The following is a 269,950-nucleotide window of genomic DNA, read 5'->3' as shown; positions in this document are numbered from 1 at the left end:
AAATAATTTGTTGGAAAACTCACGAGTGTGATTTTCTATGTCTTTTTAAAAATGTTAAAATGTGTTGTATATTTACTAAGTTAATTAAAATGCAGATCAAAGCACCACTGTTTGCTTTTTCCATGTACAGTTAACATTTCCTTGAAGTGTGTGAGTAGTTTTGTAAATGTAGTGTAGCACTAGAAATTTTCACTTAAGCTTTTGAGACCTAATTCCATTCCATGAGTTGTCAATTAGTACTGTTAAAAAAAAATACTAATATCTTGTCAAAAGGTATTGTTTATTGGACTTAATATGGACTGCTTTTTTTGCACTCTGTCATAGCAGTGTCTTTTAAGCACAAATAGAACTAGAAAATGTGATGTCACTTTTCAATTACAAGAAATCTGAATTCATATCTAAAAGTGTATATTATGATTAATATTGTACAGTTAAAGCGTTCAGAATGATGGTCATATTTTCTCTTAATTTAACTCATTTTGTGCCTTCTTTGGTCATGAAAACACCTATATTTTAATATAAGTTATTTCTTTGTGAAATGCTAAGCTTCAGCCCATACCAAAAAACAAAAACAAACAAAAAACAAGAAAGAAAAAGGAGGGGGAGTCTCTTTGCACTACTACTATCATCAATTCTAAATTATTTGAAATTTTTAAATGTTTTTTTTTAACTTAAAGTAAATCTGAAAAACAAAAGTCTAAAACTGGCAAAGACACTAATTTGCATAATGACAATATTTTATAATTTATTGAGTAAAAATAATTCTGCTGCATGTAAGTCTTGTACTAGAAGAAATCTTTCTTCTTGAATTTTGGGATCTGAAGATTATAGTTCATCCCAAGAACCTATTATTTTCTCTGCTGAGGAACCCAGTGTAGAACCGGCACTGAAGTTTTCATTACTGCCTTATATGAATCTATAAATACTTAAATGTTAAGGCATATATGATCTTTGATAAAGTATTTCTTTTTTCAAATTCAGGTTGTATAAAAGTTTCAAAATCTTGCCTTAAATTGTTTAACTGTTCTTTCTAAAATTCAAGTTTGTGTCATTTAAAAAAGAAACACTTTTGATAAACTTAGGGTCAAAAAAGGATTGAAGCCCCACTATTATAATCCATAGATTTACTTACATGCTGTTTCACTAGCAGTGCAAATATGAATAAATTTAACTAATCTCATCTATAAGAACCAAATACTTTAATTATATTAGGATAGTGAAGAAAGATGTATAATATTTTTATTAATACTTTGAATATATTCAATTGAATATATTGAATGTGACTTCATAACTGTACTATGATTATATTAAAATATTTCTGAAATAAGGAAACTGCTGCTGTTTCTTATTGATATCATATTTTGATTTCAAACTTTTCAGCTCACTATTGGTATTTTTTGCTTCTCATCTAGTTCAGTAATCTTGGAATTTTAGAATGGGCCTGTCATTTTCCTGGAAAATAGAGTCTGACTTTTGTGTGTGATTCTTTGAAGCTCTGATTGCTACACTTTGCTATAGCCCTCATTACCATTTCTTAGATGTGAAATGCTTCTCAGCGTTGTCCCCATCGAAGAATAAAAGGAGTAAGATTTATTCAAGTGTGAAGAATAGAAACAACTCTTGCAGAGCCAAGAGGGGGCTCAATAATGGTCTGAGTGTGCTAGTCTAGGATTTAGGTCAACACTATTGGTCTTAATGCCAATCAGAGTTTGGAAAAGCAGTAATGCTACTCAGTGACTTTTGAATCTGAACTTCCATTCAGGTGTCTGCCCCACTTTTGTTTTCTGAACCTTGGTCAAGAAGTGGGAAGTTGAGGTGGTAGGATCATGGATGCTTGGAGGTTCCCACTGTGGTGCTGTGTGGAGTGGGCATATGGACCAGAAAGGGTCCAAGCTGCCACAGTGTAACAGGTTGGTGATCCCTGGTTTGCCTCAGCCCTGGCTTGCTGTACTTCAGATCCACACTGGCATGGTGGGCTCTGCCTAGCCATGGCCTGTGCTCCAGCCCACTCAAGCCTCCTCTCTGCAGCTCCTCCTGGATGGCTTCATACCTCGCTCTAAAGAAGTGACCCTAACTACTATTAGGGGAAAAGGATGATACCACCTTAGGCTGAAAAGGGACACAGTGTCCTACAGAAATATGGCTATTGCACTCCCACCACTGCCCTAGATTGGATTTTTCTTCTAGGATTCCATTTATAAAATGTGTAGTTGGATAGACGCTAGGTGAGAAGAAATAAATTTTACAAGAAGAATCAGTAAACATAGGCCAAACATTAAGTATCATAACAGAGGAGCTAAGAAGGGAAGAGTCCATGTTCATACAATATAAAATAATATTATAGCGGTGTGGGAAAAGCCATCCCACCCTTTAAGAAGTATATATCTTGACATACACCAATGCAACATTATGAGAAGAATTGCAAAGATATGGGCTAATCAGAATGTCCTTTGTTGTTGTTTTTGTTTTGGTACCAGGGATTGAGCCCAGGGGCACTTGACCACTGAGTCACATCTCAAGCCCTTTTTATTTTGAGAAAGGGTCTTGCTAAGTTGCTGAGACTGGCTTTGAACTTGTAATCCTCCTGCCTCAGCCTCCCAAGTTGCTGAGATTTCAGGCATGTGCCATTCTAAACACCTGGTTTAGAATTTCTTTATCATTACTTATCTGCAAATGCAGGTGGCCCTCAGGTCCTTTTGCACAGAAATTTCATCCTTTAATGGTTCACAGGAACATTGGTTGGTGTTTTCCTCTCTGGATGTGTTGATTGTCAGGGTCTTTTTCTGAGCTGAAAGGCTTAAATTGAGAATGATTAATCTATGAATCAATCCCATTTACCTTTACTGCTCAGGGAGCCATTTTTCCCCATCCTCCAACCTTGGGTACGTAAAAATATATCAGGTGCTGCTTCTTCAGGGTTTGAGGGTCAAAGGAATCCCAGTGATTCAAAAATGTATCTTATTTTTTTTAATTAGAGCTTTATTGTTATATGTAGTAGTTGGTTCATGCTGATAAACTCATACATGGAATTAAATTTCAGTTCATGATCCCTCTTCTAACCCCCCTTTTCCCACCCATCCTCCCTCCACTCCCCTGTTCTCTTTCCTCTACTAGACTTCCTTATGCTCATCTATTTATTTATATTTGATTGGTTCTTTTTATTTATGCATAAAGGTGAGATTCCCTGTGGTATATTTATATATGCACATAGCATAATTTTTAAGGATTTATACTGCATTGTCTTCCCTTATTCATCCCTCAACTCTGGCTCTCAATCTCTTTCTTCTACATTACTGGTGTTCCCTTTACCTTTATGATATCCCATTCTTATTTCCTTTATCAAAATGCACCTCAAAGGAGAACTTGTGCCAGAGAGTATTACCCATTCTTCTGAAGAGTGCTCCACATTAGGTGTCAAATAAACCAGAGTTTGAGACAAAACTCAATTCTCCACTTCTGTTGGCAGGTGGAATCTGTGTAAGTGTCAGGCCTCTGCAAATACGGGTATTTTAGTGTTAGCAGCTAATCACAGCAGGGAATGCCTACCAGGATCAGCTCTTAGGGTCACAGCTGGCAAAGCCCAATTCTCCTCCACTACCATTGAGTGGCAAGTTGCAGTTCTTAATGTGGGCTCTTCCATCCAGTGTTGCAATAGACTGTAGCAGCTCACTGCCAACTTCTTTCCAGGTTCTGGTCACACAAATATGAAGAATGAAATTCACAGGACAATGGAAAGCAAGAATGAAAAGAATAGGATATATTCGATTGTGAAGAATAGAAACAGGATTCTTGGAGAGACTAACTAATAGGGAACCCAATAGCAGGTTATCAGAAATGTATACCTAGAGTCACTGGCCTTTGGTAATTGATTTAAAATATTAAGTAGCCAAGTAAACAGTCACATTCTAGATATATCTACAGAATTGAAAAATGTGAATTCTACTCCTATACCTTCATCCTGGAATCTCAGCATGAGGCCATGGTTCATTGACCTTGGGGTAAGTTTATTATATACACTTTGAATATATACAAAAGTAGACAAGAGTATAATAAATTCCATGAATCAATTCATCACACAGCTTCAACAATTATTAGCACTAACCCTGTTTGATCTATATTAACTAAACATGTGCCTAGGAGTAGAAACATTTTTATTTTATTTGGGATACTTAAATCTGTGGATCAGTAATTTTCCTCAATTCTGTGTATTTGGTAGTATCATCTATCATTGAAATTTTTAAATGTTTTTTTTTTTTTAATTCTCCTTTGGGGGCTGGGGATATGGCTCAAGCGGTAGCGCGCTCGCCTGGCATGCGTGTGGCCCGGGTTCGATTCTCAGCACCACATACAAAGATGTTGTGTCCGCCAATAACTAAAAAATAAATATTAAAATTCTCTCTCTCTTTCTCTCCCTCCCTCTCTCACTCTCTCTTTAAAAAAAAATTCTCCTTTGTTTTTAGAACTCTGATAAATGTATGATAGACCTTACCATTCTCTTCCATGTCTTTTTGTTTGTTTGTTTTTGTACCAAGGATTGAACCCAAGGGCACTTACACCACTGAGTTACATCTCCAGCTCTTTTTATTTTTTATTTTGAGACAGGTCTCACTAAATTGCTTAGAGCCTAAAATGTTGAAGCAGGCCTCAAATTTGTGATTCTCCTGCCTCAGCCTCCTGAGCCGCTCTTCCATGTGGTTGTAACTTCTTGCCATATTCCCCAACCTCTCTTTTTTCCCTCTTCCTTTCCCTCTCCCTTCCTCCTTTTCCTCCCCACTTTTTTTTTAATGTTTATTATTTAGGTGTAGATGGACACAACACAATGCCTTTATTTTTATGTGGTGCTGAGGATTGAACCCGGGTCCCGCCCATGCTAGGCGAGCGCTCCACTGCTGAGCCACAATCCCAGCCCACCTCCCCACATTTTTTGGTTGGTACGTGCTACATTCTCAATAATTTAACCTAACTTCTTTTCCATTTCACTACTTCTCTCTATGAAGTATTAAATTTTGGTGGTTGTATTCTTTGTTTTAATAACAGCTGTTTGGGGGACTGGGGCTATAGCTCAGTGGTAGAGCATTTGCCTGGCATGAGTGAGGCACTGGGTTCGATCCTCAGCACCACATAAACATAAGTAAATAAAATAAAGGTATTGTGCCATCTACAACTAAAAGGGTTTAAGAAAAAAAAAAAGAACAGCTATTATTTTTGCATGATGATCCAAGAAACGAACAGACTGCCAACATCATTCAATGGGGAAAGAAAAGGTTTTTCAGCAAATGGTGCTGGGACAACTGAATGACCACATGCAAAAGAATGAGGAGGACTTTTACCTCATACCACATATAAAAATGAATTCAAGGATGGGCATAGTGATCCACAACTGTAATCCCAGCAACTCGGGAGGCTGAGGCAGGAGGATCACAGGTTCAAAGCCTACCTTAGCAATTTAGTGAGGCTGTAAGCAACCTAGTGAGATCCTGTCTCAAAATAAAAAATAAAAAGGAACATTGCTCAGTGGTTAAGTGCCCTTACGTTCATTCAATTTCTGGTGTTACTGAAAGGTGGGTCCTTGTCCCCTATGCCAATCCAATAAGAGGACACTATTTTGAGAAAAAAGAAAAAGCCTTATTGCTTTTCTAGCAAAGGAGAAACACTTGGGGACTCCTGTCCCAAAGGATGTGATTCTGCCCATCAGCAGGAACAGGGGGGCTTTTAAAGACATGACTCAAAAGTTGCATTCCATGTGTTCTCTGTCGGAAGTTGTAATTCACTTGTTAATTTGGGAGATACTCATTTCTGAGATCTTCTGGTACCATCCCCAAAATCTGAATTACTTCATTCCTATGGTTGGTGTATACTCAGGGACAGATAACTCTGCCTAGGATGGGGAAGAAAATAATCCTGTTTCCCCTGAGATTAAGGAGGAGGAGGAGAGGAAGAGAAAGAAACATGTCCATTTTAGAAATAAATTGTGGTGACAGAGCAGCAAGAGATACAATCAAAGCATAAAGTGTTAACCACTGTTACAAATATCTGAAAACCAAACTTGAGATCTTGGAGAATAGTATTTAGGCAGTAGCAACAGCAAGAGAAAAAGCTCTAAAAGAAACATGTTACCTTGCAGGATTAGAAAGGAGTGTGGCTGGAGTGTTTGGAATTGGGTGGAGAGTGGTAAGACATAAAAAGACATTAAAAAAAAATCTGATTTACAACATTAAAAGATCACTCACTGCTAAGTTGAGTATGGATTGTGTTTAAAGCAGGGAAGAACACTAGTAAAAGCACAGTGAGAACAGCATTTAGTTGCCAGATCAGAAATGAAGGCTGCTAGGGTAAAGGGTTCTAGTGGAAATGAAGGGAAGAGAATGGATTCATGATATATTTTTTGTGATGTGCTGAGATGATTATCTTACAGAAAGGAGAGGAAAAAAATGTGTACGTATTTTTAGCAAATGGAGTAAGTACTGAAAGGAAGGAGTATAGAGTGGTAGCTAGAGGTAGGGACTGAGAATTAGAGCCAAGTTTGAGATACCTATCTATTTAGTCTAAAAATGTAAATGTGGTGAATTATAGGAATACATCTTTGCTAGGGAAAAAAATTACCCAAAGAAATTATCCAGTTTGAAGTCCCTAATGTTTTGGAGGGAAAAATATATATATATTCAGCAAATAGGGATAGGTTGAAATAGCGAGGGTGGACGTTTTTAGTACCTAGAGATTTTTTTTTTTTTTTTTGTACCGAATCTAACCCAGGGGTGTCTTTACCACTGAGCTACATTCCCAGCCCTTTTATTTTTGGAAAGAGTCTAAGTTGCTAAATTGCTGAAGTTGGCCTTGAACTTGTCTCAGCCTCCTGAGTCTCTGGGATTCCAAGAGCGCATCACTGGGCCCAGAATCACGTAGAGTATTTTTAAACCTATCACTAATCACTTTAAACTTGTCGACAGGAATTTGTTTTTAACTAAGCTTCCTCATTTCCAGGATCATGGTTTGGGTTTTGTTATTTTGAACAAAGCTATTTCATTGGCCCACTTTTTAAACGCATTGTGTACAAGCACTGGTTCAGTCTTAGAACTTCTTAAGTGGTGGAAGATCTAAACTTCCTGAGAGCTGCTTTTCCCAAGAATTTCAAGGGCCTCATTTTCATATTCATCTTCCCGGATCTGGCAATCATTTCATTCCTGCCCGCCAAGCTGTCACTCACTTGGATAAGCCGCTCAGCAAGGCTTTGCCTAACCCACTTCTCCGCCAGCCACGCTTCCTGCAGGCGGACGTAGGGAAAAAAGCGCTGCTGAGGACCTTCGTCCTTCGAATATTCGGTTTGGTCCTTTACTGTCAGTGGTCTCTCCCGAGACTAGATAAGCATCTAAAGAAGTGGAAGAACTTGACAGGGCGGCGGCTGCCAACCATTCCAGTCCAGCATTCATAACACAGTATTGTTATGTGAATAACAATTCACAGTATTGTGCCCTTGAAAGAAAAGATGGGGCAGCCTTTAAATGAATGAAGAGGGACGAAGCAACGGGGCGCTGGTGAAGGAATGAACCCTCTGTTATGGCTGAGCCCTGCAGCTCTATCTAAGCTCTCCCCACTCCTGCCCAGTATTTGAACGTTTACGAGTTGGGCGCTGGCAGCACCGAACTTTGATTTACTCAATTTCCCGATCTGGCCGCAAAACAGCTCATACTCCGATGGTCTCTGGGCTGCGTCTCAAACGCGGACGCATGCGCACGCCGAAATGCATTTTGGGATATGTAGTCACGCCGCCGCCGGTGGCTGTGAAGCGTAGACACGCTTCCCTGCGAGGAAGTGGGGACGTATGAGGTCACTTCCTGCGTGCGGGGTGATTTCCTGCGGCGTTTCCACCCTCGCTCTCTTTTTGATCCTTGACTGCCGCCATCATGGGTCGCATGCATGCTCCCGGGTGAGCGCGTGGCTTGGAGTTGGATTGCGGAATTGGGTCGCAGGGATAGGGGAGAGGAGAGAGGGTGGGCTGCAGTTTGAGGGGATGATGTTCTGGGGTGCTGTGGCACGGGCCGCCACCTCACCCCGTCTGCTTCTCTCCCCAGGAAGGGCCTGTCCCAGTCGGCTCTGCCCTACCGCCGCAGCGTCCCCACCGTAAGTAGCACTGGGGACTGGGGAGAAGGTGGGGAGGAGAGTGGAATTCGTTCCTCGAGGGAGTTGACTCCGGGGTGTGGAAACGTGTGCACAAGTCTTGAGGGTGGAGGGGGCCATCGTGCTTCGGCGCCATCCTTCGTTTCTCATCCTAAGGCCGTTTTTTGTTGCATAAATAGTGGTTGAAGTTGACATCTGACGACGTGAAGGAGCAGATTTACAAACTGGCTAAGAAGGGTCTGACTCCCTCACAGATCGGTGAGTGTGTTCGTGTCTAATGCATACTCTATGGCCTTTTTTGACTTGTAGAAAAAGGTTCCTGCGCAAATATGCCTCATAAGTGCCCTCAAAATAATTTACCCGGTTTTCTGGCTTTACTTTTTGTTGAGTTTTCAAGTTAAAATCTGATGGCAGTATTTTGAAGTAAATGTTAATAGTTTTTTCTATTGTACACTTGCAGAAGCTGAGGCATGGTGTAGCTAAAAAACTCTCTCCAAATCTTATCTATAAAGAAAGAACTTGTAACTGGCTACACCTTGTGTTTGACACACTTCATTACAAGTGCCAAATATTTTCCTGCTATGTGTTGGGTTCTGAGAAAACTAAAAAGGCAAAATATCTTACTTTATAGAGATTATAATCTAGTGGAAGTATGACATACTAAAAGAACATTTAATCAACTATTAAGTGATCATAAGTAACAACATTTTAAAGAAATGATGTTTGTAAAAACAAATGGATTTATATGTGTGTTCAGCTGTATTCCAGCAAACTCAACTATGATGATGGTCTTTCAACATTTTGCAGTTTCCACCAGAAAGGTTTCCCTTAGTATTAGGCAAACCTTTGGATGTCTGCATGATCTTTAGATGCTTTCTCATATTGGTTTCTGTGATTTATCAAAGTAGACCCCATCTTAGAGATAGGAAGGTGACTTGCCTTCTGAACCTAATCCTAATGTGCATTTAGCATTTGGTGTTTGTTGGAAGTTACATCATGTGATTCTCTTTTTAGGTGTGATACTGAGGGATTCACATGGTGTTGCACAAGTACGTTTTGTGACTGGCAATAAGATCTTGAGAATCCTGAAGTCCAAAGGACTTGCCCCTGATCTTCCTGAGGATCTCTATCATTTAATTAAGAAAGCGGTTGCTGTTCGAAAGCATCTTGAGAGGAATAGAAAGGTAAGAGGGTAAATAAAATCTGTTACTAAGTAGACTTGCTTATACAAACTTACTTTGGTGAGTATGCATCTGATTTGAATTATTTAAGGTGACTTAGGACACAAAGTTAGGCAGGATTACAGTTAATTTTAAGTAAAAATCTACCAGAGATTTTTTCCCCCTCCCTCAAAAATATTGGTGGACTTTTTTTTAATGTTTATTTTGGTATTGGTGCTTAACCGCTGAGCCAAGTCCTCAGTCCTTTTTATTATTTTGATAGGGTCTTACCAAGTTGCTGGGGTTTGCTTTGAATTTAGAATCCCCCTGCCTCAGCCTCCCAGATTGCTGGGATTACAGGCATGCACCACCACACCTGGCCCAGCCGTGATTTTAGTACAAGGATATTGGGATAACTTTTCATTAAAGAAAGTGCATGGCAGCTCTACATTCCCTTGTGAAATTAATTATTTGCACTAGTTTTTATTGTATTGAATTTTATCTTTAGGATAAGGATGCTAAATTCCGCCTGATTCTGATAGAGAGCCGAATTCACCGATTGGCTCGGTATTATAAGACCAAGCGGGTCCTTCCCCCAAATTGGAAATAGTAAGTATCTATCCTTCGTTAACTGGAATCAGCCTGATAATAAAGATTCTAGCTCTTAGAGCTGGGGATGTAATATAGCTCAGTTGGTAGATATTTATAAAGACAAATAGAGGGCCATAGTTTACAGGCTTCTTGCTTTGGACCATGAGTAAGTCCTGTGTCCCCCCTTGTTTTGAGATAGGAATAATAATTCCATTTCACACTTCTCCCAGGTTTTTAATGTAGTTTTGATTTTTGCATGAATTGCTCACTATGATGATTGCTATCCAACATTCGCAGTTTCCACCAGAAAGGTTTTTCCTCGTGTTGGCCATTCCTTCCTTGGATGTCTGAGTGAGCAATGTTATTCATTATGCTTGAGCACAATGAGCTTATTTTGAAACTCAGTTTGGTGCATTTATTTGGGTTTATTTTAGCTGTTTTGAAATAGTCTCATTAGCAGTGAGAGTCTATGAATGGATACTGAGGACCAATATTAATCCTAATTTTCTCTTCCCTTTTTTCCTTTTCAGTGAGTCATCCACAGCCTCTGCCCTGGTGGCATAAATTTATGTATGTACTCAAACAATAAAAGCATTGTTTAACTAAAAGTATGTTTTGTATTTCTTTCTCTGAAGAAAAAGAAAATCCAGAAACTAGTATGTTTCAGTGATTATTATGTGTTGATCTTCTTGTTGTTGTTGTTGACTTTATTATAGGAAAGTTTGTTAGCTTAGTATTATGATTCCACAGGAGCAGAGTGATGGCATCCATGTATCTCATTCTTTCACTGGCTCCTTAAACTAATTGAGCAGCTTGTAACCTGATGGTTGATGCTGTATATGTACAGGAGAACTAAAAGAGACCAGGAAGTAAGGACTGTTTTTTTATTGATGATCATTTTTTTTTTTTAACCACTGAGCTATATTCTTAGCCCTTTTTATTGTGAAATGGGGTCCTGCTAAGTTACCCAGCCTGACCAACATATAATTATGTGTCAGTCTTCTCAGTAGCTGGGTTACAGGTATGTGCTACAGTACTTGGGTCAGAGTATTTAGTTTACCTAATCCTTAATAATGTACATAGATGTTAAAAGAGGCAAATATCAGTTGGGCACAGTAGCATATACTGTCATGTATAACTAAAAAGTACAAATAAGAAAAAGAAAAAATAAGAAGGGCTAGGAAATGTAGCTTAATGGTAGAGTGCCTTTGGGTTCGATCCTTAGTACTAGGTGGGGCTGGGGAGAAGTACATCTCAGAAACTCGAGATTATGAGACAGAATGACAAATGGCATGTCTGGATGTTATTAAAAATTCAGAAAAAGCAAAAGTAGTTATAGACTGAGTCAGTATTGCATTTGTATGTACCACCTTTTTTCTAAGTTTACCACTTAAATAATTATATTTAATAGTTTTGTTTTTTAACAGCAGCAGTTGAAATTTAAATAAAAAGTTTAGCAAGTTTAGATTTCAACCTTTTAGTTAGGTCTGTCACTGCAACAAATTTAAGGACACTGAACATGAAGAAAGTGACCCATCCAAGTATTTAGGGACTACAGGTGCATTTGTTGCTAGCATTACTTAGTAGCCTTTTACTTCAGCATTACTCTAAGCACTAATAAAAATTGTTCAGATCAGTAGGTGAAACCCCATGTTTTCAAGAAACCAATGTCATAACTTAGTATTGAGAGCCTGGATAGTGCTAGCTGCAGGTACAGATCTCCAAGTCCTGTGAGTTCTCATGTAGTGTTGACATATCCATCATATTGTGCCTAGGTATGAGAACTATTTCACTTTCCCTAAAGGGTTCACAAAGAAGACAAACAGGTTTGGAAAGCATCCATCAGTGTACTGCCTTTTTGGTAGCATTAGGTGTACATGTTTAATTCCAAGTGTTTGTGTTCATGTCTTTAAATTGATTAACTGTCATAAGCTAAGAAATAAACTTATCATAATAAAAAGACATCTCATGGAGCTCCAGTGGCACAATCAGCACGCATCTCTTATTCTTGAGCAAGTAAAATATTTTTCACATCCTACACATTTTAGGTATTGATAAGCTTAAGACCATGAACCAAAAACTAGTCAGGAGGAGCACTTTGTTTGAAAGCAAATATTTGCATATTTATAATTCTGGCCAATAAGAACAAATGCTGGAAGTATTAAAAATGACTACATGATATAGGGTTTCTAATGCTTTTTAAATAAAATGAATAATACACTAGATGTAAAGCAATGCAGGGGAAAGGAAGTAAATGCATTCCTTTTAATTATAGTCGGGAACAGTCAAACTTAATTTTCAGAAAGAGCCCTGCCAAAGTTGTGTTTGATTTGGGAACTGAAATCTCAATATATTGTGAGGATTACATTGGATACTTATGTAGTGGTAATGGTAGTTAATATATTTTGAACCAGTCTAGTGACCATCCATCTGGATAATCTACTTGGAAACACTGTATACAGTCTTGCTCACGGGCAGTACACTACCTGTATCCTATGTTGGTTTCTTTCTTTTTTCTTTTTTTAATATTTATTTTTTAGTTTTCGGTGGACACAACATCTTTATTTGTATGTGGTGCTGAGGATCGAACCCGGGCTGCACGCATGCCAGGCGAGTGATCTACCGCTTGAGCCACATCCCCAGCCCCAGCCTCAGCAATTTAGTGAGGCCCTAAGTAACTTAGCGAGACTGTCTCAAAAAAAGAAAAAAAAAGAAAAGTGGTTCATTTGTAAGTTAATATACTAAAATATTAATTGTTAAATATAAATTAATCTTGACTTATGTTCTCTAAGAATATATATTTGGGTCTGTGAACAAATGTTTCTAAGTTGTTAGTATATGAAAAAATGGTTTAAGATTTGTTACTGTATCTTCACTAAAAGCAAGCCTATTCAGTTAAAATTATAATTAACAGAAGTAATTGTGCAAAAATACGAAAAATTTAAACTGTGTCTTGATTGGAAAAAATCTGTTAAAAGCAACTATTTCATCTTATTGAAAAAAAAAGAAATTGGCAAAATGTTCAGAAGTTTCATAAGTATTATTTCAAAATGAACTAAAAAAAAGTCAACTAAGAGAAAGGTATAAGACAGTTATAGGTATGGGGATATATTTTGGTAAAGAACATTTTTTTAAAGGGGAATATTTTTGAAATAAAATAATTTTTTGTCCTAAAGCCCAAGATGGAAAAAAAAAAGAGAGATGGCAAAACTAAAGATGTAAACAAATTGTAGAGTATCCAAGCTACAGAAGGTTTGTGGAAACTAAATCATAGGAGATTTATGTGTATGATTAGTTTGGCTACAAAATTAAGTTATTTAATCTCTTTAAAATGTCTTTCTTGAAATATTTATCTGTTCTTATTAAGATAATTTCTTAGATCTGTTATGTTTTATTACTTAGGGGAATTAAGTCTTTAAGAAATTACAGCTTGGAGCTGGGGTTGTGGCTCAGTGGTAGAGTGCTCACCTAGCATGCATAAGGCACCAGGTTCGATCCTCAGCACCACATAAATGTAAAGTAAAGATCTTGTGTCCACCTAAAGCTTAAGAATAAATATTTAAAAAAAAAGAAATTACAGCTTAAATACCTGTTTGTTTTAAATTCTTGATTGCTTTATAACTCTGGTTAAATAACACTTTAGATTATTATAATACTTGATACTTTAAATATACATAGAGATATAAGTACATCTAGTGCTAAATAGATTTGAGATTTGTCTAAATGTTTTTATTTTTAGTTTTTGGTCACAGAGATTGAACCCAGGGTGCTTCACCACTGAGCCACATCCCCAGCACTTTTATTTTGTTTTTATTTTGAGACAGGGTTTTACTAAGTTACTTAAGGCCTCAGCCTTCCAAGCCGCTGGGATTACAGTCATGTGTCACTGCCTGGAAGAGCTTTGTCTAAACGTTATACAGAAGTTTACAAAATTAAAGATATGTAGGTTTAGAACAGGCAAGGTCACTAATGAATGTTCTTTTTTATACAATATACAAAACTCTTTTTTTTTTAATTTACATGAGGGTCTGGGGATTTGAGTACTTTCCTTGTATACACAAGGCCTTGGGTTCATCCCCAGTACCACAAAAACAAAACAAAATGAAAACGATAAAATTCACAAAATATAAAATCCTCACCCCATCCTACCTGCTTTTTTCTTTCTTTTTTGGTACTGGGGATTAAACCCAGGGACTCTTAACCACTGAGCCATATCCCCAGCTCCCCCTCCTTTTTTTTTTTTTTTTTTTTTTAATTGTAGATAGACAGCAGTATCTTTATTTTATTTTTTTTTAAAGGGAGAGAGAGAGAGAATTTTTAATATTTATTTTTTAGTTCTCGGCGGACACAACATCTTTGTTGGTATGTGGTGCTGAGGATCGAACCCAGGCCGCACGCATGTCAGGCGAGCGCGCTACCACTTGAGCCACATCCCCAGCCCCCAGTATCTTTATTTTTATGTGGTGCCAAGATTCGAACCCAATGCCTCACATGTGCCAAGCAAGCACTCTACCACTGAGCCATAACTCCAGTCCCCCCAGCCCTTTTGACATTTTATTTTGAGACAGGGTCTTGCTGAGTTGCCTAGGGCCTTTCTAAGTTGCTGAGGCTGGTCTCAAATTTGTAATCCTCCTTCCTCAGCCTCCTCAATTGCTGGGATTACAGGCCTGGGCCACCACACCCAGAAAAATTCCCCATTTTAACTTAAACAGTTAAAATGTTAAACAGTTAAACAGTTCAGTAGCACTTGTTACATCCATAATATTGTGTAACCACTGCTTCTATATAGTTCCAAACCATTTCATCACTCCAAAACAAAATCCTATATTTACTAAGCCATTACCATTTTCTCCCAGTGGCCCCTGGTAACTACAAATCTGTTTTCTGATTTTATGAATTTACCCATTCTGGATATTTCATATACATAGAATCATATAATATGTGAATTTTTTTTGTGTGTGTATCTGAGTTCTTTCACTTAGCATGTTTTTCAGAATTCTTCATGTAACATGTATTAGTACTTCACGTTCTTTCTTTTTTTTTTTTTTTTTTTTTTTGGTCCTGGGGATTGAATCCAGAGGTGATTAACCTCTGAGCCACATTCCCAGCCCTTTTAAAAATTTTATTTAGAGACAGGGCCTCACTGATTTGCTCAGGGCCTTGCTAAGTTGCTGAGGCAGGCTTTGAACTCAAAATCCTCCTGCATCAGCCTCTGAGTCACTGGGATACAGGCTTGTGCCACCACACTCGGCTCTTCATTCTAATTTTTTATTTTTATTTTTTGTTTTTAGTTGTAGATGTACATAATATCTTTGTTTTATTTTTATTTATTTATATGTGGTGCTGAGGATCGAACCCAAGGCCTTGCACGTGTGAGGCAAGCGCTCTACCACTGAGCCACAACCCCAGCCCCTTCATTCTATTTTTTAAGAAATAATTTTAGGGGCTGGGGATGTGGCTCAAGCGATAGCGCGCTCGTCTGGCATGCGTGCGGCCTGGTTCAATCCTCAGCACCACATACAAACAAAGATGTTGTGTCCGCCAAATAGTAAAAAATAAATATTAAAATTCTCTCGCTCTCCCTCTCTCTCACTGTCTCTCACTCTCTCTTTAAAAAAAAAAAAATATTTTTAGGGGCTCGGGATGTGGCTCAAGTGGTAGTGCGCTTGCCTGGCATGCGTGAGGCACTGGGTTCAATCCTCAGCACCACATAAAAAATTAAAGATATTAAAAAATATATTTTTAGTTGTAGATTGACATAATGCCTTTATTTTATTTATTTATTTTTATGTGCTGTATACCACAAATTGTTTATGTATTCATTAGCTGATGAATATTTGGGGGTTTTCTTGTTTGTTTTTTTTTTTGTCTTTTTTTTTTTTTTACCTTTTGTGTATTTTGAATAGTGCTGCTATGAACATTTGCATGCATAGACTTGCTTGTGTATCTTGAATTCTTTGAAATATATATATCTAGAAATAGAATAGTTCTAACACTTTATACTCTTTTGTTTTCTCATATTCCTTTCCCTGGCATCCTCATAATCATGTAATAATTTGTGGTCAAATCAATATTTTATGTTGGTATTTATATGGCTTTATATATAATTTGTTAATCCTATATTTACATTTCTGTAAATACATATTTACATAAAATGTTAGTAATTATCTTTTTTCCATCTGCTTAGTGATTTGTGTTCCTATTTATAATTTATTCCCAAACTATGAGCCATAGTTTCAATCTCAGTGTGTTCAAACAATTTTGCTATTTTGCTTTTTTTCTTGGTAATATCCCTCCCAGGACCCTTCATCCTCTAGCTCCAATTTAGACAAGCTGCTCTTGAGACTTGGAATTCTGGTATCTTCCACCATCAAAGTGAGGCTTCTTTCTGCCTCCAGGGTCAAGTTCTCTCTTTCCTCCTCATGTTTTCCTTTCTTGTTTTTTTTTTTTTTCTCTTCCTTTTATCTTCAGAAGTTACCTAAGAAAGGGCCCAATCTTTGGAACTTGTTTACTCTTTATATCAACTCATAGTTAACTTCATCTGGTCAGTGGTTTCAAATACTATCTTTAAGATTACTCAAATTCACACCTACTGTGCAGACAGACTTTCCCTGATCTCCACACGTAGATGTGCATCTGTCTATTTCACATCCACAGTTGCATAAACACTTGAACTTCCTATGCTCTAAACTCAACTTTGTATGCTTGATTTTTGCTGCCTAGATAGCGCCATCTCAGTGAATGGCAACTTAATTCATCCTCAGGCATAAAACCTGAGTCTTTCTTGCCCTCCACCCCGACATATCCCTCCCTCCCTCTCCCTCAAGTTGATTCTCAAGTCCTCCTTTTTTAAAATTTAATACAGTAATTTATTTTTTATTTATTTTTATTCTAATTTGTTATATTACAGTAGAATGCATTACAATTCATATTACACATATAGAGCACAATTTTTCATATCTCTGGTTGTATATAAGATATATTCACACCATACATGTCTTCATACATGTACTTAGGGTAATGATATCCATCTCATTCCACTATCATTTTTACCCTCATGCCCCCTCCCACCCCTTTGTCATCTAATCCTCCCATGCCCCCTTCTCAAGCCCACTATTAATCAGCCTACTTATATCAGAGAAAACATTTGGCATTTGGTTTTTTGGGATTGGATAACTTCACTTAGCATTATATTTTCCAGCTCCATCCATTTACTTGCAAATGCCATGATTTTATTCTCTTTTATTGCTGAGTAATATTTCATTGTGTATATATACCACATTTTCTTTATCCATTCATCTACTGAAGGGCATCTTGGTTGTTCTCTCACCATGCACAAAACTCAAAGTGGATCAAAGATCTAGGAATTAAACCAGAGATACTGCACCTATGAAGAAAAAGTAGGCCCAAATCTTTATCATGTTGGATTAGGCCCCAACTTCCTTAATAAAACTCCTATAGCAAAAAATTAAAATCAAGAATCAATTAATTAGGGGCTGGGGTTGTTGCTCAGCATTAGAGTGCTCGCCTAGCACATGCGAGGCCCTGTGTTTGATTCTCAGCACCACATAAAAATAAATAAAAGTATTGTGTCCATCTACAACTAAAAAAAAATTTAAAAAGAATCAATAAATTGGATGGATTCAAACTAAAAACTTCTTTTTGACAAACAATCAGGTGAACAGAGAGCCTACATCTTGGGAGCAAATTTTTACCACTCGCACATCAGATAGAGCCCTAATCTCTAAGGTATATAAGAACTCAAAAAGCTAAACACCAGAAAAAAAAATAGCCCAATCAATAAATGGGCCAAGGAACTGAACAAACACCTCTCAGAAGATGATATACAATCAATCAACAAGTGTTGGCAAGGATGTGGAGGAAAAGGTACACATATAATGCTGGTGCAGCCAATATGGAAAGCAGTATGGAGATTCCTTGGAAAGCTGGGAATGGAACCACCATTTGACCCAGCTATTCCACTCCTCAGTCTATACCCAAAGGACTTAAAAATAGCATACTACAGGGATACAGCCACATCAATGTTTATAGCAACACAATTCACAATAGCTAAAGTGTGGAACCAACCTAGATCCTCAAGTCCTCTTAATTCCACCTTTACAATACACCCTAAATTCTACTACTTATCACCCCTGCTACAACTACCCTGATCTGGTCATCTTTTGCCCTTACTATTGTAAAAGGCAAACTTCTCTTTTTCCACTCCTACCCTTCTTTTTGTTTTTGTTTTTGGTACTGGGGATTGAACCCAGAGGTGCTTTACCACTGAGCCACCACCCCAGCCCTTTTTAATTTTATCTTGAGACAGGGTCTCCTAAATTGTGTTGGGACTTGCTAAGTTTCTGAGGCTGTCCTCAAACTCGCAATCCTTCTGCCTCATCTTCCCTAGTGGCTGGGAGTACAGGCATGTACCACTGTGCCTGGCTTCACCCATACCTTTCCATATCTAGCACCAAAAGTGATCTTTTTACAATGTAAGTCATATTGTGTCCCATGTGCTCAGAAACTTCTAGTGCCTTCCCAGCTCTTTCAGAAGACACTCTAAAGTCCTTAATCTTGCCATATAAGGGAGTAAATCAGGTTTCTGGCAGGAAATAGAGGTGTGGCACACTCAAATTGAGAGACTTGGAGAGTGTTTATTAAAGTCGCTCTTTACAAAGGTCCAAGTAGAATTTGGGAAAACAAGGTATATTATATTGCACGTGGTTCCCTGGAGCTAGTAGCCATGAGAGGCAGGAAGCAATCCCACCTCTGGGCCTGAAGACCATGAGTATGTGTGGGTGTCCAGAGCTAGTGGGAGTCACCTGATAAAAGTCGTGGTCTTTGATAGAGATTCCTCTTGTCCTCTGATTTCTGGCCAGTGCTTCCCACTGGCCAAATCTCACAAAGAAGCCAGAGGTCCAAAAAACTTGGTATGGTCCATAAGCCTCCATTTCTCAGGTAGCAGAGCAGGTAGAGACTGAGCAGCATGGAAGGACACATGGGAAGTATCCAGTCAAAGGACTCCTGTGACTTGGCTGCCTCCAGATATCTTTCTGCTTTAGTCTACCAGCCTTCCCAATCACATAAGTCTGGCCACACAAAGGTTCTTCCTATGGCCCTTGCCCTTGGTAAATCTACTACCTAGATGACTCTTGTCTCAGGTGCCACATGGCTTGTTTTTTCAGTTAGGTCTCTGTTAAAACATGACGTCACCAGAAAGTATCTCCCAACCACTCTATCAAACAAAGCATCTTCCCAGTAGGTGAGGGTGGCACATGCCTGTAATCCCAGTGAACTGGGAGGCTGAGGCAGGAGGACCACAAGTCCATGGACAGCCTGGCCAACTTAGTGAGACCCTGTCTCAAAAACAATAAAAAGGACTAGGGAGGTGGCTCAGTAGTAGAACATCCTGCATCTTGATAAATTGTTGAGGCTAGCCTCAATTTGTACCTCAGCCTCCTGAGTTGCTGGGATTACAGGAAGGCAACAATATGCCTGGCTAACAGTTGGCTCTTATGAATACATACAAGCTGGCTCCAACTCACCATTGCTCAAGAGTTTATCTTTGTACCCTGAAAGTTCTTTTTCATGAAAACCTGTTGTCCCAATATTATCTCTGAAATACATAAATGATAACCTGAAGCTTTTTCTGCCTGCATAGTGTGTTTCCTCTGAGTTCCTTTTGTCTGTTTATTATGTTAGAGGTTGTCCTCAAATTTAGTAATCCTTGGGCTGGGGACATAACTCAGTTAGCAGAGTGCTTGCCTTGCATGCACAAAGCCCTGGGTTCAATCCCCAGCACCAAAAAAAAAAAAAAAAAAAAAGGAAAAAAAAAAGCCAAAATTTAGTAATCCTTGTTAGGACCTGAATTGTCCCACCTATGTGTATGGTACTATATTTTAATTGTATTTAGATGCAGTTACTCATTTCAGCTACTAGGTGGTGTAGTAGTATATTTGCTGTTGTTGCTGGTGATGCTGACAGGGGCATTACCATATACTTGTAGTTTCCTTTTTTTTCCTCTCTCTCTTTCTTTCTTTTTCAGTTGTAGATGGACACAATTCCTTTATTTTGTTTATTTATTTTTATGTGGTATTGAGAATTGAACCCAGTGTCTCACGCATGTTAGGCAAGTGCTCTATAACTAAGCTCTAGCTCCAGCCTCTACTTGTAATTTGAAAAGTAGGGCTGGGGCTGTGGCTCAGTGGTAGAACACTTGCCTTGCACATGTGAGGCACTAGGTTTGATACTTAGTACCACATAAAAATAAATAAATTAAATAAAGGTATTGAGTTCATCTATAACTAAAAATATTTTTTTAAAGATTTATCTTTTTATTCACAAGTATTTTTTTTTTAAAGAGAGAGTGAGAGAGGAGAGAGATGAGAGAGAGAGAGAGAGAGAGAGAATTTTTAATATTGATTTTTTTTTTAGTTCTCGGCGGACACAACATCTTTGTTGGTATGTGGTGCTGAGGATCGAACCCGGGCCGCACGCATGCCAGGCGAGCGCGCTACCGCTTGAGCCACATCCCCAGCCCCTAAAAATATTTTTAATACTTTTTTAGTTGTTGATAGACCTTTATTTTATTTATTTATTTATTTTTATTTTTTAAAGAGAGAGTGAGAGAGGGAGAGAGAGAGAGAGAGAGAGAGAGAGAGAGAGAGAGAGAGAGAGAGAGAGAGAATTTTTAATATTTATTTTTTAGTTTTCGGCAGACACAACATCTTTGTTGGTATGTGGTGCTGAGGATTGAACCCGGGCCGCACGCATGCCAGGCCAGAGCGCTACCGCTTGAGCCACAGCCCCAGCCCCTTTATTTATTTTTAAAAATAAAAATAAATAAAAGTGGTTCTGAGAATCAAACCCAGTGCCTCACACATGCCAGGCAAGTGCACTACCACTGAGCCACAACCCCAGCTCCAACTAAAAAATATTTAAAAAAAAATAATTTGAAAAGAACTCTCACACTTATTTCTTTGATCCTCATAACGTCCTAAAAAGCAGACTTTATGTATTTAAAGGAGGAGCCTAAATTCATTACTTGAAAAAATCATCCCCATTTTAAAGATGAGGAAAAATTGAGGCTTAAAAAAGTAATTAACTTCAAGACTCAAATTAAGGCCACTAAAGTGTCTAATGTTCTTGTCAATACTTTGATGGACTCCTATATTGCTTTTTCTCAGTTCTTAAGAAGAAATGCAATAAAAGTTCATGTTTTTCTAGTTATATTAACTTAAGAATTATTAACTTTTAGCAAATTCCTAATATATGATGATATATCCACTAGACAAATCAAATGTTAAAATTCCCAGAAATCTAAAAGACTTTAGTCACTGGTATGTATGTATGTATGTATTTTAATGTGGTGCTGGGGATAGAACCCAGTGCCTCAGGCATGCTGAGTATATTCTCTACCACTGAGCTACAACCCAAGTCCTCACTGTTCTCTTTTATATATTCATTCTCTCTCTCTCTCTCTCTCTCTCTCTCTCTCTCTCTCTCTCTCTCTCCTCTCTAATTTGGTTACCAATAAGTAAACATTTGCATTTCCTTTAGTTAGAGATAAAGATTGCCAGATTGTGTGGTGGTGCATGCTTGTAATTCCAGCAACTAGGGAGGCTGAGGCAGGAGTTTGCGAATTTGAGGCCAGCCTCAGAAACTTAGTGAGGCAGGCCCTAAGTAACTTTGCAAGACCCTGTTTCAAAATAAAATAAAAAGGGCTGTGGATGTGGCTCTGTAGTTAAGCACCCCTAAATTTAATCCCCAGTAGAGAGAGAGAGAGAGAGAGATAAGGGTTGACTTTCAGCTCCAAGCTACTGATTTTTTTTTTTTTCCTGAGCTCCTGGGATTATAGGCGTGCACCATTGCAACCAGCTAAACTGGTGCTGTTTCCTGCATCCCACACTCCCTGGTAGTCACACTATTTCTAACACTATTACCTGTTGCTCCACAGTGTGGAGAGCCCTCCTATGTCTCCTGCCACTGACAGCAGAGTCCAACAGCTGAGCTGGCTTTGAACTCAGGATCGTCCTGCCCCCGCCTCCCAAGCAGCTGGGATTACAGGCATGCATCATCACCACACAGGCTCTCTTTGAATTCTTTGTGTGTGTTTGGTGCTGGGGCTTGAACCCAGAGCCTTGTGCATGTAAGGCAAGCACTCTATCCCTGTTTGAATTCTTGACTTCCAGAATCTTCAAACATAATCAAACGACTGTTTGAAGTCACTACCTTTTAGGGTAATTTGTTTCAGAGAAAAAGTAAGTAGAATATTTTGCTGAGGGGAGGCTATGTCTCCACAGCCCCAAGACAACTGGAGAGACAGTGTAATAACTTTCACTTTCTTTTCCTCATTTACTGTCACTCCCAGTTTTCCTTCCCTCTCAGCCTGTATTAGAACTACCTGTGGATGTATCTGTCTACCCTGCTAGACTAGCTTGTGAGCTCCTGCAGGGAAGGATGGCAGAAACTGTCTTAGTTACCTAATTCTCTGTGCCCAGCACAGAGCTGGCATAGAAGAAAATCAGTGAACATTTGTTGGAATGTGCCCCACAGTTGGTCTGATGTTTATTTCCCAGGTAGAATCACCAAGAGTGGGGATCTCAAACTTCTTCGAAGCACACTGGGGGACTGTAAGGAAGTTCTTACTGACTGCCTCACACAGAGACATATGACCACGCTGAAAGCAATTTTTTTCAGTTGTCTTTTGAATGCAATGTTTTGACTGAAATAATGACTTGATTGAAAATGACTGTTCCCCATTCGCTGGGTTTTCATTCCTTTATTGTTGGTAGTTTTCATGTTTCATAAGATAATTTTCACCCCTCTTAGGGATTTTAAGCATTTCTGTCCATTTTTAGAATATTTCAGGGTTTTTTCCTAATTATTTATAATTTGTTTTTAGCTTACTTTTACTGCTTTTCAATATTTGTAATAGTAGGAAGTCAGAACTACCTAAGGAATTAGTAGTGGATTGCTTACATAAATTAATGTCTGAAATATACACAGTGATTCCTTTCTTATAAAAATAATTGTGCAGGGGGAGGATAATAGGAAAGACAGTATAATTAATGGGACATAACTTTCCTATCCTTGTATTTAAATACATAACCAGGGTAACTCCACATCATGTACAACCACAAGAATTGGATCCTAATTAGAATAAATTATGCTCTATGTATGTATAACATGCTAAAATACATTCTACTGTCATGTATATTTAAAAAGAACAAATAAAATAAAATAATTGTGCACATATGTGTATGTCTGCTTCAGAAAGCAGAGCTCAAATAGAATGGGATGGGGGCACCAAATATCTGTATTTTTCAAAGGTTTCCCTGGTTATCCTGATGCATATCTGGGATTGGTGGACCACAGATTTAGAATCACAGAGGAGTAAAGCCAGAAGGAGGTATTTTAATGAAGGGCTCATTTTGTATATGGGTAAGTTGAGACTCCAGAAGAGACTTGTTCAGGATCACACAGTGGGGAGGGAAGAATTAAAGTGCAGGTCTCCCAGCTCCTGGCTTAGTTGCCATTTTCCCTTTTTTCTGCTCCAGGTACAAGCAGAAATCATCTCCAGGGGATGTGGAGAAAAAGAAACACTTTTATGTTGTTGGTGAGATTGTAAATTAGTACAACCACTGTGGAGGTTCCTTAAAAGACTAGGCACAGAAAGACTATATGACCTAGCTATGCCATTTCTTGGTGTTTAACATATGTATACCCATGTTTACAGTAGCATAATTCACAATAGCCAAACTATGAGACCAGTCTAGGTATCCATCAACAGATGAATGGAAAAAGAAAATGTATATGGGTAAGTCGAGACTCCAGAAGTATAAAAATGAATATGCGTTTTATTCAGTCATAAAGAAAAATGAAATTATGTCATTTGTAGGAAAATGAATGGAGCTAGAAATCATATGTTAAGTCAAATAAGCCAAACTCAGAAAGTTAAGGGTCATTCATGTTTTCCCTCATGGAAGATAGAGAAGAAAAAGAAAGGTGTGCAGGCAGGAATCTCATGAAAATGGAAGGGAGATCAGTAGATGAAAGGGACCAGGGAGTGGGAGTTGGTGAGGGAGGGTAAGTGTTGGGGAGCAATATTGGCCAAATTATTCTGTTATATTGTGTGCATGTATGAATATGTAACAACAACTCCCATCAATATGTACAAGAAATGGAAAGAGAAAAAACCATCTTTAGGTGGAATTATGGAAGTTGTTTGAATCCCTCTTTTGCATGTTTAATTTCATGTTTCTATAAAGGTATGAATTGTTTTTGGCACAGATAAAACAAAGAATAAAAGAAAGAATGGAAGAATTCTATTAAAGGTATTTCACCTGCTGTCACACACAGGGCAGTACTACCATCTCCAGATAGTACTGACTGTACAAAGACAGTGGCCTTTAGAAACATTTAAGCTCAGAGTTAGGGTCTCACAGATCATAGACCTGAACCCAGATCCAGGAAGCCAGTATGCTTTGAGTACACAGACTCCTGAGGCCTGGGCCAGCTGAAGGGGAATAGATGCCAAAGAGGAGATGGGCAGGTCCTAAAGAGGGGCCCAGGCACCCGCCCTGAGCTGCTACAGAATCCACCAGAGGGCAGCAGAACATGGGCCCTGACTCCTCTCAAGCCTCTGCAGAAATTATCACCTGGGGCTGGTGCCTGGATGGAAAATTTAAGTCCAGTTTTTAAGGAGGACAGTAAGAGAGTCTTTTAGGTTTGTCAAGAGAGATGGTCTAGGAGACAGGAATTAAATTGAAATGTGCTGGGGATAGGAATGCTTAAGTCCATGCAGGCAGGGACTATATATGCAGCTCATATGGGAACATGCCTAGCACACAATACATATTAAATTACTATTTATTAATTGAATGAATGAATGTGTATACTGCTGGTGGGAGAAAATGAAGAAGAGGAAAGGATGCAAGTGCGATTCTTCTTCTTTCTTTCCTCCTATACTAAGAATTAAACCCAGGGCTTCACATATGCTAGGTAAGCACTCTACCATGGAGCTACATACCTAGCTCTTTTTAAAATTTTTATTTTTGAGATAGGGTCTCACGAAGTTTCCCAGGATAGCCTCAAAGTTGTGATCCTCCTGCCTTAGTGTCCTGAGTAGCTGGGATCACAGGCATGTGCCATCATGAGGAGTTTCTTCAGATTAAATTTGTATATGTCTAATTAGCTTATACTAGTAATCTTAATATTTAATATTTTGACAGTGCATGTTAGTATTTCTAGGCCTCTAATATTTAATTTTTATTGCTTTAACTTTTTTAGCTCCATTTTTTTTATTTTGAGAAATGTCAAGCCTACAAAACAGTTGTAAATACTACAATGCATATTTATATACCTAAGCTTACCAATTATTGACATTTTACTACATTTTCTTTATTTTTCTATACCATTTGAGAGTTAACTGCAGAAAAATAACTTCATCGTGTCTCTCCTAACATTCTCCTACACAACCATAATGCAATTCTCATACTCATTAATGCCTTACTGTTAACTAATATATAACCCATGCTTGGATTTTCCCAATTTCCTTTTATAGTCTTTTCATCCCTTCTGATCCAGGATCTAATCAAGGATTGCATATTGCAATTAGTCTTCTTTCTTTTTTCTGTACTGGAGATTGAAACTTTTTATTTTATTTTTGAGACAGGGTTTCACTAAGTTGCCCAGGCTGGCCTCCAACTTGCAATTCTCCTGCCTCAACCTCCTGAGTCACCAGGTTTACAGGCGTATGCCATTGTATCTTGAAGTCAATCTTGTTTGTTTAGTCTTCTCTAATCTAGAACATCTTCCCAATTTTCAAAAGAAGAAAACAACACAGGTAGTCTTTTTTTTTTAATTAAAGTATATTTTTTATACAATAAAATGCATAGATATTAAGTGTTCAGTGTCATAAGTTTTAACACTCATGTTGGCATTACACAAGATAGTATTAGTCTTAGTATCTTAGTCTGTTCTGTGTTGCTATAACAAATAACCTGATGCTGGGTCAAGTATAAAAGAGGTTTATTTGGATCATGGTTTTATGGCTGGAAAACCCATGTAGCACATCATCTGGTATTGTTGCATGACAAGATTCAGATAATATCACATGTAAGGAGCTTATGAGGAAGAAATCAGATTGTGAGAGAGGAAGCAAGAGATCAGGAAGGGTCCAGGCTCACTCTTTTATACAACTCACTCTTGCAAGATCTAACCTGATCCTTGGAGAACTATATTTCTCCATTCTAATGCTGGTGCCCCTGTGACATAACCATCTTCAGTAGGCCCGACCTCTTAAAGATTCACTATCTTTTAATACTGTTAAATTGAGGATCAAGCTTCCAGCACATGAATCTTTTGGGGGATAAATTCAAACCTTAGAACAAGGTATAGAACATTTCCATCTTCCAGAAAGTTCTCTCATGCCACTTTCCAATTATATTCAACCCATCCTGATTCTTCAACACATACAGCTACTTTCTAACTTCTGTCACCAAAATTTGCTAGTTCTTGACTTTAATATAAATAAAGTCAATAAATATGTATTTTAGCTGGGTGCAGTGGTGCATGCCTGTAATCCCAGTGATTCAGGAGGCTAAGGCAGGGGATCACGAGTTCAAGGGTGGCCTCAGAAAACTTAGTGATAGCCTGTCTTAAAATAAAAATAGAAAAATGGGCTGAGGAAGTAACTCAGTTATAGAGTGCTTGTCTAGCATATTGCAAGGCCCTGGGTTCAATCCCCAATACAGGAGACAAAACAAAACACAAGAAACAAGTATTTTAAAATTTATTTTACTCAATAAAATTGAACTAAATTATATTTCAGATTTTTTTAACACAATGTTTATGAGATTTGTCTGTGTTATCAACTGTTCCTTTTTATTGTAAGTGGTACTCTAATGTATGAATATACTTCTATTTGTTTAATCATTCCCTTGTTGATGGACATTGGAATTGTTTCTAATTTTTAGCTATCATGAATATTTTTTACAAGTCCTTCTGTAGACATATGCTTTTATTTCTCTTGGGTGAATACCCAGTGGTAAATAAGTCATCAGTTAACTACATATTTAACTTTATAAGAAACTGTAAAATACTTTTTCAAAGTAGCCATACTATTTTACACTCCCATTAACAATGTTCCAGTTACTCTACATCCTTGCCAATATTTGGTGGTTTTTGATCTTTTTTATTTTAACTATTCTAGAGGGTAGGAAATTACACCTCATCTAGCCTTTTTTTTTTTTTTTTTTTTTTTTTTTTTTTTGGTACTGGGGATTAAACTCAGGGGCACTCAACCACTGCGCCACATCCCCAGCCCTATTTTGTATTTTATTTAGAGACAGGGTCTCACTGAGTTTCTTAGTGCCTCACCATTGCTGGGGCTGGCTTTGAACTAACAATCTTCCTGCCTCAGCCTCCTGAGCTACTGTAATTACATGCATATGTCACCTTGCCCAGCTCATCTAGTCTTAATTTACATTTCTCTGATAATAAGTGGTATTGGACATTATTTTATATGCTTATTGGTCACTCAAGGATATTTTTCATGTAAAGTTCTTATTCAAGTCTTTTGACCTTTTTTTTTTTCTTCTTCTTCTTCTTTCTGTGATCCTGGAGATGAAACTCAGGGCTTCACATATGCTAAGCAAAGGCTTTGGGCTGGGGATGTGGTTCAAGCGGTGGCGCGCTCGCCTGGCATGCGTGCGGCCCGGGTTCGATCCTCAGCACCGCATACCAACAAAGATGTTGTGTCCGCTGAGAACTAAAAAATAATAAATATTAAAAAAATTCTCTCTCTCTCTCTCTCTCTCTCTCTCTCTCTCTCTCTCTCTCTCTCTCCCCTCTCTCACTCTGTCTTAAAAAAAAAAAAAAGGCTTTATCACTGAGCTATATCCCCAGTCTTTGCTCCCAGCCCCTGCCCAATTTTTAATGTTTATTTTAAGAAAGGGTCTTGTTAAGTTGCTGAGGCTGGCTTCAACTTGTGATCTTCCTGCCTCAGCCTCCCAAGTCACTGGATTACTGATGTGCATCACCATGTCTGGCTATAAATTTTTAATTTTGATTAAGTCCAATTTGTCCATAACCATTTTCTTATATGGTTAATGACTTTGTGTTCTGTCCATAAGATCTTTGCTTTCCTCAAGCTCTCAAAGATACTTTCCCATTTCCTTTAAGAATCTTTATGGTTTTTCCTTTAGGTGGTCTATAATCTAGAAAAGTCCTCCAAATGTTTATCTTTCATAACCCGGTCATTTCTGAAGAGTCCAGGCTGGATTTTTTTGTAGAATGTCCTTTGATATAGACTGGTTGGATTGTTTCTTCATGATTAGATACTTTAGACACCTCTGGCAGTTATTCCACACAGGTGGTGTGTCCTCAATGCATAATCAGGCCAAAGGGGCACATGACATCAGTTTGTCCTATACTGGGAGTGTTACTTGATTTTTATTTGGCTAAGGGATGTTCCCTAGATTTCTTCATTGTAAAGGTATTTTTCTCCCTTTGTAATTTACACAGGATGATACTTTAGAGTCTATGTGAAATATCCTGTTCTCCATGTTCCCCAATAATCTTGTACCAAATGTTTTTAGCATCCGCCAATGATTCTTTCCAAAACATAGTTATTGCAGGGTACTTGTCAGTGATTTGTAATGCTTTCATTCTGTCTACATTCATGAGTTGGCTTTTTTTTTTTTAAATAAAAAAAGAGCTTTCCCTCTCTTCCACTGTGAAAAAGGATTATCATTACTCATATTTCAGTATTTCGCTTCAGCTTCCCCTCACTTGTAAGGAGTGGGATGATCAGACTTTTTAGACAGTAAGGGCTAGGTAACTGTGAGTTTTCTTCCTTTCTTGGCAATCTTCTCTACTCCCAACTTCCTGCTACAAGTTACCTACCACATAATGAGTACAGGTGGGCCAGGCACATTATGTGTCTTTTTAAATATGGTCTCATTGAAATTTCACAATGGCCTTACAAGACAGAATTATTTTTCCTTTTTTACAGAAGGGGAAACTGAGACTGGGAGGTCATGAGATACTGTTCACTGTCCCATTCCATGACATATGTATGTGTGGGAATCCATCATGATAACTGCTGCACTGTGGCCTGGGCACAAGGAGAATATCTGCATCAGCAGAAAATGCTCCTGTGTGTCTTATAGTAGACAAGGAAAGGCAAACACAATGGCCTTGTATCCGTAGGGAGGCAGGGGGTGGACCTCTTGTGACTGACCTTTCCACTTGAGTTAGTGTAGGTCCTGTCCTCTCTTATTTATTTATTTATTTATTTTAATATGGTGCTGAGGATCCAACCCAGGGCCTCACATGTGCTGGGTGAGCACTCTACCGCTGAGCCCCAGCCCCAGCCCCCTGCCGTCTCTTTAGGTCTCTATTTTTCTACTGTAAATGTGGAAATTTTCTAAAAGCAGATGGATAGGCAAGCCAAGGGGGTCTGTGAACAGGGGGTGGGGTGGGGATGGGAGTGTTTAAGGATCAGGAGTTGCAGATTCTAGTCCTGCTTTGATCACAAAGTTCCCCTTGAATCCTCAGATAAGTACTCTGGCATCCTTATTTTATGAAAGAAGAAATAGAAGGCCAAAGATTATCCCCCCTTTTTTTTTTCTTTGTGGTGCTGGGGATTGAAGCCAGTGCCTTGTGCATGAAAGGCAAGCTCTCTACCAACTGAATTATATCCCCAGTCTGCCCCCCAACTTTTTTTTTTTTTTGGTCAGAGATTGAACCAAGAGATGCTTAACCACTGAGCCACATCCTTAGTCCTTTTCATTTTTTATTTTGAGAGAGGGTCTCACTAAGTTGTTAAGGCATCACTAAGTTGCTAAGGATAGTCTCTTTTTTTTTTTTTTTAAAGAGAGAGTGAGAGAGGAGAGAGAGAGAGAGAGAATTTTTTTTTTTAATATTTATTTTTTAGTTCTCGGCGGACACAACATCTTTGTTGGTATGTGGTGCTGAGGATCGAACCCGGGCCGCACGCATGTCAGGCGAGCGCGCTACCGCTTGAGCCACATCCCCAGCCCCGCTAAGGATAGTCTTGAACTTGAAATTCTCCTGTCTCAGTCTCCTGAGCTGCTAGAATTACAGGTGTGCGTCACAGAGCCTGGCACCAAAAGTCATCTCTAAGGACCTTTCTAGCAATAAGACTGTGTATCTCTGATCCATTTCTTTTTATCCAGGGCAAAAGCTGAGCTGCAGGACCTCCATTTGCTATCCCTGCCAGATATGTACTCTGCCATGGCTATGTGCACTTAAGGAGCTGACTGGGGCACAGTGGGGGAGCCAGGGTTGACTGGGGCCCAGCCTGCCCCTTCCCATCTCTTTCCCACACCAGTCCCTCAGGAACTCTCTCAATTTCTTCCTCCTCATCCTCAAAGCATAGAGAGTAGAGTCCAAGGTCAAAACTTCTAAAGTACTCTCAGACTTACAAATGGAACATAACAGTAAGTGCTGGTACTTTCTCTATAATGGTAACATGTGATGATCATTAGTGGTAAAGCATGTTCTCTCCAGAAGGCATAAATGTACATTCTCATTTAATCCTTACAGTAACTTTCTTTTTTTTTTAATATTTACTTTTTAGTTATAGGTGGACACAATATCTTTATTTTATTTTTACGTGGTGCTGAGGATTGAACCCAGTGCCTCATGCATGGTAGGTGAGCTCTCTACCTGAGCCTCAACCCTAGCCCCCCTTTTTTTTCTTTTTGTGATGCTCCCCGGGGACTCATGTATTCAGGGACTCGTGTATTTTTAGCAAGGGCTCTATCACTGAGCTAAACCCCCAGTCTTTTTTTTTTTTTTTTTTTTTAAAGAGAGAGTGAGAGAGGAGAGAGAGAGAGAGAGAGAATCTTTAATATTTATCTTTTTTTTTAGTTCTCAGCGGACACAACATCTTTGTTGGTATGTGGTGCTAAGGATCGAACCCGGGCCGCACGCATGCCAGGCAAGCGCGCTACCACTTGAGCCACATCCACAGCCCATAAACCCCCAGTCTTAAAGTAACTTTTTGTGAATCATCATTGGTCCCTTTTTACAGATGCTCAGGTCAAGTACATATCTAATAATTGATGGAATCAGGACTGAGAAGTTACGTCCATGTGACTCCTAATCCTTGACTCCTCTGACTACACTAGACCGTTGTCAAACAGAAGATACCAAGCAAAACATCACAGCAGAATTTGGTTTTAAGAACAGCCATACATCACATAATGATGCTTCAGTTAACAATGGACTGCATATATGATGCCGGTTCCATAATAACAGTTGGTGACACCATAGCCATCTGTATATATAAGTCACTCTGTGGTGTTTGTACAACAATGCAAATGCCTGACAACAGATTTCCCAGAACCTATCCCCATTGTTAAGCAACATGTGTCTATAACCTATTCAGAGTGCTTTACCTGGGAGAATTGTTGCTAAAGCAGAAGCATGATCAAGAGGTTTTTTATTTTTTATTTTTTTTGCATTAAATGTAATGTGTCCCATGTGTTCTGCAATACATGGAAAATGATGATTAGGACCTGTAGATTGTGTCCTGAGGATATTTGTGGATGCTCTGGGACATGGGACTAGGTATGTGCATCTGAGTGCTTGGGAAAAAGAAGCAAAGAAACTGGCCTTTGTAGTCACTGAAGCAGCATGACAAAGCATATAATGTATCAACCCTGAGAGGTGCAGCAGTATTTAGGGCTATTTCAGTCTAAGACCTTTTTACAATGTGTCAGATGTGTGGGTTTGTATTTCCCTGTGAATCTGAGAAGCTGACTGAAGTTTGCTGGTGATAGGATAATGGGAGAAGTGACAGAAGGCATTGTTAACTTTCTTCTCCCTCCTGAAAAAAATCAGTCCAAAAGCTAGTAGGGGGTCTGAGAAGGCAGGCATATGTTGGATTTTTGAGTTGTGGAGTGGGGAGAGGGAGGGAGGCTCCTTGACCAAGAGCAGGGCATCAAAGAGGCTAAGCAGTATGAGGAGGGTATCCCTGAAAGGTGTGACCCAGCCTGGGGAGTTGGAACACAAGTGGAATATGGAGAATGCTCAATAAAGAGGGTAGTCCTATACAGGTAAGGAGGGCAGGTAGGTAAGGTGGGTATGATGACAGACATAGCTGGAACAAGGGCAGAAAGAGGAAGAGAGGGCTTCTAGGCTTGAGGGTAGGGAGGGTGGGAGGACATGGGATGTCCAAGCCTGGGTGAGGTCAGGAAGGCACCCATGTAGAGAGGGGACCAAGTGGAAGATTAGTTACATGCAGGGGATTGATTAAATGAGTAAATATATCAGGGATCCTAAGAGCTAGGTTTCTCACTGTTGGAGAAGGGAGTCACCTGTGGCGCCGAAATATAATTGGAGGTACTGTTGTGAACTTGTGGTTTACACCTATATATCTATACATGAACATAGAAATAATTATAGCAACAGAGTTCTGTTCACTGCAAGGACCTGGGAATAGCAGCATCCCGATAGCAGCAAGCATACTTAGCACCCAGACTTTGTTTTCTAAATCGCATTTTCCAAGAAGGGAAACTGAGGTCCCTTGGAGAAATGGCTAGCTCAGAAAAGAATAAGATGAGCCTGGAACATGTTTTTTTCTTTAAAAAAAAAGGGTAGGGTGGGGTGGGGGGGGGTGGGGAGGACTCTTGCTATGTTGTCCACACTGGCCCTGAACTCCTCGGTTGAAGAGATCCTCCTGTTTTAGCTTCCCAAGGAGCCAGCCCCTTAGGCATATGACCACTTCCATCTAGCCTGGAGCATCTTATTGTGACAGAAACTAGGGAAGTACTCAAAAGAATGACAGGAACACTGTGAAATGGACAGAAGCCAAGTCAAAGGGCTCACATTGGCATTGGAGACAATTTGTATCTCAAAATGGTAGTAACAGATTAGAAATTATCAAGTAAGGTAAGGAACTGTAAGTTTACATACATATGTGAATAAATAAATCACTGAGTATTTGATGAGGAATAGGTTATTTATGTAGTTTTAAAGCACTTCTTTGTAAAATAAATATTTTGCAAAATGCAAAAGGAAGCTAGGGACAACCTCAGTGGTAGAGTACTTGCATAGCATGTATGAAGCCCTGGGTTCAATCCCCAGAACTGCAAAACAAATGAACAAACAAACAAAAAGCAGGGGGAGTGAGTAACTGTAGTAGAGAAGGCTGACAGAAACCACCTGAACCAAGTGGTCAAAGTGAACATCATCAGTAACAGGTTAACCTGTAACCATGTCACCTCATAGGTACAACGAGTAGGTACATAGGTACAGCATCTCTTATCTGGTGTTTCTGCCAAATATGCATAAGCTAAGTCTAATCATAAGGAAATATCAGAGAAACCAAAAAAATGTGGAACATTTAACAAAATAACTGTTCAATAATTTTTTTAAAGTGTCAGTGTTTTAAAAGTCAACAAAAGACATGAGGAACAGTTATAGACTAAAGGCTAAAGAGATACAACAACTAAATTTATGGTCCTGAACCTAATAATTTTGCTGAAAAAAATATTGGGATAAGTAGCAAAACTTGAATAGAGTTTGAAGATTAGACGGTAGTAATATGACAATATTAATCTCTGAGTTTGATTTTTTTTTAAATTTTTTGAGACAGGGTCTCACTATGTTGCCCAGGCTGACCTTGAACTAGGATTAAGCAATCCTCCTACCCCAGCCTAGAGAGCAGCTGGGATTATTTACACCTGGCTCCTCACTTTCTTTTTTTTTTTTTTTTAAAGAGAGAGTGAGAGAGGAGAGAGTGAGAGAGAGAATTTTTAATATTTATTTTTTAGTTCTCGGCGGACACAACATCTTTGTTGGTATGTGGTGCTGAGGATCGAACCCGGGCCGCACGCATGCCAGGCGACGCTTGAGCCACATCCCCAGCCCTCCTCACTTTCATTTAGAAGACAGAAGGCTCACAGGAAGGTGGCTTCAATTTTTCTGGGGAGGCCCTCTCCAGTTTGAGAGTGGCAAAGTGCTACCTATGGGGCTTCTGTGACAGAGATCCTTAATTAAATAACTTTGCCTTATTGTGAGGGTTAATATATTTTAGTTGTAGATGGACAATATATATTTATTTTATTTATATTTATTTTTAAAATATATGACAGATCACTAATCTCTAGGGTATATAAAGAACTATATTTATTTATCAAATATATTTATCAAACTATATATATTTATCAAACATCAGATAGAGCACTAATCACTAGGGTATATAAAGAACTATATTTAAATGTGGTGCAGAATTCATTATAATTCATATTACACATATAGAGGATAATTTTTCATATCTCTGGTTGTATACAAATAATATTCATATGAATTCGTGTCTTCATACATGTATTTTGGATAATGATGTCCATCACATTCCACCATCATTTCTAACCCAATGCCCTCTCCCTTTCCCTCCCACCCCTCTGCCCTATCTAGAGTTCATCTATTCCTTCCATGCTCCCCCTTCCTACTCCACTATGAATCAGCCTCCTTATATCAGAGAAAACATCTGGGATTTGTTTTTTTGGGATTGATTAACTTCACTTAGCATTATCTTCTCTAACTCCACCCATTTACCTGCAAATACCATGACTTAATTCTCTTTTATTGCTGAGTAATAATCCATATATGCCACATTTTTTTATCCATTAATTTATTAAAGGGCATCTAGGTTAGCTCCACAGTTTAGCTATTGTGAATTGTACTGCTATTATAATTGATGTGGCTGTGTCCCTGTAGTATGCTGTTTTTAAGTCCTTTGGGTATAGACCAAGGAGAGGTCAAACGGTGGTTCCATTCCCAGTTTTCCAAGGTATCTCCATACTGCTTTCCATTGGCTGCACCACCAGCATTGTATGAGGTTACCTTTTCCCTCACATCCTCGCCAACATTTACTGTTGTTTGTATTCTTTTTTTTTTTTAAAGAGAGAGAGAGAGAGGAGAGAGAGAGAGAGAGAGAGAGAGAGAGAGAGAGAGAGAGAGAGAGAGAGAATTTTTAATATTTATTTTTTAGTTCTCGGCGGACACAACATCTTCGTTGGTATGTGGTGCTGAGGATTGAACCCGGGCCGCACGCATGCCAGGTGAACGCGCTACCGCTTGAGCCACATCCCCAGCCCTTGTTTGTATTCTTGATAGCTGCCATTCTGACTGGAGTGAGATGGTATCTTAGAGTAATTTTGATTTGCATTTCTCTAATTGCTAGAAATGATGAACATTTTTTCATATATTTGTTGATAGATTGTATATCATCTTTTGAGAAGTGTCTGTTCAGGTCCTTGGCGCATTTACTGATTGGGTTACAAAATGAAATTAAACCCCTATATCTCACCATGCACAAAACTCAAAGTGGATCAAGGACCTAGGAATTAGTCCAGAGATCCCATGTCTGATAGAAGAAAAAGTAAGACCCAATCTCCATCATGTCAGATTAGGCCCCAACTTCCTTAATAAGACTCCTATAGCACAAGAATTAAAATCAAGAATCAATAAATGGAATGGATTCAAACTAAAAAGTTTCTTCTAAGCAAAAGAAACAATCTGTGAGGTGAGTAGAGAGCCTACTTCTTGGGAGCAAATCTTTACCCCCTCAAACATCAGATAGAGCACTAATCTCTAGGTTATATAAAGAACTATATTTATTTAAATGTGGTGCTGAGGATGGAATCCAGTGCCTCACATGGGCTAGGCAAGTGCTCTACTACTGAGCCACAACCCCAGCCCTGTGAGGGTTAATTTTATGTCAACTTGAGTGGGCCATGGGATTCCCTGATATTTCATCAAACATTATCTTGGTGTTTCTGTGAGAGTGTTTTTGTATGAGTTTGAATGTTTAAGTGAATAGACTGAGTAAAGGAGATTGTTCTTCCTAATGTGAGTGGGCCTCATCCAATCAGCTGAAGGCCTAAATAGAACAAAAGATTGACTTCCAACCTCCACCCTCCCAACCAAATAAAAGAAACTCCTCCTCCTAGACTGCCTTCAAGTTGGAACATCAGGGTTTTTTTTCCTAGCCTTTGTACTGGAACTACATCATTGGCTCTCCCAGGTCTCCAGCTTCCTGGCTGCAGATCTTAGCCTCTATAACCACACAGGCTAATGCCTTGTAAGCTAGCCTACCTTCCTTCCTTCTTTCCTTTCTACTCTCCTCCCTTCTTTCTACCCTGTCTTCCTGTCTTTCTTCCTTCCCATCTACCAGCTCTGTTTCTCTGAAGAACCCTAATACACATATTTTCTCATTATCTGTCTACCCTTGCACTGTGTCCTACTATGGGACTGACTCGATGTAGACTCTCAGGAAAAAAAAAATTATTTGTCAATAGACCTTTATTTTATATGTGGTGCTGAGAATCAAACCCAGTCCTTCACACATTCTAGGCAAGCACTCTACCACTGAGCCACAACCCCAGCCCTCAGGAAATTTATTTTTTAAATATTTTTTTAGTTATAGTTGAACACAATACCTTATTTATTTATTTTTACGTGGTGCTGAGGATTGAACCCAGCACCTTGCATGTGCTGGGTTCAATCCTCAATCCTCAAAAGCAATCTACCACTGAACCACAACCCCAGCCCCAGGAAAATATTTTTAAATGAAAAACAAAAAAAATTACATGATCATATCAGAGAGCAAAGACTAGCACAATGACAGATGTGAGGGATGAGGAGGACTTTGTTGACCTTATGGGGCCCTTTCACTTCTCTGGGAACCATGAACTGTCTTCCATGGAGGCTGCTTTCTACCATCTTTGCAGGGAGGAGGGGCTAGCATTTATTGAGCACTGGCCAAAGTCCATGCTGGGTGCTCTATCTTCAGGCTCCTGACCTCTCTTCCCTCTAATACTTGCACCAGAGCAGTTCTTCTGGCATTTAAAGGGCCCATTTCTTTTAAATATTGAGAAATCCTGAGGGTAGGGAACTCTAGGATTTGTAATATGTATTACCAGCAGGTGCTGAATAAATAAATGTGCCATGCCCAGGGTCCCACAGTTTATCCAGGGAGCAGCACCCAGAGACACTCCTAGGTCGGTCTGACTCCTAAGTCCATGCTTTTCCATTAGGCTATGCTGTCTTCTGGGTAGTAAAAGGATAGTCATGAATTATTGGTTACCTGGAAACTGAAAATTCTTGGGCCTATGTTTGGTTGACTGAATCACATTTGGATTCATCTTTGGACATGGACCAATTTGCATTTAAGTTAATGGATCACTGTCATGTACATCAGCAGGACTATCTAGTGTAAAATAAAGTCCTTCACTAGGGCTGATCAAGGGAAAGAGTTTCTGAACAGAAAGCTCTGTTTATCTTAGTTGGTGATTTGTCTTGAGATAGATGGGAAAGGGCTCCAGATAGATGCCAGGACATGGCTATTTTACATTACTAGCCACATGATCTTATACAATTCCCTTATGCTCTGGAGGTCTCTCCTAAGATGTTCTTATCAAAAACAAAACAAACAAAAAAAAAAAAAAAAAAAAAAAAGAAAAGAAAAAAGGAGAAAGCACACAGACTTTAATGTCTTCAGTCCACTGTAAGCCCCATTCTCTCAGAAGCAGCCCAAATATCACTATGTGAAAAGCATTATTTTGTTTTTACTAACTGGAAAAATTTTCCATGACCAGGCAATGGGCTGGGGAAAATTCACATCTTGTTTCAATCAACTTAGGAGCCATCAATCCAAAATAGAAATGACACATCATCTTTGAACACAGACTTAAAGGTTACTGCTTAGCCTGTAGAGTGCCTCTCTTTAATTATATAGAATGAAAAATGTGAAAAAGAATTCTCTACAATTTGATAGGTTGGGGTTGATGGTGGCGGTTATTAACCGTGGGTGTACATTAGAACCACCTGGGGAGATTTAAATAACATGCAAGTCACCTAACACCAGTTACATTGCTTGGGGTAGGGCCCAGGCATTTTTTAAAGCTCCCAGGTAATTCTAATGGGCAATAAGATCTATCATCACACAAAAGAGTGATATGAAAAAGTTAGAGCATTACTGTTTGAAGAAATATAATGTGAATCACAAAAGTGAACATATATTATTTTAAATTTATAATAATCACAACTTTAATAATATATTTTATATATCCCATATATCCAAAATATTATTTTAATATGTAACAATATAATTATAAATAGGATTTTTACATTTTATTTTGTGCCAAATCTTTAATATCTGGTATGCTATGCATTTTATACATAGAGAACTATCAATTCAGACAGTGAAAACTAGCTGTAATTCATGAGGCTTATGGCAGATAGAATAAATATATATATATATATATATATATATATACACACACACACACACACATATAACATTTTTGCTAATAATTTGTTGGATTATGTTCTAGTAATTGTAAGAATTTCTAAACTTTACAGAGTGTAAGTATTGTTTTTACTGCTACTTTCAGACTTACACATTTCAATATAAAACAAAATTGTAATATTCACCATCTTGCTCTATAAACTCTGTATCATATAGGTTTACACAAATGTTTTTGTTAGGGTTATTCCTAATTTGATATATTTGTTACTGATATAAGGGGGAGAGAATCCAGTAACTTGTTACGGGACTCTTGATTCTGTGATAATTATCTTGGTACACTGATTATAATTTTTTTTTTTTTTTTTTTTTTTTTGGTACCAGGGATTGAACTCAGGGGCACTCAAACACTGAGCCACATCCCCAGCCCTATTTTGTATTTTATTTAGAAATAGGGTCTCACTGAATTGCTTAGCACCTTGCCATTGCTGAGGTCGGCTTTGGACTGAATAATCTTCCTGAGCTGTTGGGATTACAGGCATGTGCCACCATATCCAGCTTTGGTCCATTGATTCTAATAGTTTGGAGTTATTCTCCACATTTCAAGGCATTAAATCACATTGTCTGCAAATTAAAATAATCTTATTCCTTTATAATTGTTAAGTTTTTTATTTTTCAGGTCTTATTGTACTGGTGAGAACTTCTGAAACAACACTAAATGATAACATCACACATTGATATATTTGTTATTTATTTAATTATTTTTAAGTGGGAATGTCTCTAACATTTCATTGTAAAATAATGTATATATCTTTTATATATATATATATATTTTTTTTTTAGAGAGGGGGGGGGGAGAGGGAGAGGGAGGGAGAGAGAGAATTTTAATTTTTTTTTTTTTTTTTTTTTAGCTTTCAGTGGACACAACATCTTTGTTTGTATGTGGTGCTGAGGATTGAACCCGGGCCGCACGCATGCCAGGTGAGTGCGCTACCGCTTGAGCCACATCCCCAGCCCATTGTAAAATAATGTATATATCTAATAGAGATATTCACAAAATAAACATCTGGTTACTTGTAATTCTCTAATACATTTAAAAAATTTTTAATTTTGAGGTAATTATAGATTTGCAGAGGTTTGCAAAGAGAATAGAGAAGTCCCTGTTCACCCTTCACTCAGTTTCCTCAATGGTTACATTTTATATAACTATAGTATAATATCAAAACCAGGAAATTGGCCTTGATACAATGTATATATATACTTTTACAGTCATTTTCTCCTTAGTTAAATTTGTGATGGATACTTATTTTATTGAGAGTGTCAATTTATGTAACTATGATTACAATCAAGATAAAGAACTATTCAGTCACTACAAAGATCCTCATCATTTTGTTACTTTCTCTTTTTTGGGGGGCGGGAGGGAATGAACCCAGAACTTTGCACACATGCTAGGCAAGCACTCTTCCACTGCAATACATTCCCAGGCTTTTTAAATTTTGAGACAAGGTTTCACTAAGTTGCTTAGGACGGCCTTGAACTTGCCATCCTCTTGCTTCAGCCTCCGAGGAGCTGGAATTATAGGCGAATGCTGCTACCAGTTACTATAATTTATTTATTTATTTATTTGGTACCAGTGCTGCTTTACCCAGGGGTGCTTTACCACTGAGTTATATCTCTAGCACTTTTTACTTTTTGAGACAAGGTTTTGCTACGTTGCTTTGGGCCTCACTATGTTGCTGAGGCTGCAGTCACTCAGATTACAGGTATGCACCACCACACTTAGCTGTCATTTTTTTAAACATAGTTGTAGGTGGATACCTTTATTTTTATGGGGTGCTGAGGATTGAACCCAGTGCCTCATGCATGCCAGGTGAGTGTTCTACTTCTGAGCTATAACACCAGCCCTGTCATTTTATTAATAAAATTGTTTTATAAAGTTCAAGAAACTATTGAACTATTTTTTCAGAGTGCCCATATCATTTTATATTGTCATAAACAAAGCAGAAATAGTTACATGCTCACCAGTATTTGATATTGATTCTATTACTACTTGCTATTAGCTTTTAAATTTTCAGTCTGGGGGATCCAACTCAGGGCCTCATTCATACTAGGAAGCACTCAACCATACTTTTTTTTTAATATTTATTTTTCAGTTTCAGTTTTCAGCGGACAAACATCTTTGTTTATTTTTAATTTTTTTTTATGTGGTGCTGAGGATCGAACCCAGTGCCCCACGCATGCCAGGCGAGTGCGTTACCACTTGAGCCACATCCCCAGCCCCCAATTATACTTTTTTATATTAGTGATGGATATTGGTTTTTATCAAATTCATCTTTTGGCATTTGTTGAGATAATTTCATGGACTTTCTTGGGTCCACTGACAAACTGTATTATTTTATTAAATATGGATTTTAGTAGTAAAATATCAAACAGAATAAAAAGATCAAAAGGAAAAATAATTTTTTGCCATTCCTGATAGTTTCTCAGAAGCAATCATCTTACCTATTTCTTGACTTAATCTAGGGACTATATATATTACTATACCTGCATCCTGCCTTTCATTTAATATTTTAGAAATCATCTCATGGGCTGGGGATGTGGCTCAAGTGGTAGCGCGCTCGCCTGGTATGCATGCGGCCCGGGTTCGATCCTCAGCACCACATACCAACAAAGATGTTGTGTCCGCCGAAAACTAAAAAATAAAATATTAATAAAAAATAAATAAATACTAAAATTCTCTCTCTCTCTCTTTAAAAAAAAAAAAAAAGAAATCATCTCATATCAGTACTTACAAATCTAGCTCATTCCTTTTAAGATACATGACATTCCACTGAGGGGTAAGCCATAATTTTGTTAATCTGTGTTTTTCTTTTTAATAGATATTTAAGCTGTTTGTGTCTTTTGTAATTATTGACAACATTTCAGTGAACACTCTAGTATGTAGGTTTTTGTGCCTGGGTGAGGACTAGTTGACACTAAATTCTTGGTAGTGGAATTGTTAGGTCAAAAATATACACATTTAAGTTCTAATAGCTTAAATTGCCAAATTGCTTACAATGAGAATGAATCATTTTATATTACCCCCACCAATGAACAAGAATGTCTTTTTCCACAACATGTATCTTTTCCAACATGACGTTTAAAAAATAGAATTCCACTTTAATTTTTATTTGCATTTTTCCTACTGAGATGGTCAAGCATTTTTTTCATATTTGCTTAAATGTGTTACTTGTATTACTTTTCTATTAACAGTGTGTTTATATCCTTTCCCATTTAGTGTGTTGTTTTATTTATTTATTTGTTTTTATGTGGTGTTGAAGGTCGAACCCAGTGCCTCACACATGCCAGGCAAGTGCTCTACCACTGAGCTACAACCCCAACCTTAGTGTGTTGTTTTAAATCAGTGTTTACCAACAAGAATACCACTTTACTATTTTCAAGAACCGTGTTCAAGAATCTCCTCAAGTCGGCTGCCCGTGGCACAGGCCTGTAATACCAGCGGCTCAGTTCAAAGCCAGCCTCAGCAAAAGTGAGACGCTAAGCAACTCAGTGAAAATAGGACTAGGGATGTGGCTCAATGGTGGAGTGCCCAAGAGTTGAATCCATAGTATCCCCCCCCCAAAAAAAAAAAAAAAAAAAAAAAACTTCCTCAGAGGCAAGGATCCCTCACAACACAGGTGTTTAGGGTTCTCTGCAGTCACACCAACCATCTTCTAACTCACAATCACCTCCTTCCCCAATGTCTACTCCAGAAGGGTCCCTTTAGGGTCTCAACATCCCATGCCCCTTCCACAACTCTGCCTGTTCCCCCATCGCTCCCCTCTGGAAAGCTCCCACCTGTCTGAGGAGCCTTTCTGAATAACCTACATTGTATAGGTCCTCGCCCTACTTGCCCAGAGTCCAGCTTTCTGCTCTGTCCATAAGCAGTGTGTGAGGCTGAGTGTCTTCTTCCTTCATTCACACTTACTGACTGCATAAGAGTCACTGAATGCTCCAGCCAACCCTGGTGGCTCATGCCTGTAATCTCAGCGACTCGGGAGAGTGAGGCAGGAGGACTGTAAATTGGAGGCCAGGCGGGGCAACTTCGAGAGTTACTGTCTGAAATTAAAAAAAAAAAAAAAAAAGGATTGAGGCAGCTCAGCTGGTAGAGGGTCCCCTTGTTTTTTTTTTTTTTTTTTTTTTTTTTTTTTTTTTTTTTTTTTTTTTTGTTAAGGCACTGTTCAGACACTGGTGGGGGAGCGGTATGGATGGCCGGGTACAAGGCAGACCAAGGCCCTTCTCTCTTCTAGCTGACATTTTAGTTTTAGGGTATGAACTAAGCTACAACAATTGAAACAAGAAAACATACAACAATTAAGAATGCCAATTTAAGTGCAAACAAGAAATGGATTGGAGCATGAAGGGAAAAGGACAAGGGTCTCCTTTGCACAGGGGGCGCAGAAGCTGAGATGGGAGCAAAGACACGAATATGAGCAGGTTGTAAAGAGCCTTGTAGAGGCCCCGCCTGCTGGCCGCTTTTTCAACAGGTGCAGCCTTACCCTCAGAACCCCTTCTTTCTGTTACCTGGAAGGAACTGAAGGCAGAAACCTGTGATCAGTGCAATTTCAGAGGTGTGTATGGAGTAGGGGGAGGTCCTACACGCTCCTACAGCAGTCCCTGCTTGCGAACTTGGTAAAACAAAATCAGGCTCAGCCTGGCATTAATACAACACTCACTACCCACCAGGTTCCAGTTAAGCACTTTACACCATTGTTACTTCATTTAATATTCACCATAACCCCGTGCAGGCTTTGGTTAACTTTATTTCACTGAGGAAGAAACCAAGGCTGGGAACATGGCAGTAACCTGTTTCTTGGTTCAGAAAGAAGTACAGTTCCTGGGAAGGAAGTTCGGTGGTGGGGATCAGGTGGGGTTTACTGGGGCATTCGGAGGGCCGCGCCGTTTTTTCTAGTCGTTCTGGTCCCAGGCACCTCCGCCGGCGGCCCCTCGCCCCGCCCGGGTCTCTGGGCTTCAGCAAAGGGGCGCGCCAGGGCCGACGGGCTGGGGGCGGGGAAGACGCGGGGACAAAGGCCACCGGCCCCGCGCTCGGGCCGGTCAGTGGGGCGGCGGGACTCCGGGACCGGAATCGGCCGCGCGTCGGCTCAGCCAGGGGCCCGCGCCGCATGGAGGGTCGGGGTGCGCCGCGGGGCCCGGCGCCGGCCGAGCTCGCGGGCCCGCCGCCCGCGCCGCCCGCGCCGCCCCCGCCCCCGCCCCCTCTCCCCCTCCCCGCGGCGACCGCTGCGGCTCCGAGCTCGGCGAACATGGCGGCGGCGGCGGTCGGGCGGGACACTTTACCTGAGCACTGGTCCTACGGCGTCTGCCGGGACGGCCGCGTCTTCTTCATCAAGTGCGGCGTGGGAATGCGGAGACTCGGGCGGGGGCGCGGGGTCGGCGGGGAGCGGGGGCCGGGGGCCGGACCGGGTCCTCCGGCGGCGGCGCTAACAGGTGCACCTCTCTCCCCTCAGTGACCAGCTCTGTTGCACCACCTGGCTGCACCCGCGCACTGGCGAGCCAGTCAACTCCGGCCACATGATCCGCTCAGGTGGGCTCCAGGTCCGCGGGGTGGGCGTTCTGGGAGCGTGAGGCGCGGCGGCCCCAAGTTTGACTCGACTTTTCTCGTGTTTCCGCAGACCTGCCCCGCGGCTGGGAGGAGGGCTTCACGGAGGAAGGCGCCAGCTACTTCATCGAGTGAGTGAGTCGGGGGCCGCACCGCGCAGCGCTCGCACCTGTGCGGCGGGGGCCGGCGGGGTTCCCGCCAGGCGCCCCGCCTCTCCCCGTCCTCCCGCGCGGGTCCGGGGCGAGTTGGCGCGCAGAGCGCCGCGGCTGCACTCTGGGGTTTTGTGTGCAGGAGTTGTGTGGCGGGCTCCGGGACGGAGGCGGCCGGGGTCCTCATCTCACAGGGGGACCCGGGCCACTTCCCGGGTCGGTACCGCTGCTGGGGCAGGAGTTGAAAACTCCACGGCGCTCGTGTGAGGGCGGGCCACGCCTCCTCGCCGGCGTTTCGAGCTGCGCGTAGCCGGCGGGTGCCGGGACCGGACCGGCGACAGGCTGTGGTGCGGGAGTCGATCCAGGAGTCCTGTCCTGGGTCGGGGGCCTGAGGCTAGGGGTAGGAAAGGACAAAGTGACTCTCGCCTAGGGAGGTCTTCCTCTCCAATGGAGTTCTCTGGGACGGTCTAGGAGACTCGGAACCGCTCCGGGGCCCTCCATCCTCAGGTCCGGCCTTTGGGAGTAGGGTGGGGGTGGGGAGGGGAACCGTTCAATCCATAATACTCCTCAAACTCTTCAGCCCTTTCCCTTTGGCGCTGAGGCGCTGGACCCGAACAATCACTTCTGCCCCCTAGTTAAGTGGTAGCTTTTCCTCCAGTTCCCTGGAACTTTGCCTCACTAGCCACGTCACTGTGAGTCTGTAGGGTCTGAAGAAATCTGATGGCGGGGCTGTAAAGGGCACGGTCACACTCTTAACACCTGTATAGTCTTTACTATCCCCACTTCAGGAAGGTACCTGTGTTGTAGTGTTTCTCACTCTGCCTGCTCCCTGTGAGTTCTATGAAGTAAAAAACTGCCTTTGATCCTTTGCCCTAGTGCCTGGTATAGAGTAGGCCCTCTGTAAATGTTTGTTCACTGAATGAATGAACTAGCCAAAGGTCTGGACAGTGGTTCAACTAGTACTGGGTGTACTCTGGGGGAATATGAGTCGGAATTCATTTCTCGATTGGAACACTGTTAGTAGTAGGAGAAAATCTGGAGCCTTCTTCTCCCAAGTTGGGCTCTTGCACAGTGGTTGAAATACTGATGGATGAGACTTATAGAAGTGAGAACCTCTCACTGCTCATGGAGTTTGAAATGTAGTGGAGAGGGAAGGGAACAACAAAATAAAGAGTAGACAATAATAGCAGATAGTGGCAACTATTATGCAGAAAATTAAAATAAGGTGATGTGACGTCAAGCGACCAGGTCGCTTGGTTGGATTGGGAGATTAAGAAAGGTGTTTCCTTCCTTCCTTCTTTCCTTCTTTCCTTCCTTCCTTTTTGTACCAAGGATTGAACCCAGGGTTGCTTAACGACTGAGCCACATCCCAGCCAAACATACATAGACACACACTAATACATTTATATATAAATTTATAAATTTATTTATTTGTATTAAATTTATAAATAAATGTATTTATATACATGTGTGTATATGTGTGTGTGTGTGTGAGAGAGAGAGAGAGAGAGAGAGAGAGAGAGAGAGAGAGGGAGGAGGGGAGGGGACAGGGTCTTGCTAAGTTGCTTAGGGCTTGCTAAATTGCTGAGGCTGACTTCAATCCTCCAGCCTCAGCTTCCTAAGCCATTGGGACTACAGGTGTGTGCCACCATGTCAGGCTTAGAGATAGTGACATTTAAAGTAAAGTTTGGAGGACAGGAAGGCGCCATGCTGTGGTGACTTCAAGGAGACAAAACATTTCAGAAAAGGGGAACAAGCCAGTATAAGGGCTTACAGGGCACATACACACACACAAGGCTTCAGGTTCAAGGAACAAAAAGTTCAGTGTGACTGGAGGGTGGCAAAGAAGGGAGAAAGTGGCACCACAAGAGGCCACAGGTAGGAGAGAGGTAAATTATATAAAGCTTTTTTTTTTTTTTTTTTTGGTACCAGGGATTGAACCCAACTAGCCACATCCCCAGCCCTTTTTATATTTTATTTAGAGACAGGGTCTTGCTGAGTTACTCCGGACCTTGCTAAGTTGCTGGGCCTGGCTTTGAACTCACAATCCTCCTTCCCTCAGCCTCCAGAACCTCTGGGATTACAGGTATGCACCACTGTGGCTGGCTGATATAAAGCTTTGTGGTCCAAGGTAATAAGTTTTTATTTAAACTTTATCCTAAGCCCAGTGCGAACTCATTGAAAGATTTTTTAAGCAGGAGAGTGGCATGCTCTGATTTGCAGTTTTAGGGAAATTATTCTGTCTGCTTTAAGGAGAATGAATTGTAGGTGGAATTGTAGAGGGAGACAGAAGATCAGTAGAAGGCTGTTGCTGTGGTCCAGACAAGAGTTTACAGTGGCTGGCCTGAAGATGGAACACTGGAGATGGATGGTCAGGCTGTGTTTGGGATGTAGTGTCTGCAGACCTTCCTGATGTATTGGATGCAGTTTGTGAAAAAAAAAAAGAGAAGAGCCAAAGATGACTCTTAGGGACGTAAATACCTGAGTGGGTGCTGCCTATATCATTCAGATGGTAAGGCTGGGGAGGAGCATGTTCGGGCAGGGGAGAAACAAGATCTGGTTTTGCCATGATACCTCTGGGATGTGAAAGTATCAAATAGATGTATGAATCTGAAGTATGGAGGGAGAGGACTGAAAAGATCCATTTGGGTATAATATATATTGTTCAAGGCCATGGGAATAGATGAAATCACCTAGGATGAGAGTGTGGACAGAAAAGAGAAGATGACCTAAGCTTTGGGACAGTGCAGTGTTCAGCGGTTGGGAAAGAGGCAAATTCAGCATAGGAGACAGAGGACTGAAAAGGTAGGGGAAAACCTATGCAAGGCATGGTCACAGGACCTCTAGGACAAAACCCAACTGGAGTAGGTAGAAGAGGAAGTATGGGGTGAGGACACAAAGTCAGTAGGGATAGGCACATTTTCCTAGTAGTTCTTGTGCAAAGTGAAGTTGAGACATTAGCTGGTTCCTGGAGAGGATGTGGATTGAATGAGGTTTTTTTTTTTTTTTTTTTTTTTTTTTTTTTTTTGGTGGGAAATTGTAGGCATGATTTGTTCTGATGGGAATCATGCAGTAGAAAGGGAGAAAGAGATGGAACAGTTGCCAGAGCAGTGTTTTAGTGGTGAGAGGAAGGGACTCCACATCTCATTGGTTTCACACAGGAGCAGGGCCCCACATCCATTTACCAGGAGGAAAGGCTGTGAGTGCCTTCAAGTACTAGGCACAGCCTTAAACTGGGGTACTGGAGGTGACAAGTCCATAGTTACAGCCTCCTGCCCTTCATCCCTGCTGTTACTCTGCTTTGGTAACTCTGTGAAGTCCCTAGTAGTTCCTTCCCCTATAGCAAGCCCTGGCTTCCTATTCCCCAAGGCTTTGGTCCTGGCCTCCTAGGCCTATGGGAAGGCCTACAAGACAGTGATAATGACATATGTTCTGTACCCTCAAAGGCAAGCCATTTCAGGAGGCTGGGACCCCACGGTAACTATTGTTATTTCCTGTCTCCCTCTGACAATTTCATGAGAGACCTAAGGATTGGAGAGAATTTATTCTCCTTCTCCCTACAACAAAAATGTTTTGCTTCAGTTTGCTTTCTTAGGTTTGTTGTGAACATTTCTGAATGTTTGATTTTTTTTTTTCAGGGGATTAGTCCTCTACTGTTAGTCAGTAATATTAGAGAGACAATTCATTGGCATGGCTGATTTTATTTTTCCTGATGGATTCTTGGACAGGATAATTGTGTGAGGCTTTCAGGATGCATCAGTTGTTCCTAATGTTTAGCAGGGTTTTAATGCACTCCAGAGGCCATTTCTTAAAGTAAAAAACCCTGAAGTAAGGCAGGTGGATTTTAGTACTTTTGATTCAATTTTGCATTAATGAGGGATAGAAGAGCTGATTCTCCCAGTTCTAGATGATGTGATGCTGATATTCCTTTAGGAAGAATTTTTGTGCTCCAGGATTCTTCCACTTTAAGTCCTTGTTAGCAAGTTATTTTAGTACTTGTGATAATTTTGTCATTAAGAGAAGCAGCAATATTAGTTGTAGTAATAATGTATTAGCTCAATCTTTTTGATTCATTAAAAAAAAAATCAGGCTGAGTGTAGTGGTATATACCTGTAATCTCAACTATCCTGAGGGCTGAGGAAGGAGGACTGCAAGTTCAAGGCTAGCTTCAATAACTTAGACCCTATTTCAAAGTAAAAAAATTAAAAAGGGCTGTGGATGTACCTCAATGGTAATGCAACACTGGGTTTAATCCCTAGTACCAAAACCAAATAATTAGGAGACACTTCATAACCGTTGTCTAATTTGATTCTCACAAGAGTTTGGTGATATAGAGACCATGCCTGGTCCCAATTATATTTGTGAAAATACACAGTAATCCCGGGCATTCCTACAGCAAAAGACAGTTGACTTTTTCCTTTACAACAGCCCTTATAGGCAGCAAGGTAGAGAATATCACCATTTTTCAGATGATGACTAGGTCCATGAAATTTCAATGATTTGACCAAAGTGTCAGAGCTAAACTAGAACTTCAATAGGTCTTCAGCCTCTACCTATAGAATAGTCTCTGATATAGTAGCCACAGTAGTGCTGGTGGTTTCTGCCTCAGATCTCAGGTGAAAGCCAGTGTCAGTACATCAAGGAATCTTATGCCCATGTGCCATTGCTAAATTAGGCTGCCCCAAGGTTAATAGGGTCAAACATCTCCTTTGCTTTTGCTGGGGATTGAGGGGGCTTGAAAGAATAGCAGCCCTTGGTTTCCCATTCTTAAGGGTGCTGGCGTGCCTCTGATTTGTAAGCAATAAAAGATGTTCATTATTATTTAGTAAATGTACTTTGGCAGACAGAGCCTTTCAGACATGGGACACATGAGAAAGCAAGATTTACACTGGGCTCCTCTTCAGGGGTTTTATGGAAACTTGTAAGTTGAGTTTTTCGAACAATAGACTTTGACTAGGTCCTGAGTTGAAAAGGAAGGTGAATTGCAGAGGAGGGGCATGGCTAACCTGCCTCTGCCAAGGTTGCTTCCTGAGGGAGGGCATCTTGTGCCCTGTTCTGACACTTTGGCACTTCACCTGGGGCTAGGCACTGCACAGACACTTGGTATTTACGGAAGAAGTAGTGTCTCTTTAAGAGACCCAGTAAGGGGCTGGGGTTGTGGCTCAGCAGTACAGCGCTCGCCTAGTGTATGCGGGGCGCTGGGTTTGATCCTCAGCACCACATAAAAAAATAAAATAAAATAAAATAAAAGTATTAAAAAAAAAAAGAGAGAGAGAGGCCCAGTAAATGCACCAGATATTCCAAGTCTTGGAAAACTCCTTGCTGGGGAGGAGACTAGGGTGTAGAGGAGGCTGGGAAAGTTGAAGAAGCCAAGAAGCCAGAAACAGACTTGTCAGGGCTGGTGCCTGGACCCCAGGTTGCTTGGATGTAGTCAGTCTCTGTTAAGAACAACATTCCAAGCAGGAACCCAGCCAGTGGAGGCTCGAACAACCTCTTCTGGCTTCTTCACCTCATTATCTTAGTGCTTTGCATCTGGAGATTAGGATGTGTCTTGGCCGATGGACTATCTCTTCCCCCTCCTCCACCCCAGCTGCTGGGCCTTGGCATCCCCTGACTTGACTCCAAGGTCTTGACAGGAACCAGCTGATTGCACAAGTTCCTTCAAGCTTCAGTCCCTCAGTTTTCCTTTTAGGGCCTTGCAGGGCCATCCTGTGTAGGTGTCATTCTTCTGTGGACGCCAGTTCCTAGGTGAGGGCCTTGGGACTCTTGCAAAAGACTTCCAGAAAGGCCTAGAGTAAGGCTGGCTTTCCCTTCCTTGGCTCTGTGGCCTAAAGCAAGTCCTAGGGACCAGCTACATAATTTGCAGGACTCCAGGATAAATTGAAAATAAAATGAAAGTCTTGTTCTAAAAAGGAATAAAGCACTTTTTCCTTTTTTCTGTAGTCTTTCCCTCAACTTGTTGTGTGTGTGTGTGTGTGTGTGTGTGTGTGTGTGTGTGTTTGGATATCAGGGATTGAACCCAAGGGTGCTTAACCACTGAACCATATCCCTAGCCCCCTTTTTATTTTTATTTATTTATTTATTTGAGAGAGAGAGAGAGAGAGAGAAAATATTTTTAATATTTATTTTTTAGTTTTTTTTTTTTTTTTTTTTTTTTTTTTTTTGGTGGACACAACATCTTTGTTTGTATGTGGTGCTGAGGATCGAACCCGGGCCGCACGCATGCCAGGCGAGCGCGCTACTGCTTGAGCCACATCCCCAGCCCCCCCAACCCCCTTTTTAATATATATATTTTATTAGAGATGGGGTCTCGCTAAGTTGCTCAGGGTCTTGTTAAGTTGCTGATGCTGGATTTGAACTCATGATTTTAAACACTGAACTTGCTTCAGTCTCCCAAGTTACTGGGATTAAAGGTGTGTGCCACTGTGCCCAGCCTTGTTGTGGTTTTTAAAGTCGTTACAAGTGAAAAAAAAATGTAACACTTAAATTATACTAAGTTTTATCTCTGTATTGATATGGAATACAGCTTTAAATGCTGATATCAGCTGGGAGCTGTGGCATAGGCCTGTAATACCAGTGGCTTGGTAGGCTGAGGCAGGAGAATCGTGAGTTCAAAGCCAGACTCAGCAATGGCAAGATGCTAAGCAATTCAGTGAGACTCTCTCTTTAAATAAAATACAAAATAGGGCTGGGGATGTGGCTCAGTGGTTGAGTGCCCCTGAATTCAATCTCTGGGACCAAAAAAAGTAGTTATCAGGGCACTTTCCTCTTATGCTGAATATCCACTCCTATGTCCCAGATTCAACAGGACATGAGTGCCTGTGCGCAGGCCCCCCCCTGGGCAAGAGTGAGGAGCCCGGAAGCTGGGTGGAGCATAGGGTTTCAGAGGCTGGGCAGTTAAGAACCTGTCTCCCAGAGGCAGGAAGTGAGTCTTCACTCTCCTTCAGAGGTACACTTTACAGATAATGCCAAATGTTTCCGATGTATGTTTTACATTCAGCAAACTCATTTTTTCAGTCTGAAATCATAGGGACAGAGGAGGAACTGGGGAGGGAAGAATGAACGAAGTGTGGCAGGTATCTGGGTGGGATCCCAATTTGCAGTAGGCACCAAGCTTAGAAATCTTCAGGAAAGCCAGTGAATATTGAACAGGCCAACAGTTCCAGAAACTTCAGATCAAACTTGATATTAATATTCTCACAATGAATTTCTGGAAAACTAGGAGCTCTTATGTGTGTAAAGTAGAAAATTTGAAGCCTCTCGTTGTTGAAGGGTTAGTAAAGGTTCTCCCAGTTTGACAAGTTCTGGCATAATTCCACATTTTACCTTTCACTTCCTGGTCATTTTATAAAGTAAAGGGTGAAAGCTGGTTTATGGATTTAAGTGTTAGGTTCCATGGTAAGGGACTAACAGTGAGTATTCTAGAGAAAGCTGAAGGAGCCATGATTTGTACCGCAATCTCTGAACAGTTCCCTGAGAGATCTGGAAAAACCTCTTCAAGAAAAAAATGTTACAAGTTGCTTTTTACCCATGGGTGGAGTTTGTCTCAGAGTTGAGGGGAGGGAGGGAGTTCCCCCTGTTTTCAGGACGGCATGTGTCAAGAGAGTGGGTCTAGATTTCTTGTGCCTTAGTGAAGGTTCTGATGGAGTTTGGTGGTAGAGCTCAATGGTAGCATGTAGGAGACCCTGGGTTCAATCCCCAATACCACCACCAACAAAATCCTGTGACTGGATGGCACTCTTCCATTCTCTTCTTATACCTATGGGAATAAGTTTGGGGCTTTCTAAATTGAGGACTTTGGAAAAAGAAGATTCCTTAAGAGAGCACTTCAGGATATGGAAGACTGGGTCATTTGATGAGGTGCCTGCTCCAGTTTTCTGTCTCTTCAGAGGACAGCATGGGTTTGAATCTTTCTGCTCAGTGTGGAAGACAGCATCATCTCAGTAAACTGACATGGTTTCTGAAGTAAATATTGGCAGAGGGAAAACCTGGAGGAATATGGTTTTATTTGTCTGTTGTTTTTAAATGGCTGTTAAAACATTTGCTTTTTGATTTTCTGAAATGAGAAGTATTTTGAGTTAATGTTTTATTGTTTACAGAGTGCTTCTTGAACATTATCTGGTTCAAGTCTCATAATTACTTCTTTTTCTAGTGCGGAAATTTGGACTTATTAGAGTAAAGTGATCTTCCTAAAGCCATATACTGTATTAGGTCAGCCTTTTCAGGGTTCAGAGGAGAGGCCTGGTTGCATTCCCTAGACTAGGGCTTCTCAAACTTTTTGACTACAGCTTTAATGACAGAAGAGGGAAAAGTTCAACTCATCTGGGATCCTGGATGGCCAAAAATGTCATCAAAATGTTGGTTCTGTGCAAAAATTCTTATAGACTTTACCTTCAACTTGATTTATTCTAAGATCTTCTTTCTTATCTTCCTTTTAGATCAATATTGTAGTAAAATTGGGTTTATTGTATGATTTAGTGTTTCCTAAACAGAAACATGTACTCCAGGGGATCCCTGTTTCCCTCTTAAGTCCATGGTAAGAGGGAAGTATAAGGAGATGGCTTATTGACCTTCTGGTCTTTCTGGGCCCTAATCTCCAAAGATGGCTGTGCTCAGGTCTGAGGAAAACACCTGTGGCTGTTGTGGCCTCAGATTGTTTTTTGCTTAAACTGACATGTGCCAGAGCACCTCTCTCTCATCTAGCCTACATAGTCACTTGATACTGGCCTGGGTAGCAGTGTTGGGTTTTCTGGAAGCCCAAAGGCACAGCCAGGCAACTGCATCATACTCAAAATGTATAGGCTTGTGAATATGAATGATAACCTGTGCAAAGAGGCAGGACTGAGGGTATGGGCACTGGAGCCTACCACCTAGATTCCAACTTCAGTTCCACCTTGTATAGCTCCTTGACCTTAGCAGGTTCCTTTAAGTCTCACATCTCATCAGTACAGTGGGGTTCAATGTGAGAATTACAGAATTAATTGATGGAACGGGTTTAGCAAGTGCATGGCACATGGTAAATGACCAATGAATGGGAACCTCCTCAACAGCTGCATGGCTGCAAGGTGGGGTGGAGATGTGAATTCTGAGTTCTGATTGCATTTAGCTGCTGCAGGAGAAGTTTGGTGGCCTTGAACTGGGGTTGCCTGGGTGAGGAGCATGCAAATGATAGAACTCAACTCAGAAATTGGTTTGAACCAATAAAATGGCATAACTTTTATATCAAAAGAATGTCCCTATGGACTGGGGTTGTGGTTCAGTGATACAGTAATGGCCTTGCACATATGAGGCACTGGGTTTGATCCTCAGCACCACATAAAAACAAATAAATAAAATAAAGATATTGTGTCCATCTACAACTAAAATATTATTTAAAAAGAAAAAAAAAAGAATGTCCGGGGCTGGGTTTGTGGTTCAGCAGTAGAGCACTCGCCTAGCATGTGTGAGGCACTGGGGCTGGAGGTAGCTCAGTGGTAAAGTGCTTGCTTAGCATGTGCAAAGCCCAGGGTTCAATCCCCAGCACCACAAAAAAGAGTGTCCCTATTCTTGAGAATACACACTGATATATAATATCTGTATCCCAGTGCCTCACACATGGTGGGCAAGCACTCTGCCACTGAGCCACAACCTCAGCCCCTGATGTATTTGCTTTTAAGTGGTTAAGTGGTTATGGGGAAAAAAATTGTGTGTGTATGGAGGAGGAAGTAGAAGATAGTATGTAGGACACCATGTTCAGTGAGTCTAGGTAAGGGGAAATATGGGGGCACTTACTCCTAAAGCTTTCCTGTAAGATTGCAATTATTTCCAAATAAAAAGTTAATTAAAAGACAACAGTGTATATTGCCTTGTTTGTCAAGGGCTAGGCTGTCCCAAGGCCGCAGTTACCTTGCTTAGGTTGCAGGGCCTGGGAACCAAGAGGCCAGGCTACTGGGGTGGGTAAATAGCTCTTGGTTTGCCTCTTTCCTGGGCATTTAGAGCACTACACAGATGCCTGTCCTTAATCCAGGGAGTCACTTGGTTGTCAGCTCTAGCCACTATAGGATAGACATATATATTGTCTAGTGTTTCCTTTGTGATGTTTTATAGTTAAAAAACACCTTTCCTTTTAGAGGATGATATTTTGATTGTCCTTGTTGTACAGACTGGGCATGTGAAGTGGGGGGGGACCGGTTGTTAAATGATCTTCCCAAGGCCAGATCATCAGTGGGGGAGTTAGAACTTGAACCTGAGTCTTCTTGGCTCCAAATTCTGTGCAGTTTCTACCATGGCTCGCGTCACTCATTAGTCCTATTCTGAATCCTTCCTGTAGGGTCTCTCCCCCATATTTGGTTCTCTGCATCTTCTCTGATCATCCTAAGGCAGAAGCCCACTTGGGTACACAGTAGGGTAGAAGAATTATGTTAGGATGGATAGACTCAGGCAGGAGAGTGGGCAGATCCCTGTTGCTCTGGGAGAGTAGACCTCCTCCATCTGGAGCATCACCCCCTTCTCTCCTCTCTCTTCCTCCCCAGAGGTCAGCTGACCCCAGCTTAGGGGCTGTTGAGCCTCTTAATCCTGATTAGAGCCAAGCTGTCTTTCAGGTCTTACCAGAAGAGTGTTTCCATGCCATACCAGGGTTCTTAGGGGCTTTTCCTGCTGAGACAGAGCTCTTACTCTCTCGAGTCTGACAGCTTCAGTTGGGATGCAGTCTCTTCATGGGGCTGCTGTTCACCTCCTATTCCTCCTCAGAACATACTCTGTCATGCAGGGTGGGCATGGACAGCATGCTGGGAGGATGGAGAGAGAAGAGGTCCATTTCAGCCCTGTGTATAGGCCCCTGGCTGCATAGGCCCCTGGCTGCATAGACCTCTGTGTGTTCTGTCCCTGGGAGTGAAGCAGGAGATGAGACTGTTCTCTTCCTGGGAGGGGTCTGGCCAGAGCAATGGTTTAGGTTAATTCAATAAACTCTGCAATATTCATATCCTCTGCACTTGCAAACTGAGTTGTTCATACCTGTCCACAGGTAGAACCAGTGGGCCAGCTTAGTGGTGAGCATCTTGTTGGAGAAGTAGTTAGTTGGAGCCTTGACTTTTGGTCAAGGATTCATTTGTTCAGTCACCAGACTGTTAAGCATATGCCAATCTCCACAGTGGGTACGTACCCATATGGAGAGAAACAGTCACCAACTCTTTTTTAATTTTTATTTATTTTTTAATTGGTGAGTCACCAATTCTTAACTCCAGCCAGCAGTGCCCCATCCAAGAGGGGAAAGGACTTTGCCTAATTTCAGTATGGGAACCTGAGGCAGGGAGAGGGTAATGAGGAAAGCCCTGGGGAGCTTCTGATGGTAAGTGAGAAAGGCCTGGCAGCTGTGGAGTAGGGTAGCTGCTTCCTTGGCAGGAGATGCCAAATGGGCAGGAGCTTGTGGGTGGTGTGAGGGTTGTAGCACCTGTGTTGGTAGCTTGGCCTCAGCAGAGTGGCTTATTTGGGGACATTGCCCTAGGAGTTGGTGAGCTCCTGCTCTGAGGGGCAGTGCCTCATGGTGGTTACAAAACATGGATTCTGTAGGCCGAGTGCCTGGTTGAAGTCCTGACGCTGCTACTGGTTGGGCAGGTCACTTCAACCTCTGTGTCTTCAAATGTTTCTTCATCTGTAAAATGGGGACAATGGCCCTACCTACCAACCTAGAGTGGTGCCTAGCAGCTGTACGTGCTACATGAGAATGAACTGTCATCATTTCTACTCCTGTAAAGCACCTTCCCAAGACAAGATGTGGCACAGTTGGCAGAGGAGCTGGGATTTTCTCTCCTTAGGGATATCTAAGGTTGGATTAGCTAGAAGGAGAATTATCCTTACTTGTTTTTTTTTTTTTTTTTTGGTTTGTTTTTGTTTCTTTTGTTGTGGCACTAGAGATTGAATGCTTTCTTGTTGAGACTTATCTTTAAATGGAAGCTGGGCATTTAATGGTTTGTACTAATTATAAAAAAAAAAAATAATCCAAAAACTATTCCTTATCTGTAAGCCCCATGTAGCTGTGTCCACCCAGAGAATGACCAGATTTCTCGTGCTTATGACAGACACACATGATTTCCATTCCCTATCTACCATGCCTCTGTCCATGCGGAGGAGTTTCCGAGGTATTAGTATTAGTGTTTGCACTGCCTGGCAGGGAAGCTAGCTTATTTTAGGGGCAGCAGTAACCCTCCTTGGAGTGTATGTTAAGACAATGAGGGGCAGCAAGGATAGAGAAGAATTAGAGCAGTGTTCCAGAATGCTGAACCAGAGCCTCCAGGGGTGGGCAAGAGAAACAGCATGTATTATAAGCACCATAGGTGATTCTCATGAGCACCGAAAGTGAAACTATCTCTGAGATTTCGCTTCCTCATATCTATAATAATGATACTATTTTCCTGCCTGGAGTTATTTGAGAATTAAAAGTGATAGCCTATCTAAAACTCCTGGTATGCTGTTTGGCACATGATAGGTGTACAGGAATTGTGAGTCTCTCATTACAGGAGGGCATCTGTCCTAATTAGTTGGTTAAGCTGTGTGAAAGGTCTCAAGAGAGTGTTAGTAGGGGATAGCTGTTTTGTCAGTGTCCACCTGCTACTCAGGGAGTCTTGGGAAGCCAAGTTCCTGGTCTTGTTTTCTCGATAGAGGTTGGGACTATGCTGCCCTCACCTTTGCCCAAAAGATACTGTCAGTCCCAGAAGGAGGCAGGCCAGCTGACCTTGAGAGTGACCACAGAATGGAGGCTGTGACTACCTGGTGGGTGGCCACAAGATCAGGACCACTGAGGGACCTTCCTGAGAGCAGAGGAGGGGCTGGGTGAAAGGTTGTTCTGCCTGATTGGCACTGAGAGCCAGAGGGGGCCAGTAGGCTGCAGTTAGGTAGAGAAATAGAAGTGTTTCCTCTGCATGTGAGGTTGAGTGTGGCCCACAGACAGAGACAGTGTTGGTGGTGTGTACGTCCTGGAAATGTCTGGCATTATAGTCTTCCTTGAGCTGGTCCTGGGAAATACAGTGCTGGACCAGGATTGTGACTCAGTGCCATGAACAACTTCTCAACTTCTGGGGCACAGTATCTGGCATGAGGTCAGCACTCAGCCAAATAGGTGTGGGTTGGTTTAACCTTTGACCCAGCCCTCCTGAAACTGACTGACATGAGGAAAGAGGGCTTAAGTTAGGAGTAAATGGGGGGTTGTAAATTGATGGGAGGGTGGGGACACAAAGTCAATGGTCAGGGGCTAAGAAAGGAGAAGAGAAATGATTACCTACCCTGCCTGAGAGAGTCTTTGGAAAGATATTTTTCTCAGAACATTTTGACCTGAGGATTTAAAAAATAGTAGATAGATGAATGCTGTGAAGTTAAGTATTTATAATCACTGTAATGATTAATGCATATATGAATGGAATTGGTGGTACCTGAAATTACATCCATTTACTGAAGCTTTGAATAATTGCATTACTTTTAGTTTTGGTGTGTGGGTGGGAGCTGGAGAGAGAGCTCAGCTGGCCTCTATTTTGGCTCTTTCCAATCCTCCTCACCTGAGAATGTGTAGATGTGTTTCTTTGTTTGGTACCAGATGGTTTCTAAAATTCTTTAGAGGATATTAATTCTTTAGGGGAGTGGAAAGTAATTGACTTCTTGTTGTGTGAATAGATAGATATTTAAATAAGAACCAAAGTATATTCTTTGTATTCCAAAAGCTGTTTGTGTCTGAGGAACCTAGCTAGAGGGTGTAACGATGTGTTGAGGGATGATCTCGCCCAACCTTTGAAGGCTGTGCCTTAGGAAGGGGGATCTTGGTAGGTATTGATTACTTCCTTGAGTCAGTGAAAAGGTTTGAGAATTTGTTCTTTCTCCTTATTGTTGGATTTGCCTATCAGGGGTGCTATCGAGTTGGGAGATGGGGCAATGAGACTGATGCACTGAGAAGCTGATTGCTTTTGTCGAGTTCCTATTTGGTATATATTATCCACTTTATAGGTGAGGAAACTGAGTCACAGGACATCAAGTGACTCAATGCACAGGTGTAAATAGCAGAGCCAGGGTTGCCTAGCAGCCCTTAATTGGGGTCATCACAGCCCCCTGTGCCTGCTCATGATGAGCCAGGCTACAGAGGCTGTTCTGATTTGTTTTGGAAATGCTCAAGCTTTGCACAGGTTACTTAGGGGCTGTGGCCATGGTCAGGGAGGAGGAGAGGTGGCTTGGGCTGCTGGTGAAGGACTCAGTGGAAGCGAGCTGTGTGAAGCCTTCTGTTGATTCAGCTCCTGAACAGAGCCCAGATGGTGTGGCAAGAATTGTCACCCTGCGCCAAACATGGACTGTAGAGAAGCCCCCTGGACTTTGCAGTGGGCCCTGGAGAGAGGGTAGGATGGGCTGTGCTGCGCCAGAGCACAGAGACTGGCCAAGGCACATCTGGAATCTCAGCCGTCATGTCCCCTGCCCACTGAGTGTGAGTTGAGTAGAGAAAAACCACTAACTGGTTAGGGTCCCCTCCCACTCCTGTATCTGGCAGGCCAAGTATCCCTGTGAGGAGTGTGGGGTTTGGGAGAGGAGACAAACTCTGTTAACCAAAAGCTTTTGTTTTGAATTTGTCTCTCTTTAGAGATGGAATACTCACCCTACCCCCACCCAAAGTGGAAAGAATATTTTGAAAATAAACTCCTGACCATCAAGGAAGGGTCTGGAATCTTGAGGAGAGTTAGCATAAAAATCTCACTCCATGCTTTCCTGCTGTCTCTCCTCCAGGTCATTGCTCAGCTCTTTATCTTTGGACACTTCTGGTGGGAGGAGGGGGAATTAGGCTGAGAAGGTATGGTTCTTTTGTGCCATAGGCACCTCGGGAGTTTGGTGGGAGTGGTGTCCTGGCTCTGAAGCAGAACCTCTGGACAGGGGAATCCACTGGGTTCTGACAGATCCACACACTTGTCCATCAGTTGTGCTGTGTCATATGGGAAGAGGGCTTGCTTGGTCCCTTGCTGGGTCCTCACTGAACTTGAAGCTGGTGTCACCTGGGGAGAGGGCTGCTCTTGAGATTCAGCTCTTAAGTTAGATTAAGCATTCAGTGGCCGAGGACCTTCAGTTCTGGACTTTCTTCCTGATGGTTGGTCTTCAGATCTCCCTTCCCTGCCTAAGTGAAATCTTTCTGGAGCTAGATGTGGCCTCAAAACCAGGTGGGCCTGATGTGTTGTTATCAGGGGAAACGGGAGAAGTATCCACCTCGCTGAGAGCCTCTGTCTTCTGTACGGATTTTTGCCTCTCGTGGTTCAGCTGTTTCCACACTGGACTTTAGGGAAGTTATGGTGTTGTGGGTGAGTACACAGGCTTGGGAGCCAGACTTTGTAGTTATAGAACTCAAGTTATTTAACCTCTGTAAAATGTGGCAAATGCTGGTGAGTCTTCTGCAATGATTAAGAAAAATACATGTAAAGTATTAATTCCTAAAACATAGTATGGTTCAGTAAATTTTAGCATTTATTTTCATGAATACTAGATATTTTTGGTTATGCTGGTCTAGATATATTTGGGTGATTCCTTGGCTTAGGTCCTGCAGGAACGCTTTGTCTTTTGATAGACCAACAGGGTACCTGTATATCCTGTCCAGTCAGCTCAGATTCTCAGTTGCAGCTTCCTGCTGCTTTCTTTTTTCCTTCCTTCTTTTCTCTCTCCTTCCTTTCCCTTTCTGGCACTGAACCATTGAGCTACATTGCCAGTCCTTTTTATTTTATTTTATTATATATATATATATTTTTTTTTTTAAAGAGAGAGAGAGAGGAGAGAGAGAGAGAGAGAGAGAGAGAGAGAGAGAGAGAGAGAGAGAATTTTTAATATTTATTTTTTAGTTCTCGGCGGACACAACATCTTTGTTGGTATGTGGTGCTGAGGATCGAACCCGGGCCGCACGCATGCCAGGCGAGCGCGCTACTGCTTGAGCCACATCCCCAGCCCCAATATATATTTTTTTTTTTAAAGAGAGAGTGAGAGAGGAGAGAGAGAGAGAGAGTGAGAGAGGAGAGAGAGAGAGAGAGAGAGAATTTTTAATATTTATCTTTTTAGTTCTCGGCGGACACAACATCTTTGTTAGTATGTGGTGCTGAGGATCGAACCCGGGCCGCACGCATGCCAGGCGAGCGCGCTACCGCTTGAGCCACATCCCCAGCCCCAATTTTTATTATATTTTGAGACAAGGTGTCACTAAGTTGTTGAGGCTGGCCTTGAGCTTGTGATCCTCCTACCTCAACCTCTGGAATTATGGGGATTATAGGTGTGCAATATTGTGCTGAGTTTGTTAGTCTTTCTGGTATTGGGGATTAAACCCCAGCCCTTTTTAATTTTTATTTTTATTCAGGGTCTTGCTAAATTGCCAAGTCTGGTCTCAAACTTACTATCCTCCTATCTCTGTCTCTCAAGTAACTGGGACTACATGTGTGTGTCACCATGCCCAGAAGTTATAGGCATTTTCTAATAGCACTGAACATCTTAATGGTTTAACCAAAGAGTTAAAAATGTACAACTTTACTTGCTGTTTTTCACTGGAGCTGCATCCTAATTATGACCTTGACTGCTATAGCTTATGAATTTAGTCAATCTGAATATAGTTGTAGCAAAAGTTATGTCAGACTGGAGCCCTGCCTTTCTTCTTCTGGCCAGGAGGAGAAAGTGTTCTAGTGATAATGAAATGGAGAGGGGAGGTTGGATTCTGTTTAGCATCTGTTTATCTGTTTTTGCTGTTACATCTGGCACCATTATTTCTTGTACTCTGGGGCATATCAAGGAGCCAAGGGAGCAGGTGAAACAAGACCCACACAGCTTCAGGTGACAGAATGGTCAGGTGGCATGTGATTAAGCATTCAGATAAATAGTTCACTTGCCCCATGGAGAGAAGTGCCCAGGAGGGAACAGTTCAGGAGCTGGACAAGTCAGGGAAGACTTGGTGGTAGTGGGGTCTTGTAAAGTGGCATTGGGTAGGGAGAAGATGAGTGGGAGCTTTGGGTAGGGGGCCAGCCTTTATCATTCAAAGTCCCTTTATTTGGGAGAGCACTTGGTGTATGCCAAGCATTGACCTGGACACTTGGATACCAAAACATGGAAAGCAGAGTAAGCATTGGAAGACAGAATAGCCCAGTGGTTAGGAGTATGGGATCTGGTACAGGATTGCCTGGGTTTGAATCCCAGCCCTGCCACTTGCTAATTTGTGGTGAGATTCTTAACAAGATATATAATCTGAATTCTCAGTTTCCTTATCTGTAAAATAGGAATAATAATACTTATGATGGGGATTCAGTGCATTAACATTAAGTACTCAGAATAATCTTTTTTTTTTTTTTTTTTTTTTTTGGTAGTGCTGGGGATTAAACCCAGGGCTTTGTACATGCAAGGCAAGCACTCGCACTCTGCCAACTGAGTTATATCCCCAGTCCCCCAAGTCTTGAATATAGAAAAAGTATTATTATGTGCTGGCTACTTATTAGCCCTAGAATGTTAGCTCCTTGACACCATTTTGTAATTTGTGTTCACTGCTAAATATCTGGCTCCTAGAATATATCTGGTACCTAACAGGTGCTGACATAATGACTCAAAGCACTACTGGTGTCCTCAAGGAATCCTTGGAGCCTGTGTTCTGGAGGGGACATAGATGTGCTAATAACTAGAGGATACTGTGCAAATTATTTGATAAGGGAAGCATGGGGAGGGGCATGGAGGAGGGATGGCCAGGGAAGGCTTGGGGTTGGGAGAAGCCTGAGCTGGATCTTGAAAACCAAGCAAGAATTTATTGAGAGTCTCAGATGTTAAAGGGAAAGGAAAGAGCATGACATGTTGTGGGACACTGGAAGAGGGGAGGCTGCAGAATGAGTCTTCATCTTGCCGTCCAGGAGGATACCGAAAGGGACTCCAGCAGGGCTCAGATGGGCCCACCTTGGCTGTAGGCAATAAGGGTGGAATATGCTGGGGGTGGAGGTCATTCTTTGAGGCTCCGGCTCATGCTGGACATTTGTAGGGGTGGGGTTAGGGGAAGTAGGCTGGAGCACATGAGAGATCCCACCCAGCAGGTGAGGGCTGGCCTCCAAATAAGGAGAATGCAGGTAACACACACCACAGCCTGGCAGCACTCCTGTCTTAAAATAGAAAGGATGGAAATAGGGTGGGTGGTGTGAGTGTCCGAGGGGTGTCCCAGTTAGAACCTGACCCCTGGCAGTGTAAGGGCTGCCCTCACTTTTACCCAAAGGCCAGGGCCTTTTAAGGACAGCTGCCAGGGCATGCTCACTGTCCTCCCCTTGTTCCTCCTCACAGCACTCAACCCTGTACAGAAGTCCTGCCCTGTCCCTGCTGACAGAGGAAGTTTGGTTTCCAGGCCTGAGCCCTTGGTACTTAGCGGAAGGTCACGGGAGCATTGAGTGAGGGATTTAGGTTTATGAAACTGATGCTTTTATCATCTGCAGCTGAAGATGACTTTGAGGAAAAATCCTCTTTATCTTTAGACTTTTCGTTCTTCACAGTTTGCTATAATTCCCCATAGACTTAATTACACGACATAGACTTAATTATCTGATTCTAACAGCCTTGTACTCCCTTATCCCACTTCACTTCCTTAAATCCACCAAGAGACACTAGGAGACAGGAAAAATGGAGAAGGCTTTCCCTTTTTTTTTTCTAGGCCCACTGCCTTATTTTCCTTTGGTCTGATTTCTCTGAGGCCTTTGGAACTTATTTCTATGGCTGATCATTTGTATGCAGGGTCTGCCAAAGGACCTTGAGCAGGGCTTTTAAACTTTAACTGAGGTTATGGGTATGACAGAAACTGTGAAATGATGTTCACAAGCATGTGAAGTGGAACCTCTAACACCATTGCACCTGGTGCTGTGTTTTGGTCCGTGTCCAGGGAGCCCAGAGACAAGAAGGAAAGCAATGTCCCGGACTCGTTTCCATATTCACTCACTACTACCTGTCCAGCATCTTCTGTGTGCTTGCTGGCTCTACATCATAGCCCTGTGAGGTCAGGCTGTCAGCAGGGAGAGCCACGGGAGCTGAGAGCAGGATTCTCCATGGGTGACCCACAGGTGATGATTGTTCCATGCAGACTGGAGCCTGAGGACATGTTTACAGTTGCCAGGGACTTTTGCTGAGACCACAAGAGTGACAAGGACAACAATAAGATTCAAGGCTCTGGGATGTAATAGACCAGAAGGGAAAAATTAACAGTGAGTAAACACTTAGTGGGTGTTGTACATGGCCACCATGTTTTTAGTTATCTCACTTGGCCAGGTTATAGCCTTGAGGTTGATGATGGTGTGCCCATTTGATGGGATGGGGAAGTTAAGTCAGCATTGATGGGATCAAGGCTCTTACAGACTTTTGAGCCTTAGGAACAATGGGGAAGGGTTCTAAGGAGAAACTCACAAGCAGCCCATGAAGGACAGGGTTGCTGGGACAGTGTGGCATTGTGCACTGACAGTATTGAAGGATGAGTGCTCTGTAAGGTGAGGCCTGGATGGTTTTGAAATGGTCTGTGAAGTACGAACAGGTGTGTCTTTCTTTTTCATGTCATTAATGACCTGGGAACAGGGAGAGGATGTTTGTAATGAAGCCCCAGAGAGCTGGAGAACTCTGGAGAGTTCCCTCCCCAACAGAGGACCTGTGCCATTTTGGTGTCACCAAGGACCATGTCAGTCAACACTCATCTGAGTACCCACAGATTAGTGCATATCCAGGAGCAGCTTAGGGAACTCATCAGCTTTGGGGGTTTTGTGGTTAGAGAAGATAGTGCTACATCCTGGGTAGTGGGGGACAGTGGCAGCAGAATTCTATACTGCAAGTCCTTACGGAATAAGTGCTTCCTCCTGCCCAACCTGTGCTGATGGGACTGCAGCTGCTGACAGGGGGCAAGAGAGGCACTTGCCTTCTTTTTTTTTTTAAAAAATTTTAATTTGTTCTTTTAATTATACATGACAGTAGAATGTAATTTGACATATCACTCATACGTGGAGTATAACTTCCCATTTTTGTGATTGTACGTAATGTTGAGTTACACTAGTCATGTATTCATATATGAACGTAGGAAAGTTATATCCTATTCATTCTAGTGTCTTTCTCATTCCCAACCCCTCACCTTTTACCCTACTCCCTCTGTCCAATCTGTGAACCTTCTCCCAGCCCCACCTATTGGGAATCAGCATACACATATCAGAGAGAACATTTGATCTTTGTATTTTGGGGATTGGCCTATTTCACTTAGCATGATAGTCTCCAGTTCCATCCATTTACTGGCAAATGCCAAAATTTCATTCTTGTTTAATGGCTGAGAAATATTCCATTATATATATGTACCACATTTTCTTTATCCATTCATTTGTTGAAGGGCAGGTAGGTTGGTTTCATAGCTTAGCTATTGTGAATTGAGCTTCTATAAACATTGATGTGACCACTCACTATAGTATGCTGATTTTAAGCCCTTTGGGTATAAACCAAGGAGTAGAATAACTGGGTCAAATGGTGGTTCCATTCCAAGTTTTTTGAGGAATCTCCATACTCCTTTCCTGAATGGTTGTACCAATTTGCAGTCCCATCGGCAGTGTATTTGAGTGTATCTTTTCCCCACATCCTCACTAACATTTATTGTTACTTTTGTTCTTGGTAATTGCCATTCTGATTGGAGTGAGATAGAATCTTAGTGTAGTTTTAATTCGCATTTCTCTGGTTGCTAGAACATTTTTTTTTCATATATTTGTTGATCATTCTTATTTCTTTTACTGTGAAGTGTCTGTCCTTTGCATATTTATTGATTGTGTTTTATTTTTGTTTTTTTGGTACCAAGGATTGGACTCAGGGGCACTTGACTACTGAGCCACATCCCCAGCCCTATTTTGTATTTTATTTAGAGACAGGGTCTCACTGAGTTGCTTAGCACCTCACTTTTGCCGAGGCTGGCTTTGAACTCGTGACCCTCCTGCCTCAGCCTCCTGAGCCACTGGGATTACAGGCATGCACCACCAAGCCCCACAATTGGGTTGGGGTTTTTTTGGTATTAAGTTTTTTGAGTTCTTTATATATCTTGGAGATTAATGTTCTATCTGAGCACCTGCTTTCTTTAAGCCAGTTTAATGGACTTATTCTTATACTCATTCATCCATCATCATTTAATTGCTCCTATTCTGCCAGGTGGCACCATGTCAGATTCTGGGGCTACAAAAGCAAGGAAATCTTCAAGGAATTCACAGTTCAGTGTGGGGAGATAAGCCAACAATGCTAGTCAGCAAGGTGAGGACTATGGGACAAGAAAACTGGGTGGGTCTGTAGCATGGTACCCAAGGCCATAAAGCTTTGGGTAGTTAGACTTGGGTTCAGATCTCATCTCAACTAACCACTTGTCAGCTTGAACCTTGGGCAAGTTCTTGGTCTGGGTAGGTAACTATGTACTTTTTTTCTTATTTATTCTTCAAATCAATCTAGTAAGGTAAATAAAAATTTTCTCCATTTTTGTAACAGAGGAAATTGAAACTTGGAGAAGGTGAGTAATTTGTTCACGATCTCTGTAAATAAGTGGCAGGGCGAGGATTCCAATCCAGGTCTGACTCCAGAGTCGCTGCACTTTCCACTCAGATAAGCTGAAGGGCCCTCTGGGTGATGCCACTCTGAGACCCAGGGTTTATTGAGATGGGCTCCATAGGCAGGATGATGTAACCACCCAGAAAGATAATTTTGTTTTAGGCTGCATTAGTGGAAGTATAATCCTCATAATATAAAAAGGTGATGGTGCTGCTCTGCTGTATTTGGACCTACTCTGGGATCACCCTTTTCAGAGGTATATAGCCATTTTAGCCCTTCTAAAGGGGTGACTTACCAGAAACTTCTGAGGAGCTACCAAAGGAACTGGGAGTATTTCAGTAGGGGAAGAGGAGATCCAAAGGACATAAAGACTGTTTGCAAATATCTGAAAGACTCTCGTATAGAAGAGTCTCATTGTCACTGAAAACTATGGGGAGAAAAGTTTTGGCTCCATGTCCACCACAGAACCTTTGGAAATATCTTGGTATGTAGTGGGTTCATACATCGAGCATGGAGTGGAGGTGGTAAGTATGGAGTAAATGCTATTCTTCTGCCAAAGTCCCTGACTATGACTATCCCTCTGCTGCTCTGGGTGTGGCTGCTGCTGGGGGTTCCTCCAAGAGGATTCATACTGTCTAACTCTCCAAGCCCAGAACACTTCGGCTGTCTCCCAGCAGAGTCTGCTTGCATGTGCCTCCTGCTGTGCAGAGTTGGAGTCAGAATTAGAAGGCCCGGTTTGAGTCCTGGTTTAGCCCCTTATGTCTGTGTGACATTGAACAAGACTTGCCCTCTCTGTGAAGAGGATCATATTCACCCTCCCTGCAGTTTTTTTTTGAGGCAGTGAGAAAGAAATCCTTTGTCAAGGAGAAAGGGCACCAGCACCAACGCTGGTTATTAACATGTGCAACTCTGGCCACTAGGAGTGTAATCACCTTCAAGGAGCCTGTCTATGCAAACACTGAGTGTTGTGATGACTTCCTTTACTAACAATGTGTGAATTCCCTGCCTTTTAGGCCAGTGAATGTAGGAGACAGAGAGATAGGCAGATGTTGAGGAGGGACGGATCCAGGAAAACTTCATGGGGAAAGTGACATTTGAGTTGGGCCCAGAAACTTTGTCATGCAGGGAAGGGACAAATGTTATAGCAGAAGCAAAGACCTGAGGAAGTCAGGGCGTGGTGGTGTAAAAAAGACCTGGGAGGGAGAATAAGATTCTGGAGAGGTCTGGAATCTTCCTGAGGAGGTGGAGGTGTCACTGTCCAGGTGGGAGACTTCCTCAGAATGTGAAACTTGCATTTCTTTGATGGTTGTAAGAGATCCAGTTTACTGCAATTTGCTGGTGAAACTTGGGTCCTGAAGAGGCAGGGGGAGAAGTTCGTGGAAGCTTTACATTCCCTTTATTTCTCAGATGAAGGTAAGGCCCAGAGATGGGAAGGCTGTTTTCTAGCAGGGGTCAGGCAAGCTGTGGTAGAGCCAATACAGACACTTCATCCAGGGTTGTTCTCTGTGCCCTGTAGGTAAGTCCCTGCCCAGACTGAGTCTGTCTGCCCAAAACATTTTTCCTGGTTTTGCCTTCTGCCAGGTTGGTCTGTCTTAAGGAGAATGAGGACAAGGGAGCAAAAGGTGTATTTACCAAAGGGGCTGGTTGGACCGGTCTCCTTTGCAAGGCCAAAGGTCAGAGTCTAGGCCAGGTCAGTAGAGGTGGGTGGAGTCAGGCCTTGGCCTGCTACCAGCTGGGGGCTTTGGTTAGGGGTGATCATTGGTAGGGACTGAGGTTTTTCCAAAGCTTGGCCCTGAGAACAGTGGGCTGAACAGATTACAGCCCACACATTCTTTCTCAGGAGATTAGGGCCATGGGAGATTAGGGAATACATAGAAGGCTGTAGGAGGCCTGTAAATTTCCCATTTGGGGCAATTAATTTGATGGATTGTAAAATAGCTCACTACTTCCTCTCTGCCTCCCAGAACTGGGCAGTAAGACTAACTGAGAGGGTGTTCCCCAGAACACTCTCTCCAGTGTCCTACATAACCTTCACGGGTCCTTGTTAAAACACGCCCTGGGCAGGAGCAGGGTCTGTCCCTTTCCTGCCTCCCCTCCTGGTACAGGATGAACACACAGTAGGTATTTTATGTAGCCATGCAGAGCTGGTACTTATCTGATTGGAACCCTTCCAGGAAGCTGTTAGCGGGAGGATGGGTGGGGACCATGATGGCAACTCTGGTTTATAAACGTAGCCAACCCCCAGGGGTGAGGTTATCAGCCCAGTGTTCCTCAGGTCATTGGTGACAGCTGGGACTCTAGCCAAGATTCTTTACTTCTGGGCTGGGCATCTCACAACTTCTGATGTGCTTGAAGTGAAAGTGAAATTAATAGCAGGTAATTATTCTGGTTTCTCTCCTGACTTCCTACTTGTCCCCCACAGTCACAAGGGTCCTTGCTCAGGTGACTAACAAGGTGTGACATAGCTCTACTATTATCTCCTCCTGTCCATGAGGGCTCTGGTGTGGCTGCACTCCTACGGGTGCTCTGAGTGTCTTTGGGCTCACTGGGCACCTCCCTTCTCAGTGGGGTCTGACACCTGTGATAGGTAAAGAATGCCTTTCTCTGGTGGCTCTTGGATGCCCTGCACTCACTAACTTGTATCTGGACTGGTGCAGCTGGTCTTGACTGGTGTCCTTCCTTCCCACCAGGGACCTGAGACCTCACCTTAATGTGCCTCCTGGTGTTTCTAATTTGGGGCTCCTTTTTATGTGGTCTGTGTCCTGCTAAATCACAACATTCTCCTTGGCTTGAACACTCCAACAGCATCATATGCTTATAGCACTCTGTTGCTTCTGTGTCTTCACTTGGACAGTTTCCACCACCAAGAATGATTCCTTTCTATGCAGATACCTCATATGCTTTTTGGGGGTGGGTGGGGGTGGGCACTGGGGATTGAACCCAAGCGCACTCTACTACTGAGCTACACCCCCAGCCATTTTTATTTCTTATTTTAAGAGAGGGTCTCCCTGAGTTACCCAGGCTGGCCTTGAACTTGTGATCCTCCTGCTTCTGCTAAGTGCACCACCACGGCTGGCTTCCTATGTATTCCTTAAAACTCAGACATGATCTTCAGAAGGCTTTCCTGACCACCCACCACTGAGGCTCTGTGACATCCCTTGTTGGTGGTGCTTATGTGCATTTATTAAAAACTTGGACAATGAGGGACCTTTCTGAGGCTGACAGTGCTGTGGGTGCCGGGGAGTACAGCGGTGAACAAAACAGAGGTGACTGCTCAGGAGCTTGGGTACTGTCCTGTCTTACCCACTGCATCACCTCAGTTTATACTGATCTCTCTGTCTTGCTTTAGCCTGTGAATTCTCCTTATGTTTTATTCATCCATCTCTCTATCCCCAGCACTCAGCATAGTGTCTGGCAATGGAAACCTTAAAAGTTAATGTTGAATGAGTGAATGAAGGAGCAGGTTTCTGCCTTCCTCTCCTCCGAGCCCACCTTTAGGGCAGAACCCTCCAGCTGCTTGAGTGAGGCCTTCCCTGCCTCCCATCCACACTCCCTTCCCCCTGTGCATCTTGAGTTGCTCACATGGCCGTTATGCTTCATATTACACCTTTTTGTGTCTGTGTCTTCTCCCTGCCCCCTCATCTGACTAAACTTCTTCTAGGCAGGATTCATTTCTATTTTAGTTTTGTGTTATATGAAATTTCTGCCCATGCTTACATTCAGTAAAATGAAGAGCAATACCTGAAGCAGTATGTAAAGAAATCAAAATATAAGGGCAGGGGCTAGGGTTGTGGTTCAGTAGTAGAGCTCTTGCCTAGCATGTGTGAGGCACTGGGTTCGATCCTCAGCACCACATAAAAATGAATAAAATAAATGTATTGTGTTCATCTACAACTAAAAATATTTTAAAAAATGTAAGGACAGATCAGGTGCTTAGGTGGGCTCCTGCTGTATGCCAGCCCAGGGGAAGAACTTGCAGGAAGGGTGCGGAGGTGTCTAGCTGGCTGGCAGCCAAGACACTTGAGTTGTAGGATGGTGCCCAGATCTTTCCTTTTAGAAAGAAGATGCCACCATGGAATTAAAAGGGAGTATTAGACAGACCTGGATTTCAGTCCCATGTCTATCTCTTGCCAGCTGTGTGAATCCACTTTTCTGAGCTTTAGTTTCCATCTGTAATGAGGAGCTAGTGGGAACATCTACTTTATAGAGTATTCAGGCATTGATTGAATATAACTGAGTTCTTACTTGGAGCCTGGCATTGTTACAGATGCTGGGATGGTATAGTGAACACAACTGAAAAGGTCTCTGCTTTCGCGAAGCTGACAATTTAGTGGGAGAGAAAGGTAGCAAACAAAATGGTTCAAATATAGCCCAGTATGGTGGGGCATGTGTGTAATCCCAGTGGCTTGGGAGGCTGAGGCAGGAGGATTGCAAGTTCAGAATCAGCCTTAGCAATTTAGCAAGGCCTTAGGCAACTTAGTGAGACCCTGTCTCAAAATAAAAAAAAAAAAAAAAGAGCTGGGAATATGGCTCAGTGGTTAAGTATTGGTACCAATCCCTGGTACAAGTAATAATAGTAATAATAAAAAAATTAGGTAAAGTACATAATCTTGGAGGATGACTTTTCTGTGAAGAAAAATCAGCAGGGAAAGGGAATGGGAGGGTGTGGGAGTAGAGTGGTCAGAGGAGCCCCTCTGTAGAGATGATATTTGAGCAGACACCTGTATAGGGCATGTGGACAACCAGGGGCAGAACATTCCATGAATTGGAAGCAGGGATTGAAGAAGTCCTGAGGCTGGAGTGTGCTTGGTTGAGTAAAGAAAGAGCAAAGCGGCCATGCGGCTAGAGCTAAGGAGTGGGGTCAGGAGGTATGTGTGCAGGGTGATGTGCAGGCCTCTGGCTTTGGCTTTCACCTGAGTCAGGTGGTATCTTTCTGAGGGCTTTGAACAGAGACTGTCATTTGATTTAGAAGAGGGTATTTCTGGTTGTTGACCATATAATGGACTGAACAAAGACTCTGTAGGTAGCATGTTTAGCACATTGCCTGATGTGAAATATGTCTTCATTAACGGTGTTAAAAATACTATCAAAGATCAGCCTTTGAGTCTGCTAGTTTTGACTTAGCTGTCATCCCATCTACCCACTGCCCTCCCAGGAACAACAGCATCCAGGATGCTTTCTTCTAGGAAGAAACATGGGGATCCGGGCTTGGGGATGAGGAGGGAGAAGGTAACTGGTTCTTTGACTACTTTTCTTGATCTTCGGTTAGTGATTGTGATGGTGGTATAGGAGCAGAGGCAGGAGAAAATTCTTAGCCTCCATGAACCTAGGAGATCAGAAGCTGCCTGTAAATTCCATGGCTGCCCCAGGTCAGCTGGCTTATGGAATTTTTCTCTTCTCCATCATGCTCCTCCCTTCCCTGGTTGTCTAGGATTCCCAGGAAGTACCAAAGCTGTACCCACCAGAAATGCTTCCCTCTTCCCTGCCTCCACTCCTACAATCTAAGCCCTTATGGGAAGATGGAGTCCTTGACATGGTCTCTCATGCCTTTTTGCCACTCACCAGATACAGAGGATCTTTGGCATCAGAACTGAAAAACTGTTTCTGCTTGATTCCTTTGGATGACAGGAAGAGCTCACTACTTGATGAGGTAGCTGCTTCTGTAATTATCACATTCCCATTAGGAAATCCATTTTAGGATGAGTTGAAATCTCTGTTCTGACCTCTTCCAGTGCTTTTAGTTCTGAACACAGTTCAGTTATAGTCCTCCCCCCCCCCACCCATTTCCCTCATTTTCTACTTCACCTTCTTGAGGGAACAGTTTCCTGGTTTCCCAGGAGGCTGTGTTCAGTTCTTGCTCTGTTATTCAGAGTGATCATCTGGTGGGAGGTTCAGGAAAGGTCTGCAGAGTGAGCAGTGGGGTCAGGAAGGCAAGAAAGGCCTTTGAGTCAAAGGTAAGGCAGTGTTTTTAAATGATATGCGGAGTCCAGTAAAGCTAGATAGTTGAACATCCCTGGATCAATCAAGCATGTGGGAGGGAGGAGAAGCCAGAGAGGTAAGAGAAGTGGACCAGAGCCAGAGCGAACAGCCTAGTGTTGTGGACTCAAGGTCAGAGGGCTGCCTAAGAGTGGGTTTTAAAATTTGGATTGTTTTAAGGCTTCCAGTTTCACCTAGGACTGAGGAACATGTTTGCAAGCACCACTGACTCTCCTTCCTGCTCTGGTCTGGGGTTACTGATTAAACCTGTCCTTGGGACCTCTGCAGAGTGGAGCTGAATAAGTCAGCACCTTGAACATGGACATTCTGGACATTCCGTTTCTTGGCTAGCACTGGGTAAGCCAGCCCCTAAGCCCTTGCCTCGGGAGCACTCCTTCTCCAGCTTGTAGTTGGGCCAGGGTGCTATAGCTGGCCAGCTGGCCTCAGTTTGCCTCTTTACCACAGTTGGCTGGACACACAGGCCTGGCTCTGCCCTACAGGGTTTCTGATTTAGGCAGAGAGTCTGCATTAATAGGAGTCTGGACTTGAGCCCTTGGCCAAACATTCCAAATTCTTTGGGCATAAAGATTTTCTAAAGGGGCGTGGGACCCTTCCAGGGCTTAGCACTTTCTGTTTATGCCCCACGCAGATATCTATTTGTATCTGATTTTTATATATTCCCCAGAGTACTTTCCCAGCATCCTGGAGGAGACCTGCCTCTCAGCCTGGCTGGATCATTGGAACTCTTCTGGCAGACCCGCTTCACACTGTGGAGTGTCCTCCCACCACCATCTGTTCTTCCCTGGTGTCTTGCATGCTGAAGGACCGAGGGTGGAGTGGGGCTTTTGTTTTGTTTTTAAATAAGGGCAACGTGGGTAAACAGAGTGGCATTTCTGGTGCCATCGGGGAGGGCCAAGACCCTACATTCCGGTTCCATGACGACAGGCTCTTGGTTTGCTGCTTGCTGGGCTGTGGGCAGCGATAGTTTAGGCAAGACAATGGTGGCTCTGTTGAAATGTTGCTTCTGGGCTTGGGCAGAATGCATTTTAACCGAACATTTTCCACCCTGAGATCTGTGGGGATCTGGTGGCCTATTCCTCCTTGTTCGTTCATTTTCCCTTTGCAGCTTCAGAGCCAAATTATTACAGTTCCTTTTCCTCTCCCTCTGCCTACCATTAGCAGCCTTTTGGGGGGAAATGGTGTTTCTAGCCTGGGGTGGTCAGTGTTTGTTAGTAAGAGAAGGGAAAGAAAGTAGGGAGACATCCCTGGAGCCTGATCTAGAGAAGGGACAGTAGGGACTCCAGGGAACTCTCCTCCTTGGGGACCATGGCTTCCTAGTGGTCAGGAGTGCTGGCTCTGAAGTCAGACTGATGGGTTAGAATCTCAGTGGTAACACTTCCTAGGTGAACCCTGTGCCTCAGTTTCTTTTCTGCCAAGGGAGGTAATAATGTTTAGCTCAGGATTATCGTGAGGAGTAAAGGAATTTAACATATATACAGGGGCTGGGAATGTGGCTCAGGTGGTAGCGTGCTTGTCTGTCATGCGTGCGCCCCGGGTTTGATCCTCAGCACCACATACCAACAAAGATGTTGTGTCCGCCGAGAACTAAAAAATAAATGTTAAAAATTCTCTCTCTCTCCTCTCTCACTCTCTCTTAAAAAAAAAAACAAAAACAAAAACATATATACAATGCTAAGGCTAATAATACCTGGAATATAGTAAATCCCAACTCAGTAAGTATATTTATCATTATGTTAATGACATCCTCATGAATATATTTACCCTGCAAGGACTTCATCTGAGACCACAAGAGGAACAGAGCAACATCTGAATTGCAGATTTGATTTAATCACTCCCTGACTTAGAAAGTCTCACTGAGTCCTCATTGGCTGCTCTGCATAAGGAGAAAAGAACTTATGTTTATTGAAGACCTACTGTGTGCTAAATACCAGGCACTTGGTGTATACCTCTTCCTTTAGCTTAAGACCAAAGTTAAGACCGATGTGAGAAGCACTTCACTAATTGGCTCTGTTTTGTTCATCTTTTCTCCCCCACCCCTCCAATCCCAAATCAAACAAAAACCTAAGTGTCTCCAAGAATAGCTTATACTTTGACATCTCATCAGCTTCATCCTCCATGCCTTTGTGCATGTTCTGCCTGCTGCCAGGATTGTTCTGTGAGAGGTGGCTGGATCCTGGGAAACAGGCTGGACAGGGCATTTGGGGATCTCCCTAACCACCATCTCCAGTGGACACAGCTTGTGCAGGAGCCTACTTGTCAGGCGGTCTCTGAGGCGTAGGGTCTCATTTGCATCCTGGCTCTATTACATACACTGTGAGGCCCTAGACACACCCTAATATTAGTACCTGTCCTACAGGCTTGAGGAGCTCATGGCACAGAGCATGAGAACAGTGTCTGACTTACTGTGAGTACCTGAGGCAGCATTTTCTGTTTGGGGTGGTTCTCTTTCCAGTCTTAACACTGGACTGAGTTCCTTTGGGGGATCCAGAAATCAAAGTTCAATGGATCAGAGAGGCCTCATCAGGGGTTCTTTGACCTACCTGAGTCTTCCTGTGGCTGTGGCCCTTGCTGTGGGCCATAGCCATTTCTGCTTTCCTTCCATCTGTTTGTGACAGGATCTCTTGCTTCTCAGCCACTGAATGCACTCCACAGTGTGGCCACTACTTGTGGTGTGAGCTGGGCAACAGGCACAGGATGGCCTCACAAGATGTGGGGAGCCGCCTATGCACACAAACCTGCTCACTTCCAAAGGACTTGCCTATTACTGAAAGGGCCACCAGGTGTCCAAATGATAAATAATATTTATAGACCAAAAAGAATTGCCTTTGCTTGAGATTAACTGGATTTTGCTTGATATTAGTCTCTGCTCAAGAAGAGGAAATGTCTTGTATTTCTGTCTTACTGACTTTATAGGATCAAATCCTCAAAGACTGAGTATCTTACAGATACCTCTCATTGAAAATAGTGAAAGGCTTTAGGAAAGTAGGGGAAAAAAAGAGTGGGGGGAACTGTGGTGATGTATGTGGTTAATGCCACCTCATTCTGGTCATTCAGCTTGATAGGAGAATTGGGGCATGTCCCTCATTCTGTTAGCAACCAATTGAGTGACCTTGATCAAATTAGGCCTCAGATTCTTTATCTATAAAATGGAAATAATTGTCTACGTGTGTCCACCTCCCATAGGTGTTTTCAGGAGATAAGATTGTAATTCTTGGACTGGGGATATAGCTCAGTTTGTAGAGTGCTTGCCTTCCATGCACAAGGCCCTGAGTTCAATCCCTAGCACCAAAAAAAAAAAAAAAAAAAAAAAAAAAGGAAAGATTGTGATTCTTAGGCTGGGGCTGTAGTTCAGTGGTGGAATGCTTGCCTAGCATGTGTGAAGAACTGTTTTTGATCCTTAGCACTGCATAAAAATAAACAAAATAAAAGTATGCTGTCTATACACAGTTACAAATTTTTTTTTTAAAAAGATTGTGATTCTTGTGTATTCTTATTTATTCATTCATTAAATCAACCTTTGTAAGATCTACTGTGTCCCCTAGCCAGGTATCCAAGGATGAATAGTACATGATCTCTTCCCTCCTGGAGCTCAGAGATGGCAGTGAGGGGTGGGAAATTGTGAGTGGATGGACATAAGCTTGACCATCTGGCAAGTGTTGTGCTACAGGGACATAGGAAGGTACTTTGGTACTTCACTCTGAGAGGTCAGGGCAGCTTCCCAGAAGAGGTGATTCTCAAGTGGGCCATAGAAGAGAAAGGGCAGGTGCTCAAGGTACAGGCAAACACTTGGCACTGTGGAAATCTGCTGAGGTGTGCAGATGGGGTTGTGGGGCCTGGGAGGAAGAGGCTTCCCTGGAGTCAGGCTGGGGGTGGGCTAAGGGTTGAGCTTTGCCCTGAAAGTGTTTGGACTGAGGGCAGAATGACTTGAGGCACTGGAGTGCAGAATCAGTTTGATACTGATTTTTACAAAAATTTATCCTGATGCTGTGTGGAGAGAGTCCTGGCTAATGGCAGGGAGAACTGCTAGAGACTCCTGTGACCATTTAAATTACAGATGGTGCATGCATGAATTGAGAAAGGAGTGTGGACATAGAGAAAGAGAGGAGGCACAGTTGTGTGTGTGTATACACACAAACTAAACACGTTTATATATTTTTTAAATATTTATTTTTTAGTTGTACACAATACCTTTATTTTGTTTTATTTATTTTTATGCAGTGCTGAGGATTGAACCCAGGGCCTTGCATGTGCTAGGCGAGCATTCTGCTGAGCCACAACCCCAGCCCCACACGTTTATATTTTATGTTTTGAGTAAGGGTAAAACTATATACTCATGTTGTTTATTGAGATAATCAAAAGTTTAGATGCCCAGGAGTTCCATTACTGTAACTCCATCCTTCCAGGATAGTAAGTAAACAAATTGCCAGGGATAAAGATAAAAAAGTGTTCACTGTAGCCATGTTTATAATACTAAGAAATTGCGAAGAACCTATTTGGCCATCAGGAATTGGTTACCTGAATTATGGAGCCATGCAGCTATTAAAAGATGTGCAGATCTGGGCTGGGGATGTGGCTCAAGCAGTAGCGCGCTCGCCTGGCATGCGTGCGACCCGGGTTCGATCCTCAGCACCACATACAAACAAAGATGTTGTGTCCGCCGAGAACTAAAAAATAAATATTAAAAATTCTCTCTCTCTCTCTCTCTCTCTCTCTCTCTCTCTCTCTCTCCTCTCTCACTCTCTAAAAAAAAAATAAAAAAAAAATAAAAGATGTGCAGATCTGTCTGAACACAGCAAGACAAATATGAATGAAAGAATAGAAAATCAGGGCTGAGGTTGTAGCTCAGTGATAGAGTGCTTGCCTAGCATGTGTGTGAGGCTCTGGGTTCAATTCTCAGCACCACATATAAATAAAATAAAAGTACATTGACAACTAAAATATATATATAAAGTATAAAATCACATGCGCAGCATTTTAGCTTCTAGCCTGCTCTCCTTGACCATTATTTTATGATTCTCTCTTTTTTTATTTTTAGTACTGGGGATGATACTGAGGGCCTCACACATGCTAGGCAAGTGAGGTTGGAACAAGATAAGGTAAGGTGCCCAGCATCTTACTGAGCTACATGGCCAGTCCTTTTTGTTTTAATTTGAAGCAGTGTCTGGCTGAGTTGCTGAGGTTGGCCTTGAACTTGACAATCCTCCTACCTAGTCTCCCAAATAGCTGGAATTCAGACATGCACTACGAAGCCTAAATATTCTGGGATTCAAAAGCCCTTTGATATTGGATTTGCTCAAGCCCACTGCACCTCTTCTTCTCTGAGTGTGACTTTCTGTCTGTGTTACTCCATGACTGTTTTGTGTCTGATCTCTATGAACAAGGACAGTGACTCCTTCTTGACCCTCTTATTTCCCTGCAAGCAGCAGGAATAGGTGGCCATTAATTACTGTAGAATCTAATTGAGGGCTATGAACAAAAGGCCTTGTTATCAGCAACAGGTGATGTTAAGCTGCAGGCTGATTCTCCCTCCCTCTTACAAACAGAAACTGTGTGAACAGCCCATAAAGAGGCTTTTAAACTACAGTAGTGTTAACAAAGACTTCTTCCAGAGACCTCCTTGCTTGAGGGGAGCAGGAGTAAATTCAGGCTTTGTTTCCTCTACCTTAGGGAGCCAGCTGGAGGTGAGGGGGATGAGGTGTGCCTGCTGTCTAACCGGTTTTTGCTCACAAAATGCAAACCTGTGGGATATTGTTGGGGTGGCAAGGAGGGAGGGGAAGCTTTACCTCATGTCTGCTGGGTGCTGGGCACCTTACCTTATCTTGTTCCATCTTCACAGCAGAATGAAGATGAAGGAAATACTCTACCTCATTTTACAATAAGCACACCAAGGCTCAGAAGGGCTTGCTTAGGTTTCCCTGCTAGGAATTGAGAGAGCCAGGATTTGCCTACAGGTCTGTCTGTCCTCATGCCCATGTGCTTTTGCTTTAGCTGTGAGGACCAGGGTTAGGGCTATGGTCCAGGCAGAGGAGCACAGTTGCCTGTGAGGATTTGGCTTTAGGGTGGTGGGCCAGGGGTGAGATTTAAACATTCAGATATTTATTTCATATCTGCTGTGTATGCAGTATGGTGCTGGGCCCTGAAAAGATACAGAGAAGAGGCCAACATGGCATTGTCCTAAGAGTCAGCCATCTGGTAGAAGTCACTTCTTCATATCTGAAGAGATATGGCAGGGGGTGTTGAGGCATATACAGAGGCATAAAACCAAAGGTGGAAGAGGTCAGAAAAGCAGGCAGAGGGACTGAGGTGGCTGGGATGTCTCCTCTTTGAGGGAGTGGTGTGAGCAGAGGTCTATAGAAGAGAGTCTGGGGGTGTTCTTAGAGGTGACAAGTGGGAGGCTGGTTGGCTGGGATTCTCCCAGTTATGGGGAGCTGCTACAAGCTTTTGAGCAGAGTTGACATGGTGCGAAAGAGCTTTGGGATAATTCATCTGGCTGTGGTATAAAATGTGGAGTATAGAGGGAGAAAGGAGGAGGTTGTCTTACCTTTCTAGGATGTTTACCTGACTGTAAGATTAATGGTGGAAGGGGTAGGGATGCCCTGGCTGAGGCGGACTGGGAGATCTAGGTCTTGATTTGGATAATCTAATGGTCTTGACAGTAGAAAGGAGCAAATAGCTGAATGTGCCCTGTGTCCTGGGGTGTGTGACCACTCTTTGCAGGTGCTCAGCTTAACAGGGTGTTCATGTACCCATTCAGCAAGTATTTATTGAGTGCCTACTGTGGCACTTGAGCTAAGTGTATGGTAGTGAGCAGACAGATATAATCGTCCACTGTGGAGCTGGCTTTGAGATTAAATGTCATGTGAGAAAAAAAAAAAAGTGACAGGAAAAACATCTGAACTGCTCTAAGAAAACAGCCTGTTCTTCCAGAGTGAAAGCACTGCTTCTCACTGATAAGATGTGTTCTTACAGGGGAAGCTCAGGGCACCACTTGCCCAGAGGGGTGGGATCTTTAGACATTGGTCCAACTCCTTTAATTTACAGGTGGGTTAAAGGGGCCTCACAGTAGTTGGGCTAATTGCTTCAGGTTATACAGCACATTCCTGGAATCTGTGTGCTTCCCCATACTTCACCTTGGCCAGACTGGTTGCTACCCTGGGTAGAAGAGGTGGAGGAGAAGGATAGGGTGAATCTTAGAAATGGAAAGAGGAAGACATTTTAAACTGGTCAAACACAGAGGAGCACCCTGCTAGGCCCCCAAATTGGGTTTAAAGAAATTTGGCCAGCCTCAGATCTTTGCCAGTTCCCCAAGGTTGGTCAATTTTTTTTTTTTAGCCGCCTTTCTTTTCTTTTCTTTTCCTCCCTCCCTCCCTCCCTCTCTCTCTCTCTCTCTCTCTCTCTCTCTCTCTCTCTCTTTCTTTCTTTCTTTCTTTCTTTCATGGTGCTAAGGATTGAACTCAGGTCCTTGTGCATGCAAGGCAAGTACTCTACCAACTGAGCTATATCCCCAGCGCCAGCCGCCTATCATTTCTAAGAGTTCAACACATTCACTTTTGGGAAGACCCATTTTTTTGTTTGTTTGTTTGTTTTAATTAGTTACACATGACAGTACAATGACCTTGACATATCATACATTTGAATCAGATGGAATATAATTTCTCATTCTGAGTGTACAGGTTGCAGAATCACATTGGTCATGCAGTCACGTGTATACATACAGCAATAATAATGTCTATTTCCTTCTACTGTCCTTCCTTTCCCCCCTTCCCCTCTCCTCCCCTCCCATTACTTCTTTCTACCCATTCTAAGGTGACGCAATTCTTTTTTTCTCACATCTTCATACATGTATCTTGTATGAGGGTCTCCTTCCATCTTCCATGCAATTCCCTTTCTCCCTTCCTTTCCCTCCCACCTCTCTTCCTTATCTAGTGGTAATCTTTTTCTCATGCTCTTCCTCCCTACCCCATTTGAATCGCCTCCCTTATATCAGAGAAGACATTCAGCATTTTTTGGGGGATTGGCTAACTTCACTTAGCATAATCTGCTCTAATGCCATCCATTTCCCTGCAAATGCCATGATCTTATTATTTTTTTATTGATGAATAATATTCCATTGTGTATTTATGCCACATTTTTTTTTATCCATTCATCCACTGAAGGGCATCTAGGTTGGCTCCACAGTCTAGCTATTGTGAATTGTGCTGCTGTAAACATTGATGTGGCTGAGTCCCTGTAGTATGCTGTCCTTTGGGTATAGACTGAGAAGAGGAATAGCTGGGTCAAATGGTGGTTCCATTCCCAGCTTTCCAAGGTATCCCCATACTGCTTTCCAAATTGGCTGCACCAACTTGCAGGTCACTTTTTATCCCAGGAATTGCTTTTTTCTTTTTCTTTCTTTTTTCAGTACTGGGGACTGAACTCAGAGGCTGGTACATGTTAGGCAAGCCCTCTACCCCTGAGCTATATATCCCCAGCCCTCCCAGGGCTTATTTCTGAAAGTCCAAGTGTGTCATTTACTTTATTTTTTTTTTTTTTAGAAAGAGAGAGAGAGAGAGAGAGAGAGAGAGAGAGAGAGAGAGAGAGAGTGAGTTAGTTTTAATATTTATTTTTTAGTTTTTGGCGGATACAACATCTTTGTTTGTATGTGGTGCTGAGGATCGAACCCGGGCCTCACGCATGCCAGGCGAGCGCACTACCGCTTGAGCCACATCCCCAGCCCCGTGTCATTTACTTTAGAAGGCCAGATACCCTGAGAAATTCTGTAGACTTTCTTTTGAGTCTTGAGGCTTTGGCTCTATTATGTCCATAATATGTGTGCAGCCTCAGATCCATTGGGCTGGGTCACCAGGGGTTATGGGGAGGCACGCAGTGAGTGCAGCCCCTCCCTAAAGTGGGGACCAATTGCCCACAGCCAGCTGTGCTGAGCCTTTGAATGAAATGGGTCCTGAATGTAGATCCACACATAATACTTTGCTAACTGGGATGGTATGATTTTGACTGGAAACTTCAAAGGTGGCAGAATTGGAGCAATAATCCAAACATTTTTTAAAAAACATTGTATTATTCATGTTTGTTGTTGTAAATTTATTATTTTTTATTTTTTAAAAACATTTTTTAGGTGTAGATGGACACAACACAATGCCTTTTTTTTTTTTTTTTTTGAGAGAATTTTTAATATTTATTTTTTTTTAGTTCTCGGCGGACACAACATCTTTGTTGGTATGTGGTGCTGAGGATCGAACCCGGGCCGCACGCATGCCAGGCGAGCGCGCTACCACTTGAGCCACATCCCCAGCCCAGCCTTTTTTATTTTTTATGTGGTGCTGAGGATCGAACCTGGGTCCCGCCCGTGCTAGGCGAGTGCTCTATAGCTGAGCTATAATCCCAGCCCCTGTAAATTTAAACAATGCAATTAAACAACAAGAAGAAAAGAATCCCTTGTAATCCTATCACCCAGAAATAGAAATCATCACTGTTAACATTTTGTTGTATATAGCTATGCATATGTGTGCATGTGTTAGCAAGAATGAGATAATAGCAAAACTATAAGCTGTTTTGTATTTTTTTTCACTTAGCTATAAGAAAAAATTCTGTAATTAATATTTACATCATCAGTTTTAACAGCTGTATAATATTTCATTATATAATCATATCATGATTTATCTAGCCAGTAATGTGTAAGATTTTGGGGGGTTGTTTTCCAATAGTGAGCGTCTTTATTGTGATAGCTGATTCTAAAATAAGCACCTGCTTAAGCTGAGTAAAGGAAAAGAGAGAAAAAAAGAAAGGTCAAATTCTAGAGGTTACATACTATAAGATTTAATTTATATAAAATTCTTGAGATGGCAAAATTATAGTGTCAAATAAAAGATAAGTGGAGAATTCAGGAGAAGGTGTGTTTCTGTGAAGTGAAGGAACTGTTTTTGTGCCCTGATTGGGGTGGCAAGGATAAAATTTCATTTCCAAATAAAATATTTAAATAAATAAGTACATTTACACTGTGAAAGGTATATGATGGTAAAGAGGAAACTTGTGGGTAGCCCTTTGATTGGTGAAAGTTGTGGGTTGTCAAACAGTCAAGATGCTGAGGGCCTCACATGAGCAGGATCATCCTGGGGCATCTGAGAGTGTCAAGGGCTGGGCTGGGCCACAAGGGGTAGAAGTAGATGAACCTGGAATGGGGAGTCTCTCAGCTGAGCAGGGCCTTGTCTGTTTGATTTTCACAGTGGATGGAGAGGAAGACTCGGGCCAAGTAACGAGGGGGCAGGGTAGTGGTATGAAAGGTGTGAATTTGGAGTCTTTAGACCCTGTGTGCTCCAGCACAAGGCCCAGAGCCCAGCAGAGGAAGTAGGTGCCAATCTAAGTTCCCATCTCTCACACTATAGAATGGATGTCTCCCCCTGGTCTAGCCTCTTAGCTACACATTAGAGCCATCTGCTGTTCCCATTGTAGTTGATGTCCAGACCCCAACCCATGACTGAATGAGAATTTCTGAGTTTGGACCCCTGGCAGTATTTTGTTTTAAGGTCCCTGGTGGTTTTAATATATAGCCAGGATTAAGAACCTTGTGATTAGACCATAAACATGTAAGTTGGCTCTTCTAGCCCACGACTCAGCATAGTAACACGGGAGAGCCACATGTTACCACCTCCTTGTTTTCTCCCACTATTGCAGTCAGTGGGGAGTTTGAGGCAGGAGCAGTGTGGTGTGCAGGGGGCTGGTCTGGTGGCTGCCCTCTGTGGCCCCTGCTGGAGTCTGATGTCTGTGTGCTGGGGGTCCTTTAGTTGGGACGCTGTCCCCCTATATTCTCTTTACCTGTGCTGGAGATGATTCCTAGTTTTGGACGATGTAGTTGATGGCTTTCTGGTGGCCCAAGTCCTCCATCTAGAGGGAGGAGGGTCTAGAAAGCTCATAAGAGAGCTGATTTGGAGCATGGCACATGCCTAGTATGATCAGGGGGAGATCATGATATTCTCTGCATATTCATGGTAATTTTTAGCTCACAGGATGCTTTCAGACATGGACTCACCCAGTCCTTATAGCAAGCCTATAAGGCAGACAGGCCTGAAATGGAGAAAAAGGGGAACAGACTTAGCAGGTGCTTTGATTCAAGGAAGGAAAGAGTTGGGGTGAAATCTATCTTTTGATTGCTATGCTAGTCTACTTTTTTCCTACCCAACTAACAAGGTCCATATGGATTTGCTAGAGACTTGAGGTTTTTTTTTTTTTTTTTTTTTTTGAGAGAGAGAGAGAGAGAGAGAGAGAGACAGACAGAGAGAGAATTTATTAACATTTATTTTTTAGTTCTCGGCGGAAACAACATCTTTGTATGTGGTGCTGAGGATCGAACCCGGGCCGCACGCATGCCAGGCAAGCGCGCTACCGCTTGAGCCACATCCCCAGCCCCAAGACTTGAGGTTTTATAGGAAACACTGTTTTATTATGGCAAGATATATAGTTACTGGCCAGAAGGATCCTAGTTTTTCAGCATTTAGGAAAATCCAGCTGTAAGTCCCAGCATGTGTGTTAATGCTGTCAATATGTCAGTGCCTGTGCATCAGAATGTTGGGTGGTGTTTGGAAATAAGGAGGAGGCAGGGTTTTAAAATCACTTGTTGCTACATTTTTATCCTGGTGGTGCTTCAAATTCATATCTCCAGCTAGGACATCTTTCCTGGGTTCTAGAGAAGCATCTTCAATAGTCAAAATTATTCAACCGAACTTGGGTACCTTATCAAAAACTGGATGGTGGTTGTAATGGTGGTTGTGGTAGTAATAATAGGTTACATTTACTGAATCTGCTCTACAGTCAGCACTTGGAACTCATCTAAGCTCAGAAGGTTGCTGAAGACATTAAATATTTCCATTTCAGAAGCCAAACCAAACAAAAAACTCCTTCCACTCACCAGTTAAATTAGTCATGATACCTTCTTACAGTTGATTACTATGCATTTATTCAAATTGGTGCCGTGAAATATTAACTAAGGATGTTGAAAATGTTCCCTGTATATTAGTAGATAAGATAAAAGAAAATTGTGAAACAGGCATTTGGAGGTTTTCAATAAATGTTTAAATCCACATACATACTCATCATTTTACCGGGGAGGAAATTGACATATCTAAAGACCACACAGCAGTTGGGATCCTGGTCTCATTCTCATTTGTTTCTATTTTTAAAATAGAATAGTTGTAATTGAAGGTCAGTTGCTGTGTTCAGATCAAAAAAAAAGGGATGAATCAGGGAGACCTATTTGATACCCTCATTACTTTGTATAGCTCTTTAGAGTTTATAAGGCACTTTAAGGCATAGATGACTTTTTCCTAACTTAAAAAAGAATACATAATTATTATATAATTAAGAAAACCGAGAAATGACCCCAGGAAGAAAACATTTCTAATTCTGCAGGAATAATCACTATTACCCTTTTTTTTCTTGTCATTTCTCATTGCAAATACAAATTTTATAAACCTGGGATCATGTTGTACATATGGTTTTGATTTCTTGCTTCTTTAATCTATTATAGACATTTTGCCTTATCATTAATTGTTCTTCTACAACACGATTTCCAGTGGCTATAAGGTGGCCTTCTAACCTATAAATATTAGGTTGTCTTCAGTTTTTTCATTATCTTTAATGATGTTTTAAAATACCCTGGTCTTTATGAACATCTCATGTTGTTTCCACAGATTAAATTATTGATGTGTCCCAGAATCAGTGTCTGATAATGCACTTTGTATTTACATTTTTACTCTTTTTTTTAAAAGAGAGAGTGAGAGAGGGGAGAGAGAGAGAGAGAGAGAGAGAGAGAGAATTTTTAATATTTATTTTTAGTTCTCGGCGGGCACAACATCTTTGTTGGTATGTGGTGCTGAGGATCGAACCCGGGCTGCACGCATGCGAGGCGAGCGCGCTACCGCTTGAGCCACATCCCCAGCCCTATTTTTCTTTTCTTTTTTTTTTTTTTAAGAGAGAGTGAGAGAGAGAGAGAGAGAGAGAGAGAGAGAGAGAGAGAGAGAGAGAGAGAATTTTTTTTAATATTTATTATTTTTTAGTTCTCGGCGGACACAACATCTTTGTTGGTATGTGGTGCTGAGGATCGAACCCGGGCTGCACGCATGCGAGGCGAGCGCGCTACCGCTTGAGCCACATCCCCAGCCCTACATTTTTACTCTTGAGCTTTAAAACAGCATCATGAAGCTGGTAGAGGAGGGATTGTTATCCCCATTGTACAGGTTAGAAGATGAAGCTTATGGAAGTTTCTATTTGCTCAAGATAAGAAACTACTTGGAGTGAGAAGGAAAATTACTTTAACCCAGTGAGTGTGAGGGAACAGAATAAAAGTTGAGTTCAGATTCATCTGTTTTGTTGTATTAGTCAAAGTTCCCAGAAATTCCCCTTTCTGTAGCCTCCACTTTCTGATATCTTTGGCTCTGCCCTCTATCTCCACAAAGAACAATTTTTCTCCCTTTCTATATTTGCAAAGGCTCCCTGTGGCTATGAGTATTCCCTTTTCTGAATTAAGTCATCTTTGTTCCCTCATAAAGCATGGCTTTTAGTTTACTTACAGTCTCTGACACCACTTTGGGCATATTCCATTTTTCAGTAATCCTCTTAAAGTGTGTGCATTAATAACTCTTCAGGTTGGAAGTGATTGAAACCCACGTCAAACTGGCTTCAAGAGAAAAGGACATGTGTCGGCTCCAGTACCTGGGAACTCTAAGGGGGCAACTGACCTGGCCTTGGCACTGTGGGGTTCCTATGCTGAAAGGCATTTAAGGGCTCCATTCTCTCCCCACCTTTCAGTACTGCTAAAACTCCTGCCAAGGAAGAGAGATATTCACTCTTTCAGGATTTGTATATTCCTTTTTTTTTTTTTTTTTTTTTTAATATTACTTCGTAAGAGAAGATTTTGGTTGGTCCTGTTTGGTGGGTCATAGTGGCTTCATTTGCAATGTGGGGAGGTGTGGCTTTCATGTCAGCTCAAAATGGACTATGATCTCTCCTTTTTTTTTTTTTTTTTTTTTTTTTAAAGACAGTGTCTTGCTATAGCAGTTGTCATTGTAATCCTAAGTAGTGGGGTAGTAGGTGACCATGCCTGGCAGTATCATACTTTTTAAAATGAAACTTAAAATCACAATAGGTCTCTATTAATACAAAATTGTATCTAGAACTTCTGCTCAGCCTGTTTCTCCCCTCTTATATTGTTTCTGCTGGGAGATTTTTGACTTGTACTTTAAACTTATTCCAGTTAGGTTTCATATGGCTGTATTTGGTCCAGAGAATCAGCCTGTTGAGATTTCTTCTAGCCCTAATTCTGTCATCTGCTTCCTGCCACCCCCTCCCAACCCAGTGCATTCTGCAGTCAGGTGATAGGATGGATGCAGCTGACATTCAGTGGGGATGGGAGATGGAGAAGGTAATACAGCTCCTGGCAGGCAACCACATCAAAAAAGCCAGAATCTTCTCCCATCTCCTGCTCCCCACTCCTGCTCTCCCACAGTTTCCTTTGCATGACCTAAGATCAGCCTTCTGGGTTCATGGTATATCAAAGGTCACCAGGAAGGGCTTCAAGCAGTATGCTTTTCTACTGAGGTCTCAAACAGACTTAATTTTAAGTAGGAAGGATCCAGGTTAGACTTAAGAACCTCTTGGCATTTGTGACTATGGAAGGCATGTTAGAGGCTGTCAGTCACTAGCGTGTTCCTGAGAAGTCTGCAGTGGTATAGGGTGTTAAGCAAGAGGTCGGATGTTCCTATGTGTCTTGTTGAGCCTGCTGGTTTATTCTTCTAGCCTTTGCTTGCAGGCACTCTTATGGGGGAGGGGGCATGGGTGTGCAGGGTAGCTTTTGGCCTCTGTTGCTCTATTAATGTTTCCAAACTGTGTTATTCAGCTACAAAAACAGTTTTCTTCCTTTGCAAGCAAGAAACACAAAGCATCCCTTCAGAGAGGGTGGGCAGGCACTTCTGGCAGTGTGTTGCATTCATCCGATGTAGTGCAGGGGGAACCACCTCAGCTAGCCAACAGAGTTGGACATCAGCATCCGGAGGAACCCTGGGGAAAGAGGACAGTGGGGGCCTGAGTTCACAGATGATGGCCAGCAGAGAGTCCAATCTAGGCACTGGCTAGTGTGAGTTGGGCAGGGGTGGGGCTGGAGAGCAGTCTTCCATGCACCCAGCCACTCTGATGGAGCCTCCTGTGTGCTGTATTATGTCTGTGTCTAGACCTGAATCTGGGAGCAGTTTCCTTCTTGGTTGTTTGGGAGGAGAAGGGGACAGATCTCTGTTGATGAGTGTTGAGGGTGGTGTATCTTTCTCACTTCATGGTGGGTTTGCCAAATCTCTTGATATTTTGATGTTCCATTCCTTTAACTCTAAACCTTCTACTTGCACCATACAGATACTGGTTTGACTTGAAATAAATGGGGTTCTGTCTGCTCTCCCTCTCCCTCTCCTACTCTATCCTATCCCCCTTCTTTGCAGGCCTTCTTTTTTCCCTCCCTCCCTCCCTTCTTTCCTTCCTTCCTTCCTTCCTTCCTTCCTTGGTGGAGGGGGGGATGCGGGGGTTGAACCACTGAGCCACATCCTCAGCCCTTTTTATTTTGAGACAGGTTCTTGCTAAGTTACTTGAGACTTCTCTAAATTGCTGAGGTTGGCTTTGAACTTGCTATTCTCCTACCTCAGCCTCCCTAGGTGCTGGGATAGGCCATACCCCGTTTCTTTCCTCTTTTCTATCTGCCCTAACTTCATTCCACACAAGGGAGGTTGGAGCAGGGAGGCTGTTGGTTAGGCAGAAAATGACTTCCTCATCTTTGAATGGCCCCTGTCTCTGGTCAGTATGTCCAAAGAAAAATCCAGGGTTTATTGCTGAGATTGTCTGGTATTGGTAGTGTTTGTGGGGTTGAGACAAGAAGCTGACATGTCTGGGTATCAAACATGGGTTCTGAAATCACTCTGGTACAAGTGCTGGCCTGGGTTCTGGACCTGTCCACCATGGTTACCTGGTTTGGAGATCTCCTGTGTGTTGTAAGGGTGGGGTTTGAGGCAGAGGTGATAGGTTTTGGGACTCCCTGGCACGAGGTGACTTATGCCCCTGCTGCAGTTTGTGAGGGGTGGGCTTCAGGAATGGAGGGCCTTGTGGCATTAAACAGAGTTATTTTCTTCCTTCACCTTTCCCAGCATGGCAGAGATACATGTTGATTAGCACTACCTAGCCCTTAGCCACAACTTGGTCAGTTTGTATCAACCAGATTTCCACTTTTCTCTGTTATGAGAACAGAAACAATTTGGGAAGATCCAGCATCAGCTGGGGGTAGGGAGATTAGTTGAGGTTTGCCCTAATGGAATGCTTTCTGGGCTGTTCTGGGGGTTGCTGGAGAAATTATATTTTAATGGGAATATGACTTCCTAAACTTTAACTAGCAAAGCCACGAGAGCATTTGCCAGTTAATAATATACCTGGTAAGTTGTTGAGCTGAAATTTAACAGCCAATTTAAAAAACAAGGTAGAAGATTTTAAAAATAGGACATTGAGAACACATGTGTCCTAGGGTGATTTCTGAGTTTGCGTTGGAATCAGTGATTTTGTGCTGACGAGGAGGGTTTCAGTGGCCCTATATCACTGGTGGCCTTTCTGGGAAGCCCTAATGCCTGGCTCTCTGTCTCTGAAAAATAATTTAATGTGCTGACACTTGTAGATAAACCAGGAAGCCATTTTCACAATTTTGCAAAGCCACAGGCTGGGGTGGCTCTTCTTAGTAAGATAGGGAAGGTGGCAGCAATGGAAAATGCAGTGGGAATCATGGTGCAGGCAGATGCTCCAGGCACGCACAGCAATAAAACCCTCCTGGCCAGAGCAGAGAATGCTCAAAGCAGGGGTGGGGCTGGCTGAAGGAATAAAGCAGGGAGTGGAGTTTCTAGTCTGATATCTGAGATGACAAAGTCCTTCTGCAGAGTTTGCTTTGGAAAAAAGAAAAGGTTACCCTCCTCCCCCCAAAAAAAATCTCTGAATGGAAAATTTAAGGAAACTGAAACAAAGGCTTCACTTGGATTCCAAATGGTGTTTGTCACTCTAGGAAAGTGGTACTTTTTGTGAAAGGCTCTGGATCACGGTAAGGCCCTCTCTAGCTTAAGCTCCCAGTCTTACTTCACATTCTGGAAAGTGAGTCCAGATGTCCCTGAGCCTTACCTGCTCTTCCTGGGGCCATGGTGGGCTTGTAGCTCGTGGTCTTGTACCAGAAGTGAGCTCCACGGGCGAATTCTGCTTGATTTGTATTTACGTTCTTCAAGGTGCCTGACACTAGTGGTTGCTCTCTGTGCATTTGTGGAACACATGGGGTGGCTACTTAGAGCTGTGTGCAGCCTGGACATAAACACATGCATGCACATGTGCACATGTGAATTAGTCCCTGTCTTCAATTCCTTCTGAAGTTTTCCTTCTCCTGACTCTTGTGAATCTTCATTTCTTCCTGTTTGATTAAAAGAACTAGTGTGTGCCAGCCAAGCAATGCACTAAATGTTTTGATGTGGATTGTCTCATGTACTTCTCACAGCCACTGTATGAGGTAGGTGCTAGTGTTATGTTGCTGTTTTTCAGGCAAGAAAAACATTGAAGTAAAAAATTAATTTTTCACAGGAACTTATGGTCATATCAGAATTATCTCTGACTCCAAAACTGACCTCTTAATTTCTAAGCCACAAGCTTCTCTTTTCTGGGCTTTGAGCTAGAGTGGGGCAGGTGCCTCAGTGTATCTCCTGTCCCCCATCTCTCTCTCTGTAGACCTCTGTCTCCCAATGCCCCCAGGAGTAGGAGAGCCCTAGAGGTGAGATGGCAAGAGAGAATTGTGAGCAAGGTGCCGAGGGATTAGCATGGTGGGTTCTGTGAGTTTATTTCCTCCAGATGTTATTGTTGCTGTTGGTACAATACATTAAAATTAGGAAGGGAAAATAGCAAATAGGGAAGTGCTGGTATAAGGTAAGGATTTTCAAGCTTTATGAATTATGTATATTCCATAAATAAATTAGCATGTACCTCAACATGTGTATACTCATTTATAAATTATACACATAAACTGCTTAGCTAATGTATCTATAAGCCACACTCACATATTTAAAAAGATGACAGGGCTACAATATAGCTCAGTACTAGAATGCCTACCTAGCATTCATGAGGCCCTGGGTTGGATCCCTAGTACTTCAATTAAAATAAGATAAAATAAAATAAAAATAAGCGGTTGGTTTGTTGTTTTGTTCCTGAACTGCAGTGATCCATCTTGGGCACTATTGAGTGCTCTATACTTTGGAGACCCCTGGTCTCCCCCCACTTACCTGCTGAATGCTCTACTACTACAGCCCTGCACTCTCTGAGACCCCTGCACCTGACTCTCCCCTCCATTTTCAGGTGCTCTGATTTGCAGAAGCAGGGGGGCTCTGCTCTTCCAGCCCTCAGGTTTTTCACCTGGAGTTCTTCCAAATCCACTGGAACCTAGATTGAAACTCTGCTAACTGTTGCTATGGCTGTAGGCATTTGCTGTTATCCTTGAGTCCCTGAGTCAGCCCCAACAGCTTTTAGACATCTTGGGGTACAAGGGAAAGGCCATTTCATGGCCTTGGGTATATCTTGAAGACTGTGGGAGATGTGGAGAAACTGGAACTCTTGTGCACAATTGGTGGGAATATAAAGTTTGGTTGTTCCTCAAAAACCTAAATGGATCTAGGCGTAGTGGCACATGCCTATAATCCCAGTGATCCTGTAGGCTGAAGCAGGAGGATTACAAGTTCAAAGGCAGCCTCAGAGTTGAGTGAGGCCCTAGCTAACTTAGTGAGACCCTGTCTCAAAAAATAAAAAGGGCTAGGCAATTCTGGTACCAAAACCAAAACAAAATGAAACAAAGGCTCTAAATAGAATTATCACATGATCCACCAATTCCATTTCCAAGTATATACTCAAAGGAAACGAAAGCAGGGGTTCAGACATAGTTGTACGTGGATGTTCATTATAGCATATTCACAAGAACCAAAAGATGAAAAGAACCCAAATATACATCAGCAGATGAAGGGATGAATGAAATGTGATATCTACATATAATTGAATATTATTTGGCCCTGAATAAGAAGGAAATTCTGTTATATGCCAGACATGGATGAATTTCAGAAACATTCTGCTTAGAGAAATAAGCCAGGGCTAGAGTTGTGGCTCAGTGATAGAATGCTTACCTTGCATGGGTGAAGCACTGGGTTCGATCCTCAGCACTATATAAAAATAAGGAAAATGAAGAGATTGTGTCCATCTACAACTAAAAAAATATTTTTTTAAAAAGCTGTTTTTAAAAAAGAGAGAAATAAGCCAGTTACAAAATGACAAATATTGTGTGATTCCACTTATATGAGCTACCTAAAACAGTCAAATATATAGAAGCAGAAAGTAGATTAGAGGTTTCCAGAGGCCAGGGGGAGGAAGGAATAGAGAGTTATTGCTAATAGTTACAGCATTTCTGTTTGGGCTAATGAAAAAGTTTTAGAAATAATGGCAGTGGTTGTACAACATTGTGAATATAGTAAAAATAAGAAGGAAAAAAAATGAAAAACCTTTAAGGAAGCAATATGAGGAGGCTGGGGCTTGGAGGGAGAGCAGATAGTTAATTCTGTTGTTTGAACTTGGTAAAGTACTGATCAGAGCCAGGCTGTCCCCATACCTGTGGGTATCCAGTGCCAGACACGAGGACTGTTAGAATGGGACACCTGTGGCCACACCCTAGCCATTCTGACTGGCTGTACAGATACTTCTCCTTGCCCCCTGGGGAGATGATCATCAAGATTTAGGTCATGAAGTAGGACCATTTGTTCCCCTTCTTGTCCCCTCTCCCCAGTCAGCTGATGAGAAGGCTCTGGTGCTGCAGCCTAGTGCCCTGCGATTGAGGACATATCTCTCTGGTACTCTAGTGTCAGGATTCTGCTTTTCAGCAGTAGGTAATGGTTTCTCTCCAGTCATGAAGTAGGGCAGACAGGTTTCTTTGGAGTTAAATTTAGGGCTTAGAATCCAGGGGTGACTGAGAAAAGTTGTGTTTAACTTCTATCCCACCATCAAAAAAGAAAGAAAAAGTCCTAAATTAAGTGAGGTATACGGAACCTGCAGATACCTCTCCAAATTGGAACACATACCTCTAAAAATAGAAGATGCTGAAATTTGGAAAAGACCAAATGTGGCTGCTCAGTCAGGTGCTTGCTTCCCTGGATTTCTGTTTTCACAACCCTCATCCTAGTGCTGCAGCTGCACAAGATACAGCTGGATGGAACAGTCCCCTCTAGGGGATGGTGCTGGGTACAGGGGTCCTGGCAGGACACACAGGCCTTGGGAAGGAGTGGGGAGCCACCTGTTCCACCAGTAGGGAGGCAAGCCCAGGAGAGGCCTTGGCATCTACCCCCTGGGGGATGTGACTTCCCCTGCTCCTAATACTTCACACCTCCTTTCACAGGGTGGCACCTTTGATTGCCCTGAGGTGGGTGGAGCAAGTATGCAGCTGTTTGTCTTTAACTCAAGAGTCCTTTAGTGCTATCTAGTTCCCAAGGCAGGTATGACCAGGCCCCATATCTTTGGTTCTGTGATTTTTTTTCTTACTGCTTTTGGGTGTTAGGTGGACCCAGGTGCTGGATAGATTCTCAGAAACAAATTCAAAGGAAGCTGCTCAAGGGCCATATCAAGGTGTCTGAAGCTACAGTCAGAACTTGAGTTTGCATCTTAGGTGAAAAGGTTTCTGGTTGTTTTAAGAAGTGAAGTTTGTGTGGAGAAAATAATAACTACAGCCAAAAGATACTGGGCTTACTGCATGCTGGGCCTACCTCCAAGGGTCTTTACACAGTAATCTCACAACAACCTCATCAAATGAGTACAGTGACAGTGCCCACTAAGAGTAAGAAAGCTTAGGCTAACTGTCCCGCCCTGGGTCACACAGATAGCAAGAGGTGAAGACGGGATTTGAACCCAGGCATTCTATCTCCAGGGCCTGTACACTTAGCTACCATGTACATTCTTCATTTCTGCCAAAGCCGCAGGGCTGTGTCCTTGCCTGAGGCACAGGAAAACATGTTGGGGACTCAGGGCCCTGCAACCCCTCCCACTGCTCCTGCTCCTATTTTGGGAAAAAGGATAGGATAATGATTGCCCTACTTTCTCCCACTTTACACCCCTTCTGGAGTGAGGGTGGCATCAGTCTGATTTTTATCACACAGCCTTCTGTTTTCTGCCTGGTGCATTTTGGTCAGGCCAGCCAAGGACACATTCATCAAGCATCTGCTATATGTCAGAGCCTTTCATGGGTGTTTTACTTATTATCTCACAGCGACCAGTGAGGTGTAGGTATTATTGTTCCCAATTTTCAGGAGAGAAAACTGAGGCTCAGAGAGGTGTATGACTTGCCCAAGTTAAATAGCTAATTAATGGCAGGATTTCAGTTTGATGTCAGGGCCATCTGACTTCAACACCAGTAGCTTGCCCCCCTCCTCCAGGAAAGTGCACCAGGGATGCCATGACCTTCCATACTCCTGACTCTGCCAGAATCCTGTCTTCCTCTTTGGTGATGTAGGGTGGGTCTGAAGACCCAGGCTGAAACAACATGTGTCCCCTTCCAGGGAAGATGCTGCACTAGGGAGAATTAATAGCCCATAGTGTTCCCCTTGGGTGTGGTCAGGGGCGGGTGCAGGGCTGGAGGACATTTTTTCTGGGCCACTTCTCCGGTTGCCTGTGCCCAGTAACTGTAAACTCTTTGGATCTCCTGGCGGCCTGGTTGGAACCTGAGGGAGGCTCAGTGCCTTGAGGGGCCAGGGCAGGTGTGAGATGAATGTGAGTTGTCCACTCTGAGACTTGTTCTCCCAAGAGCTGTGCAAACCGGTCAGGACCACCTCAAGAAGCTGGGAGTGCCTTCTGCAGCCTTTCCTGGCTGAGCAGCTGGGATTCTTCTCTTTCTTCTGGAGCCTCAGTCATTCTAGTGAGTGGCAGAGAAACCAACTGGGAATGAGGGCAGTTTGGGGACCTCATTGAGGAAACTTTGCTAAATGACCTGATATTTCTAAAACTTGAGGACATTGTGTTTGGGGTTTAAAAAACAACAACAAAACTAGCCAGAAAATGAAAAGGAATGAATGATTCAGAGTATCGGGCTCTTCATTCCGAGACTGAGGCACAGTGGGCAGTGACCTTCCTGGAGGGGCAAAGAGGCGGGTGCTGGCTGGGTTCTTTCCCAGGGAGGGCAGACCAGGGCAGTTAGGGGCTGAGGTGGTGAAGGGAAACTGGAAGTTTGAGAATGAGTTTGGGTTTAAAGACTTGATAGGTCCCTGGAGTACCAGCTTCTTCCCCACCCTGGGCTAACTCCTTGTATGCCTCAGTGTCCCCATCTGTATCTTGGGGGTGAAGTACCCTCATGGCTGTGCTCCTGCCCCAAAGCATTGGGAAGCCTCAGCCACAGGGTGTAGCTGTTACACGGTCATTGTTGTCGATATTTATTATTTAAGCACCTCTCTGTGGCTGAGAAGTGACCTGGGTGGAGTATCACCTTGGGCTGTGGGTCCCCTTTCTCCTCTGTACCCTGCTGTCACTGTAGTTAGCACCTCCTGCTGCTGGGGACAGTGAGCTAGATTCTTCATATAAGTTATTCTCAGGTGGTTGACAAGCCTTCCTGGAATCCCCATAGAAACTCTTCCCACATCTCATGACCTCCTGAGCACTTGTACATGCCTGTGTGTGGTACACGTCCCCCTCTCCTGCTCTTTCCTCCTGTCCTCCCCCAATTCTGCCTGCCCCACATCAGGGCCTGGGCCTGGACCAGATCCTCATCCTCAACCCCAAGGGGCCTGAGATTCAGGTTTCAGGAAACATTGGAGTAAATAGAGGGTTAAACATTTGGAATCTACATCTTAAGTAGCTTCTCATCTCATTCCCATTTCTTGGCCCAGCTTGGGCTCCTAGGTGCCCTTGGCTCCTGAACTGATGCCAGACACGTGGGAATAGCAAAAGGTTTCTCCAGGATGGGTGGGACTTGAGGCTGGGTTCTGACTGCAGGAGCACGGGCTGTGCATTCTGGACAGAAGGGAACAGGAGTCAGCCCCCCAAAGTGAAGAGGTGCCTAGGTGTACAGAAAAGCTGGTTCACAGCAAGGAGCATAGGAGGGTGTGAGAGTGAACATGGACAAGAATGAACGTGTGGGCATACACACTGCCTGGGTAGGGGAGTTAGTGCATAGGAGGTAGCACAGTGGGACCTGCCATTACTCATCTTGTAGTCTGTGGGTGGGTCTTTTGGGGACATCAGATTTGAGCTCTAAAACCCACTAGCATTAGCTGGGCTCCCCTTCTGGGACTGACCCAAGAGGTAGGCCCCTCTTGAATCCACCTAGAAGCTCTCAACCCCACAGGTGCAGTCCTCCACAGCCACTGAGGAGAGCCCTCAGCCCTTTGCACCCAGGAGCTAGGACTTATGGGAGAGTTGGAGCCAGCAACCACATACTGATAAAGGAGTGTTTTCATTCTGGGGGCGTTAATTAACACAGATTAGATTTCAACTGTGAGTGGGCCTTTTGTTGCAGGAGCCTTTCTAATCAAGGTGGTTTCAGTACTTCTGTGGTTTCACTGAGCCAATTCAGGTTCATTAAATTGGTCTGTTACTACCCTAGGTATTCAGATCTGATGTTATTACTTATAGCTCTATTGGGTCCAATTTTTCAAACTTGGTTTACCATTCATGGCAGTTCCCTTGAAGGGTACTGATCCTAGAAAGAAAACCCAACCATGTAGGCACATTTCTTGGCTGTGTGAATTTTATTAAATATTTTTAAAACATATTTTCTGCAGATTCCTGAGATAATTTGGCACAAACATGATGGATTTTGGATTTTCTTCCTAGTTGTTATATTTATTAATGATTCCATCAGTTTCCACTGGATAGAGAGAGACTGGATGGCTCAGGAGGCTAAGGCAGAAGGATCATGAGTTCAAAGACAGCCTCAGCAAAAAGTGAGGTGTCAAGCAACTCATACCTTGTCTCTAAATAAAATACAAAATAGGGCTGGGGATGTGGCTTAGTGGTTGAGTACCCTTGAGTTCAATCTCCAGTACCAAAAAAAGGAGAGAGACTGGAGATGAATCACACTGTGGTGTCAGTGAAGCCAGGCTGAAAGTGTGATAGGGTCCTATGATTGGTGATATCAAGTGTAAAGATGAAGAGCTTGCTGGGTTGGGCAGGGGCTTGGACCCTCCCACTCCAGCCTTGATCCTTCCATTTTTACAATGGGTCCTGCTTGTACTTCTGGGTTAAAGCATTCATGTTTTTTTCCTTTTTTTTTCAATATTTTTTCCTCTCTGGTTATATCTGCTATGTAATTTAGGAATTGACAAAAAGAAAACAAATCATTCACAATCCTGCTTCCCTAGTTCTTAGCATAAATTCCTTCTAGATTTTTTAAGGCATTTATTTATTTATTTTTCATTTTGAGACAAAGGTCTCACTAAGTTATGAAGATTGGTCTCAAACTTGAGACCCTCCTGCCTCAGCTGCCAAAGTAACCAGGATTATAGGTGTGCACCCCATGCCTAGCTTCAGGCATTCAGAATATTATTGATACCTTAATAAATATATAATACCATTCATATATGTCTGTCCTGCATTTGCAGAATAGTTCTTTCTCTTTTTTTGTTACAGAAATAATATATTTTTGTAGAAAATTCAGAAAATATAGAGGAAAAGCACAGAGATTAAAGTAAAAATTATGCTGATCATTCATCCATTCGGAGGAGAACACTCTTTGCAGCTTATGCATAAACCAGTGGCTTGCCCACCCTCCTCCAGGAAAGTGCACCAGGGATGCCATGACCTTCCATACTCCTGACTCTGCCAGAATCCTGTCTTCCTCTTTGGTGATGTAGGGTGGGTCTGAAGACCCAGGTTGAAACAACATGTGTCCCCTTCCAGGGAAGATGCTGCACTAGGGAGAATTAATAGCCCACACAGCCAGGAGTAGACCTCAGACCTTCTGCAAATCCCCAGGTTTTTTTTTTTTTTTTTACATTGCCAGGTTTTCTTTTCTTATGCATATGTGCCCATTATTCCTCACTACAAATTGGATTTATGCATATATAGACATCCTTTTTTGTTTTCTTTTTACTTAAAAATACCTGATAAATGTTTCAGGATAAGAAGTTTTCTTCTGAACCATGATATGTAAAAATGATTTATTGAGGTGAAATTCATGTAATACAAAATAAAACATTTTAAAGTGAGTATTTGATTGGCACTTAGTACATTCACAACCACCATCTCTATTAGTTCTAAAACATTTCTATTCCTCCAAAGTAAAACTCTTTATTTGTTAAATAGTTTTTCCCCAGTTCTACATTTCTGGCCACCAGACAATCTGCATTCTGTCTCTACAGACTTATTCTTCATGTAAATGGAATCATACACAAGGAATGATTTTTAATTGCTGTATTATATACTTTTATTAATCTATTGGAACAGACTTGGATCTTCAGCTTAAGGTCCCATTGTCTTGGAACTGAGATTCTGTCGTGGATATACCATAATTTACCTAAACAGTCCCTTGTTTTTGGACACCAATGTTGTTTCCAGTTTTTTTATTTTATTTATTATTATTTTTTTAATACCTGTAAGTAGTAATGTGTTGAAAATCTTTGGGCCTCAACCTCTTTTTTTGTGTCTCAGATTAGCAAGGATACATATTCTTGAATATCTCCGTATAGTTTAGTTTGCAGGTGGTGTGAAGTAATCTCTTTTGTTTAAATGCAAGGTTCTTGCCTCTAACCTTTGGGCTCTGTGTTGCTTTTTTGAAAGTCTCATCTTGCCCATCAAAGGAGTTCCTTAACAAGGGGGACTAATGCTGCCTAAAACCAGGGAAGGTGATAATACCTCACATCACACAAAGGTAGCACTTAAATCTACCATTTCCGCTGGGATTGTCTGGCTGTCTTTATTGAATCTTTCTGTTCTTCAAGGGCAGTGTAACTTTCGCATGGACTGGTTAAACTGCTTCAGAGAGAATTGACAGAGCTGGCCAGTGCTGCTTCCGGTCTCTCACTCAGGTGAACTAAGTGTCAGAGTGAGGCTTCCTGGATGTCCTGTATAGAAAGATTGGATTAGGGGCACAGCCAGGAGTAGGCCTCAGACCTCCCGCAAATCCCCAGCACCAAAAACCAAAACCCAAAGCAAAAAAAAACCAAAAACAAAAACCCATAACCCAGGACTGACAGGATTTCACTTTTTCTGTGTCACTGACCTGGATGAGGTATAGTTAAAATACAAGCCATCTTTGAATCTTACTGTGTGTCATTTGTGAGCATGGAATCACTGAAGGGCCATTGATGGTTGAGGGATTCGCAGAACCAGCCAGTGGGAGGAACGCTAAACTGGGGTCTGATTTAGCTCTCTGAGTTGGCCTAGATGTTTCTCCTTCCTGGGAATCAGGTGCTCTGCACTCTAACTGGGTGTTAATATGCCTGAGGGGGTCACTGTCCCCTATAGAATTGCACCTGCTGGGCCCTCATTAATGGCTCTGCTCTCCAGGCCTAGCACAGTGCAGAGTGGGCATTAAACACACGCCTATGTGCACACATACCTTTTCTTCTAGCTGCTCTGTGATGACAATAGAATATGCCTGTTCACCTGGTCCCTGGTCCAGAAAGACCCGTATTTCTGTAAACTGAATAACTGGATATAGTCCCTCAATTCTCCCCTACCTCTTGCTTTTTAAGGGGTTGGTGATCCTTAGAATCTCCAGTTGTCTAGGTACCAGGGTCTGTAACCATCTCCAGTCATTTTAGATCCCTCAGGTGGTTATCAGCCTTTCTGGAGGTAATCTTTACTATTTTCCCATTATGTACTACTGGTTTGTGTTTGGCATAACTTGGAAGGGAAAACAAACAAACAAAACAAAACAAAAAATTCAGAATTTAGGACTCTGTCTAGGTTAGTAATTTTCTTTAAGCGTCATTGATTCTAATCTCAAGTATATATATTTTCTCCTCTGTTACACTGAAAGTAACTGACTTATTCAACTCATTGAAACACTAACCAAACCTCTTTCAGGTGCCAGGGTGGGGAATTAAGAACGAGTAAGTCATGGTCCTTCGAGATGTGCAACAGGTATCCTGTGAGGTTTTGTATAGAAGGCGACAGGAGCAAAGATTGGGGTGGGGTTGGAGTGGAGGTCCATTCTATGGGAGATGGAAAAGGGAATGCTCAATAGGAAATAGTATTTGCACTGAGCTTTGAAGGATGGATGGAAAATTGCCATTTGGTTGGGGTGGAAGAGTATTCCAGGAAAAAAAAATTCATTCGTTCATTCAGCAAGTCTCTGTTGTAAGCCTGCTGTAGTCTAGACCCTATGGTTCATTAGGAGTTTAAATTTTCTTTTTTGCAGGGTGCCTAGTAAAGTGCTTTGTATATAACAGTCGTTTGGAAGATATTTGAGTAAATAAAAAAATCTATGCGATAACTAAAGGAAGTAGACATTTGTAGAAATGGTTTCAAAGGAAGCACAATGTATGAAAATAAAGCATGAGATGGTGTAAGCTCTATGCTTAATATATGTCTTAGTCCCCTCTTCTTTGTTTCTTTGTTTTGTTTTTGTTTGCAATATTGGGGATTAAACACAGGGGTGCTTCACCACTGAGTACATCCCTGGCCCTTTTAATTTTTATTTTGAGACAGGGTGTAAAAAAAAAAAAAATTTGGTACTATGGATTGAACCCATTATCTCACACATATAAGAACTCTACTACTAAGCTGCACCCCAGCCTGCCTGCTTCCTTCCTTCCTTCCTTCCTTCTTTCCTTTCCTTTCCTTTCCTTTCCTTTCCTTTCCTTTCCTTTCCTTTCCTTTCCTTTCCTTTCCTTTCCTTTCCTTTCCTTTCCTTTCCTTTCCTTTCCTTTCCTTTCCTTTCCTTTCCTTTCCTTTTCCTTCCTTCCTTCCTTCCTTCCTTCCTTCCTTCCTTCCTTCCTTCCTTCCTTCCTTCCTTCCTTCCTTCCTACGTTTTGAGACAGAGTCTCATTAAATTTTTCAGATTGGCCTTGAACTTGGTAATCCTCCTGCCTCAGCCTCCTGAGTAGCTGGTTTTACAGGTGTGGGCCCCTGTGTTTGGCCCAACATTTAAGTATTTTTTTAAGTTGAAAATGACTTTTCTTATCTGTGTTAGGGTTATGTTTAGCTGCAAATGATAAGACAACCTGATAGAACAGTGACTTAAACAAATTTTTCTTTTACATAAATCTGGAAGTAGTCATCCCAGAACTATTAAGCCAGCTTCACCAACTCTTTTGGGCCTCAAGCACTCTGCTGTTCTGCTCTCTCTGGTACATGGCTTTCATCTCAAAGCTCAAGATGGCTGCTTAAGTTCCAGCCATCACGACTGCATGTCAGGAAATAAGGGATTTGATCACTTCCCTTTCCCCTTTTGCTCTCCAAAATCACACTGTTAGGAATACTTTTAGGAATACTTCCCCAAAGACCTGTAAACATGTATATCCCATTAGTCAGAACTTATTTACGTAACCACTGTGGAAATATTATCTTTATTCTGGGTTATAAAACAACCACCTAAAATTCAGTGGTCTGTTGCTGAAGGGAAAGAGGAGAATAGATTTTGGGGAAACTGCATGTGCCCACTTTAGCTGCAACCATGGATACAGTGCATTGATACGTAGCAGTGTGGAAGGCTAGTCAAGATCACAGTCCGGGTGCTCTGTGACGTCTCACAGGTTCTATTCCTATCTGGATCTTGTGTTCTCTAAAATCATGCTTGTTTTTTCTTATAAGAATAGGAATTGAGACACTTGGACATGGTAGTCCACACCTGTAATTCCAGCAACTTGAGAGACTGAGGCAAGAGAATTGCAAGTTTGAGCTCGCTCTCCTGATTCAATCCCCCCACCCCCATGAGAATTGAGGATAAATAGAAGCACAGAGATGCTGCTTCTTAGATATAGTTGAGTATTATGGATACATTGTTAACAGCACATGGTCATCCAACAGTCTTGTTCTTTGTGAGCCCCTAACTTAATTTTTATTTCTTTAAAATCTGCAGCAGAGGACCAAGTCTTCCAAGAAGGATTTCTTAATTAAAACCAACCAGTTATGGTGGCTGGGGGTGTAGCTCGGGGTAGAGTGCTTGCCTAGCATATGTGAGGTTCTGGGTTCAATCCCCAGCACTGTAAACAACAACCCTTGCCCCCTACCCCCTCTGAAAACAAACAACAAAAAAACCCCAGAGGCCCTGATCAGTTAATAACCCAGAAATGTCTAACCTTCTTCCTTTCCTCATTTTGTATTGCTTCTGAATTTTAAAATTTTAATTTACATAAGTAATCTAGATGATGACATGACCCGGTGGATAAGAATCAGGGTCTCAGAGCTAGATTTTTGGGTTTGTTTCTGAGTTCTGTTACTTATCATCTCTGGGCTTCTATTTTTAAATTAAACATTGGGGCTAATAAAACTGTCTACCTCACAAAGTAAGGATTTAGTGAGACAATCCAGGTAACCCTTAGCCTGGAGCCTAATGTGTGATCACTGCTCAGTAAAATGCACCATTATTATTAGTATTGTGTTCCTGGTGTCTCTCAAATGGGACATGCCCAGTGGAGGACTTGGATGTCCCTCTTCACTCAGCAGACATTAACTGAACACCTTCCCATGCTGAATGGGGGAGGCTGAGCAGCACAGCAAAACCGCCTGGGTTTCTGTCCCAGTCCCGGGGAGCTGACAGTTTTGAGCAGGAGGCAGGCATCTAAAGGGTGAATTCTACACAGTGTATTGAGTGCCAAGATAGGAGTATTCTCTGTTGTGAGAACAAAGAATCAGAGGAAGTAGTTTGGGAAATGTGAATAGGCAGTGGGGTGCGGTTAGTGGGGAGGAGACATTTGATCTGGGGTTCGAAGGCCTGGGAGTTAGGCAGGTGTATTTGAGTCAGGAAAAGATGTTTGGAAAAAGGTGTTCCATGCAGAGTTGCCACATGCACATTGGCCTGGAGGTGGGAGGGGCTCAGGCTGAGGGATCCAAGCTAAGTGTATGAGGCTAGGTACTCCGGCCACTAGAGCAGGTCAGGCCCGATACTGGAACACTAAATTGTAGACCATACTTAGCTTGAATCAAATGTATGAAATATGATATGTCAAGAGCTTTGTAGTGTTTTGGACAACTAATAATAAAAATAAAAAAGAAAAAAAAAAAGAAGTTGGGACTCTATTCTGCACCCAGCAGAGATTTTCTTTCATTAAAAAAAAAAAAAAATGTCTAATCTTCCCAAAGGAGAGGAAAGTAGGAATATGTACAGCCTTCTTATCCTTTTCTTTCCAGCTCCTTGGAGCATCAGGGGACAGCTTTGTGACAAGAACTGTTATCACTAAAATCTGCGGATTGGGCCCCTCTTCCCACCATTGCTGTGGAATTCTTCCATTTCTTTGAGGGCTGCTCTGCCTTAACCTGAGATTTTTATCTGAAGTGATAAGCCAAGCCCTTGGGTTCTCTCTCACCTCATAGATTCTAGGGCCTGGTCTTTAGCGAAGGGGGAAACCCTCTCTGGGTTCCTGAGTCATTCTCAGCTTTCACTGTGCACCCCCTGCCCCTAGCTCCTTCTCTGAGGGCCCTCCTCTGCCTGCACTCACTCACCCTCTCCCTACTTACTGTCTGGTTTTCACTCTTCTCTTTCTGAGTTCTGCTTGGCCTCCTACTCAGCGCATCCAAAGGCTGTTGATGGGCCTAATTCTCATACCCAGAGTTGGGCTGGAACCTCACCTTGACTTGCTATTCTGGTTTCTCACTCCCACCCTCCCTCCTCTCTCCAGTTCAGGTTTTCTCCCTCTTCTATGTTTCTGTAGTTCTGTGTTCTCTGTACTATGGGGACGTTTGCTTCTTCCTGTCTTGTACTTTGGTGATTTATACCTACTGTCTAAACTCCTGTATTAGATTGACTCTGAAGGCAAGATCCAGCCCTAATTCTCCTTGATATTCATGCAAGTGCAAAGGGCTTGCATGACATTGGAATGAATGGGGGAGTTGAGCAGCTTTCTGGGAGGATAAATCAACATGAGCAAGGCTTGGAGGTGGAAAATCCAGAATGGGAATGACAGTGGGCCTGGGTTGGCTGCATGGATGGTGATGAGGGGAAGCAGATGAGGAAAGACTCAGATCACGAGGCTTGAATGTCATGCTGAGTGTGACATCCTACCCTGAAGATGTTGCTGAGGAGGCTGGAGTGTGGCATCCACATAGACCTGCCACCCGCAGGGCCTGCATTCTCCCTCTGGGTTGAGGATGCTCCTTGGAGTGGGAGAGTGGGGAAGGGCTTATGGGGGACTGTGGGAATCCTGGAGCTCATGATCAAGCCCTTACATTTTTTTTTAAGTTGTAGATGGACACAATGCCTTTATTTTACTTATTTATTTTTATGTGGTGCTGAGGATCAAACCCAGTGCCTCACATGTGCTAGACAAGTGCTCTACCACTGAGCCACAACCTCAGCCCAGTTCATTCTTTTAAGAAAAAACAAACTTTATTTTATTCATTTATTTTATATGTGGTGCCGAGAATCGAACCCAGTGCCTCGCACATGCTAGGCAAGTGCTTTACCATTGAGCCACAACCCCAGCCATCCATTCATTTTTTTTTTTAAGAGAGAGTGAGAGGAGAGAGAGAGAGAGAGAGAGAGAGAGAGAGAGAGAGAATTTTTAATATTTATTTTTTAGTTCTCGACGGACACAACATCTTTGTTGGTATGTGGTGCTGAGGATCGAACCCGGGCCGCATGCATGCCAGGCGAGCGCGCTACCACTTGAGCCACATCCCCAGCCCCCATCCATTCATTTTTGATGTGAGAAAATATCTTCTTTCTTTGAGTTTCTTTGCTTTTTAACTTTCTTCAGCTCCTGTGAACCAGCAAATTCATGTTGTGTGTGTGCATGCACGTGTGTGTGCAGATACAATCTCACCTATCCTCATTTCCTCCTCTTTTCCTCATTGCTGCTACTACTCTCACCTTCCTGATGTGACATGCAGATGAGGCAGTACACAGTATTCTCATATGTTCAGGTGTTTTTTCCTCGTAAATGACAAGTAAAAATTCAAAAAATTTTTTTTTTTTGCACAACATGGTGTTTTGATGTACGAATACATTGTGGAATGGCTAACCTAGCTACTTAAGATACACGATGTCTTACCTTTTTTTGTGTGTGGTGAGAATACTTAAAATATATGCACTTGGCAACTCTCAAGTATGTAATTTCTTGTTTTTTAGCTGTAGTCACTGTAATATGCAATAGATCTTGAGCTTATTTCTCCTACTTAATAGGCATTTTGTGTAAAATATCTCCAATCTCTTTACCCCTCTTCACATGCCAGACCCTGGTAACTACCACTCTTCTCTCTCGTATGATTTCAACAATTATACACTCCATATGTAAGTGAGATCATGTGATATTTGTCTTTCTGTGTTTAGCTTCACTTAACAAAAATGTGTCCTCCAGTTTCATTCATGTTGTTGCAAATGAGACGATTTCTTCCTTTTTATGACAGAATAGTATTTCGTTGTATATCTGTATCACATTATCAGTTCATCTGTTGATGGATACTTAGGTTGGTTCCCTATCTTGGGTCTTGTGGTAGTGTTGCAGTAAACTTAGGAGTGCAGATATCACTTTGACAGACTGATTTCATTTCCTTTGGATATCTAACCAATAGTGGGATTGCTGAAACAGGTCTGTTTTCAGTTTTTTGAGGAACCGCCACACCATTTTCCATAATGACTGTACTAATTTATATTGCCACCAACCGTAGGCAAGGATTCCCCTTTATCCACATCCTGTCCAGTAGTGTTCTTTCTTTTTTTGATAACAGCTGTCCTGATGGGCATGAGGTGATGCTTCAGGTGTGTTTTCACAATCTACTATTTGAGAAAACAGTAGTCTAATCAGTGGTTAACAAATATGCTTGAAAATGCATCAGCTTTCCAGGTCCCGTGGGGCCCAGGCCTCCATATTCTTTCTAAGCCCCCATGGGATGAAGTTGTAGCTGCATCTTGAAACTAGAGATCAGATGACCTAGTTACTTTACCCTTTGACACAGGGATTAGGAGCCTATAAGTTCTTCAGTTGGGATGGGGCTTTTTAAACTTGGGAATATGTCATCCTTCTTTGACTTTGATCAGTGGAGAGGAAAATATCTTATGGATTTGGATGTGGCTAAAGGCATGTTTCCCCAGGTCTTCTCTGTGTATCGCTGTGTTGCGAGAGCCCCTGTCCAACAGAACACTCATTAAGACCCAGTACAAGCTGGGGCCTGTCAATAATGAGCGCTTTTATGCTGTTTTCTACAGAAATTCTACTTGAAAACTTAGAGCCTTCAAATATTTCTGATTTTCCATCTAATTAGTGAAGAAGGGCTTTGTGGGCAAGTTTGTGGCACTCTCTGTGTGTCCTGATTCTGTAAACCTCTTGGGAAGCACTTTAAGTGAAATTCTTCCAACACATCAAAAAAAAGGCAGCACAAACAATTCAACACCCCAGAGGCTGGCAAACCCTAAACACATTCCATGTCCAATTTCAAAGTTCTCTTACTCTTTTCTTTAAGGTTGATATCATCCTGCCTTGTGAGGAAAGAGGGCTTCACACTTTAGGGAGGTCTCAGGAATGGGGGTTCTGGCATATGGGGGTGCCCAGCTCTCTTTAGGACTGGTGACTGAGTGACTGGATTGTTTGGGAAAAGGTGCTGGAGAAAACCCAGAGGCCTCAGCCTCAGCCTCAGGCTGGTCTGGGTGGGTCTTCTGGGCAGCCTTGTCACCCTAGGTCCTTAATAGCATGAGGCCGTAGCAGCTGAACACAGATGGTGACTGCTGCCCCCATGCGGAGAAGTTGGGAAAATGAGGAACTTCCCTGACTGTGGAGTCTCTGGCTTCCCCCTAAAGTGAGGACAGAAACCACAGGTTTATGTCTGTGGCCCCTTCACGAGCAGGCTGGAATCACAAGGCAAGGAACATGTTTCCCCCTAAGGAATATGTTTTCCCCTAAATCCAAGAGTGTTAGATACCTAAGCGAGAGGGCAAAGCTGCAGTGTCCTTGGACACCAGAGACAGTACCAGACTTTGTAGGACTTTTATTCCTGATTAGTTCCCCACTGGGCCCATGTTTTAGCCTTTTTTTTTTTAAGGGTCAAATAAAGATTTATTTAAAAAATAATAATTCCTTATATCCCACCCCTACTTTCATTTTTTTTTTTTTTTTGGTACTGGGGAATGTTTTAATCTTTTCCTGAACCCAGACCCCTGATTCCTTTAAAACTGTCTTTTATTGTGGCCCTTGGTTCATTCTGGTGCTGTGCCTTATTCCCTTCATATCTGCTGTGGGTCCTCCCAAATTCCCCCACTCCTGTCTCCTTGTAGTTCTTTATGACTAGCGAGTGCCGGATACTCCTACATCAAGTTTTTTATCCATCCCCTCTTGAGAAACTGGATAGAGCTTCCACAGACTCAGCTGATGAAAGTTCTGTGACCTAGACTTCCCTGTTCTGTCAGATATCAATTCACCCATCCATCCATCTATCACCAAGCACTACAAGGCTTTGTGAAGTTCTTGGGTATACATATGGTAGAAAAAGGAGCTGTCTTTAAGTAACTCTAAGGCTGTTGGGGGAAGGTGAACAAGTCAGTTACAGAGACTATGAGATGAAAGGAGGGGCACCTGTGTAAAGGGTGGGCAAGATCTTTTGTGGCATCCACAGTGAATGTAGGGTGAGGACACACTGTGTCTTGAAAGAAATAGCAATTTTTACCAATAGGAGGAATAAACACTTTTTTATTATACACACCTACTTCAATTTAAGTTTGATTAAAATTATTAACTCTCTGAGCCTCAAATTTCTCATTTAAGCTGAATACAGAAAACCGATAGCACCAACCTCATAAGGTGAAGGATTAAATGTGATAATATGCATTTGTTGAACACAATAAATGCTCAATAAATATTGACTGTCATTTCTATTTTCAAGTCAGAGAAGAAATTTTCTCTAGGATCCTTGGAAAAAATTTACTGAGATTGCAGAGAAAATATCTTCGACAATCTGCTCAACATGAACTCAACGAGTCTTATAAAACCTGTGTGTTGTATTAGGCCTCAGCATAAAGAATAACTACCAATAATTCAGTTCAGGGAGAGAAATAGGATGGAGAATAGTACCCTGTTATGTCTAATGTGAGATTTTGCACATAGACTTTTTATTTTTTTAAGGAGAGGTATTTTAATACTTGCAAGGTCATTTGATATAGTCTATCCTAAAGAGAGAGAATATCAGAACCACTAGGGAAATATCTTAAAAATATAGATCCTAGTTAGGAGTAATGGGCTTGCCTCTAATCCCAGCAACTTGGGAGGCTGAGGCAGGAAGATTACAAGTTGGAGATCAGCTTGAAGTTAGCAAGATTCTGTCTCAAAACAAAATAAAAAGAGCTGCAAATGCAGCTCAGTGGCCCTGCATTCAATCCACAGTAACACACACTCATTTCCCCTACACTCCCCCCACACCCCCGCCCCACCTTCCTTCTCCTTCCAGATCCTAAGTTCCTATCCACACCCTATAAATTGTTTCAACATACCTGGGCAGAGCCTGGCAGTATATATTTTAAATAAGTGCCTCCAAAATGGTTTTGCTTTTGTGGCTCAGCTTGAGAATTTTGGACAGAACTCAAGACTCTGAACAGCCCCATTCTTTTCCCCTTGGTGATCTTCCAGTCACTAAAACTCTTGGTGTCGTGGGTTTATCAGGCCTGGCTACCTGATGAGGTGATGAACTTGAGCACCTTCCTCCATGGGGTCTCCAAAAATGTGCAGGATTGTTAAAATTCCTATTTATTATAATAATCCTTCTTCCCAGCTCCACTCTTTGCCTGGATTACTTAATCACAGTCACTACAGCATAACATTTATCTTCTAAGTCTGCAGTTGATTTGACAGGATTTAATGTTGTAAAATAAGCAAGAGCCAGTATTTTGGCCAAACAGCAAATTCTTGCTGTTAAAAAGCCCCTGATTCCAAGCTGGCTGGGCACTTTCCCTATTAGGTGGAGAGAGAGACTGTGCCAGCTGTTTATAATTGGGACTTGAAAGCTTTAGGTCTGTGCTGTTAAAAAAAAAAAAAAAAAAGCCACTAGCCACATGTGGCCATCAAGTACTTACAGTCTTACAGTCAGCTAGTCTAGATCAAGATGTGCTATGAATGTAAAATACCCCCCATATTTCAAAGACAATACTAAACAAAGTGTCTCAGTAATGTTTTTATACTGATTACATGTTGAAAATGATAATTTTGGACTATGTTGACTCAAAAAAGTATATTAAAATTAATTTCACTGATTTTTTAAAAATAAAAAATGTGGCTACAAGAAAGTTTGAAATCATAATATGTGACATATTTTTTCAGGCACTGCTGTGTTTTTTGTTATCAGGGATTGAACCCAGAGGTGCTTAACCACTGAGCCACATCCCCAGCCCTATTTTGTATTTTATTTAGAGACAGGTTTCACTGAGTTGCTTAGTGCCTCCCCTTTGCTGAGGCTGGCTTTGAACTCGAGATCCTCCTGCCTCAGTCTCCCTAGCCTCTTTTTATTTTATTTTATTTTTTTATTTTGAGACAGGGTCTTGCTAAGTTGGTCAGGATCTTGCTAGCTTACTGAGCTACCTTTGAACATCCTGCTTCAACCTTCTGAGCTGCTGGGATTATAGGCGTGCGCCATTGCATCCAGCTTGCGTTAGGCTTTTAAGTCAGCTTTGGGGGCCAGTTTTAAAAGTTTATAGTGTTTGCTCTGTTTACATCAGTACAAATTTGAAATGGACATCCACAACAGTTATTCTAAGTCATTTAACTTGACCTTGAACATTAGCAGCATTATTATCACTGGTGCATTCCTTAAAGTGGGAATTTTATGAAATCTAATCTAAAGGGCATGTAGCTAGTGCGTTATTGTTTTAGAAGATAGTCTTCTAACATCTTTAGGAGGGGTGAGAAGAAAATATCCTAAGTGGAGAAATTGTTTTGCTCAGATTGAAGTTTTATTGCAGAGCAGAAAAACCCAGAAGGCTGCCTTTTACAGTGGACACTGCAATTCATTTTAAAACCATGGGCTTGGAAGCAAACCACTGTGAAATACTTGTGAAAACACCACTCAACCCTCTTATCATTTTTGGCCTTCTCTTTGGCACTCTTTCCTTACTGTCTTAGGCAAGTTCTGAGGCTTTGTTTTCTCATGTATAAAAAGGTAATAAATAATATCCTGCTCTAAGGACAGTGTGAGAATTAAATGTTATATTAAATGAGGTAATGCCTGTAAAGCTCTTAGCGTATGCATGGCTCATATGCTGTGAATGATGCGGGTTCTATAAATGCTAGCTACCATTGCTGTCACTTTTAGTTCTAGAGACTCTGAGTCAGTGGTTCTAAATGAAAACTTCCACAGGATGGCAGAAGAGGAAATTGAATCAAATTCTCCTGTGGTGCCCCACTCCATGGGTTTCATTGTTCTTGAGTGGCTTGCAAACAATCTTCATTTTCAGAGAAAAACAGTAGACACCCAGACTTTCAATAGAGGGGCCCAAAGATGGAATCAGTTACCTTGAGAGTCTCTTGTCAATGGGGGTGTCCAAACTGGAAGAACAGTTAGTAGAGATGTCATAGAGGGATGAGCCTTCTTAGGCTTGTGATTCTGAAGATTGCTGCCAGCTTTGAAATTATGGAGCCTTTCCTCTGTTTGGCCATTGATCCAACTTAGTAAAGAAACCCTAGGCAAAGACTGATCATCAGCCAACCAGGCTGGGAGGCTCACTGTGACATTTTTTATTTTTATTTTTTGGTACTGGACATTTAACCCAGTGGTGTGTTACCACAGAGCTACATCTCTAGCTCTTTTTAAATTTAATTTAATTTAATTTTTCTGATACAGGATCTTACTAAGTTGCTTAAGGCCTCACTAAGTTGCTGAGACTGATTTTGAACTTGTGATCCTCCTGCCTCAGCTTCTCCCAAGTTGCCGGGATTACAGGCATGCACCACTGTGACCATCTCTGTTTTCTTCTCTTGAATGTAGTTATTTCATGGAGGTAGCAGGTACCAGGGTTGAATTGGAGGAATGTGTGCCACTTCTTCAGTGATTTGCTCCTCTAGAAAATGGTGGAACTTGGGTCTCAGTACCTCTCAAGCTTAAACTCCCTTTCCTTGGAATGGAGCAATTTGAAATGACATCAGGGTCAAGTGGTTAATAGAGGAGTGTCTGCGGCCTTGGGGAAGCCACAGTCAACTTTTAATTCTGGTTTTAGTCACTCTGTTTTGGCTTTCCACCTTGGACTTTCCTATGGAAATGAAAAAGCAAGACATCAAGGTTTACTGGATAAATTTTTTTTGAATGATTATTTTTAAACACTTAATGGTTATGTTGGGCACTTTATTTGCTTTTGAAGAAGCTTTTCCTGGGCATCTGTGGCATGTAGCATCTGCTAGCCACAAGGGGAAGAAGGAAAGATATGAGATACTTCTCTCCCTTTGCTCCTAAGTATCAAGTTCTTCCATTCCCTCAAAGTGCCTCCTGTGTGCCACTAGTGCACCGTGCTAGGGGCTGGACATTCAAGGCTGAAAAGCAGACACCAGTGGCCCATTTATTAGGAATTATAGCTCAGCAGGGATGACTGCTCAGTTCCATTGACTATGGAACTTCTAAGTTCTGGTTGTGTAGGCAGAGGGAGACACAGACATAGACTGTCCTCCTGGTGGCCCTTTCCTTGACCTGCTTGCCCTTGTCCACTATGGCTCTGGCTGGTTTCTGACTAATTTCCTCTGCTGATATCTGGATCTTTTTGGATCTGGATGTCAGTGAAATATAGCTGCCTCACCAGGACCTATCACCTCTACCTAGGCAACTCCTTCATCACACTGATGCTTCTAGGCCAACACAACCTGTTAACTTTCATGGTCTTTGTAGAAAACCAGGAATCCCTTGGTTTGTAATGGAAGGAAAGCCTGGTGGGATGAGGGAGATATGAGGGTATGTAGTATCAGGCTAGCTGGTCTGGGGGAACATGAGGAGAGGAAAAGGGAAAAACAGTGGCCTTGAATGAGCTGCTTCATGAATGAGCTGTTCCATTTAGACTCTCATCTGCATGGATTAAACCTGGAATTTGAACGTCCTTTGTGCAGTGTTTCCTCAATTTTAACCATCCCAAATTTCAGACATTCTTGTCCTACCCATATAATTTTGCTATAGTATATAATCTATTTTTTAAAAATTGACTCACTTAAAAAAACTAAATAAGACTGGGCATGGTGGTGCATGCCTGTAATTCCAGAGACTTGGGAGACTGAGGCAGAAGAATCACAGGTTCAAAGACAGCCTCAGCAATTTAGTAAGGCTATAAGCAACCTAGTGAAACCCTGTCTCAAAATAAAAAATAAAAAGGGGTGGGGGATATGGCTTAGTGGTTAAGTGCCTTTGTGTTTAATCCCTGGCACCAATATAAATAAGTAAATAAATAAAATGAACAAAAACCTTAGCGCTGGGGATGTGGCTCAGTAATTGAGTGCCCCTGAGTTCATTCTCCAGTACCTTCCCCCACAAAAAAAATTTTTGAAAAAGCCTTAATAAGTTAAAAATTTTCATATTATTTTATGAGCCTTCACTTTTTATGTTATATATACTTGTTTATAATATTTATATTTTCAAATGTTCTTGCCACATTCTCAGGTATTTGCTTTCTTAGGGTCAGTCTGCCTAAGAAGTTCATGATTGTTCTTCTAGGACAACTTTGAATCTCTGAAATTAAAAATTGTGTTTGTATTTTCCTGAAAGAAACTTTCAAAGTTTTCATCAAGCAAAGGGGCCAGGACCATAATTTGAGATTCCTGGAATTTTGTTTGATTGTCACTTACAAAAATTTCCTTTCCCCAGGAATAACAGCAGAGTTTTCTACTTTTTTTTTTTTTGTACTGGGGATTGAAGCCAGAGGCACTTAACTACCACGCCATGTCTCCACCCCATTTTTATTTTATTTTATTTTAGACAGGGTTTCACTAAGTTGCTTATGGTCTTACCAAATTGCTAAGACTGGCTTTGAACTTGTGATCCTCCTGCCTCAGCCTCCTGAGCTGCTAGAATTACAGGCATGCACTTCTTTCTGTGCCTTGCTTTTTTTTTTTTTTCCTCTTTAAATGAGAGGTAAAACTACACTTTGAAAAGTAATAAGGGCCTCTCCTACACCTCCTCCTCACACATCTCTATCCAGTATGTGTTCAGCCCTCAATATGTGAAGGTTAACTCACCATGGGAGGAGGGTGACTTTCCAGATCTAAAATTAAAAAAATAATAATAATATATGGTCTGATGAAGGATTTTTTTTGTACTGGGAATTGAACCCAGGGGCACTTTTCCCCTGAGGTACATTCCCAGTCCTTTTTATTTTTAAGTTTTGAGACAGGGTCTCCCTAAGTTGCTGAAGTTGACCTCAAACTTTTTATCCTCATGTCTCAGCCTCTGAATTGTTGGGATTACAGGGGTGTGCCACTGTGTCTGGTGATGAAAGGTTTTTATATATATAAAAGTTATAAGTAGAAAACCGTTGTTAAATGGTTAAATGGTCTTTTAAGAATAAAGTAGAAAAACAAATAGGTAGGGGGCAACTATCTGAGGATATTCATAGTGTAGGTTCACTGTAAATATAGGTCAGAGAAAAAAAATTAGAAAAAGAAAAGCTGCTTGTTGGGGCAGAAATATATCTTTTGAAAGGAGTACCAGGGGTTGAACTCAGGGACACTCCACCACTGAGCCACATCCTCAGCCATATTTTGTATTTTATTTACAGACAGGGTCTCACTGAGTAGTTTAGCGCAGCGCCTCACTTTTGCTGAGGCTGGCTTTGAACTCTCAATCCTCCTGCCTCAGCCTTCTGGGATTACACGCATGCACCACTGCACCTGGCCAGAAATATATCTTGACTAAGTGTCTCAGGAGAAAGCACCATCATGCTGGATCACACAAACCCACAGAAAATACTGCTTGTATAAAAATGGACCAACCCACAAGTCTTGGGGGTAACACAAAAGGTTAGGGACACAAGGGGCACCCTCTTCATTTTTTCCAGCTCAGCCCCTTAACCTTAGAAAGAGTATTAATAAGTTTCTATTTATATCCTGCCTCCTTTCACCAAAGATCCATGAATTCTAGATGCAATAAGATAGAAATAAGAATTTGAAATCAGAACTAGGGAAACTACAAGTAAGAAGAAAACAAACTAAGGAGTCTGTGAAGAATACAAAGACCCACACACGAAAGGTTGTGTTATTGCTAAGTTCCACATTTGACTTGGAGCTTCCTGGCAGCCAGAACGAACGAACAAACAAACAAACAAACAAACAACAACAACAAAAAGAAACAGAATAGATTTCCTGGATTTTACTGTTAGAAAAGAAAAACATCCTGGTTGTTCAGAGATAACTAAGTTCTTCCTGATTAGTTCCTTTAAATTAATTTATTCTCCTTCACTTCCTCTCTCCCTCCCTCCCTCCCTTCCTTCCTTCCTTCCTTCCTTCCTTCTTGCCATCCATCCATCCATCCATCCATCCATCCATCCATCCTGAGTGTGGTACTGAGGATCAAACCTAGGGGTACTCTACCACCAAGCTGCACTGCCAGCCCTTTTTATTTTGTGAAAGGGTCTTTTTTTTTTTTTTTTTTTTTTTTTTTTAAAGAGAGAGTGAGAGAGGAGAGAGAGAGAGAGAGAGAATTTTTAATATTTATTTTTTAGTTCTCGGCAGACACAACATCTTTGTTGGTATGTGGTGCTGAGGATCGAACCCGGGCCGCACGCATGCCAGGCGAGCGTGCTACCACTTGAGCCACATCCCCAGCCCATTGTGAAAGGGTCTTGATGGCCTCAAACTTAAGATCCTTTTGCCTCAGCCTACCAAGTCACTGGGGTTACAGATGTTTAAATTTCTTATAAACAAAGCCCTCTTCATCTTTTTCCTTGCCATATTAATCCCTCCTCATCAGGTGGCTCCTTAGTCCGGACCATTTTCTTCCTCTTAGGTGGCCCTGTTAGAGGTAGCCATATACCTCTCCTTTCTAATGTCAGGGCACATGTATGTTCACATCTACTTATGTGATTATTTGGAAAGCTTGTCTTCTCCATTAGATTACAAACCTGAATCTAGAGCCATGTTGTCCTCAGTGTCTGGCACAATCTTGGCACATTATAAGCCCTTGGTAAATATTTGTTTGAATAAATGAATAAGGCCAGAGCAGCCAGGGATTTTTTATGTGAGTGATTCTTATAGTACCTTCATAGAAAACCAAGGCCCTTTCAAGGGTGCAAACTGTCTTCTGTCAGAGATCTTGACCTTCATTCTAAGCTCATTTTACCCACAGTGCCTTTCAGAGATTGCTAATGACAGTCACCACTCCAGGGAATTATAGTGCACCTGACGTAAGTCCAGTCCTGTAGTAGGCACTTTTGCACATGCCTGTAGTCCTCACAGATGGGGAGACTGAGGCTCAGGGGAGGGAAACAGCTTGCCCAAGGTCATGTCATTGGTTAGAGTAGCAGCATTGTTTATCTGCACAGAGCTGTGTTCTTCCCTGTCTGCCTGTTGTTTCTGAGCCTGAGCACAAGTGTGTGTGTGAGTTATGGGCTCTTATCTTTTGGCAATTAGAACAGCTCAGTGAGGGTATTTCTGGCACAGGCCCTTGCTGCTTTCTGACAGCTGCTGCCTTCCAGTCTCTCTTGAGTTGGGGGAAAGAAAGCCCACACCTGAGATTGGCAAAGTCATTTTTCCTGGTCTCTGAATGTGTTTATTGCTCTTGTCACACTGTCTCCTAAAATGCAGGCATAGTAGAGTTGACTATTTTTTTTTTTTTTCATAAAAGCCACTGGGGAGAAAGGGAGAGGCACAACTTGGGTGTCTCAAGGAATAATTGGATTTGCCCAGTGATTGTGGGAAATGACAACATGCCAAAAGGTACATTTGACAGTGCTTTGAGTCCAGATTCATCAGGCATGTGTTTTTAATTACCTTGTCCCTCTTGTCATTATTCTAATAGAGACCTAATTTTTAGAACCGTGTTCATTATTAAACTTTATTCAGCAAGGTTGGTAAATGGGATGATGTTCTCATGGCTCAGTGTTGCCACCTACTGTGTACTGCATAGACTGTCAATCTTTAAAATATTAGAAAGCAATAAAACACATTTCAAACTGCAACAAGGCATAATTTGATCCGTCTGTTCTTCCACAGGGTTGCGAATCTTCAGGGTATGCATTATAAGCATCTGTCAGCACTGTGTGCTCTAGGAGTGCGGAGACACTGGTTCCAGTGACTTCTGGTGATTAAAAAATACTAGACAAAAAATAGCACTTTCCCTTTGCTCCCTTGGGAACCAGACTCCTAAAAAAAAACATGCATTGCCTGCCCCCAGTATCTGAATAATTACTACATTCAGTGTGTGTTAGAAAGTATCCCTGAAGAAGGCAGTTAGGGAGATGTTTGTAAATGTGACAAGCCTTTTGGTTCTATCTGGTTCTATCTTGGGCCACAAGTCTCAGTAAGGATTTTGGCTCATGGCTGTAATTTAGAAAACCTAATAATTTTTATGTCTCTAAAGTTGTGCTTCCAGGCTGCTGGCTGTTTCATATTCTCAAGCTTGTTTCTGCATTTAGAAGGACACAAGAGAATAGCAGTAGGCATTGACATACCTTTACCTCCCCCTACCAGAAAGGACTGACAGATTTCAGCTTTGCTTGTGGATAGATTTAGATTGAGTCTTATTCCTATTTCCCTGCAGTGGCTTTGACAAGTCTTATTTGGAAGATGAAGTAGCACAGTTATTGAGCTGGTATCCTGTTGTTCCTGTTTGAATGGTAATAGCCACAAAATCATCCATACGTATGTAGTGCATAAGATTTTACTCATTTCCCCCATAAATTATTGTTTAGGCAATTAGGAAGAGAAAAATATGAAAAATACAGGTGGTAATTATAACCAGACTTTCCCTTTACACATAAAGAGATCAGATTTTCAAGATATTTTACATATTTAGGATTAACCCCCTTGGTTAAGAAAATATTTTTAGTTGTAGATGGACACAATACCTTTATTTAATTTTTGTTTATGTGTGGTGCTGAGGATTGAACCCAGTGCCTCATGATGCTAGGCAAGCGCTCTACCATTGAGCCATAACCCCAGCCTGATATTTCCTCCCTTTAACCTTCAGTTATTCTCCATATAAACAACCTTTATTGATTACACGGCCCTGAAAGTTTAATATCCAGCAATGTCAAGACTGTGCATTATTTGTTTATTCATTTACCACTCTGTCCTGTTCCATAGGGGATTCTAGGCACCTTATGGGAAAGGGATAAAATATGAATTAAAAAATAAAACATTCAGGTTCATCAAAAGTATAAATTATATTATGAGATTAAGCCTAAGGAGATGTGGAGAATGAGAACAGCCTGGTACTATTTCTATTAAATTAAAAAGCCAGCTCATTGAACAAATTGATGTAGCCGTTTTTTAAAAAGCTATTGGAAGCCACTCTCAGTTTTTGAAAGCTCTGTGTAAACATGGGCTGCTTCATGTTCCCGACATTTCAGCTGAACTTCAAAAAATTGCCTTTTTTTCCCTCCTTTCAACCTCTAACCTGACCTCCAGCACACTCCCACTTCCTCTGAGCCAAGGAGATGTCAATATGAAAGTATTTTATCAAGCGAGGTTGGTATTTTTCTGGAAATGCTGTAACCTGGGCGGCAGCTGGGCATTTGGGAAGACTGTGGGAAGCTTATTTTGGAAATCTTTTTATTATCATGACACTCAGGCTCTTGCAAGTGGCTCCAGGGCCTCACACCCGGATGGGCTGTAATGATAGGAGGACCAAAAAAAGAAGTGTTGAAGTGGAAGGTGGGTGTAGAAGTCCTCTTTTCACAAAACGGCAGGATGCTTGATAGTCTTCCTTCTACAGCTCTCCTCTTGTTCCAACCTCTCCTCCAGGACCAGAGTGTTTTGCATTGTCTTCTGGAGGGCTGGCCTGGAGCATCCTGAAAGAATGCTGCCTAAATAGGATTCCAGGAACCTATTGGAACCAGAGAGCAGGCTGGGCAGAGTGCTGTTAGTCTCAGAGTGAGTTACAATCTTGTGCTGAGATGTCCCTCTGTCCTTTCTTGACACAGCCACCCAGAGGTCCACGGATGGAAGAGCCACCCTACCTCCCCATGCACCCATTAAGGAGGAGCCTCAGGACAGTGAGATACCACTGGTTGCATCTCCCAACCACTTCCCTGAGTGAAGTCTCCTGCAGCTCATTCCCCTCGTGACTTCCCTACTTAGCCGTCTGATAGACATGTCCAGCTAATATGGTCAAAACACAGATCTTGATTAATTTTAATTCCTACCTTCCCATTTTATTTTACTTTTTTCTTCCCCAGGCTAAACCATCTCAGGAAATAGCACTGGCATCCATTCAGTTGCTCAAAGAAAAAACCTGGAAGTCATCTTTGTTTTTCTCTTTTCTTTATTCCAACTATAAATCACATCATTAAGTCCTGTTGGCTCCACCACTGGGATATTTTGCCAAGCTGAATCCCTTTCAGCATTTTTACCACTGCTGTGTTGGCCAGCCCCATCCTGTCCTGCCTGTACTGCTGCAGGGGTCTCTTTATCCAGTCTCCCTACTTTTCCCTACTTATTTTCAAAGGCATTGTTAGTGGCACTGCAGTCAGACTGGCTTTACACACTGGACCCTCCACTCACTGACTGAGATGGCAAGTCACCTGATCATGCTATGCCTAGATTTTGCCATCTGCAAAATCAGGACAAAAATAGTATTCATATCAGAAAGTTTTCATGAGGATTAAAGGAGATCATACATATTAAGGTGTTAGGGTAGTTCAGAACACACTGTTAAGCACTGAATTAATATTAGATTTTTATTTATTTTCCCCAATCCCCAGGTCATTCTCCATGTGAGAGATACAGAAATATTTTAAAGAAGTAAACCATATCATGCCTCTTTTGTCTTTCAAAGCCATCCATGGCTTCCTATTGCCTTTGGAAGAGAACCTGAATTTCCATGAGGTGTTATGAGGCTCTAGATAAAACCTCCACTAACCTATCTCCAAGTTTGATCTTTTACTGCTGTTCCCACTGGTCTAGAGCTCTAGCCTCATGGCCCTTTTTCCTTCCCTGAAGCATGCTTCATTTATCCTCACCTGTTCTCATGCCTGGAATGCTTTTCATTTAAATACTACATGTTAGGCCTTTCCTGGTGCATGTCCTGACCCCCACATATCACTGTCTTGTGTTCTTCATATCACACACCAATGTCTGAAATTACTCGTTTACTTGTTTATTATTTATATTTCTGTCCCTCTGTCCTTCATCATCACCATATCTCCTGTGCCTTCAGTGCCAGCCTTGGAAAAGGCCCTGAGAAATGTTTATTAAGCAATAGAATAATGACGGCCATGGCCACTATTTATTTAGTACTTACTATGTCCTCTGCGCTTACAGAAATCTGTCCTTTAATCCTTATAACAATACTGCAGGATTAGATATTTTAAATCTCATTTTAGAATTGAAGCAATAGTGACTCTGGGAAGAAAAATTATCGAAGGCCACCCACCTGGTAAGTGGGTGAGACTAGACTTTAACTTGGGTCTGTTTAAGTACATGGACTTTATAGGTGATAAACACTGGTAAAAGGCTGCCAGAGTTCTTAATGGACTTATGAATAGAAAATGAGACTTCAGTGTCAAAAATACCCCATTGACATCCTTTTGAAAATTAATGGTTTTAGAGAACTTTCTATATGCTATGTGCTGCTTTTACTTGGATTTTCATTTTGAGGGCGGGTATTGTTCATCATGTTCTAGTTTTTTTTTTAAATTTTTAATATTTATTTTTTAGTTCTCGGCGGACACAACATCTTTGTTGGTATGTAGTGCTGAGGATCGAACCTGGGCCGCACGCATGCCAGGCGAGCGCGCTACCGCTTGAGCCACATCCCCAGCCCCTCATGTTCTAGTTTTGTTGTAATTTTGGAGAGATTTCACAGGAAGCATTGGTTGGATTCTATTTAGCTTCAATTATGAATTGCTTCAAGTCTACTGGGGAGATGTCTACTAGAAAGTTAGAATAAACAGTGTGCTAGACTTTTCTGGCCTTTAAACTAAAATTTTTCAGTGTGGACTAAGACCACAAGCAGCTAAATCATCTGAGCCTCTGATCTGAGGTACTTGATAAAGTGAAGATTCCTGGATTCATTCTAGACTTTTTTTTTTTTTTTTTGGTGGTGGTACTGGGGGTTGAACCAAGGGGTGCTTCACCATTGAGCTATATCTCAGCCCTTTTTATTTTTGTATAGAGCCTCACTAGGTTGCCCAGGCTGACCTTGAACTTGGGATCCTCCTGCTCATCTTCTCAAATTACTGGGATTATAGGCATGTGCCACTGCACCAGGCTTATTCTAGACTGTTGGCATTAGATGCTCTGGTGGGCCTCCCAAATTTGCAGTTTTTAACGTCATGTTATTCCGATTAAAAGATGAAGATCATTGGTTATACCTGTGTTCTAACTAGATATTTTTTCTTTGATTAAAAAAAATCTGTAGAGCTATATTATTAATCATTTTATCAAAACTCAATTTGGGTAGGTTTTGATCTCTGATCATGGGTCAAGTGTACTTTTTTCCCATGGTAATGGCCCTTAGGCCCCATGTCCCAGGCCCATGTTGGCTTCTTGGTCATTGTGTTCAATGTTTCCAGCTTAGATGAGGCAAGGGGGCTTCATTTAGATCCCAGAGATAGCTCTAAAGGGGTCATATCTTCTGATACATTTGGTCCTGCTAAAGTTACTTTTAAAAATCAGATTTCTTTTTGCTACTTCATTCCCAGAAACAATTCTTGAATAATCAAAATCCCTAGCCCTTAATATCTGTGTTTTCCTCCCCTCTGTTCACACTCTAAACAAAAGCTCCATGTTTTAATAGACACAATAACAGTAAAATTAGCTTGATTAGACTCTAGGTGGATTTAAAATGTAACCTAATGGCAGCCCTGTCTGGATTGGAAGTCATGCATTTTATTTTTAGCACAGAATGTATTTGCAGTGCCTGGTAGGGGATTAAATGATTATTGAATTAAAGTAACTAAATAATACAAGCATCCCTCATCTATAGATTCTATCCTGATGTTTTTTTGCCAATTGTGATTTCAGAAATCTGGGCCTCCAGCTTGGAGCTTAAGCCACCTTCTTTCTGTCCTTGACTTCCTGAGTTATGCTGCAAGAGAAAGTCAGCAGTTATCTTTCCTGCCTCTGCTCCTTTCTCTGGTCTCTGGATCCTCTAGGTTCTTAGAGAGCTCAAAATGTGAGGCAAATTATAGTTTAACAGTCTCATTCTGAAGAACTTACAACTAGCTTGCTCCTTTCTCCCTCCACAAGTGCTTGCATGTGCTTTCATTAAATAATAATATCCTATACTGCAGCAGCACTGTTCGCTTTGTCTACCCTCTTCTTGTTAGGCTATTTACCAAGGGGAAACTGAGACATAGATCATCCAACCAGCTGTTGGTAGAGCCCAGTCTAATTTGTGGCTTGTTCTCATTCAGCTGATCCTTTCCTGTGTGCTTGGTGACCCTACCAGGTCTGAGGAAAACAGGCTGAACAGTTTTTGATCTTTTGGACTAAGAGTATATGTGTATTATGTGCTCTCAGCTTATTAAGAACTCAGAATATTCGATAGAGAGTTTTGGGAGTAGGGAACAGATCTGTTAGCTGAGAGTCAGGACTGCTTCATTTTGGAACCTTTACTCTAAGCTTCTGAGCATTATTACAAGCACAGCCTAGGAGGTAAATGTAAAAATAATTTTCTTGCCAGTTTTTCCTGCATGGTATCCTAGCGACGGTGGACTGCCTGTCCTTGGGTGTTGGGGCACCAACTGGGGCAGTGTCAGAGCTTGCAGAGGGAAGGGATATGAAGGGCATGATCAGTCACCCTTTTTAAACTCAAGCCATAGTTTATTTTTAGTTTATCTTTTGGGGAGTTTTTAACCCAGTTATATTTGAGCAACATTTTATGTTCCGATCACCAAAGTAATATATGTTTATTGTTAGATAATTTGGCAAAAACAGACAATCCCAAGGAAGGAAATTAAAAATCAGCTGTAATTCCACCATTGCTAACATATTGGTAAATATCCTTCTATTTATCTGTTTTACCAAACTTTCTTACAGTAATTAGATTCTGGAATTAGCATATAGTAAAAAAAAATCTTATAAAGTCAAATGTACCCTAAATTACTGTCCACCATGGACAGTAATTCTAATGCCTAATGCACATTAAAGTTTGAAAACCATTAAGCTAGACACAAGGAAAGAACAAATGAAAAATCTATATGAAATGAAAAGTCTAGGGGCAAAATCATTCGCCTTTTAAGATTACTATCAAATCCCTAATGGTGAGTGGATGGTGGGGAAGAATTGAACTGAGTTCCTCTTGCCTGTAAGGTTTATTTCATTCTGTTTTAATATTGGGGTTTGGTAGCTTTAATGTAGGCTAACAGATTTACTTGTGAGGATGACAAGCCATAGTGGTAACATGTTTTGCTTGGGGGCATAGGTTCTAAGATAGTAAGAAAATATGGACACAGGTAACTCCAGAAAGTCCCTTATCACTCCCCCCAACCCCCCCCTCAAGCAAAGCAAACACACTCTCAACTGGGATCATTTGTTTTGTTTTGTAATCTTTTATTTTATGGTAAATATTTTATATATACCATTTTTAAAGTTGCATGTGTTCCATTGTAAGGATATGCCACAATTTAATGACCAATCTCCTATTATATATTTAGGTCATTTGCAATTATTTGCTGTTAATTTGATGAAATGAGCATCCTTATGGATAAATCTCTTTGCCCATCCATAATTATGTCTGTGGATAATACTTAAATGTGGTATTGCTGGTTCATAGGATATAAGAATTAAGGTTTTTAATTCATATTGCCAAATTGTCCCCAGAAACATTGTATACTTCCTTCAGAGTATTTATTTCCCACTGTTACTGGAAATTATCACTCAAAAGAGTCTCCACAACATGCCGTTTTTTTTTTTTTTTTTTTTTTTGTGGGGGGGGGGATGACCCAGTACTGTTGTTCATGCCTGTCCAATTTATCCTGGAAAGAAAATAAAAGAAACAAGGCTAGAGATGATAAGTGCTGGTGATTGATTCATGTGGGAGAGTGAGAGAGATAACAGAAGGGTGAGCGTGGAGGCCATTTCTTCTGCTTGTAAGCTATCTTCAGCAGACCTTGAAGGATGACATACTGCTTAATACTTAAAGGGTGTATGCAGTTTTAAAAAACATATTCATTATAACTTTTGATTTGGAAGATAATTTGGCACCTTGTCATCATAGAAGCTACAGGATGGTAATGACATTTGTATGGAGAAAATTGTATGGAGAAGCACTGCCTAATCCAATCCCTCATTTTAGAACACTGAAACCAGAGAGTAGAGGAAATTTTTTAGGCCACTCAGCAAATTGATGATGGAGTTGGAGCCATACATGAAGGTTACTGATTCCTGTTTAGTGCTCTTTCATCAAAGTGAGACAGCCATGGTGTGTGTGTGTAGGGTGGGTGGGTGGGGGACAATGAGAAAACACATAAAGGTCTCTGAATGGATAGCCAGGCTATCTTCCAGAGCTTATGAGCTGCCCCTCCTGGACAAAAGTTCAGTTGTCTTGGCAGGGCAGTTTGCTTCTGCTTAATCACCTCTCCCTGTGAATGAATGAACACTTATACCTTAATGACCAGTATCTTTGCCAGAACTTCCTTCATCTTTATGCCTCAGTAGTGAAAAAGTATCAGGGAATACTTTCCTGCTCCCTTGTGCATTCTTGTAGCACCGCTTACCTTTAATACCCTTATGACCATTTTGATTACTTTGTACTGTATTTAGTATTTCTCTCCCTGACTAGATTGTAAGGGGTGTGGGTGCAGGTACTTTATCTTCTGTTGCTCCTGGCACATACTGAGCTTTATTTATGTTTCAATATTTGAATATTTGGATGGATGCTAATGAATGAATTAGTAGTTTGTGGGTTGCCAGGCGTTGCTGTTTCTGATTGTCTGCAGAACCCAGAGAGCGGTCCCTATTGCCAAGGGCACTGAGAGAAGAAAGGAGACATTTGAAGTTGTCAGTGTGGAGACAAGGCAGAGGGTATGGTCTGCTTCTCTGGGTGCTTGATAGTAGCCTCCTGTCCTATGGAGTCTGCAACCACATCCAACCCGGCATTCTTTTCTGTCTAATATAAAGTCAGCCTACTCAATTTAGTAGGTGTTATTAAACAGGGGCCTCCTTGAATCATTCTGAAGAAGAAAATTCAAGGTCAGGGCTCTTGGAGGGCTCCTTAGCGGGACCAGGAAAGCACACCGGGTCATTTACATCCTTGTCTTCACAGTTGATGGGTACTTGCTGCAAGGGCTGTCAGTTCTGCCAGTGGTTGGCTGGGCGCCAGAGCGGCGCCGCTGTGAGGCCGCAGGTCCTGCCCCCTCCGCGGGTTTCACTCCCCCTCCTCCATCTCCCAACTGCCTCGCTTTTGCAGCATCCTCTGCAAAGGAAAGGAATGTGCCGTGCTGGGACGCGCCGTCCTGGCCAAGCGGCAGCACCTGGGGCACTCTCTGGATTGCCAGGGTCAGCCGTCTGGCGCTGCGCCACGTGCTTTGGTCGGTGCTGATGTCAAGTGGGTGTGGGTTCTTCGGGAAGGCTCCGGCGAGGACGAGTAGGGTGCGGGATGCACCGCCAGCGCGTTGAGGCCCCGAAGCGCTTGGTCGCCCAGCGCTGCTGACCCGTAGCCCGCCTGGGCTCGCAGAGTGGGGCGCATGGAGCCGCGGCACTGCCCGCCCCGGGACACGTGCCTTGCCGCCCTAGGGGGCTGGCGGGATCCATCAAGGGGGGGCTGCAGGTGTGTGCACGCGCCATAACTTTCGGGGGTCTGCGGGCTGGAGGGTCGGCAGCAAGCAGCATTCATGGGCTGCGTTCGGCAGTGCTTTGTGTCTCTCTGGGCGCGGCGTAACCGGTGCAGGTTCGTTCCCCGCCGGCCATCGGCATGGGAACCGCAGCTCGTCCCTGGAGTTACAGTGAGAGAATTCGTTGAGCCGGCTTTGGGTTACTAATCGGGAAGGGCGCCGAGGGAGATGCCTTGTTGTTTTAAGAATCAGGTCTCCAAGTACAGCCTGCGTTCCTGGTAACAGGATTATCTCTCAGCAGACAGCGCGGCTTTCCGAAATCGGCTATGGTTGGGGGCCCCACGCCCCGGAGGTGTGCGGCTGCGGGGACAGCGGCTGGCCAGCAGTGGAGTGGGGGTGGGGGTCGGGAGGTGGGCAGAGGCGACCTCTCCACGCATTCTGCAAGGCGCACTGGGTGCCTGCCCCACCTCCTCTTCTCCCGGAGCCTCTCCACTCACACTTTCGAGGAGCCGGCTAAAGAGGAGGTAAGGGGTCAGCTAGCTTGTGACAGCTCTGGTTTCAGACACACCTTTCTGGAGGAATGCAGAGGCTTTGTTCCAGGAGCTTGTACCAGCCCTGAGCCTTGAAGCCCGCGGGCATGGGGCTGGAGCTCATCTTTTATGGCAATGCTGGAGCTCCTGGGTAGGCAAGTCAATTATTAATGTGTCTAAGCTGGGGAGAGGGAAACTGAAAATGAGATTGGTGGGTTGCAGGTACCCTCCCCTTTCTCTTTTTGGTTTAAGGTTTAAGCAGTGTGTTTCCTGAGCAGGAAGTGGGCATTGCCCCCAACCCGCGCTCAGTGAAGGGATGGCCCCGGTTCTCCATGAAAGGCAGAAAGGAAGCATCCCTCAGTTTTTATCTTCTTTGGAACAGACTGTACCCGTTCTCCTTTGCCTTCAGAAACCATCCTCACTCCCATCCCTTGCCTGAGCTTCCCAGTGAACTTCCAGTCCAGATGTGTAAGACCTAAGTCCTCTGTGCAGGTAGTTTGAAGCATTCTGAAAACTGCTACCCTGTCCTGGCCCCAGAGCCTGAACACATCCACACACACTCCACAAGTGCCTGGGGAGTATTTTCAGGCCCCAGATCTGTAGCACTAATAAGGGCCCAGGCAAAGCTCTGGCAGGTGGTCACCTGACCTGACTTTCCCAGGGCCCTCAGTGGAAAGGAAGTAGAAATCCAGGTTCGGAATGGCGAGGGCGCAGGGAAGCTCCTCCCTCAGGCAGTTTCAGTTTCCCTCCCCTTCTTGGCAGGGAGAGGGTGAATTTACCTTGAAGCTTAAAGTGAGCTGTTGTGCTGGGGGATTTTCTGGGTAGGACCAAAGGAATGGAAGTGGAAGGGCCCAGGTCTTAAATGGAGGATATGAATGAGGTTGGGCTCTGCTGGTGGGAGGCAGGCCTGAGGAGAGTTGCCAACTCAGCCTTCCTCACAGCATTTTGTCTTGGAGACCTGGGAAGCTATTAAATTCTTCTCAGTTTAGGATAGAGTACTCAGTTCTGTTAACTGAAGGGCTCAAGGATTTGTAGAGTAAGTGTGATGAGAAGAAAGAGCATCTTGGAAGCTGGTGCTCTTGGGAAGGAAAAAAGGAGGAGGCTATATGAAGGAAGGAGGGTGGAGTGTGGGGAGTGGTGGGCTTATGGGAGGTGGAGTACCCTGAGGGAGACTGGGCATATAACTGGGCAGTGATCTGAGAGACTGCTCTGCTCTGATCTGAAACAGGATGCTCTGCTCTCCCACTGCCCTCTCTTCAGTTTTTTTTGCCCACTTGTGACTTGACTTGTGTATTCATCTGCCTCCCTGCTGTGGTGTCCATGGGCTGGGCTGCTCTGATTGCTATCCAAAAACAGAGTCTCCCATCTCACCCCAGCCTTCTAGAGAGGAAATGAGTGAGGAAGGGCTTGCCTTCAGAGAGGCTGTTGACCTGGATACCCGGACAATTTGGGGAATCCATGCCACCTGCTACTCCACCTGGGTTTGTGATATATACACTTAGGGCACCCTCCCTCAGCACTCAGGGCTCTGATTTCTTAGAGTGCTGCCTTCTCCCACAATGGCTTGATCTGCTGGCAACTTGTATGGGTTTGGAGGTGGAATAAGTTTTATTTCTGTTATGGGAAGTCGGTTCAAGCCTGCCATCTGATGTCTGCTTACCTTTTGGCCTGTTGGTCATGGCTGAATGTGCATTGATTATGGCCCAGCCACTGCCTGGGGAAGCTACTGAAGGTGATTTTGTAAGGAGTAGGTGAATAGTAATGTCTCTTGTGCACTGTGAGTTGAACAGGCACCTGTGATTGTGGGGTTGTGAGGAAAGTGTGAGGCAGTTAGAGAGGTTGTGGGGTGAGAGGGTTGGGGTCACTAGGGGTTTTGGGGTCAGCAATAAGGATGATTGGAGATTTCCCCCATGCGCCTTGCTTCTAATGCCTACCCTACAGGGAGCAAGCTGGGTTGAATTCGGCATCAGCCGAGGCCTCTATTCTGGGGCCCAGACCTGGGGAAAGGGACAGCCTGTTTGTACCACTCCTCAGCTTATCCTTTTCTCTTCCTCTTTAAGGAGGCACTGGGTTGATGGTGGTGCTTAGTGTGTTCCTCAGCAGCAGCTGTGGCGGGAAGCCTTTTTCTAGGGTAAGAGAAGAGTGCTCTGAAAGTTTGTTCTGAGTCAGACAAGATGGGGAGGAGAAGTAGGATAAAGACTCTGGCAGCCTTTGCTGTCTTAGTTTGCAAAACCAAAAAGTTCCTCCCTGTGATTTGTACTTTCTTGTGAAGGGAAAGAGAGATATTTTTCCAGGCCTCTGTCCTATAGGGATATGTAGGGATGAGGGCAGAGAGAATGAAGAGTTAATTGAGGCAACAATATATGGCATTTTTTTCTGAGGACTTGAGTTCAAACACAGTCTGTGCTGCTTATAAGCTTTGTGTCTGTGACCATCCCTCAGTCAGTTTCTTTGCCTGTTCAATGGGATAAGGACATTTCCTCCCAGTGTAATCATGAGGGTCATATGAAATGTTTGTAAAGGCTTCAACTCAGTGCTTGCTGAATTCACAGCTGGTTTTGTTTTAATGATGGTAGCTAGACAATCACTGGCTCATCAATTGAGGGAACTGGCTTGTCATATAGAAAATAAGTATGTCAGAAATGTCATTTTGTGTTGCCACTAGAGACTACAGCCAGGCTCCTAGGAAAGGTGGCATGTCCAAACTCCTGGTACACCAGGATTGTGCAGTGTCAGTCCTAAAAGCAACTGGGTACACACTGCTTTTTAGTTGTGTGACTCTGGATAAGTCTTTTTATCTCTTTGAGCTAATGTCCTGTGAGAATCATAAAACCCGCTTCACACAGATATTCCTTTGGTCAAATGGGATAATACATGCAAAACTGAATGTGGCATTATGTATTATTGATAGCTTACCATGTACCAGACACTGTTCTAAGTGCCTTTTTGTGTTATCTCATTGAATTCTCACAACAACTTATGATACAAGTAATTACTATCCACAGTTTATTGATAAGGAAGTTGAGCTGTTAGGAATTATCATTGTTGTTTTTGGGTAGCTGACCCTCTGTTGGAAATCATGCATCTGAAGGCCTTTGTCTCCTGTAGTAGAAATGAACTAAAGTTTCTACAAATAGAAACCTCCTTTTCTTCCATTGGGAGTGTGACCTATTCACCCTCCCATTTTTTTTTCCCTGTTGACCTATTCTGATGCCCCAGGCTAAATTTGGATATGATTTTGTAAAATGGGTAATAGAGGTCTTTATTGGTCAGCCTGTTCTTTGGTGTCTCTCTGTGCCCCACTCATCCATAGGCCCTGTGGGGCCTATGCTCACCCTGCTTAGTGGTTGCCTTTGAGAACGTGGTTGCTAGTTTGATTTGACATTTGGCAGGGGAGATGTTTTGTCTAGAGCAATCAGACCATTATGCTCAGAGTTTTCAAGGTCCCATCTTTCTCTCTGATACTCTGCTTAGCTGTGTTGCCTCCTTCCCACTGCTCCAAATGATCTTCTTGTGTGTGCTGAGGTCTGAAGTTTCCCATGTGTTAGGGGAAAAAAAAAATTAAAGGAAGAAGGAAACTAAATGCCCTATGAGGAAAAGGGCTCACAGCTGGTGGTGTTTCGAACTTGGGTGGTGCTCATTATGTAAGAGTTATGATTGCAGCCCGAAATTCATTCTCATTACTTTTATGGCATGCTTTTAAGATGAAAAAAAAAAAAAGGCTGCAGCCTTGTGGGTTATCCCTCTATTAATGACGAGAGCAACATTTATGAAGGTGTGACACAAAGAAATAAATGTCTGGTTTGGAATAAAAAGTAAAAGCAACTGGTAGGGCTCCAGGCATGCTCATGAGATTCCAGAACTCTGCTTATCACAGAAAGAGTTTCTACAGCATGGTCCTGGATCCCCTGCTCCCACAGTCACCTGATGATGTCATCAGAGAGGGTATAGTTTCTGTCAGTTTATGAGAAAGTAAAGTGACTTGCCTCAGGTCAGGTAGCCAGATACTAATGGCAGAAACTGGACACCAGGTCTCTGACTTTCTGACTCAGACTCAGGCAGTCTTGTTTATTCTTGTAATAGGTCTAACAATTTTTCCTATTAGATATACATTGTTGAGATTTTTAAATATCAGAAAAGGAATATAGAAGGGGAGAATTGTGGATCAAGCTCCAAAGACAACCATTGTTCCATTGTTTGCATTTGGGTGGATTTCTGATTTTTTTTTTTTTTTAATTTCAAGGAAGTGGGGACATTTGTTTTTGCCAGGGGAGATTTGCTTGTTATCTATACATCTTGGGGCATATCTAGTTTCGTGCCTCGGAGCAGATACTTGTTCTGTAAGATTTGTTTCCCAACAGATTCAGATCAAATTCTTTATTTTGTGTGAAGCACCATACTAAGCACTGTGAGAGAAAGATGGGCAAGACTTTCCTGTTTTCAGAGTGCATTCAACTAATTAGTGTAGGCATTCATAGTGATAGGAAACATCTACTGTATCCAGCTCTGTTCCCAAATGGCTTCATATAAATTACTCACACTTAATTCCTAGTCAACCTTGTGAAGGAGGTATTGCCCATTTTAAAACTGTGGAAACTAAAAGTTTAAATATCTTGCCTAGGGCTGGGGTTGTGGCTCAGTGGAAGAGCACTTGCCTAGCATGTGTGAGGCACTGTGTTTGATTCTTAGCACCACATATAAATAAATGAATAAAATAAAGGTCCATCAACATCTTAAAAGAATTTTTAAAAGTCTCGGATAAGGGAATAAAACTAACAACCACCCAAGGTGAGGTTCAAATTTAGCTTGTCTTATTACAAAACCAAGTGCCATCTCTTATGAAAAGCTGCAGATATAACATCCCAGGAAAGGGAAGCACAGTCAGTCTTTTAAAATGAAGATATGGCACTCCTCTCTGTCATTCTCTCTTATCCTTTTTCCTGTCTCTGGTATTAAATCTAATTACAGTTGACCTTCTGTAGCCATAGGTTTCACATCCATGGATTCTACCAACTACACATATAAAATATTTTTTGGGGAAATTTCATCTGTACTGAACATGTATAGACTTTTTTTCCCCCTTGTCATTATTCCCTAAACAATACAGTATAACAGCTATTTACAGAGCATTTACATTGTATTAGGCATTTTAAGTAATCAGGAGATGGAGCCTGTCCATAGGTTATATGCAAACACTATGAAACACTTATTTCATATAAGGGACATGATCATCTATAGATTTTGATACTTGAGGGAGTCCTGGAATTAAGTCTCCAAAGATACTGAGAGACAACTGTACTGTACTGAGTGGTATTTATTGACATTTAAAAAAAACTTTCCTGCTTGGATTCTTTTTTTTTGGGGGAGGGGGCTGGGGGATTGATAGTCTCAGAATATTGGAACTGGAAGAGAATGAAAAGTTTTGTTTGGACCTTTGTCTTTATTTTCTTATTGAGGGAAACTAAGTTTCAGAAGGGAAGTGACCTAGGCATAGAGAATAGTTTTGAGTTGAGTCAGCACCAGTTTCCTGAGGTGTGAAATGATATGGCATTATACAGAGGAGAATGTTTTTTAGTTTAATAGTTTTGTACATTAGTGGGCTTTTTCATGTGTCTTTGAAATAAAATACAGCTAGACTATTACTTATTCAGGAGCTGTTATTGCTTAGGATGTGGCTAGAATCTGTATGGTCTGTTTAAAGAAAAAAGCAGAAGTACAAGTTAGACAGGGATGTGGCAGAAATTTTGGAAACAGTGTGTGGGTGATGTGTATTTAACACAAACAGGGCATTTACAACAATTTGCACTCTCCCTAAAAGCTTTTACTTGCCCAGCCAGCTTTCTCATTTCAGGGGCAGGAAGAAAGGAAATATACTATTTGCTAGGCATCTGGCCTGTGAGTCAGTGTCAGTGAGCTCATTGTGCATATATTGGGAAAGCTCCGAAAGGTCAATTAAACCCCAAAAGATATTGGCAAGTCAGAGTTTGGGTCCCAACTTGGTTTCCTCCATTGCCCCTTAGAGACACCTGTTGTATACCATAAGGTTCATGAATTGGGGACCCAGCATGCCTCCCACCTCTGGGGTCTGGCTCCTATTGGGATGTGACATCTTGTTCAGGTATCAGGCTCAAGTGGAAATGAATGTGGCTGGGTTGCTAGGTTGCCACCATAGTCTGCTAATTTAAGGCTTGATTTTGATAAAACTTCAAAGAATGTGTGATATTTATCAAATCTGACTCATGCTGTTAAGTGATAGAACCCTTATCCTGCTGCCATTTGGCTTCTGTTCACACTGTAATGATACCATGTGGATTTAGAGCTCTAGGGAAGATGTAGACTGTGCCTATCAATCTCTCTAAAGGGCAATTACTAGATGATTTTTGAGTTGAGTCATCTGTCTGTACTGTCAGAGTTCAGAGAATCAACTGGTAGGTATTTACCTGGAGCAACAGTATGAAAGTGAAGATGAAGGCTGTTTCCAAGTTAACTGAAGAAATCCAGAGCCCTTGATTATAGACATGACTTTCAGGGCCCCCTTTGAGAGATTCTGACTGAAACATGGGGTCCAAGCTTTGAGTCTCTCCTAAACCAGCCAAGAAAGTCCTACTTCTCAAGGGTTTAAGACCATTTGGAGCATAGACTCTTTCATGAATGAGTCACTGTGCTTCTGGTGTGCACTAGGTGCTGGGATAGTGAGGTAAGCCAAACGATGACCTCCAAAGGTGTCTGGGTTCTAATTCTGAAAACTTGTCAATTTGTTACCTTAAATAATAAAAGAGACTTTCAGATGTGATGAAAGATTTGGGGATGGGGAAATTATCCTGGATCATCTAGGTGACTGCAAGGTCATCAGAAGGATCTTTATTAGAGAGAGTGAAGAGAAGGAAGTATACCAAGGGTAGCAGAAGGTGAAGGGATGTGAGGTCATGAGTCAGGGAATGTTGGTAGCTTCTAGAAGCTGGAAAAGGCAAGGAAAGGATTTTTCTCTAAGGACTACAGAAGGAATGTACCCTGCTGACGCTTTTAGACTTGCTGACATCTAGAACCATGAGATGATATGTTTCTTTGCACATGTTTTTGTTCCAGTCCCTTTTACATACTTTTATTTATATTTTTATCCATAGACAATATACCGACTTGTTTGTGAGAAAATTATGTATTAATTATTTTTAATTTAACATTTCTTTTGGATCTTTCATGTTGATGTATAGACATCTAATTTATTCAACTTAATTAGTCATTATCTAAATACATGAAATTTTATTTACCAGTTCCCCTATTCAGGATCAGTCAAGTTGTTTCCTTTTATTTATTTATTTATTTATTTATTTATTTATTTTTAACCAATTTCAAACAGACCACATTCTTGTGATAAACCCCTTTTCTTTTCACCTTGTTTAAGTGTTCTGAATGGGTACCCTTTACTACTACATTACAGACTTTTGTTTATCCTCCCATGACATTTAACACATTTTATAACCAAATTTATGTATTTATTTTACTTATTGTTTGCTTTTTTAAATGGCTACCTCCTTAATAGATTGATTGATTAAATTGTGTTGTTTTAAGTCATTACATTTGTGATAATTTGGTATAACACAATAGGAAACTCAATATACCCAGGCCTCAGAGCCTGAGTTCTCAGTATGTGTTTCTGGTGGAAAGATCACAAGACCTGAGGTTGAGTCCCAGGGCTGCTGCTTATTAGACTTAGAGCTGGTCAATCTATTCTCCTTCCTGTTTCTCCATCTGTAAAAAGGGGTAAGAGGCCTGACTCCTTCACATATGTTGTAAGTATGGAGGAGATCCTGAAGGCATCTGCTTTTTTTTTTTTTTTGAACTATAGGGCTCTTCTTCTCACCAGAGTCTGACACCTTCAGAGAGGCCCTTGATAGGCAGCTTACCTCATGGTGCTAAGTTATCCTTAAAGGTCATTGAGGAGAGTTGAGGAATTTGGCTACAGTGGATCCATCACTAGGTGACCATGAAGCTAGAGTATTTGCATCCTTGGGTAGTGGCAAGGAACAGTGAGGTAGCCTATCTCGGGATATTGGGAGTGAGGGGTTTAAGTTTAGAAAGGAGGGGTATGGTCTGCATTGTGTCTCTGTGGAGATGCTAATCCTAGAGGTGGCTATGATGAAAACCTTGCCTGGCTGAGGGTAAGGTGACCAACATTTACTCCCAGCCCTGACATTTATTATCTGTGTGATTTGAGACAAGTTGTTTTGAATTTGGGGGCCTCAGTTTCTTTATGTATGAAAAAGGGCCATGTGAATGTAACCTATCTGGGTCCTGTCATATAGTGGACTTTTGGTAAATAGTGGTTGACATTAAATCTGATAGTTTCATACCTCTCAGGGTTAACACCATATATTCCAATTCTCTGAAGAATGGTTTTTGGGTGGCTGTAGTGAGTGTGCTGGGCCATTTTGGAAGGGAGAATATGTTTGTCTTGCCAAGTGTAAGATTGAGTGTCACCGTTTTGCTTTCTGGGAATAATGGCTAGACAGATAAATAGATTTATGGCAAGGTATATCAGAGAACAGATTTTCTTTCTTCCCGCCCACCCCCCCCTTTTATTTTTTCTTGTGAAAGTTTTCTGATTATTCTTACTTTAGAATTTTTGAGAAATTCCAAAAAAGGAGAAAATAAAAACAACTGCCTTCCTACCCAGAGATGAATTCTACTAACATTTTGATGTATTGCCTTCCATTCTTCTTTGAAATAAACATACTTTCTTTCTTTTTCTTTTTTACAGAGCACACAATTTAATCTGCCTATTCATTTATTGTAGCGTACTTCCTAGATCATTACATATTCCTTAAAAGCATTTCTATTTGCTACATAATAGTCTGTGGCATACATGTGTCATAATTTTTTTCATCACTGTCTGTTCAATAGTTAGACATTTAGGTTCCTTCCTCTTTTCTCCAAAGACACACAAAAAATATTTGACTATACTTTTTACTATTAGATTCTTAGAACTCAAATTCCTGGGTCAAAGAACTAGCACATTTAAAAGTACTATTAGTGGACGGTTCAATTTACCTTCCTTAAAAAAAAAAAACAAGCTGTGGTGCCTCAGGCAGCTGTGGGTAGCCTGGGTGAGTCTGTGCTTGTGGGCAGCCTGGGTGAGGTCTGTGCTCCTGGCCATTGTGTAGGGAAGGCTGCCTCTTCACTGCTCACTTGCTTCCTGGCAGACCGTACAATCAACCCCTTGTGCCTCCCCAGTGAAATTTAAGTAATGGGTCAGCCTTTCCAGTGCTTCCCTCTGTCAGGAAGTTTGTCTGTGAATCTAACCTAAATCTCATCTGCTGCATTTTAAATCTTCACCTGCTGCCAGTTCCCCTCAGTGGAGTGGAGCAGAGCATTGCTGTTTACCATCTTGAGGCAGCCCTGCTCAACTCTGGCCACCAGCCTTATGTTACCCTGGAGGAAACTCGAGGGTCTCTGGCTACTGCTGACAGGACGGGGAGGGCGGTCCCTGCATCAAGTTGCCACTGATAACACCAGGTAGGGTTTCTGAATCCTGGAGTGCTCATGCTATGGAGGCCTGCATGCCGGCCTCTCTGGTGCTTTCTGCAGGGGCAATTAGTATTCAGAGTGGTGCTCTCCTATTGACACTGCAGGTCTATCAGATTCATTTTCTGGGGGAAAAATGTGGCTGAGCAGGGATTAATTGTGTTTCATTCCCAAGAACATTGGCCAAGTGGTAAATGTGTGGTGAAGGAGGATGGGCAGGCAGGGAGGGGAATTTCAGGGCATGCTGGAAATAGGACAGACAGTGGTTACTGTAGGAGGGTAGGGTCCTAGGTAGGATCCCACCCTGGGCTGCCCACCTTTAGCATCAAGCAGCAGCTGTGCCTTTTGCTGGAATAGCCTGGGCCACCTTTCTTTGCTAGTGTCCTTTGTTGGGAGCTGACAGCTTTATTACTGGGCAATAGGATGTTAATTTGAAAAGGAAATGAAATGAATATAGTTGCAACTTTATGGACAGCAAGAGTCCCCCTGCGTCCCTTACTTAGGCATTTTAGAGCTAGCTGGCAGTAGCCCAGCAGGGTGATGCGAGTCTCCAGAAGAGAGACTGGGAATTGAGCCCTTGCAGCACCTGTGGGAGTATCTGCACCCCGTGGGAAGCCCATAGGAGATGGAGCTGAAGCCCACCAGCATGTGGTGCAGGTTGACTGACCTCCTCCAGATCCTGATCCCACCTGAATGTTAACTCTTGATGCTCCCAGTTTGACTTCCAGAAGATTTACGCTCTGAAGAAGAGGTGCTTTGTTTTATACTCTGCTGTTCCTCCTTTAGTGCCTGGCACAGGGTAGTGCTGGATTGAAATGAAACCAGCATTTAAGAGACAAAACCCAGGGGTCTATGCACTTAATAAAGAGGTTTTTCTCTGAGATTCAGCTCCCATTTAAAAATATCCACATCAGATTGTTATTCCTCCTTTTGAAAAGGGAGAACCTTTTCTTTTTTTTTATTGGTTGTTCAAAACATTACAAAGCTCATGATATATCATCTTTCATACATTTGACTCAATTGGGTTATGAACTCCCATTTTTACCCCAAATACAAATTGCAGAATCACACCGGTTACACACTCACATTTTTACATAATGGCATATTAGTGACTATTGTATTCTGCTACCTTTCCTATCCCCTACTATCCCCCCTCCCCTCCCCTCCCATCTTCCCTCTCTACCTCCTCTGCTGTTATTCAATTCTCTCCCTTGTTTCCCTCCCCCTTTCCCCTCACAACCTCTTATATGTAATTTTGTGTAACATTGAGGGTCTCCTACCATTTCCATATGCTTTCCCTTCTCTCTCCCTTTCTCTCCCCCCACTCGTCTTTGTTTAATGTTAATCTTTTCCTCATGCTCTTCCTCCCTGTTCTGTTCTTAGTTGCTCTCTTTATATCAAAGAAGACATTTGGCATTTGTTTTTTAAGGATTGGCTAGCTTCGCTTAGCATAATCTGCTTTAATGCCATCCATTTCCCTGCAAATTCTATGATTTTGTCATTTTTTAGTGCTGAGTAATACTCCATTGTGTATAGATGCCACATTTTTTTTATCCATTCATCTATTGAAGGGCATCTAGGTTGGTTCCACAGTCTAGCTATTGTGAATTGTGCCGCTATGATCATTGATGTGGCAGTATTCCTATAGTACGCTCTTTTAAGATCCTCAGGGAATAGTCTGAGAAGGGCGATAGCTGGGTCAAATGGTGGATCCATTCCCAGCTTTCCCAGGAATCTCCATACTGCTTTCCAAATTGGCCTCACCAATTTGCAGTCCCACCAGCAGTGTACAAGTGTACCCTTTTCCCCACATCCTTGCCAACACTTGTTGTTGTTTGACTTCATAATGGCTGCCAATCTTACTGGAGTGAGATGGTATCTTGAGAACCTTTTCTTGACTCTCTTTATTGTTATCCCAGATTCTCTTTGGTGCTGAATGTCACTGGTACTTTCAGTTTATCCAGTTGGAGTTGGAGCCCAAGGTTCCCACTGCACAGCCTTAGCCCAGTGAATATTATCCCTGGTTTCACTTAGAATCCCTGGGGGAGTTTCTAAGAGTATTGACATTTGGGACCCGATGCTGGGCGATTAATTTCTTTGGTTTGAATTGGGGCTCTGGCCTCATTTTAAAAACATATCACAGGTGATTCTAATGGTCACTGATTCTCCAAGGACATGGAGTGAGGTGTGTCTGTCAAAGCCTGTCAGCAGTTTCCTTCATGGGAAGATAGTAGGAGAAGCCTGTGTGATAGCTGCCACGGAAGCTTGCTCCTCATCCTTTTGGGAAGAAGGAAGAATAAAATGACCGATGAGAGCACTGAACCTGGCCATTCATGAGAGATGAGAAACCTCTACAGAGGCTCCTTGCGGGGTATGCTCTGGCTGTGTCACTTGCCTGGTGATTAAGCAAGTGACGTGGACAGGATGAGTGTGTTTTAGTTAGGGTTAAAGATGAAAAAGGGAAGAAGTAAGATAAGAGTCTACTTATATTTGGTTCATCAGCCAGGGCCTAGATGCACTTTTTTCTTGAACATTTAGAGCACAGTGGGAGAGGTGGGGACAGGGCTTCAATGGCAGAGGGTGACTTCAGTTTGCACTGTAGAGAATAGACAGGTCAGAGGATTGGGTGCCTGCAGTAAATGTTCAAACTTGTTTGGCTCCCTGAAATCCCTTCCAGACTGGAATCCCTGAGATCTCGTTTCTGCCAGTTTCTTTTTGGATGTTAAAGCCACCTTTCCCCAAAGGAGTTAACAAGGGACCAAGTTATTGGATAGAGCCCCTTTGCCACATGTTTGAGTTTGCCTGTGGGTTCCTTTTCATGACATGAATATGTTTATGATCCTTGTTGGCTAATATATTTGACTAGATGTTCTAGGTCCTAGCACCTTCTCTCAATTATTTGGGGGTATTTGGCACTTTGCTCTGAGTGGCCTCTCAGGTTGATGGGCTACTTTTCAGTTTATATCTGCTTCTTTACTTCTTCTGTCTCATGGATGGGCTTCCTCCCCAGCCCTTTCTGCCTTGGAGAAGTTGGAGTTCCTTAAGAGAGTCCTTGTCACTTTCTCATTGTGAGGAGGCCTCTAGGTTAATACCTGGGGTGCGATGGCACCATTCCCCAAACTTGCAGATCCTGCTTAGGAAAAGCTACCTACATTGTTTTGAGTTTTCTTGTGACATTTCAGACTGTAATTTGGCAATCACCTATAAGAAATTCCCTGGGGTACTTGTTAAAAATGCATACTCCCTGGAAATAGAACCTAGAAATTTGTATTTTAGCAAGAATTTCAGGCTATAATCAGGTATACCTGTGTTTGAGAATCACTCCAGTAAAAAACAAAACAAAACAAAACAAAAAACCAAACCAAACACAACACAGACACACCGTTTTTTAGCAGGGACATGTGACAGAGTGGTTAAGTGACTTGTCTGGGATCGCATAGTGAATCTGAGCTGGAGTCAAACCTGGAGAACTTGAAGCCAAGTCCAGAATGTTAACACTCCCTCATATTTGCATCGAGCTTTGTTCTTTGCAAGGCATAGCCCATCTTCTGCCTCTCTACTTTGCTAAGATGGAAGAGTACTATCATGTTTTAAACCAAATTATTGCTTGCTGTGGGGAGCTATCTTGAACATTATAGGATGTTTAACAGCATCGCTGCCTTCTAACCCTTGGATGCCAGTGACCACGAAAAAAAAAAAAAAAGTCTCCCGGCATTGCCAAATGTCCTCTGGGGGACAAAATTGTCCCAGCTGAGACCACTGCTTTCATGGGAGAAACTGTCTTTCAGGGATGTACCCTATTGGCATCCTACGACATTTTTATGTTTGGGGACTTGACTTTTAAAATTTGCATAGTTGGCTTCTTTCTGACTCAGCTAATGTGCCAGATTATACACATAAATGAAGCCACATAAAATATAAGCTCTCTTCTCATCTGTGTTTTGGCCTGCAGAGGAAAGGCATAAATCAACCTGGAAAGACCACTGGCTTTGGACTCCAATCCACGGTTTGCCTGCCAGCCTTGTGCTTTCTAGTTGTGTGATCTTGGGCAAGTTGCTTAGCCTTCTCCATCGCCTTCCCTTATCTGATTATGATAGAAAGAAATGTTTGTTGTGAATGAGAATTAAATGATACCTTGGATGTGGAAATGTTTATAAAACATTACTCATCTATTAAGTGGCAATGATAAGATTCAGGTCTAATTACCAGCACTTGAGATTTTCTCAAATTTAAGAAGTATAGAACTCAGCACAGCAATTCTAGACTTGTATTTGGCCAAGAATATTACCCTCGTCATCTTTTTGCCCATAAAGTTAATCTTCCCTTTTCTCAATTTAAAATTAATCTTCCACTTCTTGGTGACCATTGCAGTATCTCTTTTGGGTCATTGTCTCTGCAAGATTGGTCATTAGGTTATTACTTTTCACTGGCAAGAGCTAGTTTCTTTTTATGGTAAGATTTCTGAAGGGCTGTCAAATATTTTATGCAAAGCAAAATGCGTGACACTTTCTCTTCCCTCATTGCTGGCACCCAGGGAGATGCAAGGTCATTGGTGCATTATGCCTGAATTCAGGTAGTGAAGCAAGACTCAGTCTACAAAGAGACTCATGCAGCTGAACTTGGAGAATAGCTCAGATAGTGCTCTATTTTGTAGATAAGGAAACTGAGTCAGAGAATGAGCTTGTATGAGGTGTCCCAGTGGCAATAAGAGAAAAACCTAGGCTCTCCAGGTTCCAGGCACTTGGCATAGGATGCTGCTGCCTCAGATGGTGAGGTCGGGGTGAGGCTCCTGTCTCTTCAGGGTGCCGTGGGTGCTTTCTTTCACTTCATTTTCTTGTGAAATGATCTCTTTCTGCTCAGTAATTTATGGATGGAATTTCCCCAGAATACACATAGCACATGCATGATTATCACTGATTCTTACAACAGACCATCTTGAGGGGGAAGGCAGTGAACATAAAGGTTCCAGCTTCTGTGTGAATGTATCACAGAAGAAAACAGCCTGAGAAGCCAAAGCTAGCTTCCTTCCTTCAGTAACCTGAAACACTATTCCCCATCCTCACGGTTTCTCCCTCTCTGATGTGCTCCCATATTCATCACTAATATTATTAGTATTATTGATACTTGCTGCTATTGAGTACTTGCTACATCTTGATATATGTGAAATGTTTAGCACCATATGCATCTCATTAAATCCTCTCACACAGAAGACCCTATAGCTGTCTCCATTTTGTAAGTGAGGGAACAGGTTAAATAACATACTCAAGGTCACAATAGAATGAGAATCAAATCCCTTTGATTTATGAAGTCAAAATTGACCTACTTCTTCCCTTAAACTCCTGATTTCTATAGGGGTGATTACAGTCCACCCATCTGTGTACCACCACAGGGAAGGTTTAAACAACACACATTTATTTTCTCAGCCTGGAGGCTGGAAATCTAAGATTAGAGTGTTGGCCTGCCTACCTGCCTGTGTGCCTTGCTTCCTCTTTAATGGTACTGGGGATTGAATCTAAGGGTATACTGAGCTACATCCTCAGACCTTTCTCATTTTATTTTTGAGACAGGGTTTTGCTCAGTTGCTCAATCTCCCTCAACCTTGTGATCCTGAGGCTGAGATTACAGACATGTGCCACCATGCTTTCCTAGGTTTGGTTTCTTCAGAGACCTCTCTTCATGTCCTGCAATTGTGCCTTCTCACTGTGTTTTCACATGGCCTCTTTGGAGTGTCCAAATTTTGCTCTTATAAGAACCCTAGTCATAGTGGATTAGGGCCCTCATTTTGTTTTTGTTTTCCAGATCGGGGAGGGGGTGGGTCTCACTACACTGCCCAGGCTGGGGTTGAACTCCTGGGCTCAAGTAGTCTTCTGCCTCAGCCTCCTCAGTAAGTGGGACTGCAGGTATGAAGATCTTATTTCCAAATATGGTTACATTCTGAAGTTCTGGGGTGTTAGGACTTCCAATTTGAGTTTTCTTGGGGGATAGAATTCAACACCTAGCAGGCCCGTTTGTTAGGTGGCCAGTTTGAACTGCTAAGGCTTTGTCGACTGGGTGACACCCAGCTCTGAGCTGCCTCCCTGCCCCTGGCAGTGTCAGGACCCTTAAAGAAGAGCTGCCTTGGGCTGGGGTTGTGGCTCAGTGGTAGAGCGCTCGTCTAGCATGTGCGAGGCACTGGGTTTGATCCTCGGCACCACATAAATATGGATAAATAAAATAAAGGTATAAAAAATGTGGTATCTACTTAAAAAAGAAGAAGAAAAAGAAGAAGAGCTGCCTCTTATGCTGGAATAAAGAAGCCTGCTGCCAGGGGGAGCCCAACCTTTAGGAGCTAGGGTCTGGATTTGATGAGACAGATCTAACCTAGAGCCTCATCTCTAGAAGATTTCTGTCTCGGGTAAATGAAACCCTTCATATTGAAAATGTTATAAATGTTCTGAATTTGGGTTTACTCAGTGCCTAATCCAAAATCCTCATGATTCTGGAAAGGATAGAGTAGGAGCTTGGGAAAGAACCTTTAAAGGGATATAGTATAGACAGGTGGAAAACACACCACTGAGTGAGTCTCCCTTCCCTCAACTCCTCCCACCCCTTTCTTTTCTTAGTGGTACTAGGGTTGGAACCCAGGGGTGCTCTGCTACTGAGCTACATTCCCAGATCTTTTTTATTTTGAGACAGGGTCTTGCCAAGTTGCCCAGGCTGACCTCCAACTTGTGATCCTTCTGCCTCAACTCCCAGAGTCACTGGGATTACAGGCATGCGCCAATGTGCCCAGCTTGCTCCAGCTTTTTGAAGGCTTTCTCACCTAACCTTTCACCTGCAGTGCCATGGGCCCTGTGTGTGGGTGTGTTTCTACTTCCCTGTCCCTTCTGGAGGAAATGCTCACAGGTACTGATGGGGAGTGAGGGTTCCTGCAGGTCCCAGCCCCAGAGAGCCCCATTCTGCTGTTGCCACAAAGAAGGCAGTTGGAGGTAGAGGATGGAGACTCAGGTTGCTTAAAGGAAACTTGCCTAATAGATATTTTGGGCAGAGGACAGAATTTAATTTTTTTTTCTTTTTCTGCTGTGAAGATAATATAACTACATTACGTTGAAAGTTGGATAATAAAGAGAAAAGCACCCATGTCCATTTCACTTTATGCATCTTATGGCTTTTTGGAGGAGGTAGAGAAATAATTTTTATTTATTTTAAATAGGTATGCATAACACGACACAAATTTGACAGGGTACAAAGCAGTGAGGCAAAGCAGTCTTTCTGTACAAGGACTTTTAGTCATGTTGTACAGATGGTTTTGACTTTTTCAGTTAGCATTTCATCATCTGTCCAAACAACATTCTATATTCTCCATTTTAAAGATTTTTTTAAAGTTTTTTAAAAAAGCAATGGATGTAAGATATATTTATGAAATTTCATTCTTGTATAAATAATGGACAACAAAATACCAAATTACTAAAAATGGTGGCATATTACAGGTGGTTTTTGTTTAAGCTTTTATTTTCTAAAATTTCCACAAATGAGCAGGAATATTCAGAGAAATATGTAGAAGAGATGTTTCTATAATTTTAGAATTAACCTTTTGAACTATTTTTATCCAGTCTTCATTTCTTGCATTTTATAAACAGTTAGGATTATATTTTTTTTTTTAAAGAGAGAGTGAGAGAGGAGAGAGAGAGAGAGAGAGAGAGAATTTTTAATATTTATTTTTTAGCGGACACAACATCTTTGTTGTTATGTGGTGCTGAGGATCGAACCCGGGCCGCATGCATGCCAGGCGAGCACGCTACCGCTTGAGCCACATCCCCAGCCCCGAGGATTATATTTTATATATAATATGTATCTTGCCTGATCTTCATTACATAAGCATTTATTTAACTTAGATTTTTAAAAAGACTTTGTTCTCTCTTTGTGGTACTGGTACGGAACCCAGGGGTGCTCTACTACTGAGCTATATCCCCATACAGGGTCACTAAGTGGCCCAGGTTTACTCCACGCAAACTTGTGATCCTCCTGCCTTAGCCTTCTCAGGAGCTGGGAAGCTGGGATTGCAGGTGTGTGCTATCAGTTTTTTTTTTTTTTTTAACTGTCTCAGACTGTATTGGAACTTCTGGTTGTAAGTGATCCTCCCACCTGGGCCTCCTGAGTAGCTGACCTACAGTACTCACCACTACTCTCAGGTTAGACTTTGTTCTTAATTTCTATACAATGTTCTGTCCAGTTGAAACACCATTATTTTGGTTAACCCTTCCCTGATAGTCATTTCCACTTTTTTTTTTTTTTTACTGTAAATATAATACTATTATGAAAAAATTAGGAAACAGCATTTAGAAGTGTCACCCTTGGGGAAAAAAATGATGATGGAGCTTAGAAGCACTGTATTCTTGGTGGATGAGTACACAGCAGGTACTCAGCATTTGCTTTTGCCTAATGAATGAAGAGACACGAGTGAAAGAATGTTCTGTAAGTGATTTCAACAAACGATAACGTGAAAGAATAAAGAATGTTTAAAGGCAACGAAGGCCTGTCAACAGGCACTCCAAAATGAATCGCAAAATCCAAACCTGTCATACTCTGATAGCTTCAAGGTTTTTGAGAAGGTTCTGTAATTTCAGCTATGAAAAATATCAGGGATAGATAGTCATCTGCAAAATTAGACAGCAGGAATGTAGAGCTTGCTTTGGCTTTATACCTTGTCGAAAGAATCAAGTGGTAGCAATACTTTTGTGGTCCCTGAAGAAAGGGAACATGGTGAGAACAATAGACTAGAGGGCTGTTTGCTGTCTGACTGTGTGCTGCTCAAATATATGGCTGCTGAAACTGAAACTATTTGTGAGAGGCTAGAGTGTTTTCTTGATTTGACTGTCCTTCAGAATTTAATGGGAAAATAGAATTTCTCTGAAAACTGTCTCTCCTTATTTCTACTTGGAGTGCTGTATAATTTGGACCTTGTCAGAGCAGCCTGCCTTTATTTTGAATTTGGAGCCATTGACTCCCCCCCCCTTTTTTTTCCTGCTGTGAGCTATTTATAGACCAAGAAACATAAGTGGAGGCCTTTTTACCTCTTCACTCATGACTAAAAGAAATTAAGAAAGGAAAGCAGCATTCTTTAGGAACCGTGATCCCTGAGAATTGGCAACAAAGAAATGAAAAATATTTTAATGCAGATGTCTGTGTGATGATGATGCATGATGGAGGGTCAGGAAGAAACTCAGCTGCTAGTCCTCAGCAGTTTCTTGCCCTTTTCTGGGACCCTCTTTGGAAGGGATTCCCCATTCACTTACCTGAGCATACATCCCAAACATATTTACTCATTCCACTTGGTTCAGTGCAGCTATTAATCACCTAATGCTGTATGTCATGCAGTGTATAGGCGGTAGAATATAGCCTCAACTAAGGCCTGTCTCCTTCCTGTTTCATTCAGGTTCACTGGCAGAACGAGAGCTACTGTAGCTATTCTAGACAGAAATGGGTGAGATACAGTGAATTAGGTGCTTACATCATTACTGGACGGGTAGTGGAGCAGGCTGTAGGCTAACTTTTGACAATGACAACCAAAACAAGACTATGAAAGTGATCCACTAATTAAAAGGTTTACTTTCCCAATTTTCTCCTTTTTGAACTATCCTTGTACCCTGCCTCCAACTTCTCTGTCACAAAGCTTGGACTCTCCATATATGACAAGAACTGTTCAAGGAATTCATGGATTATGAAGTGTTAATCTTGGGTTATAAAATGTTAATCATCAAGTCTGTTATTAATAATGGTTACTTGCTATCCAGTTACTTTGTGCTCAGCTGTGTGTTAAGCCCTTTGCATGCCTAATCTCAATCCACACACCTTCTAATAGTTAGTATTATTATCTGCACATTACAGGCAAGGAACCTGAAGCTAATAAATGTTAACTTGCCCAGGACAATTCAGTTAATAAATAACATTTGAATTCAGGTAATGTTCCTATGTGGTGGTGCTTGCAGCTTAAAGGAAAAGCTGGACCAAACAAGATACACAGATGTCTGATAAGCACATGGAAAGATGCTTGACATCATCAATCATCAAGAAAATGCAAATCAAAATCATAACTAGATACCAGTTCACACACAGGATGTCAGTACTGTAGATATGTGTTCCAACCTGCCAGTGATATTCAAAACTGCAGATGGTACTGAACTCTAAATATATTGTGTTTTTTCCTATGTGCCCAATAGTGTTGCCAGAGTTTATCTGCTCATGTTTTATGCCCAGGGGTGTCCTTTGCATGACTACTTTTACTCTTTAGGGCTATTATTAAGTAAAATATGGGTTACTTGAACACAAGCATTGTGGTACCATGATGATCTGATAACCATGATGGTTACTAAGGGACTAATGGGCAGCTAGTGTATCAGCACAGATGTGTTGGACAAAGGTGTGATTCACATCATGGGTGGGATGAGGAAACACCACAGAGATTTCATCATGCTTCTCAGAACATCAAGTTAAAACTTATGTATTTTTTTATTTTTGGAATTTTCCAGTTAATATTTTTGGACCACTGTTGAGAGTGGGTAACTGAAATTGTGGGAAGTAAAATCTTAGATGAAGTAGGGTGGCTATCATATTTAAAGGAAAAAAAAACAGATGATCAATAGTCATGGAGCATATGTGGAGAAATTGGAACACTGTTAACAATATGCTATTGGTAAAATGGTGGAGCAACTTTGGACACTAGTTAGCAAGTTTTCAAAAGTTTAAATGTGGAGTTGCCATATGACTCATCAATTCCACTCCTAGAAATACACCCAAGAAAAATGAAAGCATATGTTCACACAAAAACTTGAAAACAAATGTTTGTAGCAGCGTTATTTATAATATCCTAAAAGTGGATGTGAACCAGATGTCCATCAACTGATATGAATAAATATCATGTGGTGTATCCATAAAATGAAGAATTATCTGGCAATAAAAAGGAATGAATATAATGCTACAAGAAGGATGTACCTTGAAAAAAATTATGGCAAGGGAAAGAAAGCCAGTCATAAAAAAATGACATAGTGTGTGATCCTATAATATGACAGACATGTCCAGAATAGAGAAATCAATAGAGATAGAAAGTAGATTTGTGGTTGCCTAGGAATGGAGTGAGGGGGTGATGACTAGAGATAGTTTTTGTTGTTGTTTGTGTTGCTGAGGATTGAACCCAGGCCCCTGCACGTGTTAGGCAAGCATTCTACCATTAAGCTACATTCCCAGCCCTTTTAAAATTTTAAGACAGAGTCTTACTAAGTTGTCCAGACTGGCCTTACTTTCAGTCCTCCTGCCTCAGCCTCCTGTGTAGCTGGGATTACAAGTGTGTATAACTAACCCAGCTAGGGGCTTTTTAGGGTAATAGAATGTTCTAAAATTGAAGTGGTGATTGTATAACTCAATATACTAAAAACCTTTGCATTGTACATTTTAGATGGGTGAATTCTTTGATATGTATACTATAGCTCAGAAAAGCTGTTTGCCAAATTCCCCACCACTCCCAACTTTCTCTTGGGAAAGACCATACTTACCAAATAAATTGCTAGGTGGCGTTGTGGCTCAGGGGTAGAGCGCCTGCCTCGCGTGCGTGGAGCACTGGGTTCAATCCTCAGCACCACATATATAAATAAAATAAAGATATGGTGTTCATCTACAACTAAAAATTCAAAAATAAATAAATAAATAAATAAATAAATAAATAAATTGCTGCCAGGTGCCGTGGCGCATGCCTGTGATCCCAACAGCTCCGAAGGCTGAGACAGGAGAATCGCGAGTTCAGAGCCAGCTTCAGCAATGGCGAGGTGCTAAAGAACTCAATGAGACCCTGTCTCTAAATAAAATAGGGCTGGGGATGTGGCTCAGTGGTCAAGTGTCCCTGAATTCAATCCTTGGCACAATAAATAAATAAATAAATAGCTAATAAAGGAGATTTAGAGGAGTGTGAATGAACTCCACACAGTTTTCTTAAATTTTTTGGCTTACGTTGCTTTGTTCTCACTAAAATCCCCTGGAAAAAATAGTTAATTGAGCATAAATTTAGTTAATATTTTAAATTTAGCATAAATTAAATATTTAGTTCCCAGTTGATTGGTTGGTAGACCTAGAAGTGTTTTCTGGTTGTTGTTTGGGGTTTCCCTCCCCTCCTTCAGCTATCAGCTATTCTATGTCCCCTCCCTCATTTTTCTCCATATGAAATCAGAAATAAATTTTTTCATGCAGTATGTATTCCATTGGGTTATGCAAAAAGAACATCATATGTAGCTTCTGCAGGATGTACCACTAGTTGCAGAATTTCTGTTCTAGGAAAATAGATTTTGGGGGGGTCAAAAATAAGTGTTTACATAAGAGTTTATCCATGAGCTGGATTGGTGTCATTATAAAGTCATACCCTGGAATCTCCTGCCCTCCATCTTCTCATTTTTTCCCCCGTGTCCTTCAAGTCTGCCCAAGGACCACCAAGTTGGTAATGATCTGATGTTTTAATACAATTTCGTGTGCAACTTTGTTTATAAGGAAAAGACAATCTGGTGGTGGTGCTGGGAGGAGTTGTATAGTTAGGTGAAGTTGAATAGGAGTAAAGGAGGAAATGTAATAGTGTCTATGGGCTTAGGTAATTTGTTTCAGTTTGTTGTACAGATGTAATTGCTTATGCCAGACTTCATAGTCTACTTGCAACCTAGTAAAACACCTAATAAAAGTTACAAGGCCTTAACAGAAAGAGAATTCACTCCAGTCCTCTCCTTTGCACTCCACTGAGGGCTAACTGGACCATGCATTTTTTTTTTTTTTAAACAGTGTTTATGGATAAAGAAAGTAAAATTTATTGAGATTCAACTGTATGTTTGAAGGCAGATTATGCTATCATGTAAAGAGAACAAAGCTGAAGATTTACAACCTGTAAGAGATTTAAATGTAGAGAGTTCTTTTCCCATTATGCATTAAGTTGGCAACTTGGAGCATGACCTGGATTTCTTGGGCTTGAATGTGGCACACAGTTGGGCTTTCAGGCCTTCCTATTTACTATTTCAAGAGTGTTCAAAAGCAAAGCCCAGGGCCTTCAAAAGTAATGTGGGGAATAGGGAGTTAGGGGAGGAGCAGCTCCACCAGGGCTCCCTGCCTCCCTGCTGCTACCTGGGACCACCAAGAACAGCCTGGAGAAGCTCACAAGTATGGTAGGCAGAGAAACCCCAGAGATCAAGGTTCAGTTCCCAGTTTACCGCTTATGAGAGATCTTTGCCTTTAGGCAAATCACTCACACTTCTTAAGGTTTTCCTAATCTTTCTTAGAAATGGTCCTACCTGCTTTACATACTTTACATTCAGAAGTCGCAAATCATATGGAAGGTACGTAGCACAGCACTTGAAACAGCAGCACTTAGTAAGGATTATTATCTTTCTTCCAATCTGCTTTTCTTCTTCACCTTCTTATTCTCTGACCTCATGTCTGCACTAGGTTAGCAGAGAAAATTACCCAGTTTTCTTCATTCCAATCAGAGGTTACCTATTGTTATTTTATGAAAATATTTTGTCTCCTACTATTTTTATGTTAAATTTTAGTTTATATTTACCACATTTCCCTAAAGGAAAACCCACTGGAGCAAAAAAAAAATTGTTAATTCTGGAATAACAGTGTCCAGTAGAAATTTTTGCAGTAATGGAAATGTTTTTGATTCTTCTTGTCCTTTTGCTCTTTCATTTAGAGTTGAAGATCATTTTACAATGATCCATGAAACACTAAGAGATTGCGATTGGTTTCACATTGAACTTATAGATTAATTTAGGGAAGAATCACCATTTTTTACCACATTGGCATTTCCCAGCTCTCTGTTCATTTAGCTTTTGAAAATGCTTTTCAGTAAATCCATGTTTTTCCCTATGAAAGTCCTATTGAAGGTTTATACAGAGCAGAGTGACCACTGTAGGTCTGGATGTTGGTCTGGGTGGCCATGAGCACTGTGAACTAGAGAGAGCAGAGTCTAGAATCAGGGAGGCCATTTAGGGGGTAGTCCAGGTAAGAGAGGTCAGGAGCCTGAGTTTAAGACTGTGAGAAGGAACAGGAACCAACCCATGCCAGAGACATTTCCTAGGAAGAGTAGACGGGCCTTTTTTAATTCTTTCAGGAAAAAAAAAAAGAGTAATAATAATAACTTGCTGCTATTATTAATAACTTTCTATTGAACTGGCAAAGTATTGGTATGTCATGGTCACCACGGCTTTTCCTTGTAATGCGCCAAACTAGGAGTTACTACTTCTGTCCTCCAGTCAAGTAAACAAAATCTCAGAAAGGTTAAGTAACTCACCCAAGGTCACACAGGGTACAGTGCTGGTATTCAAATCTAAATTTGCTCCTGTCCAAAGGTCACTGAACACTAAGGTCTAATCGTGAGCTATGTGAGAATTTATGAAAGTACTTATGAAAATGTACCAGACATTTTGAATTTTATGACTGAAATAAAAATGACTAAAATTCCTGTTCTCAATCATAGTCAGAAAATTAAATTGGAATGTTTACCTAGTTTTATAATGTTTGATAAAAGATCCAGACAAGTCTGAATTTATGAGATCTATAAAATTCGAGCTGTGGAGAGGGTGGGAGAGTGCGCTGTGGGAATGTAGGGCGAGTCTTGTGACTCCACGGAAAGCAGCAAAAATATTTTTGAATTCTCAAAGTGTTCCTGGTCATGTATTTCTGGGTAACATTTTGTAGATGTTTTCTTCTATCAGTCAGGAAAAAAAAATGAATGGCCTTAATTAAAATTTCTATTGTCTTTGCCACAGAGGAAGGAAGCCTTTCCTTGGTTGTCATGGTGATGTCTGAATACATCATGGAAGTGGGTAGTGATTGCCACCCAGAGCCCTGAAACGAGCATTTGTCATTTTACTTACTCCCAGAGAGGCTTACCTTACCAAACTGCATATTTCCTTAATCACCTTTTAAATTCACATTTGAGCCAAATGTGTGTGTGTACAAGGGAATGCTCACCACTGCAGTCACCATTACAGCCATAAAGTCTGAAGCCCCATTTCTAATTGCTTTGTGTTCCTGAAGCAAAATGGCATATGTGAGGTGCTCATGAAAACTCTCAGAAAATGGCACAGCAGGACAGATTGCTTTCTGCCTCCCCCCCTGGCCCCTCCCCTCACAGGCATTCAGAAGTCTTGCAGGAAACACCTTCTCTGTGGGGTAGCCCCTTTAAAGCAGTGGGAACTTAATGCATGGCAACTTTGAATGCTGCCACTTATCACCAGTCCTCCACAATCCCATCCCTCCCCGCACCCAGTCAGCATACTGAGCCATCATGCTGCATGCTGGTAGAGTGTGGCTTTCTGACAGTAAAACCAGGCTCTTTGGTAGGCTTTAAGGTTTCTGCACAGTATGATTGGGGTATAGGATAGTGGGGTGCAGCTGGGTAATGTGATGGGTTTTCCGGAGCTGTCTGCAGTGAGGTCTAAGGAACACAGGATGATGATGTCTCCCGCACCCACCTGGATGTCTATTCTGTAACCTTTCATGTAGGATGGTGTTGTGACAAACAGCAAAGAATTTGCCATCAGAGAACCAGATTCAAGTCTTAGTTCCCTCCCTTAGTCAGTCGTATTAAACCTGGGGTAAGAGACTTTATTTCCTCCATAAAACGGTAATAATGACAGTAACTACCTTTTCAGGTTATTGTCAGCTGTCAGTGCTTTATAAGCTGTAAATTCTAATTCATTGGCTATTTGTTTAGCTTACATTGTATGTGATGCTCTGAGCCAACAGAGGCAGAGTAAGCATGGCAGCAATTATCAAAATAGGCAGTAAATGTGATCCCACTGTGCACAAGCAGGCCCTTAACTCAGGATGGTGTCAGGGAAGGCTTCTAGAACAAGGTGACCCTTGCATTTGTCTTGAAGGACAAATAGAAGATAGCTAAAGAAATAGGGACCCAGCCTTCAATAAAAGAGAATTGTGTGTGCAAAGATACTGAGGCACCCGCAACCTGGGTATCCCTGTAAGAGTGCTGAACCCTGAGGCAGGGAAGAGACAAAGGGCATTGTTTGTCAGCTTGGGTTTAAGCTGTAATGCAGTAGGGGAGGGAGCTGTTGGATTTTAATCCAAGGAGTGGCACAACTTCCAAGTTTAGAAGTCTTACAGATAGCTGTGGGAGAATTACAGAAAGTGAATTAGGGCCAGGTGTGGTAAGTGTGTGTCTATAATCTCCACAACTTGACTGTGGAAGCTGAGGCAGGAGGATCAAGTTTGAGGCCAGCCTTGGCAATATAGCAAGACTTTCAGCAACTTAGTGAGACATTGTCTTAAAATAAAAATGAAAAATGACTGGAGATATGGCTCAATGGATTGAACTATGGGTTCAATCCATAGTTAAAAAAAAAAAAAAGAATTTTAAAAAAGAAAGTGAGTTGGGAATGGGTGAGTGGTATAGGAGGGTGACTTTAAGACCAGTGTGGTCATCCCAATGTGGTTGTAGGGAGGGAGAGGATGGACCAGACTGGGGATGTAGGAAGTAGAGTTGACTAGTCTTGAAGATGGATGAGGAGTGAGGGAAAGATGTAGGTTAGCTTCCAAGTCCTAGTTGGCGTTACTGTTGATATTTTGGAGGGACAGATTTTCATTGTGTGGGATGGTATTGTTTATCATCCTGGGCCTCCTGCTCACTAAATGTCCTTCACCCCCGGTTGTTGTGATAAGAAAAATGTCAGTGCCATTCTTCCAAATACCCCTGGTAGAAAATCATTAAATGGTGGTAACATTCACCAAGATGGGAAATAAAAGATGGGTAATAGTTTGGATATGTGATGTAATTGTGCCTAGAGGACATTGTGATAGAAGTGTCCTGTAGACAACTGGATTTAAGGATCTGGGACTGAAGAGTAGGCAACACTCAGAGACAGATTTAGGGGCGTGAGCTTTTCCCAGGGAGGAGAATAGCATAAAAAAGCAGGTAGGCAGAACCTTGGGAATCATTATGGATCTTGCTTATTCTTGTGAACCAGAGATCTGATAGTATTCTTGGGCTATTTTACAGTAAGGGAAAAATTAAAGTTCTGTAAGAGCAAATGATTTTTCCATCTTACTTTTTTCATCTTATTTACTTATTTGCTATTAATTAATTTATGAATGAATGAATAATTGAGTCTGTTTTAGTCTGCTTTTTCACCACTATGACCAAAAGACCTGACAAGAATAGTTAAAGGAAGAAAATTTTATTTGGGGGCTCATGGTTTCAGAGTCTTAGTCCTTAGACTGCTGACTCCATTCCTTGGGGCCTGAGGTAGAACATAGGGGTGAAAAGGGGAGGCAAAGGAAAGTGGTTTCTTACTTGGTCTCCCTGAAGCAGAGAGAGATCTCTGCTCAACAAAAGACAAAATATATACACCAAAGGCATGCCTTCCGCCACACACCCTACCTTGCCTATAGTTACTAATTAGTTTATCCCTGTTAGGGGATTAATTCACTGATTGGGTTAAGGCTCTCATAACTCAATCATTTTACCACTAAACCTTCTTGCTTTGTCTTACACATGAGCGTTTGGGTGACATCTATCCAAACCATAACAGAATCTCACTGTGTTGCCCATGCTAGTCTCAAGATCCTTGGTTCAAGCAATTCTCCTGCCTCAGTCTCTGTCCTGAGAAGCTGGGACAATAGGTTTGTACTACTGCACTTGGCCCAAGTTTCTATTTTAAACAATTTTGGTCAATTCTCTCCTTGGTTCAGCCAGTATCCCTTTTGAATTGGGAACTCTTTTATTATCTTGCTTTGTGGCCAGTGGATCAAAGTGTCTCAATGATTGGGCTGATATTATCACCACCTTGGCTTTGTGCATCAGTAAGGAGGCCTCTAACAATCTGCCTTTTCCCCTGCAATGGCAGATTTTCCTTGGTGCCCTCTGTATTCTTGGTTCACTGATTAATAGACACTTGAGGATTTGCAGGGAGGTGTTTAACATGCATCAGATACCATCACTAGCAGAGAATGCGATTCAGTGAGCACTCTCACACTGCAGTCTGCATCCCTCCCCACTGACACAATTTGACGCTGGGGAATTGGGTCTGGATTTGGAAAAACACAGTTTAAATATGTGATTCAGAATCAGTGATGTGCAACTCTCTCCAAAGTAAGAGGTGCACAGGACAGGTGGATGGTGCAGAGGCAAGGATGCTTTGCACTCCCGGTTTCTTTACATGGCCTTCAAAGGTTAAAGATCATCAGCAAGTTCTGGTATCTAACCTGCAGGTTTCCAGTCAGTACCCATGCCAGAGTACTGGGACTTCCAGATAGGGATGTGGGGGCCTGGGGGTTTATTTTCAGAAGTTGGAGAACCTAGTAACGTCTATAAATCCTCCGTAATAGAGCTTTCTTCTTACCTTGGAAATGTAAAGGAACTGATTTTGTCATGTTTGTCTTCACTGGGAGTAGTCCAACCTTTGACCACAACTCTGCAATCTAAAGGCCTGGGTTTGAATCCTGGCTCTGCCCCTATTTAACTGTATAATAGTCACAAACCCCTTAATGGTTCTGATTCCCCATCTATAAAATGGAGATAATAATACCTACCTCCTGAGATAAAGCCTAGACTATATCATATGACAAGCTCACTGATGTCACTGTTATAGATACCTCTCATTTATCTTACTTGATTTCATATCCATTACCCATGCTTCCAGTTTTTGGTATCTGCAGGAGAGTCCAGCACACTGGCATGGTGGGTCCTCTGTTAGGGCTATGGGGAGCTGGCAGGTTTTCTTTAGGGAGAAGAGACCCCCTCAAGAGTATCTATCCTGTGGTTCACCTCCTGATGTCAGGCATGATTTAGAAAGTATCTATGAACGTACACTGTTGGACACAATTGTTATTGGAACCCAGTTCTGGCTCCAGACTCTTTTAACTGAGCTTGGTGCTTGTCTCCTACCCCTTCCTCTCTCCTGTTTTACCCCTGTCTCTGTGAAAGACCTAAAAGAAAAAGAAAAGAAAGAAATACTAGTATAAAACCAGAAAGGTATATCAGGATATTTTCCGTAGGCTCAGTGGCGTGCTCTTACTGGAAACTCCTGGTACTTGGGGTTCTGTGGGTCAGGCACCTTCTTCCTGCCCTGTTCCTCAAGCTGGGACTCCCTTCCTGAAAGGGCATCACTAGGAAATTGAAGAGGAAACTAGTTTGACTGGGCGGGTTTCCAGAATCATCCCATTTTGCCATTTTCTGGAAGTGAGATAGGCAGAGGGAGCCCCTCCCTGACTTGATGTCCGGAGTCCTTCCCCTCAGCGGGGTATGAAGTACCTCAGACCCTTAGCAGACTCCCCCTCCCCATCTCTTGGGTCTCTGGAGTCCCTAAGCTCTGTCAATAGCATTGCTAGGAGACTCTTGGAGGAGACAGTTGGGAAATAGGAGGTCTGGAGCAGGGTGTGTTGAAGATTGTGGGGAAAACAGCTTCAGGAAGCTCCTCCCACTGGAGCTTTACCTCTTACACCCTGGTAACTCTTTTCCAAACAAAGACCCTATGCTTTAATTCCTCACAGATGTCTCCTGGGCTCTGGGTGCAGAGAGCCCTCAGATCTGTGTGCTGATACTTTACAGCACGCCCCAGTTTATCGAGTAAAGTGCTTAAAGGTCAGGATTTATGTGGGTCACTGTGCACTGCACACCTGCCTTTGAGGTCATGCAGCTGACTTTGTGCCTGCTCTTGATTTCCTCCTTCTGTTACTGCTCTGACTTTGAAGCAGCATGGGAAATATTACTGTCTGTGTCCTCCTTGTAGTGGGTTCTAGAGTGGTCCTGCCTCAATGTCACAACTTCTCAGGACTGGAAGAGCTCCCTGAGTTTATCATCTCCAACCTTTTCCTACTTTATAGATGAGGTGACAAGTCTAAGAGGGAACGCCACTTGTCTCCTTTCTACCTGTCTGGTATTACTTACCTTAAACAATTGAAATACCCCCAGTAAGACACAGAGGAAACATCGTGATGCAGGAGAAGAGTTTGGCTTTCTAGTGGGAATTCTAAATCTTTCCAGCTGTGTAGCCGTGGACAGATGATTTAACCTCTCTTATGCTTCAGTTTCCTAAGATGATAATACCTTATGGTTTTGAAGTGACCATTAGAGACAGTACATCAGAGGCAAACACACAACACACACAAACATCTTGAATAGTTGTTACAGTAGGTATTCAGGAAATGGTGACTATTACTTTTGTCGCAGTTCCAGTGGTCTGTTAATGGGTCCTGGTCATTAACTGGAATATTAAAGCTGTGTGCCTGGAAGAGAAAACTTGAAAAATGAAAGGGATTGGTGCCCTTATAAAAGGGGCATTAGGGAGTTGTTTGCCCCTTCCACCATATCAGGAAAGCAGCAAGAGGTACTATGAGGAACGGGTTCTCACCAGACACTGAATCTGCGGGCACCTTGATATTGGACTTCCCAGCCTCCAGGACTGTGAGAAATACATGATAATGTTTATTAAAAAAAAAAAGTAATGAGAAAATCTTGACATAGAAATTGTCAATTGTAGTTTCTAAGCCTCCTGTGAGAAAGGGCTTGAAGAACCTTAAATAGCCTCTGTGGTAGGCGGTGACCATCTGCTCTTGCTGCCAGGTCCCTGGGACCTGCCTGGCTATAGATTCTCAGCCATTGCTCTGGACAGCACTTTGCTTTTACTTTCCCACAACAGGCTTCTCTTCATGCTCAGGGTATTTACATCTTACTCATGTATTTCAGACTTCTCTGGACTCATGTAATTGCTGCATAGGTGTATTTCATGGATTCATAGATACACAGAGCTGGAGCGGAACATATGGCCATCTCTACAGATTACAGGCCTGGGGGCTGTGTTCTTTTATTATCAACATCCTGGCCAGGTGTTTTTTTTGGCTTGGACTTAGAAACTTCCACCAATAGAATGCATCCAGCTAATGTGATGGTTGTTGACACTTAATTCTTGAAAAATATGCTTCCCAATGGCTCCATCCACACACAGATCCTAGTTCAACTCTTGGACCTCAGGAAACAAATAAAATAGCTCTGCTTCTTGATAGTGCTTCAGAGATGAAGGTAGCAGTTGTGTGCCCTGAGCCTACTGAGGCCATCAAACTCCAGTTCCTTCAGTGAATGTGGCTTTGATTCATTTGAGCCTTTCTAGGCCTGGCCCATCTCCCCTGGGCTTACGCCAGCTTTCTACTCTGATCTGTAGATGTGGTTCCCAGAAATGGAAGCAATATTTGGTTGGTGTCTGATCAGTTTAGAATTGAAAAACATTTTATGTCCCTTGTTTTCGACTCTAGTATTAACTGAGTCTAAGGTCCTAGTGGCCCTTGGGACAGTTTTTCCACATTGTTAACTAAGTGGGTTTGTAGTAAATTAAGGCCACTAAACTAATACAGATTCTGTGTTAGTTTCCTAGGGATGACATAACAAATTGTCATAAACTGGGTGACTTAAAACAACAGAAATTCATTCTCTTCCAGTTCTGGAGGCCAGAAATCCCAAATCAAAGTGTTAAGTGGGTTGGTTCTAACCCAGTGTGTCTCTGTGCTTCTGGTGACTGCTGGCATTTCTTGGCATACCCTGGCTATGTATGTGTTCCTCCAGTATCTGCCTCTGTCTTCATATGGCTTCTCCCCTAGGGGATTTTAATAGGCCACTCAAATCCAGACCAAGGATCCTGAATTTCTGTACAAGGTCCTTTGGCTGGACGCAGGGATTCCCAGCTCTAAATTTTTTTTTAATGTTTGCTTGTGGAAATTCTTTACTAGAAGATGGATTTTATTTAAGGAAGGAAATTAACTTTAAAACGATGTATGATTCCCCGCCCCCCTTGACCCTTGTTTTCAGGACCTAGTTTTAATTTATGGTTCAGTAATACCCATGACCTCCAGCAATTCTCTTAATCTTTCCAAGCCCTAGTTTCCTCATCTACAAAACAGAGATTGGATGAGGCCAGCTCTGAGTCATTTTCAGCTCTAAAACTCTCAATATTATGATTTGGAGAAAGCAAGGATTACCCTCTGTGAGAAAATAGGTCTCAAGTTGGCTTCATAAACTGACTAAGAATTTATAGCTCTTGACTAAGAAGACAGATTATCATTCATGAATTTGAAAATCTGAATAACTCTGCCCTTTTGTTCACCTTTAGCAGAATATAGAGACTGAATTTCTCCATACCCCCTTCCCTCTTCTCAGTTACTCACCTTTCAGGTGTAAGATATTGTGGGATTGGACTCTAGTCTGCTCTCAAATATTTGTTAAATGAATGTACAGATACACTGATGTTACTCATTATTGTTGTGGGGGGGCGAGTAAAGCAATAGGTTTCAGGTCTGATCATAGAGTAATTATGAGCCTTTTGTTTTGGCAGTAGTGGGGATTGAACCCATGGGTACTTGACCACTGAGCTACCTCCCCAACCCTTTTTTTTCTTTTCTTTTTTCTTTTTTTGTGAAGTTTTTTTTAAAATTTTTATTGTTGGTTGTTCAAAACATTACATAGTTCTTGACATATCATATTTCACACTTTGATTCCAGTGGGTTATGAACTCCCATTTTTACCCCGTATACAGATTGCAGAATCACATCGGTTACACATCCACTGATTTACATATTGCCATACTAGTGTCGTATTCTGCTGCCTTTCCTATCCTCTACTATCCCCCCTCCCCTCCTCTCCCCTCCCTTCTTCTCTCTCTACCCCATCTACTGTAATTCTTTTCTTTTCTGAGACAGGGTTTCACTAAGTTGCCCAGGATGGTCTTGAACTTTTGATCCTCCTGCTTTAGCCTCCTAATTTGCTGAGATTACAGGTGTGTGCCACTGTGCTGAGCTAATTATGAGTCACGTAGGATTTCTCCTAAACACCCAGTTAAAACAATTATTTTAAAAAGACAGAAGCACCTTTTTATGATTGTTTTCCAGAGCGGTTTCCTTATATGTGATGTGAGGGGCTGTTGAGGCCTGGATTCCAGGGCTTGGGCTTTGCATTTTGGGGGTTGTTTAGGGAGGTCTGTGATCTGGTCCTAGGCAGTACTGGGTCAGATGTTCTTCTGGAGCCCCTACCTACTGTCAGAGCCCCTTTGGGTGTCTGTCAAGGCTGCATGCACTGGCACCTTTCTTCCTTTGGATTCTTTAGGGATGGCACTACTTATAGTGCCTTTCAGGATTTTTCAGTGTCTGGAAGGAAGAGTTGTGGTGTGAGTTTTGCCTCTTTGGGAGCCCAGGCAGGGAAGCCAAAGGGTAGGTGTACTTGCTTAGTTGTTGGGAAGATTTTTCTAAGATTTTTTGTGAGAAGGAAAACTCCTGACCAATTTTGTGCCATCTCCCTTTAATTCTTACTCTAATTCAAGAAACCTTTACTTTTTTTTTGTGATGCTAGGATTGAAACCAGGGCCTCATGCATGCAAGGCAAGCACTCTATCTCTAGGCTACATCTCCAGCCTAAAATCTTTGCTCTTGAAACAATCTTCTTCCTAAAAGGAATGTTTTCTCTAAAATGAGTGGTGTGGGTACAAGATGGGGGTTGCAAAACTCAAATGTGTATAGAGGCTTAGTAGCCTGCAAGTATGTGCTCTAATTTGCTTTTAAAATACTCATAACACCCCATTTATATTTTTTTCCCAGTATGACTGATATGTGGGTATGAAGAAATTACTGTAAGAAAATTAGAAATGTGGGAGTGATGATAAGTAGCACTAGGTGTTCATCTCAACATTTGGAATCAGTAGGAAGTAGTGGGGACTTCAGTGAACCAAAAGGTTCATTCTACTTCTCATTGGGCCCAGTGTTTCTACAGTTTTTGTTTTTCCAAAATGAGCTGGATTTTTATGTGAAAAATTTCTACTTTCAAACTTTGGCTGAATTTTAAACATCTATATAGCACAAATAAAATTTATTTGGGGGACAATTTATAAATCATCATTTGAAATATCTGATACAAATGGGGGTAGGCTGGCATATGGGATGAGCTCCTGGTTCATCTCTCTTGAAGGGCTACTCTGGGAGGTGTGGGGGCACTAGGGGAGCTGCTATGTTCACCTTTGCATATAGATTTGGAGAAGGAGCCCATGATAAGTAAAATCAAAAGCAAATTGTATAACATTACAGTTTTATTCTACTTCTGTAGGTATTTCATTTATGTGTGTATAGAATTTTAAATGCATAGAAATCTCATAAATGTAAAACCCCCAAAACAACACAAGCATCTGGTAAAGGAAGCTGACTCTGGGATTGACACTGAATTAGAGGCAGAAAAGGGAAATGCTTTTTAGTTTATACCCTTCTGTAACATGTAAATAATTTTCAGAAAATAACATGCAAAGAGTTGGAAGAATATATGGCTTATGAGGAATATAAGCCTTTGGTGCTGAGAATGTTGAAGAGGGAAAAAATTAGAGTGGCCTGGAGTGATCAGGAAGGGCCACTTGGAAGAGAAGGGGCCTGGAAGATTGGGCAGAATTCATGAGGGAGGAGGACAACAGGAGTCAAAGCTCAGGGGTAGAAAAGGCAGATGACTGGTGGACAGATAAATTTGGCAGGACCCAGGGGTATAGAGAAGTGGTAAGAGATAAGGAGGCTTCAGCAATGGGTGGCCATGGAGGGTGTGTGGGTAGGAGATAATGGAACCAGAACTGTGCTGTAGCACAATTCATCTGGCAACAAGGAAAGCAGGACCAGGGAGTTTGGAGGCAGCACTTCAGGGTCACTGCTCTCATGTGGCCCCTTCTTACTCCCAAGTAGCTGTCACTGATTCCTGCTAAGGTGTTGCCTGGTGAATGAGGGTTAATACCTAGGTACCTGATGAATAAGCTCTTGGCACTTCCTGTTCCTCCACTCCCTAGAGTGTGAGCCTTGGAAGCCTGCCAACCTCTGCTGGTACCTGATGTGGCTCCTCTACCTCTGAAACCTACATGACTCCCAGACATTTTGGAGAATCTGTAAAGCATGTGGTCATTGACTCATGTATCAGCACTAAGAAAACGTCCCCATTTGGAGTTGGGTAGATTTGGTTATGTGGTCTTGGAAAGGCTCTTGACTAATTTAGACCTTGATTTTTCTCATTTGCAAAATAGAGCAAATAGCACACCCTCTAGGGTTATTGGGCTAACCAGGTTGATTGATGCCTAGCTAGTGGATGGGCTTTGCAATTCTATTGGCACCTACTTCAATTGTGCATGTGTTATACATATGAAATATGTATCTGTTGATGTTCATATCAGTCTATCCATTGGATTATAAACCTCTATTCAGTGGGGTGATTAATCATTGTTTACCCCCGAAGCACTCAGAGTGCTAAACACATAAGGATTTTGTGCTCTTATACCTAATCCAGTCTTTATAGCAATTGAGTTTTGATTGATTAGGATGTATCTATTGGCCATGATATATTTCTTCTAGGGCTAAAACAAGTTTTATCAAAGCAAATTCCCTTAGAATATATGTTGAGAAGGTTTGCAAGTCATTGATTTGTCTATTTTGCTGTGGCAGATCAATATTTTGTGGGACTTGAGGTTTATACAGAAAAGTGTGTTGATAGAGCCCTTCCCTGGGACCTTGGAGGGGGCTCTAAAACTTGAGCTTCATTAGTGTCACAATTAACCATCTCTCTATATAGAGATATTCCTAATATTGCACTATAGGCAGTATTAGAATTATGAAGGATATAGAGATTTCTAAAAGGAAAAAACTAATGGTGATAATGGAAACAAGTTTTAGTAAAACTGTCATCCTAAGTAGACTCCAAACAAAAATTTTCCCCCCATTCTCATTCAGTGAGGATATATTGGGCACTACTGAGCATTGGGACATAGCTGCAAAAGCATTAGTCTTTGCCCTGTGATTATATTCTGTTGATCACCTACATTGTAACTCACAGACCTACGTAGGTTGCAATGAAAAAAGCCTCCATGTAGATTTGTGGGTTTGGTGCCTTAGTTTCTCTTTCTGGCCCCTCTGCCCTTTTCCTTTCCATGCCTGTTTTTGAGAATGACAGCCAGATGATGAAATTGGTGCTGAGAGAGCCTTAGCCATCCCAAGTAGTGATGAAACAATCATCAGGGTGTGTGAGTATGGTGGCTTGTAAACTGCTCAACTCCTTCCCTGTCCTGACTAGTGTGAAATATTGATGAAAGAGTCATTGTTTCTCCACCAAAGATAGGCTCTGTTTGGGAGCTTATTTCAACCCAGAGCTAGAAGTTGGGTTGTTGCTTAGCTTTTGATTCTAGAGAAGCAGCCTACCCCCACCAGTCTCTTTGGAACAAAAGCATTGGGCTTCTGCCTTGCTTTACCACTAGTCAGTGCTCCCTGTGGCCACAGTGAGGCAGTGACTCAGAGCTAGAACTGTGTTCCTTCCTGGTTGCCAGATTTTGTGTAGGGGGTGAAGAGGAGGGAGAATGAATGAGCAGGAGCAAGTGGCTGCTGGATTTGTAACACCTTGGGAAGCAGCTGCTCACGAAGTGAAATTGAGAGAGAACTGGGGGACTGGGAGTCTCCCTCCCTGTGTGACTTGAACCTGGATTTCATAAGGCTGTGGCTGGAGAAGACATGATTCTGAACAGGGAGCTCAAAGAGAGAGTGAGCCTGTTTGCTGCATTTCCCAGAAAGAACAAGAGAGCAGGTTACTCCTGAACTGGTTTTGTAGGGGTTCAGTTTGCTGCAATATATTTTTATTTGTAAAAGCCAAGTAATGATAGAGACAGAGAGTTTTTGATGGTTGGGAGTGCCTGCAGTTAAATAAAAAACAGTGCAATTTAATTAGGAATAAATAGGACAAAAGTAGCTTTAACTATTCCTCCCTGATATTAGTACAGAGAACATTCTCTTGGCCGGTGAGAGTGGGGAGAACCACCGTTGTGCTTCCATCTCTTTGTGTTTTCAGTTACAGATAGTGTCGTTAAATTTCAATCTGTGGCTCCTTGGATGGCAGTAGTTTGAGATGATCCTTGGTGTCTTAAAATGTTACAGCCAAATGGAAGATCTTTACAGCACTTGGTTCAGCCTTCTCATTTTACACTTAAGGAACCTGACTTATTTAAGAGCTAAACAGAAACATAAAACTGAGTATTCTGAGGTTGAAAGTGTTTTCCCTGAAGTTTTACAACTTCTGTAGAATGTGTGACCCTGGCTCAGATGGGCCTACTGGGGAGGCAGATTATTTTAGGCTGCACTTTCTGAACCATAGGACTCAACTCTATGAAGGACAGAAGTGGGACTGAAGGCAGGTGCCTGTTGACCTTACGTCACTTTGCCTGGCAGGCAAGTTCTTTAAGTAGAAATTAAACAGGGTGCTGGGTGTTATGTCTTAATGCAAATGGAAGAAAATGTATTCTTGAGCCTCTGTCCTGTCATAGGCTAATATTGATGGAATTTGCAACATGGGAAAAGACAACTCTGAGTGCCGTTTTAGAGTTAGCGGAAGAAAACATAGAAGGCATTGAAGTGTCTTCTGTGGGCTGGGCACATCATCAATACTCTTTACAACACCTTTGCAGTGTTAGAATTATCTCTTCTCTCTCTCTCTCTGTCTCTCTCTCACACACACACACACATGACACAGAGTAACACACACACACACACACACAAACCACCAGTGGAGGTCATGCACTGCCAGTATGTGGCAGTGCTGGGATTTGAACTCCATTCTGCGCAACTCTGATCTTTTTAGGGTTTGTGGAAACCTCATGTGGCCCTTCCAGGTTGGGTGTCTAATGCCTTCAATTTATAGATGAGGAAATGAGGGCCCAGAGACATTGAGTGATTTGTTCAAGCCCTGGAACTGGTTGGTAAGAACAAAACTGATACTTGGTTCTTATTACATTGTTTCTCTGCCAATTTCCTTTTGAAAAAGCTAGGGGAATGGCTCTCTGGGTTGATTCCTCATTCTATGAAGAGTTTTGACTCTAATCTTTTCCTGGGTATTGAGAACCTGTGGGACCTCAGGAAGCAGTTTGCAGCCCAGGTTACTGGGACAGAGGAGCTCCTTCACAAAATGAGTTAGCCACTGAGAGGATCTGAAAATCTCTGGAGAAACCTATGAAACAAAGTTTTTCAAATTATGCTGGAAAACTTCAATCTGTTTTTGTTTTGGTATTGAGAATAGAATCCAGGGGTGATTCACCATTGAGCTACATTTCCAGCCCTTTTTATTTTGAGACAAAATTCTGCTGAGTTGCTGAGGGTCTTGCTAAATTGCTCAGGATGGCCTTGAACTTCTAAGCCCTCCTGCCTTACTCTCCGAAGCCACTGGGACTACAGGTATCCACCAGTATTCCCAGCTGGAACACTTCAGTATGTTAAGTTCAGGATTTGGAAAGTACAGACTTCCCTTTTTGTGAGGTATTCAGTTAGTTTGTGACTCCTTTATGCCTGGCTTTGCCCCTTTTGGCACCTTTGAATAAGGAGGACAGTTGATGACTGCCCTTCAGGTTATGGGCCTGGGTTTGGCTGGACCTACTTTGCCTAACTGGGCCTAGTTGGCTGCTGCATAGTTTGACTGCTGCATAGTTTGGTGTGGAGTATAAGTCAGATCTGGATAGCGTGGAAGCAGGCAGGCTCTGTTGTGGTCTGCTCCATGCTCTCTGGGGGCTGGTGGAGGCTCCTAGCCCAAGATAGGATCCTTCATTAGAGCCTATGGGCCCCTGTCTCCCCTACTCTCTAAGGCTCTGTGATGCATTGGGTAGCTGCTATCAGCCTCTCCCTGGAGGTGTCATGGCCTTGTGCCTAGGTTCTTGAAATGCAGGAGTTCAGGTGCCGCAGCATGGGCATTCCCATTCCTGTGCTGCAGTGACAGGAGTGGCTGCTCCCAACCCTCCAGGAGCTGCGGAGTAGAAGGTTGGGAAGAGGGGAGGAGAAAAAAATGCCTGAAAAGTAAGTAGAGAGCAATACTAGAGTGTATAATCAGTCACCAAATTGTAGGCTTCACACCCCAAACTCTCTGGTTCACAAAAGGGAGAGAGAGGTGATGTTTGTGTTATCCTTCTTTGTTTTTAATCACTCAGTAATTTCCTCTAGGGTGTTTGTATTCCATTCTTTAATTCTGTTGAGTGTATTAACATTCATTTGCAAGGGTGAGGGGGAGTTGCAGGGGAGGGCTAATTTCTACAAATTATTTTGTAACGCAGTTCAGGAGTGCCAAGGATCAAGTGTTTGTGGTGTGTTGGTGTCTCACTCTTCCTTCCTCTGGCATTCTGATGGCTGATGGCTCATCTCTCTTTTACCTAAGTTCAGATTTCTGTAGGATTCCTGGCTCACTTCTAGGTATAACCTCAAATTTAAGGTAAGAGTCTTCATAATTTTTTCTCATTCATTCTTTTGGCAGACATTTTTTTGGGCCCCTTCTGTGTACCAGGCGCTGTTATGGCTGATACAGTAGTGCAAAGACATCAAGGGTCTTGCTCTCATGGAATTCATGTGCTAGTCAGGGAGACCAACAGTAACCACACACGTACCTCAGTGAGAAAAATAACACCTAGTAATAGCTAAAAAAGGGTGATGTAATATGAAGGGACTGCCGGGAAGGGCTTGCTGATGGTGATAATTTTGCTGAGGTCTGAATGACAAGGAACGAGCTATGAGAGGGCCGGGGGGGGGGGGGGGAGAACATCCAGGCTAAAAGGACATTGGGTATAAAGGATGTTAGGTAGCAAAGAGCGTGGTATTCAAGGAGCAAAAAGGAGGACACTGTGGCTGGGGCAGGATGGGCCAGGGGAAGATGTTACATGATGATGCTGAGACTAGGCAGGATGCAAGTCATCTCATGTTTTGTAAGCCAAGGTAAGAAGCTTATTTTTACTCTGTGTCATGTGTCACTGTTGTAAGGTTTAATGTAGGAAAAACAACATGATCTAACTTGTATTTGTAAAGATCCAACAGGCTTCTGGTGAAGGTACAGAGGCCAAGGTAGAAACAGAAGGAACAATTAGGAGCTGTTGCCACGTCAAATCAAGAGATGAGCAGGGTGCTAGCTGTAGAGATGGAAAGAAGTGGATGAATGCAAAGCACGTTTTGTCAGTAAGGCAATAGGATGTGCATACATCTTATACAGGGAGGTTAAGGTAAAGAAAGGAACAGAGGATGACTCCAGGGTTTTGTATAGTGACTATCACTGGACTGTTACTGGAAATTGGGAAGCCTGGATGAATCTTGGGTTTGTGGGGAAGAAGGATCATTCTATTTTTCCTTGTTAAAATTTAGATGTTGGGCTGGGGATGTGGCTCAAGTGGTAACGCGCTGGCCTGGCATGCACGGGGCGCTGGGTTCGATCCTCAGCACCACATAAAAATAAAATAAAGATGTTGTGTCCACCAAAAAACTAAAAAATAAATATTAAAAAATTCTCTCTCTCTCTCTCTCTTAAAAAAAAAATTTAGATGTCTATCAGTCATTGCCATAATCAAGGCACAGTCAGGTTCAGCAAACACTGAGTGCCTTCTATATGTCAAATGTTGTATAAGACTTCTTCATATATGTCTGTAATTGTAACCTTCCAACAATCTTTGGAATATTTGTGTCCCCTGTTTGCCAATGCAAGACTGAGGCTCAGAGAGGGGGTGGTTTGCTCTTATTGGAACCCACATTTTCTGCCTCAGAGCTCTGGGTTGATTTGTTGGCAGGGGCAGATGTTGAAGAAGGTCAAGTAGTGCTGAGTTGATAGCTTCTACTTGGAGAGAGCATGGGGACCATGCATTGGCTCGCAAGGCCTGATTCCCATGCTTCTGGAAGAAAGGCCTGCCAGAGGAATGCCCATATGCAGCCAGCTGTTATAAAATCTTAACACTTCTAAAAAATAGTGCTAATTTGAAAGACCATTTTAGTAAGAGTCTCAGCTTCCTTAGCAATGCCACATTAACCATGGTGACACTGTACTAAACAAGCTATTTTGTAAAAGCGTTAAATAAAATAAACCAAAAGGAGCTCAAGAAATGCTGAGTGAGTGTGGCAATGCCATTTCAACTGTTGATTGCTACTTTTTTTTTTTTTAATCTTTTTTGGTACTGGAGATTGAACCTAGGCGACTTTTACCACTGAGCTACATCTCCAGCTGTTTTTATTTTTTGAGACAGGTCTCACTTAGCAAGGCTGGCCTTAAACTTGTAGTCCTCCTGCTTCAGTCTCTCAAGTTGCTGAGGTTACAGGTGTGTACCACTGCATCTGGTGCTATGTCATTATTGAGGGGCCTAAATTAGCTGAAGAAGAGGAAGAGACAGTTTCTTGTGTTCTTGAAGTTTCAATTTCCAGTTTTCAGCCCAAACTTGGAATATTATTAGGTTATGCAGAATTCTCAGTTTTATCAAGACACTTGGATTTAGAACAAAGATTGTAAATCTTTGCCTTACACACCTAGAGGCAGTGCTGGATGTGGCTTTAACCTGCGAGGTGACTCTTTTTAAGTGTTCAGGGAGCCACATTGAGGAGAAGGTTCAAGAGGTAAGTTCTGCTGAGCATGTTAATGAGAAGATCCTGAATAGAGTCCTTCTCTTATATTTTAAGCTGTTTTTTTCCCTTTAGAGCCTGGGCCAGAGAAGAGCTAGTATTGACAGAGCAGACTCATCCCACTAGCATGCAAATACCACTACTGTCAGAAAATCAGACTTATCAGGGTTCTCTGACTGCCACTGTTGGACATCATTCACACAACTCCAGAAATTCCTTCCACGCCAAAAACACATCTTAATAAGTAATTGGAACCTTCGTGTTTAACCAAACAGACTCACTGTTCACATTAGACTCAAAATCTATGTGAATACAAAATTGGTCTTGATAAAACACTGCAAGAAATTGTGGGACTTTACATTCTGACTAGCCTTGTTTGTGGTTGTAGATTAATTCTTACGTTGCTCAAATTCCAGTTCTCCCTAGTCCTTACTTTATTTTGTTACCATGTCTCTTGTGTTGCTGCCAGGCTTCTGTAGGGCCTAACCCAGTCCTTCTCTGTCCTTGGGCCTGTGAAGGCGTGCTTATTTACCTGGATGGTTACCCATGGCCCGCCTTCATGGAGACCATCCTTTCTTGCCACCTTCATATGTGTTCCCTGGTTCTTCTCCAATGAGATTGCCTGCCATGCTTCTTTGAGGGGCCATTTCTGGAAGAGCAGGTATTGAAATTGAAGACTACATTGTGTTTTACCTCATTTTCCAAATTGCTTTCTCAGTAGCCTGAAGAGAAACAGAAGGGCTTGTATAGAAGAGAAAGAGTTTCTGTGCTCCTTTGAAACCAGTCATCTGGCTCCCATCCTGGTCATCTCTGTATTACCAGGGAGCAAGGTGGCAATTCAGGTTTAAGAACGGGTATTTCAGGGGATGTGTCTGTGCCTGCTAAGTGCTTAAGACAGGGTGATAGGATATGAGACTCTTCATGGATTTTAGAATCAGAAAATGGAGCAGACTGGGGGCTTTAGGACCAATGGGTCAGAGAAAGCAAATAAAGCTAGAGGACTTGCAGAATCTAAATGAGTTTAATGGGCAACCTTTGTTTGGAAAGGGTGAGCCTGGAGGAGTGGAAAGAGTTCAGAAATGGGTGATGTGGAAAGAACCCAGAAGTTGACTGTGGCTGTGGGCAAGCTGCCTACCCATTGTGGGTCTCACCTTCCTCACTTGTGGCCTGGTGATGATACATAACCTGCCCTACGAGGTATTTGGGAAGATTGAGTGGAATAACCCAGGGACCTGACTCCTGTTCTGTTGCTCAAAGAGTGCTGATCCAGGAACTCTTCCATTAGCAAGCTGGGTGTACTTGATCAAAAATAATCAAATTTTAAAACCTCAGTGTTCAGGAAGTATTATGTTGGCTCACGTATTTTCTCATTATGTCATTACTTCGCCCCTCCACCCGTTTTTAAAATTTAGTGTTCAAATAATGTCCCATAACCTGGAGCCTTGTTTTTCTTATGGGTATCATGGGAATAAAAATATCTGTCCTACCTACCTTAGTGAGTAGTTGCCAGGATCCAATAAGATGACAAATGTGAGCGTGCTGAAAACGCAGAAGGGTGGTGATGGTACCGTGGCCAGGAATGTTTTAGCACAGAGGGCAGCTTCCATATTAGGGAAGAAAGTTTGGGGAGCTGCCTCTAGATTTGATCAGATGGCAGATATTTTCTTTTGGTCAACTTTTAAAAATTATTTTCCTTCTAATGTTAGAATGCAAAATTCAATTTAGTGCCTAGGCCTTGCAGCTCAGTATTCATTTACCCAAGCTCTGAGCTTATTTAAGCAGATACAGATTGGGGATGGGGAGCCCAGGAATTGCTTTGAAGGTTAGATAGTGTGTATGACAGGGTGGTTACCAGCGGATGGATCTGCTTCAGGCACATAGAAAACTTGGCTCCATGTCCTCATCTACTAGAGATTTACCAACTGATCTTGTAGCTACTGAGGGCTGCACAAGTGTCTTCACTCCAAACTTTGGCACTGGGTCCAAGAGGAAAACTGGAGATAGGAACAGGGAATAGTGGTGAGTGGTGCTATTTTTCTCAGGTCTTTAGGGCTTTCTGATCATGTCCAAGAAGCTGCCAGCCGCACAGATCCCTAAGGGAAGGAAATGTCCAGTTATTGTGCAAAAAAGATATTAAAAACTAGAGGACCTGCACTTATGTCCCAGTTTTATCAGTTATTGACAGAGTTATTTATTTATTTAGCTGTATACTGGGGATTGAACCTAGGACTTTGTGCATGCTAGACAAGTGTTCTACAACTGAACTGCATCCCCCAGCCCAACAAAAGCTTTTTGTGCAAATCATTTAATCTCTCTGAGCCCAGTTTCTTCATTCATAAAGATGGGGGTTCATGATGTTAACAACTGAGCTGTTAAGAGAAGGCTTTGTAGACTGTAAAGTCCTTTAGAGGTAATAGTGGATATTGGTGTTACTGCTTTATTGTTATTCCCATTACAACCAGGGTGCGCGCGCGCGCGCGCGCTCTCTCTCTCTCTCTCTCTCTCTCTCTCTCTCTCTCTCTCTCTCTCTCTCTCTCTCAAAAGAGGCAGGATTAGATTATAATTTGCATTTTCAAGTTCCCCAGTGAGTAGAAATGACTCTAGAAGAAAGTGGATGCAAATAAAGCCTACCCCTTGAACATGATGCAGGGATTTCTGAAACAGGTGTTAAAGGGGGCCCTACTTCTCATCCTTTACCTCAGATACTCACCCCTGAAAGCTGCTTTTCTTAGGAAAAGACCAGGCTGCTGCCTGCCAGATAAGGTCATAGAATTCCACGCGCTCACTTGAGAGTAGGAGCCCAGAAAGAGAGGCCAGCTGTAGTTGGATAGGTGGGTAAGGGTGTGGTAGGGGTGGCACATGGTGGGAGGGCCAGGAAAACCCCGCTTCACTTTTGGCTCATTAGGATCCAGGCTGCTCTAGTCCTGAGTGCCCAGCTTATCCTAGGCACTGGGCAGAGTAAAGAAAACTTTATAGGTCTCAAGAACTTTTCTTTTTTAACTTTTGTGCTGATTTAGACATACTAATCTCCAGGGAGGCTCAGGGCTCAATTTGGAGATGGCAATAATTTCCTAACAGAAGCATTTTGGTTGTCTGTATTAAGAGGTTTAAAAAGTGACCATGACTTTTGGTTCAATAATTTCATCTCTGGGAGTTTAACACAAGGAAATAATTTGAGTTTCATAAAAAGCCTATGCTCAAAGATGCATGGATTATAGTAGCAGTGGGGGAGGCACCCCAAATGTCCAGCATTAGAAGACTATGATCTAAAATATAAGCACCATGGAGTTGGGACTTTTTTGTTCCCTTTGTGTCTCTAGTACCAACTATAGCACTGCCTGGCATACATGTGCCTAGTGACACTTTTTGAATAGTTATATGAAAAAAAAATTGTATCCATATGGTAAGACTATTATTTAATCATTTCAAATAAAGAAGCCTTAATGAAATAGGATATTTTCTACATTAATAAGATGCAGGGAGAAAATATATATCACCATTTTTTTTTAAATAGAAAGAAAAAGAAAAACAACTCATAAGAAGATACTCAGCTATATCTCCAGATGGGGACATCATGGATGATTTTTTTTCCTTTTCATATTTTATAAAATTTTGAAAATAACTGATTTTGTGATTGGAAATTTAAAAACTTTTTTTTTTAAATAAAGAAAAGAGGATGTTAGTTTAGTTTATTCATGGAACAAGCTAGCAGCCTCTAGAGCTCACTCCTCCATCCTAAAAGAACCAGGCGGCCTTTGTCAACATACAAAACACCTACAGACTTTGGTTGTGTCTGTCAGCTTGGCTTGGAAGCTGATCCCTGCTAACCTCAAAAGGGTGATAGAAACTCCAGTGTTGAAATTGCACAGGTCATGTTGCAGAGACATGCCCAAATGTTTATTATCCCATCATTGAACTGAACACATTTTGTAGTAGAGAGAAGAATTTTAAGGAGATAGAATTTTCTGGGCGGGAAGTTAATTCTTAGAATACTTTCCCTGCTTTATGGTTGTTATAAGCCGTTGAAAGTGTCGTCTACTTCCCTTCATTCTTATTTTAGCTCATGCTATCTTAAAATAATTTGCTGTTCAGCCCCTCAGTGTATTAGAGTAAGTACTTCATGAAATGTCTCCAAGATACACAATCTTCTCTTGAAGTCAAGACTTCCTTGGAATTAAAATCCTTGTCTTTAAGGTGGGCTTTGGCACCTGAGTTGGAAATTCTTGATTTTCCAATGTAACTGCATTTGAGAGATTAAATGCCTCAGAGAAAAGGCCCACTTCCCTCACTCTGTGAGGAGTGATAGTGACCAAGGGTCCCCCAGACGTTACTGACTGGTTGTGTTTGTAATCCTTTCATTAACATGACTTCTATTCATCATCATCTCTCTCTCTCTCTCTCTAGCCATAACCAGCACACCACAGCATTCAGGCATCCTGTGACCGGACAGTTTTCTCCAGAAAATAGTGAATTCATTCTTCAAGAAGAGTAAGTATTTTCATATATTCTTCTTATCCAGGCAGAGTTTGGGGGCTTAAAGGTATTTGCTTAGAACAAAGCTTATTGGACTATTGGAGTGGGTCTGTTGATTCAATGTGAAATGTGGGAAGAATTTTATTTTTCAGTCTCCAGAATTCTATCAGAGGATGATGTGGTAAAGGAGAGATGATATAGGGATATGCTGAGGTTGGTACAGTCAGAGCCTCTTAAAAGTTGCCTTTCCCCTGAAGCATCATCTAACATATTAGCTGTGCTCTGACTAGACCACTCATCTGGTATGAGAATAAATATAACCTCACACTGAGAGTCAGCCTCACAGGTAAGCCTCATGAGAATCCAAAGCTGGGGTCTGCAAGTGAGGAGGCTGGTGATACCACCATCCCTGAATATTTTGAATCCTTTCTGCTCTGTTCCTAACATGGGAACTTTCCTGCTCCACAGCTCAGTTTCAGCTGATGTCTGGCTAGTTGCTCAGAGGTGGATTCTGTCACCAGGGATTGTCTACTTAAAAATACATGTACAACTCGAGCAGCACATATTGTTTTCCCAAAAAATGAAGGCAAGAAAAGTGCATAAGTTGTTCTGCTCCCTTCTCATCTGGGGCAATTCTATCTGAAGAAAATATTTATTTTTGAGAAGCAAAGGGATATTAGCTTTAAGTTTTAAATGAATTTTTCCCTATGTTCTGTCACTTAAATAAAATGTGATCTTAAAATAAACCATCAGCATTTATATTTTTGTAGTATTTTCCTGCCTTAGTACTTAACTTTTTTGAATTTTTTAATTATGGAAAAATTTAAACATATAAAAGTTGAGAGAAGGTAGTAACTCCAATGTGCTCATAATTTTATTTCATCCATACCCTCACTTTCACCCATTGGATTATTTTGAAGTAAATTCAAAACAAGTAATTTTATCTCTATAGTATTTTCAGTTTAGATTCATTATCCTACAGAACTTTTAAAATTAGAAATCTATAATTGTGATGACACTGACTTTTCTTGCATGTTTACTCTGTGCTGGAGGCTTTACATGCATATTTCATGTAATACAGTAATCCTGAGAGGTTGACCATCCTTGCTCTTTAGAGGTGAAGATACCGGGAATCAAAAAAAATAAAAGTCACTTGTACAAAGTCAGATGGCTAGAAGTAGAGAGCCAGATGCCATCCAAGGATGGCTAGATTTTAAGGTCTCTGCTGTCTTTATGTGGTGTTCTCTTCAGGCAATCCAGCCTCTGACTTTGTCAGAGATTGCTTGGTAAATTATTTTGGTAATGGTGGTCCATGGGACATGACTGCCAGGCTCAGGGCCTTGGGGGGGGGCGGTGTCTGACTTTAATACTACAGGTTGTGCATCCTTTATCTGAAATGTTCCAAAATTGAAAAATTTGAGAATTATATTGGCACTCAAAAAGTTTTTTGGGGAGCTGGTGTCATGGGTCACCAGCTTGCCTAGCACATGTGAGGCACTGGGTTCAATCCTCAGCACCACATAAAAAGAAATAAAATAAAGGTATTATGTCAATCTGTAACTAAAAAGAAATACATTAAAAAAAGTTTTTCAGATTTTACGACTTTTGAATTAGGTATGCTCAACTGGTAAAGTCCATGTAGATATTCCTAAATCTGAAACACTCTGAAATCTGAAACACTTTGAATTCTAAGCATTTTGAATAAGTGATGTTCATCCTGTAGTTGAGAGTAGTAGAAGGTCAAGTTTGTCTTGTCTCCTACATGGAGAAAGAACTTCTGTATGAGAGAGTAAATTCCTCAAATTTCAGCCCCAAATGAGTTTGTGTATAGAATTCTGAAGAGAGGAGGTCCTTGAATTCGGTCCCCTTTGTGAGACAGTCACCCATCTTTATAAGGTTTGAATGGAGAATCCATCAGAACTCTTGGTGCAGGAAGTTACCAACTTCAATAAGAGCTGCTAGAGATGCATAGGCTTCCATCACTAAACAATTCTGTCACAAACATTTCTTCTTCCCTTCATTCTTAACAGAAAACTATCTCTTCACTACTTCTGAGTAGTAGGTAGGCTTTTTTTCCCCTGCCAGAATATCTCTAATTAATTTCAATTCCATCCAGTTTCCAAGGAAAAGGTGTTCCTTCTTTCTGAGGCCATTTCCTGGATGTCATGGGTATATCTGATTATCTCAGGAGTTGGGTGGCACTGGGTAGTCGGATATTCCTTGTAAAAGGCAGGTTGTGCTTAAGGCATTGAGACAAAGGGTTAGGAAAGAAAACAAATGTGAAGATTTCCACACTTATTCATAAACTTAAATTGTGTTGGGGCTGTGTTGGACTCTGGAGCAAGACAAATGTGGTCCTGTTGGCAAGGAGCTTATGAAGATAGATAATGACAAGATAAAAAATGTGATGAATTATTTGTGGTAGAGGAAACATAGAGCTTTGTGGGAATTGATCAAAGGAGACTCTAACCTGCTGTAGGGTCTGTGGAAAGCCCCTCAGTCCTGGGAAGTTTAAATTGAAACCTGTTTTGTCAAGATGAACAAGGGTAGTCTCATGGGAAGGAGCTCAGAAGTTGCTGAGAGGAGCCCAAGGTCATTAGGAAGAAGGGTCTGGATGGTTGTCTCCTATGTCCTTAGCTGTAGAGCACCATGCTGACCACCTCTCAGCCCTCTCAGCATGTCTTTGAAGGGAGTGAGGATAGCAGAGAAATAGGGTACGACATGGAAGGTCTACACCAATTGAACTAGAGTGAGAAATTAAGAGCATTGGGTGGATTCTGGAGATACTTGGGAGCTGAAATTGACAGGACTTGGTAAAGATGAAAGAAGTCTGACCCTAAACTGAAGGAAGGGGACAGTTTAGATTTGGGAAGATTAGTGTGTGTGCACATGTGTGTGGGTCCTGAACAACACATGCAAGGTATGACCAGCTTTGGTGGGGTCAGAAGTCAAGAAGAATGACTTGTAGTGGAGGTTTATGAAGGGGAGTGTGAAGATAGAGATGAAGAGGAAGGCTGTAGCCAATTACCTAAATTGTTCCTTCCTGAAACACATCCAGATATATCTCCTGCAGAAACTCTGGAGGCTAAGGCATAATTTCCTCTTGCAGGAAGTGTTTTGAAAATATTCAAATTGGGGCTGGGGTTGTGACTCAGCAGTAGAGCGCTCGCCTTGCACGTGAGAGACCCTAGGTTCGATCCTCAGCACCAAATAAAAATAAATAAAGGTAAAAAAATATGCAAATAAATGACATTCCTCTTTTGTTCCCTTAAAGAAACTCAATTTTGTTGTAAAGGGTGTTATGTGTTGAGGATAAATGACTGTGATGACCATTGGTGTTCTTGTACATGCACTGTCAAATGAGTATCTTGGGTGGAAAAGGTAAAACTGGGCCTTTCCTTTATTTCTCCAAAGAGTATCTGGTAAGTCCAACTCCTGGAGAGTTATAACCCCATTTATTCCCCTCACCAAAGCTGCCACCTCCGGTTTCTTAAAGCTAATCCTTCTGGAGCAGTGATTCTCAAAGTGTGGTCTCTAAACCGGTGTCTTTTGGTTACTTGATAAAGATACAGGTTCTTGGGCCTATCCAGACCTGCTGATTCAGAGGCAGGGCCCACTAATCTGGGTTGTTAACAAGCTTCCCGGGTGATTCTGATATAGGCAAAAGCTTGAAAACCACTGATTTAGAAAACTTACTAAACTTCTCATTCTTCATTAGTTATTCCCAAGTTCTTCTGTTCACCCATAAGTATTCTCCAGATACCCAACATTCTTTGGGCTGTGGTGGCAAGCTTAGATTTTAGTCAAATAATCTTGGGTTCTTTCTGTGAGAAGAAAAAAAATTATAAGGCCCATCTCCATGGGGACTTCTCTTAGGCCATTGTGGGTATAAACAGGTAAATCTTCCTCACCTGTTGGCAGGTAGGACTCATCTGAACCGCTTGGAATAATCAGTGCATGTCCACCCAAAGACGGTTTCTATCTTACAGATGAGAGGTACAGAGAAAGCTATGGTCTGATGGATACAGAAGACAAGAGCCCTAAGTGTTCTAGTTTCTGGGTCGATCATACAGAATCATTCAGGATAGGCTAGGGTCTGTTGTGATAACAAGAAACAAGATTTTAATGATTTAAAATAAAATATTTTTTATTTTTGTTCTGTGTCCATTGTAGGTCACCTGAAAGACTATGTTCTGTCATCTTTACTTAGGGAGGCTTCATTTCTATTTTTTTCACAATTGCCAAAGGCAAGAAAAAGGGACCTGAATGGATTATACACTAGCTGTTCCACTCATGTTTCATTGGTCAAAGCAAGTCTCAGAACCACTCCCAACTTCAAGAGAAGTAGGGAAGTGCTTATCCACCATGTACCTGGGGGAAAAAATCACACATTTTTATTGGATAGCATTAATGATTACCCTTAATAACTCACAGTTCAGATTAATAAGGGAAGTAGCACTTTTGGGCCTGTTGCCAACAAGTTATGTTTGCTGTATGACTAGAGTACGTGTTTTTTCATTTCACCCTTTCTATTATGCTATTTAGTTCTCAGTTCTTAGTTCTTTGTTTCCAAAGGGGGGTGGGCATCAGTCATTAGACTCAATAAATTTGTACAAGCTAGTAAGTGGTGGAGTCAAGATTTATTTATTTATTTTTTTTCAGATTTTCGAATATTTATTGCCCATATGGATTAAAAAAAAAAACAAACCTTAAATGCAATGTGGCAATGGTCCTAACACACCTGTAAACAGAATACAACTGAAAATTTTACTATACTAATGGTTGTGTAGAAGTTTTTAAGTCTTAAAGCCTCTTAACATAATCATGTATATCTATGTACAAAACATACATAAATTTCATTTTATTTAAAACATATGAAAGAGGTAATTTCAAAATCACACTAAACATAATAAATATAGAACTTGCTTTGTTAAAAATCTACAGTATACATTCAAGTAAAGGTTAAACTTCCAATGCCAACTATATTTGGGACAAAAATTAAACATTTACAATAATCAGTTTCCTAAAAGTGCTATTTTTAATACCTATAAAGAGGAAACTCATTCTAGTGCTTTGTTTCCATCCAAACATCTATACATTCCTTTATTCACAGAACCAGATGTTTCTGTTACTAAAAATACATATCCAAAGCTTTTATATCCTTTTAAAGACATTTAGCATTTCAGCTCTTTGGGGGAAGACAGGAAAGTCCAAACAAACAACTCAGACCATCTTGAATTATTAGAGATGACTGACTTTATGACATACCCTGTTTCAACTTAGATGTGAAATCTGATGAACATGTTAATGAAAAAAAAAATCCCATCCACACATCTAGGGTAAGTCATCTTTTTCCACAGGAGAATTTGTATAGGTCAAGGAGCATCCACTGTAGCAACCTTCCTGTGATCCAGGTCTTGATGCTATGCTCCACTTCTGATTTGTACATTCTCTTCCAACCTGATTTGGTGTAGTTTTTTCAGGAGTTATATTCAGTGCATTGATTGAACTATGTTCAGATACACAGGAACGTGTTGGGCAAAAGTCTGAAGTAGAAGGTGAAGCAGGAAGAGATTTAGTCAGTTTAGAAATGCAAACTGGAGACCCATTAGACACACTGTGAGGCTTCTTCTGCTGTGTCCTTGAGTGCACTATAAGATTGTCCCGATCAGAACTTCCTGAGAAGGCACTGAATAGTTTCACATTTTCTGAGTTCTGGTGGTCAAATGTAGTCATATTTAAAAACTGCTGTTTTAACCAACTGGCTCTTTCTTCTTCAAAAGCCTTTCTCTCCAATCCTAGGCGAATAGCAGCTTCTGTAAAGTTTCGTCTTTCTTTCTCAAAATTCTTTTTTTGCTCTTTAAAAAGAGACCATTTTTCTTTGAGGTGTTCCTTTTCTTCCAACAAATAACAGTCTTGTAATAGTGAAGTGGTATCATCGTCACATGCAGTAGCGAGCTGCTGCTGTAAAAGTTGCTGCTGTGTTTTAATCATTTCTTTACATTGCTGAATTTCTAACTCCAGTTTCTCAGTTTCTTGTTCATGGTCTTGTCGTGATATCACATCTTCATCATTAAAACCTTCTAAATGTACCTTTGAAACTTGATTATCAAGTTTTTCTACATGACTTTTCAAAATTCTCCACTGTTTTCTGATGCTGTTTGTAAGCTGCTCTCTCACAGTTTCACAAGATAGGTCCCACATACTCTCTCTGGTTAGTTCTCCAGCATCTTCTTCAACATCAGAGATAACAGTTCCTGTACTATCATCTGCTCTTTCTCTAGGTTTCTTCTTTTGGGGAGAAAGAAGAGAAATCATTTCCTTTTTCATTTGCTGAAGAACCTTCTTAAGTTCAGCATTTTCCATTAGGATTTGTTTCTGACGATATTCATAATCATTCAAGAGAATTTTGTACATTTCATCTTCATTCCTGGCTTCTGTTTTACCAGTCCTCCAGGAGCCTCTTTTTCCATCAGCTCTCCCCACATAATTTAAAACGTCCATGGTTATTTTTTTATCCTTCTTGTTCATAACAAGTTGATGCAGACGTTCCTTTAGCTTATTATATTCACGTTCTTTTCTCTTCATATCATGATTATACTGAGTAGCTTGGCTTGCAATGATATTTTGTAATTTTTGTACCTCATCTTTTTCATTTTTCAGGAGCTGATGCAGATTCCTGTTTTTGCATTGCAATTGTCTGTCTCTCTCCTGAAGCCCAATCATTTCCCTCCTGGAGGTTTCCAGTTGTTCCTTAAGTTTTGCATAGCAGTTCTGCAGATGGTCCATATCACTTCCCAGTTTCAGATTCTTTGTTTCCACATTTTCCTGAGCTAGAAGATTCTTCCGCTGAAGTACAAGTAGCTCATTCATACAATTCAAAACAGCAACTATATTTAATTCTCTTTTTGTGTCTTTACTTTTGGATTCTTCATATAATGAAGGAAAACCAAAAGTGGTCAATTCCTGATCAAGATATGAAATACTTTGTTCAATATTCTCTTCTGTGCAAAAGGCACTGAAAAAGCTGTGCACATTTTTTTGATAAAGGTATTGAAGAACATAGCACTTGCTGTGAATATAGACTTGATGGAGACATCTTTGTTTCTGAGGTATATTGAGAGATATTTTTACTTTCTGCAGACAGACCTGGATCTGTAATAGTCATCCAATCTCCCATAGCAATTTCCAGAGCCAGGATACCTGAGGAACCAGTTTAGCACTGAAACATGTAGACCAGCTGTTGTCACTCTTCTAAGTAGGCATCTCGGTTAGCCCCCCCCCCCCCCCCCCCCCCCCCCCGGAGCGGCGGGGAGTCACCGCTCACGGTGTCCAAGAGCGGCGCCCGCGACCCCGCGGGCTTCGCGCCGCCGACCGCCCCTCCTCCTGGAGTCAAGATTTAAATCCAGGAATTCTGGCCCCAGATGTTGTGCTTCTAAACAACATGCTATATTGCATACTTGAGTGTTCTTCAGGGGACAATCTTTGTTGTTGGCCATACTCAAACAGCTTGCCAGCTGAGTATGCTACTGCTGCATAGACTTTTTAATTGTAATTGTATTTGGGGTAATGAAAATCCATAGTCACTTCACTCTTGCTTGAAAGATGCCAAGCCTTCTCAACCATCTCTTCTGCAGAAAATGTTCTCAAACCTTTTCTTATAGGGCCTCATTTTCAGAGATTGGATCATTTGTGCTCTTCTTAAGCCTCTTTCCTGATTCTTAGTGACGTTTTTGAATTGTGAGCTTGGAGCCAGCCTTTTTTTGCTAAAAGTGCCACACACATCCTTAACATTGGACGCCCAGGGCTTTGGTTTCAGTGTTGGGTGCTCTTGCACAGGAGCAATTTCTCCTTGGCTCTGGGCAGCCCAGGAACCTGCTGACAAACACCTCTACAGCTCTCAGGAAGGGGAGAGAAGCATTCCTTAGTGGTGACGCCAGCAGCTGACTGACAGCAGGCTGTGTGCACTGATCCCCAGGCTCTGTCAAGCATTTCATGTTGAGGTGGGGCCTGGGGTTGTGAGAGACTATGCGATTGCTCTGGAACTTCAGAAGCCCTCTGTCAGTCTGAGCAGTCAGCTGGAAAGCATGCAGGATCTCCATGGAGGCTCCTAACCAGGAAAGTGCCCTATCTGGCCTGCCCACCCTGATGTCCTGGTGAGTTTAGTTTGTCCCTTCTCTATTTTTATCATTGGATTATTTGTAAAAGAAACACAAGTGAAATTGCATGAAATGTTAAGTGGTATTTGGAGGATAACATTTTAAAAGGTGCAATTTTGCTTAAGGTAAGAGTCATCTTCCTGATCTTTGAGTTCTGCTGAGAGGGATTCATTTTACAGGTTGCAGGGCAAGACTCTCCTAAGGCTTGTGCAGATTCTAGGCCTAGGGGCTAGGTATCTCCTGCTGCTATGGGATGTCTGTCTCCTCTTCCTCCTGCTCCTTCTGTAGCTACAAGTTGGTAAAAGCTGGTAATAAGAGATTATCAGCAAGGGAGCAGGAGAGAGGGTACTCCAGAGCATCCAAAGGAGTCCATCCTTCTGCTCATCTGTTGGGCTCTGGGCAGTGAGGCTGAGGTGTTTCCATCTGTGGTTGTTAGAGCCAGAACCTTATCTCTAGATGCTGACAGTCTTAGACTAGCTTTGCCTGTTGCATTTGGTTGCCATGGCAGCAGAAAAAATGGGGAAAAATGGAAACACCTGGCAAACACATGCAGAAACTTGACCATTCAGTTTTCTTACCTGGATTCAGAAACAGCATTTGTGACAGTCACAGGTAGGGGAAGGGATGGGGAGGGGGACCTTAGTTCATTCAGACACCTAGGTGTTGATGTTTGTAGTGGATGATTTGAAGGGCATCGGCATTGGCGTTGGGGATGCAGTCACGGCCACACAGCAACCATGTCTTCAGCTCTGACTCTAGGGTGAAAATGCTGCAGTGGTGGCTTTGCTGTGTGTAGAATGGAAGCTGCTTCTTGCAAACAGTAATTTTGTTTCTTCCTATGAATTTTGTTTTTTCCTTCTTGTGCTCTTGCTTTACTTCCCCCACAAGTCTGGGAAATGCTCAGATCTGCATTAGAAAATGTCATTGTCTAATGAAAAAGTGGCTGCTTGTTAGTCTGGGAGGTTCAGATAGGTTATAAGAGGGCTTGCCAAAGACATAGATTAGAACTGGAGCATCTCTGAGACAGAGCAGAGCAGAGCAGAGCAGAGGTGGAGGTAGCAGTAGAGGTTCAGGGCCAGTTCTCCTCCTGCATAGATACACATTGAACCTGGACAGTGGAAGAGACTGGTCCAAGGTCATGCACAGAGCAGGGACTTATGCCAAAACTAAGGCAGTTAGTTCTCTGATTTAAGTTGAGGGGCAAGTCTTACAGGGTTATTTTCATGCCAGGTGAGGGGGTGCTGTTTGGGCTGGCCTCCAGCTCCTGGGGTGGGATGAGGAATTGTAGCCTGTGTTTAAGAGGAGTTGAGGGGGAAGGAGAAGGAACACAGAAAGCCATAGTTGAGTAATGAGGCCACAGTTACTGAATGAAATCCCATGTCAGACAGCCTCCCCCAGGGTGTTGGGAGTTTACAGTGAGCGTTGGCGGTCTGTCTGCGTCTCTTTCTCTGGGAAGAGGGGGTGTGGAGGTATCTATGCCTATTTGGGACAAGAACTTTCTTTTTTTTTCCTGATTTTCATTGTGTATTGCTTTTTCCAAACCTCTTAGTTGGTGGGCGTAAGCTCCTTAAAAAATGTGCTGGTGTCTGTAATTGTGCCCTCTTCTCATGTACTCCTCCTTTCATATTAGAAATTTTAGCTAAGCTCCCTGTGTAGAATTCTTGAGGACAGATATGAATCTAGGATCCCATTTTTTTGGCCTATCAGTAGCCTACACGTGTCCTTTAACGAGGTATTTTCAGTAAGAGATCCTTATTTCCCCATAGCTTTCTAACTTCCTGCTGTAGTCTTAATGACTCTTGACACTATTTCAGAATGGGTTATTCCACAGAGTTTATAAACTTTAACAACAATGACAACAAAAAATTCCCAGATAAAGGGCTGAGGTTGTGGCTCAGTAGGAGAGTGCTTGTCTTGCATGTGTAAGGCACTGGGTTCGATTCTCAGCAACACATAAAAAATAAATAAATGTATTATGTCCATCTATAACTAATAAAAAATACTTTTTAAAAAATAATTTTTAATTTATTTTTTAGTTTTAGGTGGACACAATATCTTTATTTTATTTTTATGCGGTGCTGAGGATTGAACCCAGTGCCCCATGCATGCTAGGCGAGCACTCTACCACTGAGCCATAACCCCAACCCCTAATAAAAAATATTTTTAAAAAATTCACAGATAAAGCACTCTTTGTTTTTATAGGAAGTGATTGTTGTTTATAAACTAATTGTTTGGCACCTTGAGTTTTCTGGAGAGAAGTGCCTTCAAAATAAAAATAAACTGTAGGTGGGATTTAAATTCTGGGGTCTCCACTAGTAACAGTCACGAGTAATGCGTTTCATTTCATGCAGTGCTTCATGGTTTTCAAAGTGTCATTTCAATACATATAATTGCCTTGTGAGATGAAAGGCAATTTTCACTCCATTTTACAAAATGGAAACAGAGACTCAGGGATCTGGATGTGATTTGTGGGGGAGTCAGTAAGCTTCAGAGCTTGGCCGAGATCCAGTTACCTGGGCTCTTGCTCTTTCCAATACCCCAGGATCCCACTGGTTTGGGCATGGCCTTGGGGTTAAGAACCAAAACCCACTTCTCTCAGACCTCAGGACTTGTCATGGAACAGTCTTTGTGGCAAAGCTCAGGCTTCAGGGTTCAGCTATTGTCTTAAGCAAGTCATTAATCTCTCTGGGACTCAATTTCCTCATCTACAAAATGGAGATGGTAAAACTGAAGTAATACAGGGAAAGGGCCATAGTAGGTGCTTGACAAGTGCCACCTAGTCCCTTTACCTGCTTGACCTTTCGTACCTATCCTTCAGGGTTGGTTGTCCTTGTCCTAACTCTTATGACATATAGAATAGGGAATGGTCTTGCTATGATCCCTCTTTGGTGCTTCAGTTCATGCCATTGATTGAGCGGCAGCTAAGGCTCCTTAAACAAATTTCTCCAAATGCAGACCTACTGAAAAAAAAAAAAAAGACTTCTGTACTCATAACCTTCCTTTCTGGCTAATTCTATCAATGTCATGTGCATTTGGTTCTGGACATGCAGGAAGCAGAAGGCAGCTCCTTATACAGATGGGGAAATCGAAGCATAGAGAAAGCCATTTCCTGCCTAGGCTCCCCTAAAACATCCTTGACAAAGTTCAGAGTAGAATTAGTCATTCTTCAACTGTTTTTTTTTTTTTTCCAGATTGACTTTATCTAGTCCTTGCTTCTCTTGTGCATTTCCCATGGGAGGCAGTTGAGCAAAAACTCTAGCTCTCTGTTTTGAACTTCAGCCCACAGCCCTCCAGCAAAATAATTGGCATTCATGTAGCTTAAACCAAGGAAAGTCAGGTCTTTGTTCAAACCATCCCACTGTACTGGGAATCCAGATAGCACAGAAACCCAGCAAGCAGACTTTTAAGTTAATAGATTTTGTTTAATGACACCAAGAGTCTGCATGTGCAGGTTGTTTGGTCTCCTGTCCCAGGGATCTGCATGAATCAATGTGCCTGAGGGCATGCCAGGGGCATGTGTTTTTCACAGTTGCTTTGTTCAGGGACACAGGCTCTTCTCTGGGATGGGAACATTTCTTGGTTGAGACTTACCAGTACAGTACACTCAGTTTGAGGACTTGAGGACAAATCAGTGTCTTCCCAGGCTTTTAAGTGGGGAACACCTCTGTAAGATGAAATTGGCTGGAACAAATGTACTGGCATTCCCATATCCAAGTGAGAGAGATCCCTTGGAGTGTTGTCTGTTCCGAATGTGTCACACAAGGATGTTCCCATTGCTAAGCTTTTGAGGTGAACCACTAGTAGTAGTTTCTATCAGAGCCAGTTTTTCAGCCGAGTAAAAAAAATTATTTGGAAACTTTTTTCATATTCCTATTTAATGCCAAGTGGTATCCCCAAGCATGACCACCATTGTTTTTTCTACTTTATAATTCTGGATAACTTGTAGTTATTTCTAAAGACTTATCGCCCGTGAAGGATCTGAAAGACCATGATCCATGTTGAGGAGATTCAGAGGAATATCCGCTGAAGACAGATCTTATTACTTGGACAGGGTGGGTAGCTGTGTTGTCCCTTGATCTTTCAAAGAACCAGGTCTTGGCTGAGTCTGTGGCTTGAGTTGGGAGCTGTCCCTGCCTGTGAGAGGCCCTGGGGAGGACATGCTCTGTGTTCATATAGACAACTCAGTCTCTTCCCTGGGGCAAATTGAATTTGGACTTTCATCATGTCTTCTCATAAGCTTCCTTTGGGTGTGGCTGAGCAGCACAGTGCATGAGAACTAGAATTGTCATTGTATGTTCCTTTCTTTTCCTCCCCCATCTACTGCTGTCATTCACTGATGTCCAGAGTTATAGCCACAGTCAGTCCTTCTATAGCCAAAATCTGTTCATAGATGGCTCCCCACATGGCTGTCATACCCTCTTTCCTGGCTTACCCAAGGCTGCCATCTTTCTTCCACTAGGGAATGGCTGGGGAGTGCTGGGGGTTAGAACATGTGGGGAGGCAGTTAGAACTCAAAATTGTAAGGTACAGAAATGGCAACAGTATCCATTTGTTCTGGATTTCCAGGATCAATCACAAATCTTTGTCCTACAGAGAAGATATTGGGTGTCTCATTTTCCATTGATGGAAAATGAGGTAGTCATTTAAAATCATGTTGATGATTTTACAGTGGTTTAAAAAATGAAGATGTAAGTTCACGATCACAATTATGTAAAAACCAAAAAGTGCCCACCCCCCTAAAACCCAAAACAGGCATTAAAAAAAAAAGAGTGGATATAAATTTATCAAGCATTTAGATAGCAGGACTCTGGGTGATTTTATTTACTCTGCTTTTATCTTTTTCTTATATTTCTCAAATATTCCATATACAATAAGACTCTATTAGTAGCTTAAGTGAGAGCAAATTAAATTTGATAAAATCCCAGACAAATCTTTTCTGTCATTGGACTGTATGTCCTGAATTTTGACTAGAGATTCAGTCATCTGCCTTAACTTGAGAGCTCTTCTTCCTTATTTCCCCCTCTGGAAATCTAAAGTTAGGTAAAACCAGCTGAAAACCATGTTTCAGACATAGTTCTGCCTGGAAGCAGAGGATGAAAAAGGCAGCCTCTCAGAGCCCCTTCCCACCCCCAAATGGTGATTATCTCTCACTGCACACAGTGTCTGCCAACAGGGGAGCGGCAGAGCATGGTGACATTCTCCTTCTGAGTGGGGAGCAATAACAAAAGTCTGGCTGGGATGGAGGCCGGGGGCGGGGAATCTGAAGTAAGTGCCTGAGCTGATAAGGAGCCAGTGATCTTTCTGCTGGTGGGATGTGCACCTCCAGCTGCCAAGCATCCCACAGGGCCTGGCCCCTTGGAAAGCTTGCTACAGTGGTCCTACTGCTGGAACTGCTCTGGGGGCACAGTAGTCACGGAGACTTGTGTGGAGAATTTCCTTCCTGGTACAGAGGGTTGGGGCTCTGGCTCAGAGCATGTGAAAGTTCACTTCTCCTTTGAGCAGCACTGTTCTTTGAAGAGAGCATCGGATCTCTACAGTGGAAACTGGAATTTCTCCATCACACCTCTCGAAAAGTGAGCCTCTTGAAGAACATCTCAAGTGCTTTTTATTTGGCTGTGTCTGGCTGGATTCTCTAGTTCCATCACTTCAGGGTCCTGGTACAGTCCTCCAAAAAATCCAAAGATTTTTTTCTATTCTTCAGGCAGCGAGTCTCAATTTATTATAGTCTGACTGGCATCAAACTGCCTGGATCCTGTTGCCTGTCAGAACAGTGGACAAAACCCAGCCACCAAACACTGAGACTTCTTCTTAAAGGGAAGCTTACTGGTCCTGGAGTTGGCAAGGTCTTGGAATCTGGTATTGAACTGTTCGAGAGAGGTATTGAATTTGTGTGGAGGTATTTGTCACTACTGCTTTGAAAGACTGGCAGATGCAGGGGCTTTGTGGAGGCAGGTGAGGAGAATGCTCTCAAGTGTCTCTTTAGTGTCGAGCCAAGATGTTCCCAGTGTGCTGGCCCTCCCAGGGCAACTTCTCAGTGGAATGTACTGCATCTCTGGGATGCTGATAGGGAAGCACCAGGGATCCTCATTGGGGTGCATGGAAGGCTTCATCTCTTCTGCCTCTCCAGGCATAGTACAAGGGGTTAATATCTTTTATGGCTCTATTTTGGGGCAAATGGAGTGTTCCCAGAATAGTACTCTTTGTTGAGTAGTCTATTTTGGGAGGCAAGCCCCATCGGCATTTATGTAAGCATTCTCTGTGTATATGGGGGTGTGCATGTGTGCGCAAGTGATTTCTTGTTACTAATTATAAACAGTTTCTTTTGGGAGTCAGGGAAATAGAGGTGTGTGTGTTTGTGTGTGTGTGTAAGGGTATGAATTGCTCTTGCCTCCTGTGAAGAATAGTGTGTGCCCATCTGATGGGGCAGTTGTCACAGACACCCGAGTAGGACAGCAAGTATGAGGACCTTAGGACAACAGGCAGGGATGACAGTCTGGGCGCCTTTGTGGCTGTCTGGCTGTGGAAATGTGCCCATCTGTCTTTCTCTTGGTTCCCTGAAGCACTAGGGCAGGCCCTTCGGCTGTAGTCTGGAGTCAGGTAGTCTCTAAAAAATCTGGCCTGAATCGTTCTAAGGCCAAGCAACCAATTCCAACATGGAACAAATCTCTGCTACCACTTCCCACTCCTCAGCTTGGCACTAACACATTGGATTCCCCATGTCTCCCCACAGGCCAAACCCACATATGTCAAAGCAAGAGAGAAACCAAAGACCATCCAGCATGGTCAGTGAAACATCCACAGCTGGTACGACATCTACCCTGGAGGCCAAGCCTGGACCCAAGGTGAGTTCCTGGCCACTGGTTCCATCTCTCCCTTTTGTATTTTGCCAAGCTCCCTTATAATCAGAGGCCCATTCGATCATCACCATAGTTTTGTGAGGGAGATCCCTAAGAAGTATCCTCCCTAAGTGATAGGACAGGATATTTTTTTTTTAAATATTTTTTTAGTTGTCAATGGACCTTTGTTTTATTTATTTATATGTGGTGCTTAGAATCGAACCCAGTGCCTCACACATGCAAGGCAAATGCTAACACTGAGCCACAATCCCAGCCCAGGATATTGAGGTCAGGAGGCATTATGTCCCTTGTCCAAGAAAATGGGTGATTGCTGAAAGACCAGGACTGATATCTGGGTCCTTGAACACATTCTCTACTTTCCTGGCATGTGTTGAGAAGGCCACACTGTTGTTCCTATGGGCTGTGTGTTAAAGCCTGATGAGATTCTGTAACAGATGGACCTGAGGAAGGGTGTCCTTGGAAAGAGCACCAAAGTTCCTGTGCTCAGTGTGTGGGAACACTGACTAAAGATCAGGGAGAAGAGTCAGCATTGCAGAATGGGGGAGAGTATTGAAGGGCAAACCCAGACAGGAGGGTAAAGATCAGGACATAGGCAAGAAATCTATGACCAAAAAATAGCTTTACACCAGAGAGCCATAGACATATTAGAGACAACAGCTGCTGGTGAGTTGGTTGAAAAATCCCTTTAAATTTTTTCTTTGTGACCCAGCTGGGAGGCTTGCCAGGTCTTGAGCTTGCTTTTTAATTAGAATGCTATGGCCATATGCATGCCTATTCTCTGTCTCGTTGCTGTTTTGATCAAAGGGTGCTGCCCCTTAGAGTAAAGCAGCGAGAGCCAACAGCCTTCCTACCACAAGTGCTTTCTTGCGCCTCCCTAAATTCCTTGCTGCTAGAGTTTAACTCTGCTTTTTCCTAGATCATTAAGTCCAGCAATAAAGTCCACAGTTTTGGGAAGAGGGAACAGGCCATTCGGAGAAACCCCAATGTTCCAGTGGTGGTGAGGGGCTGGCTGCACAAGCAGGTGAGGAGGCTGAGGAGTGGGAGGTGGAGGGATGGCCCTTGCTGCATTCTTTCTTTTTCCTGGCCCTAGGACACAGGAAGAGGCACCAAAGTTTTTGCTCCCAAGTTTGTGTGGGGACAGGTGCATTCTGCCCACCATGCTGAGTGATTTGCTGTTCATTTTTATGAGTGGACTGGCTGCTGAAGGGTTACAGCTTCTCTCCCAAAACCCACTCAACCTCTGACCACTGGTACTATCGGCTGACCTGGGACCTAGGCCATAGTGTGAATGGGTCAGCCTGAATTCAGCCTTACCACCAATCTCTACTAGAACCTGCCTTCCTGATGTTAAAGTCTTTATTATCATTTGACTGAAAAAGTCCCATCTTTTCCTCTCTCTTTTCTAGCACACATATCTTTAGCACCCCAAATTCCAAATCAGCCAGACTCAGCTCATTATTTCCACACCCCTTACTTCTCTTTCCCCTAGCCTGTTTTTTTCTGGATCTTAATAATGTGGGTACTATACCTACTCTCCTGGGCACACAGGTTAGAGACCTCAGAACCATCACCTGCTCCTCCTCCTCCCACTTCCATTCAGTGAGGAAGTGATATCTCTGTCTCCCCCAGGCCATGCTTCATCTCCAACCCCAAGTTTATCCCCTTGTAGTCCTATGGCCATGCTGGGCTATGAGCTCCCAGGATGGTGTCTCTTTTGTCCCCTTTCTTCTCTCCTTGCCATTCATTCATTTGCTTCCCAAGCGTTTGCCATGTTCTGAATGCTCTCACAGAGCCTATAAAGAGATAAGTGACATGTGGTTCCTGTCTTCAAGGAGCTCATCATCTGCCAAGGGAAACAGCACATCTCTTGTGTCACATTGTTATCCATCTTGTCATAGCATCCTATCTACCTATGCTGTGCTACCTGTCAGCATCCCCAAAAGCCACCAATCAAATTCCAAGAGCAGTGATATCCATTTTAGAAAATACTTTGTGGGAAGTCAGAGAAGGACATTATGTTGCACACTACATGGGAACATTCCCAAAAAGTTCATTTGATGTGTGTTTCCCCAGTTCTGTTTCTTGGTACAGCTTTCACAGCGCTCAGTCTCTTCTGTCAGATCTGCCTCTGGCCCCAAACTATTGCTCCTACCCACCACCCCTCACAGCTTCTGTTCTCCTCTCTTTTAGCTACATCTCTTTTCTATTTGAGTAATTTAATCTCTGATTTTTTTCCATGTGTATGACTGTCCCTGTTGAACAAAGGATGCTCCTTGGAAACATGGAAGGAGAGGGAAGGGATTGTAAATAATTCTTCTCCCCTCTTTCCATGCCCTTGCTGACCCAGTGACTGTGCTGTACCCATAACAGGTCTGTGTAGAACACTCTGGACACAGCAGAGTGTAGCTGTGCCTGGGGAGTTCTGAAAGGCTTCCCAAGATAAGTGATGTTGGCACTAGGTATGGCAGGATGGGTAATCCCATTAAAAAGGAAGCAGGTATTGTGTGCCAAGACCTCAGAAATAATCTGGTCAATTTGGAGGAGGTAAAATTGATAAATGGATGACATCATCAAGTTAAATTTGGTTTTAGCAGTTTGATAGAAGGATGAACAAACCTCATGTTTAGGTTTAGAAATTGTCAGGTTTTATTTTGTTTTTGTTTTAATTCAAGCCTGTCAAACAACTTCTGCATAAGGAAGATGAATTTTAACAACTTTAGCTAAAAACAGCTCTGAGATTTTCTTAGGTTTTGAAGAGAACTGACCCTAGAAACATTGCTAATTTCCTCCCTTGGCCATATTTTTTGAATTTTCATAGTTATTTAAAATGTTCTTTTTTTTTCATAGTTGTAGTTGAACACATTACCTTTATTTTTATTTTTAAAATGTTCTTTTTTAATTGGTGCATTATAATTATACATAAGTGGGATTTATTATGCTATATTCGTACATACACATAATTTGATCAATCTCATTCCCCACTAAAATGTTCTTTTTTTATATATTTATTTTTGTTGTTGTTGTAGTGGACACAATACCTTTATTTTCTTTATTTATTTTTATGTGGTGCTGAGGATCAATCAAACCCAGGGCCTCACACTTGGTAGGCCAGCAGTCTACCGCTGAGCCACAACCCCAGCCAGCCCCACTAAAATGTTCTTAATAAATGTAAAATTTTACATTTCATATGAGTAAAGCCAGATTATTTTTATAAGGAAATTTTATAGCAAAGAAAATCCAATCTCCACATTGAATGGAAGTAAAACAACAACAAAATCAGTTCCTTATCATAGAGAACTGAGCTTAGTTAAAAGGGGACATTACTTCAGTTAATTAATTAGCTAACTTAAACTATATTCAATACTATGCAAATTCAGTTTTCTAATCAGCCCAAATGAAGATCTTTTACAGCACAAAACAAAATAAAAAACTTCCTTTTGTTAAGAGCTGATCCCTTTATTAATAGGAGACCTGTACTTTTGAATTCACATTTTCCTTTCTAAAATAAGGTGGATTATAATAATTTGTTTCCTGGAGACCAAAAAAAAAAAAAACCCTCCTGTGATAAACCAACATTGAATCTAATTCAATGCCCTATTCAAAGAATAGCTATTCAATAAAATATTTATTAATTTATTGAAAGAGTGAATATGGGCAAGTCTTGGATCCAGAATTAGGTTATTAGGTTGTACATGATTGGAGGGGAACAGTATGCTCAGATAGTGTCCTGACTGCTTTTCTTTGCTTTGCAGGACAGTTCTGGGATGAGACTGTGGAAAAGGAGGTGGTTTGTGCTTGCTGATTACTGCTTGTTTTACTATAAAGGTGAGTTTAAGGCTCAGCCAACCAAGAACTGTTTGTGTTAGAGAATGGTGGTAAGGGCACACAATTGGTGGTTTTCTTAAATCCAGTAGACACACTAACACTAATAGTCTGAGCTAATTAGTAGCCTATTACCCTGTCAAGTGTGGGTTTTTTGTTTTTTTTTTTTTTTTTTTGATACTGGGGATTGAACTCAGGGGCACTCAACCACTGAGCCACATCCCCAACCCTATTTTGTATTTTATTTAGAGACAGGGTGTCACTGAGTTGCTTAGTGCCTCACTTTTGCTGGGGCTGGCTTTGAACTTGCATCCTCCTGCTCAGCCTCCTGAGCTGCTGGGATTATAGGTGTGCGCTACCGTGCCTGGCCATGTTTTTATTTATGTTTATGATTGGTGACTTCACTTTTACCAGTCTTAGCACTGGAAAGTGAGGCTATTGATTTCAAGGAAATAGAATCCAGTTTGTTTACTACTTAGGGTCTCAAAATCCAGAAAATCAGGTTCTGCCCTACTTGAAATATAGTTACACCTGGGAGGCAATCTGGTGAGGTGAGAAGTATAGATAAATTATATTTTGTAACCCGTCATCTGGATTTATCCTCTTTGATGTTGGATGGGCAGTTGGTGAATTGAATTGACCATCTGAGTATTTATGGAGGACTACATTAAGTTTGGGACTGGGCAGTGTTGAGAAGGAAGTCTCACATATGGAGGAGAGAAAGGCACTTACCAGACAAGACTAGACTATGATTGATGCTTTAAAAGACATCTGAAGTCCTTAGGTGGTTCAGGGGAAGCAACAAGTGAATTATATATCTCTTCTAGAGATAGGATTTGAGTTGGGCTTTTAAGGATGGGTAGAGCTTTGTCTATGTGGGAGGAAACGGGCATCATGAAGAGAGGATACAACTTTGAGTAAAGTTCTAGGAGCAGAACAAAGTATATGAGACCTTATGGCCAAGTGAGTCTTGCATGGAGAATATACTAGAAGATAAAGCCCAGAGGTGAATAAGGGCCAAAATGAAAGGACTGTCACCCGTAGACAGGGCGAATTTGACTTTGTGTCCATTGAGGAATCAGAGAGTGCCTTTAGGTTAGAGCAACAGGACCCTCTCCATAGGCAGTAAGACACCACTGGTTAAGAAGATGGTTTGGAGGAAGAGAGAACAGAACTAGAAGGTAGGATTTTTCACACAGTCTTGTAACTTTGCCAATGAGGTTTGCCCCATCCAGAATGTGCCTCCCTGTCTGTCCTTGAAAAGACTTCAAACACTTTCTAAAGCCTTCTCAACTTCCTCACAGCCCGGGCCATACTGCCCTTTTCCAGGTTGATTTGAGTGTGCTCATGTGATTCTCTCTGCTCTTGGGGGGAGTGCCCTGTGTGGTTCACCTTAATAGTTCCAGCATTGCACAAAAGTGCCCAGGGAGTGTCTAAATGATTCATGAAGAGGAGATGGCCATAGTCCCGGGGAGAGAGAAGAAGCCCTGAACAGGGTACCCAGAAGGTTGTTCTAATGTGTTTTTCCATTCAAAGACAGCCGAGAAGAAGTGGTCCTGGGGAGCATTCCTCTACCCAGCTATGTGATCTCACCTGTGGCCCCTGAGGATCGCATAAGTCGCAAGTACTCCTTTAAGGTAGTGCCCCTTCTCTCTCTTCTGCATCAATTCCACGTTAAGCTGTTCTGAAAAATGCCTTTATACACACAGTTGCTTTTGGGAGGAGGGAAGTCGGTTAGGAAGCTAGAGAGTTTCAGACTCAGATTAACAAATATATAAATTATTTAAACTAGAATAATATGTCAATAGTAATTTCATGTAGATCTGAACTTTGGAGTCCTCCAGATTTGTTCAATATTAACATCCCCCCCCCCCGCTACTATATATTGCCTTCTTATCAACTTAATTAGCCAGTGTACCCAGTATCCACCCATTTAGTATAATTGATGATCCCCACAATGGATTTATGTCAATTAAATTATGAGTCCTCACATTGAGGGATGGGAGCCTGCATGTTGAAGAAACTGTCCGGTTTGTTCACTTTATTTATCTTGTGGTAAAGTAATTAGAATGAAATTGATAAAATTTCTGGATCCCCAGGCAGATATTTTCACTAGCAGAACCCCTTTTCCTTTGTGTCATGCCATTTGGAGTGTGTCGGGCTGAGATCATTGGTGACAGTCCTTTGGTGCATTCTGACACTTGTGTGGAAGTTGTAGGAAGGTGGTGGTTAGTCCCAAACCTGGGAGTCCTGAGGCCTTCTCCATTGGTGGCCTCCACAGATTCCTTCACTGCAGTACTTCTTGGTGAGGGGATCATCAATTGTACTAAGTGGCAATTCAGTTTACAGCATTGGAGTAGAGAACATTGCAGCAATAGCCCTGATGACAGTAGAAGAGAATCCCTGCCCTCTCACAGCTGCTCAGGGTAAAGAGAATGCCATGCACTTCAAGCTGGGTAGGGTTTCCTGACCCTACTACTCCTCTCACTTGGCTCTCCTATGTTGGGGGTACAAGGTGAGTATTAGGCAGCAGGCATTATAGCAGAGTCACCTTTTCCAGGCATAGATAGTTGAAAGACCATGGAAAAGGCCCAGTCAGGACACCTGCCATTCTCTGGAAGGGCTGGCCAGTGTTAACATGTAGTGGCTGGGGTGTTATCATTTGGTCCTCAGTCTGTGAGAGGCTTTTGCAAGTGATCTTCTGCACCAGCATCTTGAACTGGAATCTATGGTGGTGCTTACTGAATCTATGGTGTCACCTGCTGTTTTAGTCATCTTTTTCACTACTGTGACCAAAAAAGACCTGACAAGAATAATTAGAGGAGGAAAAGTTTATTTGGGGGCTCATGGTTTCAGAGGTCTCAGTCCATAGATAGCTGGCTCCATTTCTCAGAGCTTGAGGTGAGGCGGGACACCATGTCAGAAGAGTATGGTGGAGAAAAATGGCTTAGGACATCTCACCAGGAAGCAGACAAAGAGAGCTCCTTTCAACAAGGGCAAAATATATGCCCCAAAGGCATGCCTCCAGGGACCACCTCCTCTAGTCACACCCTGGCTGCCTACAGTTACCATTCAGTAATCCCTATCCGTGGATAAAGGCACTGATTGGGTTCACACTCTTAGAAACCAATCATTTCACCTCTAAGCTTTCTTGCATTGTCTCATACTTGAGCCTTGGGGGCTACCTCACATCTAAACCATAACACCTACTTTCCTGCTACCTTCCCTTTCCAAGGGAGCACAGAATAAGCTGATACTTCAGCTTCATTTATCAGCAGGTTGGAGCTGTCCTCCCTCATGTCAAGTGTTACTCCAGAATTGCTACAGATCTGTGATTCTGGCATTTTCCTTCACTTCTGAGGCATGGAATAGTATTGCCTTCTATCTGTAAAACCAAGTGCGTTCATGCATGTTAACTCATTTAATGCTCCTGGAGAACTTGAGAGGTCAGTATTATTGGCTATTTTATATATAAAGGAAGTCGGGGTCAGAGCGCTTTAGAAACTTTGCCCAAAGTCACAAAGTTGGAAGATGATGGAGGCCACACTCTACCCTGAATTCTGTTCTCTTTCATTTGAATTACAGGAAGGAGGGACAGTTTCTTACTCTTCTTCTCTGTTTTTCCTTTCATGCCTTCTCTCAGTCACTTCCTGCACATTGCAGGAGGTAAAAGGAGGTTTGAATGATCATTTATTGTATTGTTTAGAAACTCTCCTTTGTAACTCAGGAGCTGTTCTGAAATCATATTGTTCAATGGCTTTTGAACTTGCCTTTTGCAGCCTAAAAGTCTTCCTTAGAAAACCCTCCTTTCTGGGTTGAGCATCACTTCTGGGCAAACATGCCGCACATGGTTTGGGATGGAGCAGCATTTGGAATGTCCTTAGAGTGACTTATTGTGACTATATATATTTCATCTTAACACTTCATTGGGAAGTATAAAAATAGATTCTAAGAAAACATATGTGTGTTAAACAACTTCTTCTCCCTTTCTCTCTCTCTCTCCCTCCTCTTTCTCCCTGATCCCTCCTTAGGAGGACTTCACCAAGTGATGGGGATGTAGTTCAATGTGGTTAAGCACTTGCCTAGTGTACACGAGGTCCTGGGTTCAACCCCCAACATCCCAAAAAAGAAAGGAAAAGGAAAAAAACAGATTTCACCAAGAATGTTCTCCAAATCTCCAAATCTCCCAAATCTGGGAGACAGAAGGCATCATGTGTTTAGGGGTATTTGGGGTCATCAGGGTCTAAAAGAGCAGAGAAAGCTTCTGCAGATCTGGTCATGATCAGCAGGTTCTGCAGAAAAGGCATTGTTTTCCTGAGACAGAAAGATTTCCCTTTGGGTTGCAGCATTGTTCTTTGGGGTGCTAGTGAGTGGGCTGTGGGGCAGTTCAGAATCTGTGTTCTTAGACATTCCAAGAAATGCAGTGTTCTGTGTCCTGGGCCTCACAACTTGGGCTCTTCTCTCTGCAGAGCTGAAGCTCTCCCAGTGGTGCTCTTCCCTCCACTTCTCTATGTTAGTCATGCTGGCTTCATCCTGAAGATGAATACTCTGTGCTCTCGTCCTTCTTAGGGTTGTGGCCTCTCCGCCCTGCTACTCCTACTAAGTAGCTGCTTATCATGTGGAAGACAGCTTGAATGTCAGTTCCTCTAAGTCATTTTCTGGGTCAGGCCATGTTCCCATTGCCCTCTCACAGCATCCTGAACCTTTTGATAACATTTACTATGGTTGTAGATCCTTGTCCTAGGGCTCCTCCTACTTGTCTGTAAACCGTCATGGCCTTTTTTCAGGCTGCCCCTCCAACTTTTAGGACACACTTTTCTATCTAGTAAACAATAAATGATGAATTATTGTTGCATGAATAAGCTCAAGGAGGATCAACCAGTTGGTGGGCCCTGGCCTTCTGGGTGTTCCTTTATTTCCCACATAAGTTTTTTTTTTTCCCCCCTGTTCTAAAGGCTGTCCTGAGGGGCTTGAAGTAGAAGGATTCTGGCTCCCTTCACCAATTGCTGTATCAAGACCTGAGGTTTAAGAGCCAGCAGAGCAGTCACATCCTAGGTACATTATGTTTTTTGAGGGAAATGCTTCCTTGCTCATAGCCTCATTTTTTTTTTTTTAGGCATAGCCTGGTTTCTGTTCAGTCATATATAAGTTGCCAAGTAGGATTTTGTTAACCAAGAAGCAAAGAAGAGAGAGGAAGAGGTCATTTCCTAGATGAGACTAGGGAGGAAAGAGGAGACTTCAGGTCATCTGGGCCCTGGCATCTTCCTTAGGCTCAGGAAATCTTGGGCTTGGGTCATTTGGCCAGATGAAATGGGAGCTCCAGTCCTTCTTGCCCTCACAGTTAATATATCTAATATGCACCAGCACAGGCAGCATGCATTTGGGAACCTGTTCTTCAGAGCCAAGAGCAGCAGGCACACACCTCCTACAGTTTGATTAGTGAATGAGTTTATATTTGTCTTCTTGCGTAACTCCTCTGTGATGCTAGGTGCAACTCTCAAGGCCCATTTGTTGACAGATGTGCAAACTCATGTCTGCATGCTTGAGGCATGTCCTGGGTTGATTCCTGGACAAGGCTGGCTACATGAATTCTTGTACAGCAGAGACCTACCATTTCTAGTATGCCTTAAGAATTCACTGTGTTGTGTCTGGTGGGGTGAGCACCTGTCCCAGAACCCTCTGTATCTAGGCAGAAAACGCTAAGAATACTCAGGAGACACATGCTGATTCTCAATAAGACATGAATAAGTTCCTTCTCTTTCTTATTGCTGCATTTCCACCTTGCTAAGATGGAGGAATCCATCCTCGGACCAGAGATACCCCTAAGATATACAAAGGAAGAATGTAAGGTTTCTTCAGTCACTGTAGGGGCTTTGAATGAAGGCCAAGTTTGTCTAGACTCCTTTGACACTGGGCTAGGTGAATTCGGACATGTGAATATCAGAAGAGGTCCACATTTAATATGTATTTTAGACTCAGATGTTAAATGTAAGGAGAAATAAATTCTAAAGGTTCATCTGAGAAGTTTTCATTCACCCATTTTGGAAGCGTGCAATCTTCTTGCTTTTAATTTTACTTTTTAAATTTTTTTTGGTCCTTAGTGGAGTCTGCCTTTCATTCTGGAAACAGATTATAGGACCAGTGATCTGTATAATCACCTTCATTTCTGGAGAGGACCTGCAAGCATTGTACAGAGAAGCCTGGATGTGAAGTCAGACCTGGTCTCCAACTCTTCCTTCATTCATTTAACACATATTTATTTAATATCTACTATGTGCCAAATACTCTTCCTGGGGATACAGTAGTACACAAGATAGAAAAGGTTCCTGCTCTCGTGGAATTTATAATCCAGAAGAAGAGACAGATGATAACCTGGTGACAAACAAGTGTGTAAAATTAATAGTACCAGCTAATGATAAGTGTTATGAAGAACCTGCTATCTGGGAAATTTACCTAACATCTCAGAGCTTCATTTGATGCATCTGTAAAACAGAGATTCTGTCTGTATTCTCAAGGCTATGGGGATTAAAATGAGACTGAAATCATGGAAATACTTAGGAGACACCAAGTAGGCACTCAGTAAATCTTATTTCTATACCATCTTCCTATGTATATTGGGTGAGATTTTACTTGCAAATTTAAAAAAAAAAATTGGTCTCTACTTATCAGAGCACAGGGAGAGAAACTAGTGTAGCCTCTGGTTTGCAAACCATCCCAGTTGCTTTTCAGGGGTCATGCCCAGCACCTCTTCCCAGAAAGCACCTTGAGACAGAAGCACTTAATAGATGCACGAGAGTTTTTAATCAAATGTTGGTTAGCTCTCCAACTCTGTAGTGACTATTCAAAGAGACAGAATACCAGCTTCTATGGTGGAAATGCATCACATTTGTGCCGTGCAGTTGAAGCACAGTGGGCATGGGCCCCATTTGTCTCTATAGAGACACCTTGCTGTGTATAAAGGCCCCTTGGACAATGTTCTTTCAGTGAGATATGAAGGGGGCATTCTCTTGGTGAAAGTCAGCACCAAGCCACATGTTGCTGCAGCTGATTTTGACTCAGTTCTTGTCTGATTTTAGCCAAACCAGGAATTATGTGCTTCAGACAAACAAAAACAGGGAATCCTAAGAGTCTACTTTTACTGAATAGGGATTAAAAAAAAAAAAGTCTGTTTCTGGGGCTAGGGATGTGGCAAAGGGGAGAGTACTTGCCTAGCAAGCTTGAGGCCCTGGGTTTGGTCTATAGCAACACACACACACACACACACACACACACACACACACACACACACGGTTCTTAAATAAGCATAGCCTCTGTGCTTCTTGGTAAGTAGAAATAGGATAAATAGGAAATAGCTGCAGGGCTTTTCTTATGGACAACAGACATAGCTCTCACTGGGCCTTACAGCACTAAGGAAGCAGAATCTAGCCCCTGACATTTTCCAGGTGTGGAACCAAGCTGGTTGGTGCTGCGGTTTTTAGTCTGGAAGGGGAAGAACATGGCCAGCTGTCTCCTCCTTCTTGCTCCTAGATGGGAAATGTGTACTAAACTCTCTTTGTCCTGGATTTCCATCTCCATGCTTACAGGCTGTGCACACAGGGATGCGAGCACTCATCTACAACAGCTCTACGGTGGGCTCTCAGGCTGAGCAGTCAGGCATGAGGACCTACTACTTCAGTGCTGACACCCAGGAGGACATGAATGCCTGGATTAGAGCCATGAACCAGGCTGCACAGGTGCTATCTCGATCATCACTGAAGAGGTCAGTTCTGATGGAGTGTCCCTGCCAGAGCTTCCTACTCTGGGATGGGAACCCAAATAAATCCTCTGATTCCTGAAATTCCACTGTTTACTCCCTGGTACTAATCATTCCTCTCTTTGAAATTCTTTTTAACAATGAGTGCCTCTAGGAGAATCCATAAACAACTAACACAAGTTGCCCACCCCAGGTGGAAGTTCCCCTTTCTTTACTAGATAGAAACACTAAGGTCTGGAGGGGTGTACCAGCTGCCTGGGATATACAGCCATGGGAACTGGTATATTTGTGCTTCTCTATTTTTATTCTTTTCTGTGTGGTAGAGGGTACAACCGGGGCACCAGATTGCAGAAGGGAACATGGTTGGCAAGAAAGGTCTTACCAACTGAAAGTGTGCTATAGCTGCCTACCATGTTTAGTGCTTCTTTCCTTGAGTGGCCCAACCAAGGATATAGTGGGGGATCTTGAAATTCCTGAGTCTGTTAGTTATAGATGACACCCTGAGAAAATGCTAAGGAGGAGTAAGAGCGGAGTTGGAGACTCAGAGAGAGAACAGAAAAGCCCCAAAGAAGTTTAGTATATATTTAGCTAGTCCTCATTGGATATGGGTCCCATTGGTGTACAGGCTCCTTGGACAATGTTCTTTCAGTGAGGCTTGAAGTGGGCCTTCTCCAGCAACCTAAAAGTGCAATGTTTGAGTGACTACAAATGAATTTCACATGATGAATTTTAACTTTTCAACCTTTTCTAACTTCCGATTGTGTAATTTTTGGCATTCATGTTATTTCCCAGCATTATGCTCTCTTTCTCGAGGCAGATAAACTATTGATATATAGTTATCTCCTTCAACAGGGCAGGTTGGGGTCAGGCCCTATTCTCCAGAGCTCCCTATAACACCACAGCCCAAGCATTTATCACACTGGGTTTTATCTCCCCTTCTGTCGTCTTTTCGGTATCCTAGGCTCCACACGGGAATTATCTTTGTGTCTTCCGCACAACATCTGACACAAGCTCTCAAATGACTATTGAGTAACAGGTTGAAAGAATGAATGAATGAATATGCTGAGCAGGACAGAACCAAAGACTGAGCAGTTTCCCCATGGGCCCTGAACCAGTAGCTCTTTACTACAGGTATTCAGTCGGTTTTGACTCTACCTTCTAGCATTGTCATCCAGCCTGAATTATTCTGTGGTGCTTAGATGACATGAAAGCTTCTCCAAGTAGCCTGCAGGTGTTTGTTCACAATGTCATTAGCATTTCCTAGGAGAAAGAAACTGAATAGGTTTGACACAACTTATTCTTGGTACACATGCTGATCCCTAATGCCCCCCTCCCCCCCAGACACACATTATTCTTTTTTTTTAAATTTTTTTAATATTTACTTTTTAGTTATAGTTGGACACAATGCCTTTATTTTACTTATTTATTTTTATGTGGTGCTGAGGATAAAACCTAGGGCCTCACATGTGCCAGGCAAGCGTTCCACCGCTGAGCCACAACCCCAGCCCTTACACTTTATGTAAAGTCAGAGGGTTTCTTTTTATGTTCCAGCTTTGTTCAATGCATTGTGGCCAACTAGTAACTAGAGTACTGGGTAAAAGAAAATTTGAGAATAACATGGGCCTTAACAGGAAAAGGTGCTGTGATTGACAAATGACATTTGCCTCTCGAGGATTAATTTGCTAGCCATGATTTGGATATTTTTTACTCTTCTTACCTGAAGAATATGTAATTAGCTGTCATCTTTTGGTTTTAGAAGGGATCTTTTCCTTTTATGGTCTCAGGCCATTGTATTGTCTCTAACTTTTCTCTAAACTTTTTGAAATTTATTCCTGTTTTGCTTTTAATAAACTCTTAAAACTCCATGATCATGTTTGTCCAAGATTCCTTCCCTCTTAAAAAAGAAAAAGGATAAAAAACAAAACTAAAAAACTTGTTCTATCTTTCAAGCCAGAATAATAAAGACATAATAACATTTTCCCTTAAGTTCTTGAGAGGAGAAATTGTCAGCCAAGCAATAAAGACTTATTAAATGTTCTGTTTTTCCAGAATAAGATGTTCAGACATTTGGTTAGTTAAAATTATCTGTCAGGCAGACTGAATCTTGCCTCTACTCTAGTCTGGTCTTGTGCATTGCAGAACCACTCTCTGTAAGTGGGTGGCCCCAGGGGTAGCTTTTGTTCTCTCCCTCTGTGATTCTCACCCAGATCCTTCTGTCCTCATTCATATAGGTATTGCTTTCTTGGTGAATGATGGTGTATTAATAGCACTCATGATTGCAGGTGAATGAAAGCATAGAACAATCTACCTTTAAAGAGGGAAAATCATTGGTTCATGTCACTGAAAAGCTCAAGATAGATCCAGCTTCAGAACAGCTGGGTTCAGAGCTCAGACAATGTCATTATAAATCATTCTCTCAGGCCCTGGGCTCTGCCCACCTCTAGGTTGGATTTAGTCTTGAGCTCCACGGGAAGGTCCCTGGCACATCCAGGATATGGGGGTAAGATAACTGCAGTAACCCCAGACTTGGCCATCAAGGTTAAAGTCAGCAGGAAAGAACCAGAGTCTTGTCCAGAGCTCTGAGATCCATCCAGAGTAGACAGGCTGAGAGCACATATATGTTGTAAACCATCCACTGTGGCCAGGGATGCATCATGCTGATTGGCACAGGCTGATTAGCATGTCTCACTTCTGGGGACAAAGGCTCAGGCTATAAGGGATTGAGAGGAGAGGATGGGTTTCCAAGGAAAGGTCAGGGCTATGGACAGAGGACCCAGAATGGCTTGTTAGAATGAAGTAAATGAAGTAAAGGGTGCACCAGCAACCATTGTCTAGGCTGGCTGATTCACCCTCACTTCCTATTTCTTCTGTTTCTTTTGTCTCCTCCTAGAGCTTAGTTTCTGATTTCAGATAGACTTGGGTTCAAATCCTAACTCTCCTGCTTTCTAGCTATAAACTCTTATACAAGTTATGTGTGTTTTAAAAATATCAGTTTTCCTGAGTTCATAGGATCTTTACAAGGATTAAATGAATGAAAATATAAGGTGCTTACTTAGCAGAGGCCTGAGAGACATAGTAGGTGCTCCATAGCAGATATGCTGGCTTTTATGATGTTTGGCTTGGTGATATCCCCCCTCCCCCCACCAAACACTCTTCTAGTTTCATCATTAATCCTCTAGATCATGTTGATCATGAGTGTCCTGTGAGCAAATCACACACTTTCCCTTGCCAGGATGTCCCCCTCCTCTTGCCATGTGAGTTGTGGCTTGGCAGTCCAGGCTCCCTGCAGCACTACCCCCAGCCTGCTCGTCAACTCCTGCCTCCTCCAGCCTCTTCCTGTTAAAATTATGTGGCTCAGGAGCAGAGCTGAGGGTCCCTTGCTTCTCCTCCTACCTTTGTCTTCTTGTTTTCTGCACTGGCTTCTGAGTCCCATGATAGTGCCCTCACCCCACACCACATGCTTTTAAGGGGATCGCAGCGAGCCCTGCTAGTAGAGTCTGCTTCCCTCCCTCTTTCCATAATTGCTTCTCTTTCATTTCCATATTCTGCCACTCATCTGACCCTGGATTCTGATTTTTGATTCCCTAGAGCCTCCTTGAAATCTGTATCCCCAATTTATCTAAGGGTGCTTTGTCCTCTCTACCAAACTGAAGTACTAAACAAGGAGGTCCATTTGCTTTCCCAGCTCTCAAAACTGACAAGTGATTCAGACAGAAGGGCATAGCAGAAAACAACTCTCCCATTTTTTCAGTCTCTGAGCCTTTCTGGTGTTACTGTAACTCTGTTTCAGGACCAAAGAAATTTAAAATCTAGTCACCTTTGGAGTAAAATCCAATTTCCTTGGCAGGGCTGTATGGGCCTGGTCCCTACAAACATATTTGGTTTACCTCTTGCCATTCTCATTCCGTGTCTCAGCCATATTGGAATTTCAGCAACGTGAAACCCAGTGCGCTTGTTCATGCATTCATCTATACATATTTATTGAGGGCATATTGTGGGTTAAACACTGATAAACGTGGCAGTGTTTAAAGAGAGAAGCAAAGTCCCGTGCAATTTATATTCTGGAGAGGAGCGAGGAGAAGTAAGCCATAAACAGGTGATGAATTAACAAGAAAATTTTTATCATGATCTATGCATGAAGACAGTAAAACATGAGATAGGGGAGGGTGGGACCAGGGAAAGGGAATAGCCCATTCTGTTTGGTGGTCAGGGGAAGTCCTCTATAAGAGGATGATGTAGAGGTGAGGCCAGATTGATATAAGTCAAATTTGCAAAACTTTGAGGAAAGGCATTCTTGGCAGAAGGAATGGCATGTGCAAGTGCCCTGAAGCAAGAATGAGCTTAGCGGTGTAGCTGAATCAAAGTGAGCAAGAGGGAAAATAGACTGTGATAAGATCTGGGAGGAAGATAGAAGTCTCACATGAGGTGCCAGGATTCCTCTGGGCTTTGCTCATCTTCAACCCCAGCCCTCTCACCCTTACCAGGATTACTCCAACACATTCTTCAGATCTTCGTTCCTTAGTCATAGATCTTTCGTGCTTAAGTTATGGGCCTACTTTTTCATTGTCATCCCTATCAGACTTTAAGCTACTTGAAAACAATAAACTCATTCATCAGTGCCTAGAATAGTAAGTGTTCAGTTATGGATAAGTGCATGGATGTTTGGCTGGCCAAGCAGGTATGAATGAATGAACAAAATAGCTGTGAAACCTTCACCTATAAGACGTTCAAATAAGGACCTAGGATGACTGGGAGCAATCTGAACACTCACTCTTCTAGGATTTGTGCATAGGGAACCAGCCTATTCAGAAAGCGCCCCCACACACCAGGCTCTCTGTACTTGTTTGAATAATTGCATCTTTTGCCTTCACATTCTGATCTCCTTGGGTAATGTTTGGCAGGGCAACCCCTGAGGCTAACCCCGGAGGCTGGATAAACCCCTTGGACCCTCAGCAGAATAAGTACTTTATAGACACGTTTTTTAGCCTGGTGCAGGGCTTTGGAGTCAGTTCAGGTGGGATTCAAGTCCTCTTTATGTCACTTGTGTATGATTCAGGGCAAGTTGGTCAACCTCTTTGAACTTCACTTTCATTACCTGTAATGAAAGAATAATAACATCTCCTGCCTTATGGATTTGTGTGATAAGAAGAGTTAATAAAGTGCTTAGCTCAGGTTTTCATTTCATGTATAGTTAGTGATAGCTGCCATTGCCATTGTCCCTATCCTTCATTAGAGATAATTTATCATAAGTAATATGTTTACTCATGTGAGTGCCTCTGCCTCTCTGGGCTTGACAGTCCTGACTTTGCAGAATTGCTGTAAGGATTCGAGATGGTCTCTGTCAAATTCCTGGTACACAGTAGGACGCATCATATATCAGCAACCAAACATTGGACATTTAAAAAAATAATAATAATACCTTGACTGCTGTAGAGAGGTGGAAAGTCAATGAAGGTAGCATGTTCCAGAGCTTCAGACTGGCTGAGGCTAAGCTAAGACAGGTTGTGTGACTTGCCCAGGTGGAAGGAAGAGAGAAGGATTCTTCAGGCAGAAATGAATATAGTGGAGAGACCTAGCAGCCATTGAATGTCTTTTCTCTTTTCTTTGTCTGGTTTGTCAGTCCTTACAACTTCACAAGGGATTTTGCCAATAGCCACTCTGCTGATGCAAGAGGCAGCCTCCGCTTGGCAGTTGGGCTATTTCATTTATTTCGCAGCCTCCATCTTTGGGGGCAGCAGCCTGGAGAGTTCTGGAGTGTGCTGCCAGAGCCATTTGGCCCTCTATTGTTAATTCAGGTAGAGCAGGCTGAACATGAAAGTTATCAGGATATCTTCCCCCATTCCAGGGGGACTGACCTGTTTAACTCTAAGGGAAAGAAGAGACCAATTTCTGTCTCGGTTACTTTCCACCAACGCTTTCCTCACATACTAGGAACTAATTTGAGCGAGCAAGCTTTCCTGAATGCTCTCCAGATACTTTGGGCCCTTTTCTCTTCAACCTTTTGTACAAGTCTGTTGATTGTGTCCAGGGTGGGTTCTGATTTGTGAGCCTACACTGCTTCAGAGACTGGGGATCAGTGCTCAGAACTCAGAATCTGTCAACATAGGCTAAGCCAGCTTCTCATGGCAGAATGTCCCTCTTGACCTGGCTTTGATCAAAGCCTCCAAAACATCAGTGGCCTGACCCTGTTCTTAACTGCTAGTTTGGCCATGTAGGTAAGATGATTGGGGTGGAAATCCCTCCAATGGTAATACAATAGAAGAACTGTGCCTGCCAGGAGGACACAAGCCCCTTCATGCTGTCATTCCTGTTCCTGCCTCAACCTTTGAATGACATTTGACATATGTAGGGTGTGTCTGTGTATTTTTAGAATTAAGATAGCAGGAAATTCTATTATTTATTGCCTGGTAAGATAAAGGGTTTAGAGACAGGACAAAATAATAGTTAGTGCACAACTACTTGGTAAGATCTTTTAAGTTCCAAGTTCTTGGTAAGAAAAGGAATAAGATAAGTATTGCCAATGAGAAATAAGTGTTCTTGCGATTTGCAGGGAGAAATAAGAATTTGTTCTAAGCAGACACAGCATTTTGTGATGTGCAGAAAATGAACGGACCCAGCTTCATCCTATTATAAGCTTAGCCTCTCTCCTTGGTTAGGAAGTACATTTAGTTACTAACAATGAAATATCCCTAATAAGTCCTAGGAACTGGGGGAATAATTAAGGTGGCATAATCAAATGGGGTTTTAGTTTTCTCCAGGAATCTGGAGGTAGGGTATCTAGGCTGGTACAGTAGCTTCATGATGCTATCAGGAACCCTGAGTTCTTTATGCCCAAGTTTTAGTGTGTGATTTTCATCCTCATTTTTGTTACCTTGCCATCCAATAGAGTTTAAATTTCAGGCAAGAAGAAGAGAAGGGTTATCTAAGCCTGTGTTCTTTTAAGGACTTTACTGGAAGACCCACCCAACAATTTCTGCTTACACTTATTAACTGGGCCAGTGTTACATATGACCACTCTCAGCTTCAAGGGAGACTGGGAAATATAAGTTTTTTGCTGGATATACTGTTGCTTTGAAAAAAAAATGGGGCAAAGAAGAAAAGAATAAATGTTGGATAGTACAACATCTTTCTGTATATTCTCTCTAATTCTCACAAGGAAGCAGAGCCTGTTATCCCATTTCACAGATGAGAAACATGATATTGGAGAGGTCACTTGCCCAAGGTCACTCAGCTCAACTGTGATAGAGTCTGTTCTTGAATTCACAATTGACTGGCTCTAAGCCCTATGCCCTCTGATTTTATCTTTTTTGGTACCGGGTACTAAGCCATTGAACAACACCCCTAGCTCTTTTTAAATTTTTATTTATCTTTTTTTAAATTTTGACAGTGTTTTACCAAGTTGGTTAGGGCCTTGCTAAGTGCTGAGGCTGGCCTTGAACTTGCAATCCTCCTTCTCAGCTTCCCAAACCACTGGGATTACAGGTGTGTGGCACAACTCCCTGCTGGGTTGTTGTTTTTAAAAAGTGAAACATATGAACAAAATGGTCACTGAGTGTCAGGAATTCTCTGTGGTTTTGGACCATCACTGATCTATTTGTTCATGATGGTAGTGATGACCTGCACAGAAACAACAGCTCATCTGGAAAGGCTTGTGTCATCTTAGCTGAGCATCTGTGCTCTTCCTGGCCAAGTCCTCTGAATGACACAGTCTTAGACAGCCAAGGGGTGCTTCATTCTTTCCCACCATTGTGCTGAATTGAGCATTGCAGATCTCTTTTGTGATAAGTCTCCTGACTTGAGAAGTTATGTGTTAAGTTGTTGAGAATGCAAGGAGGAAACTAAAAACTCTTTTTGGCCTTAGATCTCATAGCTTAGGATGTTAAATGTTTAATTCAGGGAAGGTTGGGCAATATGGAACATTACCTGCACCTTTCTCACCTGCAGCCACAACCTGAACATTGTGGGACCAAAGGTGCATATTATGTAAGTCCTAGGAACTGGGGGAATAAGGAGCTGTTTATAACCCAGAAGTAAACTGCTCGATGACAAGCAGACTACCATCCTTTTAGCCACCCTCTAAAGGTTTGTTTTGCATTGAGTGCTGGTATTAATCTGAAGAAAAGGATATATAATCCCTATAAAATTGATTTCCAGGAATTACTAGCATGTATCCTCATACGTACACATGCAGTAAGGACTATGATTTTTGTTATAAAATAAACTCCCAGGCTAGAGGAGACTAACAAACTCCATGTTGTAAAGTTAAGTATTTATAAGAATACTATTAAATGTTACCATGGCTAACTTGAACTTGAGAGTCATATGGCTTTAAAGGCAGAGGCTATTTTCCCTACTACTTTCTTATACCCCAGGTGTCTGTCCCAATAAGGCATGGATAGGTGTTCAGTAAACCCATGGTGGTTGGTTAGTAAAGAAAGCAAATACAGGGGCTGGGGATGTGGCTCAAGCAGTAGCGTGCTCGCCTGGCATGCGGGTGGCCTGGGTTCGATCCTCAGCACCACATACAAACAAAGATGTTGTGTCTGCTGAAAACTAAAAAAATAAATTAAAAATTTAAAAAAAAAGCAAATACAATTTGTTGGGCTGAGACATTGCACTTATAATCCTTAGGTTCTGAAGCTGAAGAAGCCCTCATTTCCCTTCAGTTCTAATGCCATACATGTTGGTGGCATGTTTATTTCCTATCTGGCTCTTAATGACAAGGTGCTGTTTGTCTCTGGGGTATGAATAACAAGAAGATAGTTACTTGGGTTTCCCAATTGGAGTAACCACTTGGAAGTATTGGAGCAAGTGAATCCAAAGTGGTGTGCTGGGTCATAAAGCTTCCTCGACCCAGAAGGCCGAGCTTTCATCATCTCAATGGCAGCCTGAGCACATCCTCCATGGGTGGTTTCCTGAAATAGTAAAGAACATAAGAGCCATGTTAGCCAACTTGATGGATGCTGGTGGGTTACACTGATGAGGAGTAAAGGAAGGAAGGAAAGTTTAATTTCAATATGCACACCTTGTGTAACAGAGGTGCCCCTTCCTAAGCCTGTGTAAGAATCAATTTTTCTTGAAGTAGAGGTCCCTGAATATTTCTCATATTTTCTTACTTCTGGAGCTGGTAGACCCACTGAATGTTAGCAGTGGAGAGGTTCTTAGAGGTCACTATTTCAGAGTGTCATTATAAAATGATGTAACAGTCCTTCCAATATAAGTAATAAAAACCAAAGTCTTAATGAGAAAAGGAGTTTATTGGTTCTCAACCAGAAAGTTTGAGAATGTATTTGGTTTAGGTGTGGCTCTATCTGGGACCTCGGGCCTAGTATGACTCTATTTCTCTCTAGTTGCTTTCTTTGGTGTTGGCTTCATTCTCAGTGTCTTTCCACATAGTTGCAGCAGCTCTCAAGAGTAGCTCTAGCCAAAGTCCCAGGGCTAACTCTAATTGGCCTGGGTTGGGCCATGAACCAGTCACTGAAACTCTGAGGCCTCAGGGGGACAAAGAGTAGCAGAGACAGCAGGGCCCAAACTATGTGGACTGGAGTGGGGGGATCCCTAAATGAAAATAATGCTGTTATCAGAAGGGCAATGGATGAAGGTGTGGATGGGAAGGAAGGAAGTCCCCTAGTGATGAATAAAGGGAGGTCTTAAGGAGCATTATTATTATTATTTTTTTCTCACAAGTCTTAGGATATCCATGGAAAAGGGCATTAGGACATTGACAGAAGCATGATTGCTTTTCTCAGTTCTCCATGCCTAAATTGTGCTGGGAGTGTATTTTCACTTCATACTAATATTTTGTTTCCCAGATTGGGTTGATTCTGAACTGTGCTGATTGTTAGTAGCTGAGGTTCTAAGGTTGCTGCAAGGATACCTGGGGTCTGGCTGTTGAGATGTAAATGTAGCAGTATTTCCATTATATTTTCTGAGATTGAAATGGAGACCCTACTGGCTTGACCATTTTTGAGTGATGCATCTTAACAAATAATTTTTTTTTAAAAAAATTTCAGATCATAGGAAAGAATGAACACTCCCCCAGTAAATTCTACAGAGCTAGAATATCTTAATGCCAAAACCTGATAAAAATATTCCCAAATAAAAACTATAGGCCAATTGAGAGAGAGAGAGAGAGAGAGAGAGAGAGAGAGAGAGGGGAGAGAGAGAGAAGCAGCTTAAGACCAGAACCTTTTTACCAAGGAGTGCAGCTGGACTGCCGCCCCATTAGCATCTTTTTCTAGTCCATCTGGGCTAGAGTATGTTCCTCAGACTCCAGTGGGAATGCAGACTTAATTAGGACTTATCCCAAGGAGGAGGAAGAGGGGCAGTTTACAGTGGGAGATGAGCCCTCTGCTGTGTTCCAGAGCTCCTTCTCTAGTCTCAGTTCATACCCTGAGCTATCATCCTCTCTTCTCCTTCATAATTGCTGGGTTTGCATGGAGGCAAACCACAGACACACATATAGAAAGTCAGTAGAAGTAGAGGCTAGAGCACACGGGCTCTGGAGTTCATCTGGGTTTAACCCCTGGTGTCACTGAGTTCCACCTGTATGATTTAGGCCAAATCATTGGTTTCTTCTGTGTCTCCATTTCCTTAGCTCTAAAATCAGACTAATATAGGATCATTAGGTCAGTGCTATTGGGTTCCTGTTTGAGCTGTTCCCTGATAAGATAAAGTGGTTGTATGGAGGGGTGCCTGTTCTCTTGTTACTAAATCTGAAAAGTATTAATTAAGTTGCCAGTTTAACTTTTGTCTGTGCTAGACACCAGTAGAAGAGATCCTGGGCTCAGGATCTTGGGCTCCAAGCTGGACTGCCCCACACAGCCATGTGGACAAACAGCAGAAAGGCAGGATCAGTAATACAGAGTAGGATGGGAACACGTCACGGATTTCATGAAATTATCACTTGTTCTTTTATGCAGTAGTACTTACAGAGTGCCATTCCATACCAGTAATTTTGCAGAAGTTCTGGACATACACAATGATCAGGCCTCTAGTCCAAAGGAAACTGTACTCTAACACAGAGTGTGGTTCCCAGTATAATTAGCGAACAATAGGGTCAGCATAAGGTGCCATCATAAATTAAGGGTCTGTGTCAGGGGTGGCTTCCTGGAGGAGGTAACATTTAAGCCAGATCCCCAAAAGAGTGAAGGATGGGGCATGAAAGGTGTTTGAAGCAGAGAGAATAGTCTGTGCAAAGGCCCAGAGGTGAGTGAGTGTAATGTATGTATCAAGGAGTCTTGGCTGTGGAATTGGCTGAATTTGTTGCTGTTTTTTGCAGGGACATGGAGAAGGTGGAGCGGCAGGCAGTGCCCCAAGCCAACCACACAGAATTGTGTCGAGACTGTGGCCGTGTTGGACCTGGACATTCGAGAGATTGTCCTCATTGTGGCCATGATGATTCCTTCGGCTTTGAGAGGCGGGAGCAGGAGGAAGAGCGGTACCGTTCTCAAAAGGACCCACTGGAGGGGAAGAGGGACAGGAGCAAGTCCAGGTCCCCGTATTCACCAGCAGAGGAGGATTCCTTATTTGTGGATTTACCCAGTGGTCCGAGAGGCCAGCAGGCACAGCCACAGCGGGCAGAGAAGAATGGTGTGCTCCCCATCTATACTCCAGGAGAGCAGAACGGGACTGGCGGGTACCAGCGGGCCTTTCCTCCAAGGGCCAACCCAGAGAAGCACAGCCAGAGGAAGAGCAGCCTGGCCCAGGCAGAGGCCTGGGCAAAGGCCCAGAAGGGAGATGGCAGAAGGTCAGTTGTAGACTCGGGATCTTGCTAATAATGGGCATAATAATGTAGAAACAATGGCTATCATTTCCTCAGCACTCACTGGGTAAATGCCTGCCTTAAACTCTTTACCTCCATTATCTACATAAATCCCTCTAACAGCCTGGCAAGGAGGAATGATATCTCTAATTTATAGACAGAGAAACTGGGGCATAGAGAAGTGAAGGAACCTACCCAGGGTACAGAGACTAGAGGCAAAGCCAGAGTTCACACCTGGGTCTGTGGGTCTCCCAAGCCCACACAGAGTTACACCAAGGTGTCTGTGCTCCTCTTTGAAGATGCTTGAGCCATTCATTCTTGAGATAGTAATGGATCTTCTCTTTTGCTTCTTTCTCTCTGCACCTGAGAAATATTTGTAGAAATGAAAGTAAATACAGATCCATGATTTCATTCTAGGCACATGCAGAAGTGCTCAGACCCTGTTGACATTAGGTTTTATCAAGCCCATTCCTTCAAGAAGTGATCTTTAATTGTTTAGAAGAGGTGCATCTCTTGCTATTTGCAAAGCACTATCTGCATCATATTCTAATTTTAAATTAATTAGGACACATTTATGAACATGAAAAATCCAGGATCACCCAGCTTCTCTGCTGTCCCCAGTAACCACTGTACTTTGTCTTCATTATGAAGACATGACAAATTCCCTCACTGTCTTCAGCCTTCTGAAAACAAACCACTGAAAGGAGAGGAGATAGTAAAGCTAATGTGAATTTAGAAAGCCCTCCAGGGTCTGGAGAGGCAATGGTAGATGTACCAGAGCTCAGTGTGCCACAGGCCTGATGACATGTTCTAAAATGTTGATGAGACCCAGACTGTCTCCCTGTGGCTCTGCAGACTGTGGTAATCCTCAGGGAACAGTTTGGGCCTGTTTTCAGATGTGTGGAGCTGTATGCATGGATTGCTGTGACCCTCCCTTAATCTGGTCTAGCTGGGTTATTGTGAGGATGGACATAGAGAAATCACAATGGAATCCCTTTAAGTGATTGAGAGACATAGCTAGGCAACAAACCAGGGAAGGCCTTTTATTTGGTAACTAAGATACCTTCCCACTCCCACCTTGGAATGACCAGGTATCATTTCTTTTTTTTTTCCCCCTCCCCTTTCAACTTTGTGTCTTATTGAAAATAGAAAGCTACTGCCCCGGGCAGGGGAGTGAAGCTGCTCTCCTTGGTGCTGGGGTAGGTGACCCCTACTCAGGCAGTGAGTGTAAGATGACCCACTGCTGAGAGAGGTTAGAAAATTGGTTCAGTCTAATGTATGAAGTATGATATGTCAAGAGCTTTGTAATGTTGTGAACAACCAATTAAAAAAAAAAAAGAAAAAGAAAATTGGCAGGGGTGGTATCATGTGGGGTCCTCATTTTCCAAGGTAAGGCATTTGAATTTTATTTGAAAAAACAATGGGAAATCACAGGAAGTCTTTAAGCAGGTAAGTGATGTGATCTGATTAATATTTTTCAAAGAAAATAAGAGTCTAGGAGGAGGCTATTGCAATAGTCCAGGTTGGTAATGATGGAAATAGAAATAAAAAGATTTGAGGTATTTTTGAAGATGGAAATCATGAAGTTTGTTAATGCATTGGATGTGCAGGTTGAAGGGAAAAGAGGAATGAGGATGATCCCTAGATTTTGACTTGAGTAACTAAGTGGTTGCTGAAATGAGAAAGGCTAAACAAAGAATAGGTTTGGAGAAAATCAGGATTTCCATTTTGGAATGTCAGTGGAGAGGGCTGCAGGTGGAACTGCACTTGGTGTTCAGGTTTATAGGTAGATGTGGTGCCTTGAGCCAGGTGTATGCACAGCCCAGGGAAGTGAGCTTGATGGGGAGTGCTGTATATGTGGCATGTCCAGGAGAAAATGACCAGTAGGTTATAAGGAATGTGAGTATAGTCGGTAGAGAGATTAGTGGTCATTGCTCTGGAGGTGATAACTGATGGCTCTGGCAGTAGTTACTTACCCAAGGTAGAATGCTTAGAGCCATGATTCTTAATCCTGGCCTTGCAATTTGATCATGAGCTTTAATTGATCTGGGGTAAAGTCAAGGCATTGTATGTTTTAAGAGCTCTCCTGGTGATCCCACCAGTATATGGCCACAGTTAAGAAACTGTTGCTTGGCTAAACAAGCCTAACTTGAGAGGTTCAACACTGATGGAGGCCTCATTTCCATGCCCAGAAATCTTTCATTGGCCTGGGTTACAGCCTGGGCATCAGGATTTTTAAAAAGCACATGCTTTCCTATCCTTCCTCCCTCGATAATTCTCACATGCAGACAGGGATGAGAATTCCTAGCTCAGAGTGAGCTATAGCAGAGAGCCAAAGACAGAACCCTGGGAATCCCCAGGCCAACGCCTAGGCAAAAACAGTCTCCTTAAAGGGAACTGAGAGCTGGGTGTGGTGGCGCACATATGTAATCCCAGCTGCTTGGGAGACTGAGGCAGGAGGATTGTGAATTCAAAGCCAGCCTCAACAAAAGTGAGAAATTAAGCAACTCAGCAAGAACCTGTCTCTAAGTATACAAAAAAAGGGCTGGGGATGTGGCTCAGGTGTAGGCCAGAGAAGTGAGTTTGATGGGGAGTGGTCAAATGCTCCTGAGTTCAATCCCTGGTCCCCTCCCCCCAAAGAAAAAAGAATGAAGCAGGAGATGAAGGAGGATAACTGGAGTGTTCTGTGGAGACAGTGTCCATAGGAAGGAGTTTGGTCAGCAGTGCAGGGTGCTGTGAATGAGGACTTCTCCCTAGCTGTGGTACCTTCCAAGGTGGGTGCCCCTAAAGAAAAGTCTGGAACTTCAGGGTCTCTATTGGTCTTTTGCTCATGACTACAGGTTTTTTTTCCTATGAGTTTCTGGGTGGTCTTTAAATGGACAGAGCTGTATTGCTGTCCTTAATAGAGAATTTCAAAGGTAGGTCAGGAAACAAAGTCATAGGAGGGGAAGAAGCCAATGAGATGACACTGAGAACTCTTTTGTGGTGAAAGGACTTTCAAAAAAGGGGTGACTGTCAATTTAAAGTTGTTAATTGTGAAATGTCACAGCATAACTATTTCTGGCAATTCACAAGCTTTGCTACAAATGACCTGTATTAGGGAACAGGGGTAAGCATCAAGAAGCTGAAGGATAAGTCAACAAGGAGAGGAGAGGTGGCTGGGAAGGTCACTGGACTTTCTTAGAATGTGAGGTTGGCATTTGAGCCATTCTTATCTAAGGAGCAGGGTCTGTGGAGAGCATTGTTCATAGGCTTTGGAGATTGTTGACACACAAAGGAATTTCAGTCTAGCAGTGGAAGCAGATCTCAATGGGCTGAAAAGAGAATAAGAGTAATCGAAGACGGAGTACAGGGAAGAAAGTGCTGTCAATCTCTGAGTCTGCTTAGATCACTGATATTTCACTTGTTTCTTGAAAGGTCTATATCTTGCATTCCCAGATTTTTTTTTCTTAAAGATATATTTGTAATTTCTAACAGTATGTGATAAATAGATCTGGCCGCTTAATAAGGAACCTCCACCATTTTCCACTGGAAAATATAGAAGATGGATATCTCTGCTTTGTGTGTAATTAAGACTGTGCTAATCTCATCATTAGACTGAGCACGTTAAGGTATTTGGATTGCATTGTGATCCTGTATTCATGACTTTAGACCACACAGGGAATTATTCCTAACTGTTCTTTTGGTACTTGGAGATATATATTATATTTCACATCATTAAACTGCTTTACAATATGGTTTATAGGAATCAGACTGTCATAGCTTAGTGTATTAGTACATTCTAAGAGCTTGTTTTGAAATTCTAGCCTTATACCCCCTCCCCCACTGCATAGTTTAAAGTAAAGCATCCTTGTAAAATAAAAAGGCAGAGATGGAGACTGGGAAGGGGACTCAAACACTGCTATAAGGAACAGTAGGAAGTCCTGCATGATTGATGTGGAAGTTGAATTTGATGTGGAAGGAATTTCTGCTGCATAAATAATTGGTTACAAAAAATGGTTTCACACTTTGAAATATTTCACACACATTTGTAGTGGGTTTATTGGAATATCCTGCTTAGTGCCTTTTGGGATGGGGAGACCCCATAGCTACAGATCAGGGTATGAGGACAAAAGACTTTGAATCTCATTTTGGGGGGGGTAAGACTGGGGTGGGGGCCAGCAAATAGATCTGCTGTCAGGGCAGAGCTGCTTTGGGAGCTCCCACCTCTTCCTGGGAGTCTTTATCTCATCTTCTGGCTATCTCCCATGTCTTTTACTCTGGTAAAGTCAGAGCCTACCATTTTACTTATATCTTGGGGTCACCCTCAAGTGGTAGACATTATGTAAATGGAGGGTACAGGCTGTAGGATGAGCTCAGGGCCTGGGGCGCTGCCCAGTAGGGGCCTCTGATTATCCAGGCACAGCAGACAGGCTCCCAGAGTGGGCTGCTGAGCAGATCACATGCAAGAGGACAGGCCTGGTCTGGGGGACTTCCTGGTGTAGGGGCTAAGACCTTCCAGATGCTATAGGAAGGCACAGAGTGTGAGCTGCAGAACCAGACGGAAGGGTTGAGGGTGGGAGCACAGCTGGGACATGCTTTGCGTGCTTAACGTTTTCTTTAGGCAGAATGAACAATGGCTGCTAAAGTCCTGCTCTTCCCAGGGGAAGCCCTCAGCCTGGTTTTTGCCCCCACCACCACCTCCATCAGATGCAGGCAGGTGCTGCCTACCTCAGAGAAAACATTCCTATCTAAATTTGAGAAATCAAAAGCTAACCCTGCCACCTAGTGGCAAGCAAACACACTTGGTGCACAGGTCAGGTCTGGGTTGAAGAGATCTTAAAATATCCTTCTGCAACCTGCAAAGTAACCATTAAAGGGGATTAAAAAAAAAAAACTCTATTTGAATGATATGTATTGCTAATCCTCACAACAATCTATTAAGTGGTTCTTATTATCCCCTTTTTATACTGAGGAAAATGAGATTCAGAGGACAGAAATGACATTGCCTGAGTTCAGGTAACTAGAAATTATTAAATGAACTGAGGTTAAGACAATTAGAAGAGCACTTCTCAAACTTCAGGGAGAGTCAGAATCACCTGGAGGGGGGGCTGTTAAAAGAGGTGACCAGCCTCTGCCCCAGAGCTTCTGATTTGTAGGTCTGTGGTAGAACTGATAACCTGCACTTTAAAATTTTATTTTTAATTAAAAAGTCATAATTATATTATATATATATATATATATATATGAGATACATGTAATATTTTATATATGTATATTGTAGAATGGTTAAATTAAGTAAATTAATATGTCACCTCATCTATTATTTTTTAGTGTTGAGAATACTTTGAGCTTTAAACAATTTTGAAATGTGCTATAGTCACCACATTATTCCACAGAACTCTAATTTTTGTTCTTCCTGTCTAACTGAAATTTTGTCCCCTTTGACCAACATCTCCCTCTCACTATCCTCCTATTTCCAATCTCTAGAAACCACAGTTCTGCTCTTTGCTTCTTTGAGTTCCACATTTTAATATTTTACATAAAAGTGAGGTCATACAGAATCTATCCTGATTTATTTCACTAACATACATTTTTAACAAGTACCCAGATGGTGCTGATGCTGCTGGTCTGTGGACCACACTTTGAATAGCATTGGCATAGAACTGTGTCTGGCACAAGGTGGTACTATATCAAAGTCTGTTAGATAAAATTGATAAAAACAGGATCGGGTATTGAACTCAGGCATGACTCCAAACCTGATCTCTTTTTACAATCATACTTACAGGTTAGACTTTAAGGCTTAATAAAGCTCCATAATTTGTCCCTTACTGAGTTTTTCATCCTTTTTAGAAAATAAGATGACTAAGTTCTTAGTGGTTTTCAAAGTCATATCCAGATCTTGAAGCGCTTATTGAAGGACTAGTTATATGTGTCAGGAGTTCCCCCAGACTGTGGAATATACCACAGAGTATGAGACACAGTTCTTTTCCTTCAAGAATTTTCATCTTGGCTGGGGAAGACACTTCTTGCATGTATGAAAAGGTCACATCCACAAAGGACCTTGGAAACAGTATAGACAGTGTGATAACAAAGTTAAACAAAGGAGGAATGTTGAAGGCTACAGCATTGTGAAGGCCCCCATCAGAAAGGCATGGGCCACTGTCCTGGAGAATAAGATTTGGGTAAATAGTGGGAGGAGAACCTATACAGATTGGGGAGGGAAGAAGAGTGTTATGAGAATAAAGAGGGGGGAAGATGGTGCACACTGGTGGAAGATCTTGTCGGAGAATGCCATATTCCTTTAGGTTCTCATTTACTCATCAGAATAGCTGTATGAGGCAGGTAATGCTGTCTCACACTATAGGTAGTGAGACTGAGACCTAGCAGTCAGAAAGACACCTAGAGTTGCAAAGCCAGTGAATGGTAGTGCTTGGCAACTACCTGCTTTTTCCCTGTGAGAAGTTGATCGGGTGTGGACAGCAGTGGGCTGGGACCAGGGTGAAGCTCATTTTCAGGCTCCAGCAGGTGTGGGGCTGTGCCTGACAGAGAGTGCCTCCTTAAGGTTTGAGCCCTAGGCATCTGGCTTGCCCCAGCTGAGTCCTAGCCCTGGTAGGAGGAGGAGTAAGAAAACACTAGGGCTGCAGGATGCATTGAGGCCAGGTGCAGGAATTTAGATTTGATTTCATAAATCTATGGGGAAGTTTGGAGTATGGGAGTGATTGGATCAGAGCAAGTGACTGTTCAGGTTAGGAATGATTTAGGAAGGTCTTCCAGTAATCTGGGTGAGATCATTAATCAGTATCTAGACTAGAATAGTAGGAAAAGAGAGGAACTATGGTAGCCATTTCCTTTAAGAGTCTCCAGAACTTGGTCTTAGGATCCCAGGCAGAGGGAAAGTCTCAGGAACCCAGATGTACAAAAAGCCTTTTCTAGACATGAGCACACCCATGTGTGCTGCTGGCAAGAGGGACAGAAGGATTAGGCCACTCAATCACACTACACTGGAAGAGAGGAACATGGGGCAGATGGTAGGGAGCTGGCAGACAAAACTACTTTTGGAGTCTTCTACAAAAGTAGTTGGAGCCTGGAGTCCTGGGTGTCTGCTTTATCATTATTTTGGGTTCTTATAGGACTCCCCAACATGCCTGGTTTTGTGGATATACTGAACTCTGTTCCCTTGCTTGGTGGCCTGACCTGTCCTTCCCTTTCTCCTCAGCCTTCCCTCAGACCAGACACTTCCTCGCCAGGGTCCTAGCCAACCACTGTCCTTCCCAGAAAACTATCAGACTCTGCCCAAGAGTGCCCGACACCCCTCAGGGGGCTCTTCACCCCCTCCCCGGAACCTGCCAAGTGACTACAAATACGCACAAGATCGAGCCAGTCACCTGAAGATGTCTAGTGAGGAGCGCCGGGCACACCGGGATGGCACCGTGTGGCAGCTGTATGAGTGGCAGCAGCGCCAGCAGTTCCGGCATGGTAGCCCCACAGCACCCATCTGTGCTGGCTCCCTGGAGTTCTCTGACCAGGGCCGGAGCAGGAGCATGCTGGAAGTGCCCCGCTCCATCTCTGTGCCTCCATCTCCCTCTGATATCCCTCCCCCCGGACCTCCAAGGGTCTTCCCACCTCGGCGGCCACACACGCCAGCAGAAAGGGTTACTGTGAAGCCACCGGACCAGAGGAGGAGTGTGGACATCTCACTAGGGGCTTCTCCCAAAAAGGCACGCGGCCATACCATCAAGGTGAGGCTTGAAAACCTGTCATGTGCCTGGGGTCTGGCCTTTGGGTGTCAAGAACCTCACCTGGCTTGAGTACAGATTTGAGCTAGTGGAACTAATAATAACAGCTAACTTTATGCATTACTTTTGGAAGCAAGTGTAGTTCTGAAAGTTTTATTTTAATTCTTACCAAAACCCTTTGAAGTAGGTGCTGTGATGGGTCCATTCCACAGATGAGAACTCAGAGACATTGAAGAGAAAATAACTTGCACAGGTCACACAGTCTGCTGCTCAGGAAAAGATGTCTGTGCTCAATCAGTTCAGTTATTTACAGCCCAACATAACTTTTAACTCTCCAAGGGGCTTTCACAGTTTTCTGTGCTGTACCCTTTGAGGAAGATATGTATTCCTATTTTACAGTCAGGAATCTGGAACTCAAAGAGGTGAAGTGGCATGTGGTAGGCTGACCTGGGAGAGAGTGCCCAAGGCCTTCTTTCCTTGCCTCACTGTGACTTTTTGATTCCCCACCTGCAGAACTCTTCTCATGTGGACCGACGCTCCATGCCCTCGATGGGTTACATGACCCACACTGTCAGTGCTCCCAGTTTACATGGAAAATCGGTAAGCAGCCCCTCATCTCCTCCTCCAGGTGTATGATAGAATACAGCCTGTGAGGACTTATCTACTGGGGGTTTTCCTCCTCCCTGAGTCATGCAGTCTATCAGGCAGCTTTAACCCCTGTTTAGAGATGAAGAAACTCGGGCTCAAAGGAATCCGGTGACTTGCTTGGCATCATGCAGCTGGCCCTTCAAAGACGAACTTAAGGGGAAATCCAAGGGAATGCTGGACTCGGCTTCTCTTTTGAATAGAATTTTGTCAAAAGCATATTCCAGCCACTTGCTCTCTCCCAGTAGCTTCTCTCCTTTTTTCTCTGGTCTTTATAATGATTAATTAACTCTTCCTTCAAAGTTCGAGTCTGGGGCCTGGGAGTGTAGCTTAGTGGTAGAATGGTTGCTAATGTGCAGGAAGTCCTGGGTTCAATCCCCAGCACCACAAAAAACAAAAAGTTTTTTTTTTTTTTTTAAACCAACCTCAAGTCTGGGTGAGATTGCACTGTTGGTTGCAGCTTTCCTGAGAAAACAACTTCCTGTAGCCCTTTGCTACCACTGCCTTTATTTGTCCTAATGACAAAATTAATGCAATCATTACTTAGTGGTGTAGCATCAGTGCTATCCCGGCACCAGGGCGAAGAGTGTAATTAAAGTGGCGTGCCCCTGCGGTGGCTAATTTCTTCCTGATGTGTCTACACACCTGCAGCTGGAGGAGCTCTCACTGCTTCTCACCCGGTTGCGGCGGCACCAGGCCAAGTTGGCCAGTGTGCGAGATTTCGCTGTCGGCCAGTTACTGCAGCGCTACCTGACCTTTCCCACCTGCCAGGTCAGCACTGGTGGCTTCTCCCAGGGCCGGGGTGTGACATGCTGGCCCATGATCCCCTGTGCTGTGCTCTGGTCTGTCTTTTCTGTCTGGCTCTCTCCCTTATTCCCTGCCTGTTTGCTTCTGGGTGCCACCACCAGATGCTGCACCAGTGGTGGAGCCTGCCCTCTGGCATTGGGGAGGGGTCTGCATGTCATGTGAGAAACCTGAAGCGTGGCTTCGCAAGCCATACATAGTGACTGTGAAGCTGGTGTGTGGTTGTGTCTGAAGGGCTATGCCAGCTGTCAGCCTAGTTGCCACTTTGGGCACTCCTTGGGATGCTGAAAGACACATGTGGGTCAGCCTGGAGGGAGAATACAGGGGCCTTCTCTATTCTGGACAATGCCCTGCTGACTTGCAAAGCATCTCACATTTCATCCTGTTGAGCTTTGCAGTACCATGGGAGAGCTTAGGTGGGATGAAATTTTTATCACACACACACAAAGCAAGTAGATCCAGAAGGGGAGGGGACTTATCCAGGATTCCTTGCAAAACCTATCTGTCGCAGTGTTCTAAACAGTGTCCAGGACATTAGGCTTTGCAGTCAGTCTCTTTGAGGACTGGCCAGAGAGTTGCTCTCCCAAGCATCTTGAGCAGCTCGAAGAAACAGATTCCTCCCCTGAGTTGTCCTCAAGTAGGGATAGGTTCAGCCTCTTGAGGCTGGTCCCTCCAGGCTGCACAGAAGTAGATGGGATAGATGAGGGTGATGGAACTGTCACCTTCCTTCCCTGTCCTGTTTTAGCAAGAACTAAGAGACTCAGGAATATATTTAGAAAAATGAATGTAAGAGCTTTGTGGTGGTACATTTCTGTAACCACAACTGCTTGAGAGGCTAAGGCAGGAGGATGGCAAGTTCAAGGACAGACTGGGCAACTTAATGAGACCCTGTCCAAAATAAAATTTTAAAGAAGGTCTGGGGACATAACTCAGTGGTACAGCACTTGCCTAGCATACATAAGGCTCTGGACTCAATCCCCAGTACTGAAGGAAAAAAAAAAAAGGAAAAGAAAATGAAAAATGATTGTAAAGGGACATATACAAAAATCATAAATTGTGGTTTGGGTGATTTTTAATAACATTCTCCAGCTCTGTCTTTTCTACTCCTGTGGAAAGTAGTAGGGACTAGGCTGATTGGCGAAGTAGGAATGGAAAAGGGGCAATGTAAAGACATAAATAAGACCTTGCAAGCGACAAGCTTCCTAGACAGTGGTCCTTCAGTTCTTCCCATGTTTAAAAGCACTACCTGAACTTCTAATGTGATTGTTTCATGTCAGAGCTGTGCATGATCCCACCTTCCACAGCCCTGGCTTGTTTAACTGGGAGACCCTCTCTTAGTTTCTAAAAATGTGGCACCTGGACCATTCTTAAGCTCTCTCAGCCTCTTAGTCTCACTGTTGGTTTCACAAGAGAGCATGAGTTCTAAGGAATCAAAGAAGCTTTTGCTTATTTTCACTGTTTCTGGTAATTACACCAAAGAGCTCAACAGATAATAGGAGATGCCACAAGCAGATAGGTCTGATCCTGGGACTTCTTCCTCTAACTCTTCACATGGCCACATTGGCTTCATGCTGAGTAAAAAGAGCAAGACTTCAGGAAACTTCCACTGGCTGCCAATGCTTATTGTTCTGGAAACCACCATCATATTGGGACCTCCTGAGTTACCCAAGTCATCTTCCTGACTCTTCTAGGAATTCATCCATGCCAGTCAGGGTCATTTTACTTCATGCATGTGAAGTGGCCCAGTCCAAAGGTTTGATGACAAGAATTGATGGCTAAGGTTGGAACGCAGTGGTAGAGTGCTTTCCTAGCACATGTGAGGCACTGGGATCATTCCTCAGCACCACATCAAAATAAATAAATTAAATAAAGGTATTGTGTCCATCTACAGCTAAAAAAAAAAAAAAAAAAAGAATCGAAACTGATGTAACCCTAATTCAGGTATAACATGTGCTCTTCCAGGTAGACTCCCCCTCATTCTGCCCAGCATCTGCTTCAACTACTCTGCTGTCCTAGTCCTCTGGTAGGAGCCTTTCTACCAGAATGTCATGCTGCGGAGTGGTATGGGGGGGGCAAGCTGGCTTTGCCCACAGTGACCTGCAGTCTCCACTGTGCCAAAAGAGCTCTGTGAGCTATAGCAAGACATTTGTGCTTCCTCCGTGGCCCTGGATGTGTTGGTCTGCCATGGCCTCTTGTTTCCAAAGCTGTGCAATGTAAATGATTCACTTGTGAAGCCCCTAGTTATGAAAAGTCTTGGTATTCATACTGTTTGGTTTTCTTTTTTACCTCCCTGTGTTTCCTGTGAAGGCTGATGATACCTACCTCCAGCTGAAGAAAGACTTGGAGTACCTGGATCTAAAGGTAAGTGGCATCAGGGATCCTGCCTTCCTCTGACACTCACCTTTCTGACAGTGTCACTTCCTTGGAGCTGAGCGCAAAGCCAAAGGCCATGTAGTCTTATCAAATCTGGATCCCAAATGAAGAAATCTCTTATATGAATCAGAAATATTTCATTTCTTACAGCCTCAAACTCTGGCTCTCCACAGGTTTTTTTTTTTTTTTTTTAATTCTGCTATAAGGGATCTGGCTTACATAATGAGGGCCCAAGATCTTGATCTTTTCTCCCCTTGGTCAGAACCAAAGTTCCCCCTAAAATAACCATTCACTTTTTTTAGAGCCTCTGGTAGGGGCAGGGGTTTGTGTTTGGTTCCTGGGGTGCCGCTGATATGTATTTTAGCCATAAGAGGCTTGGTGCATTATTTGGTTTTGTTGCTGTGGAGCAAGTTGCACATGGAAATATGTGATTTCAGGGCTTACCAATAACCTCCCTCCTTCATTTAGAGATGAATGCTAGACCCCCCCCCCCCCCCGTAGGTGGTAAAGCTCCAGGCATTGACTCAGCCTGCACAGCACAGAGAACTGGTGAAGGCTCCTGAAAGAGAGCTGCTTTTGTTTCTCCCCACAGCTCTCTGAAAGACCCCACTGTGAACAGCACTCCTTAGGCCTGAGCCATGAAAAGACTGAAGGAATGTGACCTTTAATCAACCAAGGGTGGGTGAGGACCTTGTGAGACACCCAGGCAACTGCTATGGGGCTGTGCCTCCCATGGTCCCCAAGCGTACCTGGTTTGAGATGTTTTAACATGGGGGTCTCCATCCAGCCTTGCAGAGCAGGGGCATGAATGGTAGGCCCCAAGGAGGCAAATGGGGGTGGGGTCTCATGCTTAAGTACCATTAGGGCCTTTCTGATCTCAAATTTTTAAACTGTCTGGGAAAAGAAAATAATCTCCAAATAACAGACTTTTGTACAATGACTGTATAAAGATCTGTTTGGATCCCTTCTCAGCTGAAGTTGTGAAAAGTACTGTGGACTTATAGGAAGACTTTTTGGAGAAGGTGGCAGATGTGTGGAACATTGAAGAGCCAGGGGTTGGAGTTGGTTGAGATTAAAGGAAAGGGAACAGCAGGAGCCAAGGAGACCCCAAGTATGGTGAAGTTGCAAGGGCCATGGAGTGGCAGGGTCCTGGTCTTATCCTGGTCCTTAAGAAGGAAGGTTAGCACAAAGTCAAACCTGGTTGAGGTCATGAGGAAAAGTAGAAGATTACTCTCCAGATCACGACATCTTCCTTCCTTCCCTCCCTCCCTCCCTCCCTCCCTCCCTCCTTCCCTCCCTTCCTTCCTTCCTTCCTTCCTTCCTTCCTTCCTTCCTTCCTTCCTTCCTTCCTTCCTTCCTCTCTCCCTCCCTCCCTCCCTCTCTCCCTCCCTGTCTCCCTTCTTTCCTTTCTTTCTTTCTTTTTTTTTTTTTTTTTTTTTTTTGCTGTGATAGGGATTGAACCACAGGGTCTTAAGCATACTTGGTAAGCTTTTTACTACTGAGCTACACAACCAGCCCCCAAGATCAGGACATCTTTTCAGCTTACATGACAATCAGATCACACAGAGCTTAAGTGACTTAAATAAGGTAGTACCTCAGGATTCAGAGTGCTCAAATGTGACTGTGTGGTCTGAATGTGGCAGACCAGCTCATCATCCTGCATTGTTAGGAAGGCAGGGTCCTTCTCATGAGGCCCATGGAGAGAGGTTCACCAGCCCCCATATCCCTCTGCTCTGTGCAGTACCATATCCCCATTCCTTGGTCTCTCTGATAACCAATTATAGCCGCCTGCTAGGTTCTTCTTGCCCCTACCCTGTGACCAAGGAGTCACTCCAGAAGTACCTATGGAGTCTCTACAATGGACTGGGCCTGTGGGAGAGGCTTGGCTTAGCAGCTGCACAGGCATACACAAAACTGCGCCTGGTGCACAGTGCAACTTCAAACAGTGCCTGAGCAACGGCTATAGGAATTACCCGTCTCCTAATTCCTGTTTGAATGTAATAGCAGACACTCAGAGGTGGTCCTGGAGTGAAGCTACACCTCGAGTTTGTTTTATTCAGCTTCATAAAATTTGAGCTATGAGAGATTAGAGAAGGAGAAATTGAGGCGTGGGATAACACAGCAGAACTAGGAGTACCTGTGTGTCCTGACTCAAAAAAAAAAAAGCTTAATAACAGTAAAGGGTGTTTTGTGTGCCAGTTACTGCGTTTGACTTCAATTGAATTATTTAAACCTCACAGTAGCCCTATATGAGAGGTAGTGGTATCATCTTTTAAATGACTGAGGCTCAGAGGTGGTAAATGACTTTCCCAGGGCTCCACAGCAGTTATGGGGAGGGGCAGATTGTATTTGGGTATAGCTCTCTCAAACCTGTACTTTTAATCTCCACACCACATTGCTTCTACTACTGTGTTTCTATAGTAGAGTAGACTGGGCTCACCAGCAACACTTGTGAGGAGAGGTCCTGGCTTTTGCACTGTGTATATGTGTCATCAGTCTGCTGTGACTGCCAGAAAGGCTACCCCTGCCAGAATGTCCCACTTCAGGATCCAGACAAAGGGAAGACTGAATCAGGGGAGAGGGATTTAGAGCCTGAAGAACTATTGCTAGGTATTTTAAGTGGGATGCTTTTGGTTTCAGGTGTTCAAAACCCAACCAATCTGCTAAGTCACAGGGTAATATACCACCAGGACCATGGTGGTATATACTGTAATACCAGTGGCTTGGAAGGCTGAAGCAGGAGGATCACAAAGCCAGTCTGGGCAGCTTAGCAAGATCCTTTCCCCGGGGGGTGGGGGGGGGTGGGGGGTGGGGGGGGAATCAAAAGGGTTAGAGATTGGTTTAGTAATAGAATGCCCTGGGTTCTATCCCCAGTATCACAAAACAACAACAAAAAAGGGAACATACCAATTCCTATATCCAGAAGCAATGTTCCAGGGGCTCTTAGAAGACAGTCTATACTAATGGGTGCTTAGAGAGTGTTTACTTCTCAGCATTTTACTTGGTTGTGCCAGGGCGAACAGGACTCCACATTGATCAGACAGCTGTCCCTGCCTGGCCCAGGGTTTGGGGACTTAGTATCCACTTATGTCATTTAATCCTGTCAGCAACCTTGAGCCATAGAAACTATTATCTCTGTCTTACTAACCAGGAACCCAAGTCTCAGAGAAGTTAAGTAATTTCTGTAAAGCTACATGGCTGGAAATGACTTCACCCCTGCATTCTTTTTTTTCATATACAATATACTTTGCCACCCCAGAGTTGTCTTCTTTGACTTGTATTTCTGGCATGTAAGTTCTGCTATTCAGAACCTTCTACCCTAGCTGGCTTAAAAGAGTGGGTGGTGTGGGGGACCCATTGTTATTGACAGCTTGAATTGGTTTATTTTCAATTTATTTTTAGTTTGTTATTTAGTTATTTGAGGGGTCTCAATATGTTGCCCAGGCTGGTCTATAACTTCTGGACTTAAGTGATCTTCTTGCCTCAGCCTCCAGGGTAGCTGAAACTATAGGTGTACTCTACTGCACAGGTTTTGAGTTGTTTTGATGTGTCTGTGAAGGACAACCAGGAAGGTGAGGTGGAGGAGGGTGTCTGTGGCTGCTCAGGAGGTGCCTTTGCAGATCAGAAAGTTGTGGTCAACTTCAGAAGGGCCAATGTCTTTGGTGAGGAACATGCCACCAATGACTTCATGTCTGTTGGACTCTGGACTCTTTCTTTTTGAGTCTAAAATCAGTGCTTCTGTGTTCAGGGTCTGATTCCAAAGTCAGCTTTTGGGGCAGAGTTTTTTAAGTTATTATCTGGGACATCATCTACTTCCAGAACACCTGGAAGCTTGATTTTAAAATGCAGATCTAAGCCTGATATGGTAGAGTGCTCTTATCACAGCTGCTGGGGAGGCTGAGGCAGTAAAATTGCTTGAACCCAGGAGTTTGAGGCCAGCCTGGACAATATAGTGAAATCTCATCTCTTTAAAACAAAAAAAGAAAGAAAAAGAAAAAACCCAAAAACAGATCTGAAGGGAAGGGCTTTATTGATTTAGAGCCTCTGGTACCAGAATTAAGTAATCAAGTTCTGATGTATTCTTGTGCTCACTGAAGTTTGAGTTTTGTTGTTCTAGAGCAGAGATTATTAATCCTGGCCATGAACTGAAACTACCAGGAAGGTGTTTTATTATTGTTGTTTTTTTTTTCAGGTACCAGAGATTAAACCCAGGGGCACTTAACCACTGAGCCACATCCCTAGCCCTTTTAAAAAATTTTATTTAGAGACAGGGTCTCACTAAGTTGCTTAGGGCCTTGCTGCATTGCTGAGGCTGGATTTGAACTAGTGATCCTTCCACTTCAACCTCCTTAGCCGCTGGGATTTACAGGCATGTGCCACCACATCCAGTTGCCAGGGAGCATTAAATGAATATAGATGGTTGAGTTCTACTCCTTAGAAACTGTGATTTAATACTCAGGTATTACTCTTTGAAAAAAGCAAAAAGAATAAAAGAAAATCCCTTAGGTGTTTGTTATATGCAGCTAGGGTTGAGAGATCTTCAGACCAACAGCAATACCCAGGAATTTGTTAGGAATGCAGAAATCTTAGGTCCCATCCTAGACCTGCTCAGTGAGAACCTCCAGGGTGGGTCCCAGCAAATGTGTTTGTTAACAAGCCCTCTAGGTGATTCTGAGGCATTGTAAAGGTTAAGAATTATTGATTTGGAGCGTTAGTTCTCAGTCTTGTCTGCACATTAGAATCACCAAGGAGAGCTGTTGTCATTTATCCTAACTGGAGGCCTAATGCTGGGTTCACAAAATCTGACTATTCCAATAACTTAAGAAAACCGCAAAGAAAGCATGCAAAAACACACAGAAGTACCTTTTCAAAATCCATGACCACTCTCTGACCTTAAGGGTTGGAGGAAAGAGCGAGCCACTAGAATTCTTTATTCTTATTTAGGGGACACACAAGGAGAAGTTCCATGGAACATTCTATCCCCAAAATGGCAAAAGGGTGGGATTACAAAGGAACAGGTGAGTGTGACTCAACCCCACCCGGTGACACCTACTCCTGGAGCCACACCTCATTACCCGAGTGGAGGTAAAGCCCAAGTTATTGCTGGGCACAATAATTGTTCAGTATCTCTTGCTCAGGACTAAAGGGCATGTATTTCCAGAGCAGCTCCTGACAGAGGGCTTTGAAGAATCCCTATGCTGGACTGAGGGTGTAGCTCAGGGATAGAGTATTCGCCTCATACACATGAGGTACTGGGTTCAATTTCCAACACTGGAGGGAAAAAAAACAAAAAACCCTAGTGCTCACTCAGGTTCCATTCCAGACCAATTACCTCAGGATCTCCTGAGGTAGGACTCAGAGATCAGTATTTTTAAAAGTTCCCCAGGTGATTCCAGTCTTCAACCAAGGTTGAAAAATCCACTGTCCTAGAGGAAGAGAACAATGTTTCCTAAAAGGAGCTAGAAGTATTTGGAACCTTTGGTGTAAGACATCATCATTTAGGTGCATCCCAAGGGTGGAGATGAAAAGTCCAAAGGGACTTAAGTTGGAAAACGTGGGGCAGCAGTGAGGTTAATGCATTGGCACAACTCTAAACACAGATTTGATATCTTAGAGAACAGAACATGCTGAGGGAGGCAAGGAAGAAACAAAATTCTCCTTTGTCTTCTGTGGCAGAACCAGGAAGGATGTGGGCTCTGAAGCAGTCCTGTCACATAAACAGCCTGTACAAGATCCCTTTGGCCAGGGCTTTAGTGTGCTCCATTTCACAGAGGAGTCTAGAAAGGTCCCACAGCTGGGAATAAGCATCACCAAGATTCATTTTAATTGCGCTACGCACGTCCTCCTTAAGGTTCCCCTTCTCCAGTTCCCCAGGTTCTGGCTGCTTCAAGTGTTGTCTGATGTCTTACCTGTTATGTTTTGTTGTATTTGCCTTTTTGTTTGGAACAGATTAAAAATAATGAACCTTTGATCAACGTACTTTACAAAGTGCTGAAGAAGTCAGCACGGGGCTGTCGGCCCAGGAGAAGCGTAAGATGATCTGATCCGTGTCTCCGAGTGGGGCCATTCCATTGCTTCTAGCTCAGTGCCGGCTCCATCACTCGCTTAACCAGTTGCTCTCCTGATCGCCCCAGGCTTCCTGCAAGTCATTTCGGTTTATTTTCTTTAAATGAAGTTCTCTGCAGCATTGTGGCTGATGCACCAGGCTGAGCTGCTCATCTGTGGTGCTCTGTGACTCCCATCTTTTGTGCTGCCAGCGGGTGGGGAGCTTGCCTGGCTTGCCTCCAGCTTGTGTTGTGTTTCCATTCTCACTTGTCTGCCTCCATGGCGAGGGCTCATCTAGACAGGGTTGAGCATGAGTTTCTTGGGAGGGAACAGCAGTTACTGGTCCCTTGGAGGAGCCAGGGTATCCTCAAGAGTCCACCTTGGCCCTGGCCTCTTCTTGAGGGCAGGTAGATATTTGGATAACAATCTGTGGCTGGACTAGAGTAAAACCAGCCACCCCATACCCACTTTGACTGACACAGAATAACCACAGACTACACCATGGCCAGCCTTCCAAGGGAGGCTGCAGGTTGGGAAGCAGGTGGCGTGTCCAGCCATTCTGGGCCCTGAGAAGGTGTGTTGGGATATGGTGGAAGAGAGGTAAGATGCCTGGTGGGGGGCTTTGATTCCCCCTCTTGTGCAAAGATTCTTTCCAATGGATGAGCACCATGAATGTTCACTTTTTCTGGTGACAGATACTGGGGTTTTGCATTGTTGATGTCTAAATGGATTTAAACATTGCCATCACAAAGCATAATTTTAAAAGGAAACTTAGCTTTAATATATTACATATGGATATAATATTTCTTAGTAGCCTCCACTCTCTGAAATGGAACTAATTTCAGACACTTAAAGGGCCTCTGAGCTGTGTGAACAGGCATCAGGTAGCCCGTGCTCTGCAGCCTGTGGCCTTTACTCCATAGTAACAATCTACCTTATTTTGAAAAGTTCATGAACTCAATAAGTGAACATTTTCTGAATATTCTTAGTGTACTGGGCCCTGGCTGTGCTTTGGGGATTCAGAGAAAATCATCCCAGTCTCCACAGTCACCCCTACTTAGGTTACCACATAGTGGGGAGAGTAGATGAGTAAGCAGAGCATTGTAATCTGATGTGCTGTGTATCACAGTCATGACGGACACAAGTAGGGTCAGGGGTGGAGTGAGACATCCTAAAGGGCACCAAGTCCAGTCAGAAGGGAGGGAAGAGATGTAAGTACTTTGCCTCTGTTGAGCTTTTAAGTTCTTTGAATCCCTAACTCACAGTATCTTATAAGTGGCACATTAAAAAAGATGGAAATATATTTCTTAGAAAAGAGGGAGTGCTGATATCCCGAGAGAGAGAGAGAGAGAGAGAGAGAGAGAGAGAGAGAGAGAGAGAGAGAAAGGTTGAATGTATATTCAGTATTCTAGGAAGGCATTGAAGGGCATGCTTTTAGAAAGCTTCCTATCAAAAAGTTTAATTTAGAAGATTCAGCTTTTTCAAAATACCTTTTTTGTGTGTTTGTAGAATATCTCATTTCTTTCCTGATAGTGCTAGATAAATGAGGCATTGCTCAATTAGATTCTCTGCCTTGTTATTTAAGTACCAAAAAGATATCCTTGGTAAAAATCTTCAATGAAATATGGGAAAGAATTTTGCTGGAGGGAAAAATCCCCAAAGCATATCTCAATTTGAAAGTGATTTCTACCTAGGAAATGAGTGAGAGTCAGCCCCCTTGGAGAATAGACAAGTTCACTGTCCTCCACTTTGATGAAAGGGTTCTGAAGACCTCACCCACTTTCATCTGCATTTTCTCCTGGGTTCCCCGAGTTCAAAGCCCAAGTCCTGCCTAGGACATCCAGCAGTTTGTGGTTCACCAGGATTAATTCCATGCCCTTTCTTCTTGCCCATCTTAGGAGACACATGCTGTTTGTGGATTATTGTAGGTATCCATGTGTTCTATGACCATGTATGCATGTGTATGCACATAATCTGCCAGTTTGGGGACTCAAATTTGGCTGAGTTCTTCTCTTTCCAGGAACTTACACTGACCTACATGTTTCCCTTTGATCTACATGGAACTAGTTAAGCATTGTTTAGTGCCTTCCATTGTGACAGGCCTTATGTTCAAGACTATATTGCAAAAAATAAGACTGGTCTTGGCCCAGAACTGTGTGACCAAAGGGATCATGAGAGAGGAGCGGGGAGCAGTTCTGCAGTCCAGAATCAATTCTCAGCTCAAGGCAAGAAGTCTTTGGACCTTGGCCTTAACTTTTAGGATTTATTGGTCATTCTCAGTAGTAGCATAGGACCCTTGGGCACACTTGAGCTCTAAGGAGAAGGATAGCTAATATATAGCTCCCAATTCACACTCACTTGCTGGATCTCCCTAGTGGAGTGGGGAGAAAGCAAAGGCCCTCTCTCCAGCACCTGTCTGTGCATTCATGCTGGGACCCTCTGCACGGTGCATATACCACCTGTCTATGGTTAGTCCTGCCCTTAATTTCTCCTAGTCAGAACTGTAAAACATGTCAGAGAGATCATCTCCCATACATGAGGTTCATTAGGCCTTGCTATTCCTGACCTTGTCTTGGCCATGAATGCATCTGTGAAAAAGCCACTCCCTGCACCCCTCTACAACTTTTGACAAGAAAGAAATTGGGGAGAAATGGAAGCTTGGGATATAAAGTTGGATTCAGCTTCTTGGGAGTCAGAAATGGGCAACATGCTGCACTCTTCAGGTTGAATGAAGGACGGAAAATGTCAAACCTCTTTTACCCTTACATTTGGATGGCTTTGTTTTCCTTTCTTGAGAGGATGAGGAAGGTTGTAACTTTTCTATGGACACTTCTGAAAAGAGACCTAATAGAGAAAATCTATGGAGTATTTAAGAGTTTCATCTCCTGAGCACCTGAGTCTAACTGCGGGTGTCAAAGCCTCTCCAAGGCTCAGGGCTGAAGACAGCATATAAAAGCTTTTTATTTTCTACAGACACTTCTGGAAAGAGAGGAAGGTTATAACTTATGCAAGTACAACCTAGCCTCAATTATTCAGGGGTCAACTATCCAGGTTCCTTCTTCTTTGGGCAGGTCTTTTTCTCAATTAGTTTAGGGTGTGCGGGCCTTACTCACAAGTAAGGAGGCTGCTCAGACTTCCTTAAACTGAGGCTTGACAATGCTCAGGGAATTTGATCCTCCTCGCCTGTTGACTCCACTACTGTAGGCTGGGGGGTGATGGACTTCTATAACTGTGTCTGTTTCAGTAACAAACCTCAATTTTATCAGTGGCATACCTTCCAAGATTCATACTGACTTATCACACTCCTTTTGGGCAAGTATATGCTTTTAAAATTGATGATTATGTAACTTGAACATCTGCATTTTCTTTAGTTTGAGAAATTTACAAGGATCACAAAACATTTTTAGTTTTTCCCTAAAATGAAATAGATATCAAGCAGATGTTGCTTGAATTTTTGCCCCATTTGTGCCACGACCCTCTCCTGCCACTGCCCAGACTTTCACACCCCTTCACTGTAGGGCTGACTTTCCTTCCGGAGTTCTGATTCTAAGAACCACAGTTAAGTCTTCTTTAATTGTTCACCTCCCAGATGACAGGCCGAGACCTTCTCAAGGATCGAAGTCTGAAGCCTATGAAGATCGCGGAGAGTGACATTGACGTGAGTGAGCAGAGTGACAGGCTGATCCCTCAGCTGCCTCCTGACCCAGACCCAGCAAGGGCAGCTTCCAGAAGGGTTTGGATGGTTCTGAAGCTAGAGGCTTTCTGCTCTCATCCCCAGGCTATGCCCTGTTCTCGTTCTCCCAGGCCCTCCCCAACCTGTTTTTGCTTATAGGTCAAACTGAGTGTCTTCTGTGAACAAGACAGGATCCTCCAGGACTTGGAAGACAAGATACGAGCCCTCAAGGAGAACAAAGTATGCATCAGTTTGCATAATCTTGGGATGCGTGGGGGGACATATTGTCACTGAGTTTTTCCTGAGACATTGACTGAACTCTCATTTTAGTATTGAACAACATGATTACTTTATCCACAACAGTGCCTTTGCTTTAAGTGATGCTTCTTTGAGGGTTTCTCCTCTCAGCCTATTTGTTCTAGATACCCTCACTCCTCCATTCTGCTCTGGCCCATCTCTCCCTGGAGGCCCTGAGAGATGAGCCTGGGAGAGGAGCTCCACTGGCTTCTATGTGATGACCCAGGCATCTAGGCCCTAGGGAAGGGGCCCAGAGTTTTCCATCAACTCTTTCATTTATCTTCATACTTTACCCCATAAAGAGTTAGGTGGCTTTATGTCTATTTTATAGATGAGGAAACAGAAGCACAGAGCTGTTAGAATTTTGGGCCCTTTCTATAGAATCAGAACTGGTATCAGATGCCCTGCCCCTCAGCCCACAGCTGGTGTCTTCAGCCTTAGTTAGATCCAGCAGCTTTCTTTGTTCCTGGTATGGAGAGGCCTCTGGGGGCTGTTTTCTCATCCTGTTGCTCTTCAACCCTTTCTGGTGTAGGACCAGCTAGAATCTGTGCTGGAGGTGTTGCACAGACAGATGGAGCAGTACCGAGACCAGCCCCAGCACCTGGAGAAGATTTCCTACCAGCAGAGGCTGCTGCAGGAGGACCTTGTCCACATCCGAGCTGAGCTGTCCAGAGAGTCCACTGTGCGTGGAGGGTGGGGAGGGAGGCAGACACTTCCCCTCAGAATGGGCAGGCCACGGGCTGCTGTTCTCATCTCCTCAGCTGAAGTTGAGGTGGTAGCCAGGGGAAAGTCTTGGAATAGAAAAACTTCTCCAGCCCACCTCTCTACAACAGCTTTTTTAGGGGTGACAAGTCTGTTTCCACCTGTGCCTTAGATTGTTTTATATCAGGGGCTTCCAGATGACTGAGGACACTCAAGAACCCAGATTACTCAGAGCAGCCTGTAGGCTGATCTGTGTGCAGTTAATTCTAGGCCATCATAATTTTCACGTTTTCGTTTCTGAGTCTGATGTGGGAGCAGGCCCTTCTGCAAGGAATTAAAGAGTTCCTGAATGGAAGAGGGAACAGTGCAGATGGCCAGGGTCAAGTAGCACATTTGTTCCTACTCTGGTCTCTAACCCACCAGACCTGCTGAAGGCCCATTGAGTCCCTTTCCCACTTTCCCTGACTGTGTCAGCTCAAGGTCAGGAGCTCAGGTGCTCTTGAGGCCACTTGGGAGGCCAGGGATAACTTGGAACAAGAAGCATTTCCTTGGCCAACAGGAGATGGAAAATGCCTGGAACGAGTACCTGAAGTTGGAGAGGGATGTGGCGCAGCTGAAGCAGACCCTGCAGGAGCAACACAGAAGGGCCTTTTTTTTCCAGGTGACCAAGGGCTGTTCATCCTTCTGACGTATGGTTGCCTCTGAGTCACTACCCCAGAACTTTCTCTTCTTTAGCCCTGTGAACCCCTTAAGCTCTCCCTTGAGAGATCCCTTCCTTCAACTAGGCCATGATGAGAAGCCTTACCCAAGATCCCCTGCCTCTCTGCTCTCAGAGACAAACTCTTGTTTGTTTTGGAAGGGGTTTTCTTCTGGTCATTTGGAGAAGTAGACCAATACCAACCTGGAGCACTTTACAGAGATGGAGCTGTGAGAGTGATGTGTGTTTCCTTCTTGAGTTCCTTAGACAGATTAAACAGCAGCAGGAAGCCCCACTTGAGTCCTGCCTCAGATTCCTGAAGATAGATGCTATCATCCCTCTGCCTGAGGAGGAATATGACCAGTCCATTGAGGTGCCTCTGGTCTCCAGGCATTCATTTGCATTTCTGGAGGCCAGTCTGGGTGATACCTATCTTTGTGGCCCCTGCCTCACCTGGAAAGGTGACTTTAGAGCCTTGCCTCCTTACCTTAAAATCCAGGCCACCCCCATGGACAGTAGCCTCTGTCTCAACAAAGGTGAGACAATGAAAAGCCCAGTATGGTTTCTCTTCTTCCAGGTTGGGTCCCCCAGCTGCCCTTCTCAGATTGTGGTGCCCAACCAGGTTTCTACCCCACTCTTAATTTTTTTTTTCTTTTCTCTTCTCTTCCTCTTCTCTTCTCTTCTCTTCTCTTCTCTCCTCTCCTCTTCTCTTCTCTTCTCTTTTCTTTCTTGTGTGTGTGATGCTGGGGATTGAACCCAGGGCCTCACACTTGCCAGGCAAGCACTCTACCACTGAGCAACCTTCCCAGCTCTACCCACCCTTACATTTTTAAAAACGGAAAATGACCTGCTTTCCAAATCAACTTCAGATCTCTATCTCCTTCTTTCAGGACTCTGACATAAATTCTGTTTATTGAATTCAGCAAGTATTCATAGAGGCTTTTTTTGTACCATATCATGCCAATTTTGTTGGGATGCTAATTGATGACTTAAGTCTACATTATACATACTAATTGAAGACTTAAGTATACATACTAATGAGGTACCATGTAATGTTTTGAATCATGTATACATTTTATAAAGTTTATAACAGGGTAAGCATGTCTGTCTCCTTCAATATTTATTATCCCTTTGTGGTAAAATATATATGGTAAATTATATTTCTTCTTCTTCCTTTTTTTTTGAGATTTATATTGTATTATTGCTACCTACTGTGATATTTGTCAACTTTTGAGATGTATCTCATTTCAACTCAGCAAGTCTACTCCTAGGAACCTATCTTAGAGAAATGCTTATGAATGAGTCTGAAAAGGCAGTTACATTCATGTGATTTAATGAATATGTGAACTCTAAAGAGTTTAGGTTTGTTGTGTCCTGAGACTTTTCCCTGGACTCCACTGTTCCCTGGAGACTTTTGCCTCTGACTCCAGGCTGGGGTATGTGGTTTCCCAGAACCTATCTGTCTCTTGTTGTTGTCCCCACAACCCAACTTTCCTTCATCTATGCTAACATTTTCTTATGTTTTTTTCTCCCTCCCTCCCTCCCTCCCTTCCCTGAACTTCAATGATCCATGCTGATTTTAGCAGGATTTTTTTAGCTTTTATAGTTCTATTCATATTTTTCTATAATTATACAAATCATACATGAATATATTTTTCAGAAAAATTCACACAATGAGAAGCAAAAACGTAATGATAAAAAAATCTCTTCTCTCTGTGTTCTACCCCACTCCTCTCACCCTCCCTGCATGTAGTCAGGGCTGCCAGTTTGTGGTGTTCTCTTTCTGCTCATTTTGTGTGCATTTATCAGCATATGTGTCTACATAGAATCATATTATTTATTTGGGTTTGGGAGCAAGTAAAAGATTTACTTTAAGAGGTTCACACATACCATTTGGTGACTTCCTTTTTATTATAACTTTATGTTGCGGAAATCTTTCTAGGAATGATGCTCTCAAGTTTATGATATTTGTATCTAAATTAATTACAACTAAAATTAAAAATGAATTCTCCATTTATACTAGACTCATCCCACATGCTTAGAAACCATCATAGTGGATAACACAGATTACAGAAGATTTCCAGAATCTTAGAAAGTTGTATGGGACAGCAAGAGTCTAAGTAAAGTAAAGTAAATTAGTTCTTGATTGCAACATACTATTTCATAGCCTGGATATTCCCTATTTTATTTAGCCATTGCTCTCCTGGTGGGCATTTAAGTGATTTCCAGCATTTTGCTTGTGTAAATGGTGCTGTCATGAACATACTTGTAATTGCCTTTTCAGACTCATTCATAAGCATTTCTCTAAGATAGGTTCTTAGGAGTAGACTTGCTAAGTTGAAATGAGACACATCTTACAAGTTGACAAATATCACGGTAGGTAGCAATAATACAAATATACATCTCAAAAAAAAAGGAGGAAGAAAAAAATTATTTCACATATTTTACCACAAAGGGATAATAAATATTGGAGGAGACAGATATGTTTACCCTGATATAAACTTTATAAAATGTATACATGTATCAAAACATTACATGGACCTCATTAGTATGTATAATTTTAATGTTTTTATGTATCAGTAAGAAATTTTTTTTTTGTACCAGGGATTGAACTCAGGGGCACTCAACCACTGAGCCACATCCCCAGCCCTATTTTGTATTTTATTTAGAGACAGGGTATCAGTGAGTTGCTTAGTGCCTCACTTTTGCTGAGGCTGGCTTTGAACCCCCTCCTGCTTCAGCCTCCTGAGCTGCTGGGATTACAGGCATGCACCACAGTCACAAGTATTTTTAAATACAAAAAAGTTAATAAATATTGCCAAATTGCCCTCTAAAAGACTGCACTAATTTACTCTCCCATTCGCATGACTGAGAACGCTGAGTCTGTTTGCTGTATCCTGGCCAGCGCTTGATGTTATCAGTCTTTTTAATTTTTGCCAGTCTGTTGGCTAAAAATGACATCTTGCTTTAATTTACATTTATTTAATTAGTGGTAAGTTAAACTGTGTGTGTGTCTTTGTGTGTGTTTTACTAGGGATTGAATCCAGGGGTGTTCTACCACTGAGCTATATCCTCAGTCCTTTTTTTAAAAAAAAAATTTTTTTTAGCTATATTGGGCACAATACCTTTATTTTACTTGTTTATTTTTATGTGGTGCTGAGGATCGAACCCAGTGCCTCACACATGCTAGGCGAGCGCTCTACCGCTGAGCCCCAGCCTCAGCCTCTTTTCTTATTTTTTGAGACAGAGTCTCTCAAATGCTCAGGCTAGTCTTGAACTTATAATCTTCCTGCCTCAGTCTCCCAAATAGTTGATATTACAGGCTTATACCACCACTCTAGGCTTAAGTTAAACATTTTTAAATATGATTATTGGGTATTTGTGTTCCTACTGTGCTTTATTTCATAGTGATTAAATACATAATAGACTCAGAATCATTTTTCCCCTCTAAAACATGAATCTGCAGAGTAAAATAGATCTTGTTACAAACTACCTGGAGAATTGATTCCTTTAAGTTTCTAGCAGATGGACAAGCCTATGGCTTTATGTTAATGTTGCTCCATGGCATTGCTCAAGCTTTCTGAGTGCTTCAATGACCTAGGAGTCATAAGCCCTGTTTGATCAGGCTCTGTGCTAGGCTCTTTGTGTAATCCTAGGCCAGACAAATTTGTTAAAGCCCTAGACAAATCATGAACACTGGGGGTATGCTTGCAACCCATCTGCAACTTCTCAGTAATGGCTTGGAAATTCATCTCTGTTAACCTGGTTTGGCTGTGAGAAAGTTCATAATCTTTTCAGTGAAGTGGGTAGCTTTATTTGTAAAGGTCTTCATGGCCGCCTAGTCATTAAGGAAACCAAGGGATAGAATACCCAGGGAACAGTGTGGCAAGAAGCTGTGATAGGTGAGGCTACCTGTAGGTGTTCCCTTCCCGACCCTGGACAGGGAGTCCAAACCTGTGCTGACAGCCTTCCACCCATGGGGTATAAGGATACAGGAATAAAACCCTACCTCCTTGCTCCCCAAAGCTCCCCCACACCTCATTGTTAAGTTACAAAATTCTATCACCCTTGGAGAAAGAGACTGTCTGGCCTTTGCTCCTCCCTGCTCTTTTACATGTAGAAATGTCAGAAAGGCAAAAGGGATAGGAGAATGGGCTGACAGGAGTGCTTTGCTTGAGAGCTAAGGAAAAGGAAGAGGAGAAATGTTTTCCCTTTTACTTTTTCCAAGCACTCAGCTTGGGGACTTCAATTCTGGAGACCATCCCTGTTAACTTACATACTGTAAGGGCAGCAGTGCGCCTGCCTGTTTCAGGATGGTACTTGAGTGTGGGGCTGAGTTCCAAGCCTGTTCCTTGCTTGTCAGCCCCGAGGGTACACTTTGCTGTTGGGACAAGGAGAATGGAAGCATGAGCCCTCTTGGCACAGGAGCCTTTGGACATCTGCTGTCATAGCTGTTGGAAAGTATTTGACTGAGGATTTTACATGAAGATTAACTGAGGATTTTACATTTTCACTCAATGTATATGCACTGAAAACCTGCTAAGTACCAGACCCTATGAGGGAGCTAGGAGCACACAATCTAGTTGTGGAATTGGGCAGGTTGGTAAGTATCATGTAGTGTGAGAACTCTTCCGGTTGAAGGGCATCCAAGAACCTTGAGAGGAGATGGGGGGTGTGAAACTTGCTTTTCGTTTTGTCCGTCGAGTGGGACCAAGTCTGTCTGCCCTCCATTGTAACTTAAAAATCAAAAGAATACTACATCTGGGTTGGGGTGCAGCTCAGTTGCAGTGCTTGCCAAGTATGTGTGATGTCCTTCGCTCAATCTACAGGACCACAAAAAAACTACATCTGAAGTTTACACAACCCCATTAGAAGATGGCCACAACCCCTTAACCACATCAGGCCCCTCTTCATCTCCTTTAGGTCCTCATCCTATCCAATCTTGCTTGTAATTTGTGCATATGATCATATAGCATAGCTCTTTTCCCATTGTGCTTTTTATATAAAAAAAAGTTCTACCATATTATAATCTATATACCACAAAATTCACTTTTTTTTTTTTTTGGTACCAGGGATTGAACCCAGGGGTGCTTAACCACTGAGCCACATTTCCAGCCCTTTTTTGTATTTTGTTTAGAGACAGGGTCTCAATGAATTGCTTAGGGTTGGTTTTGTTAAGTTTCTGAGGCTGGATTTGAATTAGGGGATCCTCCTGCCTCAGCCTCCCTAGTTGCTGGGATTACAGGAGTGTACCACCGCACCCAGAAAAATTTGCCTTTTTAAGTGTACAACGTGTATTCATAGTATTGTGCAGCTGTCAGCACAATTTTATAACATTTTCATCACCTCTCAATAGTAGCCCTGTGCCCACTGTCATTCCCTATCTCCCCAATTCCCTACTCCACCCTCATCAACTTTTAATCCACTTTCTGTCTCTATGGCTTTGCCTATTCTTTACATTTCACATAAAAGAAACATATAACATGGCATTTTGTGCCTGGCTTCTTTTCCTTAGTGTAGTGTTTTTAGAGTTCATCCATGTTGTGGCACGTATCAGTACTTCAACACTTTTTATGGCCAAATAATATCCATTGCCCATTGTACTTCTAACTAAGCCTCAAACCCCAGGATTCTGGTCTGATTTTAAAAAGAAAAGTTAAGGGGTTGGGGTGGTGGCTCAGTGGTAGAGGACTTAACTAGCACACATGAGGCACTGGGTTCAATCCTCAGCACCACATAAAAATGAAATAAAGATATTGTGTTCACCTACAACTAAAAAAAATAAATATTTTTTTTAAAAAAGAAAAGTTAATATTCTAGAGGTAATTTAACCTCCAGTCCTTGCCTTCCCTCCTCTGCTGCTATGGTTGCATAAGACAGTATATATATATTGCTAAACTATACAAACATAAATTTTTTTATCCTAACCATTTTTAATTGATTAATTTATTGGTACTGGGGAGTGAACTCGGGGATGCTTAACCACTGAACAACATCCCCAGCCCTTTTTATTTTTTATTTTGAGACAGGGTCTTGCTAAGTTGCATAGGGTCTCGCTATTCAAGATACTCCTGCCTCAGCTTCCTGAGCCACTGGGAATTCACGCATGCACTACCCATGCGTGGCCATCCTAACGATTTTTAAGAGTACAGCTCTATATTGTTAAGTACATTCACACTGCTGTTCACCCATCTCCAGAACTTTACACTTGAACAAAAGTATTAAACAGCTCCCCATCCTCCCTTTCCCCACTCCTGGCAGCCACTATTCTACTTCCTGTCTCTATGAAATTAACTACTCTAGATACTTCACTCAGTATTTAAATAGAATCCTATAATATTTACAACAGTCTATTTTTAAATTAGGTAGAAATAGGCAAACTGAACTGGTGAAAGCTATTCCAGAATTTCTCCCTAGACCTTGATCCACTTCCCTAGGAGGCTGTGAACAGGCTTGACCCTAGTCCTGGTACAGTTTCTAAAGCAGGTGCTGCCCCTCAGGGGGAGGGACTGTATGAAATGGCAAGATAAATCCTAAGAAGAAAATTCTGGTAAAGGAGCTAAGAAGGCAATGAACCACCTGCTTGCCTTCCTCAGGAGAAATCACAGATACAGAAGGATCTGTGGAGGATCGAAGATGTCCTTGCAGGCCTGAGCACAAATAAAGAGAACTATAGAATCCTGGTGGAATCAGTCAAAAATCCAGGTGAGGAGCATCTCCCTGGGTGTGGGGAATGGGTGGGGGGGGTGGGATGGCGGTGGAGGTGCAGATCTTTGTGGTACTATCATTCCACTGGTCCCCCAAAGAGTAGCATCTTTATTCCATCCCATGATTATTTCCCTCCATGTCCCTTAGAGAGGAAAACGGTGCCTTTGTTCCCTCACCCGCCTGTGCCTTCACTCTCCACTTCTGAGAGCAAGCCACCCCTGCAGCCCAGCCCTCCTACCAGCCCTGTGCGGACCCCTTTGGAGGTTCGCCTCTTCCCACAGCTGCAGACCTATGTGCCGTACCGACCTCACCCACCCCAACTGAGGAAAGTGACATCCCCCCTTCAGTCACCAACTAAGACAAAGCCCAAAGTGGTAAGTTCTGGTGACTGGGAGCTGAGTGTCTTGTTTTCCTCTCTGGCTGTTGACTGCCCTTCTCTGTCCTCAGATCACCTTATCTTGGGAGAGAGGTTCTGTAGAAAACCTGAGGACACAGAAACCCACTGGAGTCCTTGGTCCTGAGCAGTTAAGGAGTTGTATTTACCCTGCTCTTGTGCCTTTGCTCTTGGGACTGGCAGAGTTCTGAGAGATAGTCTAGCCCAACCCTCCCATTTTGCTGTTGGAAAAATTGAGGCCCAGCAAGAAGTGACTGGACTGAGTGGGGTGGAATTTGTGATCTGCACCGTGTAGAGGGTTGTGTGGCTGTTGGTGAGGCTGTCCGTACACAGGGTCTGAGGAGGCCTGCAGAGGCTTGCCTGCAGTTACACAGCCTGGATTGGGCAAGGAGCTCCTTCCAGCAAGAGTATCTTTATTCCCACCCCCAAGTTGAGCATTGTGCTGGTCTGTGAGATTGCATGTAGCCTCATAGGGTATGGACAGGAAAGACAGTATCCCCATCCCATAGAGAAGAAAACTAAAGCCCCAGGGTGTTGAAACTCGCCAAAGGTCTCCATATTAGATGTTAAAGCCAGCATCTCTGTACTCTTCTGTTTTATTCTGGACCCCCATCCCAGGTCCTTGGGTCAAGTCTGTGGCCCGTGTGGGGTAGCCTGCACCAACACCTTGGCTTGCTTGGCATAGAGAGGAGCCAAGCTCTTGGCAAGATCTTGGAACACGGGAGATTTTAAAGAAATAGAAGATGTGGTCAGGTGCCTTGATACTCTACCTCTACAACAAGGCCAGCCTTGTGTGGAGAACAAAAGGGGTCTGACCCAAAGGCAGGGAAGCCAGAGCTGAAGGGACCTTGGCATGTGGGGCTCCTGGTTTTTGCCAACAAAGGTTTGCAGGAGCCTTGCCTGGAACTATGTGTGCCCAGGGCTTCTGATTAGGTTGACACACAGTGCTGGGAAAGCACAGGCATTCCCTGGACCTCACCGTTCACCTGCTTCCCTCTGTGGCCTGTGACCCAGAGTTAGATGCAGGTGTGGCCTGTGACCCATTCAGAGTCACTGTGAATTTTCCCATTTTGAGATCTCCTTCATAGTCCTAGATCTAAGAAGCAGATTGGAGCACCAACCATAAAATACCAAAACAGAGAGCAGAGATGTCTGAGGCAGATGGCTTTTGATGTACAGCAGGGTGCCCATCATCTGGGTCGAGGAATAGGAGGGAAAGGTACAACCTGGGAGCTCGGATGCCTGGAGTCTGGTCCTTGTTCTCTCTCTGTGTCCTTGGGTATGTCCATCCTTTTTCTGAGCTTCAGTTTCCCTTGAGTAGACAATCACACAGACTTCTCACAGTTGGTCCTCTATGGCTCCTGGGCAGGGCTGTTTCTGCTCAGGTGAGCATCAGGGTCACTGGGGGTCTTTTCTCCTTGTTGTAGTACATGTGGGCTTACCAGTGTTAGCACTTACGTTGCATATGCTGATTTTTAACATCTTGAAAATAACATAGAACAAGAAAATATAATTAAACAACAATGAAGGGACCACTCATGTTATACTAACATCTGGACTAACAAATAGAACTTTGCCCACAAACTTTCAAGGAGTCTTTAGACTTGTAGGCCCCTTTCAGTTCCAGGCCCCTCCCTTTCTGCCAGAAGTAACCATGATCCTAATTTATGTATAATATTCCCTGGCTTTTTTCTTTTAGTTTGACCATCTGTGTTTTCATCCCTGAGCACTTTAATTATGCTGGTATGTAACACTGAACTGCCTTTCATCTTGCATCTTTTCAACAATATCATCCACATCGTTGCGTTTAGCTATAGGTCTTTCACTTTTATTTGGCTTCTTCTATTGAATTTAATGTCATTTTTAAATTAGATAATCCCAAAAGAGTGTAAAACCAAAAGATATTTTCTAAATATATGAAAAAACATCTCCCTCCCACACTCTGTTTCTGTAGACATTCTGTTCTCTTCAATCATAGGCAGTCAGTGTTTTGTGCGTATCTTCCTGAAGAGCTTTGTAAAAATTGGTGATCCCCATGTCTTGTCAAGCTTGGAAACTGCTGATTCTCAGAGAATTAGTGGGTATCTTAAGTAGTTTACTTTCTACACATCAGTGAAGTGTGTTGCTTTAAAGAATTCTGGTAAATCTTTGCAAAGCAAGCTTGGACTGAACCCTTTCCTGAACTCTGCAAAAATCTGAAAAACAAAGCCAAATGACGCTAAGAAAAGATGAATATAGGAAGAGGGAGGCGAGGTGGTCATTAGTGGGTGTGCATGGTAAACGGGGGCCAGTCTGCAGATGTGGAGAGGAGCCACAACCCTCAGAAAGCACTGTGAACAAGGAGTTTCAAGGAAAACAGTCACATTTGTAACATCCCAGGGCGGGCAGTGAGTCGCTCATCCTATGACTGACTCTTGTGTCTGGAATCAGGAATGAAGAAATAGTTTGTAACCATGCACATTTCTGAGAGAAAGGGCAAGAAGTGGTAGACTCTGTTCTTGCTCAGATCCTTGCCCTGTTGAAGGATCCAGAATCTGTGCAGGAGCAGTGGGCCAGCTAAGGCTTAGCACAGTGGGGTGGAGAACATGTTTGTTCTGCAGGGTGGGTACTGTCATCAGCTCAGAAATGACACAGAGTGGGGCTGAGGCTGTAGCTCAGTGGTAAAGTGCTTGCCTAGCACATGTGAGGCACTGGGTTCAATCCTCAGCACCACATAAAAATAAATAAAGATACTATGTGTTCATCTACAACTAAATAAATATTTAAAAAAGAAAAAGAAAAAGAAATGACACAGAGTTAGCAGCCTGCCTTCTTGCGGTGAATGCCAAAGAACTGGAGTAGACAGTTTGGTTCAATGCCAAGCACAAAACCAGGAGCCTATGTCTTGGATTTGGGGACACAGTACATACAGATAACACTTTGAAAAATAGAAAATGTATGAGTCAAAGGGAAGAATAAAGTTGGAGCAGAGGCATGTCCCCTCTTCACAGCTTCTCCAGAGGAAATGTTCACGCTCTGTTCTGTCTCTGAAGTTTCAGCTCACTAGGTCACCAGTGTGGCATTGCCACTCAGCAGTCCTCCCTCCAGCTCCGTTCCACTGGGCACTGATTCTGGTTCTTTTTCCAACCAGGAAGAGGAGGCACCTCCGAGACCCCCACTCCCTGAACTATACAGCCCAGAAGACCAGCCTCCAGCTGTGCCACCTCTGCCAAGAGAGGCCACTATCATCCGACACACTTCTGTGCGGGGCCTCAAGCGGCAGTCGGATGAGAGGAAGCGAGACCGAGAGCTGGGGCAGTGTGTGAATGGGGACTCGCGGGTGAGCTAGAAGGACCCCTGAGGTTGTCCACTGAGAGTGGGGAGAGGAAAGGTGATGTGATGCTGGGCAGGTATGACAGTGTTACACTGCTCACAGGTGGAGCTGCGGTCATACGTTAGTGAGCCCGAGCTGGCCACCCTCAGTGGGGACATGACTCAGCCCTCCCTGGGACTTGAGGGACCTGAGAGCAGGTACCAGACACTGCCAGGCAGAGGTAAGACAAGACCCTCTACAGAATCTTTTGGGGGAATCCCACAACACACTGCTTCCACCCCTCAGCCCATAGCTGCCTGCAGCGTTAGGCCAAGGCTTGGGTTGATGAAAGCAAGGACCTGGTTTCTCTTCCTCTCACTTATATCCCAATTCTCTTCCTCTTTTCTTTTATTTTTTAAAAATATTTTTAGTTATAGATGAACATAATACCTTTATTTTGTTTATTTAATGTTGTTTATGTGGTACTAAGGATTGAACCCAGTGCCTCACATATGCTCTATCACTGAGCCACAATCCCAGCCCCTCTTCCTCTTTTATTATATCTGTCGCTGGAAACAATGATAATAGCAATTACTATAAAACTCAAGACTGTTTAAGTACTTTATATAGACCTCATACTCGCAGTGCTGTGAGGGAATTGCTACTTCCCACTTTAGAACTTGGGAAAACTAAGGCTGAGAGAAGTTAAATAACTTGCCAGTTAGCTATTGGTGAGGGAGTCAGAAGACAATCCCAGGGCTCTGACCTACAGGTTGGGGTGCTGGGCTGTTGCCACCAGCAAGCTAACTCAGGCCCTCCAGAGGGGTTTCTCCTCTTGCGCCACCCTAAGACTCAATCTTTTCTTAAACACTGTCTCAGGTGGAACCCCTCTTTCTGCCCTCCTTATCCCGAGTTGGGTAGTGCAGGATGCGTGAGAATGCAGCAGGAGGCAGGGGGTGGAGGGTACTGGCACCTTCTACCCACACAGCCCAGGGCTCCTGTAGGGAAGGGATGCCTAGAGTAGTTCACAGATCTGCAAGGAGTCTGTCCCTTGTTGGGGACAGAGGGCACCTCTGGACTGACCCACATCCTCTAGGGCCTTGCTCTAAGGAGAATGAAGGAAAAGTTGAATGGGCTGTTGGCTGTGCCCTCTTGGTCCCTCATGGGAGTGGGGATGATTAGGGAAGGGCCAACGACTGTCTACCTCACCACAAATATGCTTGACTCCTCTTTCTTCATAAAGGGCTCTCAGGGTCCACATCAAGGCTCCAGCAGTCGTCCACCATCGCTCCCTATGTCACGCTCCGGAGGGGTCTAAATGCTGAAAATAGCAAGGTGACTTTTCTTGTGAGTGATCTTGAGCTGGACATTGACTAGCAATTCTATGAGCACTAAGAACAGCCTCTGAGGTGACCTCAGCCCCTTGGGAGTTCAGGGTCCTGTCACCCACTGCCTGTCAAGAAAGCCCTGCCTCTCTATTTTCTGAGGACCCTCATTTTCATCTCCAGTCTGGCAGGGTCGTGGGAGGGAGCCCAAGAAATATGCATCCTGGTGAGCTGCATATGTGTCCAACTGGACAGGCCTGGGCCTCAGTGTTTGCATGTGCAGAATGGGGTGCTGCCCAGAAAGGTGGTGAGGACCATCATGATGCTTAGAGAGAGTGGATCTCATAGCCAAGAGGAGTCCAACCAGAGAGTGTGAGAAACTAAGAAAAGGAATGAACTCAGAAGGGCGGCTGCCCTCTGTGTTCCCAGCCCAGCTGCTCTGTGTCTCTCACTTCCTCCTCCTCAGAGACCCAAGAGTGCCTTGGAGCGCCTGTACTCAGGGGACCACCAGCGGGGCAAGATGAGTGCAGAGGAGCAGCTTGAGCGCATGAAGCGGCACCAGAAGGCCCTGGTCCGGGAGCGCAAGAAGACACTGAGCCAAGGAGAAAGGGCAGGCCTGCCCTCATCCCGCTACCTATACCAGCCGCTCCCTGGAGATCTTGGCTCAGTATGTTAGGCAGGCGGGGCTGGGACAGGGAGCAGAGCTTTCCCTCGAACTGAGCACAGCTTCTCCAAGTTCCCCAAACACAAGCACGACACACCCATGAGTGAGTGGGCTGTTCACTAACATAGATGGTTGAGAGAACATCCCATGGGGCTATTTGTCCTCGACCCTGTCTACATGTGTGAGCTGGTCAAAGGGTGACCTGGAACTGGAGCAGGAAAGAGGATCCCACATCAGAGTTCCAGGAGTGTGAGAAAATATCCAGTCAGTTTTCTAAGCTAAGCACGAGAGAGGCTTTTGCAGGCATTCAGATCTTTCAGCTGAATTAAGGACTTGGGAATTTGGAGTTTAAGGAGTTGAGGAGGAAGATGGCGATATGATTTGAGGAGAAGTGCAAGCGAACCAACCAGCCTCCCAATTTTCCAAACAGATGTTGGAGGAAAGGAAGTCAGCTGACCAAGGGTTGGTGGCCCACAATCTCAAAGGCGGTGGTCTCCTGCAGCATGTGGTGCTGAGAGGCCTCAGGATGCCCAGGAGAGCCAGGGGATTGGTGCTGCCCCTGGTGGTGCTCACTGGCACTGCATCCTGCCCAGAGTCGCCTTAGGTCCCTTTTGGAAACATTTTATATAACTTTTCTGTTTGAAATCCCATGTTTCCCTAGACCTCTAGCCTGACTGTTCTTTCCCTAATTCATTGCACAAGCTCTTTTGCTTTTAGTGTTACCGCTCATTACCTCTCTAATCCTGCCTGATTGTGTTTACAGAAGCTTCTGATTTGTAAAGAACATTGTCTAACTGGCCTGTGCTCTTTGTTACCAGGCTTGTAATAGCCTCTGTTGTTTCCCTAGCTTAGCAAGCACCCCCAGATGTCACTCACCTTTCTGTTGCCCTCCTTTGTGCAGGTCTACTGACTCTAAAGCTGCCCCACAGCTTGAGCCAACCTGCTGCCTGAGGACCACAGTCATTGGCAGAGGTCTGGGCATTATAAATTTATCAAAATCCATGCCTTATACCTGGACAGTATACATGGACTTCAGAGATTGTATGTTTGAATAAGTGCTACCAAATCTGAGGTTGTTCGGTTTTAACTCCTTCAGTTCTATCACATAATTTCTTGTGGAAAACCTTTTGTGTTTCTAATATTTAATAACTTGAATTGATAGCAAAATAAACTATGTATTCAGAGGGACTCTCTGCAGCTATTAGCTCAGATACCAAAGGGATAAGACCCAGGACAGTCAAACCTTTAAAAGCTGCAAACCCGGTAACTTCTAAACTTCATAAGCAAATGTCATATGGGCTAATACTGACTTTTTACAACCTGATGTCTCAAATGTAGAGATTATCTAAAACTCATAAGTTGAATACCTTGTAATTTTTCTCTTAAGACTTGTGTAAGTCTCTGCATCAGCGCCAATAAACGTGTTGCCTAATAACAATGGATTGGCGTGGTTCTTCCCTAGGGTACTCTCTAGAGTGTAGTGGACTTTTCCTGTTTGTGGAAACAATCAGGCCGGGTTTAAATGAGGACTTGTCTCTATTTGGAGAACTTGAGCGTGTAAGAGAATGTGCATTTTCTTTTTGAATCATTAAAATAATTCATCCCTGAACTTCAGCTACCTAATCCTGTAATTGGAAAACCATCACCCAAGGGCGATGACATAGTTTGGAGTCAGTACTGAGAGCTTGTGCATGAATGGGTGAAATGTGCTGATATGGCTATGGGTTTGGGGTTTGGAACAACTTGAGGGCCATGACTGCATAGGGCTCTGAGGTGGGTGGGTTGGGAGGAGGAGATGACCTGGGATGGGTAAGTACCTTCTTTGTTCCTGCTCAAGAGAAGAGAGGCTTTGAGCCTGCTCTGTTTTCAACAACCTGCTCAGCAGTCAGAGGCCTGTGAGGACACAGGCCCAGGGTGAACAGGGAACCACCACAGAATTGAGCAGTTGTGCTTGGATCTTAAAATGGTTGGATTACATTTTCTCTTTTATGAAGAGTTCCTTGTTACAAAGTTGATGCTGTGAAACAGCCTTGGAATTATTACATTTGATTTAGCACTTCAATTATACATAATTTAGTCTAAAGAAAGTGCCTCGTCCAAATACTGTCATACACCACAGTTTGTCTGCTTCACTGGGTCCAACCTGTTCCTTCTTAGACTTCCTCAGCCCTGCTGTGGGTACAGTATCCCCCACCCCAAATGGATCCTGTTGGGAATACCTTATAGGTTTTTGGTTATTCTACTTGCTTAGCAAGACCCTAAAGGCTTGTTTTATTCATTGTTTCTGAACCTGGGACATAAGGCTTCTGAACCCAAAAGGCCTATCACCTGTGGGGCAGCACACAAGCCAAATCTACCATCGGAAGCTCTGTTCCAGGGTCTCTTTGGGGGTCTTGCTCTCAGACGTGGGAGCATTCAATATCCCTGGGGACCATCACAAACTTATATTGCCCACAGAAAGCATGTTTGAACTCTGGGGGTCCCAGATCAGAGAGCAATCAGCAATGTGAAATGGGCCATGTGAAGGAAACAAGGACCTTGTTCTCCATTACATACAGAGTTACAGCACAATACTTTTCCCTGATGGGTCACAGATCCATCTTCCCAAGGGCCCCATGCCTGAAGGACTCATTCAAAAGTGGACCAACAAGTCTCTCAGCAGTCAGGAAGTGACTGCAATTAACCTTCTTATTCTGTTGCCAGTGGAAGCGAGAGCAGGACTTTGACCTGCAGTTACTGGAACGAGCCATGCAAGGGGAAAGAAAAGACAAGGAGGAGAATGGCTGGTTGAAAGTGCAGGCCCTGCCTGTCACAGAGTTGGACCTGGAACCTCAAGACTATGACTTGGACATCAGCAGAGAGGTGAGGGCAGGGGCTCCCTTCATGTCCCCCACCCCCCACACAAGGAGGCATGGCCTTTGGACTGCCATCCTGATCAACCCTCCCACCAAGGGTATGTCCTGAATGGAGACAAGATTTGGCTTCACTTTGGCCCAAGAGAATGAATGGATAGCAGCTTGAAGCAATAAAAGGAACCTAGGTGTTTTGATGTAATTTGGGACAAATTATAATAGTAACTTCTCAATCCTCATTAATAAAGTGGGATTAAGCAACTCAATATAATTCCTAGGAGGTTTAGCAGTGATCAGAAAGCCTGACACACAGTATATTTGTTGAGACAGTAGATGCTATTGTTAGAAAAGGTTCCCTAGAATACCAAGAGTTAACCTTGTAACTGTCCAGCCAGCTGACTTGTGTTGTCAGACTGAGGGGAAAACATGGGACAGGTTTGAAAATCACCTTGAAATTTCCAGCCAGGATAAAAGTGAAGAGATGGTGCCTAATAGCTCTGGTCTGAATTCCTCTGTCGCCCTCTTGTGGCTTGTGTGTATCACGACAGGGCAGGCCTAGGAAAGCAAGTAACCACCTCCGTCCCAGGGAAAAGAAAGGGGCAGGAGATGACAGTCTGGGTCTTCTAGACATTCATGGTCTCCTGTGGCCTGTATTGTGCCATCTGTAAGCTCTCCAGGGCAGTGTCTGTGACTTATTGACTCACCTTTGTATCCTTAGCACCATGTCAGCACCCAGTAAGTGCTCTGTAAATATTTACTGAAGGAAGACTTTGTTGAATGAATCACCGTGGCCCATAAATGTCAAGAAAACATTTTTACAAAGACTTGGCCTGCCCTGAAACTGCATGAGGAGAAGTGTTCTCACCACATGACGGATGGATTTGGTTTTAATAAACATCCCCCACAGGTTTGTCTGGTCTGAGAATGAGTGCCAAGGGGAGCTATGCCTCCAGGTACCTTCCTCCTGTTTTTAAGAGGCATCGCCAGACCACTCACAAGCTGATTTTTCCAGTAGGATCTACCTGACTTGATTGGTTAGGCACTCATGGGGGCTTTGAGAACAAAGGAGCTTTATGTGGGCAAATAGGTGCTTATGGAGTTACTGGCTTCTGGGAGTCAGCTGGGACTTCAGGGGTTAACAAAGCTTGGTCATCTGCCCCTTGACCTTTTTTTTGGCTGCTGAAATACCAAAGATCTTTACTTTCTCAGATTCACAAAGAAGCCTCCACGTGCTGTCTTGGCAGTACACATGTGCACTATAGCGTCCTAATTTGCTGGTCAGCCCAGGGAAAAAAATCCTTCCTTATCTCTAACCCAAATCCCTCCTGCTACAATGTAATCTACTTCCTTCCTCTAGATCTGTCCTCATTGGAAATAACAGAGAAGAGCTTATTTCTTGCCATCTTTCAGCAAAATGCAAGGGCTACATGAGTTTAAATCTGTTGGCCGTGAATTAAATCAGCCAAGTTGAGAACCAAAAAAAAAAAAAAAACAAAAAAAACTACTTTGGGGCTAATTAGAATTGCAGTCCAGGAAAACAAGATTCAAGCATTCTTGAAAGTATGTTCTGAGGTTTTACAAAATGATGGTTACATTTGTAGCATTAAACCACAAGGGGGGTTAGGAATTATGATTGTTGCTGACAAAAATTAAGCTTTCTTGTAAGAAAGGGATTGGATGCAGTCTGAGTCTGGATAGTTTGTGGGGAGGGATCTGTTGTACAGAATGTCATCAGCTATTAGTATTTCAAAGATAAGCTCACCTCTAGGTGGGCATGTTTGCAGCTCAGTTCAAAGGATCTGTTGCAGACAAATCTGAGATCTGATTAACAGGGGCCTCCTGACTCCATTGTAAGTGTGCTGAACCAATGATATTCCATTTTTATTTTCTTTTTCCTCCATAAATCCAAAATTAGATTCATCCTAGGATCAGATTTAACTTGTTTTAGGGGAGCTTCAATCAACCCCATTTTAATAAGGGCCTGCGAAATTTGCCTTTAGTGTTCTTAATCCTGAGCATTATTTTACCAAATTGAGTTGGTCACTGGGTGAATTAAATACTTTGAGGGTTGGGGGTAGGTCTGTTTCCTTCCTGGAAAGCAGCAGATACAGTATAGCTGCCTCCTATCTAGATCAGAAGAACTTTTGTAGAACAGAAACCACTATCACTTTCTTACATCCATCTCTCCATCCATCCATTCATCCATCTGCCCCATCATCCATTCAAAGAGGATGATGAAGGACTACTTGAGTGCCAGTCCCTGCATTAGACAGTGAGAGACAGTGATAAACAGAAAATGAGAGTAATGGAGGTTAGAAGAAGGACTGGGGAAGGGATTGGGGTGGGGTTGAAGGATGAGAGTCAGTGAAGCAAAAGAGGAGCATCCCAGTCAGGCGAAGAGCAGGAAGAAAGGCCCCACTGTTGGAGCGGCCCTTAAGGAACTGCTAGGTCAGTGTGGCTGGAGAAGTCACAGGGGCCAGATCACTAGGGCCTTGAGGGCAGCCCTAAGGATTATCATTTTTCTCTTAAAAGCTTTCAGTGGGCGTTTGGCCTTGCCTTTCTCTTTTCTTAGCTTAGAGGAGGTTGATAAGTTGGTACGTTATCAACCCCACCATAAGTGGTTGTCTGGTATAGCTGTCTTTGGTGTCAAACCAGGTTCAAATCCTGATCCACAATTGACTCATTTTATGATTTCAGCAAGTTACTTCATCTCTGTGGACTTCCTCATGGTGGGACAGTGGGGAAAGCAGGTCCCAAGCCAAAACATCTTAGCCTTCCCTTCCACCTTACCTCCTGGTCCTCTCCCCAGCTATCCAAACCAGAGAAGGTCTCTATCCCTGAGCGTTATGTGGAGCTGGATCCTGAAGAGCCACCTAGCCTGGAGGAGTTGCAGGCACGGTATCGGAAAGCTGAGAAGATTCGCAACATCCTCGCCCGGTCAAGGTCATCTCTTGCTTGTCTTACTAGTCTTGATATCCCACTAGTACTGGCCCCACATGGCATCTCATATGTGAGGAGACCGGGGCCAGTTGGCTGGGGTGCATGTTTTGTCAATGTCTGTCTAAGATGAGCTCCACTCATTGGAGGGAGCAGTCAGGTCCTCAGATCAGTGAGAAATCTCACCTAAATCAACTGGAAAGTCCTAAAATACAACAGGAACTCTCACTCCCAAATCTGTCCCTGGCGATCCTAGAAAATGTGAGAAATGGAGCCCAGTTTGGAATTGAAGTGGACTCAGTTGGAGATTAGCTCTAGTGATGGCCCTCCCAGCATTTGGGCCCTTGCTTCCTCACACAGACCTGTAGACCAGGCCCCAGCCTTGTCCTGAGGGTGCCAGAGGCTTTGCCCGCTATCCTGGATGTTGGGCTGGAACCCTAGGAAGTGGCTCCTCTGCCTCCATAGCTTCAGAAACTTGTCATATATGAGCTTCCCTCTCAGAGCTAGGTTAGCCGTTTTGTGTCTGAATTTAACAGGAGCCTCCAGCTGGAGCCCTTAACTTAATGCCTGTGACCCTCCTATAATCATTGGATTACTGGGGAGAAGCATGTACTCTTAAGTCTTGGGAGAAAGTCCACAGTTTGTACCTGATGCTCCCCAAGTGTTGAGAACCTCCAGATCAGGAAAACCCTTCACTCCTGAGCTGATGCCCAGGGCGGTGAGGGGCTATCATCTGCTTTCTGCCCCCCTGCAGCATGTGCAACCTGCAGCCAACGTCAGGCCAGGACCACAACAGCCTGGCCGACCTGGACTCGCAGCTGCAAGAGCAGGAGCGTATCATCAACATCTCCTATGCCTTGGCCTCTGAGGCCTCCCAGCGCAGTAAGCAGGTGGCAGGTAAGGCCTGATGCCAGCCTCTAAGACCCAGTTCCCACCTGCTGTTCCTTGGGGCTTGGGCCCAACACAGCCTGTCCCAGGGAGTCAGTGGAAGTTGGCAGTTGAGAGCCAACTCTGACTAGAGGGTGTGCTGTCCTTGGAGGGTGTTGCTGTGCGACTTCAGGTTTGTCAGGCCCCTGAGCCAAGGGGCCAGGGCTAAGGTTTGTTTCCTCATGAAGAAAGAGCATTAAAGCCTCTGGTGCTTCTTCCCTGTTTACCCATCAGAGCATGTTGTGCCGGAAAGCAGAACTTGGAAAGTGAGGCTCTGACAGCCAAATGGAAAGAAATATCACCATGTGTGTTTGCATGGCACATGGGTGTGTGCATGTGTTTGTAAAGGGGACTCCCGACTCCTTCCTCCACCCATGTCTCCCCTCTGTATGGGAGACCTCTGTGTGTCTAGGTGCTGCCTCTGACCAGGGGTGCTCCTTCTGGTGTGGGGATGGTCATAGAACCTTAAGTGGTGTCACAAGTCTCTACAGGTTTTCCAACTCTGGCTATAGGATCTAGTAATGGAAGGGTGGGGCCTTCAGGGCCCTGTGGTGACTGACACCCTGGGGAGTCTGGTGTGGGAAGTAGAGCTTTGCTTTGACCTTAGGGGGCCATGGGAGTGACCCGTGACAAAGAGAGGGCTCATAGTCTCAGCAAAAAACTGTTCTTTGTCCCTGTAGAGTCCCTGAAATCCCTGCTATCCTCACTCCCTTCAAAGACATGCTGAGAGGGCTGAGAGGTGGTCAGCATGGTGCTCTACAGCTAAGGACATAGGAGACAACCATCCAGACCCCTCTTCCTAATGACCTTGGGCTCCTCTCAGCAACTTCTGAGCTCCTTCCCATGAGACTACCCTCACCCCAAGGCCCCTCCTCTCTGCTGTGCTTGCTCTAATTCTGGATCTGCCATCTTCAACTCCCTTACCACCAGCAGCTGGGCACTCCAGCTCCATCATCCTTGGTCAGTTGGTGGCCTTTTTCACCTCCAACTCAGTAATGAACTGCACTTTTCCTTGCTCTTGCTTCCTCTTCTGTCTCAGGACCTATTAGGAACCACAGGCATTGGATCCTTCCAGGCCCAGGTCATTAGGGGGGTCAGCAGGGCCCATGCCACCCAATCCTGCCAAGTGGGGTGTCTGTGCTACAGGAGTAGATGAGTCTAAAACATCACTTAATTCATGTGTGCTCCGTCTAGCGCAGCAGCTGGCCCTCCTCCCGCCTAAAGCCCCCTTGTCCTCCAGGACGGTGCCACCTTACTCCCCCTTAAGCAACGGACTCCACTACACCTTTGTCTAACACCTTCCAAGTAAGAGCCCCTGCCTGACGTGCCCCTGCGCTGCTCTCTGCTCCTCTCCTAGTGCTAAGCATGCCCCCAACTCCTTACCCTGCTGAGCTGATTGCAGTGATTCCTGCTGATGTCCCCTTCTGTTGGCACAGTGGCCGCTGGAGGGACCCACCTGGATAGTAGGCAGGTTGGAGAATTGATGCTTTTTAGGTACTCTGTCCTCGGTAGCCCCCATACTATAGAGACCGCAACCTGGATCATTCCCTCCCTGAAATCTCACTCCACACATCTTATTCTCCTTCCTCAGGACAACTTGACAACCCAAAGACCAGCACAGACCGTGGCTGCCAGCCTTGGGGGTTGGAAAAAGAAGAGTTAGATCTTGGCCTTTCAGGCTTTAACCAAAGAAATTGAAGAACTGCAAGACTAGAAAAAGGCCAGATAGGCCAGCGCACAAGCAGGCTGGGTGCCCTTCATGTCACACAGCATTGATGTCAGAGCAAGGACTGGGACTGCCTTTTTAATCACTTAGCAACTTAGAGAGGCCCAGAGCCACATACAATTGGCTCTCAGCCAGTCGGGGGGGGGGGGGTCTGGCACCACCCACTCACCCTCCCCGTGGTGAGATGCAGCATGGGGTAGAGAATGAGCCCTGGACCAGGAACCAGGAGGCCCACGTCTGGTGGGTTTTGAGTGGGCTCATGTCCTGTGCCAGTTGCTGCCTCACATGGACAGGGAAGGATCAGATAGAGGTCTTACTGGTCCCTCCCCTGACAGTCCATGTCACTGTCATTTTGCAAAGTATTTCCCTCTCTTTCCTTTAATATTTGTTATAGTTAACCTTGTTGAGTACCTACTATGTGCCAGGCATTGTGCTAAACGTCTCTTTTGACCCACACAACAACCCTGTGAAGATATTTACCCCCATTTTACAGATGAGAAAACGAAGCTCAGAGACCTTGAGGGACTTGTCCAAGGAATCGCAGCTTGTAAGTTTCAGGGTTTGAAGCCCTTTGGTGTAGTCCAGAGCCTTTGTTCTCCATCACCACTCATGGACTTGTCTGGGCCACCCCAGGAGCTCTAGATGTCTGAAGAGAGGGAAGTGAGGGACACTACTTGTGTTGCCACAGGTGGAAATATGATTTTTGGCAGAGGTCCTCCAGCTGGGCATTCCCTAGGTTTTGGTTCCCTGGCCAAGTCTGCCTGAGGGTGGAAGGAAGAGGTCAGCCTTCTTGGGCCTGGCATTCAGATGTGGTGAGGAAGCCCAGAACTAGGAATCCTGGGGAGATGCTTCAGCTGGGTCCTTTGTAAATGCTTTAGGGGCCTTCCAGGAACATGGTAGGGTGTGGTTTTCTCCTAGAGATCTGAGAGGGATAATACCACACAGGCAGAGAGATAGGAAAGAGGCTTCACCCACTCTGGTTCTGGGGTGTTATAGGCCTTGAATGCTCTTTTTATAATACATCCATATTCTTCTTCCCCTCACTGCCTCATTTGGAGGGTGGTATGATCCTCTATTTTTAGATTAGAAAAACAGCCCACAGAGGCTGAGTTATACAGAATTATTCAATGAATGAAGGGCAGGGCCATAAATGGACCCCCGAGTCTTGCCCAGGTCCTTTGCTCTATTGCACAGAGATCCAGTTTAGGGACCTGCATGTGTCTGGTGTACTTCCTAGAAGCAGAAACAGGGTGAGGCCCAGAGCCAAAGAGTCCTAGAAGCTAGTGGTCCCTCAGCAGCGGCCACATTGCCTAAGCCCTGTGCTCTGCTGCTCTGTCAAGCCTGTCTGCCATCCTCTGTCGTGTGTGCACAGACATGCCTACTGCCTACTTTCCAGACATGAGGAGGGATCCCAACAACCTCTTATTATCTCATGTTTTTTTTTTTTTTTTTTTTTTTTGCCAGCCCAGGCAGTGACGGAACCGTGACCCATTGTGCAGAAGAAAAGCCTGGAGCCAGGGGCCCAGTGGAATCAACTTTCTCCCAGGAGATCGGCTTTTCTGCCCCCATGGAAACCCCTTCCAGCTGAGCAAGGGTTCTGGCTGGAAGAAGGAGCAGTCCACCAATCATGGGACAATCCCTATGGGGCTCAGTCCTAACACACACTACTTTTTCAATTCAGACTCCTTTTTACAAGCAACAAAAAGCACTTTTGATATACACTGTAAAATACTGACACTGTATTTTAGAATCAGAATATATTTTATAATGTTCACCTCAAGGGCTGAGTGGCTGGAAAGGTGAGAATGCAGGATTTTGTTGCTGCACATATAGATTCAGGTACTGTTGGGATGGTAAGTGTGGGTGGTGGGGATAAAGGCAGGGCAAGAAGAGGTCAGTCCCAACTACTGATGAACTCAGGGGAATGTTGGATTGACAATGTGCTTCCAGTGGATTCCAGCATTAATCTTGTTGGCATGCTGTCTGAGAAAAGAGGGCCCCTTGGCTGCAGAGATGAGCCATCCCTGACTTGACCTGACCTGACCTGACCTGACGACCAGCTCTGGGTGAAACTCCACCAGTATGCAAGGGGAACCCAAGTCTACAACTTGGCCCTTGGTTTTGGTTTAGGGACAACAGTGTGATCAAGAGCTTTGGCCTCTCCAACCTGCCCAGGAGGCTCCCTTAGCAAAGGGCTCTTCTCAGAAGAAAAGCAATTTATTAAAAAAAATATATACATGCACACACATACACATTCATTTTGAGGTACAGAAAAGGTAAGATGAATCAATTTTTTTGTATTGTAGCAATAAGCTCCACACTAGGTGACATCTGTCTGAAAATCCCTGACTGAATGCTTCCCTTCAGGCAGGCTGTGTTGGGAACATTGGCTGCCTGCCCTGGAGAGCCCCAGGTCAGCTGCTCTAGGACTTGGGTCTGGTAGCAACAGAACAAGCAATGTGCTCTCCACCATCCCCAATGGGCCTGTCACCAGTGGGGCCACCATGGCAGGACTTGGACTTGACTTTCAGACCCAAATGAGGAGGAGGCTACCAAGCCAGGTGCAGTGTTTATGATCCTTTATTTAATTTATATCATGATATTTTCTATACCGAAAATGATGACACAAAAACCTCCATTGGGTGGAGCCACACTTTAGATCAAAATTTAACTATGCTCAGAAAAACAAACAAAAATCTTGAATATATTTGGAAGTTGCTATCTATTTTTAACCAACTCCATATGCTGCCAGTATCAACTTCATGACATTTGCCAAAATAAAATTTTATTTTTGCCTTTATAAGATTTTGTTGAAAAAAAATGAAATGACTATTTTGCAAGAAGAAGTTAATTTAAATAAAGGTGTGATGGTTTGCAAAAAAAAATGTGATGTACAGATTAAAATATTAACCTGATATGTTTCCTGTTTCTTGCTGGCTGTGTTCTCTCACAAGTGGTGGTGGTAATTTTTTTTCCATTTCTTGGGAAAGTCCTCATTTCTTAGCTCTCACCCCTGCTTATGTTCACCTATGAAAATCCTCTCCTGATGACAGTTCCTTGACATTTGATTGGCTTTGGAAGTCTCAGGAAAGGAGGGTTGGCGTCTCAGTCCTTGGCTGGGCTTAGCAACTGCTCCGGTGGCCCCCACCTCACCCAGCCTAGGAGCCGCCAGGCTGTGGACTCCCATGTGGGGCTGATTTGGCAGGCAGACTGCAATCCAATCTGAGATAGCACAGGGGACACCACAGGCCCCCTTCCAACCCACATGCCATTGGCTCCGTCCAATGAAGCGGGTTAGTGACGGACCATTGTAAACTAGATTTGTATTTAATTCATTTTGACTTGTGATGTATGCTTAAAACAGAAGGCAAGAGGCCAGTTTGGTCGAGGGATGTGTCTACTTCCAGGATTGTTGTTATGGCAGTTTTTCTACATTGCCAAGAAGAGAATCCAAGGTTTGGGGTGACTTTCTAATTATTTAAACTGGGAAAAGTAGATTCCAAGGCATTCTGGACAAAGGATACTGCTGCTTTTTTAGCCACTGATTATTTTTTAATTTTGAAAAAAAATACTCTAGTTTTAAACATTACTTGGCGATGTCACCATAACCGATGAAAGGGATAGGGTTGGGGGATAATTCCATTACTGAATGCAGTGGCCTCCCAACAAAAATAAAAACAAACACAAACCCACGGGAGGCAATACCCAACTCACAGGGTAGCCATTGGTAGACATTTTCTCAGTGAAAACATGTCAACAGTTTTTGTTCTCTTGGTCTGTTTCTCTTTCACACATACAATCCTGTGTATGAAGGAACATGGCAACTCTCTATAGCTGCTGTTTCCAGAGTATGCCATCAGCAAGGAGGTGTAGCCTGCTCTATGAGAATCATGGCCCACATTTTAGTCTGCAGAGAAGAGTGACAGGCCTTCAGCTCAGACTCAGCCGAAAGCACTCGTGGTTCATAAAAGGTACATCCCAGCTACCTGTGTGTAAGAGGCAGCATGGCCTCGCCCTTCTCAACCCTTCAAGAGGACTCTGGATACCTGAGGTAAGATATAGCCATCTGTGAAAGCACTAGCTGACCAGGCATACTTCAGGGTGAGGACAACTCTGGGGAACTCCATGTGGCCCAGCAATTCCAACTTCACTTACAGGGAGCCCCAGGGCCTGAGCCAAATTTTAAACAATGGAATTGCAGTTGACAAAGGGACATGAATATGCTTCTGTACCCACTTGTTGAATTTTTATTTTTATTTGTTGGTACCTGGAATTGAACCTAGGGTTGCCTAACCACTGAGCAACATTCTAGCCCTTTTAAAATATTTTGAGAGTCTCACTGACTTGCAAGTGCCTTGCTAAGTTGCTGAGGCTGGCTTTGAACTTGCGATCCTCCTATCTCAGCCTCCCAAGTTGCTGGGATTATAGGCGTGCGCCACCATGCCTAGCTCCACTTGTTTAATTTTTAATTCCTTTAACCCAGACCCAGAATGGCGCCAGGATATGTGTCTTTAGCATGAACCAACAAGAGTATTTTAGGATCTAGTCTTAAATAGGAGTTAGGAATAAAATCTTATTTTCCTTAATCCCCACTTGAATCTCCAGAACTGCCAATTTTCTCAACCTGTCTGGGACATCGTTTAAATGATTATGCTTGTACATACATTTTGAAGACATGTGAAGTAGATGTCCCAGACTAGTGTGGATGCAAAAAGAAGGTCCTTGTTCCTTGCCTGTGGTCCATTCTGCTTGCCTTGGTGTCTGATTGGGGCTGTGTACGCTATAACAGGTCCCTCCCCTCCCTCTGAGATCTTGGCTGCCTTCAGGTAAGCTGGATTCTTCAGAATTTTTCTGGCTGTTTTAATTGACTGTCCAAGGCCAGGGATTCATCTGTCTGTTCAGGGACATTCTCCAGGGGCTTGAAGGTTTTTGGGGTCAGCTTTGGCAGGGAAAGTGTTTGGAGAGGGGCAGAGGTATACACAGTCTCAGTCTGACGGGAGCCTGTTTGGGGCTCTGGGAGTTTCCCACCGCTGCAGTGCAGTACTCCATGATAAGTCCTTTTGTGTTCTCACCAAGGGTGGGAAAAGAAGCAAATTATTTGTCTAATCCACAAATCATATTTCTGAGACATGACAGGCCAATCCTGGGAGCCCTCTGCTTGAGACTCCGTGTCAGATGCTGAGCTGTGCAAGGGACTTTGCCAATGTGGGTTGCATGTCGTTATGAAAAGAACAAAGAGACCAGGCTGGGGAAGACATGAAAAATGATAGCCCCTCCCGGCACAGTAAACACACCATTGCTTTGCTGCCTCCACTCAAAAGGCTACCACTTTCATTGCTCCCCTAGCAAAGAAACCTTTCTTCAGAGCGAGTGGCGGGGTACAAAGGCAGAGCACAAAATGTGCACACATCACAGTCCCTGCAATTCTGTTTGAACAAGCATATTGATTGGGTCTGACCCTGTTACATTTTTTCCCTATTATTTGAAAAGGTGCATCTAAGTGTAGTGAATTGAACCAGCAGAGCTGAACTTTCCATGAAAACTTCTTGAGGTATTTCTTTAGTTCAAAGCTTTTGAATTTTAAAAGGGCATTTTTAATATGAGTCTGTTGAGTATTCTCTGCCACAGCCCAACAAGGCATGTTAAATGCAGATGAGGCTGGAGCAGGGAGGCTAGGGGTGGAGGCTGAGGCTGTAGCTGGAGGGTATGGACCAGCTTGGCCTTGGGCAGAACCCCAGGCTTGAAAGCAATGTATACCCTAAAAGAGACCTCCTTGAGCACAAGGGGGACAGCTTAGCAATGGAGAAGAAGCTGCATGGCTAAGCTGCTGAAGCTAGGAAGCACTGACTGGGGACTCCTTCTGATGAAGGAGGGGTGTGTCATGAGTGAAAGTCTCCTTGCTGCCCAGCTGCTTACTCTCTCTCTCGCTCTGCCTTAGAACTGAGAAGGAATAAGGGAGGCAAAGAGCCCCTTTGGCCGAGGACCCAGCATCAGACAGGAAGTGACTGTAAGTGTTTGCAGTCATACACACAATTTGCCTCTGTCCCTTAGCCCTGGGTAGATCAAATTGATCAGTCACAGATGCTTTCCCTCTTCACTCTGAGCTGTGTCTCGATCGTTAACTGGTTTGATATCATTGGATGTTTTGCTAGTTGTGTAGGTAGTAGCCATGGTCCTATCTGGCATCCTGGCCCAGAGCCCTGTAACTATCTATAGAATCTCATTCTACCCCCCTTGTGGTCCAGAACAGACCATGGCTCCTTTTGAAGTTTCTGGCTTCTTGATGGCCTGTCTCTGCTTGTCTCTAGAGGCCTTTAGGCTCTAGAAAGCACCTCTTTTCCTAGACCCAGAATTTGGGCTCAGAGGCAGATTTGTTCCTGGGAGGAGATGGAAAATCAGGTCCTACATGGAAAGAACCCAGGGTTTGGACATCTTAGCAAAATCCTTTCAGTAAAATCCTTGCCAAATCTCCAGTCTAGAAGACAGTGACCCAGGGGATCACAATAAGGACAGGATTATAATTAAAAAAAATAAATAAAAATAAAAAACAGTGGTTCTCTGGGCCCATCTCTGCCCACAGTTGTGGAAACACCAGCTCACTCCAGAGTCTGCCACCTTGTCCTGGGAAGCCACATAAATGTTGAAATTCATTTTCTTGGCTATCATTTTCAGGCCTTCCTGCTGTTACTTGTGTTTCTAGAGGCCACACGAGCCAGTGGGCACAAAGGAAGTCAAATGACAGTAACAACCGAGATTTCTTGGCCTTTCCCAGTTCTGATCACCATGGGGGCCTTAGCCAGTATCTCCACTGATCACTCCTGAGAGTCCCTAGACACACCTCGTATAAGTTGTCAACAGTCCTCACTAGTTTAAGTTCCCCCACTTGCAGCTTTTAGATGTCTCTGGCAATGAGCTCCCCCGGGGCGGCCTCTCACCACTGCCCCTGAACTCCAGGAAAGCTGTTCCTTCTTGGCTTGTAGTCTCCTCCCCAAGCTGCAAACCCCTGAAGTATTGATGACTCTTCTCTCCACCAAGCCCTAGCTCCCTCATTTTTAATCTCTTGGGCCTCAAATCAAGGCTGCCTGTGTTCCTTTGCCTGGCTCTTGCATCCTCTGTGTCCCTCTCCTCACTCAGGACTCAGCCCTCTTTCAGATAGCTATTGTCGTGTGTTCAAAGGTCCCAAAATATGTTGGTTCAGCACCACAGGAGTTTATTATTTCTCATGATTCTACCATCTGGGCTGAGCTAAACTGTGAAGGTCTTCAGGGACTGGAATGTCTGTCCACATTTGCTCCTTTATTCATCTGTGAGCCACCCACAGCGGGATGGCTGGGTGTGCCACCATGGCTGGGCATCACTGTGTCTCCATCTCCCAGTGGCTGCTTGGTCTTCTGTTCTGAAGAAGCATGAAGGGCTTCTGGTAGTTGGACTTTTGACCTCAGCTGGCATCTCAGGGAAGAAAAGCTGCCAGGCCTTTAAAAGTTAAGTCTGGAATTGGCAGTGTCACTTCTTCCACGTTCTTAGGTGCTTAGGGCACAAGCTTCACAAAGTGGGATGCTTTCTGTGACTGTCATCAGTCAGAATTTCTGCCATGCAGTCTGCCCCCATTACACTTGGCTTATCTGCCACCCTGTGGGCTCTGGGCAGCTGCCCTTCGCTCAGTGCCCACTACTATGGATGCTCACTGACTGCTGGGGGACGGAGGGATTGGAGCATATGAGTGGGCTGTGGTGCCTACCTCCCGCTTCCTCATTTCTTGCTATTCCAGGAGAGCTGGCTCTGGGGTGACAATGCAGAGACCTAGAGAAAGTAGGAGCAAGCCCATGGGGAGCTATTGAAGTGAAGACATGTGAGCACACAATGGATGCACTGGACTTGGCACTTGGCAGGAGGGGATGGCAGAGGGACCTGGGATGCACAATCCACAGTTACATTCCAGCACTTCTCCCCCTTCCTGAAATTTGCTCTCATACTTGAAGCCTCGCTAACATTGGATCAGAATAGTTTCCTGGATTATTATGGTTAATCATAATGCTGGTTCGCATTTATCAAATGACACTCTGTGGTAAACATAACTATATATTATTTTCTACATTACGACCCCATTATTTTTTTTTTGGGGGGGGCGGTTTACCAGGGATTGAACTCAGGGACACTTGACCACTGAGCCACATCCCCAGCCCTATTTTGTATTTATTTAGAGACAGGCTCTCACTGAGTTGCTTAGCACCTCACTTTTGCTGAGGCTGGCTTTGAACTCGTAATCCTCCTGTCTCAGCCTCCCTGAGTTGCTGGGATTATAGGTGTGTGCCACCACTGTGCCTGGCCTGACCCCAGTTTATCATTTAAAGTCATATGACCAGCTCTGGCCTGTGGACTATAAGATTTCCTGATAGTCTTGGGACCAGGGCAGTCTTGGAGAGACCTGATGTCAGTGAGCTACACCAGCCAGAGGGACTGTCTTTACTAAAGGATCCTTCTATCCCACAGATTTGATGCCCATGCTTCTGGGCCCTGCCTGGCCAGCCCTGTTTAATTCTAAGGGAGACTTCCATATAAAGTAGGCAGGCCAGTTAGAGGTTCAAGCACAGACTCTGGAGCCAGGTAGCCTGGAACCAAATGCTGGTTTGCCAGCCCTGTGACCTTGGGCAAATGACTTCAGCTCTCTATGCCTTAGTTTTCTAATCTGTAAAGTAAGGAGATTATATTGACACCTACCTCAGTAGAGTCATTAGATGTCAATAAGTTAATACATAGAAAATGGTAATAATGGCTCCTGGTCCCATAGGAAGGAAGTACTAACAAAAAATATACATATTGGTTATTGTTTACCATATAAGTTATAGTCATCTAACATGTATCACAGTTTTATTCTTTATTTCTTTGTTGCTTGTTTCCCTTATAAGAAATTGAGCTGCGTGAGAGCAAGGACATTGATTGTCTACTATCTCATCCAATTATCCCTAACAATGTCTGCCACAAAGTAGGTGTTAAGAAATAATTTGTTCCATTAACGAATGTCTGAATGAAGAAGTACAGTCCTATTGGCCAGGGATACTCCTCTCTCTCTTCTCTTGCTTTTTTTTTTTTTTTTATTGGGGATTTAACCAGGGGCCCTTAACCACTGAGCCACATCCCCAGCCCTTTTTATTTTTATTTTTTTGGTTTGAGACAGGGTCTCATTAAGTTGCTTAGGGCTTCTCTAAATTGCTGAGGCTGGCTTTGAACTTGTGATACTCCTGTGTTAGCCTCCTCAGTTACTGGGATAATAGGCATGTACTACCATGGCTAGCTGAGACTTCTCTTTTTCAGATGACTTTGTCTATTTCTGCTCTGTTTTGTGTCTTCTACTGTAGCCCTCAGAAAACATCCCTAATTCCTTTTTTCTAGGTTCCCTGAGCAGTAAGTAGAAACAGGGGTTGAGGAATTCAAATCCACCCCTTTTAACTCTGTGGCCTAGGGCAATTCACTTGACCACCCTAAACTTGTTTCCTCATCTGAAAAAGGAGACTAATAGTATTACACAGACCACTGTGAGGACAAAGTGAGGTGATCTTTATGCTCAGTAGCTGCTGGGGAGCCCTCAATAAGTGTTCACTATGTATGATCCTTTATAAGCAGCAGGGCTCAAGGTGGTTCTTCCATTTTTAAACCCTGTTTTCTTTTCCTGGGTGTCTGCTCTTCCCTCTGCCCTAGTCCTTTGCCCTCATCCTCTGTCTGCCATTTTCTACAACAGTAGCTATGTAGTGGCCTAGGAATTGGAAGCTGGGATTCAGGAAGCCAGGCCACTGGCAAACTGCCTCCCTGAACTCTCAGGTGCCAAGGACAGGCAGGTCCTTGGAGGCCTCCCCTTGCAGCCCTGCGGCTGTCCACCTGACATCAGATCAACCTGTGCAGTCCCTTTGATGTCAGTCCCCAAACTGGAGCTTCTTGTCCTGCTCTGAGGACCTGGGCTTTGAAGTTGGCCTATAAATCGAGCTTTCAGGAAGAAAGTTGTCTGTTGTGCCTCAGAGCATGGCTGGGCCCTGTAAAGGCATGCGGAGTGCCGTGAACACCTGATAAATAATTCTTTCTGCGCCCAAGAAAGAGTCGTTCCATTTAAAGGGAAGGAAAATTCCCTTGACCTTTCATTGAAGGCAGGGGAGGGTAGTTAGAGAGGGTTTTCGTGTCTTCTCACTAAGGCCACATGAGGCAGGCAGGTTGTCTCTGAGAGCTGAGCTCTAGTGACTGCTCCAAAAGGGCTCTCTATCCCTGACTCTTCACACCAAGTCCCCTCAGCCAACCCCTCTCGGCCTCAGACTCTCTGCTTCCTGCCATGACCAGAGAAGACTGGACCTCTCAAAGGGAGAGAGGCCTCAGCCTCTCAGGGCCAAATCCTGCTGGGAATGGCAGGGCCTTCCCTTCCTTCCAGTGCCTGGCATGTTCAAGGGGGCTAGACAGACAGGAAGGTACCCTGGATTTCCTGCCTGAAGGAGCGTCACAACAGACACTGGGTGACAAGCACTTAGGCCAGGCCCTCAGCAAAGCCCGCTTTTGTGCTTGGCCGATAGGATGTGGGTTTGTGTGCAGTTTGGTGAAGTCTTTCTTTACAGCAAAACATAAAGTATGCATAGACGGTACACAAATGTCAATGCTAGTTCATGAGCAATCAGAAAGCAAACACCTGTGTAACTACATTCGGTCAAGAGACAACTTGCCAGGTCATGGCTGTCTTCTTCCTGCCCAGCCCACTCATAGGCCCACCCCCTATTCCCCAACAGAGTGGCTTTCTGGACTCTGTGGTACTCACTGACTTGCTTTTCTTTATGGTTTACTGTCTTAAGCAGGCATCACCAAATGACTATAGCTTAGTTCAATTTGTTTTCTGAAATGTGTACAAATGTAATAATAAAGAATGTATTCCTTTGTGACTGGTTTCTTCCTATTAATATCATGCTTATTATATCCATGTAGCTTGTAGCTGTATTTTACTCATTTTTCCTACTATCTAATTTCCCATAAAAGGGATATTCAACATTTACTTGTGCTGTTAATGGACATTTGGGTTTTTCAGGCTGGGAGCTACTAAAGATAATGCTGTAAACATTTTATGTGTATCTTGGTATATACACTCATTTCTTTAGTATATACCTAGGGGTAGCTCATAGGATAAGTATACCCTCAACTTAGGTAAAAAGTGACAAACTAGTAGTACTAATTTATGCTCCCACCTTCACTGTGATAGGCAGCCTCTGAGATGGCTCCCAATGATTCTCACCTCTTGATATTCACACCCTGTCTAACCCCTTCTCCTTAAGTGTGGGCTGAAGCTAGGATATGACAGAAGATAATGGGGTGTCGCTTCTAAGATGAGGTTACAAAAGACTATGGCTTCTATCTTGGGCACCCTTCCTCACTTTTTTTCCTTGCTTATCGTGAGGGAAGCCATTTTGTGCGCTAACCTCTGGAGACCCGTTCAGTGAGGACTGGATGTCACTGACCCACAACCAGCATGAGGATCTGGGACCTTCAATAGCTCCAGAAGTGAGCTTGTAAGAGAATCTTCTGCCTGTGGGTCCTCCCCCAGTGGAATCTTGAGGCTGCATCCTTGATTATTGCCTTGTGAGAGACCCTGAGCGAGAGGTAGCCGGGAAGCCCGGACTCCTGACCTGTGGAAATGGTGAGATGATCAATGTTTATTGTCTTAAGCCATTAATCTTGGGACAATTTGTTACACAGTGATGGATAATTAATATACTCACCAAAACCTTTTGTTAATTTTTTAAAGTAATTTTGATAACTATGAAAAAAGTTCAATTAGCATGTTTCTGATTATTAATGATGTTGAACACCTTTTTTTAAAAAAAAATATCTATTTTTTTTAGGTGTAGATGGACACAACACAATGCCTTTATTTTTATGTGGTGCTGAGGATCGAACCCGGGCCCCACCCATGCTAGGTGAGCGCTCTACCACTGAGCCACAATCCCAGCCCTGTTGAACACCTTTTTAAACGTACACTGACCATTTGGATTTTACTTTTTGTAAAGCATTTTTCAGTGTTTTTTTTCTGAGTGGATTGTAGGGTTCTGGAGTAAAGATTTAGACTAAGTTATCCCAGAAAACAGCCTGAAGCAAGAGCTTGTAGGGAAGACATTTATTTGGGAAATATGTCTAGGAACAGAAGCAGAAAGGCAAGTTCGGTAAACCAAAGAAGGGTATCTTCTTGAGTCAGTCACTGTTGTAGAAAACATGGGCTTAATCTCACTGACATCTGAGGGGCCATGTAGGATGCACCTCAAAATTATCCACCTGAGTTATGAAAGATAGTTTTTATGTTTTAGTCCAAGACCCCCACTGACCAAGGATCCCCCATAAGGTGTTAAGGCCCTGACTTTTCCAGACCACACACCTGTGATTTCACATGATCATGGAGGTAGCAGGGTCAGAAGGACAGTTGTGTCCAGTCCTGGAGCAGTAATATTGCAGGAACAGAGTAAAATGTGAACTGAGAGGATGTGAGGCAGAGCTCAAGAAGTTTCTGCCATGTGGATTGTATGCATTGCAAATCTCTTCTCCCACTCTGGGGCTTGCCTTTGCACTCTCTTATGGTGTCTGGATGAATGGACATGGATAATTCTAAGATAGTTGAGTTTGTAAACTTTTTCTCTATAGTTTGTTTTGCTTCCTGTTTTAAAAAGTCTTCCCATACTCAAGTGATAAAAATGTTCTCCTATGGTATTTTCTAGGAGGTTTGTTATTTTGTGTTTCACAGATCTACAATCCATCTGAAGAACTGTCACTTCCTAATGCTGATTTTGTCATAAATCAAGAATCTGTGTGAGCCTATTTCAGGGCCTTTTTTTCTATTATGTTTTCTATTTGTCTATCTCTGTGACAGTATTATAATATTTTAATTATTAGAAATATATAGTAAGTTCTAATACCCAGAAAGCAAAGCATCTATCTTACTCTTCTTATTCTTCACAAATGTCTTAAGTTTTTTTGGTCTTTTATATTTACTTATAAGCTTTAGAATCAATAGTCAATTTTCATCCACCATCTCAGTAGGATTTTCCTTTTAAATTGAGCAGGTTTCCACGTAGATTACTTTGGGAAGATTTGCATCTTTTACAATATTGAGTCTCCTAATATATGCACACAATATATGCAACCCTATTGATTTAGGCCTTGAATTTTTTTTTTTCCAAAACGTTTTGTAGACAAAGAATTGTTTCCAACAATGGTAAGCACATTTACTTTGAACCATCTTTCCCACTAAGAACAAGTAGAAAAAGCAGACCAAAATATAAAAAATATGTTTGGGGCTGGAGATATAGCTTAGTTGGTAGAGTGCTTGCCTCACATGCACAAGGCACTGGGTTCAATCCCCAGCATCACAGAGATAAATAAATAAATATGTTTGAAGCTGGGCACAGTGGTATAAGCTTGTAATCCTAGTGACTTGGGAGGCTGAGGCAAGAGGTTTGCAAGTTCAAGACCAGCCTGGGAAATTTAGTGAGATTATGTTTCAGAATAAAAAATAAAAAGGAGCTGGGGAGGTAGCTCAGAGGTAAAGATCTCTTGGGTTTGATCCCCAGTACCAAAAGGGGGGAAACAAACAAACAAACAAAAAAACGTTTGAAGGCATTGGAGGGCTAGTAAAGCTATGACTTTTTTGGGCCAAGGAAAGAAAGGCAGGGATCAGGAACTGAACTTTTGGTACCACTCCCTGCCTCCCACTGCCCCCTGTGTGGATTGCCCATCCCAACAGGAGTGTCAGAGAGCCTCAGAAACCACGTCACCATTAGTCTCCAAGCAGCGATGCTTTGATAGACTCCCAAAGTCTCCTGTTCATGTGCAGTTTAGGAGCCACTGAGGACCCAAGAAAGTATTTTTGTACAGATTTTGGGAACTCTAATGCTCCCCCATCTCCTGTATTTTCCCTCCAAATCCCAATCACCTTAAAAGGCTTGAATGTGCCCCTCTGTCTCATCTACCTAACGAGATTGCCACTGGTGTGGACTCCATTTCCTTTAGGGTAATTTGAAAAATTACTTTGGGAGAAAATTAGAATTCAGTGTGAGATTTGCCTTACATGTGTCCCTTTTCTTAATAATCCTAAGCCATGTGTGGGTTGGGCAACACAAATCTGTATAACTTTATTTTTGAAGGGTATTTTCAGCAGGTATAGGATTTGTAGATGGCAGTTCTTTTATTTCAGTGCTTTGAAGGCATCACTTACGTTGTCTTCTGGTTTCTTGTTTCTTTTGGAGAAGTTAGCTGTCTTACTTCTGTTCCCTTGAAGATAATGTGTCTTTTTTCTCTGACTACATTTACTTCTCATCTTTGGTTCAGAGTACTTTTACCACAGAATTCGTTGGTGTAACTTTGCATTTATCCTGTTTGGGATTTGTAGTGATTCTCAAATCTGTGGATAGATATCTTTTGTCAGTTTGGGAAGATTCTCATTCATTATCTCTTGAAAAATTGATTTTCCCTGTCCTCTCAGCTTTGTCTTTTAGGCACTCCCCAGTTAAATGAATGCTAGACTTTTTACTCTATTTACCACTCTGGGAAACAATATTTCATTTTGCAAGAGTGTATTACATCCATGGGAGAGGGATTTGAGAAATCAGTTTTCTCTCTTATTGAAGCACTTCTGCCACTCAAATTCTTCTGTACTCTGAAGCAATGTCTCTTAGTGACATTGGCAGTAGTAAACTCCTTACAACCTTCATGAAACTTGGACATGGTGACCTTTTATTTCAAATAAAAATTTCTAGTCACAATGGTAAATGTTTAAGGCTATAGGCTACACTGTACTGGTCCTCAGAGCCACATCTACATTCTAGGTGATAGAGGTACCACATGCTCTTTGCTAAATATGTATTGTGACATGCAGGGCCCTCAAAAGCATGGGTCTTAAAGTGGGAGGTCATCTTTCCTGAGTCTAAAACTAGTTTCTCAATCTCAATAATATTGACACTTAGAGCCAGAGAACTCTTGGTTGTGGGAAGAGACAGATAACTCGTTTGTGGAATTGGATCTTTATGCATTGGAGGATGTTTAGCAGCATCCCTGGCCTCTATTTGCTACATTCCAGTAGCACCTTTCAGTTGTGACACAATAAAAATATCTCCAGGGCTGGGGCTGGGGCTCAGCTGTAGCACACTTGCCTGGTATGTGTGAGGCACTGGGTTCAATTCTCAGCACCACATATAAATAAATAAAATAAAGGTCTGTCAACAAATTTAAAAAATATTAAAAAAAAAACTCCAGACATTGCCAAATGTTCCTATTAGGGAGGGGGCAAAAATCACTCCTGGTTGAGAACCACTGGTCTAAAGATAATATACTCCAGACAAGAAAGACCTACATGATAAATTTTGCCTAACACTTAATACCAAGAAATAGTATGCTTGATAAAGCATATAAGTGGACTTAGGTTATTTGGAAGTTCAAAACTGAGTTTCATGTGTTAACTATGTGAACCTCAGAACTGATCTTTTGTTTTCAATAAAACAATCCTTTTGGGAATGGTTTCATGTAGCTTGAAGAGATTGGCAGGCAAAATGACACTGTATGGAATTCAGTCTTTGGAGGCAACATCCTGGCTTTGGGAACAGCATAAGAGCCCCTTTCCAGAGGTAGAAGTTTGGCTTCTTGAAGCAGTGTTGAGGGCAGTGAACAGCAGTCCGCAGAGTTGAGAGAACAGGGAAAGCATTGTTTGGTAATGGTAGGGACATACTCTGTGGAGAACACTCTCGGGAGGTATTCCTTCTTTTTTCCTGTGCCAGAAATAATTGTGGGATGCTTTCTGAGAGTAGGATGGGGAATTGAAGAGTCAGAAAGTAAGTCAATAGGGTTTGAGCCATAGTAATTTGGGTGTAAAACTTTTTTTTTTATTGATTATTTAAAGCATTACATAGCTCATGATATATCATGTTTCATACATTTGACTCAAATTGTGTTTTGAACTCCCATTTTCACCCCAAATACAGATTGCAGAATCACATCTGTTACATATTCACATTTTTAAAAAATGCCATATTAGTGACTGTTGTATTCTGCTACCTTTCCTATCCCCTACTATCCCCCCTCCCCTCCCCTCCCCTCCCCTCCCATCTACCCTCTCTACCTCCCCTGCTGTTGTTCAATTCTCTCCCTTTTTTTCCCTCCCCCTTGCCCCTCATAACCTCTTATAATTCTATGTATCATTGAAGGTCTCCTACTATTTCCATGTGCTTTCCCTTCTCTCTCCGTTTCTCTCTCCCCATTCGTCTTTGTTTACTGTAGTCTTTTCCTCATGCTCTTCCTTCCTGTTCTGTTCTTAGTTGTTCTCTTTATATCAAAGCAGACATTTGGCATTTGTTTTTTAGGGCTTGGCTAGCTTCGCTTAGCATAATCTGCTCTAATGCCATCCATTTCCCTGCAAATTCTATGATTTTGTCATTTCTTAGTGCTGCATAATACTCCATTGTGTATAGATGCCACATTTTTTTTATCCATTCATCTATTGAGGGGCATCTAGATTGGTTCCACAGTCTAGCTATTGTGAATTGTGCCACTATAATCATTGATGCAGCCGTATCCCTACAGAGCGCTTTTTTAAGGTCCTCAGGGAATAGTCCGAGAAGTGCGATAGCTGGGTCAAATGGTGGATCCATTCCCAGCTTTCCCAGGAATCTCCATACTGCTTTCCAAATTGGCCTCACCATTTTGCAGCCCCACCAGCAGTGTACAAGTGTATTGGGTGTAAAACTTAATGTGTACTTCCAGTTTGGAGACAGAAGAGTGAAGTCATTTCTCTCTTCCCTTGGAAACCACCCAAAAGCATCAAGCAGAATGAGAAACAGAAGTGCAGACTCCAGTTTCAACACAACTAGGAGACATCTGAAACTTCACTCTAAAATGGTCAGAGTTGGAAAGGTAGTGAATATCAGAGTATGGAGAGGATGACTGCTTCTGCAGGACCTCAGTAAACCGCTCAGAGTGCTTCAAAGTGAAGCTGTTTGCAGGACCAGTCTATTGAAATGTCAGGGACAAAAAGACATTGCATTTGGAACAATCCTATAACATCTGCTCTGCATTGGTTCATACACACAACCTTAAATCATGAAAGTTCGGCTAGCCTGACCCTTTCCCAACATGAAATCCCCACAGACACTTGGCACAATGGTGCACATCTGTGGTCTCATCTACTTGGAGGCTAAGGCAGGAGGATTGCAAGTTCAACACAGCCCAGGCAGTTTAGTGAGATCCTGTCTCAAAGTAAAAAGGGCTGGGGAGGGCTGGGGCTGGGGCTGAGTGGTAGAGTGCTTGCCCCTCATCATGAGGCACTGGGTTTGATTCTCAGCAATGCATATAAATAAAGGCTCATCAACAATTAAAAAATATTTTAAAACAAAAAGGGCTAGGGATGTAGCTTAGTGGTAGATCACTTGTCTAACATGCACAGGCCTTGTTCAATCCCAAATATTGGTGATTGGGGGAGATGGGTCCATCTATGTGCATGGCAGTTCCCCTCTCCCAAGAGCTCATTCTTGACTCCTCTCACACACTACATTCCAATATTAGCAAATTCTGTTGGCTCTACTTCCAAAACGTATCTACAATTGATGTCTCACTATTCCCACCATTCCCACTCTAGTCCAAACCTTTGTGCACACCTAGAATGTTGCTGTAATGCTGTAACTGTGCTGCCTGTTTAGTTGGCTTCCCAACTAAATTTCCCCCCAAACTTTTAAACTATAGTACTTAAAATATAGCATCTTAACCCATATTAATCAGATCATATTGCTCTAATAATAGAATTCTCATTTTCCTTAGAATAAAAACCAAAGTTTATCTCATGCTCTTATGATCTTATTCCTGCTATCTTTTTGAATTCACCTTGTAACCCTCTGCTGCCCCTCACTTATTCTAGTAATGTCACTGTATCTCCTTATTCTGTTTTCATGTTTATCATCACCTAAAGCATATAGTTGTCATGCATCTCCCCTCCAACAGAATGAAAGCTTCATTAAAGCAGGGTCTGATTTTGTTCACTGCTATACTCACAGTGCCTAAATCCTGGTACACAGCAGATGCTCAATAAATATTTATAGTTGATCAAACAATAAAAAACTAGCAAAGCTTTGTATGAGGATACAGTAGAAAGAAAAATGGCAGATGAGCCCACTTATCAGAAAAATACTGCCTCAAAACATTTGAAAGTTATGATGAAACATTTCACAGAACTAATCTTAGTTAAAAATTCATCTCTTTAAAATAACCACTTCAGAAATAGAAGATATGAAAGAACAAAGAATGAAATAGTTGAAAAGGACAAAATTTAAAAATTAATTATAAAAATGAAAATTAAATTGGAATGACAGAATACAGTGCTCAAATCACAAGAGGAATAGAAGATAGGAATGACAACAGTGACATGGAGATAGTT

General features: G+C 42.8%; 3 protein-coding genes across 13 annotated transcripts; 2 read left to right on the top strand and 1 right to left on the bottom strand.

The window, feature by feature from the left end:
- Positions 1–7,825: 7,825 nt before the first annotated feature.
- On the top strand, positions 7,826–10,474 carry RPS13 (ribosomal protein S13). Its single transcript, XM_081265126.1, has 6 exons — positions 7,826–7,924; positions 8,070–8,118; positions 8,295–8,373; positions 9,130–9,299; positions 9,784–9,884; positions 10,397–10,474. Exons 1-6 carry the CDS (start codon positions 7,902–7,904, stop codon positions 10,428–10,430), a joined length of 456 nt encoding a protein of 151 aa, XP_081121252.1. The 5' UTR covers positions 7,826–7,901; the 3' UTR covers positions 10,431–10,474.
- A 32,759-nt stretch (positions 10,475–43,233) lies between these two features.
- PLEKHA7 (pleckstrin homology domain containing A7) lies at positions 43,234–254,424 on the top strand. 11 transcript variants are annotated; one of them, XR_014020499.1, is made up of 30 exons: positions 43,234–43,543; positions 43,662–43,738; positions 43,827–43,884; positions 169,324–169,407; positions 184,282–184,393; positions 185,325–185,429; positions 188,161–188,233; positions 189,767–189,867; positions 195,814–195,989; positions 207,265–207,732; positions 214,946–215,468; positions 215,979–216,065; positions 216,762–216,881; positions 219,222–219,275; positions 225,237–225,317; positions 228,922–228,990; positions 229,165–229,245; positions 229,835–229,984; positions 230,564–230,665; positions 237,298–237,406; positions 237,557–237,783; positions 240,934–241,122; positions 241,219–241,336; positions 242,339–242,442; positions 242,887–243,087; positions 245,788–245,946; positions 248,746–248,879; positions 249,628–249,770; positions 251,000–251,105; positions 252,991–254,424. XR_014020499.1 is itself a non-coding variant. In XM_081280911.1 (30 exons), the coding sequence occupies exons 1-29, from the start codon at positions 43,320–43,322 to the stop codon at positions 251,093–251,095; spliced, it is 4,218 nt and encodes a 1,405-aa protein (XP_081137037.1). In that variant the 5' UTR covers positions 43,234–43,319; the 3' UTR covers positions 251,096–251,105; positions 252,991–254,424. The 11 variants fall into 11 exon arrangements, 10 of the variants coding, with proteins under 10 accessions (XP_081137037.1, XP_081137034.1, XP_081137040.1 ...); XM_081280911.1 differs by having other exon boundaries at positions 242,339–242,430; positions 250,995–251,105; XM_081280908.1 differs by having other exon boundaries at positions 250,995–251,105.
- LOC308642854 (afadin- and alpha-actinin-binding protein-like) lies at positions 174,066–176,528 on the bottom strand. The gene has a single exon (XM_081282227.1). It carries the CDS (start codon positions 176,263–176,265, stop codon positions 174,727–174,729), a length of 1,539 nt encoding a protein of 512 aa, XP_081138353.1. The 5' UTR covers positions 176,266–176,528; the 3' UTR covers positions 174,066–174,726.
- Positions 254,425–269,950: the final 15,526 nt, after the last annotated feature.

This window comes from Spermophilus citellus (assembly GCF_964194105.1).
Source record: "Spermophilus citellus genome assembly, chromosome: 2".
Classification (NCBI taxonomy): Eukaryota; Metazoa; Chordata; class Mammalia; order Rodentia; family Sciuridae; genus Spermophilus; species Spermophilus citellus.
This window is presented reverse-complemented; position numbering and strand designations above follow the sequence as displayed.

Coding starts and splice junctions, on each gene's coding strand:
- RPS13 (XM_081265126.1), top strand. CDS start 7,902: ATGGGTCGCATGCATGCTCCCGG. Junction 7,925..8,069: donor GGTCGCATGCATGCTCCCGG/GTGAGCGCGTGG, acceptor TTCTCTCCCCAG/GAAGGGCCTGTCCCAGTCGG. Junction 8,119..8,294: donor ACCGCCGCAGCGTCCCCACC/GTAAGTAGCACT, acceptor TTGCATAAATAG/TGGTTGAAGTTGACATCTGA.
- LOC308642854 (XM_081282227.1), bottom strand. CDS start 176,265: ATGAATGAGCTACTTGTACTTCAGCGGAAGAATCTTCTAGCTCAGGAA.
- PLEKHA7 (XM_081280908.1), top strand. CDS start 43,320: ATGGAGGGTCGGGGTGCGCCGCGGGGCCCGGCGCCGGCCGAGCTCGCG. Junction 43,885..169,323: donor GGCGCCAGCTACTTCATCGA/GTGAGTGAGTCG, acceptor CTCTCTCTCTAG/CCATAACCAGCACACCACAG. Junction 184,394..185,324: donor AGGCCAAGCCTGGACCCAAG/GTGAGTTCCTGG, acceptor GCTTTTTCCTAG/ATCATTAAGTCCAGCAATAA.